This window comes from Hibiscus syriacus, unplaced genomic scaffold, assembly GCF_006381635.1.
Source record: "Hibiscus syriacus cultivar Baekdansim isolate YM2019G1 unplaced genomic scaffold, ASM638163v2 tig00013285_pilon, whole genome shotgun sequence".
In the NCBI taxonomy this organism is placed as follows: Eukaryota; Viridiplantae; Streptophyta; class Magnoliopsida; order Malvales; family Malvaceae; genus Hibiscus; species Hibiscus syriacus.
In genome coordinates this window covers 286,484-574,841 of record NW_024062299.1, presented here as the reverse complement: position 1 = coordinate 574,841, position 288,358 = coordinate 286,484, and the positions used below count along the sequence as shown (strand labels likewise).

The following is a 288,358-nucleotide window of genomic DNA, read 5'->3' as shown; positions in this document are numbered from 1 at the left end:
ATTTAGTTTAAATCGATTTAAAAAAAAATTAAATTGATTATTTTTATAATTAAATATTGATGTTCTTTGAATAAATCTCAATTTATTAAATTTAAACATACCTTCCCCTCACCCCATTACATATGGGAATAGACTCAGTTAATTTATTAAATTTAAACATTCATAGAGTATGAAATTTGACTTTTTTTTTTAATTTTAATTATCTATTTTACTGATTATGTTTACCAAAATTTTATTTGTATTCACATATTTTATGTTGTTAATATATTTATCCAATTTAAATATTATTTTTAAATTCGTCACTTATCTTTAATATTGAGGAAAGATATTAAGATAAGTCAAACTAGCACGATGAAAGTTTTTAAATAGGATTGAATATTTTTTAATCTTATATAATTTCTTTGGGTAAAAAGAAAAAGAGCATATTGTAATTTAGACCTAGTGTGTGCTCACGCATGCCGTGGAGTCGAGGGATCTCCGACCGCCACACTTATCAACAACCCCAGCACCAACATATCTAGGGGATGGCAAAAAAACCCGAATCCGACGGGAAAAACTGAAAACTAAATTAAACGGGATGGAGAAAAACCGTTTATGCTTAACGGGGACGGGGACGGGGACGGGGAAAATTCGTTTATGCTAAACGGGGACGGGGACGGGGACGAGTTTGGTAATCCCCGCCCCGATTACCCAGCCCGATACCCGGCCCGATAAATATTAAAAATAATAATAATAATTATATATATATATAATATTAATAAATTTAATTTAAATTAAAAAATATATATAATATTTATATATTTAATTTAAATATATATATATATATATACCTGGCTAGATACCCGGCCCGATACCCGTTTAAATAACCGTTTATGCTAAAAGGGGATATCCGTTTCCCCGCGATTTCCCCCGATTACCCGATGGGGATCCCCGTTTAAATCTTCGTGATTTTTTAAACAGAGACATATACGAGTTTTTTAAACAGGGACGGGGAACCAATACCCGGCCCGTTGCCACCCTAAGCATATCTAACCTAATACAAAACTCTGGATATAATGCGAATTCTAGCTAGTACTCGGCCGCCCACAACCAGTTCAACTCGTACAATGGTGGCGCCTCCAAGATCAGCCCATCCAAGTCTTCAAAAGACAAGTCCTTCGTTAACGTGGAAACACGATCAACACCACTGCCGCCGCCATCAGGACCACCACTATAGTCGCTGCCTGTGACGGCAGTGCCATATGGCCCTTCAGCTGCCGGTTTCCACCAAGTCTTTAAAAGATAAGTCCAGGAACATTATTTGCTTCCGTTTTCCTACAGGAAAACGAGCTCTCATGTATCCAAGAGACGCAACAATCCTTGCCCGTAAGCCTTTGAACTACGGATTTGAAGCTACGGGGAACGGTTTCGACGTACCGAGTATCGATTAGACTGGTATACATAATTAAATAATTGTGTATTCGAAAGGTACCTAAATTCAAATTTAAAAATGTTTTCATTTGAAATAATCACAAATCTTAGGGTAATTATCTTTTATAAATCATAAAATCATGAAAGATATTTACCCAAAAGAAAAAAATTAGTGACAGATTCTTAATAGACTCCTTAGTTTAAATTAGTGACAGTTTCAAAAATACTTTTAAGGTTAGTCACACATATATTAATAATATAAATTTTTCGTATAAGGTTGTCACAAATAAAATTTTAAGGTGGGCACATTCAATAAAATAGGTAACTAACCAAAGAAAATTCGGAGTTCAAGGTGGGCACGTGCTACCTTGATCTAAGGGTGGATTTGCCATTGGCTCAAACGTTTATCAAAATGATTATTTTTGCAGATATTCTCTCGAATGCTTTAGCTCCAACATTTTATTTTAAAGCAAAAAGACTCCTAACATTGATTGAATAGTTACTTTAGTCTTTATTTTTTTGAGCATTTTGTCACTCGACATTTCCTTTTAGAATAAAAATGCTCCTATTTTGGAGTATTAATCATTTATTAACTAACTGATTTATAGAGGGATCTTTTTGCCTTAAAATAAAATATCAGTGACTAAAATAATCTAAAAAATAAAGATCAAAATAATTATTTTATCATAGATTTATTGATATTATGCGAAAATATCCACAACCCACCTATGGTTACTGGACCAGCTTAAAAAACCAATTACTCCAACTACGAATGGCCCAATTGGTCCAACTACAATAGCCCAGCAGGCACCCATCAAACATTGACACAGAGCAAAGGGTGATTGTTTTTCTTCTTTTTTGTTCTTCTCTCTTTTTCCCTGTGAAATCAATCAACCACTCGCTGCCTTCTCGATATCTTCTTCCTGTACCGTAAAAAAAGAAACATCAAGAGGGCGAAGAAAGAAAGAAAAAGAAGAAGGTAAATTAAATAAATATTTGAAGCTGGAAATTGTTACAATGCTTTGTTGATCACTTTCATGTCTCTCCCCCCAACCAAACGCTCTCTCAGCTCCAACGCCGCTGCTTCCCCCTCATCCTCCTCTTCTTCTTCTCGCTTTCAGCCACCGATGAAGAAAGCCAGGTCCCAAGCCGTGGCTTGCTCTCTCGACCCGAATAAGAACTGCCTTCACAACCACCACAACAACCAAGGCGACAACGACGTCGTTTTGGACCATTCGTCTATGGCCCTCGACTATGATTCCAAGTCCGACGATGCCCGTGCTCCCGCCGCCGCTATTTTGTCTCGCAAAAAGGCTATCCCACTTCAACCCGCCAAAAAGCTCGTCATCAAACTCGTTAAAGGTTTTTGTTTCCTTTTAATTGATCTCATTTCTTGTATAATTTATTATCTGGGTTTTTTATATAAGATTTTCTTATTTTCATTTAATTAGAGAATTTGATCTTAGCAATTTAGTGGCTTTGGTTGTTGGGTCGTTTTTGAATTAAAAAATTGGGGATTAGAGGAGTTGAATTTTGGAAACTAGGGGTTTTTTTGGGTCTTAAGATCTTAGGATAGGCAAATTTATGTTTATTGCTTTTACTGTTATACTGAGCTAACACTAATTAATTAAAATTGGATTGTGTCATTTAGGCTGTGTAAATTGAAACCTATTTCTTTGTAAGCATATATTTGATGTGTGCTTGCATAAGTATAATTAGTTACTTCATCTTTCCAAATAGCTAAATATGGATTTTAGTTAGCAGGTATTGATATTTCATATTAATAAGTCTACTTGCAAGGAACTGTAATCAGGTTTGAAGTATTTTTGGTTTTCTATGCAAATCTGATTATATATTGTTTATATGAACTAATTATAAGAAACTAGAACAGCATTGCATTTGCTAACGATGATAATACTTTGAACATATACTCATAAGGGTTTCTGATACAACTTTAACTTCTCATGGTTCTGTCACACCCCAATATGGGGTTAGATTTCTTTAAGTTTAAATATGTGAAATGATATGAAGTTAGTTGGCAAATAATTATTTTTATCATATCTTTATATTATTAAACAAATTGATGAGGATAGAGTAGGTAAAAGAGGACAAGTTGTTGAGTGGATTAGATTAATAATGACATTGTCTGGAACCTTATCGTTACCCTCACCACTCAAAATTCCAGCCTGTACAGCAGCTTCATAAGGAACAACTTCATCGGGGTTAACTTGGATCCTTCTCTACTACCTGAATCAAGATTCGAGTTTGGGCAGCATTGATTTCATTGAAGATGAACCTGTTCTACTGTCACAAGTCAAGGTTAGACAAGAATATGAGATTGACCTCACTATTTTTACTGGGCTATACCGATATCGACTAGGGGATGCGGCGGAAGTGAGCGGATTTCACAACAGGACATCAAAGCAGAATTTTATATGCAGGAAGAAGCTAATATGGGCTGTTAACATCGACAAAAACACCGAAAAGAACCTTCAGTTAGTGGTCGAGAGAGGGTCCGAGCTGTTAAGCAATCACCGAGCCGAGTTCGTCGATTTCACGAGCAGTGCCGAAGTCATGCGTAAGCCGGAACAGTAACGAACATTTTTAATAGTTGACCCAAGATAAGCCTCGTCAAATCTCTTTAATCTTTGTCAGGACCATGGAGCAGAAAAAGGTTGAAGAAGATGCAAAGAAAGGAGATGAATCTAAAGGAGAATCTGCTCAATAACCTCAAGAGGTTATCTTGAAAGTTTACATGCACGGTGAAGCTTGTGCTCAAGAGATCAAGAAACATATCAAAAGAATGAAAGGAAGGTGTTGTTCAGACCTCGTGTGGCGTTCGATCTGGATCAGGCACGAGACAAAACGGTGAGATAAGGAATTGAATCAGACTCGCGGAACGATTGACGGACATATTCGTTGATGAAAATGACGTGGATTTGTTGCTTCTACAGAACGATAGAGATGATAGGGTTCTTCAATGGTTACAAGCTTTAGATATGCAATTAATCGGCGATTGTTGAACCGATGAGAGGCTAAAACCTTTGTTGAAAGTCAACGTATCAAACAGCATCGCCGAGGATCGATTATTAGCTCATTTGAGTCGGTGCTTTGAGCCATCGGAAATTGGTATACTGGGGAGGTATTCTTGCATTCCATTGGTTTCAGTTTGAGTATGTGATAAAATGAGGAAGGCGAAATTACTAGGTTAGTCATCCAAGTTTGTTAAAATAAAACTTAATCTTGTCTTTTAGCTTTCGTATTATTATGATTATGACATAATGGTTTAAATAAGAATAATTTAGTCCATGGTGTTAGTAATTAAATATTATTGGCTCTTCAAGTTTTTAATTTTGCAAATTGAGTCCCCAAATTATTAATTAGATTCTAATAATTTATTTTTATGGAAAGGAAAATTATTTGAAGTCGTATTTGTACGGTGGATGGTCCGTGTTCATGAGAAAAAGATGGAAGTTAGAAATCAAGTTGGTGAGATTAAATTTAAGAGTTATATTTTGGTTGACGTCCTGAATCTGAAGTTTGTTTCGTCAAATTCGAACTCGGTAAGCTGTTTTTGACTGATTTATCACCCAATTCGATTCGTTTTTCGGAATTAAGTTCCGTTTTTTTTTGTAATTTCTGTTGATATGCATCTGAGGAATTATTGGAAGTTGATTTCAAGATCGAGGGCATTCAAATGGAAATTAATGGTCGATCAGTATGGCACGAAAATCGAGGTAATATTTTACTACCTCTTTATGCTTTATGGAACATGTTGATATTGGTAAATGCATGAATAAGATAACGTTGGTCACTTTTGTGGAGTTGAATAATTTATTCACTCGATATGAATGTGGTAGAAATTCTATAACTGAATACGGATCGAATGACTAATATAAAAGATTGAGGAATTGTTATAATTAAATTACAAGTTTGTGATAAGTGATAAAGAAATCAGCCTTGGATTTGTAACTTATATTTTATATCATCAAAGGTTAAATGTTAAAGGTACTTATATGAGAAATTATGAGAATATTTCGATTAGGTAAAATTACGAAATTACCCTTATGTTGGAAAATGACAAGAATTGTCCCTGAAAGTGGATTAGTAAATCTGAAAAGACATATTGATCTGATAAATTTATTGATGTGCATTAGAAATGTTAGTTTTACTTGGAAATTATGGATAACCGGTTTTTAACCTCAATAGGGATTTTGCAAGATAAAAGTGTTAAGGAATCATTTCAAGATCAGAGAATGTTCGAGGAAACAACTAACCATAGGATCTTTAAATTATAAGTATGCTCGTTAAGAGTTAATACCAAAATCATCTGGTTAAAAAATTACGAAAATGCCCTTGAAAGGTAAAAAATAGCTCGAGTTGACCCTGAATGAGAAAGTTCTTAGAGGATTTGTACTTAACTCAATGAATTACGTATTTAATTGTTAAGATCCTGTCTTTGTACATAAAATTTCTGATAACCTATTGGTAACATCTGAGAAGACAATCGATCTGAAAATCTTCGAGTTAAGAATAAATTATCGAGGGTGCTCTTTTGTAAGAATTATTTGAAAGGTCTGGAATAAATGATAAGTTGGAATTAAATAATAAGACAGAATTGAAGGAAAGAATTGAAATACACCGGATCTGTAAAATGATCAGAATACCCCTGTAATGAAAAAGACTCAAGAATATTACCAAGCTCAGGAATGATTGGATATCCTCGAGCTCTGAAAAGAATAGAATAAAACTGGGCACCAGAATGACCAAAATACCCTTATGACCTAAAATTAGTAGAAGTGTTGGATTAATTAAGGAATCCAAATAAACTTGGATATGGTATTGCTCTTAAAAGTTATGGATCACATATTAAAGCCGAGCAATCAATGCTAGTGTATATGTCAGTACGTGAAATGTATAGATGTTACTTGAATGCGTGTTCGTCTTCTCAAGTGTGGTTCAATGATAATTTTGAAAGTACTCAACTCAACTCTAGGTCGCATTCGATAATAAGAAATGAATATTTGTTAGACAAATCAACCACGAAGACCAATAAACGGAAGTACAATATATAAATGAAATTCAGAAACGTCTGGATTATCTGGAAAGCTCTGAAGTAATCGGGATAGACTTGACTGATAAACGAACTGAGTAACCTCAATGACTGAAGATTAAATAGGTGATTTGATGAGTTTGGGAACACTGTTGAACTTACATGATGAATTATCCTTATGGGTCATAAAACATGAATCAATTACGTATGTATTTCCTGATATCGTTGAAATATGGAAATGAAATAAAGACTATTGGAAGATCTATTCAGCGATGATTACGAAGATGATTTATGGACAAGAATTTTGGTATTAAAGAGTAAATACTCTGAAAAAGCAGTAAATTGACGGGTCAACATGCATTAGTTCAGAGAGCTTGTTCAGTTCGAATTGTTCGATAAACCGATCGATTAACATGGATTGTAAATGTCTTGAAGCTTCGTTTCTCCTTTATTAGCTCAAATCACTCTGGGCATTCTGGAACGCTTACCTGATGCACATGAATCATAGTGGAATTCTAAAGTATCAACTTTAAATGTCTGATTAGATCGGTTAATAATCGATTCTCTCCGATAAGACCTTGTTCTTAGAATCCGATCAAATTGCACGAGCTTCATGTTATCCTTACCGATAATTACAAAATGCCTCTGAAAAATACTTGGATCCTCTAGTGTGTTCCCTAATTATTACTGAACTGTTTTATTGGTTTTAATATGAGGTACACTGAGTTCTTTGGTTACTGTTTTATTGGTGCACCAATCTAATGTGATGATTTATGGAATTTGTATCAGGGTGCAATTGAACTTTTGGATTGAATTACAATAGTATAGCTCTGATCAAGATAATAAACAGAATGAGCCTAATGTGACTCTTGGGGCCCCAAGATACATTAGGTTGACTTCCCTTGCTATGTGCTTAGGGTAAGCTATATGAACTTGGACTTATGGGCTTAAGGATACAAGCTCTAAAGTTTATCCTTAGGTTGGCTTTCTTTTTGCTGTGTCTTAGAGTAAGCTATATGGAAAATAATATTGGAAATTACTGATGGTGTACAAGAAAAGAGTTTAAACTATAATTTTCAAAAGTTAAACTCTTTATGAATTTATGAGATTTACTGGACTATGATTTGTCTATTGTACCTATTATGATTTTATTGTATTGTTGGAACACACTAGACATCCTATTCGATATCCTAAAAACGTGATACTATGAATGCTTCCTATGAACTGAGATATTCATAGATTCTATTCGATGAACTACCAGTGGAACCTCAGATTATTCTGAAAATTTGTATACGTCTGATTCAATAAAAAAATTATGACTTTCCATTTATCTGCATGTCCTTTAGCATCATCAGGTAGTTCTGTATTACTGAGCTTTCCGAAGCTCACTCTATTACTCATCATTGCAGGTTAAAAGAATTGTATCAGTGCAGCTATCTATATCAATAAGGGAGTTTTTCCGGCGTTGCTTACAAAGTATGGTACATGTGATTAGGGGGCATGTAATTGTATTTTGTTTTATATACGAGTATGAAAACATGTTTTATTTCCGAACAATGATAAATCAATTTGTTAGTTACATGTTTTAATAAAAGTTTTAAATTTTCTGAGATTTTTACAGTGGGTCACTCCGGTGGCCCTAATGTGACACTCCAGATCGGATCGGGTTATCCGCATCGGTTTGAGGGGGGTTACAGGTTCTATGTAGCAAAACTGACATTGCCTACAATTTTTGAGGAGGAAACATGGGCAAAACTGAAGTCGGCCATTAATGCTATATTTCTGAAGCAACCAGATCCTTGTGACCTGGAGAAGCTTTATCAGGTGTCTCACTTTTTCCCCTTTCTCTTTATTTTGATTATGTAGCCATTTGCAGTGTGAGCAATATTGACCCTTGATAATTGGGTTTTCTCCCTTCAGGCTGTCAATGATCTTTGCCTGCACAAGATGGGAGGAAGTCTGTATCAACGAGTTGAAAAAGTGTGTGAAGAACATATATCTGCGGCATTAAGATCTTTGGTTGGGCAAAGCCCTAACCTGGTGGTTTTCTTATCACTTGTTAAGAAATGTTGGCAAGATCTTTGTGATCAGATGTTGATGATTCGTGGGTATAGCCTTGTACCTGGACAGAACATATGTTAAACAAAACCCAAATGTACATTCTTTGTGGGACACGGGCTTGCAACTCTTCTGTAAACATCTTTCTCTGGCTCAGGAAGTTGAGCACAAAACTGTCACCGGTCTTTTAAGGATGATTGAGAGTGAGAGGTAACTCTAATAAAATTCAAGTTGAAATGTGCAGAAAAAATTTCGTATTCAATTTTTCGTGGGTTCCAAAGTAACAACCTATGCAAAAAAGGCATAATAGTTTTAGATGGATATTGTAAGATTGGGTCTCATTGAGTGTTTCAGAACATATGGATGAACTATCCTTCTCTGGATGTTGTGGTTGGAAAGGTATGAAATGGTATAGTTGGGATAAACAAATGCTATGGTTTAACTTTGTATTGTTGTCTTTTCTATTGGTACATAAAACGTAATATGGTTGGATGAAATGGTATAGTTGGGATAAACAAGTATCCTTATTTCAAGTATGTTTTGGTGTCTCGTGAGCCATTTTTCTCCTGTAGTAATGGTTTATCTCTTTTTGTAATTTCTCTTCAAGCAGACAGGTTTAACATATTTCTGGTTTTTCTTTTAACCACTAGACTGTAGTTCTGATGTTGTTCAACTATGCTGAAAAGCTTAGCTTTCAAGACATTAAGGACTCTACTGGCATTGAGGATAAGGAGTTGAGGAGGACCTTGCAGTCCCTTGAATGTGGGAAAGTAAGAGTCCTGCAAAAGGTATGGCCATTATATTATTGGAATTACCATTATGATATCTTTTGTGATGGCAAAGTTAGTGACAACATCTTTCCTTTTTCATTCCTTTTTATGTTTGAATTTGTGTGCTGCAGTTGCCGAAAGGGAGGGACGTCGAAGATGATGATTCTTTCGTTTTCAATGAAGGATTTACTGCTCCTCTCTATCGTATAAAGGTACATCTATTTGCAAACTGAAGGTGGCTAAATATTTGTAAGAAACTACTGTTATTCTCATCTCTATGATTCCACTAAATTACCATAAAATGGTTTTGTACTGAATTTGACTTCAGTGATTGCCACTTACAATATTAAGCATCGAGCTGACTTTTCTTTTCAAAATGCAGGTAAATGCAATCCAGATGAAAGAGACAGTTGAGGAGAATACAAGCACCACTGAGAGAGTATTTCAAGACCGTCAGTATCAGGTTTGGCTTTGCTTCACTCTCACATTCTCTTCCTTTTTAGCAGTCCACTGAAAGAAAACGATATCACGTGGAGCTTAGTCTAATATATGTATTATCACTTGATTTATTGCAGATTGACGCTGCTATTGTCCGGATAATGAAGACAAGGAAAGTGCTGAGTCACACTCTTTTGATAACCGAACTCTTCCAACAGGTGATGTATATTCTGAAAATTGTGTATAACAAACAGGCCCTAAAGGGACACTAAGCTTTTAAGCTCCATTTGGGCATATCCATTTTTGAGAACACGTTTCTTTCATTGAACAACTTAAGTTTCCCATTAAACCGGCTGATTTGAAGAAAAGAATCGAGTCTCTCATCGACAGGGAGTACCTGGAGCGGGACAAGAACAACCCACAAATATACAATTACTTGGCATAATTTTCCATTTTTTACAACAGATATCACCTTGTAAATGACGGGAAACATTGGTCTCCTCCAATGAGACCGGAGCTGAAATCCATGTCAGATCCGTGTACAGTAACGTGTAGTGTTTATTTTGTTGCAATGGACATTGTAATTGTAAAGCATATTTAGCCTTTGTTCTGGCACTTCCCTGCAATGAGATTCACACTTGGATATTGTTAAAACTTAAATACCACTGATACATCTATAAGTCTTGTTACGTCTCCCCTTTGTTTAAGGGGCTGGGTTGAAGGGGATGAAGAAATACCAGGCTGAGACTGAAGATTGAGAGGGGCTTGGATCCCCGTCGGGGTCGTAATCAGGGTTAAGAGATCAGTCTATGGCTTTACGGTCATCCTAATATCACTCCTGGTATTGCAAGCAATCTTGATATCAACTTAAATTTTTTCTTAAAACAAAGTTTGAGTTACTAATTAAGGCTTGTTGATTCGATTAGTTCAATTTTTTGACATGATTAAATATTTGTCTATTTTTTTTACTTTTGGGTCTAATTTTGAATTCCATCCCTCTACTTAGGGTTGAAGCCATGCCTCTAATGACCCTTAATAACAGTTACGATAGAGGCAACATGAGACCCGAAAGAACCCTGCGGTGACGATGCCAATTATTGAAAGTCAACCTAAGCATTGTTTCCCTGCATCAACATTCAGAACCTAGTCCAAAACAGACCATGGATTTTCCAGTTCCAATTACTTATAGCTATAGGATTCTGTGATGAACACAATTACAAGTTTTCAAACTCGAAATAAAGCTTAAGCAAGGGAAAAGATCAATCAAAACACATATCACGTAAGTTTAAAACCAAACTGAAGAACTCATATATCAGCAACATTAAAAGTTCAAGCACGAACACGGGTTTCCCATACACAATCAGTATGATGAGGAAGGCAACAAAGACGACTCCCTTATTGATCTAGTAGTAGTTCATTATATCAGAGCAAACCACACGCTGGACCTTCTTACTCTTCAGCACCACACCGATTTCTGCAGAAGATGTCGATTTGACAAAATTGTCACGAAGCGGAAGCTCTTTTAGCTGAAGATTCTCCGGTTCTTGCATGAACACCGTGGGCAATTCGTGGTTTTTTGTTGGCATTCACTGTGTTATCAGCTACGGAGGGCCTCTTGCTGCCGTCAACAGTTGACAAGCTTCTGTCAGATTGATCAACTTTTTCCGTGCTTGGGAATGGTGAAGGACCTGGTGAAAGGTACAAACAAGCGATAGAGATGATCTGGATTTGTTATAGCAAAGGTGGGGATTTGGAAGCTTAACAAGACCGAAACCATGGGTTCTCTTCAAGGCATCTCATCTCGAGAGGTTAGTGGTAGACCACCCTGACTAATCTGAAATTCATCAATATTAAACTGACAAACTCCATTTGATCCCAAACATGCCAAAGAAGATATACCAACGCCAATGGTTACAAGTTACTACACTACCAGATGTAACATATATAACAGAAGTCATGGCAGCACTGGCACCAGCACAAACAAATGATCTCGGAGCCGAAGAGCTACACCATAAGAAGACTTGAAAATCTGAGTTTGAGGAACTCCGGGATTACCACCAGTGGATCTGTTCCATCCAGCTTGGCTTGCTTCCTTCAAGCGGAACATTGTACAGAAGTCAATTGGAGGTGGAGCTCGAGCGATTGGAGTCAGGTTGTTTGCACCAGCCGAGTTCTGTTCGCTGATCGGTAGGGGGATAGGAGGTTTCCTATTGATGTCGATAATTACTAGTTCAACCATGAAAATTCAAGCCTCTCAATAACCCATTGCTTTGATGAACCTGAGCTGGCTACCTAGAGCTTAATAATTCATGGTAGTGCTTGAGAAGAAGCACAAAACTCAGCTCCTTTCAAGATGAGATGGAGACCAGAAAACTAATGTAGACCTCGCAGTGAGGACGACAGTCTTATTCTTCATTTTATAAAACTTCGAGGTGAAGAAATAATTCATAGTGGTTAACATCAATCAATTAAACAATTATAATAAAAGCCATTTGGGAAAATAAACCATAAAAAGCATAAATGGGAAATAAAATTGTCATAGGTGAGATCCTTGCTAAAACAGAATTAAAATCTGCCTCGTCCATAATAACCCACATTTAGGGCAGTCATAAATGACAATCAAGAGAATCAAAATCTAGGCTAAACAAATGTCAAACACCGTGTAGAAAGGGCACTGACTACACTTTCAATTCATCATTGAGGAACTTGAATTTTCCTGGTTGTTCTAGTAATTCCATCGACGTCTACAGGAGCCCTCCAATACCCCAACCAAAAAGCCAACAGCAGATGTCCTTGTATCAAGATAACATAGCGCTTTCACGAATGGCTGCTAGCAACAGAAATGCCAGGAATAAATATCATCAAAACAAGCTTCCTCATTTTAGTGAAATAACCACTTAGATACAACTATAGATCCCATGACAGATGAATTGGAAGTGTAGAAGATGTTTTACTCGAAGGAGAAATTTGAGTTGTTTTACTCAAAGGAGAAACCATGTATTTCTACTCGATATTTATTGTAATAGAGACATTTTAATCTAGACGGGTGTGTGCATAAGTAAACTACTTTAAAACATGCGTTATAACAACTAAGCTACATTTTATTTGTTTTTGCGAATCACCACACATCTGGTTAAAGAATGTCGTTTCTCAACAAGCTAGCGGCACAAGCCTGAAGGCAAGGAATCCTAATTGCAAAGCACAAATATGATTCATTCACCCCACATTCTATTCACTACTTTGTTAACATGCACTAGTCTTCAATAACTATAACTCTACGATCCATCCCATCCATTGTGGACATTATACATTAACCTTTTTTCTGCTGTCCTTAGCCCTAGAAGGCCTAACAATTGTCCAGCATCGTATCCCATATAACCAGCAGACACAACTAATCTGAATCTGTTATACATTAGAGGAAACAATTTAAGCAAATGGACAATAAAAGGGGTTGGAAGGAATTAAGTCGAAACCTTTATATTCAAGTGACAACGAGAAAACCTGTAGGTGACAACGCCAAATATTGAAGGTCAACCGAAGCATTATTTCCCGGCATCTGCAATCGGAACCAAGTCAAAAACCGACCATGAATTTTCAAGTTACAGTTACTTCTATGCCTATATGATTCTACAAAAACCATAAGAACACAGTTAGGAAATTTCAAAGTCTAAAGATTATAAGGATCGTTTAGCTACTGCTGTACGAAGAATGGCCTCTTCGACAATTGACATAAACGCTTTCTTGAACGGGAAGCTGACTGAAGAAATCTATATGAGTCAACCCCCAGGTTTTGAGCAAAGAGGTGAGAATGGAGAGGAGCTAGTGTGCTGTCTGAAGAAATATCTGTACTGACTTCGACAAGCACCGAGAGCTTGGTTTGATACTCTGAAAACCTTCTTGGTAACAAGGTTAGGCTTTGTTGTATCCAAGCTGATTCCTCTTTGTTCATCAAACTCGAGAGTTTGCAAGTATTCTAATGTGACATTGTCATCACTGGGTGCAAGATAACTAAAGTGGATGTCATAGTGCAACAGATCAACACTGAATTCACTCTTAAGAATTAAGGACACGAGAGAATCGAATCAGCTGGACCTTCCTCTTCAGCGGCAACACCAGTTTCTGCACCGATTCAACGGAATTGTCGGATGATGAGCTCTTTTAGCTGAAGAGCCTCCAGTTCCACTGAGCCTCGGGAAATTCTTGGTTTTTTGTTGGCATTCACTTGATTGTCAGCAACACAGGGCCTTTGCTGCTTCCTTCAACAATTAACAAGCTTCCACTAATAGAAACAAGATATAATAGTATTTTTAATAAAAGAAAAAAGACTTGGGTGTTCCTTACTTTTCACGGCATCCGAGCACCTTCGTGTTCACCAAAAAGATAAACAAAACAATGAAATGAAGCATCTTACCATAGGAATACTCCACAAGAGACGACATGGGTATTCCTTACTTTTCACAGGAACGACTTGTCCAGTGCCGTTGAGTGATTGATTGATCGAGAGTGAAAAATAGAACAATACAATCCTACGTTTTATTCGAGGCCGAAACAGATTTTCGACATTGGTGGATAAATGGGCTTCTTTCAAATTGAGCCTCACCATTAACACGATTTTCAGACCAAGTTTAAGCCTTTTAAGTTTTCCAGGCCAAACCCATATTCACAAAGCTTGAAGCTGGAGAAAACTCGCCTTCCTTTCCTATTCTAATCTTTGCACATTAAAATCAAACATCACCATCTTCTTCCTAGTAGTGATTAATTCTCTTATTGTGAGCGTATTCCAAGAGATGATTGGTCCTACAAACATACCGTATTCTTATAGGTTAAGATCGAATTTTTGATTATATGATTAAAATACGGTGAATAATCATTATATTGTATATTATGATTAATTTTATGTATTTCGACATTCTACCAAATTAAGCTAACATATTTTTATTATAAAAAGAGAAATAATTATTTAAAAATTAAACTTCATATAATTAACCTAATAATTATTTCGATTATTTCAGTGTCATCAATTGGTTTCTTCTCAAACAGGGTTGTTGGTAGTACGCTATTTTTTGTGCATGTTTAGTCTTGCTCTATGTTCGGATATGCTGTGAAATTAGCTCTTGGGATTGTTGTGGAGGGGCCAGTAAGCGTCAATGGACTTGTACTTTGTACCTTGTTAAGAGTAATTTTTTCCTCCCATTAGGTTTAGGGAGGTTTTTAACGATGCTCTTAATGTAGGTTTGTTTAATTAATAAAATTTATCTTGCCGAGAAAAAAAATATTGAACACGATTGAATCGATTCAAATTTTATTTTTAAATATCAACTATTTTTTCTCTCTCTATTTATCATATGTTTTCTCTCGGAAGGGACTGAAATGAAAAAAAATTTAAAATTGGTCGAAACATATGGGGGAATTGTCAAGTGCAATGTCACCAAACATGACAGAACATTATGTTTTTTTTTCTCTCCCTATGATACGTAGTTAAAATCCAAAGACATAGGTGTACAAAAAATTCGAATATTTGATTTTGTGAAAAAAAAATATTCGAAATCGAATTTGGAAAAAATCGGTTTTTTTTAAACCGGATCGGATATTTTAAAATCGGATATTATAACCGATTTGAGAAAAAATTAGACGACCAAATTTTTTACCGGATTAAAAACTGGATAAAAAACTAGTTTTTTATCCGGAAAAAAATCCGGTATGGGGTTTAAAAATCCGGTTTGGGTTTAAAAATCCGGATGACTGGATTTTTTACTTGATTAAAAACCGATTTTTTTAAAAATCGGTTTTTTTTCAAACCAAAACCGGTTATATCATCCGACCCTCCAAACCGGTTATGATCCGAACCGATTTTTTTATAAACTGATTTTTTGACTTAGTGAAAGAAACCGAATCAATTTTTATTTAATCCGAATCGAATTTAAATCCGACTATGTCCATCTATATTCGTAATCCATTTACTTTGATGATGACCCCCACATTAAATCTGCAGCGTTGTAGCACTTGTCATGAAATAATGTGAAAAGTTTTATCACTTGTCGAAAAGACACCACTCTGGGCACTTGCAATGAACCACGTACCTTATCCATGGCAGTGCCATATTATTTCTCCCATTCTATCTCACATTTAGTCAAACCCTTCATATATGGTGCATTTTATCCTGTTGGGGTTGTGCCATCAATTATTATTCCATTGGAGTTTGAATTTTAAAATTTGAATTTATTTATAATAAAATTTATTTATTATATCCAATTAGCCCAAGTCTTGAGAAATACAATAATATTAATTTGAATTTTATTGAATTTTGCATTCAATAAAATCTCTCGAAATTTAGATTCAATATAAATTTTTAGAGAGAAACGGACTTATAAAATCTTAGGGAAGGCAAAAACATATTATCAATATAAATATATAAAAAATATCTAAGATATAAAGAAAAATATTAAGAGACTATCTCATCCGCCTCTCGATCCATCCTTCTTGTTATTTTGTTGAATTTAAGTGGTGGATTAGTTGCATCAAAAGCAAGCAAGCAAGTTTAATGAACTTGCTGCAATATATCAAATTATTGGCGACATGCCCTTTTCCATGCATGGGTACATGCAACGTGAATACATGCATACATGATTTAGCATTAACAACATTCTTTAGCAACTTCCATATTACAAGAATCATGACAACTAGTGATTTTCGAATTAAGCTGAACATTTTAACTGGGTTGATAATAAAATTTATATATATATATATATATATATATATATATATATATATATATATATATAGTCTTGCCCACCTAGCTTAGTTGGTAGAGCGCAAGGCTCTTAATCTTGTGGTCGTGGGATCGAATCCCACTGAAGGCAATTTATAACGGAGGTCTTTCGCGGAAGTTGCTCTCAACCTAGTGTTGGGGACAACCTACTACCCTACATCCCCTTACCCTATTACATATGAGAATAGGATCAACTAATATATATATATGCGCGCGCGCATTTAAAGCACATTCAAATTCGTAATCGTTAAATTGTTATAATAATAATAATCAAATTAAAATTCAACTAACTAATATTAAAATATAAAGATTGTATTTTTTTTTAAATAACTCATGCATGTTCTTAACCAAATTATTATTTTTAAAAAAAATCATAGAATCGTCCATTATCCTAGTGATTAAGCGCTATTTGACATCTTGTTTATAATTTGAACTTTATTTTTGTAACACTCATTTTTCGTATACGCCCCAGTACACGAGTCACAGATGTCATATAACTTTTAAAACATTTTCGTATTTGAAAATCAATAAAATTTTGTTTCTATAAATAAAATATTTTAATATAATAATAATAATAATAATAATGTTCATTAACTAATACTATGTAAAATAACCTTAAAGTTCTAAACACAGTTTCCAAAATCAGTCCTTATACTTTTCAATTTATTCAAATTAAATCATCAAAATTTAAATCCTTACATTATTGTCACTGACCCAATGTTTGGGGTATTACAATTTTTCTCTCTTAATTATAAAAATACCTAAAATCTTAAAAATACAAAAACTAGAAAGAAAAAAATTGATTAATTCATATTATTCCACTTAAACAAAAAGACAGACTGCTGAACCTAACTCGATTTATGGTTTATGGGTGTTGGAGATGGACCGACAACTCGGGGACATTAAGATTTTAATTTGATTAAAAGAAATTTAGGAGTATAGATATCTTTCACTAATTTATGAAAGCAATCTTTACTATTGTCCCATTGGGATTCTTTTTTCACTTTATTTTCTGGCAATCAAATTAAAGAAATTCAATTGATGTGTTTCACATTGCCATGCTTCACATTTCCATTATTTTATATAACTAGATTCCACACTTGCTTCTTGGGATGGCAAACGGGCGGGTCGGTGTGGATATACCCTCCCATCCCCATACCCACCTAATATTTTTCAATCTACCACCACCCGCCCACCATCATGATGGGTACAAATTTTCAAATCCACCCGCCCACGCCGGTACATTTTCAAATCCATCCCCACACCCACTACCCACTAGCGACATACCCACTAGACCCGCCTGACAGAAAACTAATGGGATGTTGGAGTTGGTTCCCAGACAGTTCGTGATGGGGTAGCAGCGCATGCTTCAATTTGTCAGAGGAGTAGCTCAACGAATGTTATGGAGACAGATTGTAGGGAGCATGTAGTCGCAGAGCTGAATTGTTGTGTTGCTTTCGATGTTAATGCTCATAGTGCGCCTAATATGGGTTTTGAGGGGCTAAAGAACATAGAAACTGTTGCTTTTGATGTTAATGCTTATAGTACGTCTAATTTGTGTTTGGATGGGCAGCATGGGCTAAAGAACATGGAAAGTGACGTGGTTAGTGGGATTATGGGTTTAATCAAAGAGCTGAATATTTCCCTAATTAAAGACCAGATTAAAGACTAAATATCCTTAATATTTGGATAAATTATATGTTATATTATACAATATTAAAATTTATAAATTAGTCTCTAAAATTACACCTAAATTCATAATGGTCCAAAATTTAATAGATATTTAGTGGGCGGATGTGGGGCGGGCGGATGCGGGGCGGGTAATGTCTCAAACCCATTACCCGCCCACCACCCACGACGGATACTACTTTATAAATCCACACCCGCCCACTACCCGCTAAAATTATACCCATCCCCGCTCCAATTGGAGCGGATGCGGTGCGGAATCCATGAAACTGTACCCGTTTGCCATCCCTACTAGTTGCTTCCCCAAATATGAAGAAATTAATTAATTATATGTATTATAAATTAAGATCTTTTAGAATAGATTTGTCTATTGACCATAATATATTTATTAATATATCTTCCAGTTGGTCAGACTGGAGTTGATCGGACTTAATTCATTCTATTATATCTTTAGATTGATCTATTTTAACTTGATTTACTTTATGTTGTTTGCTTTTAAAGTAGCTCGATACCACTTACGAATTACATTTCAATAGAAAGTTGGAGAAAAAGATGTACATTACACACCATTGTTTGCATCCTCTCCTTTGTCACGGAGATGGACCATATACACACTATCACAATGTTACCCATCTTCAGTCACCGTCTTTAACTTTCAACCAAAACTGGCGTTAATGCCAACATCTTTCCAGCATGAATGCAACTATTGTGCCTAATAGAGTTTGGTTGTCCCCATATACGACAGTCGTATTCAATTTCGTCCCCATAGAAGACAGTCAGATTGGTTTCGTCCCCAACTTTGATAACGAAGGATGATGTTTGTACTGTAAGGTTTTTGTTTTTAAGGATTTGGAAAGTGCTGGGACGTCGAAGAAGCTAGGCAGTTTAATGTCATCTTTCTTATGTAAATACCAATGGGATATTTAGGAAATAACAGTAACACATGCAAGTGCCCAAATTCAGCCTCCATTGTCAAGCACAAACATCGAGCGACTCCCAATGGAGTACGGTTGTATGGTAAAGTAATTGTTGTTATTCCTTAAAAACCCGGGTTCAAGCATCATAGATATCAATATCAGGGGTATGAGCGTTCAATGTTGAGAGATTGATAATCATCTTTGAACATATTTTATTTTACTTACCCAGATTAATAAAAAAAAATTGAAAATGTGTTGTAGGTTTCCAAATCTATTTGGTTAGTTTTCAAGTACTTGATTGCATGTTTTCAATATAAAATAGGTCAAGTTCTATGAGTAATACATGTAATATGTGTACTTTTTATGGATTTAATACTTATAATTTGATTGACTTTATTTTTTTTATTTTTTAAGACATGAAATATAAATCTTAACTCGAATAATACAAAGACAATATTTAAATACTTACTTAAAATTATCAAATTAAAGACCACGAGGACTAAAAGTGACCAAACTAAAGTACATATACTAAATTAACATATTATACATAGTTCAAGTATTAATCATAGAATTTAACCTATAAAATAACACATCATCTGTATGTTAAATTCTTCTATTAATTTATGTACGTAATATAATTGTAAATTATGGAATTTAATCTTCGTATTCGAACTTGATTATTCTTAAATTATGAACTTTTTAAATTTAATTTTTAATCTTGAATAAGACAATAATTATAAAATTTATCAGATTAAATTCTAATATTAATCCATATATTATATACAAGTTACAGATTTAGTTTATATTCCCTAATTTAATAATTATAAATTTTATATTTTATATTAGGAGTGAATCCACTAAGCCTTTAAGAGGAGCATGTATTTATCTTGAAAATTGTCTTTTTTGTAATTTTTTATTTTATTAATTATATTCATATTAGAATTTTTTGTATATATTTTGAATAAAAATTATATGCGATTAATGCATATATATTTACTCTTAAAAATATTTGAAAGTCTGTTATTATTTAGGGGAGTGGGGGGATCACGTTCATGGGTTCATGGGTTCATGGGGCTGTTTTGTATATGAATGTACGAACCAATAACATGTGAAAGAGAATAAGTGTTGCCCAAAACTGGAGAAGGTGGGCTTATTAGTGACGTTCGACGTGACCATTGAAATTTTTCGTGGTGGAAAATGCAATGGAAGAACGATTTGAATATAATAAAACAAATTAGAAAGTAGGGAGGTTTATTTCTCACTCCCTGTCTTCCTTTATCAAGGATTAGTGTCTCTCACTCTCTGTCTCTCACTGGTCCTTCTCTTGGGACCACCTCCCCTCCAGACTTTGTCAAACAAAAAAATATTCATTTTTTATAATATAAAATAATCTCAATATTTGAGTAAATAGTTATTTTTTTATTTTCTTACAGTATTTGTCTCTAACATATTAATTTTTAATCAAAATCATTTATGCTGAATGAAAATTATTAATTAACTAATAATCAATATATATTATTGATATGAAATTTATATATATATATATAAATTATTAATATGATATATATTATGTTATTATTTTAAATGACGTGACCCATTCTACGTTATATTTAAAAACACATATAAGTGAGTAGGTTGAATATATAATGTGTTAATTTGGAAAAAAATCATAAAATTGAATATATAATTTGTATTATTTTAATGTTTGCAATTGACCATTAGAAAGTCCAATGAGCCCTTTGGAAAAATGAATCCACCACGTGGTCATCCCATAGTGAGGTGGAACTCTCCCTAGGGATGGGTATGGAACCTGAATCCGACTAAATCCAATCCAGTTGAGTTTTTAAAGAAAAATTTTAGGGTTTGATTAGTTTAGATTAGATTCGAATTTAAGATAAAAAATATTTGATCTGACCTAAAAAAAATATAATTTTATCTCATATATTTAATAATAATTATAATAATATCTCTCTATATATTATTTTTAATTAAATCACAATTTTATTAAATAAAAATAATATTTTTTTATTATTTCCGATCGAATTAGATCGATTCAGATTTTATCTCAAAAAATTAAATCAGAATCAAATTAAATGGAAGATATATATTTTTCGAGTCATGATTGAATCGGTTAGAGGATGTAAATTTTTTTTGTCGGGTCGAGTTACAAACCCGACCCATCCCTACCTCCCCCAACTCTATTTATACCCATTTTCTCTTGCTTTCCTTCCTCCAAAGCCAAGAACACTGTCATTCACCATTAATTCACTCTTGATTTCTCTGATTTCAATAGATTCATGGCTTCTTCAACTAATATTTGGGCCAAACCCCATGTTTTCCATCCTCTTTCCTCCTCTGCAAAAGGAGATTTGATCTTCACACCAAGGCAAAAATGGCAGCCCAAGAGAAACAAAGGCATCAACATTGTTCACTCAGCTCTGAACTCTCCTTCCGTTATCCATTTCCCCAAACAAACGTACCCGGATTCCAGAGAAGATCATCAACAGCCCAAGTGGAACCTCCTGCAAAGAGCGGCGGCCATGGCGCTCGACATGGCGGAAAGCGCGTTGCTTTCACGTGAGCTTCAACATCCACTCCCTAAAACCGCTGACCCACGCGTTCAAATAGCCGGGAACTTTGCTCCCGTCCCGGAGCAGCCTGTGAAGCATTCTCTCCCCGTCGATGGCACCATCCCTTCTTGTATAAACGGCGTTTATCTCCGAAACGGTGCTAATCCTTTATTCGAGCCGGTTGCTGGTCACCACTTGTTCGACGGTGATGGCATGGTTCATGCTGTTAGCATCAACAATGGAGACGCCAGTTACGCCTGCCGGTTCACCGAAACGCAAAGGCTTTTACAAGAGAAGGAACTGGGCCGCCCTGTTTTTCCTAAAGCAATCGGCGAACTCCATGGCCATTCGGGGATTGCAAGGCTTATGCTCTTTTACGCTCGAGGACTCTTCGGTCTCGTCGATCATAAACAAGGCACCGGCGTGGCCAACGCCGGACTAATGTATTTCAACGACCGAGTTCTCGCTATGTCCGAGGATGATCTTCCTTACCACGTGCGCATCACTTCCTCAGGTGATTTGGAAACTGTCGGGCGATACGATTTCGATGAACAACTGAAATCGACAATGATTGCTCATCCCAAGATCGACCCTGTTACCAAGGAACTCTTCGCTTTGAGTTACGATGTTGTCCAAAAGCCGTACTTGAAGTACTTCAAATTTTCACCCGACAGTAAAAAATCACCCGACGTCGAGATTCCCTTGCCGGTTCCTACCATGATGCATGATTTCGCCATCACAGAGAATTTCGTGGTGATCCCAGACCAGCAAGTTGTGTTCAAGCTTCAAGAGATGATCACCGGCGGATCGCCGGTAATTTACAACAAGAACAAGAAGTCCCGGTTCGGGATTCTTTCGAAGAATGCGACCGATGCTAACGATATCATATGGGTCGAATCGGAGAATACGTTCTGTTTTCATCTATGGAACGCATGGGAAGAGCTGGAAACCAATGAAGTGGTGGTGATCGGTTCTTGCATGACACCACCCGACTCTATTTTCAACGAATGTGACGAGAGCTTAAAGAGTGTACTATCCGAAATCAGGTTGAATTTAAAGACAGGTGAATCCACGCGCCGCCCAATAATCTCGGAATCCGAGCAAGTCAACCTGGAAGCTGGAATGGTGAACCGGAACCGCCTGGGAAGAAAGACACGGTATGCCTATCTAGCCATTGCCGAACCGTGGCCGAAGGTGTCGGGTTTCGCCAAAGTCGATCTTTTTACCGGAGAGGTAAAAAAATATATTTATGGTGATAAAAAATACGGCGGAGAACCGTATTTTTTACACCGGGACAACAACTCTGAATCGATGGAAGACGACGGTTACGTTCTTTCCTTTGTTCACGATGAACAAACATGGACATCAGAGCTTCGAATTATAAACGCCGTAAATTTACAGCTCGAAGCTTCGATTAAATTACCTTCCAGGGTTCCTTATGGCTTTCATGGAACGTTTATCGACGCTAAATCCTTAGTTAATCAAGTATAATTAGAGGTAAATTAAGTTACAAGATAGATTTTTACCGTACAGTAAAAATTTCAGATATGGATTTTACTTTTTTGCCCTTTGTTTTTGGAGGAACCAGCTTGTAGCTTTTCAGCATTTGTAGCTATAGAATTCGAGCTCAGCTGGATTCTACTTTTTTTTTTTTCTAATTTCATTTTAAAATGTTGATTTTCCACTTCTACATCGAAGATAGTAAAAATATTTTTTTCATAAATGAGTTGTTTTCTAATTGAATTAAGCTGACAACTTACATACAATATGATACAATTTTTTTTAAATAATTTAATATAATTATAAGATAATATATGTTATAATTTTCTTTTAATTATTAAAACCGTACACATATTCTATAAGAGTTCAAGAAAAAATAATAATATTTTTAACCATTAAAACTACTTAATAAATTTCAATACCATATTAAATCAACATAGTACAACATATAAGCTAGCGAGTCAAAGTCTACGTCCAATAATTGTTAATATATAAAATATTATAATAAATCGAACATAAAATATAGTAGGAACATGAATATATATATATATTAATAAATACATAACTTATAACAATTTAAATATATAAATTTAAATACAATACGTCACTTAACTTTATCGTGCTACTTAGGGGGTGTTTAGTTTAAAGATTGTGGGATTCTCATGTTTGGTTGGTCGGGAATCTCATTCTCGGTAATGTTTTATTACCAATAGTAGATTTTTTTAGGTGTATTACCGGAAATGTCATTACCTCCATTCCCATAGGTATTGTAACATTACCGGCGTTTTGGACTAAAATGCCCTTAAATTTTTATTTTTTAAAAAAAATATCCTTCTTCTGTCATTGAATAATAAAAATTCTACGAAGGTTAAATTACAAATTTATCCTTAAATTATTTTAGATTTACAAAAAAAAAAGTCTATAATTAAAATTTTATATAAAGTTCAGGGGTTAAAAAAAATTTACCCTTTCATTAAACATTTTTTATATTTTTAATTTTGTAAAAAAAATTATATAAATATTGTGAATTTAATTTTTTAAAGAAAATATATAAATATTTTACAATTTGTAATATTATACAAATATATAATAAAGACAATTTGGTCAAATATACATTCCAATAATCTTTTATTCCTTTAACCAAACACGGTAATCTTACATTCCTGCTAAACCAACCAAACACAAAATACAATATTCACAGTAATCCTATTCCCTGATAATCTTTTATTTCCACTGGTAATCTTACATTCCGTAAATCATACGCACCCTTAGGGTAGAAGTTGCCTAGTAATGTCAAATATTAAATTTTGCGATTAAAAAATTCTAACTATATATATATATATATATATATATATATTTTCGTGACCATAATATACTTTTAGATTAATAGTTAACAGTTGATTTTTCTTTTTCTTTTCTCCTCTCCTTAGAATTCAAGTTGTGTTATTTTATGCTTAATTAATTTTCTCCTTTTTCGAATCAAAATTCAAACTATTTATTAAATATAATAGTATTTTTATATTTGATGGTTTGTATACACTATCACTTTAATTATCAAGATCCGAATGAATTTCACGTATCACTTCATGCTGGATAATTGATTGAGTAAATAAGATTGATGTGTGAATTTGGTCCAAGTAGAATGCTCTAATCACGACCTTTGTTCGTAATCTGAAAATGGACCGACCAACTTTGTTACCTTGCACGATTAATAAAAATATTATTTTTTTCTAATAGTGTGATGATAATAGAAAATGATAACAACTTTCATGGCTACTAGCTAATTAACTCCTTCCCGTGTGGATGTTATTGGAATTTAAACAAAATTTAGTAGAGGTTTCAATGATTAAAATAACTGTTGTTATCCCTTGAATTCTTAAGTTTTAATAAATGTGTCGACAGAATTTGTATGCATTGTCAATGATTAAGAAATATTATGAATAAATTTTATTTTGTAATTATTTCATACTATTAAAAAAATATCAGAAGAATATTTATTCGATGAATGATAAAAAGATATTATTATTTTGTTTACTAATGAAAAAATCAAAAATTAAATTATAATATTAACTATAAGTTCATGCCAATATATATTTTAAAAATATTATAATATTTTTTTTAAAATACCTGTTTATGCAAAAGCATAAACCTGAATTAAAAAAAAAACCCTAATAGGGTATGAAACCTAATGGTTTCCACGTGAAATTCACATGGGAATAACTTTGGGTTGGAAAAACCGGCTAGTAATTAAGGAGATTGAGGTAAGCTGGAGGAGAATGAGCATTCGTTACAACCAGACGATGAAAGGGCCAGCAGCAGTAAATGGTGCGGGACAAAATGGCTGCCGATTGAATGGTCGCAATCGGCAAAAGGGCCCAACGCACCCTTAGCAGCAAGCAAGTGTGCACCACAGAGGCACACACATGTCCTCGCTTTTTCCATCTCAGCCCGCTAGACATTTCAACCTAAAATCTGTGCACCATGACGAATTTCATGATGCAAACTTCTACTACACCTCTATATTCTTTTACTCTCATTATTATTTCCTTAAATAAATCAACTATTTGAATGGTTCCTTAATTATAAGTTGTTGCTTCCTTGAATTCTCTAATTACTGAAAGTTATACAATGATAGTCGATTATTTTATATATTCTAAACTCGTCATTTTTTTTATTAAAAAATTGACGGTTGTTTGAGTTGGTCATTAACATGCGGACCGAGATATGATAAAATTATATTTTAACGATGTATATAGGCGCCGTCGTTGCTTTCAAGCACTGGCTCGACGACGTAGTATAAACATAGACTTGATCTTCAAAATACAACTTAAATAATTTTGAGATCAGATTTTATCATATTCCATTCAACATGTTACGTCTAGCTCATATGGCCGTCAAATTTTAACATAAAAGAATATGACTATTTTATAAGTTTTTATTGGAGGATCCAAAAAAGTAACGTCCTATAATCGAAGACCATTTTGTGTGTTTGCCCTAAACTAAAATAGATAATATACATGTTTATGAAAAATATTAGTATAATTAATTATGATATTTAACGTAACTAAAACCCATAATATTATGATTAGTAGGCCAACGTGGGCGAACAGCATGTGGCCAAATAAAAATAGCTGCTGGAGGATGTTTAAGTTTCCTATATTACTCATCACGCAGGCGCCCCCTGGATGCCACATACTGTTTGCACCGAAACAGGGTGCTCTCTTATTTTCCCATGCCAGGTGGTTTAAAGTTGAAATATATGGGCAAAGAATCATCAAGGTTTGAGCATCAGCAAATCCAAATCCGCCCATAACCAACAGCAGAAATTATTATTAAAAAGGGTTAAAACTCCAAGATAGTAGGGAAAGCAGCACAATATTTGTGAATGGCGAGTGTGTGGAGCACACCACGTACTCTCCTGAATTTGGGTTGGCCCTGACCTTTCCGTTGAAATCTGCCTGACCCTTCAAGCTCCCATCGGCTCATAAACTGACGACACAAATCTTTCTTTATTGGTTTCTGTATAAATATGTGGTGATAAGACTATACCTGGAATGTAAAGGGAGACATAGTCTGGTTGCAATGTAACCAACATCAAACAATATTTAATCAACCAAAAGCAGCCCTAATCAACTAGCTGTTCTATACCCCATATATATATATATTATACTCATAAAAGGAGACAAAGATCACAGTCAAGGAATCAATGCTTCTGCAATTGATTTTCTCCTCAGGAAACATCGGTAAAACTACAGGAGAGCTTAGTATTATTTTTACCTTGGGTTCCAAGAAATCATGGTAAGCACGTAGACCTCATGCCAATCAATTTTCATACCCCCCGCCCCCCCCCCCCCATTGAAAACACAGAAGAAATAAGGTGACTCCTTGTAAGTTGGAGGAGGAGTTGAATGGGAAGAGGCAAGCTTAGCAACCACACTTGTGTACCAAGAAATGGGGAGACCTTGACACGAAGAGCCACAGCTGCAATGCAATACACACAAAATATTGAAGGCAAACCTACAAACACGTGGAACCCATATACATAGCTTTTACCAATGTTAACACGTGTATGTATGTATGTATGCTTACGCATGCATGTATGTATATAGTGGAGAAAGAGAAATAAAACTGTATTGTTTAATCTAATTAGATTTATTATTAAGGAGTTGGGGAGCCTCCACTTGCAGGTGTTTGCTGTGTTGCAAAACTTGCAATTTAGTATTTCTATTCATAACATGCTTTTACCTTTTTTAATATAAAAAGGATAAATGATAAAAAAAACTTGGGGAGCCTCGATTTTTATTTAGTTAATTCCAATAATTTAATATATAATGAGTGGTAAACCTTGGCGAAATAGTTTGGGAGATATATTTTAAATTTTTAAAATTATCGTGAGGCGTCATGAGAATTTTAAAAATTTTGTTGGACCTAACTAAAAATTTTGTTGGCTCTTAATCTTGTGGTCGTGGGATCGAGTCCCACGGTGGGCAATTCATAATTTTGACTGACGGAGGTCTTCCACGGAAGTTGCTCTTAACCTGACGTTGGGAGCAGCTTACTACCTTACCTCTCTCTCACCCCATTACATATGAGAATAGGGTCAACTAATTTTTTATGTAGTGTATATAAATTTTTTAAATTATGATTTTTTATTCTATTCGAGTATTTGACTAACATGTTATACGATAAGATATGATAATATACTATTTAATATAATATTTTAACATTTAGAGCACGTTGTTCTACCCTAGAAATTATTGGTAACATCTTAAACATCACACACTCTAAAAAATAAATATAAATTCGTTATCTTTAAAATAAATAATAATAACAAATGAGATATCAATATCAATTCATGTTACATAAAAGTTTCAAAGAGACAACATTCTTGGAATGCTACAATTTCTTAAAAATTAAAAAATTAATCCCTAATCCCGACAGGTTTTACAGTTGTGACTGTGAGCCCACCGGCCTCCTCCTCTAGTCTCTGGTCCCTACCCCATTTTTTTACATAAATCAATCCCCAACAAGATAAAAGAACATCCATTTTTATTGCACAACCTGAACTATATGTTTTGTAGTGAGGTTCAACATGTTGACACATTGATGTCAGGATGATTATCGTTAATAAAATAGATAATTAAAAAATAAATAAAATTCAGAATGAACAATGTATTACACATCCGTATGTCATTAGATCTATTTATCTTATCAACCTACAAATAATTATCATCACCCTAGACTTTACATCAATACTAAGTATTTGTATATAAATCGTTACGTAAAATAGGAAAGAGGGACTCTTTCACTCTTTATCTTTCTCGATCTCTTGACTGTTCTTATCAACCTTTAGCTCATTGAACAACCATATATGACTCTTCGTTCAAATCAAAAAGAGTTGACAACAACAAACTACCGGAATCTTATTTCTCCCGTCAACAAACTCAATGTCAAAACAAGATAAAGGTTCCCTGCGTCGAGCATGTTTTAGGCACTTGTGAACCACGCACGACAAGAAAAAGAACAAAAAAAAAATATGGGGCCATCCCGGCCGCCTGCCAGGGTGACTTTCCTGAGGGAGCCGATAAGCCCTACCTGGCTGCTGCCATTATTCGCTTAATGCATTGCCCTTAAGGATTAAACCCACATGCTTCCCAATTCCCACCACTTACTGCACATGCTCCCTTCACATGCCTACTGTACTAATTAAACACAATAAGTCTGCTTCATCAACATTATTGATATGATTTACGATAATCGTTTACCTGCATGTTTTAAAAAATGAAAAAGTATTTGAAACATGGTATCGTATGACAATGTTGAAAGAATCTTCTACTAAAATACTCAGATTCTAACGATAAAATAGAATAAAAATATAGAAAAAAGTATGTTTTGAAATCATGTTCATGCACTTGTACCATGATGTGGTGTTTTTCATCACTTTTATTGTCTGATTCTGCTCAGAAACCGGCAGTTTTAGCCAAGTAAAAACATATGTGAGTGTGAGTGTTCATAAAGAAGACTGCATAGGCGACATTCATGCATGGATCATAGGACAGCAAGAAGCTTATTCAAAGGACATGTTTGAGCATGTTCCAGACACATTTTTTCACTACATCTGCAGTTTATAGATCTTTTCGAGGGTCCCAATCATTGACTCAGTAGACCAACAATTCTCTACTATAGCGAATAGACAATAATTGCTTATTTTATATGTAAAGGACAAAAATATCACGATGAATAGTTTATGTAGAAAGCATAGCTGAAAATCAAAATCACCAGTCCCTTCATGCAAATCCACACTGCAGTTAAAACCAGTATATACATATGTATGTAGGGCAGCAGGGGGATCAAGCACATGTGCTAAGAGAATAATGAGGAGGAAAAAACAAAGGCATTACTACAAATGGTGGGGTGCATGTCGATATAAAAAAAATGAGATAACATGATGGCAAATTAACAAGAACACATGAAATGCAGTTTGATTTGAAGCGCCGTCGAATCGAATCATATCTATAAAAGAATATTGTAAAACTATGTTTATGCTCTTGTTCATGCATTTAATCACCACTACCTACTACGATTAATCTCTCTTTCTTTATATGCTTATACAGCAAGGAATATATATAAGGATTAAACAACCGTGTTGTAAAGTGCAAAAAAAGAGAACCCCATCATGTCCATGTTAGAATATAAAACCTCCCCACATGGTCTTGGGGAACATGTTTAGGAACAAATAGATTTGCTGCATTGTCTCAAACTTTCATTAGCTGCCATTGGGAGAGTTGGATTTACACTCTGTAAATACAATTTACGGATAGAGGATGGGCCACCTTTGAATCTACAGACAATGCGATTGACACAAAGTTTTGTGTTTAGGGTTTAGACTTTAAGATCGGCCTGAAGATGATTATTTATCGTGTCTTCCGCATAGGAAGAGTTTGAATGCAAACCAAGAAAGCAGTACCTAAGGTGGAGTGATGGACACAATGTTTGCTCATGCATGCACCAGCAACCATACTAAAAGGAAAACATTTGTTAATGTTCATCCAATGGCTAGCTTTCTATGTCCCTAGTCTGTCTTCATTGTGCCAAGATCAATGGAAATGGAAAGATAGGAATCAAACTTTAAAGCTTCGGATGATCTTCACAGTATGATCGTCGTCGGTTACGAGTCGGATTTCTTCATTTTTTTTTTTTGCTCAGCAAACTGTAAATTTATTTCGCTTAAAGGTTAACATATCCCCAACTAAGAGCCTCATAAAAAAAACCCTAATCCTAAATGGGGGAAAAGAGTACTCCACAGTTGGGGAACAACACACAAAACATAATACAGAAATCAAGAGTAAAAACACTCCTAATACCGAACTGCCCCACATATGACAAGATCAAATATTGCAGAGGCTTCATAATGACATCACTATATCTAGCTAGATTAAGAATCCACATATGCCTGCATGCCTCACAAGATATCTCCAATCTAACTATACAATGCTAACAGTGTTTAACATAAAAGTCCCCTACTATCATCTTACCAACTTGCTTTAAACATAACTTTTCTCTTTGATCCCATCTTGGCCAAGTAATCTGCCATATTATTACTTATCCTTGGCGTGAACACAAACTTAACATCCCTTATCTTCAATACATTACCATCAATTTCTTTCATATTAGACTATCTTCAACATAATCATCATTGTCATTGCCACAGGCAAACTACTCCCAAACAGAACACTATACTGGCCCAAGCGTAGTTTATTGGCCCTATAACAGAGTCCTTAGTAGACAGCCCACACGACTCTTAACCTACAGCCTGCTTGATTCTCTCTCCAAGGGCCATACATCATTGACCAATGCCCACTAAGTAATCACCATTTTCCCTTGGTCGTAAGTTGCAGATATAGTTTCTATATTTTAATTTTTTTCTACTTTTTAAATTTTGAAATTTTAAACTTAACCCAAATAGTACAAGAAAATATGATTAAATTATAAAGATCGAGAGTAAAATTTAACTTCACAAAATTAACGTATATTGTTTAGGTTAATACTAACATTTTAAAAGTAATAGGACCACCAACGATCAAATTAATATAGAGAGTCGATAGCATAATTTAACCTATTTTCTTTCCACCTATTCTTTTACGTAACTCAGATGGTGAAGTTTGATTAGTCTGATAATGCGTTTGGTTGAAGCAGAAGTCCGCGCAGGGAGTCTTCTTGGTGAACTGGAACTTTTGAATCTCAGCATTTCTTTTACGTATAGCAGTTTTCAACTGATTTTTTTAATTAAAAGTGAAATAACGTAGACTAAATTCTAGAAAATAATGTCAAACTACATTACATTTAATTTCAATGTTTGTTCCAAAAACGATCTACAGATATCAACTTTTGCGGTGTTTGTTCTAAAAACGCCGCTATAGATCTATATCTTTTGCGGCGTTTGTTCCAAAAACACCGCTGTAGATCTTGACTTATTGCGACGGTTTTTGTTCTCAAACGCCGCTAACTTTAGCCGCGCTGGTATTGCCGACGCTTCTTGCGGCGTTTTTCCTATCGCCGCTAAAACTCTGTTTTGCATATATTGCCAAAGAATAAACAATCCGAGATGGTATGCTATACTACAAATGGTAAGACCGGCCGCCACCCCCAACTCTCGAGTCAGGTCGTGTAATGAGCTAGCCCCACACCGTCCATCCCTTCATACATATAACCACTCTTTCTTTTCCAGACCCGCATGACAATGGCACGTTCTTGTGAAACACGTGTGCTGCTAACTTTTCAATAAATTAGGTATCTGTTGGTTTATCTGGTAATGATATGATCTGGTTGTCTTTTCTTTACGTCGATGCATGATGGAATTCTTGCACTACAAAACATGTTTTTTAGGTATTCAAACACATGTGTTGGGGTTGAAAGCTTTGGAAGAAGATGTTGTATGTAAGTATGTTTCCCTTTTGAGCATAACATAAACGTTGGCTCTGGTATGGTTGCATGATTTGTGCAAACAAACAAGTGGAGGGAGCCTAACTTTTATTTTATTTTATTTTTTTGTGAAGGGAGGATAATTGGGTGAGAGCCTGTCTGCCTGCCTAATTTCAATACCAATAAAGCTGGTTTCTTTCAAAAACTATGCAGCTTCTGTGGGAGATTGAGGGGAAAATGTAGTTCTGGTGATCATAGTTTGGTTTGGGTCAAACATCAAAATAATAACATAAAAAACAAGTCAAAATTTTATATGGAATTCAATGGGTAACCCAATACAAGGAAATAAATATAAAATGTGTTATTTTTACGTTTAAATTTTTTAAAATGGAACTCATCAAGTAACCTCAGTGATTAAGAAGAATATTGTTCTCTAGAGGCCTTGAATTCGAACAGTTACGTCTGCAAGATATGTGTTATCAAAGATTAAAAAAGAACCTAAACATACTAGACTAATAAAAAAAAGACTTTCATAAATGAAAAAAGTCAACAATGTAACGATGGAAGAAAAACTCGGTAAAATTAATAAATTTTTGTAATATCCTATTCAAAATTTTCGATCAACATAATAATGTCACACATGTAATAATCATGTTCTCAATAAATTATAGACAATATACTATTTAGCTCATTAATATTATGGGCCAAAATGCTCAAAAAAAAATTAAAAAAGAAAAAAACTAACACTACTATTTAATTAAGCGTTAGGGATGCTTTTTGACATTATTACTTTATTAAATAGTGTTGAGTTTAAAATTTTAATTAAAAAATATTTTTAAATATTTTAAGTTATTTGTCATAACAATCTTAAAAAAAAGGTTAAAGTTTCGAATTTAACAAGATCAAACATCTTTGCTAAAGAAAGTAAAGAATGGGAAGTCCTATTTGGTGCGATATTGTGGAATATATGGACTACGAGAAACTCGATTGTTTTCAACAATCCCATGGAAGACAACACAAGAATACTAGAGCGCAGTTGTAGGATGGCAGCATCGACAAGCAACACACTTAAAGATAGATGCCAGGCGAACACACCACAACCTACTGAATTGGGAGTACTAGAGCATAGCCGTAAGATGGTAGCATCGACAAGCAAAACACTTAAAGATAGATGTCAGGCAAACACACCACAGCCTACTGAACTGGTTGGTCTAATTGTTTGGCTACCTCCACCAGAGGGATGGAACAAACTCAACACAGATGCAGCTCGTAGAAATACGGATGGGAAAGCAACCTGTGGAGGAGTAATTCGAGATACGAATGGAGAATGGAGGGTCGATTTCAAAAAATTCATAGGAATCTACTCTACAATGGAAGCAGTATTATGGAGAGTATACACAGGGCTACTTTGTGCATGGGAACAAGGAATTCAACAGCTATTAGTTGAAATAGACAGCCTCGAATCAGTACAGACACTGAAGAATAGCACAAACAAAGATGGACTACTGACCATAACAACACACATAAAAGAGCTGATAAACCGAGCTTGGACTGTCAGACTGCAACATGTTCGCAGAGAGGGAAACGAAGTCTCAGATAAACTAACAAGGAGCGTCAACTTTGAAGATAGTCAAACCAGATTCATACAGGAACCTCCTGATGATATAAATCACCTCTTGTACGAAGAGGGTAATTAGGATTAAGTAATTACGTAGTTTTCATTTTCTTAAAAAATGATATTTTTATTAAATTTTTATAATATTTGACTCCAAAATTAATAAATCCAATAATTAATTACTTGTTCTGAAAAACAGCTATCAGTTATGTCGACTTTAAAGCACGAGAAATTATTACAGGGAATATGAAAAGAAGCAGCGGCAGCTGGAAGACCAAACCAACGAGCAAATCAGGAAGATGTTGAATTTATGTATTTACCATACAATTTCTTTTTTAAAACCCCGCATGTTCCACGTGTTTAAATTTGGGGAAAAAAACTTCGATAAACTGTTTGTATTATTATTGGATAAAATACACCTTAGGTCACGTAATTATTAAAAATTACAATTAGATCAGTTTTCTCTAAAAATTTTGATTTAGTTAATAAATTAAAATATTATTATAAAAACACTAACTATTAAATATTAGACATTAACAACTTTAATTCTTTGTTTTTTTTTAATAGAGAAAATAACCTCAGTGACCAAAAATCCCATATAATATACGATTTTAACCAACTTTTTCCGGATTTGCCAAAATGACCAACAAAATCGCAATGCGATCGCTAATTCGCAACGCGATCTCCATTATCGCAAATTCGCGTTGCATTTTCGCAATGCGATAGTTGAAAATCGCGTTGCGATGGTCTACAGTATCGTTGCGATTTTCCCAATTCGCAATGCGAATAAGTAAATCGCAACGCGAATTGGGAAATTCGCAATGCGAATAAGTAAATCGCAACGCGAATTGGGAAAATCGCAATGCGATACTGACTATCGCAATGCGATAATAAAAAATCGCAACGAGATACTTACTTTCGCAACACGATACTGACTTTCGCAACGCGATTTACTTAGCGCCATTCGTATTAACGCGTATTTTTTTTCAAATTCCAAACACGTATTTTTTCTTAATAAATCGGAAAATGAACCTTCCACAGTAATCGCAACTCATAACCTCAAACCCAAAAACACAACACTCAGTCTCATCTCCATCTCTCACTCTCTACGGCGAAATCTGTCCCCATCTCCGAAGATTTCCGTCCCCATCGCCGGCGAAATCCCTCACAACCATTCACAGTCAAAAATCCCTCACAATCATTCAGAAATGGAAAATCAACCTCCGAGGGTTAGTTTTTTTATTTTTTTTTGAAATTTTTGCATTATTTTAGGTTTTTCATATTGAGATTGATGATAAGTTTACTGGTAATTTCAATAATAGATTAACCATTTCACTTAGATTCTTATTAAATTCATTCGATTGTGCCAATACTGCTAAACTGTTTAGCCTGTGAAGTTAGATTTGTCTTTGCTTTGTCTTTTGGTTGAAGTAATGCAGAAGAAGAATAGTTTCGAGAATGAGAATCGCAACGCGGAAATGACTATCGCAACAAGATAATCGCAACGCGAAATAAAAATCGCAACGCGAAACCAAAATCGCATTGCGATTTTCATTTCGCGTTGCGATTTTCATTTCGCGTTGCGATTTTAATTTCACGGTTGCGATTTTCATTTCGCGTTGCGATTGTCTGGTCGCGATAGTCATTTCGCGTTGCGATTCTCTCGTTGCGATAGTCATTTCTGCGTTGCGATTCTCATTATCTCGTTGCGATTTTCATTTCAACCAAAAGACAGAAACAGTATTGCAAATTTTAGTTTCAAGAATAAACTACTATTTATGTTTATTGTTTTGTTTTTGGTATATCTTGACAGTGTAATTTTTGGTATATCTAACTTGGTATGTTTATTGTTTTTTTGTAGAAATTTTTTCGGCTTCATTGACATTAAGGAATAAAGTTAGCCTAGCCACTACAATTGCTTCGAAGCTTTCACCTGCACAAAGAAAATTGTTTGAAGAAACCTGCTTCGGGCCATGGCTGAGAGTACAGCATCCGGGTGGAGAGCTAGTTTGACCCATTGTGGCTTCAGACCATGACTAGCGATCTACCCGACAGTATACAACGTGGTGAGGAAGAGATATGGTTTCATTTTCCACCGGCGTATACTTGTTTTGGGCGGAAGGAGTTCTGCTTAATCACTGGTCTACGATTCGGACATGATGATGTAGGCCGGTACACTCGTCATATCACCCGCCCATCATGGTTATCCAGGGTTTTCCTGATGAGTCAATAGAGAAGCCGAACTTAAACGTCGACGACATGAAGAAATTGTTTAATAAGAAAGATGGTTTTACTCGGATGAATGACGTCGATGTTGTCCGAGTATGCCTTCTACTACTTTTGTATGCCGGCTTTCTAGGTAGAGAGGCCAGACAACCTATTCCTCAGGAGCTAATATTATTGGTAGAGGACCTAAATGCATGGAATCTGTTTCCGTGGGGTTCGTATATATGGAAAGCTACCTGGACTAAGTTGTCGTCTGCCTTTGATGACCGCAAAAGTTTGCGGGGCGATGGGTCGAAATACACTTTGTCAGGCTTTGTTTGGGCCTTTAAGGTAAGAATTTCTATATAATGTTTTCAAAATTATAATTAATTATTTAACAATTACTAATGTTTGTATTATATTGTTTGTAGATTTGGATATTCGAGGCTTTCCCAGCATGCGGACATATGCATTAAAATCTCAGATGATATTCCTAGGGCTATTTCCTGGAAGAGGAAACGTATGTTGGATTGGGAAGACTTAATACCATATGCGACAATAAATAATGTAAGTTAACACAAATACTATCATATATAAACAAGTTATTAATAGTAGACGTTTAACTTTGTTTAGTTTTATATTATTAGGAGGCCAACACTCCATTAATGAGACTGACACCCCGGAGGCTGAGCTTGCCACTGATTGGTGGCAAGCTAGTCAGCGTTTTTTTGATGGCACGAATGATGAGCAGCCTCCACTTCCTCCACTTCGAGAGCCATCACCTCACCCAGAGCCATCACCTGATCGACCCGACTATACACCTCTACAACGAGAGCCATCACCTATCCCGTCACATCATCGAGTCTCTTCTCCACCATCACCTCATGATAGGCGACCGACAAAGATGCCACGACTTCTATCTCCCTGTTCTCCACCTCCACGGGATGAGTCAAGGGAGTTACGTGATGAGGTCAATGCCTTGCGTGAGGAGATCGGTACTCTACGCGATAACGATGGTGCATGGCGTGTGGAGGTGTCTACTTTACGTGGTGAGGTTGCCGCTCTACGTGAGATGGTAGTATCGTTGCAGAATGAGGTTCATACTCTACGCAACGAGGTAAGTTTAAGATTTCCATATTTAACTTGATGATAAATTTACTCGTAATTTCACTTAAATTAACCATTTCACTTAGATTGCTTAGTAAATTATTCGGTTGCTGCCAAAACTGCTAAACTTTTTACTTTAACACTGTGAAGTTAGTATTGTCTTTGTTTTGTCTTTTGGTTGAAAGTTTGAAATATATTTATCTTTGTTTTCACTGTTTAAATATCATGTCTGTTTATTTACTGATATTGTATTTTTATTTAGCGGACCGATAAGGTGGATGTTTTACGTCGGGTTTTTCTTGCACGACAGAGTTCACGCATCAGACGGCGTGCACGTGCTATTAAGTCTCCGTGTACCCCAATAGTGCGAAGACACCGCAAGAAGAAGCTCGACTCGCCTATCATCCTCAAGAGTCCACTCCTATCGTTGAAGAGGCCCTATCATTCCTCGAGAGTCCCCCCCGTTCAAGAGGCCACTGTCATCGTTGAAGAGGTCCCTCCCACCATTCAAGAGCCCGATTCACATGGCGTCATATGTAGGATTCTTGAGAAACCCTCTGACGTGCCGGACATGATGGATTCAAGTTGGCTCTCGTATGAGTTACCGGCCAGTACCATACCGGTATCTGAAGAGGAGAGGAAACAACTACCTGACACAATTCTGGATAACACCCTTTGGGCTAAGACCGCAGTTGATTTTTATCTACACGAGCGAAGCCAGGGGTGTTTCACTGACATATGCAAGCTCAATGATGATATCTATTTGTTGCTTGATCGGTCTTGGTGGGGCGTATTATTAGGGGTCGAAGACAATGGCTATTTCGATGGAGGGTAAGTCTTATATTTTTCTTATATTTTCATTTGATTAATTTGTTTAAAAATTAATGTAATTCACTAATATAGTATTTTTTGTAAAACAGCATATCGATGCGTGGGTGTCACGTCTACTAATAATTAGGAAACTTAAGGAAAATAAAAGAAATACACGGTATACAATAATGCCGACGGCTTTTAACGCAGTTCACTTGAAGAATCAACGAGATGAATCATTTGCGTTGGGCAATGGACAAGCTAAACTTTATCCTGCATGGTGGGAGGTCGATAAGGTTAGTGTTTATTTTAGATTGAGTTTAAGGTATTCATAAATAAGTGCGCAAATGAATGAATTATTACTTATGATTGCAGGTGTTTATCCCTATTTTGGAACGTAACCATTGGCTTCTCGTCGAGCTTCAGATCCCATCCCTTAAGGCAATAGTATATGACAGCATGATAAATTACATATCATTGGCTGATTTAAGAGATATTATTAAGGGATGGAGCTCTTATTTGGCTAAATACTTGGATGCGATAAATTATTGGACTCGTTCTGGAAACAAGAAGCCAAAGAAGCTCAATATTACAGTTAGCAGAGACGAGACCGCACCACAACAAACGAAAGGACCCAGAGGGGATTGTGGTCCTTTCGTATGCTTGGCGTTGGACCGTTTGATCACAGGAAGTATAAAGTATCTACCTCCCACCGATATAGATAGAGCTGCAGTAGGCTTGTGGTTTCGACATTATATGGCTAGATCAATATATACGAGACGCTGCCTACCTGCATCCGTGTTATAAAAATGTCCATAAACAATTGGTATGTTTATAGGCTTGTGGTTTGAAAATGTTTGGTTAAGTACCTAGAATTCAATAATTTGCTGTTTGTAGGTTTTAAATGTGTAGAAAGTGTTGTTTGAGCAAATGTTTGGTTTATGCAGGTTAATCTCAGAAGTGAGCTGCGTGAAAATGATGTATGGCTGCAAAAGTTGATTTAATAGTAGAAGTGTTATTTTCTCTAATAATTATTGCTTATTTTTGATTGTTTAATTGATTTGTAAAAGGTGATTTGTAAAAGTTGATTTGTTTAATTGATGTTAACATAATTCTTATTTGTGCTTGTTTAATTGATTGAAATGTAATGGTTGATTTTGTTGATTTCAATATGCATTATGTTGAAGGCAAAAAGTACTATCGCAATGCGAAATGAAAATCGCAACGAGAGAATCGCAACGCGAAAATGAAAATCGCAACGCGAAATTAAATTCGCGTTGCGATTTTCATTTCGCATTGCGATTCCCTCGTTGCGATTTTCATTTCGCATTGCGATTCTCTCGTTGCGATTTTCATTTCGCATTGCGATAGTAATTTCCGCGTTGCGATGGACATTAAGATGATTGCCTATTAAGTGATAACAACTGGAACAGATCATAGCAATTTTCAAACTCAAGTTACTAATACATGCCTAACTGAAAATGTTAAAAGTTCACACATAAAATCTACATAATACAACGTTTGCATTTAAAAATCACCTAAGTTAACAGACCCAAAAGGTGAAGCCAGTTGTGATTGGGATTTTAAAGATGATTGCGATTTTGATTGCCTTTTTCTTGACACCATATGAGCTTTGGATTTTGATGATGATCCATATTTTGGTAGAGGAAAAGATGATTGTGATGGCACTGGTGATCCACATGTCAACCTTGTATGACCACTTTCCTTGCACCGACTACATGTCGATCTCTTCTTCTCTTCACCCCTAGACGGTATACGATCGTGACTTTTTGGTCGGCCAGGTAGCCTTCTGTCCATGGTTGGTGGCAAAACTGTTTGTAAGTCATCTGGTATGTCCCACTCAGAAGGATGTGAAATAGGGTAGACAATCTCGGCATAAGTCTGTCGATATACTTCTGTAGTGTAGCAATCCATAGCGTATGTGCTTGAATCATCTTGGTTTAGATGAAGAGCAACTTTTATAACATCGCGTTGCGAAAGACAATCATTTGACCATCGCAATGCGAACTGCAAATCGCAACGATAGAATCGCAATGCGAAATGAAAAAGGCAACGAGGATTAACATGCATAAACTTTTAACAATTATTATTGAATTCTAGGTACTTAACCAAACATTTTCAAAACAAAAGGAGTATATATGTTAACAAAACTTGCATTATGTGTATTTTATGTGTGCACTTTTAACATTTTCAGTTAGGCATGTATTAGTAACTTGAGTTTGAACATTGTTATGATCTGTTCAGTTGTCATCACTTAATTCATTTGACTATCGCAACGCGAAAATGGTTATCGCAACGAGAATATCGCAACGCGAAATGAAAATCGCATTGCGATTTTCTCGTTGCGATTTTCATTTCGCATTGCGATTTCATTTCGCATTGCGATTTTCTCGTTGCGATAGCCATTCGCGTTGCGATAGTCTGTTTTGCCTTCAACATAAAGCAGATTGAAAATCAACAAATCAACTATTACATTTCAACACAACACAAATTATGTACACATCAATTAAACAAATCAACATTTACAAATCATCTTTTACAAATCAATTAAACAATCAAAAAATAATAATAATTCTTATTTCTTCATCAATTATTGAATCAAGAATCAACAACTTTGTGACCCCGTACATCCATTTCACGCAGCTCACTTAAGGATTAACCTGCAGAAACCAAACATTTGCTCAAACAAGACTTCCTACACATCTAAAACCTACAAACAGCAAATTATTGAATTCTAGGTACTTAACCAAACATTTTCAAACCAAAAGGAGTATATATGTTAACAAAACTTGCATTATGTGTATTTTATGTGTGCACTTTTAACATTTTCAGTTAGGCATGTATTAGTAACTTGAGTTTGAACATTGCTATGATCTGTTCAGTTGTCATCACTTAATTCATTTGACTATCGCAACGCGAAAATGGTTATCGCAACGAGAATATCGCAACGCGAAATGAAAATCGCATTGCGATTTTCTCGTTGCGATTTTCATTTCGCATTGCGATTTCATTTCGCATTGCGATTTTCTCGTTGCGATAGCCATTTCGCGTTGCGATAGTCTGTTTTGCCTTCAACATAAAGCAGATTGAAAATCAACAAATCAACTATTACATTTCAACACAACACAAATTATGTACACATCAATTTCAACATTTACAAATCAACAAATCAATTAAACAATCAAAAATAATAATAATTCTTATTCTTCATCAATTATTGAATCAAGAATCAACAACTTTGTGACCCCGTACATCCATTCACGCAGCTCACTTAAGGATTAACCTGCAGAAACCAAACATTTGCTCAAACAAGACTTCCTACACATCTAAAACCTACAAACAGCAAATTATTGAATTCTAGGTACTTAACCAAACATTTTCAAACCAAAAGGAGTATATATGTTAACAAAACTTGCATTATGTGTATTTTATGTGTGCACTTTTAACATTTTCAGTTAGGCATGTATTAGTAACTTGAGTTGAACATTGCTATGATCTGTTCAGTTGTCATCACTTAATTCATTTGACTATCGCAACGCGAAAATGGTTATCGCAACGAGAATATCGCAACGCGAAATGAAAATCGCATTGTGATTTTCTCGTTGCGATTTTCATTTCGCATTGCGATTTCATTTCGCATTGCGATTTTCTCGTTGCGATAGCCATTTCGCGTTGCGATAGTCTGTTTGCCTTCAACATAAAGCAGATTGAAAATCAACAAATCAACTATTACATTTCAACACAAATTATGTACACATCAATTAAACAAATCAACATTTACAAATCATCTTTTACAAATCAATTAAACAATCAAAAAATAATAACAATTCTTATTTCTTCATCAATTATTGAATCAAGAATCAACAACTTTGTGACCCCGTACATCCATTTCACGCAGCTCACTTAAGGATTAACCTGCAGAAACCAAACATTTGCTCAAACAAGACTTCCTACACATCTAAAACCTACAAACAGCAAATTATTGAATTCTATGTACTTAACCAAACATTTTCAAACCAAAAGGAGTATATATGTTAACAAAACTTGCATTTGACTTACCAATTAACAATGGACACTTTCATAATGCGGATGCAGGTAGGCAGCGTCTCGAATATATTGCTCTAGCCATATAATGCCGAAACCACAAGCCTACTGCAGCTCTATCTCTATCGGTGGGAGGTAAAAACTATGTGCTTCCCGTCGTCAAACGCGCCAAGCAAAGGCATACGAGAGGACCACAATCCCCTCTGGCTCCCGGCGATTGCTGTGGCGCGGTCTCGTCTCTGACAACTGTGACATTGAACTTCTTTGGCTTCTTGTGTCCAGAATGACTCCAATACTTAATCCCATCCAAGAATTTAGCGAAATGAGAGCTCCATCCCTTGAAAATATCTCTCAAATCAGACAGTGATATATAATTGATCATGTTGTCATACACTATTATCTTCAGGGATGGGAGCTGAAGTTGGACGAGAAGCCAGTGACGACGTTCCAAAACAGGGATAAACACCTGCGATCATAAGTAATAATTCATTTATTTGTGCACTTATTTATTAACACCTTTAAAAAATTTAAAAAATTAACACTAACCTTATCGACCTCCCACCATGCAGGATAAAGTTTAGCTTGTCCATTGCCCAACAAAAATGATTCATCTCGTTGATTCTTCAAGTGAACTGCGTGAAAAGCCGTCGGCATTATTGTATATAGCGAATTTTTTTTATTTTTCCAAAGCTTCCTTATTATTAGTAGACGTAACACCCATGCATCGATATGCTGTTTTACAAAAAAATACATATATTAGTGAATTACATTAATTTTTAAACAAATTAATCAAAATCATATATAAGACAAATATAGTCTTACCTCCCCATCCAAATAGCCACTGTCTTCAACCCCTAATAGCACACCCCACCAAGACCGATCAAGCAACAAAACATTTCATCGTTGAGTTTGCTGATGTCAGTGTAACACCCTTGGCTCCGCTCATGTAGATAAAAATCAACTGCGGTCTTAGCCCAAAGGGTATTATCCACAATTGTTTCCGGTAGTTGTCTCCTCTCCACTTCAGATACCGGAAGGGTACTAGCCGGTAACTCATACGAGAGCCAACTCTCATCCATCATGTCCGGAACCGGTGGGGGTTTCTCAATACTTCGATATATTACCCCATGTGAATCGGGCTCTGGAATGGTGGGAGGGACCTCTTCAACGATGACAGTGGCCTCTTGAACGGTGGGGGGGGGGAATCTTGAGGGAGAATAGGGGCCTCTTGAACGATTGGAGGGGACTCTTGAGGGATGACCGGTGAGTCGGGCTTCTTCTTGCGGAGTCTTCGCACCATTGGGGTGAACGGAGACGTAATAGCACGTCCACGCCATCTGATGCGTGAACTCCGTCGTGCAAGGAAAACCCGACGTAAAGCATCCACCTTATCGGGCCGCTAAAAAAAGAAATTAATACATAAATCAGTAAATAAACAGACATGATATTAAACAAAGACAAATATGTTTCAAACTAGCATTGTATTCACCCAAATCATTATTCTATCATAGTTCACAAAATGCTCAGATAACATTCCAGAAGTAAGCACTTATATAAACATTTAAAAGGACAACATATATAAACATTCCAGAAGAAGAATAGTTTACTTTCGCAACACGAAACTTAAAATCGCAACGCGAAATGACTATCGCAACGCGGAAATGGCTATCGCAATGCGAAATGAAAATCGCAACGACAAAATCGCAACGACAAAATCGCAACGCGAAATGAAAATCGCAATGCGATTTGTGTTTCGCGTTGCGATTTTGTCGTTGCGATTTCATTTCGCGTTGCGATTTTGTCGTTGCGATTTCATTTCGCGTTGCGCTTTTGTCGTTGCGATTTTCATTTCGCATTGCGATAGCCATTTCCGCGTTGCGATAGTCATTTTTGTGTTGCGAAAGTAAACTATTCTTCTGCTGCAAATTGAAACTTGAATGGATTGCATTACTTCAACCAAAAGACAAAAACAAAACCAAAAACAAATACTAACAAAAACAGATTGGAAGCAACCGAATGAATTACGAGTATGAAAAATCTTAAACTTACCTCGTTGCGTAGAGTATGAACCTCATTCTGCAACGATGCTACCATCTCACGTAGAGCGGCTACCTCACCGCGTAATGTAGACACCTCAACACGCCATGCACCATCGTCTTTGCGTAAAGTACCGACCTCCTCACGCAAGGCATTGACCTCATCACGTAACTCCCCTAACTCATCCCGTTGAGGTGGAGGTGGAGAACAGGGAGAAACGTCGTGACATCTTTGCCGGTCGCCTATCTTGCGGTGATGGTGGAGAAGAGGCTCGATGATGTGAAAGAATAGGTGATGGCTGTCGTTGTGGAGGTGTATAGCCGGGTCGATCAGATGATGGCTCTAGGTGAGGTGATAGCTCTGGGCGAGGTGATGGCTCCCGAAGTGGAGGCTGCTTATCAACCGTTCCATCAAAAAAACGCTTACTAGCTTGCCACCAATCAGTGGCAAGCTCAGCTTCCGTGGGTGTCAGCCTCTGTAGAGGAGTGTTGGCCTCCTAACAATATAAAAGCTTAAACAAAGTTAAATGTGTACTAGTAATAACTTGTTTATAAACATATGGTAGTATTTATGTTAACTTACATTATTTATTGTCGTATACCGTAGTAAATCTTCCCATTGCAAGGTTCGTTTCCTCTTCTAGGAAATAGCCCTGGGAATATTATTTGAAGTTTTTATTGCATATGTCTTCATGGCGGGAAAGGCCTCAAATATCCAAATCTACAAACAATATAATAACAAACATTAGTAATTGTTAAATAATTACTTATAATTTTGGAAACATTATATAAAAATTCTTACCTTAAAGGCCCAAATAAAGCCTGTCAAAGTGTATTTGGAACCATCGCCATGCAAACTTTTTCGATCATCCAAGGCAGACGATAACTTATTCCATGTAGCTTTCCATAAATACGAGCCCCACGGAAACAGGTTCCACGCATTTAGGTCTTCTACCAATTTGATTAGATCATTTGGAATAGGTTGTCTGGCCTCTCTGCCTAAAAAGCCGGCATGCAAAAGAATTAGAAGGCATACTCGGACAACGTCGACGTCATCCATCCGAGTAAAACCATCTTTATTATTCAAAAATCTTGTCAGGTCTTCTACGTGTAGACTCGGCCTCTCCAGCTCAGGGAAAACCCGTGATAGCCATGATGGGCGGGTAATGTGTCTAGTGTACCGACCTACATCATCGTGTTCGAAGCGTAGACCGGTGATTAAGCAAAACTCCTCCCGCCCAAAACACGTATATGCCGGTGGAAAATCAAACCATATCTCTTCATCACGACGTTGTATAGTCTCTGGTAGATCTCTAGTCATGGTTTGAAGAAACAGGTGTGTCAACATCGCATCTCCACCGGGATGTTGTACTTTCAGCCATGGCCCGAAGCATGTATCCTCAAACATTTTTCTTTGTGCAGGTGAAAGCTTCGACGCAATTGTTTTGGCCAGGCTGACTTTATTTCTCAAGGTCAATTGAGCTGAATAAAAGTTCTACAAAAACAATAAACATACTAAATTAGATATACCAAAAACTACACTGTGAAGATATACCAAAAACAATAATAAACATAAATAGTAGTAGTTTATTCTTCAAACTTAAATATGCAACACTGTGAATTTCGTATTTGTCTTTGTTTTTTGGTTGAAGTAATGCAATTCATTCAAGTTTCAATTTGCAGAAGAAGAATAGTTTCTGAAAATGAAAATCGCAACACTAAAATGACTATCGCAACGAGAGAATCGCAACGCGAAACTAAAATCGCGTTGCGATTTGCATTTCGCGTTGCGATTCTTGGTTGATTTAATAAGCAATCTAAGTGAAATGGTTAATCTATTATTGAAATTACCAGTAAACCTATCATCAATTTCAATATGAAAAACCTAATAATAATGCAAAAATTTCAAAAAGAAATAATTAAAAAAACTAACCCTCGTTGGTTGATTTGGTTGATTTTCCATTTCTGATTGTGAGGGTGGCTCTGAGAGATTTAGATAGACGGATTTCGTCGGAGATGGGTGAGAGAGTGAGAGATGGAGATGGGACTGAGTTGTGATTTTAGGTTTTAGGTTATGAGTTGCGATTACGGGATATACTGTGGACAGTTCAGTGTTCCAATATATTTATATTCATGTTTGGAATTTAAAAATAAAATACTTGGCCAGGATACTAATGGCGCTTTGAAAATCGCATTGCGATTATGTATTATCGCGTTGCGAAAGTCAGTATCGTGTTGCGAAAGTAAGTATCTCGTTGCGATTTTTTATTATCGCATTGCGATAGTCAGTATCGCATTGCGATTTTCCCAATTCGCGTTGCGATTTACTTATTCGCATTGCGAATTTCCCAATTCGCGTTGCGATTTACTTATTCGCATTGCGAATTGGGAAAATCGCAACGATACTGTAGACCATCGCAACGCGATTTTCAACTATCGCATTGCGAAAATGCAACGCGAATTTGCGATAATGGAGATCGCGTTGCGAATTAGCGATCGCATTGCGATTTTGTTGGTCATTTTGGCAAATCCGGAAAAAGTTGGTTAAAATCGTATATTATATGAGATTTTTGGTCACTGAGGTTATTTTCTCTTTTTAATATTATATCAGTTTGGTCTTACTTCAAAATAATTCAATTAATTTAATTATTTATATTTACAAATTCTATCAATTTAGTCTTCTTCGTTCTCTAAATTGTGGGTTCTTGTCTCGTAAATGTTAAATTATTTTATGATATAATAAAAATTTAGGAGTAAACTTTTACTACTTTATGGTAGAATGTAATTTATTTAATATGATGACTCGTTTGATATTACAACATCATAAAAAAATAAAATTGATAGAATTTTTAAATATGAATCATTAGGTTGATTGAGTTATATTGAATTATGATCAACTTGGTAAAATATATAAATTGTAGGTGCTAAAACTATTATTACATCATATCACATTAAACGTGTGTTTAAATTTGGGTAAACTACACCATATGTCACTAAACTTTAGATGGTATATCATTTATACCACTAAACTTTCAATTTCTCTAAAACTAAACTTTGTTTTTTTATTTCAATTATGCCACTGAACTGTTATATTTTAATGACACGATGACATGGAAAAATCCTTTTTCGTCATTGTGGTGATGTGGATAAACCAACATCATTTTGGCACGAATATTTTTGTCCAAAATGAAGTTATTTTGGCACAGCTATTGATGACCAAAACAACATTGTTTATTCTTAATTTTTAAATTGATGATCAAAGTCGATCAGACCAAAAATAAAGGGAACTATTCGTATAGTTTATGGTACTCAAATCTAAAATTTTTAAAGATAATAATTACCTTTTTAACTACGGAGATAACTCGATTCGTTACAAATTAATCGCGTAAATTAAAATTTTGAGTAATGGGTAATTTTATTGATAGAAAAGGGTGGTTCGTTACGAATGCATTGGATTGGATAAGGCTTCGTTGGAAAGGTCCACTGACGTTGATAGTGTGTGGACTTCAAGCTTCAAATAAAGAACCCAAAAAATATATAAAAGAACGAATGCACATTATTAAAATAAATAAATAAAATATTATAAATTATATAAAAAAATCAAAAGCACATTATTAAAGCCGCAAAAAATCACATTTCGAATTAGTATATATAAATCAATTATATTTTACGAGTTAAATAGTTAATTCAATTAGTGTATATATTTATTCTTGAATAATGAGTATCAATAAATTTAAAATTTAAAATTCAACGATATAAAAGTAATAACGGATCCAAAAATAATTTTAAAGATAGACACGCACGTGTTAACAACGTAATTTATTATTTTATCTCATGATCACGATCTCTTTCCTGTGTGCCATAGCTGTGAGGGAAGGTCAATTATGTTAATTATCACACGAAGATCCATTAATTATTCGAGTGGTCAAAATATTTGTATCATTTTATTTTATGTAGATTTAAACCTCGATATTTATTTCGAAAATATTAATACTTCTCAAATACACTTACCATTAAATAGGTGGAGTTAGTCGTATTTTTAAGTTAAAATTTCGATAATATAAATGAAACAAAAAATGAATTTGGAAGATTACACCTATGAGTATCTACAATATTTTATATGAATTAATCAATTAATAGAATATACAAAATATTATAAAAAAATTAAAAGTAATATATATTTAGAATCTTTAATAATCATTAGCAACATACTCTGCAGATAGGGGTGTACAAAAAATATTCGACCCAGTTGACTTGATCCGTCGATCCGCCGACTCAAACTTAAAAAAACCGGGTAATTTTTTAAAAAGAATACCCGATTGGGTCGGGTACCCGGCTCGATATTTCCCGGGTCAGGCCCGAGTCACAAAATTGAGTTTTTCCGGGTACCCGTTTACCCGAGTACCCGGTTAGTTTTTATTTTTTATTATATATATTTATATAATATAATGAATTATTTATATTATAGATTATTAGATTTTGTATTTCGAATTTTTAAATTTTATGTTCGGATGTTGAAGTATGTAATTCGAAGTTTCAAACATTTAAATTTGTATATATATTTTTAAATTAATAATTTAAAAATGAAAAAAACGGATACCGGGTACCCGCAACATCTGGGTTGGAACACGAACCAAGAAATCACCGACCCAAATATTATGAGTTCCCGGATTTACACACCTATACCTATAGATACAACTGCTTGGTGATTGTTAATCACTTATATTTACTAATTATCTCGGGAACAGAGAGAGGGGGAATATATTCCATGGTTTTTCAGGTGGCAGGGAAAGGCCATGTAGCCTCTACGAGAAGAGAGGCTAAAGCATTGAACCGACCCCCACAATGACATGAACAAGCAGCAGCTACCAGTGAACCCTAGACCTCCTCGATGGTCCAGTTCAATGAGTAACCCCCCAAAAAACAAAACTACGAGAATTAAAGCACAACAACACCAAGATTCAATTGCAAAGATTAAAGGTGAGTATTCGGTCGAGCAAGGCTGGTTCTGACTATTTTTAGGCTCGGGGCAAAAATAAAAAATGGACCCTAATATAAAAAATTTAAGAAATATATAATATAAAAATTTTATTAGATTTTTTTGTTAAATTAAACATTAGTATTTCATTACAATATAAAAGATGTCAAAAAAATATATTTAAGAATACAAATACTTATAAAAAATATTACATCCATTAATTTTTTTAAAAAAAAAATTAGGTACTAAAACAAATCAAAATTGATAGTTAGGTACTAAACGCGTTAAGTTTTTAACGACGTATACTAAAATGAAATGAAAACTAAACGTTAGATATGATTTTGAAAAAATTAAAAGTTTAAGTACCAAAACGGATCAAAACTAATAGTTTAAGTACTAAATTCATAGATTACTCTATTTTATTTTACAATTTTTTAATTTATTATCAGAAAAATAAAAAAAATTGTACTAAAAAAATTTATTTTGTGGCCCCTGGGCATGCGCCCCTCCTACCCTGGCCCAGGGTCGACCCTGCGGTCGAGTCTAATTGAGTGAAAAAATTCAAGTTAATAAAGTTTATGAGTACCATTTTATCATTTAAACTTTAATTATTTTTTTTGAGTCGAGTCGAATCGAACATATTTATTTGAATTTCTATTCAAATTTGAAATAATTATTTATGTTGTTCTGGTATTGATTGGTTTCAATTTAAACGACTCTCTCTAAACATATATGATATACATATATTTTTTCATATTCTTTTTCACATATGTAAGTAAGATTTGTAATGTTATTTAATAAATCAAATATCATCTAAAATTATAAAATATATTTATAATGTTGTTTTCTAAAATAGATTTTGAGGATAAACGATTGATGTGAGTATAAATGAGCCAATGAATTGATGGAAAGAAATAATTGTAAAGAGTTGTAGTTAGAGGATCAAATTGAATAAAATGCAAAATTGGTAGATTAAATTGAAAAAAAATAAGAAATTTGTTATCTGAAAAAGGAATTGAAGTTACATATGCATTATGCATTAATTTAGGTGCGTGTAATTTAAATTTGATAAAAAAAATAGACTTAAATAAAAGATAAATTGGAAAAAAAATCAAATTACTTATTTGAAGACCAAAACGATGTCTTTTCCATTTTTATTTGTTGATTTATTCAAACTTTATATGTCTAAACTCAAATAAAACTCAAATTTAAACTAATAAGTTCAAATTTACTATTTAAATTTTTAAAATAATAAATTTATAAATTTAAATCTAAATTATTTTTTAAAATTAATCATTAATATCCGATTTTTTAATAGAATAATTCACAATGCATTTTGTCTGCCATAAGTCTGAAATAAGCAGTTGAATTAAACATCAGATCCGACACACTTCTTCTCTCTTTATGCAAAAAGGCTGCCACAAGTGAACCGGCAATCAGAGATGGAGCTTTGTCACTGTATAATACCAACATTAGATATACATAGCCCTTATACAAACACGCTTTTTGGCCTCCCTTTTCATATGTTCATTCACCTCAACTACTACTTGCAAATGTCATCTCTTTATCTCTGCAACTCTGCCTAGTTTCACCAACTTGGTGTACCCTTCAGGCTCTCTGCATTTTCCCCATCGAGAAATTGACCCATCAAAATATACCATTAGATTAGTGGAGTTGTTTACAGAAAGGAAAACATGTTTAGAACAACAATACAAGTTACAACGATGAACTGTGGTGATGGGTCTTGGGAAGGAGCAGATGATTTGGTTCTTCCATTGTACAAAGAAGTGTTCTTGTTCTTGTTCTTTCCCTTGAGATCATAAGGTTGTTGTTGTTGGGGACATGTTACATTTTCAACCGTGCCTTGTTTGTTCAAGCAAGTCCGAATGTTAGCTAGCTGGTGGCTTGTGCATAGCCCATTGTTGCCTTTAACATCAAGCCTTTCACCAAGTCTATTGATGAAGTCCTGCGAGAGTGGTAGTTCCCCGGTTAGCTTGTTGTGGCTGAGATTAAGCTGGTCTAGATTTGGAAGGTACCCCAGATTTGAAGGGATGGTGCCCGTGAGACTGTTGTTGTCTAGCGAAAGAGCTGAGAGGTTGTTCAATGAAGACAAGGAGTTTGGTATTAGGCCTGTTAACCCACATCTTGAGAAACTGATATACGTAAGGCTCTTGAGGGACCCCAGAAATAAGGGAATCAATGAATTTATGGGATTGGAATCAAATATTAAGTACTGTATCTGCTCTAACCCTGAGAGTGTTTCAGGGAGTGGACCATTTATGGAGTTATGGCTCAAATCAAGCAAAACCAACCTGTTTAGCTTCCCTAGCTCTGGTGGAATCTTGCCATGGAGCCTGTTTGAGAAAAAATCAAGCTTTTGAAGAAGATTAAGCTGACCTAAACCAAATGGCACCACCCCTTCAAGGTCATTGGAGCTCAAGTCCAAAATGGCTAAACTCTTTAACCTTCCAAGCTCTTGTGGGATTTCGCCACTTAGATTATTGTAACTCAGGTCAAGTTGCTCCAAGTTGACTAACCCACCGAGCTCACCAGGGATGTTCCCTTGTAGATTGTTCTGTGACAAGCTCAAGACCCTTAGCATTGAAAGATTCCCCAAGCTTGGAGGAATTTCTCCTGCTAGAAACGGATTTGATTGAAGTGAAAGATGCTCCAAGGAAGACAGTGCACCAAACAATGTGGGAGAAAGCACAACCGTTGATGTCACGAAACAGTTGAAAATAGAGAGGGATTTGAGGTAAGGTATTTTGAGCAAAGAATCCGATATCTTTGCAGATGGTTGGCATGGCGGGGAGGCAACATCAGGGCCGATATGAATAGTTGTAACGTGAAAAATCGGTGGATCTTGATCTTGGCCGATCTGGCACTCGATTCCAGGCCATGGTGTGTTGGTGCATGGCTCCGGGTGCACTTCGGCCCAACCAGGTTCGTCTACAAGTGAAACCATGACATCAAAAAGCCCCAGAAGCTCACTTTCTTCCATCACCAAATCATTCTCTGCAATCACCCCACATGATAAAACAAGGAACCCAACAAGGAAAACATGAAGAGAAGCCATGAGAGACAGATCAAAGCACCAAACAACACACAGATATAAGCATTCAGAAACGTCGACTGTAGTAAAGGAATATCTACCAGTTTATTGCTTCAACCCCTCCCTTTGTGTGTCAGAAAAAAAGGCTGCTTGATGGTGTTGATGTTTTGTTGCATATGAGAGGAGAAAGACAGTGACTATAAGTGGAACAAAATATATATAGATCAAGCGAAAGAAAAATCAATATTTATAGAAAAAGAGTGAAGGGTTGTAAAAGTTTTAAGCATGATTTGACATGGCTTTTCCTCAGTATGATCATGAAGCCGACCCAACATGGCATTGCTTTTGCAGATGCAACAGTGTCTCTCACTGTCGCTCTATCTATGTGTGTATTTACACTCTGGGATTGGCTGCACGCCACCCGACATGTTTTTGTTTACTTCATATAGATTGTGGACATCTAAATATGCAATGGGGGAAAGAAATAGCAAGCAAAACATCTTTAGATGATTCTTTTTTATGAATAGTATCTCATTACATGTTTTAAGTTAGTGCGACATTTTTTTAATCAATGATTCATTTATGTTGCTACCGCAATCGCCGGCGTCAGTTGCATCATCGCACGTCCCTAATACAAACCCTGATTTTTATTAGTATATATTCGAAAAACTTTCAATCATTTTATAATGAACTCTCGTACACCCCTATAGACGTTGTACTAAAATATGAGACCTCAAAGAATAACAACAATCACTTAACCACTGAGATTGTGTGCTTATGAACACTAACAACACACACTTTGCAGACACATTATTTGAACCTATATCTTTAGGAGAGAATCACATTCCCTTTTATTAAGAAAGACATTCAATGAATTCAACTTATGGAATGTTTAATATTGTTAATTATTAAAACTAAAACATTAGAGTAACAATAGATAGAAGATCAAATTAGGATAAATAGAAGTACATGAGCTAAATCTCTATGTTGAATATAAGATGGAGGATTAAAACCATAATTGACGAAAATAAATTTTGCCTTTTACATTGAGCAAATGATCAATGGATTTGTTTATTGAATCCCAAACTATGCTCGACCCAGCCCACTCTGCCCGAGTTCATGCGTGTGTTGAACAGGCTTGGCCATGTGTATATGAAAATCAACATTTTTGCACCATTGATAGCCCACCATGAATTTCTCCCGTTGAACAGAATTTGAGACATCTTATCCACAAAAATGAGTTAAAAAAATCAGTTTCAACACTTAAAGGAAGCTCGCATAAGGATGGAGATGTTGGCTTCTTCTCTAAAAACGCTCCCTTCTCCATTGCCAACCGCAACAACTTCTTCACCAGAATCTTCATGTAAAACTTCAGTTTCCACAAGGAGAAGAGCCATTGTCTCTGCTTCAACGGCTGGAATGGCTTCTTTACTCCAATTTTCAAACCCCATTTCTCATTTATGTTCTGCCATCGCCCTGCAACCACAACAAGTGGAACTTGATCAAGAAGAAGATAGACTTGTTCATCTGTTCCAGGAAACTTCACCATCGGTTGTGTTTATTGAAGACCTTGAGTTAGCTAAAATCCCAAAGAGTTCTTCCAAGGGAGATACGGTTTCCGTGGATGAAGATGCAAAAGTTCAAGGGACAGGTTCAGGCTTCATCTGGGACAAGTTTGGTCATATTGTGAGCATTTTCCTCTGTTTTTTTCCCAGCATCTGATTTGTAATTTATACAATATAACTGTTGATGGAACAAATGTGTTATAGTGACTATAAGCAGTTCACTTTTCTGATTTCGGTGAAAGTCGCAGACGACGGTTAAACGGTCGTTGACATGCTAGGCGAGGTGGTTCTCTTGTTATTGATAGAGAGTCTTTATCGTTACCCTGAGTGAGAGTGTCAGTCTGATTACTTGTAGGTTAACATACATCTGATGATGGATTTAGCTCTGGTTATATCTCCATAAGGGGTAGAAATGAGATGAACGAAGGAGAGGTGATTCTCTTGTTATTTATCGAGAGTTTTTATAATTACTATTAGTGTAAGTGTAAGTCATAAGGACATTATAGTTACTTGTAAGTTAATATGATTGGCGGCATCTGATAGTAAATTTAATCCTGGTAGATTACGTGAGTTTGTCGGAGATCGTGTTAAAAGGTCGGTGTCTTCCCAAGGTGCAGATCTTCCAAGATTGTCTGAAAGGTTCTGAGGTGAAGAAGAGATCAGAAATTTAGAGATGGTTTTGGGTCCTCCCAGAGTTTTAAGATGCGGAGGAAACTTAGGGGAGATACAGCAATAACATTAGGTTTATTGATTTGCTTATAATGTAACAGGTTACTAATTACCATGTTGTGGATAAATTGGCTACCGATCAAACTGGGTTGCAACGATGTAAGGTGTTTCTGGTTGATGCTAGAGGGACTAGCTTTTACAAAGAAGGGAAACTTGTTGGCATTGATCCAGCCTATGATTTAGCTGTTTTAAAGGTATCTTAATGATCAATGCTGATGGTGCTTGCTTTTTCCCCCCCTTTATGAACAATTGAATTAGTTTTGCTACATTCTTTGAAATGATTTCCACCTGCAGGTTGATGTTGAGGGCTATGAACTAAAACCAGTTGTGATTGGCACTTCTCGGGACGTGCGTGTCGGACAGAGCTGTTTCGCCATTGGAAATCCCTTCGGATACGAGAATACTTTAACGACAGGGGTAAAAAAACTGTTTAATAACTGAATTACACATGACGCCGGCCCGATATGACCTAGAGAAGTCATGGTGCCTTACCGGTTGACGAGTCATGACATGAGTTGTTATTTTGCAGGTGGTCAGTGGATTAGGCAGAGAGATACCTTCCCCAAATGGCAGGGCTATTAGAGGAGCAATTCAAACAGATGCTGCCATTAATTCAGGTAAACATTAGATGGATTTCATTTGTAAGCTAACATCCATGAATGCTTATCTCAGTTGCAGACCTTCAATATTACTGTCCTCTTGAAGATCAGCTGTGATACACCCTATATGTCTCATGTCTGTGCAGGCAACTCCGGTGGGCCGTTGATAGATTCATACGGTCATGTCATCGGTGTTAATACCGCAACTTTCACTCGAAAAGGTAAGGAGATCACATGATTAGTCCTTTTGGTACGAAGAAAAGTGATGCAGTGTCTTTGTTTTCCCTCTTCTGCAAAGAAAATGGTTGATCCTATTATACGATCTTGCAGGGACAGGAATATCCTCTGGTGTGAACTTTGCGATACCGATCGACACAGTCGTGCGAACGGTACCTTACCTTATTGTATATGGAACCCCATATAGCAACAGGTTTTGACCCAATATAATCTTCTGTAATCAAACAAATACCATGAGTTTGATAATGCTTTTGGCCTGAAGAAGATTCATACATGCTGGCTCTGGATATCATTCCGGTGTATGTATGGCATGACATTTAGCTACATTAAAATCTCACCTACAAGTTCTCATGAATGCTGCTAAGTATCTATGTATGTTATCTATGTCAAGACTCAAATTCAATCAAACAGCTCATTTATGGTGTGCAAATTTACATGGTGATAGCATTGTCATGGTCACCACCACCATTAATAAGGAAGTTAAATGGTAGTTCCCACTCTTCCATGATTGAGGTGAGGTAGATAAGTGTTATTGATTAGATCAATTTGTTATCATATATATATATATATATATATATAGATAGTTAGTTAGTTAGGGGTGTAAATTAACTGAGCGTTTGGTGAACTGTTCATATAAATTTCGTTTATGTTCGATTATCAAGTTAAATAAAATAGTATGAACAAAAAACTATGTTCATTTAATAAACAAACGAACATACACATAGATGTGATCGATTTGTTTATTCACAAATAAACTTGTTTATCGACTCATTCTTTTATGTTCATGAACAAGCTCATTTAGTCGATTTTCCTTCTTTTATTTTTTACATTTTAAATATTGGTGAAGGTAAGGACTAAATTAGACACATGATAAAAGTTGAAATTTAAACTGTGGATTTTAAGGAGTTTTAGCACTACTGGCATAATTTTACCATTTTCTTTAGCTTGCTAATGAAAGGGTGAAACAAAAAATTGAACGTATAAATGAACATTGAACGAACGCTAAATGAATACTAAACGAACATGTTCATAATGCTAAATGAACACGTTTGTGAATATATAAATAAACACGTTCGCGAACATTAAATGAATATGTTCGCGATTAATAAATAAACGAACACAACACGCAATATTAAAAAATTTAACAAACACGAACATAACATAAACACACTCAAAAATAAATAAACGAACACAAACATAATATTATTTCTTGAAGCTCGGTTCATTTATACCCGCTAGATATATTTAAAGATCATATTATTTATTAAACCTAAATATGTGATTGATATTTAATAGTATCAGTTTAGCAATTTGTTTATGCTTACAATTTTAACATAAATTTTATATCAAACATGAAAGATATTAAAAATAAATTCGAAATAAAGGCTTGTTATACAGTGGTCCACTGGTCCGGTCTAAGACAATTTAATATTAAAAGGGTAACCATTTTTGAATTTCGTTGCAAACGAACATGGATCTTTCCAACTATTTCTATAAGAATTTTGGTGACACATAAATGTTCACTTAAAACTACCCGACACTGAGAGAAATTTAAGTGGTAACACGATGTGACAAAATAAATAGAGGTGTGTAAAAATACCCGATCGGGTCGGGTTCCCGGCCTGATATTTCCCGGATCGGGTTTGGGTCACAAATTTATGTTTTTTCAGGTACCCGGTTACTTGAGTACCTGGTTAGTTTTTATATTTTATTATATATATATATATATATATATATAATATAATGAATTATTTATATTATAGATTATTATATTTTGTATTTCGAACCTTTAAATTTTATGTTCGGATGTTGAAGTATGTAATTCGAAGTTTCGAATATTTAAATTTGTATATATTTTTTTTAAATTAATAATTTGAAAATGAAAAAAACAGGGTACCCAATTACCGGATACCCGTAACATTTGGGTCGGGACATGGGCCGAGAAATCACCAAATCTAATGTTCCGAGTATTCGAAAATCTGGGTACTCGAATTTGTACACCCCTAAAAATAAATGCCATTTAAGAGTATAATTTCATCTCATAATACAGGTGTGACAAAGTGGGAACATATAATATATGATGTGACAAAATAAATGCCATTTAAGCCTACAAAAAAAAAAGAATTTATTAAATAAAGAGTCATGCATGTTCTTAGTCACATTAGTCCTATGTAACAGATAATTAAGATGTGATTTAACAAATATATCAAAGTGATGATCCGGTTATTGCTTTTTGTTTATATACGAAAAATATATAACGCATTAAGTGACCTTAGCCATTAAAAGAAATATTATTCTCTTTAAAAGTCACGAGTTTAAGTAATTGTGTTTACGAATGTATTTACGTCGTCAATTATTAAAAAATACCACCACATACTATTAAAAAATATCTTAAAAATTCAATTATTTTACTCTTTCATAAGCTTTCTAACCCAAAACTTAATAGACATGTCGATGCAATTATAATGATCATGAAACAACTCACAACCCTAATCTTATCTTAAAAACATAATCAAATGTATTATTCCTAGCATTTTGACATTTTAGCATTTGTAGTCACTGATACTCAAACCCATGACCTTTAAGAACAATAACGATTCCTTAACCACTGAGATAAGTTGGTTCGTACTTATTTAGAAGTTTAATCTATAAAATTTCTAACTATTTTTAAGGTAGCTTATATTGATAAGTTATAAAACTCGAACTCGTCAATATTCAGATTATTATTTATATTTAATATTTTTTTTAAAAGTATCCCTAAATTACTCAAACATTGATTAAAATATACAACTAACATGTTGTACTGTGGTGATAATTAACAACCCCAAATCTAAATCCAACTAATCAAATTCTATATAAAAATGTATAAGAATGTATATATCATTAATTTCATCAATAAATCATAATTATTCAATTATTAGTGTCACCCAAACCTTGAAAATCTCACTTTTATTTACTGTTCATTTGGAATTTCGTACTACCTAAGTGACGACGATCCCATGATTGAATTTATGATAAATTCACATAATTTATCGAAGATAAATTTGACGGTTATCATCATTACATATTTGACACTAACATCCGTACTCATACTTGAAGGAAAATGGAAGGCAAGATCTCTTCTCGTCTTCCACGCATAAAAATATTAGTTAACGTCTGTTCTTTATCGGTTACGACTCTCCACCCAAATCAAAAGAAATGAACTGTCCACAACCGACAAACCAAAATTGTTCTCATTAATAACTACATATTGATTTTTTTTCTTATTTAGCTTACTTTTTGCGTATTGATTATTAATCCAATAAATAGCTGGAACTTTGTGTTCAATTTTATAAAGTATATAGTATGTATTAGATAATTTCACCTTTAATATATAAAATAATAATTTATTAAAAATGCACGTAAAATAGAGTAATTTTCCTTCTAGAAAAAAAAGGTGTTTTTTTAAGATGAGGAATGGATAGGGATGGACATGGGTCGGGTCGGGTTTTTGGTCCACCCGTCTTAATCTGAGAACAAAGAATCCTCCACCCGATATTTGATCCGACCAAAATAAAATTTCACTCGACTCGACATATAACTTAGAAACTCGACCTGACCCGAAATAATAATAAAAATATTATTTTTGTTCAAAAAAATAATTACTTAATTAAAAAAATTATATATAGAGGTGTATTATTGTAATTATTCATAAATATATAAGACATAATTATATATTTTTTCGGGTCGGTCAGATATTTTTCACTCTAAACCCGAACTCAACTAGACCCAAACATCACACTTAAAAAAATATGACCTGGCCAGACTAAATCCGATTTTTTCTTTTAAAAGAACCCGACCCGAGTGAGTTGGGTCAGAACCCGTCAGGTCCGGTCCCGTGCCCAACCCTAGGGATGGATGCAAACTCTCCTCCATCCTTGTTATGGTGGCTGACCATATTTCATAAATGACTCCTCTTTTATTTTGGGTCTAATTATGGTTTAATCCTTTTATTTCGTTGAATTCGAGAATTTGATTTCTTCCTTTTGATTTGATATTATTTGATTCTCTAGTTTTATAATATTATTTTCTAGTCATAATTAATAACACCATTAATTATTATTAGTAAAGTGATTACGTTAATTTTCTTTTATAGCTATTTTATCATATCATTAAGGTCTTAAAATTCAATTAGTTACGTTCATCCAATAATATTTTTTTAAAAATGAAAAATTATATTACTATTTTAATAAAAATAACTCACGATATTATCAATTCAATTTTTTCCTCCTGGTTCTCAAGCTTTGATTTGATTAATCTGAACGGATTTTCGTCACACACCTAATTTTAGTGTGTGAGTCTCACAACGAGGATTTTCTGTATATATAAGGATCAGAACTTAAGACTCGTTTAAGCGATATCAAACTACTTACCACTTGAACCAACTCTCGTTGGTAATTCAAATCTTTTAATATTATTGCAAAAGTGATCAATCAAATCATATGACAAACTTAACCCTAAACCCTAAACCAAATTTGCTAACCTAAATTATACTATTAACTTCTTCAACATATATATATATATATATATATATGATGTAGATTTAATTAATGTTATGTAATTCGATCATTTTAATTCCATTTGATTTAATCATTTTATTAATATATTATTTGGATCAAAATTGAAGTATCAAAATTTAACAAATATAGAAAATAAAATTAATTAAATTTAAAAATTTTGCATTATATAAGGACTAAATATATAATTTACTTCATAGTGTAAGGACTAATAAAGAATTTAACCCATAAAGAACCAGTTTTCTCTCTACCCACAGATCTATATATCGCGTGATCACTTTCATCTCGTTTCCCCTCCCAATCAAAAAGTTTTCAAGAAGGGGGAAAATGTGTTCACTTCGTTCAGATCCGGTTCACAGAATCCATCCCGAGCGGATCGATCACTTCGACCGTCTCCCGGACTCTATTCTCCTCTTAATCTTCAACAATATCGGCGATGTTAAAGCTCTCGGCCGATGCTGCGTCGTTTCGCGCCGTTTCCATTCCCTCATCACGCAAGTTGAAAACGTCGTCGTTCGTGTGGATTGCGTCATCTCCGACAACGATTGTTCCCCCTCTTCCTCTTGCTACGATAAGTCACGATCCGCCGGTCCGATTTCTAGCCTCTTCCGGCTCCTTTTAGGGGGCATTGTTAAACCGTTTCAAACTTTGGTTCAATTTCTCGGTCCGAAGCGGTCCGCTCTCAATGAATCCCTTAACACCCAATCATCTTCTTCTTCCTTATCTGTTGGTCCAATTGGTCCCGGTGCTGATGTTAGTGATGGGGAAATGGAGCAAGGTGGGGTGACGCATCATTCTCCGACCCAAGTACTTAGAAATTTCAACGAGATTCGCTTCCTCCGGATCGAATTACCCAATGGCGAGTTAGGTATCGATGATGGGATTCTATTGAGATGGAGAGCCGATTTCGGTTCAACCCTTGATAACTGCGTCATCCTCGGTGCTGCTTCCGTTGCTAAGAACGTAAATCTGCAAGTAACGGAGTGTGGGAACGATGGTTTTTGCCCAAATAATAGCATCGCCAACGTTGATGATAATGGGAATATTCCCGATTCGTTTTATACCAACGGAGGCTTGAAATTAAGGGTAGTTTGGACTATTAGCTCGTTGATCGCAGCATCGGCGAGGCATTATTTGCTTCAACAGATAATTGCAGAGCATAAGACGCTTGACAGCTTGGTTTTAACCGATGCGGATGGACAAGGGGTGCTTTGTATGAACAGAGACCAGCTTGAGGAGTTGAGAGTGAAGCCATTGTCTGCTTCTTCTGCTTCGAAAAGGACGCTGGTGCCTGCTCTGAATATGAGGCTTTGGTATGCTCCTCAGTTAAAATTGCCTGATGGGGTTGTATTGAAAGGTGCTACTTTGGTTGCTATCAGGCCAAGTGAAATGTCTGCTTCAAAGAAAGAAATTCCTGACGCTTCTTGGTTATCAACTGCTTTTGAAGAGCCTTATGGGACTGCAGCTAAGATGCTTGTTAAGAGAAGGACTTACTGTTTGGAGATGAACTCGTTTTGATGTCTGCTTCCTTATCTTTGAAGGTAAAACAATACTTGAATGCTTGATATATTTGTTAGTGTTAACCAATTCTTATGTAAATTGATTCTATGTTTGGTTAATAGTCATGCACGCTATTAGTAGGCACTCACTTGTTCACTATGATACCATTTATAGTTACACAGTTTTTAAGTGATCAATATGCTCTTGATGTCGTTTGGCAATGCATATGTGTAAGCTCAAAATATCTTGTTCCATGATCATATTGATTTGTATAATTTTTTTTATGAAACTAGAGGGGAAATCAATCATAATTGTATTTGGTGGTGAATGGCGATTTAGATTTTAATTTTCATTCTAGATGTGGAAAACCTTTCACTTGCAATAGGTTTCATTGAATATGTCTGGCATTCTTCAGTCTGTTTTTAGCTTTGGATTACCATTTTTATGTATGTGCATCTTCTATGAATGTAAAGTTCATTTTGAGATCATTTGGCTCTTTACAGGGAGAGATGTGGAGCACAACGGTCAAGGGGGAAGAAAGAATAGCATACGATTTGGAAGCTGACGATCAAACAACAATTTTGTTATGTGTTGGAGCTAAATCTCATAGCAGTGTCTTCTGAAGCTAAACCCTGCTTTGGACTTCCATTGAAAGCAATCCCTGCACGTTGATAATGCACACTGGCAAGTGTTTCAGCTTTTATGCTTCAACTGATAGACAAAATGCATCTGCTGGTTGTTTTTTATTTCAGGCATATGCTTGTAAGAGTGCACACTTGCAACTAGATCGATGGTGCAAGAGCATTGAGGTTTTATTAGTCCTTTACCTTCTTTTTTTATCTATATCCCTCTATATGTAAGTATTGTAGGTTTGAAGATGTCATGTTTTATGTTACATATACTTATGAAGTTAATCAAGAATTGTAGCAGTTATGAAGTTAATCAAGGATTGTAGTTTGCAGTTTGCACCTTGCTTTCAGTGTTTTATTCCATAAAATTTACTCTACTTTTTTTTAGTCGAGCAAACATGAAAGCCTCATTTAAGAAAGAAAGCAGGTACAAAATGATAACTCATACCACAACTTGGGTTCAAATCAGAAAACACAAACGGAGACTAAAACATCAGATCGGCCACCATCTGTGTAAAATGACCAACAATGAGAGAGCTCCAATGGAGAGCCTTCCGTAGAAGCAAATCTCAGGGTCTTTGTCATTGGAGATTTATCAAGCTCGACACTGAGAGAGCTCTGTAATAACATAGGCAGAAAAGGAATCCAAACCCTGCATGCATCACCACTTTTCCTCTCTTCTAGGTGGAAACCAGCAGAGGGACAAATCTACTTAAATTTATTTTTGGTATAATGGTATTTTAAGTCTTTTTTATTTTAAATATGAGTCAAATGAGACTTTTGTCCCTCTCAATGTTTAGATTTAAATACTTAATAAATTCTTGTTCTTTTAATATAAAATAATTTTACCCTCTCAGCGTTTGATCTTAACAAAAGGATGAGAAAGGTATGCGCAAAACCAATATCAACAAAAGCAAGTCCGAATGAGGACGTGAAAGCAAATGGTTGAAGGTTGAAGCACTATCTGAACAACCGTGGAAAGCCCTCAATCGTCGTTGCACCCAACTTTCAGATCTAGAGAGACAACAATAAAAATAAACAAAATCAAACTGAAAAAGGAAAAACCAACAGAAAGAATTGACAAAAAGGATAAGAGGGAAAAAGAAAGGAGGAATCAGGGGTCTTTTACCGGACCCTCTGACCCTGTCAACGACGGGAGGAGAACCTTAACCCCCAACATACCATGGCACTTGAGGGTTGGTCCCTAAGGTGTCGGGAGGAAAAGCCTCCATGCTTGCATAAATCGATTTTATTAACTTCAAATGAAGTTCTTATTGTTGTTCTAAAAATCAAATGCCATGTATGATTTCACCCTCTCTTTTTTTCTTCTTCTTTCACGTTTCCACTCATTTAAGTAATTTAGCATGTCCACTTTTACTTGCAAAGAAAGTCACAGTTCATGAAGCTGTGGAGTAAGTGTAGAAAAAGGTCATAAAATGCTAAATTTTAAAGCCCTCAGATGTGCTTTAATCTCTACCTCTCTTCTTATCTTCAAAGGAATTTAAAGCATCGTTCATAAACAAGAATGACAGCTCATATTGCTCTGACTTTAAAGGATCATATCTCTACTAACTACTATACAAAAACTTCAAGCTGACATAAATTTATATCATTACACGTCTTTAGGATTCTTTTTTTTTTCAGGCGCTTTTGCAGCTTAGTGAACAGCAAGCTGTTCACTTTATCTCTTTCAAAAGCAAGCAAAAGATGGAACACTACTGATCAACGAAAAAGCCCATTTGGCCATCTCAGAGGATAAAAGAATATGTGAATGGGAGCTGTTTTTTGCCTGCAAGGCTGTTCTCAAATGAAATGAAATGGTAACATCATCGACGTCGCTTTCATTCGTCAATGAAACTATTAGTGTAGTGACAAGTGATTTGAGTCGTGTTGTATCTCTTCCGTACTTCAGGACCTTCGAAAAATCCAGAAGAGCATCTCCGCATCTTCGAGGAAAGGACCTCAAACGATTGACATCCTTTGGGAAGCTACGACCTCAAGTGGTTTATGTTAACCAGGTTTCTGATTCGAACCCAAGATTTTTTTTCAAAACATTTCATACGTGTGTTCTTCAACTTTTATGAAATATTTTTGTCATGCATAAACGATAAAGTAGTATCAATGCTTGTCAAGAACAAGAAATATACTTAGCAGCTAAGTATAATTAATCTGTCACAATCATTCTTCAAAAAAAAAAATAGTTGAAATGAATCTCCCTTATACCAACCAAATGCAAGCTTAGTATTCATTAATTTATGATCTTTTTGTCTAGTTCTGAAGGATACGCGTTTTGCGAAATATCATTAATGACAGTGTCGACTGCACGTCTGAAGTAAATACATGCTGTGTTGGCGTAAACCCGTGCCTTACGATGGCGGCGGTAGCTCAGGGCATCTATGTAAGGACCTTGTGAATATTATTCTCAAGTACAGAACTGCACCGATTATGTTTCTAAGTGGATGATGAAAATCCATAAAAAAGAAACACGTGATCATTTGAAGAGCAGTGAGACATCATATGTGACTACCATATGTGGCCATGCACTGCTTCTCTCAGAAAGATGAACTTGCAGGCTTGGTAAGATTTCGATCATCCGAATTCGATTCAACAAAAATCTCAGAGCCCTTGGAAAGGACAAGTAGCATGTTACAAATGGGGAAGTAAACATGTTTGGAGTAAATTACAGGACACCTTGCACACAATATATGCACAATCGCCTTCTCCTTGTGCTGCACCAACTCTTCAATGTTCTTCAAGCTGTCTTTAGCCACAGTTAAAATGTGTTTGAGCCGAATTGGCCTTCACAAATCATAAAATGTATTAATCATATGCGTAAGTTCAGACCGACGAACACCTCTAATAGGGGATGATTATGATAAAGTTGAAATATGTTAAATAAAAAACCTTAAATTTTTTAATATTTTATATTTACATATTATATTTAGATAAATGTAGAATTATTTATTTTTTTAAAAAAATTGTTTAAATATTTGCTTTTAGAAAAATACTCCACTATCATTTCTAAAATTGATTTTCTAGATATTACATTTAGAATCATAAAGAAATCTTTTGTGATTGTAAAATAGAGGATGGCATCCTATTCAAGGAGAATGACAACTTAAATGCGGGCATGAGCTTGAAGCCTTGAGAGTTGAGGCTGAGTTCCAGCATTAACATGAGGATGGGTACAATTTTCTTATCATCAAAGCCAAATATCATTCTTGGATTTGTTTTCATAAATAGGCTTGCAAATTGTTTCTGATATTGGAAACAGATGCATTATCAATGAACCCTCTTGTAGGTACATGTACCAATGACAATTTTCCTGCATTTTCTCACAACACACAAGGCTTCAGTTTCTCGACCAGATGGGACAATTTTCAGAAGCAGAAAAAAAAAGTAATTAACTTCAGTGGAATTGTTTTTGTGACACATATTGGAAACACACAATGATGGACTTCAGAAAGGGTTAAACCAGAAATACCAACAATTTTTCAGAAGCACAACAACAAAGGGATATATATATATATATATATATATATATCAATCACCACATGCATGGATGGAAACTCACTCATTACTTCCCATGCAGCTTTCTCCATCTTTGCTTTTTCCTGCATCCAAAAGTTTTACACCAAAACTTAACATCAATATGGTTCGACTTGGATTCTCTGGTAGGCAGCAAACTATACATTATGAAATTCAAAAGGTACTCCCTTGCAAGATACAAATATATATATATATATATATATATATATATATATATATATATATATATATATATATGTTTCTTCTATGCTCATTTTAACGTTCATGTTTGAGATTCGTGATTGTTTTTCCCAACAATATTATCTCAAAGATGATTGGTCCCTTGAAACATCTCATGGTCATTAAATGACTGATATGACAAATTTGGGAATGAGGCATACCATTCATCCAAACCAACCCACATAATCTATTATATACAAAATTTTAACTTCGTGCAAAGCAAACCTCCAATATTCATTTGTTAGCTATGACCTTATTCTTCAATTCAAGCTACAAAAAGAGCTGATTTATTCTTATTTGATGACCATAGGTAGAGAGGATAAGTATCAGTTTTCAATCTATTAATCTAAATCGGATATTATAAAGACTCGTTATAGTGGCGATCATCCCAATCTAACTTGTCCCGTATACGATTTATACCTTAAATTTTGTTAGAGAAATCTAAAGCCTCGTCATGTTAAACTAATTGTTAGATGGTATTATTCGGATAATATGACTTAACAAACTAATAATTAACTGTTTAATCCCATGGAACGGGGTATATGACTATAAAGACACCAAACTCTTTCATCAAATAATTAACGTTGTTGTATTCTCAATGACTCGAGTTCGAGACCTTCATCAAACTAGAACAATTCGGTATTAATTGATCCAAGGGCTCGATGATTTTGCTTTGACAACATCTAACTTTTATAACACAATGGGGTGATTTTCTTTTGCATATGGTTAATTTCACTGACCCTTAGAGTGACTTCAATTAGTGTTGAGAGTCCTTTGGAAATCATAATCAAAAGTAGAAGGCAACAAGCAATCCCTTTCTCTTTATATTTCCATGAGCATAAGCACCGAGTAAAATATATACAAACAAATATTATGTTCATATCGAGGGGTACGGTAGCACCCACAGGAAATTTCAAATTCCTACTTTGTTCAAGAATTTTGTTTATATTTTCTATCAATGGTTAAATTTCGCGCCTCTGAAATTTTGTAATTTTACATCCCTTAAATTTTTAATATAACTTCTTAAGTTTGCACATCTTGACATAAAATCCTGTGTCTGTCCTTGAATTAGAGCATATGATGAAGGCAAAGAAAAGAGCAGGCACAGCAATACCAAGGGGGTTCTATGCTATGATTCCTTTGAATTGATATAATTTTCAGCTTTGTTGTGACTCAAACAAGGCTGAAACTACTAATAATAATTCAAAACTAAAGCAAACTCAACTGCACAATCCATTAAGGCCTGATCGCATAGATTATTTTCATGTTTCTAACAACATTCATGTAATTGTACACAAAAAAGCTTCAGCTACAACATTTCTTTACTATATAAACTCCTAAGCTGTTATAATTTGACAAAAGGTATATATGTCAAAATCTTTCTCTGAAGAAGATGTAAATGTAACCCCTTACGACTAAAAGAACACAAAACAAAAGTGCCTAAGAGCAAAAGGCAATCTATGGTATTTATCCATTTGAAGATAATATCTTAACTTGTTTTCTTTTCCCTGGAAAATATAGTCAAACCAAGAGAATGACAACATCTAAAACATAAAGAAGATGATACATAAGCTAAATCTATTATCACAAAGATCCTAATCTGCACCTTTTTACCTTCAGACATATAAAAGAAATAACCCTAGTTAGCACTCCAAGTTACCCTTATAAAAACACATTTAAAAAATGAGTGGAGTGTGTTCTCAAAAGAAGTAACTTTTTTCTTGCATAATGTGAAGAAATCGTGGGAGCAGTTTAAGGAACTTGTCAGAATAGGGTTATTGTTATGGGACTGAATAAATATTTAAAAGTAGACACCATGACTTGTTTTTGTCACCAGTAGTAATTTCTAATTCCCCTATCCCATAGTTTACTTCATAGGCAAATATCAGAATTTAAATCCACACAAAATGAGATAACATGAGTATCCTTAATCATTCGTTCAATTGATGAATCACTTGCCAATTAATTATTTGTGCAGTGGTAAATGACACCAAACCTCAGATTTAAACCTGCATGATCCCTCCCAACTAAAAGAAACAAACATCTAACTTTGTTCATGAAGAATTCCTGTCACAAGTTACAAACTACAAAATTTCTAAAATTTTAAATCATATCGAGAAAATTCTGTATTAGGGAGATATTTTCTTTTATTATGTTTTAGTGTCTACGCTTTGCATATTTAGTCCTTTTATTGTATAGTTTTTCTTCCCATTTTGGATATTGTATGCTTGATCTATTCTATCAAAAAAAAAATGTTAGACCTCACAAACTTAATATATCTTAGAATAACTGTGCATATTTTTCTTTAAAAAACATTAGTGTTTAGGAGTAGAGGGCTTTGATTGAATTTAAAGCATATAAATTTCCTACATATATTTATAACTCTAAATTATATATTTAAACATATTTGAATCAACAGCTTTGAAATTAACTAACTTATAATAATATACAATTAAAATCTTCATTATTACTAAACCTAGAAAAACATATACCATGCATGTGTCTTAAAGTTTGAGAGCTCGAGGTCTTACGTGCATGGGGTTTTCATTTATCTTTTTTAAGATTTAATTTACCCCTAATCAACAACTCAGGAATATGACAACCAACTGATTCATTGCCAAATGTTCAGCTTGAGGCAAAAAAAAATAAATTAATTAAGGTTTCTAAAGCTTATACCAAAGTAAAACCATGTTTCAAAAGTAGACTTTGATTGTTCTATTCAGTGCCCAGCAATGCTTGGCCACCAAGAAACTAACACCTGGCATGGGTTCACATATGTTAGGGGGAAGGGAACAAGTAAGAGAACAAACAAGGAGACAACCAGCCGGTCCTTATTCACACCAATCCATGCAGGAATCATGAAAAGACAATATAAATTATATTACTTGAAACCCACAAAAGATATATAAATATATATTGCCCCAATGGTAGACTTTATGAATACCAAGAAAGTGAGTGATTCATGGCACAACACATAAACCCAAATAGCTAGTCATAAACAAATCAAAAAGTTAACTCTAAATAAACCCTTAACCAGGCAGAAAGATATGAACTTTAATTAAGAAAATTAAGGCAAAGGGGGTAACTTGAATTGAATGAGGATGTTCAACTTACCAGGGAAAAGATTGGGGGGGGGGGGTAAAATGGAAACTTTTTTCCCCAAGGAAACTGATTAGTTCTTTCCTTTTCCTTTCTGGTCCGAGTTCCTGTTTCCATCCCCATAGAAGAGCTGCAAGCGGCCATCTAAATCAGCTGGGAATTGATGGTGGTGATGATGATTGTCCACTGGTGGTGTACCAATGTATAAAGGTTGTGGTGATCCATCTATAGAAGAAAACCTCTGGAGGTGATGAGGAAAAAAAGGAGAATTGGACTGAAGGGTCCCCCTATTGAAACCAGCAAGGCCGGAAGAAGAGATTGTGAAATTGAGATTGTAATCAACCCCTTGCCCCGGTTGTGTTGTTGCCACCGGGATCAAATGGTCAGGGTTCGGAACAAACGAGAAATGTTGCATCTCTTGATGGTTTTCACTTGACAAAGTGAATGGTGGAGTTGCCATTGGGTGCTGGTGTAAAGAGTTTACAAGCTGGATTTGTCCTGGAAAAGCTGAGGAATGATGATGACTTCCTCTTGAAGAAGAAGGTCCAAGGAGTCCTGAGGCGAAGTAATCCATTGGAGTCACAGGCCAAAGCCTGGCAGTGGTATTAGCCTTTTGGAAAAAATCAGGCTCAGCATTGGGATTTTGATGTGCTGAATCTGAAGTAGGATTGGCGTTGTTATTGTTGCTAACATTGCCAATGCCACTAGTGAGTAACTCAGTAAAGGTGGAGTTTCGAGAAATGGGGTTCATGTTTTGTTGTTGTCGATGATGATGAACCTCTTTTTCTTTAACTGCTCTTTCCCTAGCTCGTTCCCGAGCCTTCACTCGGTTCGCACGGATCCCCGGCCTCGAAAGGGACAAACTCGAGTTCTTGCTCGTCTCGGACGTGCTACTACAAGCCGATTTCGACAAAGAAAGGTGTTGCTGTTGAGATTGGTTGTGTTGGTAATTACTCGGATCACCATCTAACTCAACTTCAGCCGAGCCAAACCCTTGCTCAACACCCTCACTCGCTCTTTTCTCATCACTCAGTTGCTTTGGGGTGTCGGGGAATGACGCATTGAGTGAAGGAAGCTCAGCAATTGCATCAGAAGCTGCTTTTATCAGCCACTCCACAGCTTTACTAGGCTGATCATAACCCAATCGATCTTGCAAGTCATAAAACTGTATAGCCGTAGCAACAGACAATCTTACTCGCCTGTCCCTTAACCCTTTCGAAGTCCAAACCTTGCTGTGCCGATCTTTGCCACCTGAGGCTCGAGAAACCCTAATAATCCTCGAAGAGTTGCTCCAACCTCTAAGTGAATTAGTGCAACCACTTTCAGCTAAAACACCGCCGCCGCCGTTTGCAGCAGCGCTTTTAGTGACATCTCCATCTTCATCGTCCTCGACCTTGCTCGACCCATTTCTTCCATCATTACTAACTGTTGAGAACTTACAGGCTTGAGTCTCAATATCATCCACCTCCATACCAAGTTCATTCCTTTCGCACAAACCAACAACTCAAAAGCCTCCCCCTCTTATACCTTTTTTTTTCTCACTTGCAAAAAGGAAAGAAAATCTGGGTTTTCATTTCCTTTGAAGAAATGTTAGAAAGAGAAAGCAGATGAGAAAAAATGGTGGGGTTGAGATGTTTTATGTATTGATGATGACTATTACACACAAAGAGAGTACTTTGGATTATGTAGTCTGATAAAAGGCCTTTGACATATCACAGTCCAAGTCAGTAGACTCTCTCTCCTTTAAGCTTTTCTTTTTTGCAGCAGCAGTGCTTTCAAAAGCAAAAACCTAAGAAATGGCAGCCACAACCTGCAAAGAAAAGTACAAAAGAGAAAGGAAAGAAAATTTAAAGATAAGGTGAAAACTAAAAAAGCATCTGATGCTTTCAAAGTTCAAAACTTCAAATATGAATTTGACAAAAAATTCATTAAAATTTGTACTGCTCACAATGATCTGACTTTACTGCTCTAGTATGTTGTTTATATGTACTTAAAGGTAAGCTAAAAGAAGAGAGTTACTGGAACCTACCCTCTTTCAAAGTTGATAAACCTTTAACAAAAGTTGAAACAAGCAATGTAAATTGCTTGCAGCAGCTAATATATACCCTTGAATCTGACAAGAAAAAATCCTTTTCTTTTTCAGCTTCAAATTAAGCTCAAACCAAAAAAAATGGCAGTGATTGCTGTGTACAATTTGGTGCCGATCTGATAACCAACCCTTTCTTTTTTCTCTCTTATTCAAAGCTGGTTTCTTTAAGCCGACCCTAAAAATGGCAGACATCACACACCACCATTACAAATTTAGCTTAATAAAAAGACTAGTAAATGACAGACAACCCCATTAATAAATCAACTGTTTCTGAAACTACCAACAAACAGATATTTTTTTTTTTGCTCACTTGGGAACAATGCACAAGATGTTTACAGGTGTCGACTGCTTAGAACAATAGATGTAATATCGAGAAGAAAAAGGGTATGTTTTGATTTCATTTTTCACTCTTTTTCTCCACTGATTGTAGTCAGAATTAGTGCAAAGTTGAAATCCAAAGCCAGACAACAGATCTGCAATTCTCACTGCTTCTTATGAACAAAGCTTCCAGCTCTGAACAGATCTGTGTTACCTGCAAAAAAAAGACCATCAAACCAACAACTAAATAAGATTTCTTGAGATATTATGATTAGCTTCTCAATGAATTTACATCATCAAACCTTTAAATCTTAAAACTAGTAATAGTAGTTTAAAATAAAGATTCCATTTTTATGCATAGAGTCATAGACCATTTTATAAAACCACAAGCTTTACACGATCAAATCCATTTCTTTGAGCTCTAAAAACAAACCAAGGAGAAAATTAGCAAGGTTAAATAAGCACCCAAAGAAGCAAAACTTCCATTGGTAAGCAAAAGCTATTGAAATCACTTGAATTCCCATATGTAAAAGAAGGATTTAATGTACATAAAAGAACTTACAGCTAAACTGCAAGGTTTGGGTTACTTTGTGAACGATAAGACTCTTGGGGAAGAAGATATTTAGAGGTGAAGGGGATGGGGTTTGTGTATAATATAATATGAATATGTTTAATGTGAGGAAGAGAAGGGAAAATATTGCACGTGAGAAAGAAAATGAGAGGAAAATGCTTTTCAATTCATTACCGTTCGATCGAACATAGAAACCGGCTTATCGGGAAACGATCAGACACTCCGCAATTCCAATCTTTGAGAGATGTCCCCCTACTCTTTCCTACATTTACTCATTTGCCATTTCTTCTATTTATTTTTAAAGTCATTAATGTTTTAGTAAAATTTTGTTTTCTTAGTTTACGTTTTAAAAGTGACAAATTGGTCACTAATATTATTTATTTTAATAAAATGATCATTTCACCGTAATTCATTAAATTGATGACGTAACAACAATAACCTTAAACTACTGCAAAAACATTAAATAGATTTTTAAATAATAATTTTATATCTAATTACTCCAACAACTTTCTAATTTTCAATTTTTTTTAAACATCCCATCACCTCTGTATTCATAAATTAATAGTATCTTAATTAAGAGCTCTTACAGAAGTCAATAATCATCGGTTAGCCATTGTTGCAATTTATCTCTTGCAAAAATGTCCGCCAACGCAATGAGGATACAGCAAAACCTAAGTTGTTCGCGCCATCTTCAGTTTGTAGAGATACAGCAGAACTCGGCAGTCTGCAAGCAGCAAGCATATGCCTTGCTTTAAAGGAAAACCCCATTGAAAATCTAAACCAAAAAATCAGGGGTTTGGTTAATCCAACTGCTATAAAACCCTATCTTTTACTTCATCTGTTCATCATTCTATGCATCTTCTTTTCTTTCTATCTGTATTTGCATGTCACTGTCTATTTTTCTTGGAAAACAATGAAGGAGAAGTTTCTAAAGGTATGCTTCAGAGAAGATAATGTATTTAAAAACACAGGAACGAGGGTGGTGCAAGTCATTAATGGTGAAATCAATGCCGCGGTTTGATTAACAGATGATTTTAAAGGATAAATTGCAACAATGGCTAGCCGATGATTATTGACTTCTGCAAGAGCTCTTAATTTAGATAATAATTTGTGAATATATTGGGAGTGACGGGTTGTTCGAAAAAAATGAAAATTAAATAATGTCACGTCATCAATTTAACATAGATGATTGTAGAGTGATCATTTTGTTAATGTTAGTAATCAATTTGTTACTTTTAAAATTTCGGTGAAAAAAATAAAAACTTTCTCGACCATTAGTGACCATTTCTCTAGTTTACCCATTATTTTTCTCTTACTATTTGGCTCAATTTGGAGGAAATAATTGCTGAAAAAACAAATATTTTGTATTTATAGATGGTTTTGAATAGATTAAGAAAATAGAGATAATTTTATAGTGTAGATAAAGGGGTTGTTTGTTTGGTTTTGAATGGAATCATTCAGCGCTGAATGTTGAATCGTTCAGCATTCAGCGCGTTTGTTTCGCACCTCTGAATGTTTCAGTGCTAACTGATTTAGCAAAACAGTGCTGAATGATTCAACATCAAAGTACATTCTGAATGATTCAGAGCCATTATCAAACATCGTGTCATATTCAGAGCTAATTCATACAGAGCCTCTGAATCATTCAGCATTTGAATCATTCAGCGCTTAATCATTCTGAAGTAAACAAACAGTCACAAAGTCGTCGACAATTGAAATTATTTTGATAAAGTTGTCGGTAGTAATTTGCAACTTTATTTTAATTTTTTTATTTTGTATTTTTAGGGTTAAATTAAAATTATTAAAAACATAAAGATTAAAATAAAATTTTATAAAAATTATTTATAACAAAATTATCAACAAACCTCTATAATTTTAATATTCATTTCCACTTGATTTCCCCCTACTATTTATTAAGTATTATTTTTAGATAAATTATAATTACAATCCATACGATTCGAACAATAGCAAATAATATAAATTATTATAATAATATTTCATAATATTTTGGAATTGTTTGAAATGAAACCAATGCTGATAATGTAAAGGATTATTATCTCATGTTGGTTAGATATATATAAAATTTTAAAACTGTTTATATATAGTTTTTTAAACTTAATTTTTGAGTTATTTTTTAGGTATTTATTTTTGTATTAAACCTCTTTTAAAATTATTTAGGCATTAAAACATTTTTCGATGTATTATTTAAACACTTATTTTTATATTAAACCTTTTTAGAATTGTCTACGATAATTACAATATAATATTATTTTATGATAATATATATACCCTATAAATATAATTATTTAAACTCGAGATTTCTAAAGATAACAATACTCTTTTTTAATCGTTGATATCAGTTCCATATATATTATATGGAGTTAGATAAAATTTCATGTGATTCAGTAAACTGAATAGAAATTCAATTCCATCATTATTAGATCGATTCGTATGATTCGATGAAGAATGAGAAAAGAATGGGATTTTTTGATAAGCGGGAAATTCAAAATGCTGGGGGATGAAAATGGGGAAATGTCTACAATACCTGGGTTGAATCAGATACAATTTGAAGGATTTTGTGGGTTCATGGATCGGGGCTTAACAAAAGAACTTTATAAGTTTCCAAAAATTGAAGATACAGATCAAGAAATTGAATTTCAATTATTTGTAGAAACATATCAATTGGTGGAACCGTTGATAAAAGAAAAGGATGCTGTATATGAATCACTCACATATTCTTCTGAATTATATGTATCCGCAGGATTAATTTGTAAAACCAGTAAGGATATACAATAACAAACAATTTTTATTGAAAACATTCCGTTAATGAACTCCCTCGAAACTTCTATAAAAAATGGAATATACAGAATTGTGATCAATCAAATATCGTAAAGCCCCGGTATCTATTATTTCAGAATTAACGTAAATATTAATGGTAATGGTTGTACCGTAATTCATTGTAAACCATAGTTCATGTCTCCCATTATGACCCTCGCTGCCAAAAGCAAATCTCACGATAGAAATAAAAAAAAAAAAGAGAGCTTCTTCTCGCAATCAAATGTTCCATTACTTGCTGGTTTAAAAGAAATCAAACTTTAGGGTACGTTTCATTAACGGAATGTAAGATTATCAGTGGGAATAAAAGATTACAAGAGAATAGGATTACTGAGAATGTTGTATTTTGTGTTTGGTTGGTTTAGCAGGAATGTAAGATTACCGTGTTTGGTTAAAGGAATAAAAGATTATTGGAATATATATTTGTCCAAATTGACCTTATTATATATTTGTATAATATTACAAATTGTAAAATATTTATACATTTTCTTTAAAAAATTAAATTCATAATATTTATATAATTTTTTTTACAAAATTAAAAATATAAAAAATGTTTAATGAAAGGGTAAATTTTTTTAACCCCTGAACTTCATATAAAATTTTAATTATAGATTTTTTTTTTGTAAATTTAAAATAATTTAAGGATAAATTTGTAATTTAATCTTCTTAGAATTTTTATTATTCAATGACAGAAGAATGATATTTTTGAAAAAAAAATAGAAATTTAAGAGCATTTTAGTCCAAAACGCCGGTAATGTTACAATACTTAAGAGAATGGATGTAATGACATTCCTGATAATATACCCTAAAAAATTTACTATTGGTAATAAAACATTACCGGAAATGAGATTCCCGACTAACCAAACATGGGAATGTGGGATTCCCATCCCATGGGAATCCCACAATACTTGAACCAAACACCCCCTTAGTGTTTAAATGAACTGTTGTTGTTCTTAAAGATTATAGATTTGAACATCAACGACTGTAAGAATAATTGAACATTCATTATCTAATGATTAACATTCATTATCTAATTTAGAACAGATACTACTTTATAATTAACTTTCACTCAATCAAAAAAAAAGCCAAATCTTAATATAATCACCCAATGGCCAATGTCCCACCCACTTGCTTCAATCTTTCACACTTTAAAGTTTAAACATTAAATTAAGGTATTTAATTAAAACGTTATTAGTACAAAGAGAATTAAAGAATGAGTAGCACCACAAGTGCATTTGTTCGGTACAGACTTCATCATGGAAAAAAGGGCAAATTCTTTTTAGTGGTCCAACGTATTTGTTTTCATGCTTTTAATATTCGGTGAGAAGAAAGTGATGTTTTATTATCAAATTTGATCAAATATAATTATAAAAAAATAAATTTATAATTAATATGTAATATATTAAGCAATAACAAAATTTGACAATATATTAATTAATAAATAACGTATGAAATCGGTTCATATTAAAAACTAAGGTCTTGAATTTAATTATAACATAATTTTATTTAATTATAGTTTTGAGTAACTCAATGCAGAAGGAAAGAGAAAGGAAGAGGGGAGGGCAGGTGTCGCGGTCTGACCTCTGATGAAAAGCAGAAGGGCGTGTAATCTATCAATGCATTGGCTGATTTCTCGATGTGGGAACCCAATACGCACTTTCCGTATATTTTTCCATCAAATCTCTCCACTCTCCACACCATACCATGTGTCATGTTCTTCCCCAATCCTCTGCAAATTACCAGACAAAACGAACCATATAATATATATATATATATATATATGCATACACAGTAAGAGTAAGAGAGAGAAAGCAACTAAGGAAGCAGTAATTGAGAGCTTTCCTTCAGGGTTTCAGGTTCTTTTTTGAAAAAAATTATGAGCCCACCATTGCATGAAATCACGACTTGACCACTCTTTAACGAAGCTTTTCTATTAGTTGTGTACTTGCCTTTACCCTTCCCTTGAGTTTGGTTGTTAGGGTAAATTATTTACTTTGTCGCTCATTTATTTTCGTGTTTTTGGTATCGAGTACCGTTGAGGGTAATTTATTTTTTACGGAAATTACTCTCAACCTGGTGTTTGGTACCTTACCTCCCCTTACCTCATTATATATAAAAATACGGTCAGCTAATTTATTTGGTATCACATCATGTATACACCCATCCTAAGGTTGAGAACACGAGCTATATCCAACTCATCAAAAGACTTAACCACCACCTTTAGGGGTTGGATACGTGATATTAAATTATGATTATGATATTTATTTAAGATGTGATTATAATATTATGGTTATGGATGTTCCGGATGTTACATACATGATTAATAAACCGGAAATGCATGCATGATTGCATTCTCCCCTATCACGGGGAAGACGGTCGATGAATGGTCCACCCAACCACCAAACTTTTGAAGTTTGATTCTCCAACTCTTTTTTAGTAGGATCTTTCATAGATTTTGCTATCATATGAATACAAAATTTCTCTCCTGTTGGAGAATCAAGCACGGGGAAGAATATGGCTGTAAAGCTTCGCTTCCAGATGCTCCAGGGGTACTATGTGATGTAATTTTTATATGATTAATTGTTTGCTTTGATTTGTTTTTGGTCAATGGATACTGAACATGAATATCATTCAATCCATTCCTATCCAATATGAGTAGTCTTCTTTATGCATAAAGTTCTACTTTTTCTTGAAAATATTATATTTTTAAATGATGTTGAGGAAAATTCCTTGTTTAGCTATGGGGTTTTGACTATTGAATATAGAAATGAATTTGGCCCGACTTAGTGAAGCTTAGCTAGCCTTAATATGAATCTGGGATTTGAATACTGTCTGTTCCTGCTCATCACCATTTATGCTGTTTTCATTCCTGTAATCATCTTTTAATATAAGTGTAACAGGAAGGATTTTGGCATCATAATCTCATCTGTAAAAGAAGCCATGCCTAATGGAAAGGAGAAGGAAAAGCGGTGTATGCTGTGGTTGTACATGCTGCTGCCATGCAGCGAGGTCGTTGTACTGGGAGGGAGGTAAAGTTCGAAAATAACACTGTCCTTCTTGTTGACAAGCAAGGCAATCAAGCCGGGGACCGGATTATTTGGACTGGTCCCCGTGAGCCGTGGCAGAAAAGGCATGTCAAGATCCTAACTCTGGCAGAGCACATTGTATGAGGCATGAATCCTTCATCAAAGCATTAAAGAGGATAACACATGCATGGAGATTGCATAACACTGAAATTAGGGTTCTATATTTCTCAGCTTTGTTTCCTATAGAGAATGCAGATTGTAGAGAAAACAAAAGCAGCTTTTCATTATCACATTAATGCCACTCTTGCTGAATGCAATGTTCAAATATTTTCAGGGTTTGGTATTTTTTTCCCATTTCAGCATTCTTCCCCTATGGATTTGACTATTTTATTCACACTGCTGGGCTCTTTTCTTGTGATTTGTGGCTTCTCTCCCAGAACCTGAAGTGCAAAGTTCGAGTTTCCAACATCTTCTCAATCTCCTCAGTAGGCAAACCCTTGGTTTCCGGCACGTAGACGATTACGAAAAGTAAAGCTACCACAGATATGACCCCAAATATTAGGAATGTCCAAGAAGTCCCTATCGCTTCGGTCAGTGATAAAAACGACTGAGCCACGATTAGATTCGAGATCCAGTTAGCAGTTGCAGCAATCCCACCGCATACACCTATGAACCTGAGAGGATAAATCTCGGAGTTGACTATCCATGGCGCAGTTCCCATTCCGGGGGAGAAGAATATGATGTAGAGAGCTAGACCGACCAGTGCAAGCCATCCAAAATTGCTCGGACATCCCCTTGTGTACCATAACCTACTTTCACCATGGCACAGATCCTTCACCGTGTCATTTTAGAGCAGACATGCGCCTGGCAGCAACTGCAATAACAAAATACTAATCAATAAGGCGGAAAAATAAATATGGGACTTGTAAATTATAGAAATATCATGTATTTTAACCTTGTTTGCTGGTGAAGCACAAAATCCACAACTTGGAGATGAAGCCTTCAAACACTTCATGCAATCCCAAGAGCCAGGGTTTGTAGCTGAACTGTAATCAAGGCACGTACAATTTGAAAAGTGAGATATTTAAACTTGACTAATCATCGGGGCATGGGATGTGCTCTCATGGAATACTCCTGCTAGAAGGCCAAGTGAAACTGCTACTCCAAACAAACTGATCAGTAGCAGCTTCTTCCTCCCGGTTCTGTCAATGAAGTATATGCTTACAATGGAGCCTAAGGCGTTGAGGCCGGATGTGATGAGGGAAAGTAGAAGTGCTGTTCGGTTAGAGGCAAAACCAGCTAATTGAACTATGGTGGGACTGTAGTACATGACAGTATTTATGCCGACAAATTGTTGGAAAACTTGGAGTCCGACACCGGCTATTAGCCCTCTCCTCACTGTTTTGGTTTTCAACAGTTTCATGATGTTTATTTTTCAGATCCTTCTTCCTTGATTTCAGCCTCTACCGATTCTGTCAAATCCTGAATTTCTTTTTCAACATCTTCTGCTGGGTAAATTTTCCTCAATATCACTTTGGCTTCTTCTTCTCTTCCCTGTTTCAACAGGGAATCAATCAAAAGGCTGAATAAATAAACATATGGTTAACAATTCAGGGTATTCGGAATATGGTCACGGACCTTGCGGTATAGCCAACGGGGTGACTCCGGAAGAAGCAACATGAGAATGAACTGCAGAAGCGCCGGAAGACCTGAAATTCCAAGCATCCACCTCCATGTCCCTGGTGCCTGGAGAAAACAAAAACACCATCAAAGTTCAACACCTTATCCTCCATTTCCCTTATAATCAGTTCATATGTTCTTTTGGTAGCTTACCTTTGTAAAAGCCAAGTTGATGAGGTCAGAGAGGAACTGGCCACCAGTGATAAGAAATCCGTTGGTGCAAAAAAGGGCACCACGGATTTTGGCAGGAGACGCTTCAGATATGTAAAGAGGAGATGTCATCGATGCCATTCCAACGCCAAGCCCCACGAAAACCCGGCCGACGATAAGTAGAGGAGCTCCAGGAGCCGAGGCCATGACTACAGCTCCGATAAAAAACAGGAAATCAGCAATGAGGATTGCAGTTCTCCTACCGAACCGATCATTCATCCACCCTCCGATTGCAGCTCCTATGATGGCTCCAGCAACTGCCATGCTCACTATGCTTTCCTGTTTATATGTATACAGTCAAAATAACTTTAGCAGCTTAAGAACTAGTACATTAGCTGTTGCATGCAAGTGTTACTACACATGTTTTTGCCTAATTCCCTCCTTGGAAACTTGAATTCAAGTGCAAGTTCACCAAGTTAACAAGCAATTTTCAGATGAAACAAGGCAAAGGTCAGCCATTTCAGGTTGTAACACAAAAAGTAAGGAACTTTAAGAGAACAGAGTGGCTGCTGGTGTAATAGAGACAGATTATTGTCCAAAAATCGACGGATTCACCGAGAAATTCAGACAAGAACCAGGAAAGATGTGCACCTGTAAAACAGACTGTCGGTTGACACATTTGAAATCGTCTCTGATATAAAGCAAAGCACCAGAAATCACACCTGTAACGTCAAGAAGGAGCAAAAAAGAAGACATTTTGAGAACCAAAAACACACACACACACAAAAAAAAAACAGACATAAGATTAAGGTTAAGGAAATGAAGAAAATGGACCAGTGTCATAGCCGAAAAGAAATCCACCAATCCCAACAGAGAAAGCAAGGCGAAGAACATAAGGATTCTTCCATGTCAAAGAGAAACACTCCCTGAAAGCTGAGGCACCACTGCCTGTATGTACCACTCCTTCCATTTTTTGATGAAAACACTTCACACTTCGATTTTTCTTGGTGTATAATTAAAATTAACAGTGGCCTAGTTCATTCCAACCGGACCAATAGGAGTGAATTATATATATATAACTATATATTCCTAGAAAATAGAGAGAAAATGAAGGAAAACAATGAGAGGAAAAAGAAGATGAAAGCCAAACACAGGAAGATGTGAATAAATAAATTGGGATTCTCAAAGAAAAAGTCAAGTTTTTATCGTCTGCTTGCTTAAGTTCATTTCATAACCTTATATAAACGGTGAGGGAAACTTTTTCCCCTTAATTTATTGTTATTTATTGAGGTCATATGTTCGAACAATAGAAATATAGTTGTCCACCTTTAAAAGTTATTTTTCCTTATACAAAGATTTTATATTATTATATATATATATATATATATATATATATATATATATATATGCGCGTGTGTCCAACTTTAAAAATATTTTTAAATATGTTATTGACGTTGTAAATAGAATAATCTAAATTGAAAGGCCATCCTTATAATTATGTAATTTCTAATTAAAATTTAACTACTAATATAACTTAGTTCATATAATATATTATATTGTTAATTTGTCAATTTGCCGTTTATTATACGGAAGGGCATGCACCATGGTTTTCAGAACCGGATCGGTTAGTGAATCGGTCATGCTATCGGTTTATTGGTTCAACCGGTTGAACCGGTCCGACCGGTCGGAAGAACCGGACGACGTCATAATTATTTAAAAAATTAAATAAAAATATAAAAAATATTTAATAAAAAATAATTTTTTATATCACAAGTCATATTCAAAGCAAGTCATAACATATATAAGTTAAAAACCATAAAATAAAGTGAAACAAAATGATTCAAATTAACTACAACATAATATTTAAGGTAAAACATATTAAATAGTAAATATAATTATATAATTATAATTAAAAAATAAATTTGGGGTTAAAAAAATCATAACAAAATGATATTGTTTGGTTTATTTTTTTTTAAAAACAATCCCACATGGCTAAGAAACATAGAAGAGCATCACAAAAGTCTAAAGAGTAAAAATATGAGAACAAAACAATCTCACATTGCTAAGAAACATAGAAGAGCATCACAAAAGTCTAAAGAGTAAAAATATGAGAACAAAACAATCTCACATTGCTAAGAAACATAAAAGAGCATCCCAACTAACTTCTATAAATAATAGAGGTAATTTGGCATTCAAAATCATGGAGCCTTTTGGTGAGCATTGAGTGAACTATTCTTTCACTTCAATCAAGCTCGAATTTTAGGCTTCAATCGAGCTTCTAATTTTTTTTGAGTTCAAGCCTTTTTGAGTTCAAGTTTCAATATTATATTTCGAGTTTGAGTTGAACTTGATAAAAGTTCGAGTCGAGCTCATCAATACTCGAGTTCGACTTGGCTCGTTTAATAAACGACGTTGTTTGGTTTAATTTTTTTTTAAAAAAAAAACAAAAATCCCGGTTTTTTCCAGTTTTCAGTCGGTCCGGTTCGAACGGTTCAACGGTTCTGGCCAGTTTACTAATAACGGTTCAACCGGTTTAAATTGAACCGGATTAAGCAACGATTCCCGATTAAACCGGTTGAACCGATCGATCTGGTCCGATTTTCAAAGCAAAGGTATGCACCCATTTCTAGTAGCAACGAGAAGAAGAAAAGAATTAACATTCTAAAACATTTAATTAATAAAAGCAGAAAAGGAGAAAAAAAACCTTATAAACTAATATCACAAGTCTAAAATGAGTTTGAGCACGTTTTTATATTGAGTACTTGTTTAATAATTTATTGAAAAAAATCAATTCATAATTCTGATTATCGGAGATCTTTCACTGTTCTTAATTTGGCGTTGGGAACAACCTACTATCCTACCTCCCTTTATCCCATTACATATGTGAATAGGGTCAGTTAATTTTTAATTAAATGATTAACCTTTTTGTTTTGTCCATATTTATCTAATCTAAATATATCAATAGATTTATTAAAAAAAAGAAAGTAGAACAATAGATTTAAATTAAATTTATATAAGAACTTCAAATCTTTTAAAAAATATAGTATTTATTCATTAATTATTTGTATTTTAATAATTGATGTTTGATTTATTAATTTATTAATATATAATTTAGGTTTAAGTATAGAGATAGGGATGAGTATGGGTCGGGTTTCAGTCAACTCGATCCGAAAATTTGACATCATTCACCTGACCCGACTCGAAAACATATACCCTCCACCCGACACGAACCCGATCCGATTTTTTGAGATAAAATCCGAACCGATTCGACCCGAAATAATAATTAAATTATTATTTTTATTCAATAAAACAATGATTTAATTGAAAAAAAATAATATATAGAGGGATATTATTATAATTATTCCTAAATATATAAGGTAAGATTATATTTTTTTGTGTCGGATCGGGTCTAGTAGGGTATTTATTACCCTAAACCCAAAATCAACCCGACCCGAACATTACCTTAAAAAAAACCTGACCCGAACCTATTTTTTTATTATAAAAAATCTGACCCAATCGGTTCGGATTCGGGTCCCATGCCATCCCTAATCAGATATTGTTGAAGTATTTATTTAAACTTTTAAATAAAAATTTAAATTATTTTGATAACCGATGGAACTGTTAGATTTTAATCATAATAACTTTATTTAATTTTGCTGGTTAATTAGGTATTTCGTCCTTTTTGTAAGGATGGGATTTAATACACGTAGTATTAAGCCCCCACTTCGTTAGGGGTTTATATATATATATAATATATAATTTAAATTAGTTATAAATAATTGAATTTGTAGTAATAAATTTATTCACATTTTATGTATTATAAGCTTATATTATTTATTTGAAACTATAGAAATATATTTAAAATTTGTAATTAAAATATACTTTTGTCATACTTCTCCTTAATGTTTTCCGTAAATCGAGAAATAACATAAGATTTTATGTATGAGATATGAACCTTTAGAAAGTATATTAGAAATTTAAGAGTACTGACTTACAAAATTTCAGGTGATGCGACCGTCCCTTCTAGTATCACTCAGTCCATAATTGTCGCAAGCTACACCTTTGATATCACTCTTGATATAATCACTGTCAATTTACGTGATCAATCAACTAAATCTACTATATAACAGTCGAATCTATTTAACTTGTTAACCTAAAAATAATCATAATCACATTAGTCCAGATATCGACACTAAAAAATATATATAGATCATCATACAAGGATAGAGAAAGGGAGTCGTCACTCTTTTATCTCCCTCAACTGCCGCTCATTCCCTCTAACTCATCTATTTATCTTGCTCCTCTTTAAAATCAGCATCTTCGATTCTCTATCTAAATCGGGAAGGATAAACCGTAAAAATCACTATAATCTCATATCTTCCGCCAATAATTTTATTTGTAAGATTGAAAAATAATAGATATTAGATTAAATAAAATACTGATCGTACCCAATCAGAGGTGGACATCAGTAAATCCACAAAGGATGTCCTAGAAGAAGCAAGGTTTCTCCATGGCCACGAATGTTGAGACAGATTTTACAGTCTGCAATTCACTTTCAAAGGCAGGCAAATACAGAACCGGCAGCTAATATACACATGCACATGTTTCTGGTTTCAAAGAGAAGCAAATTCCAGCAGCCAATGGGTCCGTGTCCCACCAGATTTGATGTTGTTTTTAAGGCATGCGCATGCACCTTGTCTCTTGTAATGCTCATCATAACAACATTGGCTTACATCATAAATATTGTCATATGATGTTACATGTTATGAACTTGAATATAACGAAAAAGCTTGATTGATTATTTTAATAAAAAAAGATTAATTTATTATTCAACTCATAATTTATGAATATTTGAAGCAATTAACTCAAATATTTATTATAAAATATTGATTGTTGTCAAAATTATTTGAAAGAGAAACAAAGTTTTATTCATAATTTGACCGTTACTTAAGTGATATCAAGCTACTTATCACTTGAATCAACTCCTATCGGTGTTTTCTACTTTTTTTTTAATATACTCACGGATATAACCATCTCATTCAGATCCAACAAGTTTTAATTTGATCTAATATGTTCGAGTTGATTTTTTTATTTTAATAATTTAGATTCGAGTCAATTCTTTTATGAATGAAAATAGATCAGGTTAAGCTTAAATTTAAGGTTAAAAAACTCGATCATACCCGACTTAATATTATAATTATCTCTTATATTTTTAAGGTTAATTGTAGTAATATCTTTTTCTATTTTATTTTATTTTTCAGTTTTGATCTTTATTTTATCTGATAAAAATAAATATATATAGAGATCAGATATGATCAGGCCAAATGTGGGTTTTAGCCTAAAAATCGGATCGAATTTCGGGATGAGTAAGACATTCTTAAACTCACATCAAGTTAAATATAGGTAAAAATTTAATTTTTGAGTCAGATTCAAACAAGTAAAAAACCTAACCTAACCCGACCCATGGTCATTCATGCCCACCACCATGTTAATTCTACTTTTCCTAGTTTTTGGTCAGATTCTGGATAATTCATAGCCATAAATGTTGAATTGACAATATTAAGGTTTCAAGGAGCTTTGTTTACTTTCCATCTTTAGTCATAAAGTTCAATAATTTGATAAAAAGATAGGAACTTCTATCGTACGTCAGCCTTAATATAAGATTAAAGAAATATGTTATCGATTTTATTATTATTTTTTAATAAAACTGGTAAAATTTTATCTAAAACATTATTATTTCTACCTAAAACATTAATTTTTTTTAACATTTTCAGTCAAGTGTCCAATAATAACAAAATCGGTAAAAAAAATAATATTTTAGATAGTATTTTACCGAATATGTTAACAAAACCGGTAAAGCATCCAATAATAATAAAATCAGTAGAAATAATAATGTTTTTGGTAATTTTTACCGGTTTTATTAAAAAAATAATAACAAAACCGATAAACCTTTTTGCCTAAGAAAGCTTTTAATAACCACAATTTAACAGGAAGGATTGAACTTGATTATATCAGAGCAATGCACGCGTTTTGAATTTAGAATCACTGTTTTCTTGGAACAAAAAGCAGCTTCTACTACATGTTGGAAAAAGTTCGATTTGAAGAACATATCCACTCTCATGACCGACATGAAATGTTCGATTTTTTTTAACTACAATGGAACGAGTGACCATGCGAAATCAAGCTCCGGGGCAAGCTTCCGAAACCGAAACCAGAACACAAGCAAATGCAGTAGAAACACATATAGTTCAATAACATCAGGACTTCTAACTACTATCGGATGCTCAATGTCAGAGAAGTTGGATCAAGAACATGGATAGTCAATGATGCTGGAAAGATTTACTATGATACAATAAAGTGATTGTGCCTTGGGTAACTAATCATGTGTTCGTATGTTACATATAATACAGACCGATGATGAAACTTAGATCCTTTTTTCGCCCGTGCTTCCTCATTGTGTATCTAGAGAGATGTTTCTTATGTGGATGAAGGAAAGTGAAGAAACCCCAGAGCCATCACATTATCTGCAAAAAGGAATATATATAAATACAAATGATGCTAGTAAATCTCTTTGACCACTAGTGACATATGAGGGATGGATATTGCTGATCACTCAACAAACTGTAAATCGGGCAACGCGATGAATCATGAACTTGCTTTTGTAATATCAACTGAGCTTAATAAACAGTCTTTGATGGATACAACATCGTGTATAAGATTACGCTTGAATCTTACCATATGCTTAACGAGACTTCTTTAGACGTTTCGGGGGCTTCACTTTCTTCCTCGAATCATCAGGACTTTTATCATCAATAAAGGGCTGCAAATAGTGAGAAAATGTCTATTATCGTGCTATACTACTATTACCCGAAACATATTTCCACGAACGTTCTTAGATTGATAACTAATGTTACAGGTTCTTAACAGCAGCAATAAGAAAATGATCCGTGTATCTTAATGAACCTAAGATTATGATAACATCATATATAAATCCTAATGGATAAAAACCATTCCTTTCGGGGTTTGCTGCTCAAGAAACATGATCGAGTTAAAATTTCCGGGCTGAGTTCTAGAAGGCCAACTATGATGAATAGCGCTTCCGAATAGTTCTTATGTGTTCAGATATCTAGCCAACATTTGCACATCCTACAGAATAGGTATCGAAAAACAAAAAGAAGCAAAACCTGAAGTTTTCTTATAACAGGTTCCTTGTGCTATATAGAATGGAGGAAGAGGAACATATGCAACTAGAGCTAGTTAATTGTGGTAAGACCGAAGATAATCACGATTACATGTTTAGAAGTTGAGAGCTTCGGTTCTCTAATGTTAAAATCGATGAGAAGAAAAGGTTAGTCAAAAGGTACATAAAAGAAATACCTCATTCCACTTTTTCTGAAGCTCAAGAAGTTCTTGACAGCATGTAAGGCATTCAGCATGGTATACGGCAGCTAATTCTTTTATTAACGCCTTCCTCTTAATGATACCAATCACTGCATAAACATAAAGGTACGGGGTTAGACCATCTACATTAGTCGGACTCTGGTGCGAGTGCATTTAGAATATAGTTCGAAGATCGTATCTCCATACCGTGTCTAAATATGCATTGGACACATCACACATGTAATTTAACCAAAAACAAAGAGTCAAAGTAACATAGTAAGCCATAACCCTCCCTCTCATCGACACCATAATAGCTGCAAGTATAACCATTTGAATATTGAAGTAATTGAGATGCTTATAATTGCATAGATGCATACAAGCTAAAGCAACCGCCCGGAAGAACTTAATTACTGGTCTGGAAAAAAAAACTAAGAGCTTTGCATAAAATTATTGTGATCTGTGACTGAATGATTGCTTCTCAAATAGAAAATCCAGGCGGACATAGATCAATATATAGGTTAAAGCAATAGAATTCATTCAATTCAGATAGCACCATTACACCAACATATGATTTATACCAAAAAAAAAAATCAAAGCTATTCCAAGTACTATTGACACAGTTCATAATTGATCACATAGCACTTTGAATTGAACCCAAAACTTTTCCAAAAAAATTTAAAAGAAACATATTTAACCCAGATTTAATAAAGAGAAAAAGAGCAGAAAAACGTTAAGCACGGATATGAAAACCCTTGAACCCCCACCCCCCCAAAAAAAACCCAGAAAGCAAAAATAACCGGGAAAAGATGAGTTACTTCGACTGGGATCGAATGGAGGCGGACGATCTGACTGTGCGGCGGCAGCTGGAGAAGATTGTTTCTGTTCTTGGCTCATGGCTTGGGACTTGTAGGAGTGTTTTAGGGTATCCCCAGAACAAAAAACCAACTTTTAACCCAGTCTAAGGATTCATCCTATGGAGAGGCCACATGGTGTTAGGATATTGTTTTTATAGATTTAGTTTTATGCTACAATAAGAAACCAAAAGTGGGGAACTTGGTTTTCGTTTAGGATTATCGGTTTTGACTTTGGCCTTTTCATCAAAGTCCACATTTTTTGCGACTCCATGCTCTGGTTCTTGTTTCACCTGGGGAATATCTGTTACAGAGAATTGGAATGTCAAAATAAGAAATTTTAATTTACGATTTTAATTATAAATCTCTATTATAATTTTAAAAGTTTCTTTTTCTTTAATAGAATTCCATACTTCTATTGTAAAAAAAATAATGTTCCATAATATATTTAAACTAATATTTAACGTTGAAGTCAATGATCAGATTAAAAGAAAGAATTGATCGACATATATTAATATTTTAGAGAGTTAATTAAAATGTTTTGAAAGTTTAGATCAATATAGAATATAAATTATAGTGTGAGGATGTTTTATGAATTTTAGCCCTTCATATTAATATACTTGTAAATTATTTTCTATTGGTTATTTGTTGCATTGTTAAACCCAAACTGAACCCTTTCTTCAACTCTTCTCCGCAGCCACCGCCGCCGCCATGTCCCTTATAGCAGGCTCCTACGAACGTTTCATTTGGGGTTTCAAACTAAAACCCCAAACCCACGACCCTTCTTCTCAATCCCTCACTCTTACCCAAATCTTCTCTTACCCATCCCACAACGCCCCCATAACCACCGTTGCCGCCGCCGGTCCAGCCGCCGCATCGGGATCTTCCGATGATACCATCCACATCTACGACCTCTCATCCGCCGCTTCCCTCGGTCCTCTCCAAAACTTCAACTCCTCCATCACTTCCCTCTCTTTCTACTGCCCTCCAAGCCTCTCCTTCCCTCGCAATCTCCTCTCAGCCGCTGCCGATGGCACCATCTCCATATTTGACACCGAACCCTTTGTTCTTCTCAAGTCCTTTAGGTCCCATAAAAAGGGTATCAATGATTTGTCTGTCCATCCTTCTGGGAAGCTCGCTTTGAGTGTTTCGCGTGATGGGTGCTTGGCTATGTCGAATTTGATGAGAGGGAAAAGGAGCTTTTGTTGTAGGCTGGGGAAAGAAGCGACGATCGTTAAGTTTGATGGGAGTGGAGAGAGATTTTTCATGGCTTCCGAGGGGAAAATTGGCGTTCATTTGGCGGAAGATGCTAGGTTGCTGTTTGAGTTGGATAATGCAAAACGAGTTCTTTGTGCTGCCCCCGGAGAGGTTAGTATCTCTTTTAATTTTGATGATAAAGTAACTGTTTTAATATAGCTATTTCATTTGTTTCTAGAGGAAATGTAGGAAGATAAAACAATTTTTGTAGAAACCTCATTGCTTTAAAATGTCTAGTTTTTATAGGCATGAAAGTTATGGTTGGAGGTGTGGATTGTAAATTGTGTTATGATCACAGTTTAGTGGTGTTTTGTTCTGCATAAAGTTTTGATAGAATACGAGAGCTAAAAAGTTCAGAGCAGCAAGCTTGAGTAATTCACTATGTAGCTGAACCATCTTTTGGTACAAATCTACGATTGCATATTGATAGGCCTGTACATTGTGTTAGTTAGCGCCTTAGAAGATTGAACAAGGTGATTTAGTGGGGCATAGTTTAGCTTCAAAGATAAGCTGTTCTTCTAGATGTCGGCATTCTTCATAGGATCCCTTTGTTGTGGCAGATTACGTAAAATATTCTTATGCTACTTATTCCATGATGTGCATTTATTGCTCTCTTGTCATTTAGAACTTGAATTTCTAAAGACGTATTATGATTTTGCCAGAGTGGAATTTTATTTACCGGTGGTGAGAGCCGTAGTATTACAGCATGGGACACAAACAGTGGTAAGGTTGCGTATTCCATTGAGGATGCACATTCTACCCGTGTAAAAGGTATTGTTGTTCTTACCAAAGATGGTGGTAGTGAGGATGATCCATATTTAGTAGCGTCTGCATCATCCGATGGGTTTATACGTGTTTGGGATGTTCGGATGGCCATCAAGGAGAAGCCAAATCCATTGGCTGAGGCTAATACAAAGTCCAGGCTGACTTGTCTTGCTGGATCATCTCTCAAATGTGAGCATTCTACTTGTTCTTGTATATTTATTTTCTTGTCTGTCTAGTAAACTTATGGCCATGTTGATATCTTCCATTGCCCCACCAATATAACCATTCTAATTTTTTTTCTTCCATGTGCTGTTGAAATGATGGGATAATCTAACCTGAAACTCTTATGGGAACTTCTTGTATACTTATTCTAATTGCATTATTTGTGGTTCTTTCACTTCATAGTAACTTGCTATGTTCCAAAATGCTAAAAGATTATGACACAGAATACGCCCCCATAATCTGTTTTTTCTTTCTGGCATTTTATATGAAATTATGGACATTCTGAAGCTGATGCTTGATTTACTGTGAATCAAAATTGGTATTCAATGATTCAGTATCTCTCTTTTTCAGCTTTTAAACGACCAAAGATTGGGAAGAGTGCTCCTAAAGAAGAGGGCACGGCAGAAGAAGTATAACAAATTATGCGAGCAAATTCGAACTATACAAATGGGGTTTTAGGAGCTCTCTCATGGTTGTTGTAATACTCCTGTTTTTTATTGACAACTGATGATTCTGTTCATGTTGATTTTGAATGTTAAAGTTGTATCGTTTTATTTAAATTTTATACTAAATTGTGATTCTTATTAAATTTTCCATTATGACTGAATGCCAAATTTTAGAAGCTGAGGTCAAAGTCCAATCTTTAGGGTGGGGAAACATTAATGTCAAACCCCTAACTTTTGCCACATCTGGTTTCAAAACTAAAATGGTACAAAATACACTGTTGAGCATATTTGGTTCTTTCATGCAAGAGTTGAGCTGTCTTGTATCACCATAGTTGCCTGGAACACCAGGGTCTAATGCAAAGTAATCATCCAAAATCAATAACAAGTGCACAATTCAATTCCCTATGGATCTTGATGTAGGCTGCTCACGATGTTGTGCATAATAGAATTTTGAAAAGGTATCTAGTAATACAGGTATCACAGCAATAAATCAAAGCCAAAACTAGCACTGGAACTAGCAAAAGAGAACACACTTCTATGTGTATGATGCTATTAACTTTTGGAACTTGGAAGAGCTTCAGGCATTGGCAACTTCTCATTAAAGTTCTCCAATGAAGATGGTAGACTGCGACGGATGTTAGATATTTAAAGCAGCAGCATCCCTTTCCCTCAAGATATTAATAATGATCATATTTCCACCTTGAGAAGGTTCAGAAATCAAACTTTTCCAATAACCCAAACCCTAACAGGCTTTTCATCAACCACCTTATTCTCCAACTCACCAAATCCCCTGTAAAACTCCACCAAAGCGTCAACAACAGCCTCAAATGAGTAAAACCCCAGTATTGCCAAGTGCCCATGAACCATTTTCCCATTCTCAGCTCCCATCGAACAAGAACCAGCTCTTAGAACAAATGGGTAAGAGTTCTCATCAGGGTACATGGATGTTTTTCACCACCATTCCCTTATAAACCAACAGGGCCCTTTTATATTCACCCGAAGTCATTAAATTTCTTAACATTGTGTTATAAAGGTGTGAGCTTGGGTTCTGATGAGAGGAAACTGTTGAGTTCTTGCATGGATTTGTGGGAGATGGCGCTGTTTGTTGCTTAGATTTAACAGAGATGAGACGATGCTGCGGAAAAGCCTTGTTTGTGTGGCCAGAAAGTGTGGGAATTGGAGGGGAAAATGTCTTGGTCGTTGAGTGGAAAGAGTTCTAACTGCAGAGAGCATTTGGCGGCTATATCTCCATCTCATTAACATATAATAATTACCCTCCAATATCTTTTCTTTTATTCCACTTTAATTTTTTAATAATTTTTACGAGCCTGATTCATATTTTATGATCAAAATCCGTATTTGGAATTGTTCAAAAGGAACTAATTTAAAAAATGTAAGAATATTGAAAAAGAAAGTGAAACTTCACCCTCCATTTATTTTATTTATTTATGTTCTGGGGTTGCTTGGTATCATCGCTTTTCCTCGTTATTGTTGAAAAACACATTTCTCTATCTACTTGTATTTTGTAGTGTAGACACTAATTTCCGTCCATATTTTTTTATTTTATACATATATACACATATATATTATATAGTTTGCAAATTGTTTTTGAAAATACATATATAATATATAGTTTAAAACATTTTTTGAAAATATGTATATTATATAGTTTTTAAAATATTTTTGAAAATCATATAATATATAGTTTTTGAAAACGTTTTTAAAATATATATAATGTATACTTTAGAAAACGTTATGAAAACATTTATATAATATATAATTTTTAAAAAAACAATTTGAAAGTATATTTTTTGAAAATTATATAATATATAGTTTTTGAAAACGTTTTTAAAATATATATAATGTATACTTTTGAAAACGTTATGAAAACATTTATATAATATATAATTTTTAAAAACCATTTTGAAAATATATTTTTTGAAAATTATATAATATATAGTTTTTGAAAACGTTTTTAAAATATATATAATAGATACTTTTGAAAACATTATGAAAACATTTATATAATATATAATTTTTAAAAACCATTTTGAAAATATATATAATATATAGTTTTTTAAAAACATTTTAAAAAATTTGTATATTATATGTTTTTGAAAACGTTTATATATATATTATTATTATCATCATTATTTATTATTATTTTTATCACTTATTTTATTTTATTTTTTCCCGTGTCAGGTCCAAATGGGTCAACTGTCCAATCCAACAAAGTCACAGTCAGAGTCCAAACACAGATGGGCCTGATCCAGTCTGGTAAGTTTAGGGTTTGGAAACCCTGAATGATATCAGTTTCAACGGCGCCGCAAGACCGGGGAGATGAACGGTCAACAGTGCCAACGACCGGCCGAAATCCCCGGGACTGACCCATCCCGGGGTGACCGGCCACAACGGCCACGAGCACCCTTATTTCGGAACCGACAGGTCTCCGATGGGGGGTATAAATACCCCCACCAAGCCTGTCACAGTGGGGGGGGAGGTCCAAAATACATCATCAACAGCACACACAGAACCCATCAGGGATCGAACCAGTACCAAACCACAAGCAAACCAAAATCAAGTCCCACAAAAAAACCGAGGATCAAGACCCACGACGAACACAGTAAACATCAACCATCACACTACGAACCGAGAACCCACAACTACAGAGAGATATCAACAGTACCCAACATCGGACAGAAAACAAAGCAAGTATCAAATATATAAACTCAAAGGCCGAAGCCCCAGCAGAAAATCTAAGCAAGTAAAAGAACTGAGGCAAAGCAAAGCAAAGCAAATCGAAGAACCACCAGGAAGACGACGATTTCTCGCCCCAAAGGGTAAGGATCGAGACCTTCAAGGCTAGATCTACTCCGATCTAGTGTCGTTTTCACTGTTTCGAGGCCAGATTCTACATCGGGGGGTCGAGAGGAGGCTATCAGTTGTGTTTGGGTTAGTTCCGGTCATCGGCGCCTCCGTGCGCCGCCGCTTGCAGTCGCGGCTCCGCCACTTGCAGTCGCGGCTCCGCCACCTTTTCCTCTCTCCGGCGAGGGAGGGGGAGAGAGTTCTGAACTCTCCCTTTTCTTTTTCTTTCTGGAATAAAGAAGAAAATGATGAGAGTAAAGGAAGGGGGCATCGTTTGGATTTAAGTGCTAGAACCAAAACGGTGCCGTTCTGGCACCAGATGAAACGACGCCGTTTTACGAGGGGCCATTGTGCAATTATGGGATTGTTAAATTCTCTCTGCCGTCCCTAATGGTTTGAATCGCATTTCAATCTAGTCACCATTTGTAATTTTGACCCTGAATTTGCAATTCAATTAATTTGGTCACTGTTTTTTTATTTGTGATTTGGCTCATAACTTTCTACTTTTTTTTTGCAGTCCATTTTGATACCAATTTAGCCCGTCAATTCCATGTTATTTATTTATTTTTTTTTTTTTGGTCCCCCTAAGTCTCATTTTATTTTATCGCTATTATTGTTAGTATTTTCCTTCATTTTTTTATTTATTACTTTTAAGCTTTACCATTTCTTTCCCTTTTACTAATTTTAATTTTATCTATCATATTTTTCTATCCTCTTGGACTTATTTATTTTTCACTTATTTTTTTTTTCCCTTTCTTTTGACTTGTTATTATTTTTTCGATTCATTTAATATTTTTTTTTTCTAACATTTTTGTTTCTTCTTTTAGAAGAATTTCAACCGATCAAAGGTAAGCAACTCGAATCGAATTTTAATTTTTCGCAATTTAAGACAACTGGAAACTAATTGGTACCGAAAGGGCGGTTCAAGGGTGTTAATCCTTCCTTGACCGTAACCGACTCCCGAACCCGACATATCACTGGTAAGACGCAGATCAGGTAAGAAATAGGGTATCCGATCAACCCATTTATTTTTAAATAAATGATCGGTGGTGACTCCCAACCCACTCATTTCAAGTCGAAGCCCAAGTTTGGGCCCAACCGAAAAGACGGTTACGACAGCTTGGCGACTCTGCTGGGGACAGGTAAGTGAGTCAGGCCAGAATTAATTTTCGGTTGTCTTTTTATGCGAAAATGGTAAATTTAAATTTTAATTTATTTATTCGATTCGAATTATTTACCTTTGATTATTTTTTTCAAATAAATAGTTGTACTAACATTTTTTAATGATTTCAGATTTTTCAAAGTTTTCATCTCAGGCTCTATACCCGAGCTCCAAACCCTATTTAAGTGGGGGTGAAAGCGACGCCTTCGTGTGAATTTATTCACCGTGCGGGCCTAGCAAGTAGCCTTCGGGATTCATATACCTTATGTCTTCGTGTGAATTTATTCTCCGTATGGGCATAAGGGAATGTTTCCTCTCGAGTTTAACTTAGTCCACACAAGCTTATAATGGGCTTAGGACTAAGGGTCTGGCAAGCCCAAGGGGGCACCGGCAAGGAGAACTCGAGTACCGTTTTTTAGAACCTAAACCGGGAGAGTACAGGGAATTAGAGCCCACCCCAAAACCTCATTTCAAACCCTAGGATGCCGGAATTATTTCCTGCTTTACTTTCTGTTCAAAGCATGCGAACTAGACAAATATGCGGTTAGGATTTGTTTGAAATTAGCATGCGAGATAGATATCATGTGGGGTAGGACTTTTCATTTTCATCTTTTTTTTTATTATTATCCTTATCTCACTAAATTTTTTTTTCTCCTTTCATTTTTGTTCTTTTGCATTTTTTATACCATTCACATCATTAAAACGAGGTGTTGATCCACAAAAATGTGTTTGTTAAAGCATGAATAATCTGTATTAATGGACAAAGGAGTTATAATACAAAGAGACAAAAAGCTCCGAAGTCCAACCGTGATCAAAGAATACTCAGAGACAAGAGTTGCAGGGGCAAGACGAGGGAATGGTTACTGACCTGGAGAGTCCTTTCAAAAATTACGAGAACAAGATGGTGAAACCCTAGCTAAGCCGGAGACCATCATTGATGAATTCCAAAAACAAGTCGACGAATTTCGGATGAAGGGTTCCAATGGCACTTTCGTTTGGAACGAGCTCGGCATAGAGTGAAGGCCGGAGATGCAGTCATTCGAGACCTTTTTTGGGGCAAGCAACTTATCACCCGCACAAGTTTAGCCAAAGGAACCGGAATGGTTCGAAAGGGTATTCAACCGGTGAAAAAGCGAAAGACGAATCAACTTTCCAAAGGCTGTGCAGGATCTATACCATCAAAAAAGTTTTTTGTCTCTTCAGACGTAACATTTTTGTCCCCAATAAGGATTATTCAGAATAATAGGCACATTTTTCGGATCAATGCCTCGAACATTTCATGCATCATACATTCAGACATGTTGTGCATTTTGTTACTTTTCTTTACATTCGCATTATGATTCCTTTTTTTTTTTTATTGCATTCACATGTCTCATCAAAAATGGGAACATTTCGACCCTATTCCCATGACCTACAAAGAGCTCTACAAATAACTTTTTGACACACACATGTGGTGTCACCGTATCCAGGGAAATCCATGAAGCCCCGTACCCCAGGTAGTACGATGAGAACGCTCGTTGCGAAAATCGTAGCGGAGTCCCAGGGCGCACTATCGAGAATTACTCCACAGTCAAGAGAATCATACAGAAAATACGTAACAAGAATCGAATCAACTTCAACAATTTGGGGGCATCCAAGTGAGGAAGATCATTTCATCATTTGAGGCATTCTGTTTGAATCTGTTTTTTCATTATTTCTTAAGTTTTTTGTAAGGACTTTTGAATAAATTTATGTTACTTTAAAGATGATAAGCAATGGATCACATTTGCAAACTTGCAATTCTTTGAATATCATTTGAATTAAGAAACTCTGTGAATGGTTCAAAGTTACGGATCTTTAACAAAATAACATGTTTTAAAACAATGAATTTGACTTTACCCAGAATATACACTCAAACACCGTACCCTGCTCTTGTAATTAACCAATATAACATTTTCCTTTCATAAGGTGCGGACAACATGGGGCATCATTTGCATATGACCATTACTATGCTTTTTATTTAGGACGTTCAATGACGATGATGATCTTTACAAATGAAAGAGTCGAGTAGGTAAATCCAGTTTAGGTCAGTTGTTTGAAAATTGAACTCTAAAGATGAGATTCCTTGACTTTCAAAAACACCTAGACTATGACAGGTTCTTCTTGACAATCTTAAGAAATTAAATCCGTAAAAACTGAGCTATTCCGCTAAGGCAATCGGTTATAGAGGAAACTTGAAAGCCCTGGCCTTATGAGTAGATTACGTTCAAACCATGACATTGCTCGGACACTTGGCAATTCGGTGTTTGCTCCACTGCTCTTGTCAGGCCGAAGACTCTGTGATGAGATGAACCCTTCAGTTAACTTGATAAGGGTGATTATAATATTAAGCTGTCCCTCTAAAGCAATTGGTTAAACGCCCCGGCTTTATGGATTCAGCTAGTCAGATAACGACAAATTAAATCAAATTTATCTAAGCAAGAAATTTTCGGTAAAATGGACTAAGGGAGTTAAGGAACACATGTTATAGTCAACTACACACAAGCACTTAAGAATTTCATTTTTAGACCGATGTTTTTGCACTGCCTTTGTTAGAGGAGCCTACAAAGCTTGAACAAATATAAGATTTCAGAGGACTGAAATAAAAGGTCTAGTAAGTGATCATGCTAGTTGTGTCATTTTGTCCGCACCCAAATGAAATGCCAAAGCATATTTCGATATTTAAAAAAAATGATGACATTTTGGGTTACCAAAACCTTAGAAAGGAGGCCAATCTAAAAGCCAACTCATCCATTTGGACATTTGTCAAAGATTGTTAACTCTGAAAGCATTAAAAGAGCTCTTGATTCCTTTGATATTTTTTGAACTCACATTTACAATTTGATTCAATTGCGAACAATATTTTACAACAGTTTCATCAGGTCTCTCTCCTAAAACAAGAAAAAGAGAAAAACATTTTCAAGCAGAACAGTCTCAGATATGAAAGGTCTGTAAAGCCAAAGCTCGGGAAGCAAATGGGGCACGATCCATTCCAAGGACCTGATTGACAGATAAAACACGAGACTCCACCTAGAGGATAACACATAATTCATATTGTATGCATCTTAAACATACTTAGGTGCATCACATTCATCATTTTAGCATACACGTTTTTGCAGCTTTTAGAGTCAAGTTTTGACTTCAGAATGAAGGATACTCGATTCTCAAGCGCCTTCAAAGAAGGATAGTGGTTGCTTAACTCGGCAGTAAGGAGCTACACCTCAACCGACTTGATATCTCAGAATCAATTTCAGATAGGTTCGAGAACCAGTTCAAAACAAATCCAGTTCGACTCAAACTCATCCATGAGCATCATGTTTCCAGTTAAAACTTTCAAGCCAGATTTCAATTCCATGACGGAAGATATCCGACTCAAAATTTGGCGAGAAGGGCCATCATTCATTTAAAGGAAATTTACAGCACAACTTAAGTCAAGAAAAGTTGGTTGTCAATAAACAATTTCTCAAATTCAGAGCCAATTTCAACTTCACAACGAAGGATATTGGACTCCAGACAACGCAAGTTCAACTTCACAACGAAGGGACCGCTGGTTGTCAACAAATATTTCGTCAATTCAGAGCCAATCTCAACTTCACAACGAAGGATATTGGACTCCAGACAACGCAAGTTCAACTTCACAACGAAGGGACCGCTGGTTGTCAACAAACATTTCGTCAATTCAGAGCCAATCTCAACTTCACGACGAAGGATATTGGACTCCAGACAACGCAAGTTCAACTTCACAACGAAGGGACCGCTGGTTGTCAACAAACATTTCGTCAATTCAGAGCCAATCTCAACTTCACAACGAAGGATATTGGACTCCAGACAACGCAAGTTCAACTTCATGACGAAGGGACCGCTGGTTGTCAACAAATATTTCGTCAATTCAGAGCCAATTTCAACTTCACAACGAAGGATATTGGACTCCAGACAACGCAAGTTCAACTTCACAACGAAGGGACCGCTGGTTGTCAACAAACACTTCTCAAATTCAGAGCCAATTTCAACTTCACAACGAAGGATATTGGACTCCAGACAACGCAAGTTCAACTTCACAACGAAGGGACCGCTGGTTGTCAACAAATATTTCGTCAATTCAGAGCCAATTTCAACTTCACAACGAAGGATATTGGACTCCAGACAACGCAAGTTCAACTTCACAACGAAGGGACCGCTGGTTGTCAACAAATATTTCGTCAATTCAGAGCCAATCTCAACTTCACAACGAAGGATATTGGACTCCAGACAACGCAAGTTCAACTTCACAACGAAGGGACCGCTGGTTGTCAACAAACATTTCGTCAATTCAGAGCCAATCTCAACTTCACGACGAAGGATATTGGACTCCAGACAACGCAAGTTCAACTTCACAACGAAGGGACCGCTGGTTGTCAACAAACATTTCGTCAATTCAGAGCCAATCTCAACTTCACAACGAAGGATATTGGACTCCAGACAACGCAAGTTCAACTTCATGACGAAGGGACCGCTGGTTGTCAACAAACAACTTCTCAATTTCAGAGCCAATTTCAACTTCACAACGAAGGATATTGGACTCCAGACAACGCAAGTTCAACTTCACAACGAAGGGACCGCTGGTTGTCAACAAACAACTTCTCAATTTCAGAGCCAATTTCAAACTTCATAGCAAAGGATATCATATCATTTACAACATAACTCATGGCAAGAAAGGTTATTTGTCAATAAAATTGTCGAGTTCGACTCTATTCAGCTCGACGATACCTCAATCACACTACTGTTCGGCTGCAATCAAGGTTTTCAAATCGAGAAGAAGACATGGGTCAGCCGTGACTTAGTGACAGTCAATCGTTTTCCAGCAGCATAGTTTAAGTCGAGAAAAACTATATGTCAGTGAAGACCTTTCGAGTTCGTTTTCGTTCAGCTCAAGGGCATGGTGGAATCAAAGAACTACTTTCCAGTCAATTCTTAACCAAGGTCCTTAAACTGAGGAAAAGACCGAGGTTGACTATAATTGGGCAACAAGAAGTCGCATTCCGATTCAATTCCATATCATTTCAAGATTGACTTGACTTCACGACGGAGGGGTCATCCGCAGCTCAATCCGACAGGGGGTTTTTTTCTTCAACCCCACTGAACGAAAATTTGTGTCTTTTTATCTTTGTCCTATTTTTCGTTCCACGAAAAAGGACAAAGAGGGGCAGCTGTAGACACTAATTTCCGTCCATATTTTTTTATTTTATACATATATACACATATATATTATATAGTTTGCAAATTGTTTTTGAAAATACATATATAATATATAGTTTAAAACATTTTTTGAAAATATGTATATTATATAGTTTTTAAAATATTTTTGAAAATCATATAATATATAGTTTTTGAAAACGTTTTTAAAATATATATAATGTATACTTTAGAAAACGTTATGAAAACATTTATATAATATATAATTTTTAAAAAAACAATTTGAAAGTATATTTTTTGAAAATTATATAATATATAGTTTTTGAAAACGTTTTTAAAATATATATAATGTATACTTTTGAAAACGTTATGAAAACATTTATATAATATATAATTTTTAAAAACCATTTTGAAAATATATTTTTTGAAAATTATATAATATATAGTTTTTGAAAACGTTTTTAAAATATATATAATAGATACTTTTGAAAACATTATGAAAACATTTATATAATATATAATTTTTAAAAACCATTTTGAAAATATATATAATATATAGTTTTTTAAAAACATTTTAAAAAATTTGTATATTATATGTTTTTGAAAACGTTTATATATATATTATTATTATCATCATTATTTATTATTATTTTTATCACTTATTTTATTTTATTTTTTCCCGTGTCAGGTCCAAATGGGTCAACTGTCCAATCCAACAAAGTCACAGTCAGAGTCCAAACACAGATGGGCCTGATCCAGTCTGGTAAGTTTAGGGTTTGGAAACCCTGAATGATATCAGTTTCAACGGCGCCGCAAGACCGGGGAGATGAACGGTCAACAGTGCCAACGACCGGCCGAAATCCCCGGGACTGACCCATCCCGGGGTGACCGGCCACAACGGCCACGAGCACCCTTATTTCGGAACCGACAGGTCTCCGATGGGGGGTATAAATACCCCCACCAAGCCTGTCACAGTGGGGGGGGAGGTCCAAAATACATCATCAACAGCACACAGAACCCATCAGGGATCGAACCAGTACCAAACCACAAGCAACCAAAATCAAGTCCCACAAAAAAACCGAGGATCAAGACCCACGACGAACACAGTAAACATCAACCATCACACTACGAACCGAGAACCCACAACTACAGAGAGATATCAACAGTACCCAACATCGGACAGAAAACAAAGCAAGTATCAAATATATAAACTCAAAGGCCGAAGCCCCAGCAGAAAATCTAAGCAAGTAAAAGAACTGAGGCAAAGCAAAGCAAAGCAAATCGAAGAACCACCAGGAAGACGACGATTTCTCGCCCCAAAGGGTAAGGATCGAGACCTTCAAGGCTAGATCTACTCCGATCTAGTGTCGTTTTCACTGTTTCGAGGCCAGATTCTACATCGGGGGGTCGAGAGGAGGCTATCAGTTGTGTTTGGGTTAGTTCCGGTCATCGGCGCCTCCGTGCGCCGCCGCTTGCAGTCGCGGCTCCGCCACTTGCAGTCGCGGCTCCGCCACCTTTTCCTCTCTCCGGCGAGGGAGGGGGAGAGAGTTCTGAACTCTCCCTTTTCTTTTTCTTTCTGGAATAAAGAAGAAAATGATGAGAGTAAAGGAAGGGGGCATCGTTTGGATTTAAGTGCTAGAACCAAAACGGTGCCGTTCTGGCACCAGATGAAACGACGCCGTTTTACGAGGGGCCATTGTGCAATTATGGGATTGTTAAATTCTCTCCGCCGTCCCTAATGGTTTGAATCGCATTTCAATCTAGTCACCATTTGTAATTTTGACCCTGAATTTGCAATTCAATTAATTTGGTCACTGTTTTTTTATTTGTGATTTGGCTCATAACTTTCTACTTTTTTTTTGCAGTCCATTTTGATACCAATTTAGCCCGTCAATTCCATGTTATTTATTTATTTATTTTTTTTTTGGTCCCCCTAAGTCTCATTTTATTTTATCGCTATTATTGTTAGTATTTTCCTTCATTTTTTTATTTATTACTTTTAAGCTTTACCATTTCTTTCCCTTTTACTAATTTTAATTTTATCTATCATATTTTTCTATCCTCTTGGACTTATTTATTTTTCACTTATTTTTTTTTCCCTTTCTTTTGACTTGTTATTATTTTTTCGATTCATTTAATATTTTTTTTTCTAACATTTTTGTTTCTTCTTTTAGAAGAATTTCAACCGATCAAAGGTAAGCAACTCGAATCGAATTTTAATTTTTCGCAATTTAAGACAACTGGAAACTAATTGGTACCGAAAGGGCGGTTCAAGGGTGTTAATCCTTCCTTGACCGTAACCGACTCCCGAACCCGACATATCACTGGTAAGACGCAGATCAGGTAAGAAATAGGGTATCCGATCAACCCATTTATTTTTAAATAAATGATCGGTGGTGACTCCCAACCCACTCATTTCAAGTCGAAGCCCAAGTTTGGGCCCAACCGAAAAGACGGTTACGACATGTAGGATCAAAAGATTCCAGTTTTCCTCATGGAAGCAATCTTTTCAGTTTGGCTTCATTTAAAGAATAAAGAAAATTTTGCTTAAGTTTTCGCCTAATACGACCTTCCCTCCATATTTTCAAGCTCATTCTTTTGTACCTTGTCGAGATTGCCGCTAGTTCTCTCAGGTTGTCTCTCTCGGTAAGATTCTCTCTCTTTTCCTGTTTGGTTAATGAGGAAAATGAGAGGGACATGAATGTTGCACAAATTAACGCAGTGTAGTTTATAGGGGATTGGATTTTCTATATTTATTCGTTCATTCTTTTTACGGTGGAGTTTTAGATTGAGGGTTGGTGAAGTTATCGTAGATTACCTTTTGTTACCTAATGATCTGTTTGGTTGCCGGGAAATTTCAGAATAATAGTTATTTGATTCGGAGCTAAGATAAGATTAATATCTATTTGAGTTCGATAGTTACGCCTATTACATTTAACAATTAACACCTAGAAATGAGGTTTTTGAATTTCGGTTTGGCTTGTGGTTGTACTTTACTGTTTCTGTTGTGTTGCTATCTAGGAATTAAACCTTCAAAGGTTGCCGAAAGGATTGCGGTAGACGAACGCCACCGTGAAGATTCGGAAATGTCGGAAACTAACAGTGATAGACAGAGACGCGGAGACAGGGAATCAGGTTTTCCGTCTCTTTTAACCCTCATTCCCCTTGTTGTACTTGAGGCTTTTACTTCATGAATGTGTTGTTTTTGGTTTTATTTAAACCACAAATGCATGCTTACCTAACATTCGTTCATGTGCTCATGCTTCAAGTACATGTGAAGAGATATAAACATAGTTGATACAAAATACAAGTTCATATGTTCTTTACATATGTTTACTTACTACCTGCATTGTTTGCATCTGCCCATGAGTATTTGCAAGCAAATTTGTTCATCGATGTGGCTGTCTCTGCATGTGCACTTGTCACTCTCCTTCCGAGCATGTATGCTGGAGTCTTTTCTTCTTGGGGAGTTGTGGGAGTGAGAGCAGCAGGTGGAGTGATGGTGCATTTTTTGAATTGTTTATCCATAATCACCATTAAGGATTAATAATGTCTTTTCTGGTATCAGGCAACATGTTATTTAGTCCGGTGGGCAATTGAATATTGCCTCATTAATATTATTAACTTGGTCTTCTTATGGTTGTTTTGCAGCTTTTTATCTGTTTACTCAGCAAAGGCTTCCTGCCTGCAAACCTGTCCTTACGCCACCATGGGTAAGAGCATGGCAACATCTTTAGTACCTGAAAATTTTCACTCGTCTCTGGCTAATATTTAACTTGCATTTTGTGATGTTAGGTGTCAATAATGCTGATTATTGCCTAGTTTTATTTACGGGTTTATCTTCGTTTCTGCAGGTCATTACGATATATTTTCTTGTAGGTTTCATTTTCGTTCCCGTTGGCCTTTTTACTCTGCGAGCTTCTCATAGTGTAATTGTCCATTCTTTGGCTCTTGTCATCTCATGTAGCTATATATTATACTTCTTTTCCCAGCATCAATTGATGCATTTAGAACATGCTTGTGAATAAGCATTTTCCTTTGGTTCGTAGGTTGTAGAAATCGAGGAACGATATGACATAGAATGTGTGCCTTCACAATTTAGAAATGATAAGGTTTCGTATATCCAGGATGACTCGGTTCCCAAGAATTGTTCTCTTCTCTTCAAGGTGATACTTCTTTTCTGCATTACAATATGAACTTTAAGTTGGTTCCTTTTGAAGTGTTCAAATATTAACCTTGAGATGGAATAGTCAGTTCCATGTATAGTTGCTATGGGGATGTTTCATTCATTTCGAACCATGTCTAGCCAAGCTATATATACCTTCAACCATTCTTTCTCAGTCATTACAACGCATTACACTGCAGTACATCAGCAATCGAGTGTCTATTTCTGGGAAAAGTGAAAATTTGTGTCACAGTATTTCTTCCTATTCTTTTACATCCTTTGTAAGTCAATTTTATATTTCTGGAATGCAGAGAGAAACATATACTCAGCTGCCAGTATAGGTGCATTATTCTTAGTAGAATACAGGTCTTTAGTAAGCTGCATTGTTTTTTCGTAACACTTATTTTGCATCTATCATTTCTTTGTAGGTGGACAAGTACATGAAAGCTCCTATTTACATTTACTATCAGCTTGAAAACTATTATCAGAATCATCGGAGGTGCGGAATCTTTCACTTGACGGGTTTAAATATTTGCCTTTGATCAACATCGATAAAATGATCCATTGCCATTAAATTGTCTTCTTTTTCCTTTTTGGTGAAAATATTGCCGTTAAATTCTTTAAATGAACTACTAAGGGGATTGTTGCCTTTTACTTTTTGCATTCTTTTGTATTTGTTATTTACATTTAATTCAAATTTTGAAAATTCCATGGTTTGATCTTCATTGTTTCTCCAGTTTGCACTTCACTGGTCTAAACGTTTTCCAGGTACGTCAGAAGCAGAAGTGATCAGCAACTCTTACATGGACGGAACTTTCATGGCACAAGTTACTGTCAACCTTTGGAGTCGAGCAATAATCGGCCTATAGTTCCTTGTGGATTGATAGCATGGAGTTTATTTAACGATACATTTACATTTATTCGTGGTAAAGCATTACTCAAGGTCAACAGGACAAACATTGCCTGGAAAAGCGACCGGGATCACAAGTTTGGAAAGAATGTATACCCTTTCAATTTCCAAAATGGTACTTGGATTGGTGGTGGAAAGCTGAACCCGAGAATTCCGGTAAGTACTTGCTCTATCCAGAGACATTCTACTGCGGTCTTTCTGATTTCAGTACTCGAAATACCTGATTCCAACATCTTGCAATAAACGGATAATGTCTTTTCATTATGTACATACAGTCTTTCCGGTTCAAGTATTTGCTAAAGCTTGAGAAATAATCTTTTGGTTTTGTTTTTCTTGCACTTTCTTTTGGCACTGGTGAATGAATGCATTATAGCTAAGCAATCAGGAGGATCTTATTGTATGGATGCGTATATCCGCGCTCCCTAGCTTCCGAAAATTGTATGGGAGAATTGAAGAGGATTTAGATGTGGGTGATTATGTGGTTGTTCAGCTAATGAACGACTACAACACTTACAGTTTTGGGGGTAAAAAGAAGCTTGTTCTTTCAACATCAAACTGGTTGGGGGGAAAGAACGACTTCCTTGGTCTTGCGTACGTCTTTGTTGGTTCTTCTTCGCTTACCGTTGCCATTGTTTTCATGCTCCTACATCTACGTTCTCAGAGGTAAAAGTTCAATCGGTAACATACAACTTTTGATTCTCTTCACTTCCATCAAAAGACTACTTATTGAGAGCCATTCTTTTTCATCTACCAAATGCTAACATGCCCTTATTTTTCAGATTTCTGGAAATATCTTATGATGCTTTGCTAATAATAATCTTTCTGTTTGCAGGTCTTAATGTGGACATGAGTTATTTACCATGGAGCAGGAAAAGCCTTTCCGGGTGATTCAACCGATGAAATTCCGTCTGACATTTTAAGCTCCAAATCAGTGAGTGATTTCAAACTGTAATCCGAAACAGGGTTAGGTTATTCCAGTTCTGAATTAGTTAACAACAAGCTTTTCATACATGTAAATAGCTGAACATAAGAATATTTTCAGACCAGTTGCTATATGTTGTGACAAATCAATGCAAAATGGATAACATATCTTTGAATCATCCTCGACAATTTATACAATAATGTTAAAAAACCCCTTTTTCATCCCGGTAGAGGAGGGGCTCGTGTTAAGTCGCCAGCGGCCTTATCCCAAAACATGATTGTGTTTCATTTGTCTGATTCATCATCATCTTCTCTTGTATATATCATTTGAAAAAGACCAGAACTAACCACATTGTGTAGAACATGCATCTGTATCCACTGCATGTGCCTCTGTCCCACTTTCTTTGTTTCATTCAAACCGCATTTATACTTTGAAAGACCAGTCCGTAGTGTACTGTTTTTCGACTTTCCGATCGATGTGGACTGTAGATGGAACGAAGCAAACATTGTGTTGATGGATTGGCTCAATATCTATGAACTCTTAACCATATAATTTTACTTACAAACTACATTTTCTTCCCCTTTAATCCTTATCCTTAACTTATAGGAGGAAATTCGGTTGGTTGGTCTTCACAGTTGCATCTTCCTCAGGGAATTAGCCATGTCTAGATGGTTTGGTCACGTGGGTTAACCTCCATCTTTAAATATTCTTGTCTGTTTTGGTTTAAATTATTGTCAACAAACTTCCAGCCATTTTTATCTGTCATTTTCCCTTATTTTAAACACTGTAACACCTCTTTATCCCCTTCCTATATAAACCCTACCTTGCTCTCCAAGCTCTCCACACCCCAAATTCCTATATTCTTATCAATATTCTCCTTCAACCACCAAAACCCCCAGTCAAAAACCACTCCTCTTTTTTGTTATCAACCTCAGAGATGGGATGCAAGCAGAACTGGAGTGCTGTGGCACCGGCACGTCTTGTTTCCAGGAGAAAATCTTCGAGTTTTCCGAGATTAGAGACCATTGTCGAAGAAGGGTGTGAAAATAAAGCAGTTTTCACCAAGAAAATCTTGCTTTACGTTCCCGTGGTAACATCCGCAGTTTTCTACCTGGTGTACAAGGACGTGACTGGTTGTGCATGAGCCATCATCTCCCCATGCTTTTACAAACGGAATTGCAGAAGCTGTGGGGCTTTAGATTTTGCTTTTGCTTCTCGGCGGCTTTGAAAAATTCAAGAGTCTTGGGGTCATGATGACCAGAAGCATGGAAATGGACAAGCCAAGGGAAATAAATGAAAAGAATTCGATGCTCAAGGAATGCGAGATTTGATCAAAATGTTTCAAATTTTGTAAATCATGCTCTATCATATCAATCCAAGTCTCCCGTCGTCTTTAAAATTTAACCGATTTGGATAAGCAACTTTGAGTAATTGACTTTTTATGATCGAATCAAATTGAATTAGAACAAGATTTGGATTAATCTGATCAAATTTTGGAGTTCAAGTTACATCTATTCTCTACCTATGCAAAAACACATAAATAGACAAAGAAATCAAAACAGGAAGAAGAACAAAGACCCCCTTCTTCAACACCTCCACATCACCACATTCCTCTTCGGGTATGGGCTCCAATGGAAGACAACTCGTATGTTTGTAGTGAGGTTTCACGAGGGATGGCGTCACTTCTCCCAATTCTTGCATGTATCTGATATCGTTTCTCATGTTCGTTTTATAGGAGAACACGAATTTTCTTTAAACCAGGAAACTTGTATTCAGATATGCAAATGTCTGTCGAATCAATTGTTAATAGCTTTGGATTGTTTATATATATATAGAAATATAATCGATATGAACTGAATTTTGAATCAATGTTTTTATGTACTTGTTAGCAAAATTTCTAATATCATTAACAAAATTCGAAATTTCACAACTGAAATCAAACAATATCTTTATAAGACAAGACATAAAATAAAATAGAAAGAGATAAGGGAATTAGAACCAAAGACAGTCCTCTGTCCAACCACAGAGTTCAAGTCAGAACCTTCTTCAAAAACGGTCTCTAATCTAGGACAAGTCGACGGTTTCTTGTGAGAAACAACGATGGAAGGTGCCTTTTCTTAGGTATTTTCCCAGAATTTCCCTTTTAGATCTTTCTTCGGCTGGAAAACCGATCAACTAATGCTGGGAAAATCCCAGAAGAGAGAAAATCTGGAGTTTTGATTTTGAGTATGGTAAATCGATGTGTTGCAGCATTGGTATTAATAGGGGAAGATTTTGGAGAAGAGGAGAGTGGTATTTGCACAATGGTGGAGAAGGGCAATGATCTAAGGGTGGGGACAGAGAGTTACAGATAACAAAACACAAAAGATTCACTTAATTTAAACAGTGTTTGATCCAAAATTAACTCTTCTTTTTGAAGCTCCATGATTCATAAATGTGACTAAGTAGTTTCCTTGTTTAAAAAAATGTTTAACAAATAACTTCAGATGCACTTAAATGTTAATGTTGGTGTCGGAGACAAAGCAACTTATGATCTCTAGGGAGAGGTAGTGAAGCCTTTAAACCAATGGCTAGCCTAGCCATGCATGATTAGAAGTGAGACAGTGAATTTGAGATGTCATGCTTTGTCCTTCTAAGGACAGTGTTGCTACTTTGAGACATCTCTCATGACGTGTTTCCAATGGAAGGGACAGTCTTCTTCACTTCAAAGTGGTAATCACGCTTGTTACTTGTAATTAGAGATGACCACGAGACAAAACGAGTTTTGATCTACTCTGATCTTATAATATTATTTTTTTTAAAAATAATGAATTCGGATCAGATACGGTAAAGGATTCGAAACGAACTGAAAAAAATAATATAATTATTTACTCAACTCAATCTTTTCCATCACCCAACTCTAGCTATATTCTTGTTTTGGTCATTGAACTTTAAAAATCAAAGAGAATCCAAAAAGCTAGGTTAAAATTTTGAAAAGGAAGGCTTTAGTGGTGTTTTTATAAATTTAAAAGGATTTTCGGGACATTTTCATCATTTCTAAAATATAGATATATTGTCATAACGTCATTAAATAATTAACAACGTAGTTACAAAAAGGGGAATAATATCAGAGTTGAGGGTTCAAATTGATAGTTTTTAAAGTTCAGTGACCAAACAATAATATAATCAAAGTTGAGTGATGAAATTTGCAATTTACCTTTTTAAATTTTTAGAAGTAGACATCCTTGTATGTGACTCTTCTCCATCCTTTCAATTGCTTGGAAACTTTTGAAGAGTCAAGTCAAGGGAAGTGGAAACTTCAGTAATCAATATGTACTTTATAGATGTCTCAAAGTTAATATGCACAAGAGAAACTAAAAGTTAAAAGACAATGTAATAATTAATTAATTGATTTAGCATAATAAAATATTAGATTTTTAAATAAAATTAAATATTAAATTTTAATCTTATGAATGCAATAAATTGAATTAGAAAAATCGTTTCCAAAATAGATATTTATAATATTCAATCTTAATTAATATGTCGAAATAATATATATATATATATATATATATATATATATAATTTAAAAAAAATAAAAAAGGCAATGATACAAGGAAACTAATTTTGGATAATGCAAGTAGGGATGGCAATGGGTCGGGTCGGGTCGGGTTTTTTGGTCATCCGACCTGACCCGAGAAGAAAGGGTCCTCCACCCGTGACCCGATCCGACTCGACGAAATTAAGGTTTCACCCGACCCGACCCGAATATATGACTTAGAAACCCGATCCGACCCGAAATAATAAAAAAAATATTTTTATTCAATAAAAACAGTGACTTAATTGAAAAAAATTATATATAGAGGGGTATTATTATAATTATCTCTAAATATATAGGATAAAATTATATATATTTTTTGGGTCAGGTTGGGTCGATTTTTTTCACCCTAAACCCGAACCCGACCTGACTCGAACAGTACAAAAAAAACCCAACCCGAATTTAACTTTTTTTAAAAAAATCCGACCCGATCAGGTCGAAACCGTCGGGTTCGGGTTGAGTCCATAACTGACACTGCCCTTTGACTGGTCTAACTGCAATTTTACCTAACCAGAAAGTCAGTCTTTTTACTGATGCAGATTTTGGTGCTTTCTCTTGCATTTACTAAGGGTAGTTTCATATAAAAAAAATTAATATATTTTTTAATATTTTTATTAAAATATTACCTAAAATATTATTATTTTTATTAAAAATATCAATTTCGCTATATAAAAAATAACATTTTAAGTAACATCTAATATTAATAATTATGGTAAAAAAAATAATGTTTTAGATAACACTTTATTGTAAATATGTTAAATATTTTAGGTAGCATCCAATATTAATATTTTCGATAGAAAAAATAATATTTTAAGTAACGTTTTATTAAAAATATTACAAAAATATTAATATTTCTAATAATATCTTTCTTTAACCGTATATTAAAACTGTTGTATCTTAGATATCTCCGTTTACTAATGCAGAACAATGTAATTACTGATAGATAACAGAAGCCTACAAGAACAAGAAAGAGATCAATTACAGTACATTTATTTACTTGAATAACACTTGGTTTCCAACAAAAAAAAACCCATGGAATACATCAGAGGTATGCTCATCGAGCATGGACATTGATTACATTACGGTAAGTGGTTCTTCACTTCTAAGAAACAAGTTTATAGAAAATATGGCAGCTGATGATGATGATGATGAAGCTTGGGGTAACGACTGCTCCTCCACGTTGATTTCCTCTTCGTTTTCTTCTTCATGGATGGTTTCTAGTGTTATGTGGATGTTGAGCCGACGCACGGCGATGAAACGGGCCGGCACGACGGCGGAGAAGGGAGTGAGAGGTGGGGTGTCGGCAGCAGCCATGGGACTGTAGAGCGTGTTTTGGAGAGTGGTGACAGAGAAGATATCAGCCATGGGGGGAAAGAAGGCTTTCTTCTGTAATGGAATTATGGAAATTTGAATGAATGTCAGTAAATGTTGAATTCCATGCTTGATTTATATAGAAGTTGTACATGGTTATATGACCCTTGGTTTTCAGATAATTACTTAAATGACATTTAAAAACTTTACCTGTTCCAAAATATATATATATATATATATATATATATATATGTAAGATCTGATGTCAATCAAGAAAGAAAAAAATTGATTGAATTCGAAAAAGTTATATTTATTTTTTTAATTTTTAAATTTGAATCGAATTAGAATTTTTAAAGTTTGAAATCAAAAAATGAAAATGAAAATTAGATTATTTTTGTCTTTAGTTAAATAATTTGATTGTTTTATGATTGGTCCTTAATTTTCTAATTTCTTCCGTTCAATTTAAGTTATTTTGATCAAATTTAAATAATATGCTCCTCGACCACATTATAATACTTGTGTAGATTTGATTTCTATTTCTGACAACACATTTTCTTTCTTTTAAAAGAGGGATTGGAACTAGGGAGGAGCATGAGATCCGAACCTGACCTGATCGGGTCAGGGGTTTTAAAAAAAAATTCAGGTTCAGGGTGAAAAATATCCGACCAGACCCGACCCAAAAAAATATATAATTTTACCTTATATTAAGGAATAATTACAATAATACCCTTCTATATATTTTTTTTCCAATTAAGTCAATGTTTTTATTGAATAAAAATAATTTTTTTATTATTTCAGGTCAGGTCGGGTTTTAAGTTATATATCAAGTCAGGTTCGGAGACTCCTTGTTCTTGGATCGGGTCGAGTGGACCAAAAACCCGACCCAACCCGACTCATGTGCATCCCTAATGGGAACTAAACTAATTAAGGGTTGTATTAAGAAGGCGACATGGAAAATAAAATAAATATGTCAATATTATCGTTAATTTTTTAACAGTTGATATTTAAAATATAAACTACATAACGTTAGTAGAAAACTTTGTGAAATCTCGAGAGATTAAACACATTTTTACTATATAGAATATCAAAACTCTTGTTTATCTCTTTCAAATCATCTTTAGTCTAATGTAACTATATCCAATATCTTATTTAATCAAATCAGTTTATCATTATTAATGGAAATGAAAAAGGATTGGAACTAACTTAATTAAGGGTTGTATTGCGAAGGCATGATGTACAACTGAAAAAAGAAGAGATTTTGTTACCAAAAAGAGAGAGAGGAGATTTGGATTTTACTTGTTTTTTGAATTAAATGCTTATTTAACAATTAAGGCATGCAGTTTCTTCGTTTTAAATATTGAATTACAGGTCTTTGTCAAATTCTCGAGGGCGGCGATCATTCAATTTCTTCAGGATCTTTCGTTTGAGACATGTTTGGCATGGTGTTTCCCTTGTTGCCCTGGAAGACACGGTACACGTCTTGAATACGCGTTACTACAGTGTTCTTAACCAATCGTGCATAAATAGAGTCGTGTGGTTTGAGTCGTTTGACGATGAAATGTTGAAATTTGTAACTGTTATTAATATTACTTCTTTGGATCATCCTTACCCTCAATGGCTACGATATCTTCATGTACAGAATTCATTATATTTGCTTGAAACTTGATGCAAACCAGAAGCAAATTCTTGTGATTGGAGTATATAGGGTTTAGGGTTTGTTTTGACTGATTAGGGTTTAATGATGTAATAGATAGGGTTTAGCTGTCTTAAATGCAAAGTTTGGAGGTATGTCTGCAAACCCTTTTTTGCCTTTTTGGTGCAGATAAAAATTGAAAGGTGAATCAAACCCCAAAAGTTGGTATTCGGAAACACCTGAAATGGGTATATTAGGCGATTAGCTTTCGGTATTTGCCCTCACGGATACGGCACAGGTGAAGATAAGACAGGGATGGGCCGATGGCTGCACTGCTTTCGGCGGTGCTTTGTTCAAACAAGCCGCGGATCAAAGTTTTGTTGCTTTACGTGTGTAGGAATGTGCTGGGGCATATCCCTGGATATATCATCCTCTCAAATTCGATGTGACCATGAATAAGCTTGAACCCTATCAAAGGTATGGTTGAACAAGGGGTCAATCCCAAACCATGAGAAATATGATGTAACCGTATAGCATAGAAAATTATTATACTTCTTTCGGATCTCCTTCCGAAGGTAATACCGTCATTTCTTCATTGTAAGTCTTGAGACTTTCAGAGTTCTTCAAAGTTTTTCGAAATTTCACTTTCTTTAGAGTTTTATATCTTTCGAAGATTCACATCTCTGGAACTTTCTCGAAGCCTCCAGAGTTTTACGTCTTCCGAAAAACTATTAATAACCTCTTGACATAACCATTGGAAGAACTACATGATTTGTTAGAGTCAAATATGCTATTTGACAATTAAATCTATTCAATATGTCAACCTAAAAATAGCAATCGTGAACCTAGAATCGACTAAATGTTATTATAAAACCCCAAAGTCAAAGTTGAAAAAAAAATAGTTTATTTGAGTTTTTCCCTTAGTTTTCACAAACTAAGCGACATTGATCACCTACAATTCCACAATAAATCATCGATCATGGTTCTTCATCTAAATTAAAAAAGTGAATTGTTTATATTTATCACAACCCAAATGTTAATCGTGGAAAAAAATTAAGACGAACCGTTCATCGAGAGACAAAAATACGAAACTCTTTAAGACTAGAACAAGTTGCAGTCATAGAGAGATTAATCCACCTAGAAACCACATCTTTTTTTGTAAGAAGGGCAAGGGTCATAACAAAAAAAGACAGCCAGTTGACAATTGCAAAGTTTTCATGGTTCGTCGAGGCTTATTCTTATTGTATAGTGAAACGGGAGAAGAGAAAAATTGTGGCAAAGAAAATCACCAGGCGAACTGCTCATCCTGTTCACATTTTCCCCCTCCTCGTATTCAAATTTAGTTTAGGTATCGATTTGATCATTAAACTTTAAAATCCTTCAATTTTAGCATTAAACTTTTAACATTAGTTGTTTTTTCTTAATTATTGAGCCGTTAAATTATTAACACTCGGATAATGTGATAGTTTGATAATGATGTGTGAAATGAAAGTAATATATATATATATATATATATATATATATATATATATATATATATATCATCTTCTTCTTCATGAAAGTTAGGGTTTTTCATTCATTTTCAACTGTAGTTAGACATTGTTATTTTCTGGGCATCTTTTGTGGTTACCCTGTACATCGAAGAACTCGTCTCATCATCCTCTACCACTTTATCAATTTAAATTTTCTTAAAACCCACTAAATTATACATAAAATCTATCATTTTAGGGATTTGATGATTTTCTCTGATTTAAGAGATTTGGTATGTTTATTTTATGATACGAATGACGAGGAACATTATTTCGAGAGTACGAACAACATATCTTGAAATTAGCCTCATCAAACGGCCATTGGATGTGATTAGAGTTTTAGAATGTTGGATCTTTAGGTGATTTTTTATTAATTTTGAGTATATTTTATAGAAAACAAATTCGATGAGAAGAAAGAAGAGTGAATATATGAATATTTTGATAATAATCTTATCACGAATGTTGATGATGATAGACGGCAACAATTAGTCGACTACGATAACAGAAGAAATTAAAAATTTTATGTAAAAAAAACAAAAAAGTAAATTATCATATAAGTGCAAATTTAAAGTTATTAATGATCCCAGCAAACTGCAAATCTATAAACGTCCCAGCTGGGTACTTATCTCTCAGGATCTTGTTTCTGCAACATCAAACATCAGAGAACTTTTGGGAATTCATATCAAAAAGTAAGTGGCGGCACTAGTAGGTAATTTCATATTAATGACAAGACAAAGACCACTGTCTCAATTTAAGCCAAGCCACCTCTTATATAATCCTTATCTTAGCGCTTTAGCTTCTGCATATCCAAAAACCAGGCTTTCCTTCTCGGGGTTTACCTTTTCCACAAATCTCTTACGAACATGACGAATTCTCGTATCCATAGGTTCATCATGGAGGTTGCACCACCGGAGTTTGTTAGCGTGATGAGGCAAAGAAGGAGGACGATGTTGGACACCATTAGTGAAGACGATAGAGATGGCAGCTACGCCGATACTTCGATCCCTGCAGCGGCTGCTGCTGCTAGTTTTACTTCTTCATCTTCTTCAGCCACTACCGTGATGGCTCGCTACACGAATTTTTTTATGTAGGTCTATATGTATGTATGTAGAGAGTAGTGACAAAAGTTTTTATCAATAAATTAAAAACATTTATGTTAAGAAATTAACCCTTTCATTTACTAATGTGGAACATCATCAAACTAAAAACCTTTAATGTTCTAGTGATTAAAATGTTATAAATCGATAATATAAATGAGTAAAATGTTATTTTTTAGAATTGGATGATTAAAAGTGATCAATTATGAAACAAAAATGACCATTTCAATAATTTACTCTATTACAAGGGTAAACTACACATTTAGTACCCAACTATCATATTTGTTCCATTTTGGTCACTCAACTATATTTTTTTCCAAAAGCATACATAATGTTTAGTTTTGGTTACATTTTGGTCACCTATTGTTGAAAAATTAACGGGTGATACTGATGTAACACCATAAAATAATGTTACATCATCATTGAAAAAATAAAAAATTTCACACTAGTAGTTCTATTAATTTTTTAATAATAGATGATCAAGATGAAACCAAAATGTAACATTAGGTATGATTTAAAAAAATAGATTAGTGATCAAAACAAAATAAAAATGATAGTTAAAGTACTAAATGTGTAGTTTACCCTATAAATTAATAAGCCGAAGAAGGAGCAGGCCCAAATACTTAGAAAATGCCCGGCCTATCTCCACAACTGAAAGACAAAACAAATACTTTCACGGCCTCGAAAGTATATACACGCGCTATAAAATGGAGCTGACAATGTCAAACAAAGCATTCGGGTTTCAAATTCGGACGAGCTTCGTTCAACTCGGTTGGTATTGGTTTCGAAAGTTGTACTGCGACAAGGCGCTGGTGCAGCAATGAGAGAAGAGGTCATTAGCTCTGGTGGGACCATGGATCCCACTCCTGCTGCCAGGTACAAACTCTTGCTACTCTCCCTTCACTTGATTTTTCGATCTCAATTCTCTTAACTTAGGGTTTCCCTTTTTTTGGTGAATGTTAGACTTTTATTTAATGTTTTCCGACGTGATTATTAGGGTTAGGGATAGGTTTGTTGGCTGTTTTTACCAGCACGAAAAGCGGGGTAAGAAGAAGATTGGGAATTACAGATTGGGTTAATATTTTTGGAGAGAGAAAATGGTTGAGAGTTTGTTACGAAGTGAAAAACAAGTCGTTAGCTTTGGGATTTGTCTAGAGAACCTAAATGTGAGCTTTGGCGGACTTTTGGTTGAATCCAAATAAGGAAAAAGGAAAATTGAAAGCATTGAATTTAGCTCGCTTTCATTTCTATGCCCGAAAAAAAGTAGCAAGCTTTTGCATTTCGAAATCTTAACTAGGCCACTAGGTTTATGTATGTATTCTGCACACCCTTAATCATGGCTTCCCCATGGAAGTGACGATGATGATTAAAAATGATATATTTCATCTTTCTATGGTATTTTGCCAATCTGCTAAGTCATTATTGATGCTATTTTGGGACAACTTTTATTGGTAGTGGATGGAAACTGGATCTACGTAACTACATGTCATCTCATTAGCAGCAAAACTTTGGCTTCCAGTTAAAGAACCAACCTATAAGGAATATTTTAACTTTATCGGGTGCTAGACAACCAAAGTGCCTTGGACCATTTTGGGCAAGGCACGTTTGATGAACCCCCACAATTGGTGCGCACCCTTGACAATGGTTTTTTTGTAAGGTGATAGGCACAGACAAGCCCTCCTAAATTGAAGTTTTCTTTAGTTTATGTTTTATAGATTGTACCTTTATTAGTATATAAAATAATTGATAGTTTCAACTCTACTTTTGTATGATAAGTATTCAACAATAGATATAAGAAAACCATGCATACTGACCAACTAGAGAAATAGTCCTATCATGATATCACATTAAGAACTATGAAAAAAAATGACACTTCTTGTTCTTTATCAGTTCTGCTGGGGCATCCTCACCTGCTGTACAAATAAATCTTGGTAGTGTAGATTGGTCTGGTCCTGGTCAAAATTCCAAAGCAGCTTCTCAGTCTTGTGTTGGATCGCAAGCTCCTTGGGTTTCGCTGAGTACTAGTGCTGGTGGCTCTGCCCTTGGATCATCAAGAATTTCATGTCGACCATGGGAAAGAGGGGATCTTCTCAGGCGTTTGGCTACATTTAAGCCTATGAATTGGTTGGGGAAACCTAAGGTACGCAATTGATCCAACTGCTGAATCTCCTTGGTAGAAATTTAGCCTTTGGAGTTTGCATGTTGTCTGACATGGCCCCCTCCCCTCTATATGTATTGATCTTTGATATTGATCACAGTTGGGTAGTCTCCCTATCAAAAAGGAAAGCATGGATAGACTTTGTCAAATAATCTTCTAAGTTTCTCATTGGTGTTAAAATGTTTGCATATTCATTGAGTCCAGCGTGTAAATGGTTTAGTTTCTTTTAGTTATTGAATATGCTTAATCTGATCTTAAGACAAACTGCTCATTTTCAAATTTATTGTAGGTTGCCAGATCATTGGCTTGTGCTCAGAGAGGTTGGATAAATATAGATGTTGATAAAATTGAATGTGAAACTTGTGGGGCATGCTTGCATTTTGCATCATCTCCATCCTGGGCTGCTTCTGAAGGTTAGCTACTGTAATTTGAATATTTACTTTTCTTTGCTTGAAGCTTCCCGGGGATATGTAATCATTGTAGTAAGATCATCACAAAATCTCAGGCTTTTCTAGGAAATGATGCTTTGGGATGTGCTTAATTATATATAAGAAGATAGACGAGCAACATTGTAATGGAAAGATAAATGAAAGAGCTCATTTACCGGACAATTATTTTCTATTAATTTTTCTTAAAGGAAACTTTAGTTCTTTGGCTGTCTAAGGAATATGACTATAATTTGGCATAGTATTAGCTGAGAGAAATAAACTACAGGAAACCTTTGTGTTTTCTTTTCGGTATATGTTTCTAAGTGATTGATTCTAAATACTTTCTTTTGCTCATTCTTTTTTCTTACTTCAATGAGGGAATTGATGAAGTGAACCATTTGTGTATGTTTGATTTCTTCTTGGTGTTGCATTAGCTTTTACTTATAATGGTATGTCGGTAGCTGTAACAGTTGTTTTGGTTTAGGTAACTGAACTGTTTTGGGTGGTTTGGCTATCTGAACTTGAAGTTAATACTATTGATGATGTTTCTCCTGCTTGTGTGTGTATGTGTTGGGGGGGGGGGGTCTTTCGGTACATTTCTAAAGGTACAATATGTTTTGGTCTCTCTAATAGTATTGATTTATCTCTCTCTCTCTCTCTCTCTCTTGCTTGAAGTTGAGGATGCTGGTGAGGCCTTTTCCAAGCAGCTAGATGTTGGCCACAAAATTGCTTGTCCTTGGAGAGGAAACAGCTGTCCAGAAAGTCTGGTCCAATTCCCTCCAACACCCCAGTCTGCACTAATTGCAGGATACAAGGATAGATGCGATGGACTTATGCAGTTTCAGTCTCTTCCCGTAATTGCTGCATCCACAATGGAGCATATGCGAACTTCTCGGGGGCCACAGGTTGATTGCCTTCTGTCCCTGTTGCAGAATTGTATGGCGGAGTTCGAATCCGGATCAGAGAGTGTACCAGAGCTTGATATTACTCGAGATGGTGCATTTTGTCTGTATTCTCATGTAAGATATTTTAATGTGTTTTTATCTGCTGGTAATTGTCACTGTTTCTATGTTCTTATTTGCTTTACCATGTAACAGTCTCAAAAGCTCATAAGCTTGTGCGGATGGGAACCGAGATGGCTTCTAAATATTCAAGACTGTGAAGAACATTCTGCTCAATCGGCTAGAAATGGATGTTCTTTTGGTGCTAACAGAGCACAAGTCCCTCTTTCACAGGATCCTGGACCAAGCAAAAATGCTCTTGCTCCTAAAGCCAAGGACACTGGAAAAAGGAAATTGTTAGTCGTGGAGTCTAGCTCTTCACTCAGGTTGCCCTTGTTAGACTGTAGCTTATGTGGTGCTACTGTCAGGATATTGGATTTTTTAACTGTTCCTCGACCTGCCCGTGTTGCTCCTAACAACATTGATATCCCTGATACAAGCAAGAAAATGGGATTGACACGTGGACTAAGTGCAGCCAGTGGAATTAGTGGTTGGGGTGCTGCTGATGATCCAGAGAAAGAACCGACTGAATACCGTGATGAAGTAGGAACAACTGATGAGAGAAAGTTGGTGCAAAAAACAAATGTTGATTTGAATCTTACAATGGCCGGGGGCCTGCCATTGCAAATGTTGGGTAGAACCACATCAATAAATATGAATGACGCAGACATGGGCCGGGATCTAATTATTGGACAACCATCAGGTAGCGAGGTTGGTGATAGAGCAGCTTCTTATGAATCACGGGGTCCCAGTCCTCGCAAGCGAAGCTTGGAAATAGGTGCCAGTTCATATGATAGGCCACAGTTACGCCCACAACAGGCTGATAGTATTGAAGAAACTGTCATTGATCGTGATGGTGACAAATTCAATGATTGCAGACAATATTCTGCCGGGCCTTCAAAACGTGCTCGTGATTCAGATGTTTTTGATACTTTCTGCTCACCATATCCAAGAGACTCCTCTGATGCAGGTCCAAGCCATTCAGTGGATTTTGAAACTTATGGCGAAGGTAGCAATAGAGCTGCTGCTTTGTTTAAGCAAGGAAGTGACCTGATTGCTGAAATCCCATCAACCAGAGATTCAATGCGTGCATCCTCTGTCATTGCAATGGATACTTTGTGTCACAGTGCTGATGGTGACTCTATGGAAAGTGTTGAAAATTATCATGGAGATGTTGATGATATTCATTTTCCCTCTTCTAGTACTTATGGCCACCTTGACATGAATGAAACGTCAGAGCTGAATTATAGTAATCAAGCTCAGCAGAGTATTTGTTTCCAACCTGCCGTCGAAGAAGTTCCAGGTGAAATGGGCGTCGGTAGTACAAATGATGGTGAGGAAATTTTCAATGCTGAAACTGTGACAGCACAGGCTAGGGATGGGTTTAGTTTTGGTATTAGTGGGGGGAGTGTTGGTATGTGTGCCAGCCATGAAGCTGAAATCCATGGAGCAGATGTCTCCGTGCATAGAACAGATAGTGTAGTTGGTGATGTAGAACCCAGAATGGAAGATGCTGAAAATCAGGGTCAAACCGGTGAATCTGCTCCAGATCCTGGGTTGATGGATGAGGTTGTCCCTGGTGAAATAAATAGGGAGGATCCTCATGGTGATAGCCAGGAAATGTTTTCTCGCTCCTTGGGAAGGGATGATAGTGGTTCAAAAGTTGATGGTTCTGCCAAGGCAGAGTCTGTTGAAAGTGGTGAAAAGATAAGCCAAAGCTGCAAACTAGTTCCAGATAACATTGCTCATCCTTCTCTTTCCTGCAATGCTAATATGTACTCTGGTAATGGAACACCCAAGAAAGAGTCAAAAGATGCTGGAAAATCTTCTTCCATAAACAATTTTCCAGAGCCAGAGTCGGATTATGTTGTTGCAAATGGAATAGGTAAACTCTATGTGCATTAACTGGTATATCCAAGCCATAAAATTTGCATGGATTTACAGGCTCTTTGGTGCTGAGGTATGATGTAATTTTTCTTCAGATTACATTAGGTTTCAGTGGTAACCCCTGTAGTTTGGTTCACAATATCTTTCACTCTGCTGCTGAAGCAGTAAGAATGAGCTATTCTCAGGACCATAACAATTTGTCGTCTGGGCAGGAGTTGATTAAAATTTTCTGGATCATGTACTTATTTCTATTGGTTGCTAAATTTATATTCAACATTTAGCACTGCACCCCATGTGCATGGAAATGTGCGCCAATTCAATTCTAGTTGATGTTACCTTCATCTCTCTAATCATATCCAACTTTTTGTTTGTACTGAAGTTCATGTTTCACTCAATTGTATGACATTTTGATGGTGGTTTCAATGAATGTGGTTCACCATTCCCTTTTTTTCTCTACCGGATGCCTTATGAAGATTACTTGTGTTTTAGGCCAACCAAAAGGAGAAAGCAATTATGAAGCAGTAGAATTTGATCCAATTATTCATCACAACCAATTCTGCCCCTGGGTGAATGGAACAGTTGCTGCTGCTGGCTGTAGTAGCAGCAGTGCTGATGTTGTTGCACATTGTGGATGGCAGCTGACCTTGGATGCCTTGGATGCCCTGCGGTCACAGGGGCAAATTCCTGTGCAGACAGTACAATCCGAGTCAGCAGCATCGTTGTATAAGGTTTGTTGTCTTGATACTTCAACATGGTAGATTTGGGGCCATAGGTTACTATAGTAACCCTTCATCTCCTCAGCTATTGCCAATTTTCTTGTGCAGGATGACCACCAAACTCCTGGTAAAAAGCTCCATCGACGGCGTCCTATGAACAAAAATCACAGGCAGTAATATGAAGTGCAAATACACCTGCAATGGCTAGTAAGTATGTCAGTTATGTAAAATGCTTGGTTGTAGCTTCTAATCATGCATCTTTCTTTATGTAAACCTACTTTAAATTGAATTTGGATCATATGTATAGGATATAAATATACATTTATGTGTGTATCTTTCTTTCTTTTTCTTCAATGTGAAAAAGTAGTCGAAAATAACTATATTTTATTTTGGTCCGAATCAACACCGTTTGTTACGTATGAAAATATCAGCATAATTGATCTTAGGTTGACTAAACTAGAATTAGGTTCTGTTGCAAAGGGGAGTGATTATATGTGCTAGCTTTTATGCAATTAATTGTTGATTACACAGCTATTTCAAACCTTTCTTTTTGGCAGGAAATAGTTCTTTTCGTATCTCTGACTATTTTAAGAAGGCTCTTGTTGACACCAAAATGAAAGGAGAATCTTGACTATAAACGTTATGCTCTTGTGAGAATTATGGCATAATCTGAAAGTCTAAATGCAGTGAAATACTCGACTTCCTAGATGACAATTAAAAGAAATAGGTGGTTTGGAGCTGAAGTTTTGAAAATCTAAATGCTGAGCGTAGGTTATTGATGTGCCAAACCCAAAAGGTTGCTAGAAAATATAAGGGAGAACACTCAGAGACAGCCATATTTATATAATATGTGCATTATGCATTTAGTGTCCCAGAGTTGAATATAACAACAAAGGCAACCTTCTTCCGAACTCCAGTAAAAATCGAAAAAAGATGTTCGTGTTGTTTGTATGAATTGTATGACCCTCTGGGTTTGATCTTCATGTAGGATGGAATAAGGCATTCTCAACGGCTGGAGCAAATTGGAAAAGCTTTTTCAGCCACCAGCCCAGGGAGAAATTGCGTCCATTCTTATCTCATGGTTAAGTACTGTGTTAATACTTACTGCTCAAAGCTGGTTCTTCTCAGCATTATGAAGATTTATTATTACTACTATTCACTTTATCAGTGATGTGACAGTGAACATTGCTGTTATTTTATGAACGAAGCCTTTTTGTCTTCTTCTTAAGATTCTTCTACTCTTGTGTTTTGGGTTGTTTTATAAATAATGTATACTTAGTAATCTCAACCTTCGTAAATAAGATTTATGTACTTTAAATAATTTTACGATATGGTACCTGAAGTTTACACCAATATAGTCTATTGTTAAACGAAAATGGTTCGAAATGGTTACCCGTAATTCTTAAACCCTTGAGTAGAAAATTAATCGTCTTTAAATACGTTTGAACTCAATTTTTTACAAGATATTAGAGTATGAACAGTGCAGTTGGAATTCCAAGGCAATGTGACAGTGATGTCAATAAGATGGGATTGTTCATGGTCTACTTCGGATCCACTCGTATGAAGGAAATCTAGCTTCATCAATTTCGGTCATTCAGATGAAAATTTCCGTGGAGACGACGAGAGATCATGACTCAATTTAATCGGCACGTGTCATTGCCACATAGCATACAACTAAAGAATAATAAAGATCAGTTTTCAGACAATAAGCCCCTGTCTCTCCATCATGTCTGCAACAGCATTCCAATCTTCCCTGTGCATTTCTTCCAGAGACCCTCATTTTCTACCACAAATTCCCAAGAACCAAACACCCATCTGGCAACAAGACACCAAATCCTCCTCCACAAACACCCACCTTAGTCATCGGCTCACCACAATCTCTCCTTTCAAATCAAGGATAAAATCTTGTGCCTCGAGATCATGGGCATTGACTCAGGTAAGGAACTCTCTCTCAACCCATCTCTTCACATCACCTCCCTTGATTCCCTCAACTCCGTCATCTCCTTCCTTCAATCCAAAGGCATTCACCAAAAGGACTTCCCCAGAATCTTTGGCATGTGCCCCAAAATCTTGACCTCCAACATCAAAACCGACCTTAACCCAGTTTTCAGTTTCCTCTCCCAAGACCTTAATGTCCCAGAAAACAACTACAGGAAGGTCATAAACAAGTGTCCAAGACCTTTTCTATCTTCAAGGGATTGGGTTTAAAGATTTAGAAGCTTTGGCTTATCAAGACCTTGTCTTGCTAGATTCGTCACTCTTCGACGTCTTTTGCGGTTATTTTAAATATTTATAAACTCGTTTTATCATTCTCTATCACCTTTTGATTTAGATTTTTTTTCTAAAATTTCTTTAAAACTCACAAAATTAAATAAAAAGACCACTTTTCTTTAGGTTTGGAGACTTGCTCGGATCTCAGGTTTGGAATATTTGTTTAAAAATCTGAACCATAAGAATCATTTTTTGAGAAGACAAACAATATACATAAAAACTAATCTTATCGGACAACTGTACGAGGGTACTAAATTGATATATGAACTAAATTTTAGTATCTAGAACACAAGTATGTTAAAATTTGATGACAAAATCAATACACAAACTAAAACTCATGGGGAAGAAGACCACCACACCATCATACTGATAACAGTTTAACAACTCAACGTTATAACTGAAGTCAAAACAAAATTTAATATTAAAACTAAAATGTTTAAAATTTAATAATAAAATTGATATAAATTCTAAATTTTAGCGATATTTAATAAAATTTCTTATTCTAATTCAGTTCACGATTTTATCTCATAAAAGTAAAATTTTCCTTTCGATAATAAAATTTATGCTTTGAGATGCTGATAAAGATTTGATATATTTAATCTATAAGAACAAATAAAACCAAAATCATACTTGAAACAAAGTGATTCCAGAATTTAAAGTCCCCAACCTTGTGATTCCTATGAATGCCACACTTTAACTATTTCGAGTCATTGCTATTCAAAGGAGTTGCATTTCATTTCATCCACCCAACATGTTAATGACTAAACCAATCAAAAGCACAAAATTTCCACTAAATTAGTTTGTTAAACTAAAAACTAGATTTCCATTACAAGGAAAGGTGTGTTATTTTTTGTTACGTGGTTAAAGCTGTGCTTCATTTATTAATTCAGTGAGTCTTTCTAGTTTTACTCTTCAGCAGACTTTAGGTTTGGCGGCTTCCATTCATAAGCCCCGAGATTTTTCTCTAAACAAAAAAGGGTTTAATTTTCTGGGTTTTCTTGTTTTTCTTCTGTTTGGATTCCTGGAAAAGTTGTAGTGAGAGAGACAGAGAGATAGGATGTTGTTTTCCCGGAGATTTTCCAGGATTTCTACAATTCCCAGAAAAAACTTATTCGGTTTCGTTCTCTCTCGTTCAACTGACAGGTCTCGATTTCTTTTCCTAATCAATATGTATACTCTACTATAAAGGTAATATCTTGACTCTACCTTTTGCTTTTTCTTCAAGTTTTGGAACACTGGGAATTTGTAATTTTTAATGGTAATCCTTAAAGCATTAATGCAATGATGTTGTCACTGCGCAGAATGAATGGTTGTGGTATGGTCAAAGTAGAGCTGGTTGTGTGAATTTATAGATTGGTCATAATCCATATATGTCTAACGGATTATATGATGAATGAATCAAATGAGCCACCAATAGTATGCATTTGAGAGGACTATAGCTATGTTCTGGACCGACTTTTGTACGACTATAGATGATTTATATCTCTTGATCTTTCTTTATTTTAATCAAATTACTTTTGGTTAAATGAACAAGAAAGAGTGATCATAAATCTTGTGTTGTACTGATCACTTATCCTTTTACTTGTCACTGTTTCTGGGGATTAGTAGGTCTGTAGTAGCAGAGAATCTCGGTCGTGGAGTTTGCCTTTGATGCTTGGCCTTGGACGACAAATTCATAAGAGCAGCTCCACAATAGAGGTTATCCTTTCATTACTCATTCTTCTACGATTTGCGTGTATTTTTTTTTTGTTCATTTACCGAATTTCTTCATAATAGTTTTAGGACAAGAAACATAGTTATCCGACAGGAAGTTTTCTAGTGTGTTAACTTCTCTAATGTTCGAAGATGAACCAAGTTCTACTACTGCTTAAGCCTTAAGTTGATTATCTCCCCTTCTGTCATGTTTATTATTGTTACTTGTTGGCTACTAGTCTGTTTATCTTCTTTCATCTCGTCTTTGTTTACTGCAATATTGAGATGGCAAGACATTTCCTTCGGGAGGAACTTGATCCATTTTCACTTGTTGCCGATGAGCTGTCACCGGTCGCTAACAGGTTACAGGCCATGGTTGTTGCTGAGGTATCACACTGTTCGTTTTCGTGTCTACTAAATGGTTTACATTTCCTTTAGAAAGTAGAAACATTTTTTTGGTAACGTCATGAAAAATGCATGTTCATGTCATCCAGGTTCCTAAGCTTGCTTCTGCCGCGGAGTACTTCTTCAAATTGGGGGTGCAAGAAAGAGATTCCGACCCACGGTAATTTATTTTACTGATGTTGTAGTCTTGAAGTTACCGGTAGATTGTCATAATATTGTATGTGTTCTATTCAGGTTTTGCTTTTGATGGCTACAGCTTTGAACGTTCATAAACCCAAACCGGCTGCTGTCGGTGTAGGAGATATCTTGGCAACCGAATTACGTACAAGACAGCAGTCTATAGCTGAGATAACAGAGATGATCCATGTTATTTCCTCGTTATTAAATTTCGTCTATCACGTGTTTTATGCATCGATGCTTCTTCATAACTCCCTTTAGTATAACTTATCCAAAAAAATACTCCCTTTAGTATAACATGATCGTTTCCTCATCTAGGTTGCTAGCCTCCTCCATGATGATGTTTTGGATGACGCAATAAAAGACGTGGTATTGGTCATTGAATGCTGTAATGGGCAACAAGGTGACTCTTCGTTTCTCATTCTCGTGCAACTCAACGGAAGAAATCCTGTAGCCTAAGCAATTGCTAAAACACTTCTTGTTTATAAACGCAGTTGGCTGTACTATCAGGAGATTTCCTGCTTTCTCAAGCTTGTGTAGCCCTTGCCGCTTTAAAAGATACAGAGGTGCTTTTAATTTAACTCTTTTACTATTTACGTGGTCTGTCTGGTGAATTTGCAAATGTAAATATTTAAATTAAAAATCAGTTACATGTAATGGCTGTAGGTTGTATCATTGATAGCAACAGTTGTGGAGAATCTGGTTATGGGTGAAACCATGCAAATGAATACTTCATCCGAACAACGTTGTAGGTACGCTGGTCTATTACTCTGCACCGATATTCTGTTTGTTGTGTGGACTAAGTGGACGTATTTTAGTACAAACTGTTTATATTGCGGACAACACTTGCTTTTATAGTCGTAAATTGTACGGAATGTGTAACCACGGCTCTATGAGTGAGAATGGTTCCTTTTCCCCCCGACTTATTATGCGTTTCTATGCAAGTAATTGCTGATGGGTAAGTCTTCTGTCCCGGTTCGAGTTTAAGGATCTTTTGCTTGTGTTTAACTGAAACTAGAACGATTTTTTAACGATGCAGCATGGAATATTACATGCAAAAGACATACTACAAGACTGCTTCCCTGATTTCAAACGGTTACAAGGCAATTGCACTTCTCGCTGTACAAACGGCTGAAGTTGTGATGTTGGCTTTTGAGTATGGAAAAAATCCGGTTTGTATTTCCGTTTATGTTTCACTTATCTTAAGCATCTCAGATTTCGGCTGTAAGCTGTAGAACAATCAACATAGTACGGGATTGGCATTTCAGGGATTGGCGTTTCAATTGATAGATGATGTTCTTGATTTCACTGGCACATCAGCATCGCTCGGAAAGGGTTCTCTAACTGACATCCGACATGTAATTCTCCATCCTTGATGTCTTAGGCAAATGCCATTCGACTAGGCCTTTCTTTTTAGTCCATACTAGGTTCAGATAATGACTTTTGAAATGGTGCATATATTAGTTCATCACAACCATCTGGTGTTGGCAGGGAATTGTAACAGCTCCGATATTGTATGCCATGGAAGAGTTTCCCCAGTTACACACAGTTGTTTATCAAGGTTTCGACAACCCTGAAAACATCCACATTGTAAGTATATATATATATATATATATCTTATGCATCAAGCATTACATGTATTCGCATTGGCCTCTGCATAGAACTTCTGAACTTCCCGTGAACATTTTACACCGTTGCATATTCGACTTGCTTGGCATTATTTTCAATCATGAAAATTATAGGCTCTTGAGTACCTTGGGAAGAGTCATGGAATACATAGGACCAGAGAGCTAGCGATGAAGCATGCTAACCTCGCTGTTGTTGCAATCAATTCGCTACCGGAGAGCAATGACGATCATGTGATGAAGTCGAGGCGGGCACTAGTAGAACTTAAAGAGTAATCACAAGAAACAAGTGAGACATGGTAGATAATAATTTTTTGTTGTTGTAAATTGTAGGTTATGGGCTAAGCAGAGCACAGTTGTTAATTATTTTGTTTTGGATTCATGGAACCACAGTGATGCGTGCAGAAATCACTTTATTATGAATGATAGAAAGACATTCGGATACGAAGATTTAAAGCTCGAAACTCGAATAAATAATTATAATTAAATTTGATTAGAAACTCAAATAAATATGTCGGTTCGACTTGAAGTTTATAAAATTGACTCAAAAAGATTATTAATAAAATTTAAGTTATAAAATAATACCCGTCGACTCAATTAACTTGAATATTTTTCACGCAACTCGATCGAATGCTCGCTCATGTTCTCTGCCAATAAATCTAATGACCTACACGAAAGAGGGGCTATTGGGAATTTTGAATTGCTATGCCATCAACAAACATAAATCTACTGTGTGAAACTTTTAAGCAAAGGGAGAAAAAAGATATCTATTTGAGCATGAATCAATTTATCGTAGTGTTTAAGGAAATCATTATTGTTTTTAGAGATTATAAGTTCGAGCACCAACTACGGTAAATGTGTTTAAAGAAGATGGAAATTTTGCTGCCCATTTTCAAACACACTTTTTCCTTTTTCTTTGAACAAGTCCAAGTTATTATTATTAGAGAAAATCGCCTCAGTGACCAAAAAAAAGTTATAATATACGATTTTAACCAACTTTTTTTGGATTTGCGAAAATGACCAACAAAATCGCAACGCGAAATAAAAAATCGCAACGCGATTTAGAAAATCGCAACGTTGAAAGAAAATCGCAACGGTCAAAAAAATCGCAACGCGATATTCCAAGAATCGCAATGCGATTAAGAGAATCGCAACGCGATCTTCCAAGAATCGCAACGCGATTCAGAAAATCGCAACGCGATTCCAAGAATCGCAACGCGATTCCAAGAATCGCAACGCGATTCAGAAAATCGCAACGCGATTAAGAAAATCGCAACGCGATTCCAAGAATCGCAACGCGATTAAGAAAATCGCAACGCGATTCCAAGAATCGCAACGCGATTAAGAAAATCGCAACGCGATTCCAAGAATCGCAACGCGATTAAGAAAATCGCAACGCGATTCCAAGAATCGCAACGCGAAGAAAATCGCAACGCGATTCCAAGAATCGCAACGATTAAGAAAATCGCAACGCGATTCCAAGAATCGCAACGCGATTCCAAGAATCGCAACGCGATTCAGAAAATGAGTAAATTCTTTCAAAAGCTATTGTATTTGTTTCTTTCTTAAGAATTTTCTCTAAAAAGATAGTATCCGCGCGGCGTGAAGACACGTATTACCACGACCACGACCACGACCACGACCACGACCACGACCACGACACGACCACGACCACGACCACGACCACGACCACGACCACGACCACGACCACGACGACCACGACCACGACCACGACCACGAGACGAGACGGCGGCGGCGGCGCGCGAGAGTCCCCCTTGTTCTTTCACTCAACAAGGAAATGGGAAATCCAAGCCTTAAATACACTTCCCAATAGTGTTTCCAATACTATGTGGGATTGAGCATTACTCAACACTTCAAAGAAAATATAGCAATTTTTGTAGTATTTTCCGCTTAATCCATATCTAAAAATATTAAAACATTTATCAAGAGAATTAAAAGAGTTGTAGATATCTACATTTCAATTCAAACTATACATATAGTTTTAATATGATAAAATGTTTTAATATTTTTAAATATGGATAAGCGGGAAACATGCTACAAAAATTGCTATTTTCTTGAAGTGTTGAGTAATGCTCAATCCCACATAGTATTGGAAACTATTGGGAAGAGTATTTAAGGCTTGGATTTCCCATTTCCTTGTTGAGTGAAAGAGAACAAGGGGGACTCTCGCGCGCCGCGCCGTCTCGTCTCGTCTCGGGTCGTGGTGGTGGTCGTGGTCGTGGTCGTGGTCGTGGTCGTGGTCGTGGTCGTGGTCGTGGTCGTGGTCGGGTCGTGGTCGTGGTCGTGGTCGTGGTCGTGGTCGTGGTAATACGTGTCTTCGACACGTCCGCGCGGATACTATCTTTTTAGAGAAAATTCTTAAGAAAGAAACAAATAATAGCTTTTGAAAGAATTTACTCATTTTCTGAATCGCGTTGCGATTCTTGGAATCGCGTTGCGATTTTCTTAATCGCGTTGCGATTTTCTGAATCGCGTTGCGATTCTTGGAATCGCGTTGCGATTTTCTTAATCGCGTTGCGATTTTCTGAATCGCGTTGCGATTCTTGGAATCGCGTTGCGATTCTTTGAATCGCGTTGCGATTCTTTGAATCGCGTTGCGATTCTTTGAATCGCGTTGCGATTTTCTGAATCGCGTTGCGATTCTTGGAAGATCGCGTTGCGATTCTCTTAATCGCATTGCGATTCTTGGAATATCGCGTTGCGATTTTCTTTTGACCGTTGCGATTTTCTTTTCAACGTTGCGATTTTCTAAATCGCGTTGCGATTTTTATTTCGCGTTGCGATTTTGTTGGTCATTTTCGCAAATCCAAAAAAAGTTGGTTAAAATCGTATATTATAAGGCATTTTTGGTCACTGAGGCGATTTTCTCTTATTATTATTATCATTCACTCCATCATAAAGGTCCTGCCAATAAAAACTCAACAAAACACATTAAATTACAGGTTAGGTGACCAATATTTTCCAAAATTTATGAGGTAGACGGTGACAAAATTTAAGGATAGAGGACCAAGTTTGAAGACTTTGGTACCGTATCAAATCTAATGTGCTAGAAATCAGCCGACCAAGACAGTTCACAAGCAAAAAGAAAATAAAAATCAAATCTTTAAAACATTCACCAAACCTTTGGTACAGAATACAAAGCCTTATTGCCAACGTATTTTCAAAATTTTCAACCGCTTTCTTTCATTTTCCCTGTAGTTCTTCTACTTTCTTTCTGCAGCAGTATCTGTTGTTATCTTTTGCTTCTTCCTTTAGTAGAAAAATCAGTGGAAAAAACCTGTTTATATTATGGGGATTTTTTTTTTTTCCTGAATGATTGATAGTGACACGATTACTGTTTCAGCAGGCCATGCAAGTTACTATAAGAGCAAAATAAAATTCCCACTTTTTTCCCAGTTCTTGAGAAGGCCATGGCGATGGTGGTATTCATCATTTCCATAATATTCTTTCCATAATATTCCTTTGTATTCTGTTCAATTAAAAAAGCACGCATTAGAAGAACCAAAAGAGTTCCCATTGCTACAAAGAACTGATATTTGAGTTCAAAAGTTTGAAACTTTAGAACAGATACGGCCACGTCAGGTGGACCCCTCAGGGTGATGATGTGGCGAGATCACAATGGATGGAAGTTGCAGAAGGTTGTTAACGTAGTGGTGGAGAAGGTGGGGGAGAAGAGAGACTTCTGTTTTTTGTTTCTTTCCAGTTTTTCCATATCTTGAGCTTTGTGTAGAAAGACAGAAACTTTAGAGTGAGAACAGAAAGAAAAAACAGTGTTTAGAGGGAGGGGAGAGAGGAGAGAGAGAGAGAGACATCTAATGGAGTATGAAAGAATTGACGAAGTTCAGGTAAGCCACTGTTTTGTTCTTTGAGTTTTTGTATGTGAATGGGATTGTTCTTGGTAAATGTTTGAACTACACTTGTAGAGTGGTATTTCAGCAGGTAAATTGAGGATGAAGCTGATGGGGCCTCATCATCTGAGAAAAAAAGATGGATCAAACAGCAATTCTTCCAGGACATCTCCTTCTAGGATTCAAGATTCTGAGTTAGTCAACAGTCTCTTAGCCTCTCAAAATGGAGACTCTGATGAAGAAGGTTTGTTTTTCCCTCTCTTTTCCTTCATTATTTCATTATCATATACTGGAAATCTGGATGGAAATATGCTGCTTTTGAAGTTCTTATAGGTAATTTTTCCATTTTCTAAATTTGCATGCTGATTCAATAGTTTCAATTAAATTGCAGTTAAAGTATCCAATGAGTCGGTTATCGATTCCAGCCAATCAAAGGAGTCATTACCAAGGGAGAGCATTGAAGTTAACAGTGCTAAATTGCAGGAAATCTCCAAGAGTGATTATGGTAATTCGAGCTCGATTCATCCAATGAGGACACTTGATGAAAACATCGATTCCGATAGTAACGCTAGTTCATCGAGCTCGAGTTTCATAAAGGGGAGCGAGCTGCACATGCTTCAGTAACAAGGTCATACTTGAGACCTATGTCGTCTAAGTGGAACGATGCCGAGAAATGGATAATGAACAAGCAAAACGTGCAAGCCATTAATGCTAAGAAGAATGTGTTTCAAAACCAAACTAATCGATTTCCAATTACAAATATGGTGAGAGTTGCTCCGGAATCTGCAAACTGTGATCATAGATACCTTGCTAATCAAGTAGCTGAAGCTAAGGTAGTAGATTTCTATCATCCTGCAATGCAGATTCCATTCGAGTAGTTCTCTTCTATTCCTTGTGGGGCTCAAAGTTTGGAATTGGATTCCTTTTGCACTAACTAAAAAAATAGTAAAGTGACCAAAACAAAACAAACTTAATAATGGAAGTGCTAAATGTGAAGTTTACCCCATAAATTAAAAAGCCAAACAAGGAGGAGGCCCAAATAATTCGAAAACGCCCGGCCCATCCCCACAACTGAAACAGAAAACAAATACTTTCACGGCCTCAAAAGTATATATACACGTGCTATAAAATGGAGCTGACAATGTCAAACAAAGCACTCGGGTTTCAAATTCGAACGAGCTTCGTTCGACGCGGTTGGTATTGGTTTCGAAAGTTGTACTGCGACAAGGCACTGGTGCAGCAATGAGAGAAGAGGTCATTAGCTCTGGTGGGACCATGGATCCCACTCCTGCTGGGAGGTAACTCTTGCTACTCCCCCTTTACTTGCTTGTTCGATCTCAATTCTCTTAACCTAGGGTTTCCCTTTTTTTGTCGAATGTTAGGCTTTTATTTAATGTTTTCCGACATGATTGCTAGGATTAGGGCTAGGTTTGTTGGCTGTTTTCACCAGCTACGAAAAGCGGGGGTAAGAAGAAGATTGGGAATTACAGATTGGGTTATTTTTTTTGGAAAAATGGTTGAGAGTTTGTTACGAAGTGAGACACAAGTCGTAAGTTCTGGGATTTGTCGAGAGATTCCTAAATTTGAGCTATGGCGGACTTTTGGTTGAATCCAAATTAGGAAAAAGGAAAATTGAAAGCATTGAATTTAACTTGCCTTTCATTTCTATGCCCGAAAAGAAGAAGAAGAAGAAGAAAGCTTTTGCATTTGGAAATCTTAACTAGGTCATTAGGTTTATGCATGTATTCAGTACACCCTTAATTATGGCTTCCTATGGAAGTGATGATGATGTATAAAAATAATATTTCATCTTTCTATGGTTGTTTGCCAATCTGCTAAGTCATTATTGATGCTATTTTGGGATAACTTTTATTGGTAGAGGATGGAAACTGGATCTATGTAACTACATGTCATTTCATTAGCAGCAAATTTTTTGTTTCCTGTTAAAGAACCAACCTATAAGGAATATGTTAACTTTCTCGGGTGCTAGACAACCAAAGTGCCTTAGACCTTTTCGGGCAAGGCACATTTGATGAACCCCACAATTGGTGCACACACTTGACGATGGTTTTTTGTAAGGCGATAGGCACAAAGAAGCCCTCCTAAATTGAAGTTTTCTTTAGTTTATGTTTTATTGATTGTACCTTTATTAGTATATAAAATTATTGATAGTTTAAACTCTCTACTTTTCAATGATAGAGTATTCGGCAATAGATATTAGAAAACATTGCATGCTGACCAACTAGAGAAATAGTCCTATCATGATATCACATTAAGAATTATGAAAAAAAATGACACTTCTTGTTCTTTATCAGTTCTGCTGGGGCATCCTCACCTGCTGTTCAAACAAATCTTGGCAGTGTAGATTGGTCTGGTCCTGGTCAAAATTCCAAAGCAGCTTCTCAGTCTTGTGTTGGATTGCAAGCTCCACGGGCTTCCCTGAGTACTAGTGCTGGTGGCTCTGCCCTTGGATCATCAAGAATTTCATGTCGACCATGGGAAAGAGGGGATCTTCTAAGGCGTTTAGCTACATTTAAGCCTATGAATTGGTTGGGGAAACCTAAGGTACGCAATTGATCCAGGTGCTGAATCTCGTTGGTAGAAAATTAGCCCTGTGGAGTTTACATGTTGTCTGACATGGCCCCCTCCCTCTATATGAATTGATCTTTGATATTCATCACAGTTGGGTAGTCTCCCTATCAAAAAGGACAGCATGGATACACTTTGTCATATAATTTTCTAAGTTTCTCATTGGTGTTAAAATGCTTGCATATTCATTGAGTCCAGCGTGTAAATGGTTTAGTTTCTTTTAGTTATTGAATATGCTTAATCTGATCTTAAGACAAACTGCTCCTTTTCATATTAATTGTAGGTTGCCAGATCATTGGCTTGTGCTCAGAGAGGTTGGATAAATATAGATGTTGATAAAATTGAATGTGAAACTTGTGGGGCATGCTTGCATTTTGCATCCTCTCCATCCTGGGCTGCTTCTGAAGGTTTGCTCCTGTAATTCAACTATTTACTTTTCTTTACTTGAAGCTTCCCGGGGATATGTAATCATTGTAGTAGATCATCACAAAATATCAGACTTTTCTTGGTAATGATGCTTTGGGATGTGCTTAATTATATATAATAAGATAGGCGAGCAACATTGTAATGGAAAGATAAATGAAAGAGATCATTTCCCGGGACAATTATTTTCTATTAATTTTGCTTATAGGAAACTTTAGTTCTTTGCCTGCCTAAGGAATATGACTATAATTTGGCATAGTATTAGCTGAGAAAAATAAACTACAGGAAACTTTTGTGGTTTGTTTTCTGTATATTTTTCTAAGTGATTGATTTTAGATACTTCCTTTTCCTCATTCATTTTTCTTACATCAGTGAGGGAATTGATGAAGTGAACCATTTGTGTATGTTTGATTTCTACTTGGTCTTGCATTAGCTTTTACTTATACTGGTACGCCAGTAGCTGTAACAGTTGTTTTGGTTTAGATAACCGAACTGTTTTGGGTGGTTTGGCTGTCTGAATTTGAAGTTAACGCTATTGATGATGTTTCTCCTGCTTGTTGGGGGGGGTCTTTTAGTACAATTCTGAAGGTACAATATGTTTTGGTCTCTCTTCTTTTCCTTCTCTTTAATAGTATTGATTTATCTCTCTCTTGTTTGAAGCTGAGGATGCTGGTGAAGCCTTTTCCAAGAAGCTGGATGTTGGCCACAAAGTTGCTTGTCCTTGGAGAGGAAACAGCTGTCCAGAAAGTTTGGTCCAATTCCCTCCAACACCCCAGTCTGCACTAATTGCAGGATACAAGGATAGATGCGATGGACTTATGCAGTTTCAGTCTCTTCCCGTAATTGCGACATCCGCAATGGAGCATATGCAAGCTTCTCGGGGTCCACAGGTTGATCGCCTTTTACACCTGCTCCAGAATTGTATGACGGAGTTCGAATCCAGATCAGAGAGTGTACCAGAGATTGATATTACTCGAGATGGTGCATTTTGTCTGTATTCTCATGTAAGAAATTTTATCTGCTGGTAATTGTCACTGTTTCTATGTTCTTATTTGTTTTACCATGTAACAGTCTCAAAAGCTCATAAGCTTGTGCGGATGGGAACCGAGATGGCTTCTAAATGTTCAAGACTGTGAAGAACATTCTGCTCAATCGGCTAGAAATGGATGTTCTTTTGGTGCTAACAGAGCACAAGTCCCTCTTTCACAGGATCCTGGACCAAGCAAAAATGCTCTTGCTCCTTCAGCCAAGGACACTGGAAAAAGGAAATTGTTAGTGGTGGAGTCTAGCTCTTCACTCAGGTTGCCCTTGTTAGACTGTAGCTTATGTGGTGCTACTGTCAGGATATTGGATTTTTTAACTGTTCCTCGACCTGCCCGTGTTGCTCCTAACAACATTGATATCCCTGATACAAGCAAGAAAATGGGATTGACACGTGGACTAAGTGCAGCCAGTGGAATTAATGGTTGGGGTGCTGCTGATGATCCAGAGAAAGAACCGACTGAAGACCGTGATGAAGTAGGAACAACTGATGAGAGAAAGTTGGTGCAAAAAACAAATGTTGATTTGAATCTTACAATGGCCGGGGGTCTGCCATTCCAAATGTTGGGTAGAACCACATCAATAAATATGAATGATGCAGACATGGGCCGGGATCTAATTATTGGACAACCATCAGGTAGCGAGGTTGGTGATAGAGCAGCTTCTTATGAATCACGGGGTCCCAGTCCTCGCAAGCGAAGCTTGGAAATAGGTGCCAGTTCATATGATAGGCCACAGTTACGCCCACAACAGGCTGATAGTATTGAAGAAACTGTCATTGATCGTGATGGTGACAAATTCAATGATTGCAGACAATATTCTGCCGGGCCTTCAAAACGTGCTCGTGATTCAGATGTTTTTGATACTTTCTGCTCACCATATCCAAGAGACTCCTCTGATGCAGGCCCAAGCCATTCGGTGGATTTGGAAACTTATGGTGATGGTAGCTATAGAGCTGCTGCTCTGTTTAAGCAAGGAAGTGACCAGATTGCTGAAATCCCATCAACCAGAGATTCAATGCGTGCATCCTCTGTCATTGCAATGGATACTTTGTGTCACAGTGCTGATGGTGACTCTATGGAAAGTGTTGAAAATTATCATGGAGATGTTGATGATATTCATTTTCCCTCTTCTAGTACTTATGGCCACCTTGACATGAATGAAACGTCAGAGCTGAATTATAGTAATCAAGCTCAGCAGAGTATTTGTTTCCAACCTGCCGTTGAAGAAGTTCCAGGTGAAATGGGCGTCGGTAGTACAAATGATGGTGAGGAAATTTTCAATGCTGAAACTGTGACAGCACAGGCTAGGGATGGGTTTAGTTTTGGTATTAGTGGGGGGAGTGTTGGTATGTGTGCCAGCCATGAAGCTGAAATCCATGGAGCAGATGTCTCTGTGCATAGAACAGATAGTGTAGTTGGTGATGTAGAACCCAGAATGGAAGATGCTGAAAATCAGGGTCAAACTGGTGAATCTGCTCCAGATCGTGGGTTGATGGATGAGGTCATCCCTGGTGAAATAAATAGGGAGGATCCTCGTGGTGATAGCCAGGAAATGTTTTCTCGCTCCTTGGGAAGGGATGATAGTGGTTCAAAAGTTGATGGTTCTGCCAAGGCAGAGTCTGTTGAAAGTGGTGAAAAGATAAGCCAAAGCTGCAAACTAGTTCCAGATAACATTGCTCATCCTTCTCTTTCCTGCAATGCTAATATGTACTCTGGTAATGGAACACCCAATAAAGAATCAAAAGATGCTGGAAAATCTTCTTCCATAAACAATTTTCCAGAGCCAGAGTCAGATTATGTTGTTGCAAATGGAATAGGTAAACTATGTGCATTAACTGGTATATTCAAGCCATAAATTTTGTATGGATTTACAGGCTCTTTGGTGCTGAGGTATGATGTAATTTTTCTTCAGATTACATAAGGTTTCAGTGGTAACCCCTGTAGTTTGGTTCACAATTTCTTTCACTGTGCTGCTGAAGCAGTAAGAATGAGCAATTCTCAGGACCATAACAATTTGTCGTCTGGGCTGGAGTTGATTAAAATTTTCTGGATCATGTACTTATTTCTATTGGTTGCTAAATCTATATTCAACATTTAGCACTGCACCCCATGTGCATGGAAATGTGCACCAATTCAGTTCTAGTTGATGCTATCTTCATCTGTCTAATCATATCCAACTTTTTTGTTTGTATTGAAGTTCACGTTTCACTCAATTGTATGACATTTTGAAGGTGGTTTCAATGAATGTGGTTCACCCTTTCCATTTCCCTTTTTTTCCTCTACCGGATGCCTTATGAAGACTACTTGTGTTTTAGGCCCACCAAAAGGAGAAAGCAATTATGAAGCAGTAGAATTTGATCCAATTATTCATCACAACCAATTCTGCCCCTGGGTGAATGGAACAGTTGCTGCTGCTGGCTGTAGTAGCACCAGTGCTGATGTTGTTGCACATTGTGGATGGCAGCTGACCTTGGATGCCTTGGATGCCCTGCGGTCACAGGGGCAAATTCCTTGCAGACAGTACAATCTGAGTCAGCAGCATCGTTGTACAAGGTTTGTTGTCTTGATACTTCAATATGGTAGATTTGGGGCCATAGGTTACTATAGTAACCCTTCATTTCCTCAGCTATTGCCAATTTTCTTGTGCAGGATGACCACCAAACTCCTGGTAAAAAGCTCCATCGACGGCGTCCTATGAACAAAAATCACAGGCAGTAATATGAAGTGCAAATACACCTGCAATGGCTAGTAAGTATGTCAGTTATGTAAAATGCTTGGTTGTAGCTTCTAATCATGCATCTTTCTTTATGTAAACCTACTTTAAATTGAATTTGGGTCATATGTATAGGATATAAATATACATTTATGTGTGTATGTTCATCTTTCTTTCTTTTTCTTCAATGTGAAAAAGTAGTCGAAAATAACTATATTTTATTTTGGTCCGAATCAACACCATATGTTACGCATGAAAATATCAGCATAATTGATCTTAGGTTGACTAAACTAGAATAAGGTTTGTTGCAAAGGGGAGCGGTTATATGTGCTAGCTTTTATGCAATTAATTGTTGACTACACAGCTATTTCAAACCTTTCTTTTTGGCAGGAAATAGTTCTTTTCCATCTCTGACTATTTTAAGAAGGATCTTGTTGACACCAAAATGAAAGGAGAATCTTTGACTATAAACTTAATGCTCTTGTGAGAAGTATGGCATAATCTGAAAGTCTAAATGCAGTGAAATACTCGACTTCCTAGATGACAATTAAAAGAAATAGTTGGTTTGGAGCTGAAGTTTTGAAAATCTAAATGCTGAACGCAGGTTATTGATGTGCCAAACCCAAAAGGTTGCAAGAAAATATAAGGGAGAATACTCAGAGACAGAGCCATATTATATAATATGAGCATTATGTATTTAGTGTCCCAGAGTTAAATATAACAACCAAGGCAACCTTCTTCCGAACTCCAGTAAAAATCGAAAAAAAGATGTTCGTTGTTTGTCTGACCCTTAGGGTTTGATCTTCATGTTGTATGTCATTGCCAATGTCATGTAGGATGGAATAAGGCATTCTCAACGGCTGGAGCAAATTGGAAAAGCATTTTCAGCCACCAGCCCAGGTAGAAGTTGCGTCGTTTCTTATCTTCCATTCTTATCTCATGGTTAAGTACTGTGTTAGTACTTACTGCATAGATAATCTATATTTCTGTCTCAAAGCTGGTTCTCAGCATTATGAAGATTTATTATTACTACTATTCACTTTATCTGTGATGTGACAGTGAACATTGCTGTTATTTTATGAACGAAGCCTTTTTGTCTTCTTCTTAAGATTCTTCTACTCTGTGTTTTGGGTTGTTTTATAAATAATGTATACTTAGTAATCTCAACCTTCGTAAATATGACTATGTGTACTTTAAATAATTTACGATGATACCTGAAGTTTAGACCAATATAGTTGATTGTTAAACGAAAATGGTTCGAAATGGCTACCCGTAATTCTTAAACCCTTAATTAGAAAATTAATACGTCTTTAAATACGTTTGAACTCTTTTACAAGATATTGGAGTATGAACAGTGTAGTTGGAATCCCAAGGCAATGGTGACAGTGATGTCAATAAGATGGGATGCTTCATGGTCTACTTCGGATCCACTTAACTCGTATGAAGGAAATCTAGCTTCATCCAATTCGTTCATTCAGATGAAAAATTGCCTGAAGACGACGAGATATCATAACTCAATTCAATTGCCACGTCTCATTGCCAAATAACATACAAATAAAGACTAATAAGATCAGTTTTCAGACAATCAGCCTATCTCTCTCCATCATGTCTGCAACAGCATTCCAATCTTCCCTGTGCATTTCTTCCTGAGACCCTCATTTTCTACCACAAATTCCCAAGAACCAAACACCCATCTGGCATCAAAACACCAAATCCTCATCCACAAACACCCACCTTACTCATCGGCTCACCACCACCTCTCCTTTCAAATCAAGGATAAAATCTTGTGCCTCGAGATCATGGGCATTGACTCAGGCACTCTCTCTAAACCCATCTCTTCACACCACCTCCCTTGATCCCCTCAACTCCGTCATCTCCTTTCAATCCATAGGCATTCACCATAAGGACTTCCCTAGAATCTTTGGCATGTGCCCCAAAATCTTGACCTACAACATCAAAACTGGGACCTTAACCCAGTTTTCAGTTTCCTCTCTCAAGACCTTAATGTCCCAGAAAACAACTACAGGTAGGTCATAAACAAGTGTCCAAGACTGCTCACTTCAAGTGTCAGAGACCAACTGAAACCAGCATCGTTCTATCTTCAAAGGCTTGGGTTTAAAGATTTTGAAGCTTTGGCTTATCAAGACCCTGTCTTGCTAGTTTCTAGTTTGGAACATACCTTGATACCCAATCTTAAGTTCTTAGAAAGTATAGGGTTCTCAAGCAATGAAGCTAAAAGCATGGTGTTGAGGTGCCCATGGTTGTTCACTTTCAGCATAGAAAACAACTAAAAGCCAAAATTAGAGTACTTTAGAGATGAGATGAATGGGGATTTGGAGGAGTTGAAGGAGTTTCCTCAATTCTTTGCTTTTAGTTTGGAGAAGAGGATAAAAACAAGGCACATTGAAGTCATGAAAAGTAGGGTTAAATTGTCATTGGCTAAAATGCTGAAGAGCACTGATGAAGAGTTCGAAGAGGTGCTGAGAAACACTGAGGCTTATAGCTGATGATCATATGTATGTAATTTTCTTCTTTGTGAACCTTGTTTCATATGTAAAATTGGTAGTTTCATACGGTGGCTTGTGAAGGAAAAGTACCCGAAGTGGTTGAAGATGATGTTTCATTAATATTCATTGAATAAGATTTTGAATTCAAATATTATAAATAAGGAAAAAAAACACTTATAGGAGACATTAAGCTTTGAGCCATTAAATAATTAACAATAAGACGACGTGGCAGTGTGATATTGATATGGTATTGAGATTGAAGTCAAAAATAATTTGTTATTCCATCTCATCATCCTTCTCAATCAAAGTTAGAGTTTTTTCACTTTCGTCACTCTTTGACGTCTTTTGTGATTATTCTAAACATTGATGAGCCCTTCGACGTCTTTTGTGATTACTCTAAACATTGATGAACCCACTGCTTCCTACTATGGTTAAAGCCCGATGATACTAGATTTTTTTTTTCCAGGATGTGTTTTGAAACACAAGTTCACTTTCATCAAACAGTTTGATGGAACATGTCTCCTCCACACGTTCAACATCGACAACTTTATTAGCTTCCGATGCTTGGTTTTCGACACATGACGTCAACTGTATGAACCCCGTCACATGGCTCTTGACTGAGCATTTTCAAAACTTGGGGAACTTCAAAAATAGTTGAACTTCAACTTGGAAAAAGCTAAGCTTGCTTCAATAGCATAGGATATATAGATATTTTTTATAAGTACAGAGTATTACTATTAGCTTTAATGAATATATACTTCAAAGCTAGAGTTGGGCAGCTGTTTCCACCTACTATAAAAGGGTTTTTGCAAGACACTAATATTACAGGAGAAAAACAGTACCATAACCGGTCAAGAATTCGTTCAGTAGTCCAAAGAACCAACAGAGGCGATACCAGAGCTGAGATTTCTCGAGTCCTGTCGGTTCACGTAGTCATCACAACTGCCTTTTGAGAGCCTCTGAACTGGCACGGAGTTTAGAAGCTCCAGGCCTCGTTTGCCCATTTGTTGCACTTCCTGCGGGGAAAGTATCTTGATACACCAGACACTGTTAACAAACTCCCTGGTAGAAAAAACAAATCCGGAATTAGTAAAAGAAGTCGGTATTGGAAAACCCCAGAATAGATTTCAATGCATGCACCGAAGATATTTTTATTAATCATACACTAAATGAACTCAGACATGCAATCTAGGGTCGAGGAAAAACAATATCTATAATAATAATAATGAGAATGGAAACTCACGGCCAGGGGTCATCGCCGAGGAGAAGAACATCATTCTCTCGGTCAACAAATACAAGCTGCCAGCCTGATCTCAGGGGGTCCTCCAACTGGCCTTCAAGGCCAAACATATGAGAGAGTTCACTGCGGAGCTCATTGTAGCTGCTGAATGCAGAAATATCCAATGATCTACCGAAGGACCCTGATTTATAAACCTGTTCATAGTGAAAACATTCACATCAACTATAAAAGATAATCGTCTGAAACAATGACAAAATCAAACTTCAAAAACCAGGTTGAACTCGCATAAATGAAAAAAATAAATGCAACTAACCTTAACAAAGGTTCTAGTTTGTGGGTTTCCTTGGCTCGCATTTTCCTGAGACTGCAAGATTCCAGATTCATCAATGCAACTTGAAGGTTTCATTGCTGGATTAATGGAAAAATCAGTCCCAGAAGTACTCATATAATTAGAAAAGAAGGGTATAGAAGTCGAATCACTATCAGCGCCAACTCCCCTAAGGCCTGTCATCCCATTCTGCATTAGAACAGATGAAGGCTCTATATTAACACCAAATAAGAAATGGCTCTGTGGATTTGTACCCCCTTGGTCTATCGAGCATTCCCTGCCAGGAAACGGAGGCAATGAGATAGTGTTTCCAGAATTTTTTGTTTGGGACGGCCCCAACTGTTCCACCTGTGGTAGAACACACTGTGGAGACCCAGATGAGAGAACATCAACAGCAACTCGCTTAGATGGCCATGCAGCAGAAGTTTCTGTGGGGTTAGTTCGTGGCAGGTTGAGCAGATTGGAAGATTCATCTTGGGGGAAGGAACCCAAAAGACTATGCAAAGGGGAAACGACAGTGCTGGTCACAGGGTTCCCATTGGAATCAGAAAAACTCGCTTTCTGGCATAGTGAAGGTATGGATTGCAATGGAGATGACTGGGATTGAGAGGCTGAAGCATACAGTGAAATGCCAGACACTGCACTAGAAATATGCTGTTGCTGTGACAGTGCATGCTGTGGCTGTTGTTGCTGTTGATTAGTAAACAGCGGATGCTGGGCCTGCTGTTGCTGTTGGCTATTAAACAATGGATGCTGCTGCTGCTGCTGCTGCTGCTGTTGGTTACTAAACGAACTCTGATGTTGCAATTGTTGCTGAAGTAGATGTGGCCAAGTTTGAGGCTGGTTGTCTTCGACAACACCCTGAAGAATGGCCTGAGGCTGAGACTGCTGCTGCATCTGGGGCTGCATCAGAGCAGCAGGCCTGCAGGTGACATTCTGGGGTTGCTGGAAATCCAGAAGGGAAGTAGCTGCTGATCTGAAAGGATCCACAGTTTTCATCTCTTGCAATGCAGCAGCAGCCATAGCTTGGTACATTTCAGTTTGCAAACCCAGCATGGAGGCATCTAGCCTTGGCTGCATCCATGGTGTAACTCCAATCCCTTGAAAATTCAGATGCTGCATTCCTTGAGCTGCATCTCCTTGTAGCCACATAAGAGGAGAACTAATGCCTAGATCATCATCCTTGATTCCTACAAACAAAGAGAGTCAAATTAAAAGGAATAAGCATGCTAAAGAAGAGAGGAGAAAACTATGAGTAGTGACACTATACAACCATGGAATTAGAAGTAGACTAGCATACCATTGAAAGAAGGTAATCCCGGAGGCCATGGGCGCTTAAGCCTTAATGGAAATGGAGATGGATACATTGGGAATGTCGTCAACGGTTCAATCTCCCATAAGGAAACTCTTGGCTGCCTTTCACCAGCTGTTGATTCATCCCAACCAACCTACACAAATAAGTTCAAACACTATCATCACCGTAGATAGAAAATCTAAAACAACAAATGTGCAAATACTAAAAAAAACAAATTATCAATGCAACCATTCTAAACATACCTTGACTGATCGCCAATGTGAATTTGGCCACCGAACAGGATCTAAGTCACTTATGCCAGTTATCGTCCCCATGTAACTAAGCGACACACAATCATCAGTTACAAATTAAATGATATTCACAAGTAAACAAAGAGAAGGGGCACAAAGCAAGAATCATTGAAAAAGGCATTATAAAAGAGCATAAATGGAACAGAATATCTCAGAAAAACTGCAAATTAATCCTTTGTGAGGAAAGCCAAGCCAGTCAGGCATCAGTTGCATAGTTAAAAGAATGATAATCTAATCCTTTTGTATGGAAAACTATTTTAAACAGTTAGAAGAATCAACCGTTAAAACTTGAAAGCAAAAAAAAATAGAAATTGAAGCTTACCGACGAACGCTTGATTCTTCAGTTTCAAACAGCATTCTAAAACGCATACCAACAGACACTCGAGTATGATAAACAGCTTTGATATATTTCGAGAGAGGTATGACAAATTCTGATGGACTAGCCCTGGATTGAACAGGAATAAATTTAGATGGGTTGCGGAATCAATAATCAGAACATAGCAAATAGTGACAATCTGAGAAGGCATGGCGGTAGCATCATACCTTGGGTTATAAAATATAGTGAACCGACTATTTGTTGCAGCTGCATGAGCAGCAGCAGCAAGAATTCCTAAGTGCATGCTATCGCTTGATAAGACTGACGAAGGCATTACAGTTTGAGGTCGATTAGCTCGCCGGATTCCAAGAAGTAATTGATTTTTTTCATTCCTGTCAATATGACCCATATGCTGGTTTGAGCATCAACAAACCAACAATCTACAGCAATTTGCATTTTAGAGAACAAAGTAGGAGATGCAGAAAATATCCCGAGAGATAACATTCTCATGTCTGCATCTTCTTATACCAGGTGAGTAGAAAAATGGGAACAAAGCCAGCTAAAATGAAAGACAAGCCAACAACCTACCAGATAAAAAGCACTGAATCACCCGCAACAAGTCTTTTAGCACTTACAAATACACTCCATCCTGTTGTCAGGAGGTGCCTTTTGGGCTGGCCTGCGTGGGAACAAGTCAATGACGGCATTGCAGAAAAAAATATTCATATTTTAAGGGGAAAAAGGGATTTTTAATAAGCTCACCCCGAAATATATGCCTAAATTTCCATTCATTATCATGCAAGTCCCTTGCGATCAACTCTTGAGCTGGAGGCTGCTGGGAAAAGTCCTGAAAGCAATTAATGGCATAAATTAGGAATAAATCATTGCAACAAAAAGAACGAACGAGTATCAACACTAATGGTAACGAAAGCATACCAGTGGAGGAAACACTTTTTCAGCTGCACGGCGAGGAACAGAGAACCCTCCATGAGTACTTGTGTCACTGGCTGTTAACGTTTTGCAGAAATAATTTGTTGGCTGTTTGCTGAGAGTACCCAATTCTGCGGGCAGATAAGCCTCCTTTTGTTCTTGCTGTAGAGCAAGTAGTCTTCAATACTTGAAAGAATCAATAAGACTAAATAACTCAAAAGAAAGCCATTAGAAAACAGCTTACCGGAGTCAGTGGTTGCAAGGTCATTTGTGCATACACTTCATCTGTTTCAACATCTGCCTGAGGTTGACAAATTTCGAGGCTTCAGAAACAAGTCCAATGGAGACAGCATCAGAAAACCAAATTAAAACAATCCTTACATGCATGGTAACATTATGAAGCTGACAAAGCAGTTGCGGAGGTAAGCTCGGGTAGTTTGGTATGTGGCCATCCACTTCCTTATTGGTTGTTGCAGCTACCTACAAAGAAAACCAAAAAAATGCTTGGCTACTGAATATGATGTCTAATCAAGTACAATGAACCACGATACACAGAAAGATCCAAAATGATAACATCAACTAGCATGTTCGAAGATGACGCAGACTCGGTTACAGTAAAGCCCAGAGCAAAACACAACATAGAGAAACAGGAATCAACATACAATTCCCTATGATCCATGACCATGCAAGCACTTAACATAAAACATCGATCAGTTCCCACCATATACAACAAACCATTTTTTCCACAGTGACTGAGGATCAATTATGGTCTCCCGTAACATGGTGGGTTGTGAAAGCGGGGGTAAAGAATCCAAGTTTCCCGGGGATTTTCAATTGCAAAATACAAGTATAACGCAAGTTCACCATAGACCTGCTGGATCATCAATTATGGCAGCTAAAAAGCAGATGAATTGGAGTCAGGCTGGGATGCTCATGTCACACAAATGCCTATACAGTAAAATAGTATTTGGTGCTAAAAAAGACACATTTAAAGATCACACTTTCAATATTTTACATTCTTTCAATATCCATACAGGAAAAGTGGCAATAATGATGATATGCCTGCAAATAAATTTTTCACTTTTTTTCCTCGGAAAAGACGGTGAAACAATATTCATGATTTATTCTTCATAAAGCAAATACAACTTGTTGCATACACACCATCAGCAATAAAGAACATATGCTTCAAAAATCCATTACCAAAGAACAAGATAAGCTGAAGTTCAAGGATACCGACCTGTTCACTATGGCCCTGTGGGAAATAAACAACCCTACTTCCCACCAGAGGTAGAGAAACAAGTGGTCCCGCACATGCATGCCAAAGCTCAGAGTTCAACACTCTCTTTTCCCCTGCAGGATCTGTTTTTGCATTAATTCAAAACCAGTTCAGCAAAATTAAAAGAGAAAAATAATGAACAAACTAGTAAATTGATAAAAAAATGAGGGGAAAAAAGAATTAGTAAACTAAACATGTAATCTATCCAGAGGATGCTTGAAAGAAAGAAAATCCAAACTTCCAACAAATTTGGGTTTGCATTAAGCTCCCAAAAAAGGCTTGAGAAGAGCAAAAAATGTAAATCCACAAATTCAGCAAGATATAACATATTAAAACCTCGGTTTGACATAGATAAAAGGGTAATGAGGTTAACGTAGAATTAAGTTTCAAAAATCTTCACCCCAGATTTTTTTAAAATAGATTCAATTTCAACAAACCAATAAATGGAAATCCAAATAAACTGCGATTACTGATATGGGGTTTAACATTTTAAGATTTCAGCTTCTCCTGTATTTTCTAAGGCCAGAAAACAAAGCCAATTGCAACCCAAAAATCAACATCCATATGATAATTTCAACTTCACCTCTCCCAAGGAACTCAATCTAATCCTTTACACACACACGCACAAACACTCACACACAGAGAGAGAGATGCAACAAAAAGAAGAAGCATACCTTCCTGATGTTGTGGATTGAAACCAGCTGAAGAAAGTCTCATTTTTCTTTTCTAGATAAGTTTCAGTAACACCTTTAAATCCAAGTTTGTACCCTCAAAAGAGAAAAAAAAGATCACCACCCCAAACCCCCTCCTTTAACCAGACCGAAGTCCTCCAAAACCTTTCTTTACTCCTTTGTCTCCACACAAAAAAAAATGCCTTGACAAGAATCAACTCCAATTGAGCAAAAGGCTTTAAGAAAAAACAGAACAAAGAAAACAAGTCCCAACACTTGTCTTTTTTTTTTTATTCAACCGAAACCGGTTTTAGTACAAAAGACAATCGCTTTCAGCCTCATCCGCCTCCTATCTTCTTCTTCCCCACCCAAAAGAAAATAACCAAGTGTTCTTTCTCTTGATCCAAAACCTTAACGTTAAAACAACATAGTCTTCTCCTTTTCTATGTTTCCAACACTTCAGCCCCACTTTTCAGCTCCCAAAACACACAGACTTTTGTTCCTTAAAGTGTGACAACAAAACAACAGCTTTTATCTCCTTGAGTTCCTCAAAGCTGTAAACCACTAACCTCAGAAACCAAAAACACCCACCAGATCTCAGCTATAATGATTTATTTTTATCCCAGTCCCTCACCTACAAGTACCTTTTTTTCAAAACAAAAGAAAAAGCCCAGATCTTTATTCTCACTCACAAACCCAAAATACAAGTACTGCTACTATTTTGCATTTGGGGCACTCTCCTTTGTACAATCTAAGTGTATTAGTAAGAAGTAATGGGCATTTATAGATATTTTTGGTTCAGAAGAATATATGTTTTACATCAATGGAATACGGTTGAGTAGTAGAGGAAATTTTCACTAGGTGATGAGTAATGGGAGAGAAAAAGGAAGGAAATGAAAGGAAAGAGGAGAGAGTTTCGTGCTGCTGACTACTTGTACTATTTAGTGCTCTTTGCCCTTGCTGTTTGCTTTCTTCCCCTTTCCCTCTATCGCTTTGCTATTGCTCCACCAACCAATGAACATATACGACTGCCATTATTTTTTTCTTTTTCCCCTTTGGGCTGTCTTTTCTCTGTATACCATGAAACAAATACAAGAAAAAAATGGAAAAAGAAAAAGGATTTTCACAGAGAGAGAAAGTGTCAGATGATTGTTTATCAGATAAAAGAGTTCCCCACTTGAACGCTTGATGAATTACTCAAGCAACCTTTTTTATTTATATTTTCTAGTTTAAATAAACAAAAGAATATTCTAACATTTGCATGGAATGATTAGGGGGATCACTGTGCATGAGCAACTTGCAGCTTTGCCTCGTCTCAATTAATATGGGCCGAAATATAGGCCCAATTGCATACATTTATAGTTTTTTTAAAGAAATCTAAAAATTGATTTAAAATTAATTATATGGTTTAGTTTCATTCATATTTTTATTTATTGATGCGACTTTAGTTCAATTTAGATGTATGATTTTAACACGAATCAAGCGACTTCAGTTAGGGATGGACATGAGATTCGAATACGATATATTTTGACCCGACTCGATCTGATCGGGTAGAATTTTTTTTAAAAAAATGGGTTCGGATTTAGGGTGAAAAATATTCGACCCGACCCTAAAAATATATAATTTACCGTATATATTTAGGAATACTTACAATAATATCCCTCTATATATTATTATTTTTCAATTAAGTCATTGTTTTTATTGTACACAAATATTTTTTTATTATTTTGGTTGGGTTCGGGTTTAGGGTTGGGTCGGGTTTTTAAGTTATATATCGGGTTTTTATTATTTTGAGTCGGGTTGGGTCGGGTGAAAACTTGTTTTGGTTGGGTCGGGTCTCGGGTGGAGAACTCCTTGTTCTCAGGTCGGTTAGGTGGACCAAAAACCCGACCCAACCGACTCATGCCCATCCTAACTTCAGTGGTTAAGTAATCGATATTATTTTACGAGGATATATATTATCTTATATTTATCCCAAATTAATAAAAAAATGTAACTTGTGTATTTATACTCATTTTAAGTTTGAAGTTTATTTTATATATATATATATATGTTGAGTTTGAAAAATAATATACAATTTAAATTTACAATATAAAGATCGAATCGAACATTTTTTTTCATTTTTATATAATTCAGTTTCGATTTTATTTTTAAAAATTAAAATATTACATTTTGGTCCATCTTTTACTAAAATGAACCGAACAAAATTGAATATGCCCTTATTAAATAGTAATTGGACATTGTTTTTGTCAATTTATTTCATTAGATGAATCACATGTGTTTTAGAAGTGAATGAGATTGATCAATTAAATAAAAAATCATTGATCTAATTAATTGAATCAATTAGATAAAATTATAAGTCATGTAAATTATATGAACAGATAAATAATAAAAAATCGAAGTCAATAATTAATTATTCGATCAATTGAACTAGATTCAGACGGTTTTATATTGATTTTTTAAAAATTTATTTAATCAATTTTGAACTAGTAATTCAATAAAAAAATTAATCAAACTAAAATTAGACATATAGGGACGCGTGATTCTTAGGGACGAATTTATAAAATTTTAGGAGGGAATTTATAAAATTTTAGGGGACGAAAACAGATTATTAATTGAAAATATTTAAAATATATAATAATTTGTAACTTTTAGAGGGTCTATCCTCGATTGAAAATGTACTAAGATCAAATATTTTATGAAAGAAATTTGTCGTCTTCATGTTATTTAATATTTTTATAATTAATATTAAAAAGAATATTTTCAAATAATAATTTAAAAATAGCGATATATTGATATTTAATATTTAACAACTTTATGAATTGTCTGTCTAGTTCAGTTAGTAGAGCTTTAAGCTCTTAACCTTGTGGTTGTGGGATCAAGTCAGACTGAGGACAATTCATAACGGACGTCTTCCACGGAAGCTGCTATCAACCTGGCGTTGGGGACAACCTACTACCTTATCTCCCCTTTACCCCATTACATATGGGAATAGAGTCAGTTATAATATTTAACAACTTTATATTCAAATCTAATATTTTTTTTGGAATGATATTTTAATAAAAAAAACTTAATGTTTTCATAATTATAATATTACAAATAGGATTTTTAGGGAAAAATAGAAGAGAAAATGACGTGATATATACTGATCTTATTTATTAGATACGCACAGTGTATAATCTACGTACCATGAAGAAAAAGAAATCTGCGGTTAAAGGACAAATCCTGACCATTGATCCAATGAAAAAAAGTGGGACTCGAATGAGTTGTGATGGCGACTCGACTTTGAATCACTGCTCTACTTTCTCATTGGTCTTCGTCATAACTGTACGGTAGAGAAGCGCCACACGTAAGAAAACTGCCCCACGCGGCTATTTCAATTAAATTTTCTAAGAAAGATGATCAAATACAAACAGCTGGGGGGCATAAATCGTAAATATTGACCAACTTGATAATGAAATAAGGTGGGGTATTTTTTAAATAAAATAAAAACAAGAGGATGAAAATTAAATTTACTTATCTTTGTAGGGGCTAACACACAACTCCAATCATGGAATTTTTGGGGAACCACACACCTTAATTATATATGAAAAATCAGTATTTACCTTTCCATTATGAATTATTTTTAAAAAATTGTTGTCTCTTATTTCCTTATATAGTGAGATAAGGAGAGGTAAGATAGTAGGTTGTCCCCAACACCAAGTTAAGAGCAACTTCCGTAGAAGATCTCCGAATTATGAAATGTCTTCTGTGGGACTCGATCCCACGACCTCAAGATTAAGAACCTTGTACTCTACCAACTGAGCTGGATGGTCACTTCTATGAATTATTTTTAAAACTTTGTCGATTACCTGGCTTTTGACATTTACTATTATAGATTTTTTGGCATGTTGAGGTTGTTGAGTGGGCTAATCATTCGATGTTATATAAAAAAAATTAGTTGATCTTATTCTCATATACAATGGGATAAGGGGAGGTAGGATAGTAGGCTGCCCCAACGTCAAGCTGAGAGCAGCTTCCGTAGGAGACCTCAAGCCTTATGAATTGCCTATAGTGGTACTCGATCACACGACCACAAGATTAAGAGCCTTGAACTCTACCCACTGAGATATACGGACAATTCTTATATAGTTTAATAAATCTTAAAAATAATTATTATATAAATTAATATTTAATATATTAACAGTGCATATAATTCTACGTATTGATTTATATTTAAAGTTTAATAAAAAAATTAAACTTTTGAGGATGTGACAAAATTAAATATTTAATACGAAATAATTATCTTTTTTATAATCTTATTTTTCTTGAAAAATAATTATCTCTTTGAATGCAACGTTTCATGATTGAAAGTTTTGAAAAGATTGTTCCAACTTTTGGGACGATGGTTGAAACATAGGCATCAACACCCATATTTTTGGCTTGGAACACCTCGTGGAACTAATTATTTGATTTTCAGAATATATTGATTTGGATAATATTTTATTAATTAATCTAATTAATTTAACTAATAATAGAATAATCTTATCTGTTTGTCTTAATGTGTTTGTAAATATTTATAATAGTGTCACCACGTGCTTTAATCATGCTAAATAATATATAAAGAAAATAAATCTAACTTATATATATAAATATTACATGTTATAAATTAAGTAAAAAAATAGGTAAAATTTTATGTATTTTAATTTATGTCGGTTGATATATAAACTATATGATTATATTATTTAAATAAAATTATCATATTAAAGAATATAAATCAATCTATAATTTACGTATAATATAAGGGTTAACAAAAAAATTTACCCTTTTTTCCCATGGCGTTTTTTATTTGCATCTTAAGATTCTAAACCTAGGAGTTACGGAAGAAATGGTAATTTTATTATATTTATATAAAATTTATTTACGTTAATAAAGTATATTCTATTTAATAGATTTATATTTATACTGATAATAGTTTTATATTTTATATTAAATAATTATATTGTGTTGTAAATTATCATTAATATAAAAATGTAGCCAAATTTGAAGAACGTCGGCTATGTCTAATTTTAATTAAATTGTATATTCTTTTAATTTCAGAAAGACAACTAAGATATTTTCTGCCTCCATCATGAGTTAATAGTAAACACCGACTCCTGGTAACCTACGTAAATTCCATGCACATTAATGCCACGAAAAGAAAAAGATAGGATGTCTAAGGTACCACATTCTTAATATATGGCGTTACCGAAAATATTAATATTTTTTAATAATTTCAGTAAAACGTTACTTAAAACATTATATTTTTTTATCGAAAATATTAATAAGGGGCGCTACCTAAAATGATTAACATTTTCGGTAAATGATTACCTAAAACATTATTTTTTTTCTACCATAAATGTTAATATTGGGTCTACCTAAAATGTTATTTTTTACCGAAAATTAGGTAGTAAAATTAATTTCTTTTTTAAAAAAAATATTTTAAATAACATTTTATTGAAAATGTTAAAAATATTAATATTTCTAATATGACATTTTCTTAACTATATATTAAGGTTATCGTTCAATTGAACCACTAAAAAAAGATAAGTGCTCATTTTGAGGTTATCTTGTGTTATCTTTTTTCTCTTTGATGATTTTATTTTATTTTATTTTGATATCTAAATTATTTTTTTTGTATTATTTTGCTTTCAAAATTAACGGCGTATAATAAAATTCCGTTTTCGTGCCATATTTTTATAAACAATTTTGTTATTATTAACTAATATAATAATAAAATTATTTTTTTGATTTTATAAGAAGTTCAATTTTAACGCCTTAAAAAGTTCATGGCTTATCCTCTTATATACTTTAAGAATTATATTTAAAGTTAGTATAATATTAAAAAAATATAACATTTGATAAAATAATCATTTTAAATTTTATTATTTTTTTGAAGTACTTTAGTCTTTAACATTTTATTTTTTAATAAAATGGTCCATAATTGAATGAAAACCGTTAATTGATTAACAATTAAAGTTAATCATTGATGTTACAAATTTTATATATTCAAAGTGATGACGTGACACATGTCATTTGTACAAAAGTGATGACATAACAGATGTTGTTACATAAATGATGATATAACATGTGTTATATGTATAAAATGATAACGTAAAACATACCACGTGTTCAAGGTGATGACGCGATATATGTCACATGTACGTAAATAATAACATGTCAATGTGTCACGTCATCAATTTAAACATATGAAATTTATTATGTTAATGATAAATTTTAAACGTTAGTCAACTAACTTTTATATCCATCCAGAGAATATTCTATCTAAATATGAAATATTAGAGATTAAAGTAATTCAAAAGAATTAAAAATTAAAATAATTATTTTATTAAATATGAAAAATAAATTTTAACATTATACTTAAAAAATATAAGCAATTAAAGTTTTTAAATCAATAAGAGTAGAAAATAAAGTTATCAAAATTTTATTTAAAAAAAATCAAAGTTAAGCTGCCATTATGTATTGAGTGCTTTATTTATTTATTTATTTATTATTCATTAAACTATTTATTTATTTATTTATTGTGCATGTAACTACGGACCCACTTGACAGTCTCGAAACAAGTAGGGACTATTTACAAAAATATATATTTTCTATTATTTATTATTTAACCATTTATATTCATTGCATTAAAAGAAACAATTTAACGTGTCAACGTCTTAGCGTTATAATAAAATAATGAAATAATATTGTTCGAATTTATATAATTTAAAGGAATATATCACTATTTATCATTAGAATCATTCAATTTTTTTGCATTATAAATTACATAAAAAGATTTTTAAAATTCCAATAATTAAGACTCAATCTTAATATTAAGAAAGTGACAAAATATGAGTTTTTACAAATTAAAATATATAAGAAATTAAGAAGAGTTTGAAATAATATGGAGAGGTTATGTTCATAGGTAGGGGTGTAAACGAGCCGAGTCAAACTCGAGTATTACTGAGCTCGACTCGACTCGAAAACTCTGATATGGAGATCGACTCGACCCAAAAACTCGCGAGTTTAAAATTTTCAAGATTGACTCTAGGGATGGCAAACGGGTACAGTTTCGTGGATTTTGCACCGCATCCGCTCCAATTGGAGCGGGGATGGGTATAATTTTAGCGGATAGTGGGCGGGTGTGGATTTATAAAGTGGTACCCGTCGTGGGTGATGGGCGGGTAATGGGTTTGAGACATTACCCGCCCCGCATCCGCCCGCCCCACATCCGCCCGCCCAGCTAAATATCTATTAAATTTTGGACCATTATGAATTTAGGTGTGAGACTAATTTATAAATTTTAATATTGTATAATATATAACATATAATTTAACCAAATATTAAGGATATTTAGTCTTTAATGTGGTCTTTAATTAAGGAAATATTCGGCTCTTTGATTAAACCCATAATCCCACTAACCACGTTACTTTCCATGTTCTTTAGCTCATGCTGCCCATCCAAACACAAATTAGCCGTACTATAAGCATTAACATCAAAAACAACAGTTTCCATGTTCTTTAGCTCCTCAAAACCCATATTAGGCGCACTATGAGCCACTATGAGCATTAACATCGAAAGCAACACAACAATCCAGCTCTGCGACTACATGCTCCCTACAATCTGTCTCCATAACATTCGTAGAGCCACTCCTCTGACAAATTGAAGCATGCGCTGCTACCCCATCACGAACTGTCTGGGAACCAACTCCAACATCCCATTAGTTTGCTGTTAGGCGGGTCTAGATAGGTATGTCGCTAGTGAGTAGTGGGTGTGGGGATGAATTTGAAAATGTACCCGCGTGGGCGGGTGTGGATTTGAAAATTTGTACCCATCATGGGTGGTGGGCGGGTGGTAGATTGAAAAATATTAGGTGGGTATGGGGATGGGGGAGGGGGTATCCGCACCCGACCCGCCTGTTTGCCATCCCTAATTGACTCGAACTCAAAATCCTAAACTGAAGCTCGTGAGTAGCTCGAAAAAGCTCGAAATGAAGAAAAAAAAACTTATTTAACTTAACTCGATTGAAGTCTCAAACTCGAACCTTAAATACATGAAAATCTCACTATATTTTTATAAAAAAATCAATACATAAATGTTAATTTTATTAATATTTTTTTTTAAAAAAAAAGATAAAATCTTAATATATTATATTTTCGAGTTACTCACGAGCTTTTTGAGTCGAATATCAAGTAGCTCGTTTTGGTTCGTTAAGTACTCGAGTCGAGCTCAAGCTCGAGTCGAGTCCATTCGATCTGAGTATTTATTGAACCTTGATCGAATCGATCTCGAGTAGCTCGTGATCTGTCTCGTCTCATTTACAACCCTTGTCATAGGGTATAATGATGAAACTTTAGGTTTCGCTACTAATATCTCAGTCCATCAAGCATACTGCATGCATGTAGGGTTTTTAACAAAAAAACCTACATGCATTGTTTATACAACGAGACGAAAAAATAATTATAAGACTCATTGTTAACGTTATATAATTTTACGTACTATCAATTAATCAGATGATAACGATTGGTGATATTAAATTGATTAAATTATTAATTCTCGATTCAGTTAGTTCAGTCGACTAGATCTAGTTCGATAAAAATTTGAACTTAGTCAAGCATTTTGGACTGATGTAATTAAGACAGGAAATGCTGCCCTAATCACCATGTCTATTTTCAAACATTGAACTTAAAGCGTGTCGTAGTCTTTAATTAATGTATAAGACAAGCTCATTAACAAAAAACAAAATTAGACTACTAATGGAAAGACAATATAGTACACGTTAATTGTGTTTTAATCATGTTTAATGTCTGTCTAATCACAACAACCTCAGTAATCGACGTTTGAAACTTGAAAGCATCATTAATCAATGATTATATTAGTAGCAATAATTAATGGGGAGCAAGACATTGACCACCAAATCCTATGATCTTTTTCTTGACCATGTTTTGGGTGACAAAGTGTCTCCAACCAAACAGTAAACTAATTATCATATACTCCATTTATATGTCTCAAAAAGGGTTTGTTGTGGTTTTAGTCCTTATACTATGATAAAATCTAAAATTTAATCCTTCAACTTTAATTTGGTATAATTTGGTTCTTATACTTTTATGATGTTATTAAATTATTAGTAAGTTCAAGTTCATAACTATGTTAGTTGTTGTTGTACGTATTTGAGCACTTTTATGTTAGTTGCCGCCGACGTTTTTTTTTCTGTTATAGTTTGGGCTATATAAGCCACTCATGTGTTGGGCTATATACGTTGAATTTACCCAAACCTCTGTAATCATTTGTCTCCACTTTTAGGAAAACCCTATTTTCCTCTTATTTGTTCTCTTCACTAAACTTTAGCAACTGATTTCTCTTTTATCTTTGGCTGCCGCCGTTCGGCAGCCCCCGGTCACCGTGCCGGAGTCACAAGACTTCTCACATTATTCACACAACAATACTGATCATCGTTAGGGTTTTGACTGATTGCCTGACAGACTCCACTTCGAATGAGTAGAAGTTATCTCAGCAGAGATGAATGGAGTGACCATTGAGGCATAATTTATTATTTTCATATCATTAACCATCTTCTCTATCACGTTATGTCCAAAAACAACAATTACAGGTACGCTAGTACCACTTGAGAAGATTCGGCAGCTGATAATATTTCATACATACTGCTTCTTCCCCATAACATGCAGACAACAGGAAGCTCAAGTTCTTAAATACATAATCCAGATTCAAGGCTATACGTCATGCAATGATCATCAGAGACTTTATGCTGTGTTCACTCGCGTCATAAATCGCTTTTCTTGACGTAAAAGAAAACCAGTTCTGTCATAATTTGCATGCTTGATTAAAACTCAAGCAAACAACATAAATATGAAAGGAAATCGGTACATTTCGTACGTGAATTTCATGTTTTCTAGTTCCTGCTTAATCTTCCTTCCTTCACCAACCAAACTCCACAACAAGGGGTCGTTGTCGTGGTTGTCGATATTGCATACGGTGCAATGTTATTTATTTCTTAAAAGTAACTATATTTTTTTAATTATGGATACGATTTAAGTATCGCGATGACCTTGAAAATCGTTATGATATGACTGTTATAATGCGTTGTAATCATATTTTAATATTATTGTCATTATTGAACTCGCCACTATCGGTTGAGTGTGTGGATATGGAAACATTCTGGTTGCAGCGTTCATCGTCGTTGTGGAGATTTGGACTTTGTTCTGCGTCGTTGTAACTTGGGCGTTATTGCGGGCTAAATTGATCTAACTTTTCGAGCAGTAGTTTCAATTGATTTTTTAATTATTTTATGAGGACTTTTCGGATAATTAAGCCTAAATATCTGTAACCTGGAATAATGATTTGCTCTAATTCTTCTATCAGTCCATGTACTATGTGTAAATTATGGATTCAATTTATATACTTTAATTTAATCATTTTTAGTCCTATAATTTTTTATATTTGTTGAGTTTGGGGCATCATCCGAATTGAATATCGGATTCGCATTCAAGAGGTCAAAAGAGTGAACTGAAAATTTTAGAGTCCAAAATTATCAACTAGGACGATCGATGGCTTCTGACGGTGACTGACAATGACAGTGGTGAGTGGCGACCAATGATGAGAGACTTTGATTGAATTTAGCAATCAAATTGATAATTTATTTAAAATTTAGAGGTCAAAATGATATTTTACCTAAAATAAAAGGGTCAAATGAGTACTGTTTAAAATTTAGGGTCAAATTAAAAATCAATCCATTTTACTAACGTATCATGTCACCAAGCTATGTTGATGACTTAGTGGTCAAAATATAATACTCATTTTAGTAGTTAAACATAAAACTAATTATATTGAATTATATTTTGTATTTATTTTTAGTTATACTTTTAAATGTAATTTAAAATACTCATTTTTTACCAATAATCAGTATCTTATAGTTTTAAATTTTAAAATTTATCTATCTTTAGTTTATCACATATTGTTTTTATAATTAAGTTGGTTTATCTAATCTCAATAATTATTTTATTTATAAAGTTTATTATAAAATAGAACTAAAAAACAATAATCAGATAATGTTATATTCTTTAGGTGACTCATATTCGAATAATATTACTTATAAGTACGTGTGAATTTATCTTGATTTAATTCGAACGGAGATACTATCTTATTTTCATGTATCGACCAATTATTGTATTAAAATTTAAGGTAAAGTACACAAATGGTCACCGATTATAGGGTATTGCTTTATTGAGTCTCCTAACTATTAAAAGTTATAAAATAATTATTCAACTATAGAGTGTTGCTTTGTTGAGTCTCCGACTACTAAAAGTTACAAAATAGTCATTCGACTATTCATATGTTCCAAACTTGTCCTTTTTTGTTAAAAATTGAACGACCATTTAATCTGGACGTTAACACAATGACTAAAATATGATAAAATTATATTTTAATAATGTCTATTGACACCGTCGTTGGTTTCAATCAATGGATCGATGACATAATGTTTCAAGAACCGACTTAATAACATAATGTAAACATAGACTCGATCCACAAAATACAACTCAAACATTCAATGAACATGTTAACATTTAGTTGAGACAATCTCCACATTTTAACGGAAAATGATAAATTTGGACTATATGAATGGTTAGGTGACTATTTTGTAACTTCTAATAGTTGAGGACTCAACAAAGTAACACCTTATAGTCGAATGACTATTTTGTACCTTTTAATAGTCGAAAGATTTAATAAAGTAGCGCCCTATAGTCGGGAGACCATTTGTGTACTTTATCCTATAATTTAAAGATAATAAAATTATATTATGTATAAAATATATTTTTTTTGTTGAAAAAATGAAAAATAAACTTATTATCTAAACTATCCTAACATTATATTTAATCAGCTTTAACAAAATTATATAACATAATTAAATGAAATAAAAAATTAGGGTAATTTATGTCAAATACCACTCATCTTTAAGCTTGGGCTCGAAAATGCCATCGACGTTTCAATTTTGCCAATTTTAGCACAGACGTTTATGTTTCATTGCAATTTTGCCACTCCGCCGTTAATCCGTTAACGGAACGATGACATGACATATTTTTTTTCGTGACGGAGATGACATGGCACCCTCATCAAAACGACGTCGTTTTGGCACTATCGTTTTTATGCTCAAAAAGCTCAAAACGACGTTGTTTTGTTGATGAAAAATATGTTCTTCATGAGATTCAACCATTAGCCTTTAGAATCCAAATCTAAATACCCAACCACCCAGCTAACTTAAGAACTTAATATAACCTTAACAAAACTATTATAAATGGCATCACTACCACCGTCACCCTCATTATCTTTTCTTAAGAACTTCACTTTGGTTATACTGATATCACCCCCGACTACAAAGATCCATCCATGTTCCTGTTTTGGCCAAGTCTTTTCTGACTACCTGGTCTAAAGTATGAGGTAGCGGCAGTGGGAGCACATGCCAATAAAATCTTTGTTGAATCTCTTCAATGGTATTTTTAAAGTTCGGAAGAGGATGGATATTCGTTTTAACGAATGACATGCCGGGGGAACCAAAATAGTACGAACAAACCTCGATGAGAACTTCGTTAATACAGTCGAAGAGCAGTTTCTTGTTATGACAAAGTTGGTTGGGTAAGTATTCTACCTCATCAAGCAACAGAGGGTCGAGAAGCTGATCCGAAGAAAGAAACCTAAAGTAGAGTTCATCCCAGTCGAAACTTGAGGCTTGCAACACAGCCTTTATGCCAATATTGATTCCTTATCATCCATGCAAGTTTTAAAAACTACCACTGTGATTTGCTGATGAATCATGTTCTTCGAATCGAATTCTTAGCGGTTGTATGGATGTTTCACCTGAAGATCAGTGCAAAAATCGGCATTATCCATAACGTAGCACAACAAAGTTAAATACAAATGCAGAACATGAAAAAGGAAAAACAAAAGGATTTCTCATGTCTACCAGAAATAGATTTGAAGCTAGCGGGGCTAATAACATCATCTGCGAATATCGGCTAAAGAACAGATATGGGACTAGGCCTCTCCTGTATATCACTAAAACTTTGTACACCTTCGACCTTTATGGTGACCGGTGAATTCGTTGGAGAATTTGATATCGACACACGAGGCCTCCATTGGCTTCTTTGTAGTCTGTGGTGGTAGCAGTGTAACCAAAGTGAAGTTATTAAGAGAAGATAATGAGGGTGACGGTGGTAGCGATGCCATTTATAATAGTTTTGTCAAGGTTATATCAAGTTCTTAAGTTAGCTTTGTGGTTGAGTATTTAGATTTGGATTATAAAGGTTTACGGTTTGAGTCTCATAAAAACATATTTTTCATCAACAAAAAAACGACGACGTTTTGAGATTTTTGAGCATCAAAACGGTTGTGCCAAAACGACGCCATTTTGATGAGGATGTCATGTCATCGCCATCACGGAAAAAAGATGTTATGTCATCGTCCCGTTAACGAATTAACGGCGGAGTGGCAAAATTGCACTGAAACATAAACATCCATACTAAAATTGGTAAAATTAAAACGCCGATGGCATTTTCGAGCCCGAACTTAAAGATGAATGGTATTTGACATAGATTAATCAAAAAAATTATTAAACAACAAAGATAATGAACACGCGCGCATTTTTTAATCCCAAGTCCTAACAATATCACATTACATGCCTTCCACTTCAACATATTTCAATTTGTTTTTGCAGTTAAGTCCTTCAACTTTCACTTATTCCCCTTAACAGACTTACAGTTTTCGTTTTACGCTTTGCCAGCATTAAAGAGTTCGTTCCGTAACAATCTCTCTTGTTTCTTCTGTTTTCCGTTTTTCTGGTTATTTTTCGGCCTTTTCAAGTCGTATTAATTGACGAACTCATAATGTTACATTATCCTTCACGGTAATCTCTAAATTTTTGCCCCATTTCTCGAGATCGAACCACATAACAAAAAAGGAACCTCATATCAAGAATGCCGGCGAAATGTTGAGGAGCTAGGCTTCGACGTTGTTAAAAAAGGTTCGAATTCGGTTCCCAAACCTTGTTTCATTGCGATATTGCCAGATTTGGAGGAACAAGGTTTGGTTATTCTTTGCTTCTTTGTTTGGAAAAAAAAGGGTTTTATTGATCGGAGTTGGTAGGATTACAAAGGTGTGAACTTGAAAGCTTGGGTGAATCTAGATATTGTCTTTTGTTTTGATGTTTCTTTTGCATGCTTAAAGAATTTAGTGAATTTTGAGTTTGATGAAGTTTATTTTGTAGTTTGGCTTGTAAAGTATTGTAAGATGAAGAGGGTAAAAAGTGAAATTCCCACTAGGAGGAGGTTCAAGTTGTCTCATTTGTTTTTGTGTTTAGGAGGGTTATACTTAATCTTCATAGCTTTTAAGCTTCCATATTTCTTGGAGATAGCAGCAGTTTTGAGTGGAGATGATAGATATGATGGATTGGATGGGAAGGTTGTTGGGGATGTTAATGATGCTGATTTGGGTAAACCCTTGGTTAATGCTGTTTATAAAGATATGTTTCACAGGAAACTAGAGGATAAGCTAATCCAGGATGCGCCTATGAGGCCTACTGAGGAACCTTTGGAGGAAGGAAGAGGTGGAGTAAAGCCCATTAAGCCACTTCAGCATCCATATGGTCGAATAACGGGTGAGATTTTGCTTCGAATGAATAAAACTAGTGAATTGTCAGTGCTTGAGAGAATGGCGGAAGAGGCTTGGAGTTTAGGATTGAAAGCATGGGAAGAATTGAATGCCTTTGATGGAAAGGCGATTGAACAGAATTCTTTGCTTGATGGGAAGCCTGAGTCATGTCCTGCTTGGTTATCTGTAAACGGAGAAGAGTTGGCTAATGGAGAGGGGCTAATGTTCCTTCCATGTGGTCTCAAAGCTGGTTCTTCAATTACTGTTGTTGGTACTCCTCGACATGCCCATCAAGAGTTTGTACCCCAGCTTGTAAAATTGAGGAATGGTAATGGTTTAGTGATGGTTTCACAGTTTATGGTTGAATTGCAAGGGTTGCAGTCTGTGGATGGGGAAGCTCCACCTAAGATTTTACATTTGAATCCTCGATTGAAAGGAGATTGGAGTCACAAGCCAGTCATTGAGCACAACACATGCTATAGAATGCAATGGGGTAAAGCTCAAAGATGCGATGGTTCGCCATCCAAGGATGATGAAGACATGCTCGGTAAAATTTTAGCAAGCACCACCAATTTTCAGTTTTTGTCTCATTTTCTTATTTATTTTTCCTTTTACAACTGAAATTAAACGTGCTTTTATTTTGGAGGTATAAAAGATTTTAGTTCATAACTGTTTGAACATAAGCCATGCTATGTCGATTTTGTGTTCGAGGATAAATACATGTGACTACATGGTCAAGAAACAAGAACTTCACAGAAATTATTGAATCATGTATGCTACATAATGGATTAAATTTCCTTAATATATCAATGATGATAGCCTGCAATTATCTAGAAAAACTTATAATCTTTGCTTAAATGCTTTAACGGTATTTCTTAGAAAGTGCTTACTAGGAGAATTAGAGGACGGCATTTAAGCTGGTTTATAATCTTTCCTGTTGAAAACCTTTGTAGTGCTTGTGTTCGAATGTGTTTACATGCTAGAAGAATAGGAGGGATTGGCATGTTTCATGTTTGGTATTTTGCATGTGGAAGACAGAGCCTTTATGTTGTACTTTTATGACTTTGTTCAGTTTATTTCTTCTATTTGTGTATGTGTTTGAGTTTAGAGAAATTCAAAGGACATTTATCAAGTACCTATACTTTTGGTAGTTGATGGACAGCGACGATGTGAAAAATGGATTCGGAATGATGTTGCAGACTCGAAAGAGTCCAAGACAACTTCTTGGTTCAGACGATTCATTGGACGGGAACAGAAACCTGAAGTTACCTGGCCATTTGCTTTCGTGGAGGGCAGACTGTTTATCCTGACTCTCCGTGCTGGCATTGATGGATATCATATCAATGTTGGGGGTCAACATGTGACTTCATTTGCATATCGTACAGTATGTTGCTTAATTTTAGTTAAATATTAACGTTTGTGCTTTCCAACATCTATAAGAACGCATTTTCATGGTTTGTAGCATTGGAAATCTCACATCAAGATCACAAAAAAAACATATTTTCAGGGTTTTTCACTTGAAGATGCAACAGGGCTGGCCGTAAAAGGAGATGTGGATGTTCATTCAGTTCATGCAACCTCTCTTCCCACCTCTCATCCAAGTTTCTCCCCACAAAGAGTGTTGGAAATGTCACCAAAATGGAAAGCATCTTCCTTGCCTAAAAGACCTATTCAACTTTTTATTGGGATTCTCTCTGCTACCAATCACTTCGCGGAACGCATGGCAATTAGGAAAACTTGGATGCAGTCTTCAGTCATCAAGTCTTCAAATGTAGTAGTTCGGTTCTTTGTTGCACTGGTAAGGTCATTGAACTTTCTATAGATTTTAAGATCTTGTTAAATACTTGACTGTTATGCATAGAGTTCAGTTTGCTTCACAAATAACAATGTGAGATTATGGAAAAGAAGTGTTGTAATGTCTGTGGCCCTGGCCAGTGTAGCTTTTATCTAATCTATACTCTTTTTGGTTCTCATGTAATTGTCCTTTTCAAGACATTCTTCTCTGGGCATTAATGTTCAAATTGCTTGTATTACTTCTTTTTGTCTCTACTTATTCGTGTAATAAAGTGCAGAATCCAAGGAAGGAGGTAAATGCAGTGCTAAAGGAGGAGGCAGCTTATTTTGGTGATATTATAATTTTGCCATTTATGGACCGCTATGAACTCGTGGTTCTTAAAACTATTTCAATTTGTGAATTTGGGGTGAGTTCATGGTATATCTCTCTTCCATTTCCTTTTTCTGAAAGACTGGCTGTCCTATTTTCTGCAATTAATGGCCTGATACAGCCAAATCAAGCAGCAGTAGAAGGTTCAATGTGTGGGAGATTTGTCTGTTCTGGGAGCCAGATTATGATTCCATTTTTCCAGCTTTGGAGCCAGAGTCTATAGTTTGGTTTTCTGCCCTCTTCGTGTGGATGGAAGCTCCTGGATGTCTGTGTTTTATTTTGGATACTATGGTTTGAGTCAGCTGTCATTTTTCTCTCTTTTTTAGGTGTTCTGTTTTCTGGTGCTCTCCGAGTCAAGAGTTAGACTTTTAGTTGGGTCAGTCCTTTAGAGGCTGTTGTGGTTGATATAAGGTTGAGCTACTGTTGCTGCTATGGGGGTGTTTTTTGGTTGTTTTATGGTGTTTTGTTTTAAGTACGGGGTCGATATCTGGATGTATTTTGGTGTTCTTATGTTCAATGAAATCCTAAGGCACTCTTTTCCTCCTTCCGCTGATCAAGGAGCTTCTCTTTAAGTCTCTCTAATCAAGAAGGAGGTTTTTAATGAGGCCTTCAATTCCTATCAAAAAAAAATTATTATGGATTAAAGTTCTTGTGGTACATGAATATGGGTTTATGTGGTTCTCTGGGTTGAATTTCTTTCAATGGTGATTCTAAATCTCCAAAATTTGTTGATCCAGGTGCAAAATGTGTCAGCTGCTTACATCATGAAATGTGATGATGACACATTTGTTAGAGTCGATACTGTCTTGAAACAAATTGATGGCATCTCTCCTAAAAAGTCACTTTATATGGGCAATCTCAACCTTCTGCACCGTCCTTTGAGAAATGGAAAGTGGGCCGTTACATATGAGGTATGCATATATACATATATATGAACTTTCTGGACTTTTTTTTTGTAATTTACCTTCAGCGTCTCTTCTTCAAATTATAATGTCACATTTACTTCATTTTCCTTTTTGACTTCTCAGTTACATAACTCAAAGTTGTATCTGAATTCTGAAACTGTTTAGCTTTTGATGTGTAATCATAAGAAGCTGCAAAATGATATTGCTTGCTGTGGTTTTTCGTATTTCTGTTATAAAACATCTTTAATTCTAAAATGTCTGTACTATCAACTTTGGTGTATTAGAAGCATTCTTAGAAGTTAAAAAGTAATTACACTCTCTGGCTCGGAATGTGTTGCTTCAAGAGTTAAATTAAATACTGAGCATTCCTTAACGGATTATTGTCTGATGTACAGGAATGGCCCGAAGAAGTTTATCCTCCCTATGCCAATGGACCTGGATACGTTATTTCCAGTGATATTGCCAAGTTTATTCTCTCACAACATGCCGATCGAAAACTAAGGGTTAGTTATAAATTTATATTATTATTAAGTGTTGTCTTCCCATCTGCTGCTTCAGTTTGATCAACCCCATTATTTTTTTACCCGCAGCTTTTCAAGATGGAGGATGTGAGTATGGGAATGTGGGTCAAACAATTTAACCAGACCACAACCGTCCAGTACTCCCACAGCTGGAAGTTCTGTCAATATGGATGTTTGGTAGACTATTATACCGCACATTACCAATCCCCAAGGCAGATGATTTGTCTTTGGGACAAGCTTTCGAGAGGTAAGGCACACTGCTGCAACTTCAGATGACAATGGGCACTTCTCGTTGCTCGTTAGAACAATTTATGCACACGACCTTCCTCAGCCTTGTATTTTCCACAGCTTTCTACCCATTTTTGTGCAATTAAGTGAGCTCTAGAGGGTTCAAGTGTAACAAACCTTATAGTGCAAGATATTGCTCTGTGATAACTTCTGATAAGTAGGTTATTAGCTTGAATTGTATACGTATTGTGAATATTCATGTCATTTGAACACTTGGTAGCAAAGCCCATTGCCTTCAAAGTTCTTACTTTTCTTGCTGGCAAAAACTTTATGTTATCTTCTTTAAAGATAAAGAAAATAACATCGTCTTAGTGCGTGAAACTTACGGAAAACTAATTTGTCAATGGCTAATTCATAGAATGTCAACATGTAATGTTGAATTCAACAATTCATTTTAGTTAAAACCAAGCCAATAAATTATATTGCTCAAAGAATCTTATCAACAGGAAGAAAAAAAACACAAAATTTATTTAAAATGGATGTTGCTCTTGAGTGGGCTCAATGCTAAGTGGAGAAATGGAGCACATCAAGCTTCAATATTGGTTCAGCACAAATCCCTTGAATGGCCTTTCATACCAACACTTGGGTATCTTCAACTCCTTTATCAACATATCAGTTGACTTGTTCAACGAAGCAACGTCTCTTCTCGTGTTCCAACGGAACTTCGATAAACACCCAGTATAATCAGGATCGCACCTTAAATAGGGGGAATGGAGCACATCAAGCTTCAATTGCATGATGTAACTGTAAATCCATTTCAGTCTTCCTGTGATAGCTGTGAATTTGTTGAAAATGGTGTTGTCAACAAACCCGGGTGATTTCGGGACTATGTCTTGCTGGATGACTATACTTAGTGCCTTAGATTCCCAATTTGTTGAGCTTCTCTTTGAAATGTATGCTACCAACTCTAGGTGCAGCGAAGCAGATGACGCTGATGAAGAGATCGGGGAAGTAAGTTGCGGCATCGTAGGCATTGAGGCGTGCTAAAGCACCTCCAAGGCTATGGCCACAAAGTGTCAAGCTTACTTCCTTGCCTGTCTCCGGATTTCTTCCATGACTTGCTCTTTTGCATTCAACTTGTGTTCTAGCTTGTGAACTCACCCTTCGAGTTGTAGAAGCCGAGGAATCCACTTTGGACCTTGATATCGGTCTTGCCAAAACACTGCAGGCTTGTTCTTAGGTCACTATACTTCTCTGTCGGAGCCACTGTGCCCCACCATGCCACTAGGACCTCTTGCAATCTCAGCATCACCGCCGACAGTAACATATCCCATCCAATTGGAATCCTTACACCACGTACATCGACATAGAACATGGCATAAATGTACTTGGTATAATCTTGTAACCATGTTTAGTAACGTCTACTTCTTCAAATACTTTATTCCGATTGTACACCTACAGCCTCCGCAAAAGACTGATAAAGGATCAAAGTGTCATAAGTCGTCTTGGCGAATTCTACATACTCGACGATCTCCTGCCTCAGCCTAGGTTAGAGCGGCTCCATAAGCCCATCCCAGTCATGCAAGCCATGAAGCTTTGGATCCCAGTTTTTGTTTAAACGAAGTTGAACAGCTACATTAATAAGATCATACCAAGTAGCATGAGTGGGAGGAAGATTATCGACTGAACCCCAAATCCTATCGGCATCGACCTCCTTCCGGAGAAAATCCAGAATCTGCTGAGCAATGGGATTCAAAAACTCCATCCACAAAACCAGAACCATATTCCATTCCTTGTCCTCTTAAAGAACCACCTACATGAAGAAGATTTAAGTCTAAGACAATTCAAAACTGAGAGATTCAACTATAAAGCACATTATTATGAGTGTTTGGAGTATTACATTGTTTCCTGTATAGTTTTCTGTGATTTAACTATGTATGTATATCATATATGAAAATAAATAAATATATATGTATATACATATATGTATATCGGTTATAGAAAATTGTTTAAATTGAAATCAAATAATATCATAATATTAAAAATATTTATAATTATGTTTAAATAAAAACTCAAACAACTAAATTTGACTTGACTTTAAAAAAATTCAAATAAAGTTTAAGTTATAAAATCAACTCGACTTGATCAAATACTTGCCCTTACTCTGCTATCCATATGAAACTGGGTTTATAGATTCTTGGTTGAAGGCAAACGTGGTGTAGGATGTTTCCGGCAACCAGCCTGGAAAATGGTATTGTTCGTTTATTACAGTTTGTTGTGTGTATGTACTACCGGTATGGAATTGACTTCTTTATTTACACACCATTAATGGTGTATTAATTTTTTTTTTCTTGATAATTTCTGACATTGTTTCATTTTCTTAGATGGCCTTCCTTCTGATACAAATTGGAAGAAATAGATGATGATCAAAGAGAAAAGCTCTTAAAAGTGATCGTATAAATCAACTAAACTGAACCCGAAGCTTACAACTCGTCCGATTTCAGTTCTCGTCTGATTTCAGTTCCGGCATCAAGCGACATTGGCAAAGTTCTTTGTTGTCAATTCCGGTGATCAACTAACAATATTTGATCGAATTGGAAGTCTCGACACAAATGTTACATAAAATAAACACTCGGTAGATAGTTTCGAATAGGAAGACAAGTTACTCGACTTCGGCCAAATAATCATCAATTTCGGCAGGCGTAAGTACCCTGCAAGATTAAAAAAATGCACATTAAAGCCAAAAAGGATCACTTATGGCAGTTCTTAAAGCTAAAAGGTTATTTTCCCATCAGCACAATGCCGGAAAAATACTTAGGAAGGAGGAAAGAGTTGAAGCAGGGGCTTGCCTGAATTTTTTGTCAGTTCCAATAATCCCAATTTCAATGTTTTTCCCTGAGATTTGTCCTTCAAATCTGCAAAATTGAGAAGTGGCAAGTAAGACTAGTAAAGATGCACATCGCTACAAACCACCTCGGACCAACATTTTTCGGAGGTTCTAAATTTACAGATAATCAGGTGGAGGAAATTTAACTCGACTTACCCCTCTTTGAGAGTCAAGATAGCAGTATGAACGGCATCATCGAGCTCCATATCATCAGTGTATCTACAAAAAAGGACCAATCAATTGAATTTGCAATGTTTCAACAAGGAAATGTAAAGTAAAAGAAAGTCCAGCTTAATTCTGGAAATGAAGCATAGCTATTTGCCATCATAGCTTATACCATCTATATGAAGGTAGCAAGAAAAGTTAAGACTTCTAATGATGGATATACTACAAACCTCGTCATATACCAGAATGAATAAAACATATGTGAGGAAACTTCAGTCGATTCGGTTTTGAATTTGTTTTACAAACTAGATTTTATGGTAGGTACCTCTTCTCAAGAAATGTTTTTGCATTTGAGACATTCTTCCCCATTGCCGAGGCTTTCCATGAGAAATATGAACCAGAAGGATCCACCTAGTAAAAAGTTATAGAATCATACAGCTGAAAGACAATAAAACATTATATGCACTCCCTCATACAATCCAATACAGCTATGAGAAATACCTGATATAATTGTGGACCATTGTCATCATATCCAGCAACCAGTAGGGATACACCAAAAGGCCTTACACCACTATAAATGAAAAGATATATGAGTCCAGAGGATTGCAAGTGTTTCAGTTTCCATTTTCGGATATAAATTCAAATCGACCCAAAATGTAGTGGTAAGGTATGTGAAAAATTAACAATCTATAGCATTACAATTTTCTCAAAAAAAAAAAAGAAGTTCATTCAAATGTTCCACTTTCAGCCACCACATGAGGCAGAATCTTATGGCCAAACTTAAATTCGAAGAAACTTTATCTAACAGGAAAAACATTTTAAGAAATATATATATATATATATATATATATATATATATCAAAATGAAGTCACTTTCTTTTTGGCAACCAGCTATCATGAAGAAAAGCACAGCCTGAAACTTAAAATAGACTACCAAGAAACTTAAACTCTTTTATAAAATTCTGAAAGTAGAAGTAAAAAGGTATGAATAATAGTTCTTTTTTGGTTTGCATAACGATATAATTCTTACCCAGACTGGGTGAACTCCTGCATAACAGCTGCAATTTCCCTTACAAGTTGTGTTACTGGAATTGGTTCCTGGAAACAAAGTTCATGCATGTAAGAAAATCATGCGAGGTAGAAGAACACATAAATTTTTATGTTGGAATTAGGAAGTAAAGTTATTGAACAAAATTATAAAGATAAATTTACAGAAAAGATTAACTTTGACCAACAGGTCACGGCTGCAATACGACCATAACGTGATTTGAGGGAAAAAAATTCCCAGATACAAGGCGAAGTAGTTCATTAAGTAAAACAACTACCATTGAAAAGCCTACCATACCTTATACAACCTATGATATTGTTCAGCTTGCTTCCTACTTTTCCGAACCAAAACTCGAAAATCAGGACCCATACCACTGCAGAACAGTATGAAAATATAAGGGAAAAAAGGCATATATGTATCAAAATAGAGAAGTTATATTACAGCAAAGAACTGGATTAAAAGTTCAAGACACATAAAACATATAAGTTATATTAGCAACCGGTGAATATGATTCTATATTAACCCATACTAAAAGGACTAAAGAAATTAGCTTTCTAAATGTTTGTGGACATGAAAATCAAACCTATAAACAACTCCAATATTTGGTGTCAGACACTGTATTTTCTGAACCTGAAATCAAACACCAAATATTTCAAAAAAAATACCACATTTCTTATCCCAGAAGAAAACATAAAGCATCATTAGCTGTCAGTTCGTTTTAAGGTAGATTCGATTTGATTCGGAGATCGTATCACACCATAGTTGAGGCAACATAATTGCCGTTCAGTTTCATTCTTCAATTAACATACAAAGTTACCCTTTCATATATTCTAAAACAGTAACAGATTATAACTGCAAAAATGAAGTCTAAAAATCCAAAAGTATCAAAAACAGATACTCACAGAGGTTTCATCAACTAAGATTGAAGGCAATTTCTTCTCTGTAGCGATTACAACTCCATTAGCAGCTGCAGTTTAAAACCCATCATCAAATTAAACCCGATGTATTGATTTATAAGCATAAAAATTTAACTAATTAGCCACTATTTCACTAATTTTAAAACCCCAAACAGATCACTTAGAAACAGGAAAGGCGAGAAAAGCACCTTTGATTCCGAGAGACGTTTGACCCGAACCCACCGCCGTCAAGGCGTGCTCGATCTGAACTAGCTTCCCCGAAGGACTACACAAAAACACCAAAAAAGATGGGTTTATTCAAAATTTAATTTTGAATCAGTTCATTAATGTAGGTATCAAAAGGATGAAGGGATTACCTGAAAGTTGTGAGGGAAAAAGAATATTGACTGTCACCCATGGTTCTGAAAAATCCAAAATCCTGAACAATGAATAAAAAGAATAAGAGAAATTGAAAGAAAAAAAATGATGAATATGAAGATTGTGATGAGAGAAAAGGAAAAGAGAATTACTTTATGTGTTGCTGAATGTGGAGAAGGCAAAAGACAGACTATATATGTTTGAAGTAGGCTATAAAGATTTCTTGTTGGGGAAGAAGGTTAAGATTATATATACATATTAGTCCTATCATTCTATCATTAGGAAATAATCATATAAATTTTTGTATAAAATATTGTATTAATGGAGTTTTATTTTTGTAATAGTGTGAACTAAGTGATTCCCATAGTTAAAAGATTATTGTTATTTATTAAGATCTCGATTTTGAGCATAACTTTTGCAAATATATACGAGGTTGCATAATTTTTTTAAGTTATTTCTATAATTATATACAATATATATATATGATATACATATATCATATAGAGTTGAGAAACTCGACTCAAACTTAAAAATCAATCCACTAATTATAAAATTTTTTGAGTTATATTTTATAACTTGATTCGAGTTTGAAATTTTCAAATTGAATCAAATCAAAATGAATTAAACTTTTTAATATCGAATCGAATTAAAAAATTATATTTTAAAATCGAACCAAATTTTATTCACCTTTTGCATTTAACAATGAGCTCTTATTTTAACTTCAACACAAGAATTAGTTCTTATATTTAATTTGATGTTCAAATTAAAAGATAATCTTAAATTTTTTTTATTATTCTTTGTGTTACATATAAATTAGATTTGAACCTTTTCTTTTATTCAATTATCTTAAGTCATTGAACTTTGATCATATTTAAATTTCAAAAAGCAAGGGATTGAAATTGACCAAATTTAAATATATGGACTAAATCCATAATATAAATACAATAAAGGGACTATTAAAGAGTACTACCCAGAAAAAACCGCCACAACCCAAGCACAGCTATAAGTACCATGGCAGAGACGCTTGCAGGCAAACAGATTTTATTTTCTTCTCTTTCTGCCGTTCTCTCCAAAACCGTAGCGACGTGTTTGTTTTCAAAACTTCCATTTGAAATTCGAAATATCGCCATTGTTACACTCTACCAAGTACTCCTTTTCTCCGTTTAGGTAACTTCCTTCTTTTGATTTTTGTTTATTCTGGAAATATATAATGAAAATTTAATTTTCCAAGGGTTAGTTACCGATTGAAAACGATAGCATGAACGCGGCGCTTTTGTGATTCTGCTAATCTACGCTTTCCTGTTTTTTCTCTTATTGTTATTGATTTTATTTTTCCATGATGATTTTCTCATTGTTGAGTTTATTTTTTGTTGATCGGTGTTCTCTGGAAAATAATAATAATTTGATAGATTTGCTGATTTAGGTATTGTTATGGTGCGTGCAGTAGTTTTCTGGTTTAATTTTACTTGAATATTTAGTCTTTAAATTGCTTAGATTAAACATGAAGATAAGTAGGTTTTGATTGTTGAAGTAATCGTGACTTTGCTCTTTTGGTAATGAAAAAATTACGGGGAGATGAAGGCTGCTATATTGTTTCTCTATTGTGCTGTTAATTCTCATTGGATTTTAGTTTGTTGGCTTTGGTAATTAGTAGTACTTATTTAGCATTATTCTAATTATTCATCCATTTGAGTGTTTGCTTGTAATAATCCGAGAAATTCAACTGTGTTGCTGTTTAAGTCTCTGAATCGATCAATCACATAATTATAACTTGCTGGTGATTGGATCAAAATATAATATTTTAGTTGATCTAGATATTTGTGACTTATATTTGAACAGACGAGGTGGGGGAAAGTGAGGGGAAGGGGTATGTTGTTGGTTGAAGATGCTTTGTACCTTAAAAGAACTTGGCTACAATATGTTGGTTCTCAAAGCAATGATTATGTTTTTAATTTAGTTTCTTTAACCAGTTAATGTTAGACATATACACCTTCATTTGGTTGCTGTTATTGTCGTTATTATGATTGAATGACAGCCCGTCCTTGTGAGAAAAATGGGTGATGCAAACAAGAATGGTTTTCCTGGAAGTTGTCCCGAGTTTGGTGCAATCTTCATGTCGAACTACTCTACAAGAGAGGAATGTTTTAGAAGGAAAGTTTTTGCCCTCCCATCTTCGCAGTCACACTTTGTGAAACAGGTTAAAGCTGGGATGATTCTATTCCTGTTTGAATTTGAAAGGAGAGAATTGTATGGTGTTTTTCAAGCATGCTCTGATGGTGCAATGAATATTCTGCCTGGTGGATTCAGTTTGTCAGGGAAACGATTCCCTGCACAGGTATGGGTACATTTATTTCTATTGTGTTTTATGTTCTTTTATCCCTCAGAGTAGGATGGGGAAGGATACGTTCTTGGAGGTGTTAATCCTTACAGATTTTCATCCAGGTCAAATTCACCCTTATATGGTACTGCCATCCACTTTCTGAAAATGAATTTCGTGGTGCTATCAGAGAAAACTATTTTTCCCAAACTAAGTTTAACTTTGGACTCTCTGAAGATCAGGTTTGCCCTTTTGCTATCAAAATCCAATTTGATAAATTGAAATTCCACCTTTAAAAATTTATAATCTCTCTTTATTTAAAATGTGCAGGTTCGAAGGCTTCTATCATTGTTCAGTTTGAAGAGGATGGAAAATAAGGCACCTCCACGGCGGTTGACCGAAAGTAAAGTTGCAAGGAAAAGTGGATACTCTACAAGTAAAAATAGAAGGCTAGTTGATAAGTCTCCAATGAGAAATCATGGAAAACTAGCTGCTAGGTCTCCAATGAGAAATCATGGAAAACTAGCTGCTAGGTCTCCAATGAGAAATCAAGTACCACGTGAATATGGTGTGGACAACCATCACGAACCAAATATTTCCACTATTCACAGAGGGAACTCTTTCTATAACGATGACAGATCAACTGGTGATGGCAGACTCGGAACATGCACTGATTTTGGGTATGAGCATAAAGCTAGTGCCTTCTTAAATGAGTGTTTTCAGGATCTTATGGGTAATGTTGGAGGGGACATAGTTTCTGGTGAACATGCTACAAGTGACAGGGTGGACACTGAATGGAAAACTGAAATGGACCTTCAACAAGCAGTTTCAGTAGGGTATTCTTCAGGTAATTTCAGAAGCATTTCCCATGATGTTAGGTTTGCAGAGAGTGATAGATTTGAAACAAAATGTTACAAGGATGATGGTTTTGCACCAACCATTTCAACAGCATATCCTAGTTCTTTTCAATCTAAAGTTAATCCACTGGTGTATTCTAGCAAACATGTTCTAGAAACAGATTCATTCATGAATGATCCAACTAGGCAATCTCCAATGTTCCTTCCCTCAATGGAGATGCAAAACTCCAATGTTAGTCATCCGATAAATCTTGAAGATCAAAGTGTTGCATTTCCTTATAATCCCAATGTCCCTACTCCGAATTATAGGGGCTCCTCATCTTTGGGGTTTAATCAGGGCTGTGCTAGTTGTGATAGTTTTGTTGGTCATGTCATTGGCACTTCGAAAAATCAATCATTTCCTTCATTGTTAGAGACCAGAAGGACACCCGTAACCTCTGATGTCAACTCTGGTTCTAGGGACTTTACATTGCCTTATTCTAATTCATATGAACACTCCAGCAGGACTTTCCTGCAAAGGGCTGACTATTTACATGACCTAGAAGCTGAATACTCTAAAATAGAATGCTGTGGAGATCTTTCCCTTCCAAAGCCCTCTTTATCACCTGTTCCTCCTTCTGAAATTAGAAATAATGGCAGGATCGGTGTGCATTCATCACCTTTTAGAACCAAACCTAGCAAGTTTCCTTCTATTACCTTTTCTGATAGGTATCCTATGTTATTACAAGAAAGACATGATTTTGAACAGCAAGAGAGTGACAGGTATCTTACATTATTACAAGACAGACATGATTTACAACAGCAAGAGAGTGACAGGTATCCTACATTATTACAAGAGAGACATGATTTTCAACTGCAAGAGAGTAAAAATGATGCACACTTCGGTACTGATGGTTTTATGTTTAAGGAGTGCCAGCCCCATGGTGAATCTTTTGTTAATGATAACAGCACAATCGAGGATGGCAGATTGGCTATATACAGTAAGGCGGAATATGAGAACAAAGAGGGCCAGCAGCAGCTGCATGTTCATGAACCGATAAATGTTGACTACCATGAAGTTACTTCATTGGGTCCTGCTCCATATCCGAATTCTGATCGCCGGAAGAAAAGGAGTAGTGTGTTTTCTCGCTTGGGTTTGCCTCCTAAGATACGTAAAAAAGAAAGTGACACCTGTCCTATCACTGCTGACATTGATAGGCATACTTCAATTGATGAAGTAATGGGCATGCTGCACCAAAGGCGTAAGCATTGGGAGAAGACAAGTGTTAAACCGTTAGTCAAGCACAATGCTGCTGCTGCCAACCTTGGGGATAAAAAACAGGCCACCAGGAAAGACGATCCTGCTATGATCTCGAAGGAGATGAATCTGAAGTCTACCTCATTCAGCAAGGAGAATAGCTGCGAAAAAACTGGAGAGACTACTTTTGTCGATTTCAAACGTCGCAGTGCAGTGAGAAAGAACCTTGAAGATGGTAAGACTGGAAACCATTGTGACACTCAGAATGAAAAGATTGCTACAGCTGCACAATGTAAAAGGAGAAAATTGATTAGGCCAGACTTTTGTGAGAGTGAGTCATCTGACAGGGGCATATCAGGTGATGCTCCTCAACTTTCAATATTACCTTCAACAGAATGTTCTGTCCAAAAAAATGCTGAAAGTATTAGGGTTTCTGTTGTCCATGTTAATGAAAAGGATATATCACAAAATGTTAAATTGCAAAATGCAATGTGCCAGACTACTGTTAAAGGCAACAACAGTGACACGGGAAGTGGCTCAAATTCAGATCCATTTAGTGTGGAAAAAATTTTTGATTCAAGAAGTGCTGGTGGTGGAAAAGAATCATCAAAACGTAACTGTGTCTCAAGTACGACTTCAATGTCTTGTAGGAACATGTATGTTGAAGTTGAGCAAGATATGACCACTAAAGATACAGGGATGGATGGATTGTATCAAGATCGAAATGATGTGAGCCACCATTCTACTCATGACCCATCTCCAAAAATCTGTGAAGACAATGACGGTGATGGAGTTGCAAAGAGCGAGTTCATTCACAGTATTGAACAGATGAATGATTTGACTCCTGGATTGTCTCAAGATCGGAACGATGTGAGTCACCATTCTACTCGTGAGTCATCTCAAAAAATCTGTGAAGACAATGGCGGTGATGGAGCTGCAATGAGTGAGTTTGTTTACAGTATTCAACATACGAATGACTTGACTCCTGGATTGTCTCAAGATCAAGATGATGTGAGCCACCATTCTACTCATGAGTCATCTCAAAAAATCTGTGAAGACAATGATTGTGTAGTTGCAAAGAGCGAGTTCGTTTATGGTATTGAACAGATGAATGACTCGACTCCTGGATTGTCTCAAGATCAAAATGATGTGAGCCACCACTCTACTCGTGAGTCATCTAAAAAAATCTGTGAAGACAATGATGGTGATGGAGCTGCAAAGAGTGAGTTTGTTGTTTGCAGTATTCAACAGATGAAAGACTCGACTCCTGGATTGTCTCAAGATCAATATGATGTGAACCACCATTCTACTCACAAATCATCTAAAAAAATCTGTGAAGACAATGATGGTGGAGTTGCAAAGAGTGAGTTCGTTTTTGGTATTGAACAGATGAACTTGACTCCTGGATTGTCTCAAGATCGAGATGATGTGAGCCACCATTCTACTCACGAGTCATCTCAAAAATGCAAAGACAATGATAGTGGAGTTGCAAAGAGCGAACTTGTTTACAGTATTGAACAGATGAATGACTTGACTCCTGGATTGTCTCTAGATCGAGATTATGTGAGCCATTCTACTCATGAGTCATCTCAGAATTTCTGTGAAGACAATGATGGTGATGGAGCTGCAAAGAGTGAGTTCGTTTACAATATTGATCAAATGAATGACTTGACTCCTGTTGGTGGTGAGATATCCATCAGCACTCTGAATTAAGGCGATCTGAACGCCAAATGACAAAGGTGGTCTGGGAGGTCTTGCATTAGTGTACACATTTTTGCAGAAATGGGACTCTCCTGAAATCAAGCAAAGGCCATATTTTGGATTTTTGGTAAGAGAATGTGTCAACTTTTGGAAGCCACCAACAGCTTCATATGCACGAGTAGTGACGTTAAAATGCATGTTGAGATGTTTAATGTGGAAGTACTTTCTACAATCAGTGAAGGTTTAAGCTGTGGAATTGGTTGCAATCATCGCTTTCCGGAGAAAGCTGTAACATGATCATCAGGTAATGAAAGATCGTCTCGTGCAAATAGAACTTGTAAGTCGCATCATGAACGTGATTCCACCTATGGGAACCATGATAACAAACAAAATATACAGCTCATATGACATGGCTTAGGAAAGTTCTCCTTTTGTTTAAACACAAAGATGCTATTTTTTTTGGTTTAAACACAATGCTGGCAAACTATGGCTTTGGAAAGTTTTATCCTTTTGTTTGGTGGAAGTAGTTTGTTTTATAGTACACTTTTTGCTGTTAGTTGTAAAAGAGAACTTTGGTGCAAATTGCTTTCATTTTGTTCTTTATAGGAACGCGTCTATTCTCCGGGGCTTGACAGCTAATACCGTCTTTGTGTGCATAGGATCTATGGTGTTCGGACTCCATCTTTCTTTAAATACCTTTGTCCGACACTCGTGGATGCCATACTTGTGTCGAATGCATACCCGTATTTAACTAACATACCCGAGTCTGAGTTATGCAGATGGTTAATCATCATTTTCATGTATGTGATATCACGTTGACATTGTGCCTGATATATGTTAGCTTCCTGAACAGTGAAAGCCAAAGTAATCAGGATACAACCGGCTCTTGCAAAGTGGTGTTTTTGAAGGTTTTTGGATGATTTATTTCGAAAGACTTCAGTTTATTAATTAAAACACTGCTGTAAATCATCGTTCGGATGATAATTTCTCTCAACTTCGAATCTCGTACATGGACCGTAAAACCGACAAACCGACATGAAGAATACAAAAGAAAACTACTGCAAATTTGAATACAGTGCTAACAAAGCGGACACTGGTTTTCAAACATCTTTATATGAACCTTGCGAGTTTGAAACAAGCAAAATATATACAACACTTATCAACAAGGTCAAGTTTCTAATCCATGGCATTTGGCCCAAAGGATCTTCTTTTCACAGGATTCCTCAACCCAAACATCATTGGAAGTCAGCACCAAATAGAGGCCGTTGTGAGTGTTGAGAGGCAACGGCCTCGAAGGGGAAGTGACCGCAGAGTCAATGACAGATTGCATCGATAAAAGACTCAGATAAACACCATAGGAATATCCAGTATCATAAAACTCACCCGAAAGGGAAATAGTACCTGTGATGTTGGATCCTGTCTGGTCAGTGTAGAGCCTCACAGTTTTCCACCAATCAGAAACAGAAGGGTAAGGAACTGAAGAAGAAGAAGATAAGGAAACAATGAAGTCCCTCATAGTCCCTTGGTGATTTCCAGTTCCTCCCAAGTCCAACCCAACAACATTGTCCAAAATTAAAACTTATCACCAGACAACTGTCCAAAAATGTTGGTGTCATAGATTATGTATAACATACACATGTCATACATCCATGCAACATTTATGATATTGAAGTTCTACTAAACTCCCTTATGATAAATGCCACCAACTTTTGTCCCAACATCATGTGCTAATGTTGATACGAAGAACATGAAGGGGAAAAAAACATCACAGGCTATTAGCTTATTCGAAACTTAAATGCAACTATTGAACCATGTGGATATAGGTTTGAGTTTGAGGTCAGGGACAGTTGAGGATGGTGCCGAGAGCCGTTAGTGGAAGTTTTCACACACGGGTAACAGGCATGCAATGTGTGCATGTGGCTTCATGTACGAGTCATGCACATGCATAGCAAGCAAGCAGTAAAGAATAAGAGAGGTAGAGTCTGCAATTTCTCACCAAATCAATCAGGGAAAATTTCGAGTTAATTAAGAAGAAGAATAATTGCCTGGATTAATGAAGGTGGAATCCAAAATGTCAAATATCCAAAACCAGCTATTGTTGATGGTGACAGAGTGATTGAAGCTGCAAGATGACCTGGTGCTCAACCAAATCTGCATAGATAGGTTAATGACCACATCATGCCGGCAGCTTCAACCTCTCAAACCAACATATACCAGACAACAGAAAGCAACAAGAGATGAACCAAAAGATATTAAGGGTTTTTGTGTTTGCTGGAAATTAAGCTTATGTAGGAAAAGGAAACGAGCAGAAGCTTTTTCTTTTTGTTCATATACTAGAGATCTGATAAAGGAGAAGTCCACGAGACATATGCATGTTTTCTTAGCTGTTCATATACTAGAGATATGTTGATGCTTAGAGTTGAATTGTGTATAACTCGATGAAATCAAATAAAGCCATTTCATTTGAATTAATGCAGGCTAATCACCATGAAGAAGAAAACTACATAAACTTTTATCCAAACAGCTAAATCGATAACCAAAATTCCAAAACCAAATCCATATAGAAACAGACAGAAATTAGATTACGAACAACGATTGTTCAAATCAACAATAAATCCAGATCAATCCCCGCCGGCCTTCTGGTAAACATAAGTAAGCCCACACTTACCGCAATAATGCCTGTCAAAATGGTTAGCCATGAAGGTTCCCGCCCCACACTCGGCATCGGGGCACTCTTTCCTGGACCTCTGAACCTTCCCGGACTCACCCACCTTGTAAAACTGGAGCACGGCGAGCTTCACCTTCTTCTTCTTGGGCTTGGTGTAGGTCTTCTTCTTCCTCTTCTTGGCGCCTCCCGTGAGACGGAGGACGAGATGAAGGGTGGATTCCTTCTGGGTTTGATTGAATATTATGATTGAATCCATTTCAACACCTGCCGTCTTAGCTCAGCCGGTAGAGCGCGTGGCTTTTAACCACGTGGTCGTGGGTTCGATTCCCACAGACGGCGTTCTCATTTGCTTACTACTTTTTTGCCCAGGAGATGATGGATGTGCGATCCACTGCTTTTCACCAGCACCTGACCTCATGCTCCACATAATCTCACCCTCACATCATCTTCACAACGTTTTATCCTTTTGTACATTTAGCTTGACAGTCCCCAACACCAGAAAACTTTTTATATTGGTATTTGACAAAGGAGAGTCTTGGCTTTGTGAGTGCATGCACAGATGCACTTAAATTGGTATCTAAAACAATTACAAAAAAAATAATTTGCAAATATGATAATTGTAGTCTTCTACACATATAATACAGTGCCTCTCTTTCCTACAATGTACTACTTTAAGATTCATGGATTTTTATTTTTAGAAATTAATTCTTAAATATATTTCAGTAAAATTAAAGGTTTAAATTTTAATATTATAAATATAATAATTAAGTTAAAAGTTTGTTCTTCATCGACTAATAAATCATATACTATTTCTCGTAAAAAATTATCTACAACTAATTGATTTATAAGTCTATTCAAGAATCAGTGGGATTTTATTATTTATGCGTATTGCTTCGATGAAAGTCTAATTGACTCCTTGCTGAAAGAACCTTCTTATGTGTTATCATTTGCATTCTCATTGTCGGCTCTTTTGTTTTTCAATTATGTTTGTAAATTGGCTGACTTTTCGATGTTGCAGCTTATTGTGTCGTTGCAGTCCAGTGAGCCGGAAGGCAGATACCTATTGCTTTTTTGGAGCATATCATGGATGACTTTGTGTCAAAATATGGTAGTGGAAAGGCTGCTACGGCTCCTGCCAACAGCCTGAACAAGGAATTCGGGTATCCGTCTCTTGACTAAAACTATGAAAATCCTTAACTGGGAGATTTTTTCTTATTATCGCAGCAAATATAACGTATCATTAATTACAGGCCGAAGCTGAAAGAACATATGCAATACTGCATTGAGCATCCTGAAGAAACAAGCAAGTTGGAACATCTCTCCTGTAAACCTGCAATCATGTCTAGTTCCTTATCGACTTCAAAAGTCAATGAACACCAGAAGTTCCACGATGAAAGAAAAAAATGTAAAATTTCGAAAGGTTACTTGAAACTATGACCAAAACAACAAAAGAGGGTTCCCAAAACCCTTCTTTAAACCAGAACCAGAACTCTGGGAAAGATATACAGCAACCCTACAATGACCGTTTACCAGAGAGAGCAATGATGTTTGCATTAATAGGTACAACCCACCAAATGATGTTTGACTTGACCAGGATTTTGTTGGATCCAATGGCTTGACTTCACCTCAATCTCTTTCTCAACCATAAAACCCTCTTACATGGGTCCGACTATATTCAAGGTCGAGTTGAATTTTCAATCGGTACCAAAAATAATTTTTTTTTCATTCACAAGATTCAAACTGAAAACTCATTTTAAAGAACATTGAACTTGTGATAGAGTCATGTAGAGAGTGAATTTGAAATTTTTTAAAATTTTTGGTATAATGACATTTTAAGTATCTATCAATTTATATTTTAGTTAAATTATACCATACTTTCTATGAATAGTCATGAATTGGGAACCTGACCTGAGTATTATACCCTTCCACCCGCACCTAACCCGACTCAAGTTTAGGGAGGTGCCATCCGACCCAAAATTCAAGCTGATTTTTTTTTATAAAAACTCGTACCTAATCCAAAATATATATATGACGAGCATTCTTGCAATTATCCTTAAAAATATATAAGATTGTTATACTATTTTCTTGGGTTGAATCAAGTTTTTTTATTCTAAATTAGACCATGACCCCGTCCTTCTAAAAACCCTAACCTAGGGACGAAACTGTTAAGGGCATGGGAGGGGTTTTGCCCCCTCAACCGGTATTTTTCTTACATTTAATTTATATATAAAATTTAAGTATTTAAGAGATAATTATGAAATTATTCCCCTACTTTTAAAAGGTTATACTTTGCCCTCTTCAAGTTGAAACCCTAGCTCCGTCCATGTCCAAACCGATCTCAAATTTTCAACAACAATAAAAAATCGACATAATATATCCATGTCAGAACCCATCAGGTTTAGGTCAAATATTCATCCTTATTGCTCCCCTAATTATTTAGGTTAAATACTTAATGAGTCCTTGTTACTTTAAACTTAGAAGATTCGTCCTTCTTAATATTTGATGTTAGTTTTGTATCCATAACCCTAAAAATCAAATGCCAATAGATTTGGGCCATGATTTCTCTCACCATGTGTATTTGGTCAAGAGTCTGAACGATGATTCATTCAGACAAATCTCTATCAAACTAAAAGTCTTTAAGACCTGTCTGCTCCACTCTATTTTTAAACTATTATCTAAATTCCAAGTCTCAGCAAAGCCATCTCTGAACCATCCAATTTCTCTTACAGACTTGTTTCCAAAGGGACCCATCTGATATAAAAAAAAACCCCAGAAAGATGTGTCATTGGAAATCAACATAAAACCTTGGGGCTAAGGGAATCATGGTCCCATTGCTATTAACAACGCATGTGCTTTGCTTCTCTCTCCACTTCATTCAACTTCTGCACACACACACACACACAGAATCATTAATGCTAAGGGTAAAGCAGCAATCAAATACTCGAAATATTTAGACAAATAAATAAATAAAAATTGGTGATCTGTGTGCCCTTAGCATGTGGGGATCAACTGAGCATAAATAAAGAATTTAATTATCTATCTAACTTCTCCCGACTACTTTCACGTGTATGAATAGATTAAACATTGTTAAATTAAATTGATGATATTAGTAAAATTCGTATAATAATATATCTCTCATATATCTTCAATAATTTATTTCAACTGTATAATAATATATTAGATTAATTAGAATACGTAAATATAATATTAATACAATGAACTGTCGTATGTATGGACACATATTGGCGTAATTTGTATGAACAAATCAATTCAATGTTCTGTCCAAAACCATTAGAACTAATTACACAATTTGTGGTCGTCAAGTTAACATGGCAACGAGTTTTGGTTTCAACAAACACTGCTTTGTCTTTGATCATCTTCTCTCGTGATTTAGATAAACAACCTAACTTTATTTCTTTTAATTACTCGTTAATTTATATGTAATTAGACAGTTATGTAATAATAAAAAACTGTTTTAACCAACAACTAGTTGGTCTAGTGGGATTAGGCACTAGATTCTTTAATCAATGTCACAGGTTCGAACATTATCGTTTGCGAATAGAGCAAAATGGGTTGGGAGGGTTGCCCTTGCCTTTATAATTATCGGTCTGAATTAATCAGTCGATAGATCGGATACCCGTGGTTAATTAAAAAAATAAAAAAAAAGGGTTTTATTAGCCGAAGAGATTTCAATTAAATTATGTAGATTTGATGTCAAACATGTAATTAGGGTAGCATAGTATGAATAATAAGAATAATATAGCTACATATGTTAGGCAGATTAAAGCCGCAATGCATTTAAATAATATATTATTTAGACCTTCTAATTAGTCAAGGAAAATGACCCCACAAATTTATCCGATAATTGCTAGGGAAAACTTAGATCAAATATAAAATATTTTTATCTAATTTAAAGACAATGTATCCACGTCATGGAAAGTTTGAATGTCTGGCTGCAAAATTGGTCGGAATTGTGCAGCAATAATTTTGATGAATAAAACGTGGCTAATGACAGCACACAATCATAACCTTTAGGTTTGGGCAGCCTTCAAAAGATTTTTTTTTTAATAATAGAAAATGACTTGATATAACCACCGCCATCGTTATTATGGTTTAGGGCACGATATCTAAGCTCTTTGTCCCTTTTTCATGGTCGGAATATCGGTAGTTATGCTATGCGATAGTTTTAATTTTAATATACGGTTAAGGAAATATTTTATTAAAAATATTAATATATTTTTTAATATTTTCGGTAAAATGTTGGTTAAAACATTATTTTTTACCGAAAATATTAATTTCGTTAACTAATTTATGGTAGAACCTAATATTAATATTTTCGGTAGAAAAAAATAATGTTTTAAGTAGCGCTTTACTAGAAATGTTAAACATTTTATGTAGCTCCCAATATTAACATTTTCGGTAACATATTTCTTTAGCCTTATATTAATATTATTGTACCTGAGACATCCCGAAATACCAATATTTCATTAAAAAAAAATTCAACTAAGAAATTAAAATAAAGAAAATCCATCTCATAAAGTGAGAGATCAATTTAATTGTATAATCTTATTTAAGAATGAGCTTCGACCGAATCGTGTTATGAAATTTTGAGCTATTCTAGTTGATAAGTCCTATTTTATAACTCGAATTTGACTTGAAATTTTTTCGACTCAAATCTAATTTATAAAATTCAAGTTGAGTAAACTTTTCGAGTTTTTGTTTTAAATTTAATTTTAAATACTTATAATATTATGATATTATTTTATTCTATTTTAATTTAAATGACTTTTTATAATCCTTCCCTCAACTTGTCGTTTTAATTAAAATTAATTTTTATTTAAAATGATAAAATATTTTTGGGTGCCCAATCACACTCTAATCAAATATTGGTGGCGATTCTTCGAACCATATATTTTTTATTTAAAAGGAATCCCAAAATTTTCGAAACGAAATATTTTTTTAAATCACATTTATTTTTTAATTAAAAATTAATCGTAGAGAAATAATTAAAAATGTATGGCTTTTAAAATCTTACTTTAAGGGAAATAATCGTTTCGAAAAAGCAAAATTCAAGTTGAGTAAAATTTTCAAGTTTCTATTTTAAATTTAATTATAAATATTTATAATATTTATAATATTATTTTATTTTAATTTAAATAATTTTTTATAATCATATAATATACATATTTCTTCTTATTTTTTTATATATGATATACATATATTATACATAGACTTGTTTCATTATCTCATCAATCAATCTTATCAAAAAGTGTAAAATAAATAATAAATATGATAAAAAAAACAATTACATCATTATATGCATATAAATATAATATCTTTCATCTAATAAATTTTATCATTTTTAATAAGTATAGTATCATAGATATAAAGGTAAACTACACGTTTAGTACTTACCTATCATTTTTGTTATGTTTTTATTATTTAATTATCTTTTGTTTTAAAATCGCATAAGTTACATTTTTGTTTCAATTTGATCATACACCATTAAAAAATTAACGGTAATACAGGCTTGTCACCATGAAATATTATCACGTCATCATGAAAAAAATTTAAAAATATCACATTAGTAATTCTATTAATTTTTTAATGACGAGTGATCAAAATGAAACAAAAACATAACATTAGAAATGATTTTGGAAAAAAAATGGATAACTGAAACATACCAAGAATAATAGTATATGTATTAAACATGTAATTTACCCTAGATACATTATCAATATATCGATTATAAATACACTATTAATTTCTTTTGGGGGGTGAATAATACACTATTATTTTTTCGATAGCACGATCAATAATGGAATTTTAAACGACCGATCATTAACTTAATTATCATCTCATCTTTCCTTGGGATGGGCATGAGACCCGAACTCGATTCGATCGAGTCGGATTTTTTTTTTTTTAAAGACGGGTTCGGGTCGGGTTGGGTTTTTTAATGTGATGTCCGGGTCGGGTCGGATTTAGGATGAAAAATATTCGACCCGAAAATATATAACTTTACCTTATATATTTAGGAATAATTACAATAATACTCCTCTATATATTATTTTTTTCAATTAAGTCACTATTTTTATTGAATAAAAATAATTTTTTTATTATTTCGGTTCGGGTCAGATTTTTAAGTTATATATCGGGTTGGAGTTGGGTCGGGTCTCGGGTGGATGACTCCTTGTTCTCGGGTCAGGTCGGGTGGATCGAAAACCCGACCCATGCCCATCCTTAATCTTTCCTCATCCACTTTTGTGTTATGCTTTGTGTATATTATTTTATCATTTTGTAGGGTTAAGGCTGTTTTTGTTATCATCTTGTAAGGGTGGTTAAAGTGAAAACCCCTGATTAGATATGGTGGAAGCAAAGGCAATAATAGAAGAGATGGCCACAAAGAAAAGGAGAGAAATGGCGAAAGATGAATAATAGGGGAAGGTAGTGGGGCTGTGGGAGCCCCCATCACTCTACAAGTATCTCCATCTTTGATGGTGGTGGGTGGTAGCCAATTAACTCCAATATTTCTCTTTCTTTCATCTTCTTCTTTGTTAATTCAATGTATTCGTTACTTTTTTCCCCTTCGAAGGTCCGTGTGTGAGACGGAATTCGATGTTAGATATATAGGGTGGGATGGCTTACACTGCTCTATTTATTATCATTCTCTCATTTATACCTTGTAACATGGGAATATGGTCAAAAAGCATCTCATGGTGATTGTGGTATGCAATGTTTTTACCATCATTTCATTCATTAATCTGGGAAAAGAGGACCCAAAGTTTGGTCGATGGGAGAATTTTGGATTTATGAAGGATGGTGACTTGTCATTGTTGTCAGTCGGCTAATTAATCAAACTCTCATTAATTTCTTTTGGCATCGATTCCAATGGATGTGGTTGACCTTCTCCAATAATTGATATACTTTGCTTCCTATGCAGTGTTTTTTTTTTTCTTACCCCATTTTCTCTTTCTTTTCTTTTTTACCTTTCTGGAAATTTCAGCCCCACTGACAAAACTTGGGACTGTTTGGAAGGCAAGAAAATTCATTTTTGTATTGAATAAACATCACAATTAATTCAAATATACATTTAAAATTATGAAAAAAAAACCAATTGAAAAAAACCCAAATTATAACTATAATATATTATTATTCAGATTAGAATAAATCTAAATATATATTTATGAAGTCTCTTTTAACAATAACAACAACAAAACCCTATTTTCATATGTGATGTGGTAAGAGAGAGGTAGGGTAGTAGGTTGCCCCCATCGCCGAGTTGAGAGCAGTTTCCGTGAAAGACCTCTGGCAGTAAATAAAATTAAAAATAAAGATAGAATACAATGCATGTATAAATAATTAAATATATGGTTGAACAGTATTCTTATGCAATCTTCATATACGTGTCTGAAATGGAAAGCAATCCCTGCAAATAGATCCCTGCGAAAAAAAAATCTCTTCACATGGACAGAAACGTAAGACCTGGCTAAAATTAAACAGGGGAAACATGAAGAGAATGATACACATAAGACAACGATAGTAAGCTACTAGAAGGAATAAAGTCAAATGAGTTTAAACCTACACTAAGGCAACACTACTTCGTTACCCTATTCTAAGTCTTCATAAATTCTAATGACAGAAATGTAAAAGGTAGAAGTCATGGAAATTACTACAAAGGCATTAGAAAGAAAACATAGATGCTACACCCTATGGCTGTGACTCACACTACTCGGCTACCATGGTCTTAAGTCTCCATACTTTCCTATCAGAGGTCATGTCCTCGGTAAGGTTTAAATCCATCAAATCAGATCTCAAGCAGTCTACCCACTTCCTCCTTGGTTGTCCTCTCCTTCTGGCACCGTCGACTGTAATCGACTATACCCTCCTGACGGCATCCGACGGGTGTCGCCTAAGGACATGCCCAAACCACCGTAGTCTTCCCTCCTTCATTTTTTCGGACACAAGCACCACCCCCAAGGACTTCCTAATAGCAGAGTTTGGTGTCATGTCCCACAGAGTCCTACCGTATGCTCATCGAAGCCAATCCAATTGAACTTTCTAACTATTATCATGCCAAACCAATTGAACTCCTAACATCTCACGCAAATTTGTCTACCTTATTCGAGTTAAATATAACATATATTTACAAATTTTATATTAATAATAAATTTAAAACTTTTAATAATAATATAATGAAGAATGAATCGTTTCACTAATAAAAAAAATATTATTCTCTTTGAATAACTTGATTTTAAGTAGTTTCATCAAAAGATATACAAAAACTATTTAAATTTTAATTAATAAATATTATCTTATAATTACACAATTATTTAAAAAAAAAACCTTTGGATTAGTTTCTTAATTTTCATATAGGATTTTGACCGATTAAAATAGAAGGATTAACATTCTAATTTGAAATTAAACCAAAGTTCAGAAAAGGGTCCCACAAGAGATTACTCACTGACTACTACTACCGATATTATTACGCTTAATTGTCCGTACACAGACACCAAATAAAATAAAAATAAAAATAAATAAACAAAAAAAGGGACAAACAATGACAGGGGCAGCGGAACGGGAAACTACAACTTTAGCATGGACCCACAAACGTAGACTAGGGAAAGATCCCACGCTTCACACATGCGGAAAGGCTAGTGGGTCCACTACTTGGGTCACGTTCACAACGGACCCCTTCGCCTGTTTCTATTTATTTATTTAAAAATAATTATATTAGGGATGTACTTAAAATTCTATAATATAATTTTTTTTAAATATTTAAAGTTAACAAAATTATCAAATTTTGAGATAATAATAAATTATAAATAAAAATATTAAAATATTCGATCATTTAAAATTTTCATAAAATTATTTATTTACATCCTCTCTCTATTCACCCCTTTGCTGGGTCGTTTATATCGGCTTACGTGGCAGAGACTTTGTGGTGCTAACACGTGGCAGATATGCAGCATGTCAGTTACTAAGATAAAATATATTATACATGTGTGTGTGACAGACAGCCAGCCAGCCCATAATCAGTGTTTGATTAAACACACTAAATCCCACGTTTGACAGAACCGAAAAGTGATGATGTGCGAATTCCCTTTTTGCCCCTCTTAAGTTTTCCTTTTACCGAGCCAAACACGGGGGCAATGAAACCGAAGTAAATAAAAAAAAGGTCTAATATGATTTGAGTGCCTATAATATTCATTTATTACACGTTTGAGCTTTCTACTTTTGATCCTTGAATTTAGTGTTTCACTCTTTGTAATTCATTTGATGATGTTAAAGAAATTCTATCAAATTGGATTATGTGATTTAAAAAAGTAATATTCAACATTAAACAATCCTAAATTATTTAGATTTTATTTCACCCCTTGTAAACATAATTATTCGAACTTGAATGATCGAGAAAAACAAACCACTCTACATTAATAGGATCACTCAATGAATTTACAATGTTAAATATAAAAAGCGGAGAGATTAAATTGTTAAAATTATAAATAAAGGAACGAAAATTTCAATGTGCATAAAATACAATGACCAAGGAATGAGTTTGTATTATAAACCAAATCTAATCTAAAGACAAAATCTACCACTGCCACCCCATGTTTTACCAAGTAAAATAATCGGAAAGTCGTTTTTGACTTCATCTCTCACTATTAAAAACCAAACCCTAATAAATCTGTTGATGCTTCATCCATCTCATTTTCCCTTAGTTCTCTCCTTCGGGGCCAAAGAACTCTCCTTTTATCTCTCCCTCCCTTTCCCTTCTTCTTTCACTTATATATCATTCTCAAACAACAACAAAGACTTGAGCAAACTCAGAATCAAATGGCAGTCAAAGCCCCTAATATGAATATTTTTCCTCCTCAGTTCATTCCCAATGGGTAAACTTAAAAAAAATATCACATCTGTTTCTGTATAAATTCTGGGTTTTGTTTTTCAATTTTTTAACATGGGGTTTTCTTTTTTGTTGCAGCAGAGATTTTATGGAAGTTAACAATTCCCAGATGAATACCTGTGTTCCTTTGGTTGAAACAATGCAAGAAGCTGTTGTTTATCAATCTATTTGCAAAAATTCAATCAACAAAGCTGATAGTGTGGTTACGTATAACATGAATATCCCAGTTTCGGCTGAGAGTAAAAGGCCAAGAGATGAATTGTACACAGTTCCTCGACAGAACAAATATTCTGATGTTTTCTCTCAGATCCAGCAACAACAGAACCAAGAAATCGACCGTTTGATTGCTCAACACGTGAGTTTTCTTTTAGAAAAATTAAGTTTTGTTTAATGGTGTCGGTGATTTATTTAAGTATTTTTGGGTTGATTACAGCTAGAAAAGGTGAGTGTGGAGCTTGAAGAAAGGAGGAAGAAGCAATCCAGAATGTTGTTGTCGGCGATCCAAGATGGTTTTATGAAGAAACTGAAGGAGAAAGACGATGAGATTCAAAAACTGGGGAAACTGAACTGGGTTCTTCAAGAAAGGGTGAAAAGCCTCTGTTTGGAGAACCAACTATGGCGGGACTTGGCTCAAACGAACGAAGCCACGGCCAATTCTCTACGCACCAATCTAGAACAGGTCCTGGCCCATGTCGGCGAGGAACGCCACGCGAAGGGCGAAGGCTCTGTTGATGATGCGGAGTCTAGCTGCGGAAGCAGCGACGAAGGGTGGCGCAAGGTGGTGGTGGTGCCGCCGCAAGAGCAGGCGGCGAGGAAGTGCAGGAAGTGTGGGGAGAAGGAGTCGGGTGTTGTGTTGCTGCCATGCAGGCATCTTTGTCTGTGTGCAATGTGCGGGTCCACTCGGGTAGGCACTTGCCCTGTTTGTCACTCTGTCACCAATGCCAGTGTTCATGTTAACATGTCCTGAAACAATTTTTTATTTTATTTTTTATTTAGAGTTTTAGTGAAAACAAAAACAAAAACACAGCCAAAAATTAGATATGTTTCAAGAAATGGACCAGATAAAATTTCTTTATTTTCCCTCTATTTTAGTGTTAAAATGTGAATATTTATTTATTTTATTACAATGATGATTCGATAATTACACAAATTCTTATTATATTTAAGATTATAGAGAATTCATATCAAATATTGATATAGATAATTATTTACGTTTAAAATAACAGAGATTGATGAAATATTTAATTCACAAAAGTAAAAAAGAATAAAAGTTTAATGTAACCTAAATTAAACTGATAGGATTTACAATATTATTAAATCAAAAAATTTAGAATAAATAAAAATCTCTGAATTTTGTATTATGAATAAAAAAAAATTAAACTTAATTTTTTATAATAATCTTTTACTATTTAATTTACATTAATAAATAAATAAATTAAATATTGATAATTACCCCAAGATTACTTGGGTACTGATACACCCGGGTGGAGATGGGAGCCCCATAGAAATATCACGACAAGGTCAGCCTATACTGAAATCACATGCCTTGACAATAGTAAGGAACATCCTCTATGGAGTTTGATTTGGAAGCTAGAAGTTCCACAAAGAATTCGTACTTTTCTTTGACTATTATTCCATGATCGAATTCTTACCAATGTTGAACGATCTCGTCGGCACCTTTCTAGCCTAGTGGATTGTAAGATTTGTGGGGCTGTTAGGGAGGATGCTGACCATATTTTGCGTCATTGCAGTATGGCTATGAATCTGTGGGTAAGGGTTATCAAGCCTGACAAGCTTAATGAGTTCTTGGCTCTTCCTTACAAGATTTGGATTGAACGCAACTTAAGGGCTACTGAAGTGTATGCACGAATGAATGATAATTGGGATATTCGCTTCTCTGTTTACTGTTGGCACCTTTGGAAACGAAGATGTAGTATTCTCTTTGATCCAAATTATGTGGAAAGAGAGGAGTTCATTTATCGTTGCGATCGCTTTGTTGATGATATTGTGATTGCTAAGGTTAGCACCACTAATTCTAGTCCATCGATATCTAGAAGTATTTTGTTTTGGATTCGGCCTCCCACAGGTTGGATTAAGGGAAATTCGGATGGGCTGTAAGAACATGTGATAATATGGTGGTTGCAGGAGGTGTTCTGCGCAACTCTGAGGGAGAATGGATTTTTGGTTTCACGCGTAGCCTAGGAAGGTGTTCGATTCTTACCGCTGAGTTGTGAGGTGTTCATGATATCTTGTTGCATGCTTGGAGGCTAGGAATTCGAAAAATTGAACTGGAAACCGATAATCTAGAGGTTATGAAGATCTGCACTTTTTCTTCGGCTGCGCTTGTGGGGAGTGGTTTGGTTACTAAAATCCATGAGCTCCTCGAACTTGAGTGGAGCATAAAGGTATCACATGTATTTAGGGAGTAAAATATGGTTGCGGATAGGCTGGCTTTGAGTCGAGGAGCCCCATTGCTGCTACTATTTTCTTAGAGCCACATTCGGAGTTATCTTCCACGCTGCTGCGAGATCTTCAAACCTCCGGCTAATTCTTGTCTTATTGTTATATCAAAAAAAAAAAAGGTACCATCTTTAGAGAACTTAAGTATCAGTTGCCTTTCATTTTCAACGATGAAATTGGCTAATGGAGAAATGTCTTGTCAGTCCATACCTCTACTTTGAATTAAATGAATGGGATTTAATTGAATACTATATATATACCCACTAGCTAGCTAAGTTTGCCACCTACTTAATTAAGACTTAATTGTTGGATTAATTTCTTTATTTAAAAAGAATAGATGATCAAATTATAACTAATTAAAGTACATGGACTAATTTCTTATCTTTCGTAAAGTATAGTGATGAGAATTTGAAAATTAGACCTTAATTTTAATATAGTTTTAAGAGATAAAAGAAACATTTACTCACTAAACACGAAATTTTTTTCCAACTTCATCCCTACAAATTTTTAGGTCCATATTAGTCCCTATATTTTAGGCCCACCCCCTTCGCCCTTCTGGTGTAAGTAAATTATACATTAAAAAAGATAAAAATTACAACAAAACAACAGAGTACTGCAACAATAATTACTAAATGAGATGCGGGTGTGATGGAAATCTACATGGCAAACGGCAATGGTAATGGCAATAGCAGTACCATAACAATAAGCTTATTATATTACAGCGTAAAATAAAAGGTGAAGGCAAAGACAAAACACGGAAAAGACATAAAAGAAATGTCGAAGTATGAATTATGGCATGAGATGCCCTAAACCTAAGTTTTAAAGGTAATAAAAACGTCTGTCACTCTCTGTGTATTGTGTCAGCTGATGTTACATATATCATAGAACCCCACAAAGAGATCCTTCATAATGCATATGCAGGTGATATCTCTTCCTCAAAATTAGCATCATTCACTTACCGCTTCATGTTCACCCACTTGCATTTGTCTGTATTTGTATACGTTTTCCGACCTAACCCTACTTGACTTATCTTATCATCTCATCAATTGGTATCATTTTCAGGGCATTATATTATCAAAATTGTCAAATTATGGTTTCGGTCCCTTTATTATACTTTGGGAGATCATGGTTGAATTTGTTCACGTAAGGATTATCAGTATCTGCTCTCGATGAGATATTGTCTGCATAAGAGGTCATGAATTTGTTCTCAAAAAGAGCGTCTAACAAAGAGAAGGTGCTTCTTGCTGTATGTTGCCGTACATAGGTGGATCAAAGGAGATGTTGGAACACGAATTTTCAGGTTGGAATCTTGATAACCCCATCATTATAATAAGTAGAATGACTAAATTCGGAATAGGAGCATAGTATAGGGACAAAAACCACAATTTAAGCAATCATCATTGATGACGAGTCGATATCAATGGGCAAATATGTGGCGTTTATAGGAGAAGTGGTGAGACGAGACATGAAAAAGAAAGGGCTGCTCGCTCTTTTACGTATACATAAACAGAGAGAGAGAGAGAGCAGCTGTCCAAGTGTCCAAGGGAAGTGAATAATCTCCACAAAAAGAGCAGAAAGAAAAAGAACCCTAAAAACACGCCGAGGAAGTGCAGCAAAAAAGATGGTTGGAATGTGAGTTGAACATGATGGGTCCAAACCCTTTGGCGTTTACCGCCATTTTCTTTTCTGCCCCACTCTCTGCAAATGCTGCAGATGATAATGAAATAATAATGAGCCTCTCAATTTTCATTTACGTGTGTGTTTAATTTGGCAGAGAGCCGTGTTGGGTTGCGGTGCGGTGCTAATCTTGGAGGGTGCAAAGCCGACAAAAAAAATAGAGAAACATTGAGAGAGATGATGATGGAGCATAGTTTAAATAAGTGGGGTAAAGGCCAAAGGGTGGTGGGCTGTGTAAATGTGTAATGCTAAGTTTCTAACGCACGAAAACAAATATGATAAAATATAATATGATTCATTTAATGATATAAGTGATTATATATTCTTTCTTAAAATTATAGGTTCAAATATAACAATAATAACAATTAAATTTTAATTAAATTGATAACATTAATTTATATCTTTGGGGTAGCATACATAAGTTTAATTTGTATGGATTTAAGTTAATTAATTACCCTAGCTGTTCTACAATATCATCTCGACAAGTGTCCCTATTGGTTTTAGTAAATGAGTATCCCGGTAAAGATTTTCTACATACGCAACACCTTAAACTCGAGATCTATTTTTACTCTTTTGTTCCCACCCCCAACACATTTTCTCTTTATGTCATCCCACTCACAATAGCAAAGTTAGGTAAAAAAGAAAGGATTGTTCCACAATGCAATATCCCTTCATCTGGAAATTTCAAAGCTAGTCATGTGTTTACTTTTAAGGGATTCACGTGTCCATTGGTACTTTTAGTTCATTGTTCCAATGTTGAATCAATCAAAAACCCAGCGAGGATGGGCCAATAAGGAAGGGGGAAGCAATGAAAGAAATATTTTTTAATAAAGATACGGTTGAACACATCACATTCTCCCCCATTAAAAATACATATATAGCAATTAACTTGTGCTAAGCCTACACACTACCTTGGAGGCCACTTTCAATGAACAACATGGGTGAACACACCCCATATTAGGAATGTACTGATTATGTCTTGCTTTTTGAAGTTTTAAAACACGAGGTCGTAGTGACCAACAAAACTCAACTACCCAGCTTTCATTTAAATGAGGTTTTTGTATATGAGGTTGGACAAATAATCTTACTCTTGAACAGGTCTAACCGAGTGTATTGATGGGTTTAATGGCCCAAACCAAAATGATTGAAGATTGTGTGTATATGTAGAGCAATTGGGCATATCCCAAATGACTGCAGATGGGCAGCCCTATGGGTCAGAAGAGATCTAACTTGGGCTCTCGATGCCCTTAATTAGTAGGGACGCAGGAGGTGGGAAATGGAAGTCCAAGTCAATGGCACTTCACTAGGAGCTTCCAACAACACTTGCACCATTAAAGGTCTGGTGGCTGCCCTTTGTTTCCATCAAATGTTTGGAGGAATGGGTCTTGGTGGTTGCATTCTTTAGCTACTTAACATCCACTTATCCTCTTCTTCTTCGGAGCTTATTATGATGTTCTTCTCCGTAATGATTCAATTCGGGATACCGCTCAGAATTGCTTTTTTAAGACACATGAAGAGAATAGTCTGACTGCGTTGATCATGGTCGGGCTGTTGAAACGTGTCATCGACAAGGCTTTTGAATTATATGGATTTAGTTGATTTTCTTTCGACAGAGTTCATTAAATCAAAGTTACATGACATAAATTGATAATATAAATAATTAAAATGTTATTTTTTAAGAAATAAATAAATTATAATTATCCTATATCCATATTGTCGAAATCTTAAGGTGGAAGTAAATACATTAAAATGCCATTTCAGTATACAAAGGATACGAATTATCCAAAAATAAAAATGCCATTCACTGGGTAGAAAATTAGGTGTAAGCAAAGATGGCATGGGTCAGGTTTTTGATCCACCCGACCCGACCCGAGAACAAGGAGTCATCCACCCGAGACCCGACCCGACCAAAACAAGTTTTAATAGGGAGAGGGAAAAAAATGGATGATGATGATCTATGTTTTACCATATGTTACATTATGTGTTGCTGTATGCATATATAAATTTCCTTACAGAAGAGACGGCATGTGAACCATTTGAATCAGACATTATATTCCCCTGGTACATTGTATGCTTAACATGGCCACCGAACATCGATCTCGTTTCGACCAAGCTTTAATCCGGTCATCGGATTGTGACGAAATAAACCAAGTCCAGATTGTCCTTGTTCGAGCACAACATCTCCACGTGACGAATGTAACAAAATAGCTCTGAGAAACAGAGCAATGGTGCCGATGCTAACCCATTGTCCAATCCTCTTGTTTCGAAAATAAAATATGAAGCGAAAGATTCATTCACTTGTTAACAGAAAATTTATACATTTCATCACGTATTAATTTAAATTAAAAAAATATTAATATAAAATTATATTTCTATTATTTTATTTTATTTAGGAAAATAAAGAACATCATCAACAATACAATTTAGATAAAAATACGAAAAAAATAATATTTGTTTATAATTTTTCTTAATCATTGACAACGTACACACATTCTGTAAATATAATTTTTAACTCTGACGTTTTAAAGAAACAACATTCAATTTAACGATTAAGGTCTTTCAATAGATTCGATTAATTTTTTTTTGAAAGAGAAAAAAATGAGGATAATGTAAAGGAAGCTTACAATTTGTCAAAGGTACAGTAAAAGGAAGGATGGTGGAAATTGCTACTAACGAAACTTTAGCGATTGGATTCTCCCTCTGCCGACCTCACAAATGCATTCACGTTTTTCACGTTAAATTGTCAATTCATTGAAGTCATCACGTCCTTTAACTATTCTCACAAAATTATTAAAATAATATTTTCAAAAAAAAAAAACTATTAAATAAATTATGTCCTTTTAATAAAAGTTATGGAGCGTTGCATGTTTTATTTTTGGTTTATTATAATATCGACGACACCTAATAAACTCTTTATTATAATTATTCTAAATCTTAAAAGATTAAATTTACTCAATTATTATTATTTTTTGAATTGTGTAAGATTATTTATAAGATAATATTTATTAAGAATTTTTTAACTTATTGGTAATACACACGCCTATAAATACAGTTATTCGAACTCAAGACCTTTACCAAATATAACGTTTTATTTTATTATTGAGAGCGTTTGATAGATTATACTCAATTATTATTATGGTTATAAACTAATCACTTTTAAAAATTATAATTTAATTATTTAATTAAAGTATTGTTATAAACAAAATAATAGAATAGAATATAATAATAGTTTTAGTTTCTTAATTTATTTCTAATTCAATAAATTTAATAATTTAGACTTTTGTTCTTCTCCTAATTAATGGTTTTTCTCATATAAATGTTACGCTAATTTCTTATTATAACAACTAGGGGTGTGCAAATTCGGGTACCCGGATCTTCGGGTAATTGATTTATCAGCCCGTGTCTCGATCCGGAAGTTACGGGTATCCGGTAATTGGGTACCTAGATTTTTCGGATACCCGTTTTTTTCAAATTATTAATTAAAAAATACACACAAATTTAAATGTTCTAAACTTCGAATTACATAGTCTAACATCCAAACATAATTAAAAAATGTTAGTCCAACATCCAAACATAATTAAAAAATGCCATGTTAGCATCATTGTTCATTTTTAAATATGGGTGACCAAAATATAATCAAAACGTAACGTTATGTATAATTTTGAAAAATAATAATAATCGAGTGACCAAAACATAAATTAGATAATATATAAGTGACCAAATAGGTAGTTTACCCTAAATAATAATCAAGTGACCAAAGCATAAATAAGATAATATATAAGTGACCAAATAGGTAGTTTACCCTAAATAATAATCGAATGACTAAAACATAAATTAGATAATATATAAGCGACCAAATATGTAGTTTACCCTAAAAAAATTCCTAACCGGGTTCCCGGGTAACCGGAAAAATTCAATTTTGTGACCCGACCCCAACCCGACCGAATAACTTTTTTTAGACAATTACTTGATTTTTTTAGTTACGGGTCGACGAGTCGAGTATTTTTACACACCCCTAATAACAACCATGGATCAACATGGGTCATGTCTCTAACCAGACACAAAAATTTAACTCCTATACCTGCACCCGATTTAGATTTAAAAGGGTGTCATACGAAATGAAATCCAACTCAATTTTTAATCAAAATTCACATCCTAACCAATATATATATAATTTATTTTGATTAGATAAAATAAATATATAATTAAAAAATAATATAAAAAGAGTTATTGTTGTAATTATAATATATATAAGCGATAATTAAAATATATATTGTTATAATTATAATATTACATTGGATCAGATTGAGTTTTTTCATTCTAAACTCAAACTGACTCGACCTAAATCTAAATTTATATATGAAAAAATTAACATCACCGATTTGGATTGTAATTTTTTAAGGTTGAGTCAAATGTCCATTCATAATAATAATATTAATTTGTTACTATATAGTATAATGCAATTATTCAACTTATGATAGCGTTCCCCGCGATACGATCTGGAAGACTTTGGAAACGAGAAGGATCTCAACTATTTATATCCGGGCGATTCGTGATATGTATTGTAAATCTACTACATACGTCAGGACTACAGTTGGCGACACCGAGGCATTCCCGGTGGAAATCGGACTCCACCAGGGGTCGGCTCTTAGCCCTTACATCTTCGCCTTGATTATGGACGACATCTATTGTGCGACACCAGACGGTGTACCATGGTGTATGCTTTTCTCTGACGACATTGTCCTAGTTGCTGAAACAAAATCTGAGTTGAATAGTAGACTGGCTACCTGGAAGGCTGCTTTGGAAGAAAAAGGTTTAAGGATCAATATTGATAAGATAGAGTATTTATGTTCAAACTTCAGTAGGGACCAAAACGAAGAAGATGTAGAAGTATGCATAGAAGGACACGTTCTCCCCTCAAATAATTGTTTCAAGTACCTAGGGTCTATGATACATAAAGATGAGGGTGTAGATGATGACGTTACACACCGTATAAGGCGGGATGGCTAAAGTGGAGGGCCTCTACTAGAGTTTTGTGTGACAAGAAGGTGCCTCTAAAACTTAAGGGAAAATTTTATAGAATGGCAATAAGACCAGCCCTGTTGTATGGATCAGAATGTTGGGCAACCAAGAAGGATCATGTAAGGAAGATAGAGGCCGCAGAAATGAGAATGCTTCGATGGACATGCGGTAGGACTCCGTGGGATATGACAACAAACTCTGCTATTAGGATGTCCTTGGGGGTGACACCTGTTTCCGAAAAATTGAGGGAAGGAAGACTACGGTGGTTTGGGCATGTCCTTAGGCGACTACCGTCAGATGCGTCAGGAGGGTAGAGTCGATTACAGTCGACGGTGCCAGAAGGAGAGGACGACCAAGGCGGAAGTGGGAAGACTGCTTGAGATCTGATTTGATGGATTTAGCCCTTACCGAGGACATGACCTGATAGGAAAGTATGGAGACTTAAGACTAGGATAGTCGAGTAGTGTGGGTCACATCTCTAGGGTGTATCATTTCTGTCTTCTTTTAATGCATTTGTAGTAATTTCCATGATTTCTACTTTTTATTCGTTTCTGTTATTGGTATTTATGAAGGCTTAGAACTGGGCTTGCTATCTTTTGATTTCTGTGTATCATTCTCTCCACTTTTAATTTTAGTCGGGTCTTACGTTTCTGTCTATATACAAAGATTTTTTCGCAGGATTTTTTTGCAGGGATTACTGCCCATTACAAACGCGCTTATGATATTAATATTAATAACTGCATATGAATACTGTTCAACTATATATTTTTGTATTTATTTATACATGCATTGCATTTTATTTATATTTTTAATTTTCTGACTGCCGGGGATGCTACTCTCAACCTGGCGTTGGAGGCAGCCTACTACCCTACCTCCCCCTTACCCCATTGCATATGGGAATTAAGTTTTGTTGTTGTTGTTTTTAACGGATTGACTCATTTGATTTGATAATATCATAAAAATATAAAATTGATAAATTTTATAAATACGAGGGATTAATTTTTATTTTTTTAATAAAAATCAAATTGATAAAAGATAACTTTTAGAAACTAAAACTATTATATATTTGTTTCAAATTTTTAATTTGACAAATTTTTTAATTATTTTGTAATACTAAATTTATATGAAATTAAACTAAAAATCAAAATATCTTGTACAAAGCTCGGCTGTAGCAGCCAGTAATGGTCCCACATGTGTATGATGTCACCTATGACCTCATCGGAATCAAGCTACAATTCACCACATCATCTTCGTCGTCATCGAAACGACTTCATTCTCTGTCTCTCACATTGACAACCAAAGATTCCCAAAGAGACGAAATTTCATAAAAATCGTCTTTTCTCTCTCTCGAACGTTGCTACGATTGTTTTCTTAATTTAATTTAATTTTAATTTCTTTTACGCTTCTCCTTCAAGCCTTTGCTATCCTTTTTTTTCATCATTAACACCCAGAAAAAAAAAATCAAATTAAGCTTTGATCCTTGCCAAAGTCTCAATTTTTATTACATCTTTATGGAGTAAATTGGTGAATATTTATGGGGTTTTCTTCTTTTTCTAGGATCTGATTCTTGATCTTTCTTTAAAAACTTTTCCTTTCTTATATTTTTTTCTTCCCATTTATTATCTTAATTTAAGGGTCTGAAAATTTCAAGCATTAGATTCATTCTGGGATCCTCTTTGTTGCATAGAATTCTTGTCTAACGGTTTTATTTTGGGGTTTGTACACAGTTTTCTGTTTTCAATTGACTTCTAGATTTAGTTTTCCCATCTTTGGGTTGGATCAAAGCTTGGGTCTTTCTTGTTCATGAATTGAAGATTTTCCCCTGATTTTTAATGGCTTATTTATCTGAGCCATCATCTTCTTTGAGTTTCACTTCATCTTCTCGCCTATCAAATGGGTCAGTTACTCACAACTTACCCCCCTTTTCAGCTGTCCCAGAAACTGCGGCTAACCTTGAAGTCTTAAGTTTGACCAAGCTCAGCTCCAGCTTGGAGCAGCTTATTGTTGACAATTCTCCTGCTTTTAGTGATGCTGATATAGTTGTTGAAGGTGTTCCTGTTGGTGTTCATAGATGTATTTTAGCTGTTAGGAGTAAGTTTTTCGATGAAGTCTTCAAGAAAGGATCTGAGTCTAGTGAGAAAGATGGAAACCGAGTTATAACATGTCTGAGTTGTTGCCTTATGGCAAGATTGGACTTGAAGCTTTTCAGGTTTTCTTGAGTTATTTTGTATACAGGGAAGCTCAAGCCTTCTCCCATGGAGGTTTCCACATGTGTGGATAATGTCTGTGCTCATGACGCCTGTCGTCCCGCCATTAATTTTGCGGTCGAGTTGATGTATGCGTCGTCGATATTTCGAATACCAGAGCTTGTTCCACTTTTCCAGGTTAGTATATGATTGTCATGGTGATTAGTTATAGTTGACTTGTGATCTATCATAGTTACTTATAATTACATACGTGGATAATGTTTGTGATCTTTCATAGTTGTAATTACATATGTTTAGTAAATATGTTGAATGTGTACTCACTGTAAGGTTAAATTTATAGATCTCTGATATGGTAACTGAAATGAAGATGGATACAATGTTTTCGGCTCGATTAGACCGAGTGAATTTCTACTTATTTCGTTTTTGTATATATTTTGCAGCGTCGTCTTCTTAATTTCGTTGAGAAAGCGCTAGTAGAAGATATCTTCCCAATCCTTGTGGTTGCTTTCCATTGTCAATGTAGTCAACTTGTTTCTCAGTGTGTTGATAGAGTAGCTAGGTCGGATCTTGATAGCATCTTTATCGAGAAAGAGCTTCCTTATGAAGTTGCAGAGAGTATCCGGTTGCTTCGCCGCAAGTCTCCACCTGATGCTGAGGGCAATGAGGAAGTGATCGATCCTCTTCGGGAGAAAAGAATCCGGAGAATACATAAAGCATTGGATTCCGACGATGTCGAACTTGTTAAACTACTTTTATCCGAGTCTGACATAACTTTGGATGATGCGACTGCCCTCCATTATGCTGCAGCATATTGTGACCCCAAGGTTGTTTCGGAGATTCTTGGTCTGCGTCTAGCCGATGTCAACCTGCGAAATTATCGCGGTTACACGGTTCTTCACATAGCTGCGATGCGTAAAGAGCCATCAGTGATAATGTCACTTCTAGCAAAGGGGGCATTTGCTTCAACATTGACATTGGATGGACGGAGTGCTGTTAACATCTGCCGGAGGTTGACAAGACCAAAGGATTATCACTCGAAGACAGAGCAAGGGAAGGAAACGAATAAAGACCGGATATGCATTGATGTTCTAGAGAGGGAAATGAGGCGAAATCCAATGGCCGGGGATGTTTCTGTTACTTCCCATACATTGGCTGATGATCTGCACATGAGACTTTTGTACCTAGAGAACCGAGGTATTACTTTCTGTGGGGATTTCATGTGGTTCTCTGTCTCGACAATCTGTTTATCATGTTGTTTTCCTGACGTTTATATCTGTTTATAATTTTTGTCGATCTGAAACCATTAACACGAGTAAATTCGTTCACGAATATGAACATTAGTTACTCTCTTTGACATGTGATATCAAATATGTTGTTTTCTACTTGTACTTCAAATTGCATTCTTTCTGAAAGTGCTCCTATAATGAGTTCATATTTTGAGGGTTAACTCTTTGTGATGTTGTCTATTGCAGTGGCATTGGCAAGATTACTTTTCCGAGTGAAGCAAAACTCGCCATCGACATAGCACATGCCGAGACAACCTCCGAGCTTGCTAATGGTCTTTCATCAAAAAGTTCCAATGGGAACTTAAGGCAGGTTGATCTGAATGAGACACCCATTATGCAGAGGAAAAGACTTCTTGCTAGGATGGAAGCCCTTATGAAAACAGGTGAACGAACGCTTTAAACTTCCTCATATTTAGGTCCATTTATCCATATATCTTTTCGGTATCAGCCAATTTTTCGGTTTTACGTTCAGAAATTCCTTTCTGTAGGAAATTGATACAAACAAAATTTGATTGTAATGTCTTAATTTGATCATGTTGGCTGTTTTGCAGTGGAGATGGGTCGGCGCTATTTCCCTCATTGCTCAGAAGTGCTCGATAAGTTCATGGAGGATGACCTTCCCGATCTGTTTTACCTCGAGACGGGCACCCCCGAAGAGCAAAAGATGGAGAGAACACGCTTCAGGGAGCTCAAAGAGGACGTCCAAAAGGCATTTAACAAGGACAAGGCTGAGTTTAACCGCAATGGGTTGTCTTCATCGTCGTCGTCATCGTCTTTAAGAGACGGTGGCCCCTACAAGTACAGGAAATTATGACGAAATTTTCGTCGGTAAGGATTTCTTGCGAGTAAAACTTATAATTATTCCTTTTGTCACCGGGAAAAGCTTGTTCTATAATCAATCCCTCCGGAGCAAAAGTTATACATATCATTAGTTTTACCTATAGGAATTTTATGTTCATTAGTAACAGAGATCTATGAAAATAGAAAATTTTCAACTACTTTCTTCATTTGCTGCACTTCGGATCCATAATTAGTTATGGATAGCAATGCTAAGTCGAAAATGTCTTTGACGATCGTATCAACCCGGCATCTTTGTTGATGTGTTTTCAACTCTGGGTTTGGAAGCATATCTGATTCCGTTCCTCACGTCTCGGGAACATTACTATGAAAAGAAGTATAACTGCTGTTTGTGTTGAACGTATCAGATGGCTGTAAAAGAAAGAATATACATGCAGTCATCCATTCACACCGTCTGTTCTCAGCAGCATATTTCAGGCAATTGCTCCCAAAGGCATTGCTTGATAGGAAAGATGAGGCATCATCTGGTATGAAAGAATGAAAATGGGTGGTTAGATACAACCACTTCATTTAATCTTTCTTATTCATTTCATTGATCAACATATATCTTTCCTTAAACCATCCACTTGGGTAGAACCCACCCAACCCATCCATCTCATTTACTCGAAGCTAATTCAACTATCACACATTTATATATATATATATATATAAGAGAAATAAGACTACCATTTGTTTACCAAATGTGATGAGTGATGAATAAATTCCGATATAATTTGATAATAATCCTTGAACCCTTTTTTATTCTCTAGACGAACAAACACATTATTCAACGAGTTCTTTGATTTAATATATATATATATATATATAATGATTGTTAATTTGTTATTACCTCATGGAACTCGTTTCCAGCTCACACCTCCATATTATAAGATTTCCCTTCAAATTCAATGCTGCTTCAGTAGTTTTTATTTTTTTTATACACTCAACCCTCTCACAAAACAATAAAATTGTGGATCTAAAAAAGAGTAACAAGTAACAATGGTGAAAAGCAACAAAACAATCACACATTTCCCACGTCAAAGAGTTTTCAATCCAACAGGGTTAGAAACAAAAAGCAATGAAATGAAATTTCATCACTTGGATCTTTTGATTCAAGCAAAAGAGAGGAAAAATGTTATAAAGAGTAAAATCCCAAAAAAATTCCAACACCCAGAAAACAAGTGTCACACATTTCCCCCCTGGATATCGCAAGGTATAAGATTGCAATGGCAAACTCCACCACACTGTAAAGTGCCCAAAACCAACCAAATAAGTTGACACACCAAAATTTTCATCAGCCAATGATCCCATGACCTATCACCTCTCAAGTATATCCACCGATCTATCCTTTTTCTTCAGCTCCTTTTGCAGCTTTGCTTCGTATGTATATATATATCCTTCAATTATTTTGGTTATTATTAAGTTAGTTGGAAATTCGAAAATACTCTTGCTACATTGCTTAAATCTCACGGTTGGTGCCACTGCTACTTTTCTTTTTTACTTCATTTGGTACACAAAAGATTTCATTTTACTCCTTTCCTCTTTTTTCTACCTTATGCTTTTGTTTTGAGCCTTTTTCTTTCATGGGTTGTTCTTCACTTCTGCATTGATTTGCCATTTTGTCAAGTGCCCATTTTTGCTCTTTAGCTTTGGGTTTTAAAGTTTTCTTTTTTCTGGGTCTTAACCACTGATTAGCCCTGGAAAAACCCTTTTTTTCTGGTCTCTGGTATATGGTTTCTCTTTCAAAGATTATTTTTTCTTTCTTCCTTTTAATACCCAACTGCATTTTGTTTAGATTTCGTGGTTGCTTCTTCGAGTAACTAATCCTTGTTTAGGGTAAGCACATTTATCAGATGCCTCAGCTACTTTGCTTCTATCGTGTTTGTTTTTAATTGCTTTATGTTGCTTTGGATTCCATTATTACCTAGGTGTTCCTCAAATGGATTACTTCATATTTCAGTGCTTTCTCCTAGCTTATTTGCATTTGCTCACCTGAAATGGAAATGTTTGTTTGATCTGAATCTTACCATTAGTATTTTGCTTTGTTCATTTCTATTAAACTTTCAGAATTTTGGTTGTTTCTTGTTTGCTTTGGCTTGTTTGAATTGAAGTTGTTGTTAAATGGAATTTTTTTTATACCTATATATTTCTTGGAATAGGGAAAATTGGCATCTATGTAGAAAAACCTCCTGAATATCTAAATTTTCTTGTCTCTGGCAACCTTATTGTTTGTGTTATGGACTCCATGATTGTGTTATGGAATCCATGATTAAGGATGTGGGAGACTAAGAGAAGGTACTCATGTTAGGAATGTGATTTCGAGATTCCAATATGAGAGAAGTTCCTAAACAGACGGTGATGGCTATGAAGTCTTACCAAACCAGGCTCAGTTGTTGGTTAAGATACATATTTGCAGATCCCTTCATTCCATACACTTCCATCCTTGGCGGCATTCTGCTTGCAAAGCGGTAATCGAGTTTTTGTCCTACTAAATATGTTTCCTTATACCCTTTTATTATGAAGCTCGGATGAATGAATTTACACATTTTTAACTAGATCATTGATCATTGGATGTTTTCCCTTCGTTTCCTTATTATACATGTTTCTCCTCGTCTCTCAGGCCTAGATCTTACCCGATTAATCAGCGGTTCTTACTGCAAGACTTACACTGGTCTACCAAAATTCAACGAGTAGAGTGGACAATCGGTTAGTGTAGTGATGATCTAGTTTCTCCATATTGTGCTTCTGATATAATGTTTGCTCTCTCATTGCTCGTTAAACATATTTTTGACAGTGGCATCTCTACAGTTCATGCTGTTTTTATTTCTGCTTTGTCGTTGTACCTTGTTTTCGGGTCGAATCTCTTTCTGATGAACTTGCTGGTCTTCTCGTCTTCAGAAGTCACACTTTCTACTTTTGGATTAGGGGTGAGTGTTAACCTTCTTATGTGACCTTTAAGAGGTTCAACCGATTATCTTGTGGACAATTGATCTGTTCTCTGTAAAATTTCGACTGTGAACTAGGATCCATGTTAGCTTTTTTTAACACGGATACTGTCTCATATAATGCTTATGCCGCTGGCTTTCGGCTCATTCATTAGGATTATATGCTTATATAGTTCCTCCGAAGAAGAAATTTCTTTATCATTTCAGCTTTTGTGTGGAAGTGATTAGCAATGTTTACAGGGTGGCAACCGGCTCTTCATTGACTATCCTGGATAAAATCGAGTGCTACTTCTGGTGCTAATCCGAGAACTTCCTAAAATAGTTTACTATTATTTTACAGGTTTCTGTTGGATACTTCCTTTCAGATCTTGGAATGATTTGTGGCTATATCCTTCTTAGGTGAATAGAATATGTAAGTGTATTCTCTATGTGGATAGCATTCTGACTTGCATTTTATTATTTGTTTCTTGTGTTTCTGTTGTAAAGAAGGATGGTAACCGTTGTCACTGTGGTCCGAGTGTCCATAAATATTCGAGGGATGCCTTCAGCATCCTTCCAAATTGCATCTTTAAAAACTCCGTCTTTTTCTAGACTAACCCTGTGATTCATTAATTGAATGGAGTTGAGTATTTATACAACCGGTAACAATTTAAAGCGAAGCAGACAACAAATGATAGGATGCCTCGTCCTTAAAAGCGCTTATGTTTGTTTAGTATATGTGGTGTTAAGCGATGATGACTAATAAGATATTAGCATCTGGTTGCAGGTTATCCATCACACACTTTCGGGAATTGCGGTGGCATATTCAATGTTTACCGGAGAAGCGCAGCTTTATACATACATGGTTCTTATATCTGAGGTGACAACTCCAGAGATAAACATAAGATGGTAAGTTTGAATTGTTGGGATTCCGTTTGTTGAATTTCGGATATTAAATTAAACCATCTCCTGTTTCTTTCATGAAGGTATCTTGACACGGCTGGTATGAAGAGGTCCACTGCATATCTCATCAATGGTGTTGTCATCTTTTTGGCTTGGCTGGTGAGCTCAACTTTTTGTTTTTTTCATCGTAAAATGGATATGGTCCGCTATTTGTAGAAACTGAAGTAAATTATAAATTGTAGATTGCAAGAGTTCTGCTATTCGGCTACATGTTCTACCATGTATACTTGCATTATACACAGGTACTTTTGCCTCCATGCTCTTCTTTTATGTCAATTTCCCTTTCATCCCGATATTCACCGTCCGTCAAATGTGTTGTCTAAGATTGTACGCCCTACTGCAACCGACTTTTCTGAAATTCCACGCAGAAACTGTAAACTATTAGAACAATTCATGTGCAACCGATTTGTCTGTTATAAGTATTTGCTAAGAATCTGTTCTGACTCGATTGGCTCAAATAGGTGATCAAGATGCATGTCTTTGGCTACATGTTGGTTTTCGGGGTGCCATCCGTGTTAGCCATTATGAACTTGATGTGGTTTGGAAAGATTATTAAAGGTGTGGTGAAGGTTTTAACAAAGAGGCAGTGATGTCGACGGATATCGGGAATAGATGCCTAATGTTTTTCAGGTATCGTTCTGCCCCGAGATTTTTACATTTTTCTACCACTGCTGCCATGTATAAATCATAGAGAAAAAGGGTCAAAATCTGAGTACTAAAGGAAAAGAAAACCGAGTCTGATCCGATTTCAGGTCGATGGAGATGGCGATGATGTAAATGGTCCCAATCTAATATATATTTCGATAATCATTTTAGTAGTTGCCTTGTTATGATCTGTATACCTACACCAAGTCTCAATTATTTTGTTTTCATGAGCACAATTTCCTCTCAAAGCTTACATCCAAATTGATTGCGATGTTTGAACGTTTGTTGATTATTTGAGTTTCTCTGATTGACACAACAATATTAATATTTATTCAAAATGTGCATTCATTTTAGCTGCAGGGTTTTGAATGTCGCCTAATTGTCATGATTATATTTATGTCGAGTCGGGTCGAATTTTATATGAGGTGCGGATGGATAGGTGTAATATTCAGGTCAGGTTTGGATGAGCTAAAAACCCGACCAGACCTATGACCACCATCCCTATTAACTTGTCAACAACATGAAGCAAATAAGACCAGAATGGAGGGAGGGGTAGATGGTAACTGGTGAACAAAGGTGGGGGAAAAAGGCTGAAAATGGCTATTATATATCCTGCCTCTCTTACATAGTAATAACACTCTATAAAGCTGCGTTTATAAAAAGCCCTTTTTTGTCAGAAAATTATAAACCAAAGGCTACCAAATTAGCCATAAAGGCCTCATTCATCCTTCTTTTCTCTCTCATTCTGAAATCTGATTCTTAGTGGAAAATAAAGAGGAAAATAAAGAAGGTCCACTTTTGTCACAGGCCACAGGGAAAAAAACACAATACAAGAACCTAGCTCCATAATAGTGCAACCCCAGAATGGCATTTCTGTAAATTTAATGGAACCAGACATCCCTCGGACCACACAGGGTTGTTCAGAGATGCATTGACTGGACGCCTTTTGACCAGTACCAGAGTACTGGTCACTGCAATGCTCATTTTTCTGCTGCAACAATATTTCTACCTCATAAATGATGAGATAAGATGCTAGCTCCCAACGACTATCACTTCCCTCACCGTGGCATGTGTGGTTCACACTCCGTGAGTGATTAACCGTGCAAAAAAGTTTGTGTTTTAACACTGGAAATCAAAGATACAGGCAATTAGAAATGGGATTACAAATTACTATATGCAACTACCAATGTGATTAATTAATCTCATTTTGGAGCTGATGACTGGTTCTTGTGGGAAGCTAAAGCGATGATGGAATTAGCAAGCTTGTTAATGGCATCGACCAGGCCGTCCATGCCTTTTTTGTTGATCTCGGTCTTGGATTCTTCCATCTTCAGTCTTCTTTCATGGAAGTTTAGGAGATCTCTATGTCGTCTCTCCTCTCTTTCTTCACTGGCATGGATGGCTTCTGCTATAATGAAAGCGGTTTTGGAGATTGCGGTGCTCACTTCGTCGGAGTTACCGTCACTGGTGGTGCCTTCACCATTATCTCCTCCTCTTCTCCTTCTCTTTGATGGTGAGTCTGAATACTCACTCGTATCAGAATCTGAGCTATATAATCACACATCTCCAATACATAAAAAATATGGAACGTTGGTTTCAAGTATATGGTATGCGACCAAGGTCAAAGGAAGGAGGAAGAGAGAGTACCTACCTACGATGGGAAGTGGCTGAACACATGAAACTGGAGCTGCCGTTGGAGGCGGTGCTGGTGGTGTTAATGGAATTGCAGCAGGTATAGGAACTTGGAGTACTTAGTGTTGTTGCAAAAGAGGAGGCAATGAAGGTTGAACAGTACTAGTCATTGGTCTATCCATAACCAAAGGTAAGTTGGGAATATTGGGATCTGAACCGCCGCCGCCAGCCCACCGCCGTTTGAGGTCCTTTCTTCTCCACCACCTGTTCTAAACGCTCATACATCTGGCGCAACATGTTACTAGGCAAGTTCTTTTGTTTCCTTTCGTTCTTCTCCATCTCCCAATATGATCCTCCACCTTCCTTGCAATCAGCTGCAATACTCCTCTGGTACTCCCTCACCTTATTGTAGTTCCGCATGAGATTATCCCACTTGTCGTTGCACTTGCACTGGTTTTGGCTCCTCAAGCAACCCTTTTTCCAGCAATAATCTTCCCCCCATTTCCATCTCAATTCGGTCGGTTTGTTGCCTCTTCCGTCGCTCTTCATCCTCCTCTCGTAATGCATCTCCTTCGCCTCGATCAACACCAGCGTTTCGTTGACAGTCCAGTTCCCTTTCCTGTATTCCCACGTAACGACGTTGTTACAGCCTTGATCGGCCATCGTCAACAAGTGCATGTAATGGCACCACTGTTAAAAGATCATATGAGAATTTCATGTTTAAGCTGGCTGTTAAGCTATCACCATCTATGCATGATGATATCCTTTTGCTGCACTTAAAACCAGAGAAAATGTTGAGAGTTCAAAGTTGAAATCTAAAACTAGTTGTCGAGAGACCAGTGGTCTCTCTCACCAGAAAGTGAGGGAAAAGCTTAGCAAAATGTGGGAGATCAAATTTCAAATTTTATATTATTAAGGATCAAAAAGGAAAAAATAATAGTTATAAACAAAAATATATTTAAAAAAAATTACAATCAAACTTTACATTATCGATGTTCGACTTAATTTATGTGATGTGGGTTCAAATATTATAAAATGGTATATATTCTTAATCTTTATTCATTATTAATAATGTATGTACATTTTGCAGATATTATTAATAAATGATAATAATAGCACCCTAATTTGGATTAGGGTAATCTCCCACCTAATTTTTTGTGTAAGTTGGACATAATTAGAGAAACGGCCGAGGGCAAGGGTTGGTTTTGACATTATGGGAGGAAGAGGGTAACTTTATCTTTTAGGGTGGGGATTTCAACTATAAATTTATATAAATTTGTATTATTTTCGGTTGTAATAGAAAAAATTATATTTGAAAAGTTTGTGGTTTACAACCATAAAATTTATATAAATTTGTGACATTTTCAATTGTAACCGAAAATATTATAAAAAATATAACATTTCGATTTTAACTTAAAATGTTATTCTATTCAAATTAAAAAAATTATACTTTTTATAAACTTGGCTTAATACCCAAATAAGTGCTCAAATTATACTTTTTTCCCGAATAGGCGCCTACAATATTGAGCACATCTAGGTGTCAAACGTTACAAACATTACCACTTTAGGTGTCCGGACCATTAACTGCGTTAATTTCTCCGGTTAAGTAATATGTGTCATAATCTCATAATTTTAAATTTTTTATATAAAATTATATATATTTTAAAAAGAAAACACAAATTTTGAAATTATCCCAAAACTTTGAAAACCTTTATTTCAACCCTTAAATCCACGCCGCTCACCGCCCTTTGTTGTCGACGAAGCTCCACTCGACCTCACCTCCCCTCGACAACCAAGACCCTTAAAAATCGTGACCGATCGACGACAAATCGATATTTTATACCTTGCGAACCCTAGGATGAAAATCGCGATCCCACGCGATTCTGACAGTTAATCGACGACAACTACGATGTCGTATAACTAAGATGATAGTAAGGACTACGTTGACGGTGGTGGTCGTGGCTGGAAAGGGTGGCTGCAGCGAGTTAGTGTTAGGATTTGAGGATTTTGGGGCTTTTTATAATTTAAAAGAAATTGAGTTTTTTTTATAAATATAATAATATTTTTAATATTTTCTTAAAAAATTAAAATTATCAGATTGTGACACGTGTCATTTAATGGAGAAAAACTAACGGTCGTTACATCCCGAACACTTAAAGTGATCATGTTTGTAACGTCGGGCACCTGAATGAACAAAAAAAAAATACTATAAACACCAATTTAAATAAAAATAGTATAGTTTGGACACTTATTTAAATAGTAAGCCTACAAAATTTTTGATTACTAGTATGACATTTTGTCATTTTTTTAACTTTATATTAATAAGATTGTATTTTAGAATTTCCGGGAAACACGTGTGAATTTTGTCTTTTAGGGCAAGGCATTTAAAAGCCCTCAGTGCCACGTCATGGACCCTCTTTCTTTGCCAACCAGGACAAAAAATTGTTCGGCAGTGGTGTCTCCATTGACTAGGGTTTTGACCATATAGCAATGGGCCCATTGGGTCATTGAAGCCCACCTCCTTCACTTGTATCTTCCGTTCTAAGTTTTGGACTATAGCCTGCATTTTTTCGGTTCGGCCGTTAAAAAATATGCAAACCAATTATTTTGGCTTCAAATTAACGTCATTTGATATTATTTTACGGTGGTATGATTAAGGGTGTAAACGAATAAGAAGTTTGTGAATCATTTAGGTTTGTTTATTAAGTTAAATAAACGAGTATTAATAAAATTTTGGATAAAGTATATAAATAGTCCTCTAACTTTTAGAGTGCTTGCATTTTGGTCACTCAACTTTTAATACAACCATCGAAATTTTCATCATTTTCAGTAAGGTCGTTGTCGTACTCTCTCGTTAGGTTTTGCTAACGTGGCACTTAACTGTCGTTAACACCCTTCTCCTTTTTCTTCTTATGTTCTTCATCCTCATCCGATTTCTTCTTCTTCGCCTCTACAGAGGAGGGACAACGAATAGGGGCCATGACAGACTGGGTTTTGTTCGGAAATGTATGAGGATTTCAACGGTGGTGGCGGTGTGGCGAACAGACAACCTTATCGACCGGAAATCGATAAAAATAGAAAAGGAGATTTTGGATTTTTTGACGAGATTCAGGGCCCTCTCCACGACGAACGGAGGTGAGTCTCGGTGAGTGGCTAGCAAAGTTTTGGTCAAAATGAGGCAATGTTCCTACTGGTACCTACGGTGACGATCACCGGCAATTGACGACGGAGATCGGGTATTGGTGTTCGAACGATTTTCTCACGATTTGGGACAAACAGTGGACGGTGAGTATGAATCGAGGGTCGGGATATGGTCGGTAGACGACATCGGTGACGATGAAGATGGAGCTGTGACCCACCGCTGACCGGAGGTGGGGTGAACGATAGAAGAAGAAGAGAACGAATAAAAAGAGGGGAAGGGGATTAACGACAGTTAAGTGTCATATCAGTAAATGGTTACGATAGAGATCTTACTGCAAACAATTAAAAGTTGAGTGACCAAAATACAAGCACCTCTATAAGTTAGATGACTGTACTACAAGTTTCAAAAGTTAGGTGACTAAAATACAAGAACTATAAAATTTAAAAAACTATTTATACTTTACTTTAATAATTTATATTTATTTGATAAATAAATGAATACAAATAAAAATATAATCAATTCATTTATATTCGCTACAAACTCACGAGAGAATGTATGCATATTAAAGATCAATCTTGCGATAAATTTATTGATAAAGCCTACTATATTTATTTACCATGATGATGATGATGATGATGATGATGATGCATCATCATCATCACTTCAATCTTTCATCATTGCAAAATAACTTAAAAGAGTATTTTACAAAAGGAATGAGAAGAAAACGAAAATTCTGGCAAACCCGAGAGACAAGCTATTCCGAGACTCTGGTCACAAGGCTTCTATTGGGTTCCTTCTTCTCCACTCTTCGCCTTTTCCCTCGCTTTCCTTCTGACACAACCACCAAAAATCCAAACAAGCCTCAAAGAAAATTCAAAGAAAAAAGCTTTGTCTGCAGTATCTGATTCTTCTTCACTATAACCAAGAAAAACCGAAACCTAATTTCGTTACAGCTTATTCGGTGCTTGCAGGTCCACCTTAATTTCTCTGTTGTTGTTAACAGTGGATACTTCTTTGTGGATATGGCGGAGTTAGACAATTGTTGCTCGACGCAATTGATCGATGGAGATGGAGAATTCAATGTGTTTGGACTCGAAAATTTCATGCGGACTACTAATTTCTCTAACTGTGGCCTCTCTTATGCTGTCGTCGCCATCATGGGCCCTCAGAGCAGCGGTGCGTTGCGTTCTTACTCGTTTTGAGCTTTCTGTCCTTTGCGTTCTTACTCGTTTCGAGCTTTCTGTCCTTCTCTTATTACTCCGTTTTTTGTACTTCGACTCCTGCATGTCTATTTTTAGCTCGTTGAAGTTTCTAGGACAAGTTATTGTTGAAATTGTAATATTTTTTTTCAATAGTTACTTTTAATTCAATTTTGTCCAACTCGACTACTTAATTCATTCGAGATCGAGCTTCTATAATGGATTACTTTTGTTAATGCTAAAATGAAACTGAATATCGAGTTAAGTTGATCGACAGTGTTTAGTTGAATTTGGATTTTGTGCGTTACTATCTCTGTAAGTGAACCTGTGCATTCAAAATTCTTTTTTTTTCTTTCACAAAATATCGAATGTAAACATCCTATTGTTTTATTTTTAATCAGAAATTTAACTTTTAAAGGTTAATGATTGTATGCTAATACAGTGGTTACCATTTATCTTTCTAATGTAATATTTATTTTATATGTAACTGTTGAGATTCTTTAGTTGTTCTCTGTGAGTTTAGTTTATTGATAACCCATTAGGTTGATCCCAACTGTTGTTGTAGTATTTTCTGAGGCAATCTGATGGTTTATAGGGATGCCAGCATGTATTTTTAGCTTTTATAATGAATTACTTACGATTGTGTTTGCCTTGTCGACTAAAAGGTCTTGTTTCCATTCACAGGGAAGAGCACCCTGTTAAATCATCTTTTCCACACAAATTTCAGGGAGATGGATGCATATAGGGGAAGGTTAGTTCTTGCATTTCCTAAATTTCTGTTTTCTTTTTGCTTTTATTTTCCCTATCATATGATAGATGTCTAAACCGATCTAATTTCATTGCAGGAGTCAAACCACCAAGGGTATTTAGATTGCACATTGTGTTGGAATACAGCCTTTCACAATTGCCATGGATTTGGAAGGTACTGATGGAAGAGAAAGAGGCGAGGTAACTAGCCTTTTAAAAAATGTTTGACTTTTGAAGATAATAGTATTTGCATTGTGAACCAGGCTATAAGTTGTTTCATTTGGAAAGGGAGGGCTTTTATTGAGTAAGAGTCTTGTTAAAATCAAATTGGAGTGAAATACTGAAATGTTCTCTGCATTTGTTTTATTTTAGCGAGATATGGTCATATGAACATTTACTGGCTTGGGGAATTAAATGGATGTATGTATCACAACCAATTTACCATGCTTCCTTTTGGTCTCTAAAATCCACTGACACACAGAAAGATAGATAACAACATGGAAGACATAATTGTTCTGAATTTGTGAAGGGTGCCTCAAAGAATATATTACTAGATATAAAATGTGTATTAATTAATTATTCCAGTTATTTTCATTTTTGTTTGGTTTTTCATATTTCTTTGTCCACTATCTTCTCATTGTTTTTTTTTTAATTTCTCTTCTTTCCAGGATGACACTACATTTGAGAAACAAAGTGCCCTTTTTGCTTTGGCAATTGCTGATATTGTGCTAATAAACATGTATGTATGTAGATGCATGCTTTTGATGTCTCATATATTTTATGGTAAATGCATTAAGGGTTTCTTGCCTTAAAAGCAAATTTATCAGCAGTACTGCTAAGATCCTCTTAAATCACTATAAATCCTACCAGTACATCCTTGCTTTGTATTTAAATTTGGATATAACGGCATTTTACCTGTTCTGGATGAACAATTCAATCACAATTATAAAACTTTCAACCAAGAGCGCGTGAACCTTTAAAATTCTCAGTATCTCAAATGTATTCAAACATCAATTGGTTGACCTCACTGTGTTTTCCAAAGGCTAGCTTTGGAATTAAGGCCTGAATTAATGGCATCTTCACTGCTCACTCATGGTTCTTGTGCTGTTGTTTTTCTTTTCTTACTTTGATTGCAAAGAAATCCTGAATTAGAATGAGTAATATTTTAATATGTTATGAAGCTTTTAGACAATATTGGATATAGCTCCAATTCTTTAATTTGATCCATTGAAGTAAATCATCAGGTCTTTTATTATCAGTGTTTTTTATCTTTTATATATTTTTTGTTTTATTGTCATGGTTCTTCAATGGTAATGTATGGGTTTGGCTTAATGGTATCTGGCGTTGTTCATATTTCACCCTAATTTTTGAATAGGACGCTAGAAATAAATTTAGGTGTTAATTAGATATTGGATATTGATATAGGTGGTGTCATGATATTGGTCGGGAGCAGGCTGCCAACAAACCGCTTCTGAAAACAGTTTTTCAGGTACTCTGTATTCACATGTTAATTGTGTTTATCTGCTCTGCTAATTGTGTTTATCTCCAACTGTCCTGTGTTTATCTGCTCTGTTAATTGTGTTTAAGAGTCTTGTCTCTAATTTTAATCAAGGTTATGATGCGATTATTCAGCCCCCGGAAAACAAAACTGCTATTTGTTATTCGTGATAAAACAAAGGTATTCACTTTCCATTTCCTTCTAAACTAAGTTTTGACATCATCTGGCTTTGTGCTGAAACCGTTAGGATATTCACTTCTCCCCTTCCTTTTTTGTGACTGTTTTTGTAGACCCCCCTTGAATATTTGGAGCCTATTCTAAGGGAAGATATTCAAAAGGTAATGTCGTGTATTCTGTATTTCCACACTCCCCTCCCCTCTTTATCTTTTTTTCTCTAGCATTGTAATTGGTTAAGTTTATTGCAGATATGGAATGTAGTTAGTAAACCTGAGGCTCATAAAGATACACCCCTCAGTGAATTCTTTAATGTAAGATATTAATATCCTTTTTTAGTTATTACTACATGTTCCTACATGGCTATAAACATTGTTTCATCTTTCAACTTTGACGTGAAGGTGGAGATCACTGCTTTATCGAGCTATGAAGAAAAAGAGGAGCTATTCAAAGAACAGGTAGCCTCACTCTCTAGTTAACCAAGTTTCATCATACTTCAAAATTTATTCTCTAACTAACTTTTAGCGACAGTTGTTAAGTCTTGTCATGTTACTTTGTTTAACCAAATAATTGTGTTTTGGATCCCATGATCCATTTTTGTGTGTGGATACATTAGAGAAGGTTTGAAGTAGCAAGCTTAAATTGTATTAAGAAAAAAAGGTGGTTTTAGAGCCTTACTGCCTTATCTTGTATCTTATGCAGGTGTCTGAATTAAGGCAACGCTTTTTCAATTCTATTTCTCCAGGAGGACTAGCTGGTGATAGACGGGGTGTTGTCCCTGCCTCGGGATTCTCTTTCAGTGCACAACAGATATGGAAAGTTATAAAAGAGAATAAGGATTTGGATCTTCCTGCGCACAAGGTTTCTCTTCATCCATATCTTCCTACCCAGATAGCATTTCTTTGTTCCTTGTTTAAGAAAATGTTTATTTCATCATGTTCATTAGGTAATGGTTGCCACAGTTCGTTGCGAAGAGATTGCCAATGAGAAGTTCTGTCACCTATCCTGTGATGCGGTACTTTGCAGCTATCTTCCACTTAAATGCTACTTTTTTTACTGAATACTTTTTGGTAATGGAAATAGTATATATTGTGTAGGATTGGTTAGCATTGGAAGAAGCTGTTCAATCTGGGACAGTATCTGGTTTTGGGAGAAAGCTGAGCTCTATCCTAGAAACCTACTTTTCAGAGTAAGTTTATCTCTATGGCTGCTATGTTGAGTGACGTAATTGTTGTTTGACGCACCTCTATTTTGATTTGAATTGGATGCAAAAGGATAGTCTTCCAAAATTGGAAAAAATACCTTTTGGCTATAGTAAAGGCTTTAAGCCATGCATTATGATACCGACCTTTGTTAAGTTGGAAGGTTTCTTCACTCATCAAACTTCCATGGGTAGTTCCTAGTTTTTATTTTTAATTGTTTAATTGATTTGATAGTTTTATGACTCATAAAGGACCACTGTTCTTTTCCCTACAAAACATAACCCCGCTTGTACACTTTCAATTTCTTTTGCCATAGATATGACTCTGAGGCAATCTACTTCGACGAGGGTGTAAGAAATGCAAACGGAAACAACTGGAGTCAAAAGCTTTGGATGTAAGTTCCATTTGCTTCTACCATTTTTATGCCCATTCTGTTTCAAAAGCTAGATTGTTTGTCTAGTTAACATTGAAGCTTTTAAATTTAATTCTAAGAAGTTCGTAGCATTCACCAAGGATCTAGTTAACATGCAACTGCAGGATTTCTTAATTCCTTTTTTCATGAATTTATAGTATTATTTGGTGATGGGAGGTCTGATTTTATCAATATCTATTATTTTTATTTGCAACTTCTCTTTGGTTCTATTAATCCCTGCATGAGGTTTTGTTTAGAGCTTTCTTGCGGAGGCTGTTATATTTTAATTTGTAGAATGAATTTCTGACTCTCCTTGATTGTAAATTAAATAACCTTCCAACTAATCTACTGATATATGCATTAATGCTAAATGTAATATGCAATCTGCTTAAGGCCAAGTGAGTAGATTTTCTATTTGTTGCCTCTTCATTATCTTTAGGATCATTTGCATATCTGTATGTGCTCATGACTCTAACATGCTGGTATGATTTTCGTTTGTGTCATAATGAGTAAGCTTGTTGAAAAAATTGATATTATAAAAAAATTCCTCTTATTGAGGTTCTCTCTTGAATTGAGCAGCTTGTGCATCCTGCTTTTCTCAACCTGCTGGGACATCTACGCTTCAAAGCACTTGAAGATTTTAAGTCTAAGTTTAGACTGGAACGGATGCTGAAGGAAGGAGAAGGATTTGCAGCTTCTGCTCATGCATGTACCAGGTCTTGTATGCTTGAGTTTGACAAGGGATGTGCAGGTAATGTAATGAATTCATTAACTATGTCAAACAATCCTAAATTGTTATAATAATACAATATTAGAAGTATTGAGTTTAGTATGTTCAACTTGTTTATCTATTTTCATGGTCTATTTTTCTTCTCTTACAGATGCTGCTATCAGACAGGCTAATTGGGATGCTTCTAAAGTGAGGGAAAAACTGCGACGCGATATTGATGCTCACATATCATCTGTTCGCAATGCAAAATTGTCTGAATTGATTGCTAGATATGAGGTGATTTTATTTAGTAAATTCAACCTTGTATGACTGTTCTATCTGTAGATATTTATTAAAACTTCTCACTATTGTTTTATCAATCAGCAAAGTGCTGACATTTTAGTTTTACTCAGGAAAAACTTAGACAATCACTATCTGAACCAGTGGAGTCTCTACTTGATACTGCTGGAAGAGACACCTGGGCTTCAACAAGAAAGCTTCTTACACGTGAGACCGAGAATGCCATGTCAGAGTTTTCAACTGCTATTTCTAGTTTGAGTTAGACCAATCTACAATGGATAGAATGCTGCAAGGTTTGAGTGATTATGCTATAAATTTGGTTGTGAAGAAAGCAAAAGAACAAGCTGGAAAAGTTCTGATCCTCATGAAGGATAGGTGGAGAATCTTAGATTTCAATTTCTTTGTTGTTGCTGTTCGGTTTTAATAGTCTGCTGTGTTTAATGCTTGATGTAATGTACCAGGTTCTCAACTATCTTCAGTCATGACAATGATTCAATGCCAAGAGTTTGGACTGGAAAAGAAGACATTAAGACAATCACTAAGGATGCTCGTACTGCGGTAATGTTTTTGGATTATTTCATTTGTGGAACTTTAATGTACACTAATTGCATGCTGCAGCAATCTGAGGGGCTTTCAACTATTGTAATGTTTGCAGTCTCTGAGGCTGTTAGCTGTTATGGCTGCCATACGGTTGGATGAGAAACCAGATAAAATTGAAAACATTTTATTTTCTTCCCTAATGGAAGGAACCGTGACTTCTCCAGACCCTCTTGCATCTATCACATGGGAGGAGGTAATGGGGGTTGGTTAGTTTGTAATGTAATAAGTACTTCGTCAAATCAAAGTTCTTATTTAAAATTCACACATGTATTAGGTACCTCCTGAAAATACCCTGATTACACCTGTGCAATGCAAGTCATTGTGGAGACAATTCAAAGCAGAGACAGAATTTACTGTTACTCAAGCTATTTCAGCACAGGTATGTAATCTAGTGCTCCGGTCGGTTGCTGCTCTTTCTAGTCGTAGGAGATGGCATATCAATGAGGAAATAATTTAGGTTATCTTTATAATGATTTTGTTTCTTATTTTAGGAGGCGTACAAGCAAAGTAACTCCTGGTTACCTCCTCCATGGGCAATTGCAGCAATGGTTATCCTTGGATTTAATGAATTTATGCTTCTTCTAAGGTAACTTCATGTAATCTAAAGTGTATAGTGCAGTTATTCATCCCTTTCTTTGAACTTAATTTGTTGTTGGGCAATGCTCGTTTAAAGGGTGTTAAACCGCTAGTTGTTAGCAGGAGTTGGGGCTATAACCCCATAACTAGGAGACTGCTACCATGGTATGATGGACGACGGTTCTTAAACCAACATGTCCAAGCCCCGGGTTTAGCATGAACATTCATCTAAATCCCGATCCCATCTTAGTTCAGTACACTAATATGGATCTTCCTTGTCTACAGACGGTCGTGTTAATTTATGTGCTCATCATAATATTTCTTTGCTGTTGAAACAGGAATCCCCTCTACCTTATGTTTCTATTTGTTGCATTTTTAATCTCAAAAGCCATGTGGGTAACCATGGATGTCCCAGGGCAGTTTCAGCATGGCACTGTGAGTATGAAAGATAATGCACTCTATTTTTGACAATTGCGCTTGTAGTTGTCACCAGCGATTTACTGTTTCATGTGAAGTTTCCCATGTCATATCTTTTTTCGAAACTCTAATTTGGCTTTTCGGCATGCGAATGAAAGCATGATCTATAATATACTCGTAGATGATGAACACAAGTTGGTGCTGAAACGTCTTACTGTGGGCTTGTATCTTCAATATTTCATGTTTTATTTTGTTCCTTGGAATGTTACCTAGTGATTCAATTTCTTTGTTCACCTTCTCTCCAGCTGGCTGGGCTAATCTCCATTTCATCGAGGTTTCTTCCTACTGTGATAAATCTTCTAAAGCGACTTGCCGAAGAGGCTCAAGGCCATCAAACTCCCGAGTCCCCCGGGCAACAATCATCTGTAGCTTTTCAGAGTTTCAGGAATCAAACTCAGCCAAGTGCAACAAGCTCAATCCCAGAGTCATCTGTTTCATCCAACGTTTGTGTGTCTGATGGTGGTATCGAGTACTCAAGCCCCAACTTTACGCAGAGAAGAAGAAACACAAAAACTTAAGAAGCAGAGCTTTCTTTATAAAAAAAATAGGTTCAAATACAATGAAAAATGGGAATATATTGACGTAGACACGCGCTCGTACGCACACAGAGAGAGAGAGAGAGGGTCTTTTACATATGTAACAGAGGATGTAGAATTCGGCTGTGTTTTTAATTTTTTTTTTGGGTTTTTTTGTTGGGTTTTTTTTTGGGGGGGGGGGGTTAGAATAGGTTTACCATAGTTGCCAGGGAGATCTGTATTGTACACATATTCAATAAATTTAAATAATGAAATCTTTTGTTTTCCTTGCAAATGGCATGTGGGGATATTCCTAGCTGAAACATGTTATTTTCTAGTTTCAAGTTGGCTACTTTGCTTTTTCACCGGTTGAATGTACACGCGAACTTGTTAGCATGCATACAGGGATATCAAGTTAGTGGTCCGTGCATTGTTCTGTAACAATGAGTTCCTTAGAGCTACAGGTTGTGGATCATCACCAATTCTCTCAGGTTAGTGAGTAAATGAAGCTAAACTAAACTTCTCTTCTCATCGACTTACAGTTTTTTCCTTTGGTGATTTGCAGTCGAAATGGTACCTGAGCTCCATGCCCATAGGAATTTCAACTTGGAAATCGCAAGCTAAATGAGAACAGTAGTTTTATAGCAATTCATACATGTGAAAAATAAGGTTTTATGTTGACGAGAAAAAGGTAATCCAAAATCTTCAAAAAAAAAACCATGACAAATTTTAAGCTTGTATCTGCTTGACCCATAAAACATCATGTTACAAAAGTTTTCAAATGGATTTGCATAAAATGCTGGTGAATTAGTTCAGGCACTTGATTCACAACACAGCTGACAGCACAAGACCGAGTCTCGCGAGTCACGACCATCGCTTTTGGCATAGTTTAGAGATAGTTAGATCCGGACCTCCGAACCCGTCCATTATAGCATTGGCTGTAGGGAACTCTGCTCTGGATGTGAAACTGCAGAAGAATTGACAATCAATGAATTGCTTCACATAAGAAGAGACATGAGTAGCACCACAGTTTACAAGGTTCAGAAGTAAGCCTTTACCTGCTCCGCAACACAACACGGGGCATGCCTATCTGCTCGGCTGCATCAAGTCCAGGTTGGCTTCCTGCGATAAGGACACAATTGCAGACAGGAACCTCAGCAATTTCTGCTCCTGCACGAAGTGCAACTACAATCTTCTCCAAGCTGAATACCAGGAATAACAAAGTAATTCAATCAAGGATGCGCGTGGAGAACGGAATTAAGAGCTTTCCAAACAGGTAAAGCAAAAGGTTAGATGACTTTAGAGTTGCCATTTTCCTTTCACTATGTCTGCCTCTGTTAGAAAACGAAATCTGAAGAGCAAAAAGAGAAGTAGAGGTCCGACCTTTCAGAAGAGGTGGTATCAATGTTAACACTCACTTTCAGCATGGATGCAACCTCCTTCGCTATTCTTTGTTTCTCAGCCAAAGCTGGCCACAAAGCAAGAATAAGACTTTTTAATAACCACCAGCCGGACCAAAACAAGCACTGTCATTTTTCGCCAAGCACAAGGACTGAAAATATATACCTGCTTTTCTTGCTTCCTTAGCTAGTTGTTCATCCAAAGAAGCCGACACTCCTTTGCCAAACACAAGTTGACCATATAAACTCTTTTCTACTTCCTCATTTCCAACAATTTTAATTTTCGTGAGTCGTTCATCACCAAGCTTTTCAACTATAGAGCTGTTATTTTGTTTTATAGTATGAACAGAAAAGGGAAACATTAGCACGCTTCCATGCATAAAAAGGACTACAAGGCATTAGATGAACTATCATGTGGCTTGTCATTGAAATTTGCTCTTAGTGCTGCTGTAAAATGAATCAGAACATGCTTAACCGACATGATATTAGAAGAGAAGAGGGAGGCAAATCAGAACGGAATTACATCTCTTATATAGCAGAAATATACACAGCATAACATTGGTGATCAGTAGAACATACCGAGCAATTTTATCCCCATTTTTGCTGTAAGATGTTAAGACGATCACAGGTATTCCTTTGTTACATGCATCATCAATAAACCTGTAAAAACACACCAGTAAAACAAGGGTTAGGGGATTGGTGCCGAGGAGGAAACATAACATTCAGAAATGAACAAACCCAAAGAATGGCAACATACTCCTCAGCTCCGGGTTGTAGAGGTAAACTTTTCAGCATGAGTCCCTCCAGTGCACTTTTCTGCCAATAACGAGAAATCCATCGGTTCACGCTATAAGCACGAGTTAAACACGACAGAAAGCAAAAGCTAAAACAATTATAAGAAAGATTGTGAGATTGTGTAGTAAAGAAAGAAGTCAAAGCTGTAATGACAGTATAACAGAAGAACTACATCCATGAAAAAGTTTATATTTTCTTTATTAAGATCCGACTCTATGATGTTTGGAGCACAGTTCATTTTGGTCGGGACAAATATCTAGACATGTTATCACTAAGGGTCCTCCAACTCCAAATACATGAAAAACCTTAGAAAAATCAAACATAATCATATGTGACTCGTGCCATACTCGCACCTTGGAGTAACATAGATTCAAGTTACCTTTTCTCGCAGGACACTTCTCACAAATGAGTCCTTCTCACTTGTAGGCAATGAAGTAGGCCAACCAATCTGCCAGATTAGAGCATACCATAAGCCACATGATCGATGCGACAACAGGAGAACACACAATGCTAACCTCTAAAATGATCTAAGGTTTTCAACAACAAGAACGTACTCGATTAAAGTATAGAACCAACATCTTTTCTTCATTATCAGCACTTCTCCTGGAAAGTAATCACAAATTACATTTCAAATAGATTCATAATTTCAATCAATAAAATAAACAAAAGGGGCAACCCTAGCTGAGATTTCACCTTACAAGATCCAAATATACAGGCTTAGTCCAGTTTGCACAGTCAAGACCGAGCTTTTGAAATGCTGGTAAGTATTAGGACAATAAACAGCAAATTAAGTAATAAACATATGATTAGCAGATAATCATGAAGCTTAATAACTGAAATATTAACTTTAGATCCTTTTTGCGCAATAGACATATGATCACTTCATCTGTCGCACCTAAATTGAAGGCCTGCCGATTACCAGCTTGATATGCATCCATAAGAACCCTGAAACAGTTATAAATCAAAAACATATATAAAAAATGTAACCAAAACGAGAGAATAAAAGAGAACTATAGTGAAACCAAAAACTAGCATTATAAATATGATTTACCCATCAACTTCGAGAAGAACAGCCAGTTCCTGAGATGGGTTTTGGTTTTGGCTACTAGAGGATGAGGTGAAAGCAGTAAAGCCATTGAATTGCAGTTTTTTTCCTTGGGAGTTAAAGTTTCTCGGGAAAGTAAAGGAAAACGAAGGAAGTGAACGGAGATTGCTATTCTGAGGTAGCAAACGATTGGTATTAATAGTTGGAGTTAAGGTGTTTTTTGAAAAGCCGAGACTGTAGAGGATTGAACAACAAGCGGTTTCCATGTCGGGAATTATGCCAAAGATTTTTTTTTTCCTCCAGAGAGAGGTGACTGGCAGCCAAAGAGTCCGTTTCTGGCTCACTCAATGTTGGGTTTTGTCAATGTAATTTACCATTACACCCTTGTTTCCCTCTTTTTCATTTTCCTTTGGGGTCCAGGCTAACCCGACCCATGAAATTTGATTAATTGGCGGGGCTGTTTTTTTTTACCGTCGGATCTCGATAAAAAAAATTAAAGATTTTCATTTATTTTATCTATCCGAACATTTAGTGATATTTCATTTATCTTAAATATATAATGAATTTTGAAGTAAAAATTTATCTCGATTCGATTTAAACAAATAAAATTTTCCAGTAAAATAAAATAATTAGTATATATATATAAGTATAATAATAATAATAATAATAATAATTCTTAATCAATTTTTTTACCATAAACCTAACCACATCCCAATCTCAATCCCAACTCTGTTTCCCCAAAATGTATTAAAATTTAAACTTCTTTTTTTTAAAGAAATTTGACGTCATATAATCAAATCAAATTAAAATGCATGAATTTAAGTTTTTACGTAAAAGCCTGTTAAGCCCTAAAATAAGGAAGTTAAAACTAGTGAACCTACAATAATATTCTTCAGGGGTGTGTTGGTCAATTTGAATTGTAGGGTGCAATGCGGTTCTGATTATTCCCTTGATATGCTCTGCTGGTGTCACCCATGAGATAATTAGAAGAACAAACACAACAATGCCCAAGAGGTAGCTTACGAATATTGTTGTTCTTTGTAATACCTGGGAATCTGTAGTATAGATTGATTGGTGTGTTAGGGATCAGATACATCTGATATGATACCAAAGATTAGATTGACGACTGTCGATATAGATATCTCACTAAAATAATATTATTTTGAACGTGATTTCAGGAGAGTTTTATCATATAACTATAATATGCGATTAAAGAAATATGTTATTAATTTTTTATTATATTTTTTAACAAAACCGGTAAAATATTATCTAAAAATATTTTTATTTTTATCTAAAATATTAATATTTTTTAAATTTCCGGCAAAGTGTTCAATAATAACAAAACCAATAGAAAAAATAATGTTTTAAATAACGTTTTATCGGATATATTAACAAAACCGATAAAACGCCCTATAATAATAAAACCGTTGAAAATAATAATATTTCCGATAATTTTTCACCGATTTTGTTAAAAAAATAATAACAAAATCAATAACGTATTTCCTTAGTCGTATATTAAGACTACCGCACGTGAGATTTTCCCGCTATTTTAATGCCTAAAACGGTTCAAAACAATCTCAGTTACACTTTAAATTAATATTGTATCTATAGATTATATTTTACACTTTGCTCATCTCATTCAAATTAAATACGAAAAATACACGAAAAGCGAAAGAGGCCTACAAAATTGACGTTAGCTTGTAGCTTCTAACTCATGCTTACTTCATTTGAAGTGCTAATCGGATATCTTTCCGAACTTCTTCCCGCCATCATCGAAGATATCCCCATTCTTCCTCTTCTTTGATAATCTAGCTGGATTTTGATACCCATTTTCTTCATTGGTGAATTGTGCAGCTGTTCGAACCCGTAACTCTTCTAGGCTCTCACCTTCTTTCGCTCTTTCTAGCACCTAAAATTTATAAATGGCAGTTATGTTGTTGTCGCTGAGACATGAATTTGAAAGGCTGTTAAAGACGGGGCATGACTTACCAGATGACGACCGTAAAGATGGGTGCTTGAAAGTGTTTGAAGAGCATTTTGAGCCTCTTGCTTAGTAACAAACTCCACAAGCGCAAACCCTCTATGGTTTCCAAACTTCATTGGTAACCTTAAGCTCTTGATCTGAACAGCTGGAAGGAAAACTCGGATCAAGCAGAGGAACATAAAACATTCAGTATCCAGAACAGTAATACCAAGTTCAGTTTTTTTAAAAAATCAACGTAAAGCTGGTTCAAATTCCTCGAGCTTCATCTCCCTAAGTTCTTTACCATGCAAGCTTCAAAAAGAAACTCCAAGCAATGTAGACTAGTATATACTCTAACCTCATGGTCTATATAGTTCAAAAATATTACAGCACTGGCCTATATAAAAAATATAATGGTGACAACTAGTGTTTGCTAAGGAATGGGGGAAGATGTAGTCCTTAATCCAATGTAAATTTATAAACTATCCTAAACTTACCATGTAGAGATTTACAAACAAAATTAAAAAAAATACCTGGCCGAATGGGCTAAATAACTGTCTTAGATCCTTTTCTGTGGCTTCGAAAGCTACATTTCTTACAAGTAACTTTGTTGAACTCTTATCCTTCTGAACATTTTTCACTGCTTGTTCTTTTTTGGCATGACAAAGTTGCAAGATAAGAGCATGCCCATCCAAAATAGTTCCTAAAAGAAAGAAAGGTATCAGAAAAGCGGTTGAAACTATGCTTTTTGAACCTGCTGATCTTGGTTGTAATTACCTGCAAGTCTCTGCAAACATTTGTTGCAGTCTCTACTGAATCGAACTCGATAAAACCATAACCCATTGAGACATGCTTTCCATTCTTCATGTGCTTTTTTACCTGCCAAAGAAAATGTCAAATCCACAAGGGTGGACAATATTTGACTGTGATTCAGACAACATCCAGAATACCCAAATGATTACCCTGATGCTCTTTAGTCTTCCTTCCTTTACAAGTTCAGTGAAATGATTCTTCATGCTCTCTTCGGTAGTCTTAAAATTAAGGTTCTTGACAAATAGGGATCGTGACTGCAATAGCAAAGTGACGATAAGTAATCAAAGCAAATAGTTTATCACATCAGAGAAAGAGAAGTGGCAAAAGGAAAGAAAAAGCTCATATCATATGCTGAACCTCAATTCTGTCAGGATCAATGTCTGCATCTGAGATTCCTTCCACATGTTGCTCTAGAATTGCTCTCTTAACATCATGTTCACCAACAGCTGCATCATTCTTTTTGTCACCCACAGAAGCTGAACTCTTATTAAGAACATTGTCAGGAGCCCACTCCAAGTATAAAGGAGCATCCCTATATTAACGGAAAACACCAAAGTCGGGTTCCATGAATACTAATTCCAGCTTACTTGAAAGGTTAAAAAATATAAGAGCCACTATAGTGCCTAACAAACATATATGAAGTCATCCAGAATGAACAGTTGAGGTTAAGAACCACCAAGTTTAAGCAAGTAGCTAAATACAGCTAAAATCAAATACATTAGCTTACTCCAGGAGATAGTTTGAAAATTAATAAGCCTCCAAAGAAAACTTTATTGTTCTGAAATGCAGTAAAGGGATTAAACTAATGTCTAAAAGAGGGGGAAATCTCACTTAAAACGTTTGTATCCTAAACCCTTAAATGCTGCTCGAGCTTCACCTGGTTCTAGGAAAACAACCTGAAATACCATGCACCAAAAATCATCAATAAAGAATAAAACAGTCACACCTTGCAACAGCATCATATCGCGAAATCAGTTCTTCACAATTTACATGTTTCCACACCAAAAATTTTACAAGAAAAAACAAAAAAACTCCCTTACCTCTCCAAATGTATAACCCTGAACCAAAAATCTATATAAAAAATATAATTTGAACATATATGCATACCAGGGCCAAAGTTTTTGTTGGAGGGAGAATGATCTTGTCTAAGCTCCCAAACTTTCCAAACATCTTAGCTAGTTCACCTTCTGATGAACCATATGGCAAGTTCTTTACTAACAGAACATGATTACTCCTTTTTCTGCCATCCATTTTACCAGCAGCAATCTCCTCCAAAGAAGAGTTATTTACTCCAGCATTTGTAAGGGCAGTTTTGGTTTCCGATATCACTTGAGTTTCCCCCAAAGCAATTCGCACAGCTAGATCATCTGCTTCTCGATCAAGTAACTCACTCTTACTCACACCATATTTCCTAGCAATGTTTTCAACAACCTATTAACACAAGAAAATTAAAGAGAGGTCAATGATACAATAACAATATAATTGAGACATAGGAGCACTTCAGTAAAGCATTGCCAAAGATGAAAGTAAGACTACTATAATCAGTGCCCTGATAAGAGAAAAAGAGATTGTTAGTTCAGTAAAACAATTTCATATCCCTTGGTAAGATTACAGTATAGTGCTGAAGTGTGTGAAAAGCAGTGCAAGACCAGTAAAGCTCTTTTACAAATAACAACATTTTCATGTCAATGGCAAAGTCTAGAACATCCTTTAAGTTCAGAAAACATAATGAAACCGTCAAGGATTTTTTTTTTGATAGGAATTGAAGGCCTCATTAAAAACCCCCTTCTTGATTGTATGAGCTTGTATAGAAGCTCATCAATCAGCGGAAGAGGGAAAAGAGTGCCTTAAAAATTTTATTAACCATAATAAAATACATAAAATACATCCAAGAGCATTTCCCAAAATAACCAGGAACAAACAACTACCCAAACAGGCCTACCAACCCTGTACAATTCTACAACGACCTGAACTTAGTCTGGCCTGTAACCGATCGGCCAGAAAACCAACACAAAACATTCCCACAAAATACTTGATGCAATCAACCAATCCCCTCCTTAGCTAACTTGTCAGCTTCCACATTGCAACTCCTAGGAATCAATCTCAAAACAATATCCTTAGCCGAAATATATGCCCCAATTTCCTCCACCATCGAACTGAAAAAAATTGGTGCAGAGTTTAGATTAGAAATCCAATCCGCTGCTGTTTTACAGTCGCTTTCTATAATTAATCTTCCCTTGTTAGCCCATGTCGAAGAGAAGAAAAACACAATCCCTTCCTTAATAGCTTTCAACTCTGCTAAAATAGGAGTTCCAGGCCCTACCGCTAAAGAGAAAGTGGCTAAGGTACTCGGGGTAGAATCTTTTAAAATCCCACCTATACCACCTTGCAACCTATCCCCTCTTACCGCCCCATCAACGTTTAGCTTGAACATATCTATAGGCGGTGGAGTCCAACAAATAGCCTTCTCATGGACATGATAGTACTGAGACTTATCTGCAAGCGTTGGATCCCCAACTAAATTGTCAGAGTTGATACTAACCAAAGGATATTTAGCAAGAAACCATTTTGCCAATCTAAATCTGGCGAAGAAGAACAAAGATGAAGTGTCGACCTTCCACTTTTCGAAAACAACCAAATTCCTAACCTTCCAAATTGACCATAAAACAACCCCTGGGATGAACTTCCAAATGCTAGAATCCTTCCTTAGGAACGACCAAGAACACAAAAGTGAAATGGGGTCTTGAGGAAGAGCAGTAGAAATATCCCATAACCTAAGGAATTTGGTCCATAACTCCCCTGCAACCACACAAGAGAAGAAAAGGTGTTCAACAGATTCTTCACGCAATTGACACAGTGGACAAAGACCGTCTTCCAAAGGAATACCTCTCTTCTTCAACTCCTCTCTAACTGCCACTTTACCATGACAAAGCTGCCAAAGGAACGTTTCCACCCTAAGAGGAGCCAAACCAGCCCAAACCCACTTATTCCACTCGAACGAACCTTCTAAACTGCTATAAAAAGACCTCCTACATGACTTGACCGAAAACAGGCCATCACCTTTCCCCGGCCACCCAAGAAAATCATCCACTGAATCCGACAAAGATACATTTTCAATCAAGGACATTAATGCAATCCACTGATCCAGTTCCCAGTCGAGTAAATATCTTCTTAACTGGATGTTCCACGCCCAAACATTCTGCACGAAACCACCAAACTCAGCTACTGTCCCCAACTTATTAACCGATAAAGCAAAAATTCTTGGAAATTGTGATTTTAAGGTTGAGTCGTTGATCCACACATCATGCCAAAAAACAATTGATCTGCCATTGCCTATGTGAATCTTTGAATTAGCTCTCAAACATTCCCCAACCTCATCGTTTTTGACATAATTATTTAAAATTGCTCTCCAAATCCAAGAATCGTGAGGAGAAGCAACCTTCATTATTGAAAGAGACAGATTACTAACGTTGCTCTTGCAGCAAATCATCTTTTTCCACTGACTGTTTTTATCATTTGCAAATTTCCATACCCATTTCCCAAGCAAAACTCTATTAATCAACCTCAGATCTAAAATTCCCAACCCTCCTTCAAACGGTTGACAGACAGTTTTCCAGTTCACCCAGTGAACCTTTTTCTTCGCTGTAACATCACCCCAAATAAAATTCGCCATTAAAGAGTTCAATTTCTGCATGACCTTCACAGGAATTTTAAAAATTGATAGATAAAATATCGGCAAGCTGGACAACACAGACTTAACCAGCACTAATATCCCTGCCATCGACAAAGAATGAGATTTCCAGCCTGTTAATCTTTTGTAAAAATTCTGAACCACCGGTTCCCACATACCCACTGAATTCTTCTTTGAACCAAGCGGCAAACCAAGATAAGTCATAGGAAAAGATCCCACTCCACAACCCGCCATCCTAGCCCATTCTAATAATCTAACCTCATCCACATTGATGCCATACAGATTACTTTTGGACAGATTTAAGTGTAGCCCTGACATCACACTGAAAATCCTCAAAACTCTCTTAATATTAAGGATATGAGTAGGAGAGTCTTTGCAGAATAATATAAGATCATCTGCAAACTGAAGGTGAGTCAGATGGAAAGAATTATCGCACCTGCCAATACTGAACCCTTCAAAAAGACCCAGATCAGCAGCCTTGTTCAGCATTAGATTTAAAAGTTCCCCAACTATATTAAACAATAAAGGGGACAAACTGCAGCCCTGTCTCAAACCTTTAGTAATATGAAATTCCTCAGTTGGAGACCCATTCACTAATACCGAGATTGAGGCTGAAGAAACACAACACTCCATCCATGAAATCCATTTTTCACCAAAACCCATACCCCTCAGAAGTTTGAAGAGAATTGGCCATTCAACAGAATCATAGGCCCTGCAAAAATCAACTTTGAAAATAACTCCAAATCTCCCCTGTTTCCTCCAATAATCAATGCCTTCATTAGCCAAAAGAGCACAGTCAAGCAATTGCCTACCCGGAATGAAGGCAAACTGCGAGGGACTAATTAAATATTTAATAACAGCAGCAAGCCGTTTCGACAGCACCTTAGAAATAATTTTGTATAAGCTGCCGACAAGGCTTATAGGTTTGAAATCTTCAACTTCCTCAGGATTGAGTTTCTTTGGGACTAACGTAATAAAGGAGTGATTAACCCCATGTTCCCATTCCCTCCCACTATGGAAATCACGGACAAATTTCATAATTTTATCCTTCAAGATATTCCAAATTTTTTAAAGAAACCCATAGTATACCCATCCGGACCGGGTGCCTTGGCGCTATCCGAAAAAAAGATCGCATCCCGCACTTCCTGTTCCGAGAAATCAACCTCAAGACCCTCTTTTTGCTCGAAAGACAATTTAGCAAAATTCAAGTTGATATCACCCACCTCTAAAGTAGACTTAGCATTGTAATTTACTTTGAAAAAATCCTTAATAGCAGTTCTAATCTGATTTGGATCAGCAATTAACACACCATCCACTTTCAAGGCCGAAATTGCGTTAACTCTATTTCTATTAGTAGCGCATAAATGGAAGAACCTCGTATTCCTGTCCCCATCCTTAATCCACTTCATTCTAGACTTCTGCAGCCAAATACTCTCCTCCTTCCTATGCAAAATCCACAGTTCATACCTCATCAGCAAAAGTTGATCCCTATCACGTGGAGAAAGCCCCCCACCTTGAGACTTCAACTCCAATGCATTAATCCTAACTTCCAAGGCTGAAATTTGATCAGAAATCCCCAAACGATTTTTGTTGGACCACTGTTTAATCACATTTTTAGTACCTTGCAGGATGCTAAACAGACCCCTTCGACCATTAGACAAGTTAACAAAATTCTGGACCACCCCATCAAACCCTTCTTCCTCTAAAAGGTAATTAAAAAACCGAAAGGGTTTAGGGCCCCAATTCTCAACATCTTCTTCTAGTAGCACTGGATTATGATCCGATAAAGACTATTCCATATAACATACTGTATCAGGGCATTGAAAAGACTATTCCATGCTCTTGTATCCCCACTAGCTTCAGATGCCTTCCTTTCGTCCTCCCTCTTTTGCTTGAAACTTTTTGAACCTTGGTTAGCTGAATCATCGATCCTAAGAGAAATAAATATTGGATAAATGACCATAATATATGGGAAGCAATGCTAATTTGAAGCCTAAAAGACTATAGTGATTGATTTTTACTGATAATGCTTACTTGTCTGCTGGTTTTTTTAGTTTTGCTGCCAGCACATGCAATAATCTTCCCTGAAAAATTGATTTGTCCACTTCTTCTAAAGCCCTGCAAAAATAAATCAGGTATGGTATATCATATTCCAAAGCATTAATACATCCCAAAAATATGTAAAAACATTAAAGGCTGAACAACCAGATTTGCTTTTATATTAGCGAAATCAGAAAACAAGAGTAAAGATAATAGGTTAAGAATGAACGGGCCAAGAGGATCAGCATTCATTTAACCTTGGACCCAGAAGTTCTACTATACAATGTATGGTAAGCCTTAGAATTTATGTGCACAGTTAAACAAGCATTCGTCTTATGTAAGCCTTAATCCAATATGTGGAACCAGAAATTTATAGGACTTAGCAGAAGAACGTGAATAAGTACTTCTCCTACATTCAATTATGAGCTTTAGGCGTGTATGTCTTAACAAGCCTTCACATCAATCTCCGCCAAATTTTAAAGTGCCAAAACCACCACTAAAACAAGTTAATATAATACCTGACTGCACATTCTGGAACCTCGTAAAGAATGTATGCAATTCCCTTGGATCGCTTAGTGTCTTTATCAATGACAAGATGGACTTGTGAGAGATCACCAAATTTGCTAAAGAGTTCCGTCAACTCATCTTCACTGTCATATGATAATCAAGAGATGGATATATTACTAAGAAATGCCCTTAATAACAATTAAAAAAAGATAAACCAAGAAAGTCTGTGTACAAAAACATACGTTGCAGTATATGGCAAGTTACGAACAAAAAGTCGACCATTCTCAAGGACTTCATCTCTATCATCTTTCCCACCTGAAGATGGGTTGCCTGGATCAAGGATTTCACCATCAAGATCTTTGGATGAACCTTCTTGAATCCGATCCTGGATAACATAGTTCGAATTTTGTTTTCCATTTTGATCACCGTCATCACTTTCTGAATCTGACCAATCTTTCTTCACTCTACTCTTGAAATAATCCATATGCGAAATGACCTCATTATGAGCAACATTGTCTGAAGCTTTGGTTTCATTTTCATCCAATGCAATGTCGGTTTCATCTGATTCAACATTTACCGAAGCCGATGTCTTTCTGCTTTCCTTCTCAGCTACACCTTTTTTCTCAGTAGCTTTGCTATTCTGATTTACCGGGGTGTCGAGTACAATGTCATTTGCCCACATTTTTTACTTAACCCTCGGCTGTATAAGCTGAAGGAACTCCTGAAGTTGTGGGTCATCATTGTCACCGTTTTCAAGATCCTTTTTCCCAGAAATTTTAGTCCCAGCTTTGTTTTTCCCAATTTCAGCCAAATTATCTTGTTCCTTTGTAGAATACCGACTCCATGGACGAGGAGTATTCGGGTCCCCTACTTTGCGCGCAATCTGAAAGAAAGCAAAATAAGATTAGTTTCTTCTTATACATTTCAGAATCAACTCAATTTGCAAAAATTATACCATCTTTTGTTTTATATAGCTACATACAACAACATCAATTAATTATGGAAAACAATTCCCAGTTTTTGAGAAAATCGCCTCAGTGACCAAAAATGCCTTATAATATACGATTTTAACCAACTTTTTTTTGATTTGCCAAAATGACCAACAAAATCGCAACGCGATTTAGAAAAGCGCAACGTTGAAAAGAAGATCGCAACGCGATCTTCCAAGAATCGCAATGCGATTCATAAAATCGCAACGCGATTCATAAAATCGCAACGCGATTCATAAAATCGCAACGCGATTCAGAAAATCGCAACGCGATCTTCCAAGAATCGCAACGCGATTAAGAAAATCGCAACGCGATTCCAAGAATCGCAACGCGATTCAGAAAATCGCAACGCGATTCCAAGAATCGCAACGCGATCTTCCAAGAATCGCAACGCGATTAAGAAAATCGCAACGCGATCTTCCAAGAATCGCAACGCGATTAAGAAAATCGCAACGCGATCTTCCAAGAATCGCAACGCGATTCAGAAAATGAGTAAATTCTTTCAAAAGTTATTGCATTTGTTTCTTTCTTAAGAATTTTCTCTAAAAAGATAGTATCCGCGCGGACGTGTCGAAGACACGTATTACCACGACCACGACCACGACCACGACCACGACCACGACCACGACCACGACCACGACCACGACCACGACCACGACCACGACCACGACCACGACCACGACCACGACCACGACCACGACCACGACCACGACCACGACCACGACCACGACCACGACCACGACCACGACCACGACCACGACCACGACCACGACCACGACCACGACCACGACCACGACCACGACCACGACCACGACCACGACCACGACCACGACCACGACCACGACCACGACCACGACCACGACCACGACCACGACCACGACCACGACCACGACCACGACCACGACCACGACCACGACCACGACCACGACCACGACCACGACCACGACCACGACCACGACCCGACCCGAGACGAGACGGCGGCGGCGGCGGCGCGCGAGAGTCCCCCTTGTTCTCTTTCACTCAACAAGGAAATGGGAAATCCAAGCCTTAAATACACTTCCCAATAGTGTTTCCAATACTATGTGGGATTGAGCATTACTCAACACTTCAAAGAAAATATAGCAATTTTTGTAGCATGTTTCCCGCTTAATCCATATTTAAAAATATTAAAACATTTTATCATATTAAAACTATATGTATAAGTTTGAATTGAAATGTAGATATCTACAACTCTTTTAATTCTCTTGATAAAATGTTTTAATATTTTTAGATATGGATTAAGTGGGAAAATACTACAAAAATTGCTATATTTTCTTTGAAGTGTTGAGTAATGCTCAATCCCACATAGTATTGGAAACACTATTGGGAAGTGTATTTAAGGCTTGGATTTCCCATTTCCTTGTTGAGTGAAAGAGAACAAGGGGGACTCTCGCGCGCCGCCGCCGCCGCCGTCTCGGGTCGGGTCGGGTCGTGGTCGTGGTCGTGGTCGTGGTCGTGGTCGTGGTCGTGGTCGTGGTCGTGGTCGTGGTCGTGGTCGTGGTCGTGGTCGTGGTCGTGGTCGTGGTCGTGGTCGTGGTCGTGGTAATACGTGTCTTCGACACGTCCGCGCGGATACTATCTTTTTAGAGAAAATTCTTAAGAAAGAAACAAATGCAACAACTTTTGAAAGAATTTACTCATTTTCTTAATCGCGTTGCGATTCTTGGAAGATCGCGTTGCGATTTTCTTAATCGCGTTGCGATTCTTGGAATCGCGTTGCGATTTTCTGAATCGCGTTGCGATTCTTGGAATCGCGTTGCGATTCTTGGAATCGCGTTGCGATTTTCTGAATCGCGTTGCGATTCTTGGAAGATCGCGTTGCGATTTTCTGAATCGCGTTGCGATTCTTGGAAGATCGCGTTGCGATTTTCTGAATCGCGTTGCGATTTTCTGAATCGCGTTGCGATTCTTGGAAGATCGCGTTGCGATTTTATGAATCGCATTGCGATTCTTGGAAGATCGTGTTGCGATCTTCTTTTCAACGTTGCGCTTTTCTAAATCGCGTTGCGGTTTTGATATCGCGTTGCGATTTTGTTGGTCATTTTGGCAAATCAAAAAAAAGTTGGTTAAAATCGTATATTATAAGGCATTTTTGGTCAATGAGGCGATTTTCTCTTAAAAAAAGGGGCAGACCTCGCATATGATTCTAGAAGTATCAATGTAAGACTTGTTAAAGTACTTGATAGCTTCCGCAGCTTCTTGTTCCGTACGGTACCCGATAAATGCAAATTGTCTGCTCTTTCCATCGCTGATTAAAATATAAATTCATTAAGAAACAATGAACTATAACTTTAAAATATATATATATTTAGAAAAAAGAGGAAGTTAATAGGTACGTTGTGCGCATTAGCTTGGCGTCGGTAACTTCTCCTCTCTGAGAAAAGAAATCTCTTAAACGCTCTTCGGCCACATGCTTTGGTAGATTTTTCACACATACTCTAGACCTGTAGAAACAATCAAAAGAAGAAAAAAAACATAAAATTGTGAATACACTTCGGTGATTCAGCTGGAAAAGGAAAGAAAAATAAATGGAAAAACTTACATAATTTCCGAGGGAAGTTCAGGGGAAGAAGGGTTGGTTCGATCAGTACCAAGACAAAACCTTGGCTCGTTTGAAGTTTGAATCGGGTCAATTAGGGGTCGATGCAAAGCCCATAACCTTGGCTATTTGTAGAATGAGTTTGGATAAAAATATTAATTTTTAGGGTTCCATAAAGCCCGTAATCATATTTTGTTTTATTGTGAAATAATTTAAGCACATTTAAATAATATTTAAATAAATATAATTATAAAATAATTTTTTTTGTGATAATTTTAAAACAAAAATTTTCACGGTTAGTTAAGGGTACTTACGGTTGTGGGTCGGTTAATTATATTGTTTAACTTAAATAATTCGATTAATTATTATAATGATTATTAAATTTTATTAATCATGATTTAATCTTTACAAAACAATTAACATAATTTCTATATTTAAATGAATATAATAATTTTTTTCATTTTCGTTACTTAGTTTAATAAATGAATATCATACAAACGATTCATGAATAATTAAATTAATAAATAATCAGACGTTATGTTTATTTAAACTCATATCTATAATATATTATCAAATAAAATAGGATAAATTATACTTTCATTGTCACTCAATTTTGACAATATTTCTGTTCTGGTGATTAAATTTTAAAAAATTTCAAGTTGATCACTTATTTTTTGAATTACTTCGTTATTAATTGTTCGGACGTTAAATTAAAAACAACGTATCGATGTAGACTATTTTTTGCTTCCACGAAACCCACCTCATTTAAAAAAAACCCATTTTATCATCTTCCTCAACAACTTAAAAATTATTAAAGTTTCATCTGTATTTCACGTTGTCGTTAACATTGTCATTCTTCAAAGTCTCTTCAACCACTCTACGTACTCACAAATTAGTATTATCGTCCTCACCACTTTATCATTTAAATTTTTTTAAGCTCTCTTTAAAACTCACATAACTTTAATCCGAAATTCAAATGAAAACAATTTTGATACTCCATATAATTCCTATTATCTGATCATTGTGAAATCATTATATATTATTTGTATATTCTTTCTTTATTTTTGTACCGTTAATTTGAAGGAAGATACTCTAATATCAATAAAATAAAATAGAATGAAAAAAAAAGTTAAAATTAAAAGAAAGAAAGATTTTAAGAGTATTTATAAATAAAAATTAAGATTTTTTTTTATAAAATTCAAAAGACAACATGTGATAAAATCATTAAATAATTAGATATGAAATGACAGAAAAGTAATTTTGAAATTGAATAATTAAATAAGAATTTAAAGAATATGATTAGATTTGAACCAAAGGTATAGTGGGATAATGTACTAGGTCTCTTAAGTAATATCAGAGATTTGACGTTTATGAATGGAGCAAATTAGGTTGAGAGAGTTGCCTTTGCTTCTGTAATACTCGAACTGAATTAATCATTCAATAGATCGAATAAAATGATTAATTAAAAAAATTGAACTATGATGTTTTAAATATTAGGCAATGGCGGCCGACGATAAAAATTTCCAGGTGTCGGCTGACTGGTGACTAGGCAGAAATACAGAGTTTGGGGGATTTCCAAGTCCGAACATTGAAAAGCTGGAAAGAGAAAAGTCAATGTCTTCCTCGTACATGTCGTGGAGATCATCTGCAACTAACAGGAGACCAACTCAACTCACTTCCACTCCCAAAAATCCAGGACCCATCCATCCGGACCCGAATCCCAGACCCGTTCTTCACTTTCTCGCCTTCGGGCTCATCATCTTCCTCGGACTCCTTCAATTCTTGCCGGCTACTCATTTCCGTGACCCCTCCGACCCTCTCAGAAACTGGATCGCTTTTAGCTCCCACGTCTCTTCTCCTCCCGCCGTCAAACTCGGCGTTGATGAAGATGACGGCATGATACACATCGTTTCGTGGATGCAATGTTTGGACCTTAAAGTGCTGGCTGTCTTTACGAACTCAACTCTTTCGAGTTCAAGGTATCGGTTTACTCAATCAAATTTGCTCTGTTTCCACGCTCTGGGCTTTTCTGGGTTGCAAATTGGCCATTGAGATGATTATAAGAGCAACTTTGAAGGTGCAAATTATAATTTTATCTAAATATCTTGTTGCCAGATCTCCGGACTTGCTTCACTTTCATTTCTTTACACCACAAGGGGACAAAGACAGAGTTTCATTTTATAAGCTGAAAGTTCTATTTCCACATTCAAACATTGAACTTCATGGGTGAGATAATGTTTTTTTTCTCTTCTTAGTTCTTACTATTATTATTACATACTTGCAGAGTTCATGTCTTGATTTAAAATTGTCAAAATATGTAGGCAAGAGGAAGTGAAAGAAGCAATTAAGAGGGCTTCTTCTGGAGTAGAACATGACAGTCTCAATCTCGAGGAAATAACACCTTTCATTATACCAAGTGTTCATCAGTCCCTAAGAAAATTCATATATGTTTCCCCCAATCTAATTCTGTTGGTTGGTTTCCCTCTTCCTATGTAATTTATATCTGCTAGAATTATTAAATTCCTAATATAGTTCAAAGGCATTAGAAGTTGAAACATTATAAAACATGATTGCAGGTAGGGATGAATGGATACAAAATTTTATGCCCTGTGAGAATTTAGAAAGTTTATTAGAAATTTTGGTGGTTTAAAATTAGAAAATTTCAAGGGTGTAAAATTAGATCATCAACAGAAAATATAAAGAAAAAAAGCGTAAATTGTATGAGAATTGGCATTTTTTAGGGGTGTTACTGTACCCAGCACCCCTCAGTTCATCTCGGAGTGCATGCATTCTCTGATGCAAATAGAAGAACTGGATTCTATGTTGTCTTCACCAGTATATTTAGTTGTTCAATGCTTAACTTGCCCCTGATGGAAAGTTACATTGGGCTGTTTTTCCTGCTTGGGATCACATTTGTTGGTGTTCATACAATATTTAGACTATTTGTTTCCATTGCAGGGAAGAATAGAAGAACTAACTGGAATTGTCTTAACCGCCCATGGCGTTGCAGCCGCTGAGGACTGCTCTACAAGGCTAAACAGCTACGTTAACTCGGATGTTTTGGATGCTATTCAAAGATCGGCCTCAAAGCCATGGATATCCATGACACCATATGAGAAGGATGCATGTATGCCTGACTTAAGTTTGCTTTTGATTGATGGAAAGAAATTGGAAGACTTTTTGGAGACTGTCTTATGGTGGAGTAAAGTTCTTGATTTAAGTGACAGGTTACTTGTTTTTCCCTTCCTCTCAATATTTCCGATGAAAATCCTTACGACTGTAACATAATAATCTTCATTAAAGATGACAATATTCCTTTATATATATATATATGCAGGAGCAGTGAAAGAAATCCCGCAATAGCATTAGCACTCTACAACAGATATCTGAAGCTTTCAAATCCATGGTTGGTGAAGGAACCAGCAGCGTCAGTAGACATCACCGAAAAGAGTATGATCATTCAATATGATGGTCCCAAGATTGTTTGCTCCGAATTCGGAAACGACAATGTTTCAAGGTCATTATCCTATGGAAATTCATGGATGAAGTACCTTCCTTCAATGGCAAATCAGATTCTGGGGAGCTAAAATAACATACTATTTGTGGGATTTTACCATCAAATTCCCTATGTAAGGTTACTAAACATATACATTGTAAATTGTATCCCAATATTTTCAGCAAAAGACAAGTCGTGTTTGATGTTTCCAAAGTGCCGCATGCCAACAATGCTATCCAGCAAATCGAATGAGCATCGTAGCTATGATTTCTTATTGCAGACGGCAATTGAAGCCGGCCCCTTACCTTGTTGTGCACTGCTCTATTCTAATGTCCATTGTTTTTAGTTATCAATGCAAGCAGGCCAGAAGAATCTGTGAAATAAATAACTACTCACCAGGCTTTGTGCTTTGTATAAGTCGATGTTTTCCCATGGAAGTTTTAGTTGCAACTTGCATTGGTAATCGATATCAGTTAAACATAAACCATTACACAGTCCAAGTCAAAGGCTCGATTCACCAGGCGATTCTGTTGATTGTTCATTTGTCAAGCTTGAAAAAGGGGTTTGTTCATTGTCGATATAATACAGTTTCTAGAAGATATGAAAATAAATGAATGATTCTATGGAATTATTTTAATCTTGAAGATTAAAAAAAGGGTTTGTTGACATTGTGGAAACATAATAAATAACACATGGAATGATATAATTGTATGCATCTGGAAGCTCGAATCTAGAGGCAGATGAACCCCATAGTAATTATTAATGTTGTTCTTTTCGTGCTTTGAACAATAATTAAGCTAATTCTTGTAGGGCTGCTTTTAAGATACCCTTGATGAAAAGTTGACTCGTTGTTTTCGGTTAAAAGAAAGACCTTTCCGAAGATTCATTTCTCGAATCTAGAGGCAATTCTGATCGTTCATTCGCCTTGAGTATTTTGAAGTGAGCAGCAATGCAGGGTTTGATTTGTATAATAATCATATTTTGGCGTACTAAAAGGGTGGAACCGAGGTGAATAAAACTCGACTAGACATTAAAAAATTACACTTGATTCGAATAAAATTTAAATACAATTTGAGTTATAAAATAAGACTTTCAATTTATTTAATTTGAACTTTTACTCGACTCAATTCGATTGAATGCTCATTTCTAGGTGTAAGTGGGATGAAAATGTTTCCAATCATCCGTGAAACGCGGCTAAATGAGGGCCTGCTAGATCTAGGAAAGTCCAAGCTCTAGCATTGGAAGTCCCTCCCCATGAACTTCAATGACACAACACAGAATATATTAAAACATTAAAAAAAACACATAAGCTGAGGGAAAGTTAAGAAAAGACAAAACTTCAATGGAATTTTGTTTATTTGTCTTAATATCGCTTGCATTTACCTAATAACATCTTTGTTGTCAATGGCTGGAATTCGTAGCTTCTTCATTGAACCCCAAACATCTATATGATTTCTCTAGGCTTTTGCCTTGTGTGAACTTGTTGAAGATGGCAGCTGCAACATCCAGGACAAGGAAAGGGAAGATAAGATGGAGCAAACTGTATTCTTTTGCTTGCTTGAGACCCTCCACATCCGAAGAACGACCGGCTGATCGAGTCGGTCAGCCGGGGTTCTCTCGGGTCGTTTTCTGCAATGAGCCTTACTTGCACAAGAAGAAGCCTTACAAGTATCCCTACAACAATATATCCACAACCAAGTACAACGTTCTGACTTTCCTTCCAAGGGCACTTTTTGAGCAGTTCAGAAGAGTGGCCAACTTCTATTTTCTATTGGCAGCTGTTTTCTCACTCTTCTCTTTGGCTCCTTTCTCTCGGGCTAGCTTGATCGTTCCTTTAATCTTTGTGGTTGGAATCAGCATGATTAAAGAGGCCATCGAAGACTGGCATAGATTCTTGCAGGTAAAATTTGGCTTGAAAAACAACTGTTCTTGTCTTCTTGATCCATATTTGTACAATTTGACTGATTTATTTGAAACTCTGTTGCAGGATTTGGATGTAAACAATCGGACCGTGAAGGCTCATCTAAATAATGGAGTGTTTGTGGATAAGCCGTGGAAAGATCTTCGTGTAGGAGATGTTGTAAAGGTTAACAAAGATGAATACTTTCCTAGTGACATCCTTTTGCTGTCTTCCAGCTATGAAGATGGTCTTTGTTATGTGGAAACCATGAATCTTGATGGAGAAACGAATCTAAAGATCAAAAGATGTTTGGAAGCCAGTCTTTGCTTAAATGAGGATGAAGAATTCAGTCAATTCAAGGCCAAAGTTCGTTGTGAGGATCCGAATCCGAATCTTTACACCTTTGTAGGAACGTTAGAGTTCGAGAAAGAATCATATCCGTTGAGTCCTTCTCAATTGCTTTTACGTGATTCGAAGCTCAGGAACACTGATTACATCTATGGGGTAGTGATCTTCAGCGGACACGATACGAAAGCAGTACGGAACTCGACAAGGTCGCCGTCGAAACGTAGCCGAATAGAGCGGAAAATGGATCATATTATCTACATTCTGTTCTCGATGCTTGTTTTGGTTTCATTGGTTTCCTCCATTGGATCTTCACTGTTCTTGAAACATGACATGGTTGATTGGTGGTACCTTCGATTGCCGGATGGTTCGAGCTCGGAAGATGATGATGATGATGATCTCTTCTTCAATCCATCAAAGCCGGTAAAATCAGCTGTTTTACAGTTCATACGGGCTCTCATATTGTATGGCTACTTAATCCCCATTTCTTTATACGTCTCCATTGAAGTTGTTAAAGTTTTACAAAAAATGCTTATAGATAAAGATATAGAACTGTATGATGAAGTGACATGCAAGTCGGTTCAAGCTCGGACTTCGAATTTAAATGAAGAACTTGGCCAAGTAGAAATGATACTCTCAGATAAAACTGGGACTTTGACATGTAATCAGATGGAGTTTAGGAAATGCTCAATTGCAGGAATATCCTATGGGGGTGACATAACTGATGTTGACCTTGCTGCATCAATGAGGATGAATGCCGATTTCGAGCCCTTCGAGTTCAGCATGGACGAGACCAATAGAGGAACCCGAAGCTTCGAGCTATTCGAGTTCTCGGTATCTGGTTTTAGTGCTCAAAATGGGAATGCAAGGCTTTTGAAGACCGAGGAACCTGTTATCAAGGGTTTCAACTTCAGAGATGACAGGCTTATGAACAAGAACTGGATACATGTACCCAACTTATCTGATATCACAATGTTCTTTAGAGTCATGGCTTTGTGTCATACAGGCATACCAATCGAAGACGATAATCGTATAACCGATAAGCTAAGTTATGAAGCAGAATCACCCGAAGAAGTATCTTTCCTTATAGCCTCACAGGAGTTCGGTTTCCAGTTTTTTAGAAGAACTCAATCATTGATGGTTCTTAAGGAGTTTGATCCTTCCTCTATGAAGGAGGTTGAGAGGTAATATTGTGTTATTTTTACAACATTTACTTTGTTTCCATAAGTTTCCTCCAAATTTAATGCCAAAAATATGATATCAAGGTCATCTTCAGGGAATACAAGCTGCTAAATCTGTTGGAATTCAGCAGTTCACGTAAGAGAATGTCTGTTATAGTTAGCAATGAAGATGGTCGATTTTTTCTACTTTGCAAAGGTGCAGACAGGTATACCTCGCTCTTTGGATTACTTAAAACGATAATCGATCGAAACCAAGGTATCTGTTAATCTCATGTGTTTCCCATTGGTTCTGATTTTCAGCATAATTTTCGATAGACTAGCTGATAATGGAAGGACATATGAGCAAGCAACAGCGTTGCATCTTTCGAGTTATGCAGAAGACGGTCTTCGCACGCTAGCATTCGCCTATAGGGAACTTGAGGCAGCCGAGTATGAACATTGGAACAAAATATTTACACAAGCCAAGGCCACCATTGGTCCTGAAAGAGAAGAATTACTAGAGCAAGCATCCGAAATGATCGAAAAGGATTTGATCTTACTTGGTGTTGTAGCTGTCGAAGACAAGTTACAAAAAGGGGTCAGTCAGTTATCTCCCTCGTTTTTCGATATTTCTACATTTTGTCCTGTTATTTCGAGTAGCAGAGATCATGGAAAATGCATCTAACATCACCGAAAATTCAAACTGCTTTCATTAGAGGGTTGCAGTCTAGCCTCTATAATTATGTTCGATATATATTCAGGCATGTACATGGAATATGATCCTTCATATAGAAAATGCTAAAGGTCTTACTGCTCATTCCATTTATGAACATAACAGGTTCCGGAATGCATCGATAAACTCGCCCAAGCAGGGTTGAAAATATGGCTGCTTACCGGTGACAAGAGGGAGACGGCGGTGAATATCGGGTGAGGCTTATAACACGATTCAATATCTTTCGGTGTTGATGTAAATATTTGGTTGTATTTGTCAACTATCCTGCTGCTATTGTATTTCCCGATTCTGCAGGTTCGCTTGTAGCTTACTCCGTCAGGATATGATGCAATTCCATTTGAGTTTGAGCAGAGAAGCTGAGTCGAATAAGGAAGTAAAGGTAAAAGTTAACTTGGAAAGGAAGTTATCTATGTTGATTGTCGTATTCTTGTTTCTGATCACTATCGGTTTTAGTCGAGTCGGTAATGACAGTGGCTTCTTTTTCTAGCTTTGCAGGCAATAGAGGAAGACATTTTGCAACAAATTCAAAGTTCATACAAATTGCTGTGTGAAGAAGGAAACAATGAGGCCCCATATGGTCTCATTATAGACGGAAAAGCTCTCGAAATTGCTTTACGAGGGAATGTAAAGGATGAGTTCTTACAGTTAGCCGTCAACTGTGCTTCTGTCATATGTTGTCGAGTGTCCCCGAAACAGAAAGCTCTGGTATGTCGATTTTGTGATTGTTCAATATCACTTCAGGTATGAGTTTAACTGAATTTAAACCGGAAATCACAGATCACTCGATTGGTAAAGCAATACACTGGCAGAACAACTCTTGCGATTGGCGATGGGGCAAACGATGTCGGTATGATTCAAGAAGCTGATATAGGAGTTGGGATCAGTGGTATGGAAGGAATGCAGGTAATGTAAGATAAAATGATATATGCATATAATGATGAGATATAAACATGAAAAGATACAGTTCGTCGTAGATCGAGCTAAACGGTTCTGTTTTCATGGATGATCCCTTAACAGGCAGTCATGGCCAGTGACTTCTCGCTACCGCAGTTTCGATTCTTGGAGAGGTTGCTTATAGTTCATGGCCATTGGTGTTATCAGAGAATATCAAAGATGGTACATATTTACTCTCTCTCTATATGTGCGTGTATATATATATATGCACACACATACATTCAAGACTTAATTATATCTTCCTTTCCTGGTGGACTTGTTTTAGGTTCTTTACTTTGTCTACAAGAATGTTGCATTTGGCCTCACTCTGTTCTACTATGAACTATACACAAGTTTCTCCGGAGAAGCCTTGTATAATGACTGGTATATGACAATGTTCAATGTGATGTTGACATCTTTGCCCGTCATCGCGTTAGGTGTCCTAGAGCAGGATGTTTCGTCGGACATATGCTTGCAGGTAAACGCTAACTAAATACGAACATGGACGGCTTTCATCTCGGAAACATTAACAGATTTTTTCTTACAAGCTTTTATCTGGTTCTTCCGAAACAGTTTCCAGCACTTTATCAGCAAGGGCCGAGGAACGTACACTTCAGCTGGAGCCGCATTATCGGGTGGATACTAAACGGTGTGGTTACTTCCCTAGTCATCTTCCTCGCAAACATCTACATACTCTCCCCGACCGCATTACAGAGAAACGGATTCGTCGTCGACATTGATTCCCTCGGAGCTATAACGTACACCTGTGTGATCTGGACAGTCAATTGTCAAATCGCTCTAATCACCCACCATTTCACTTGGATCCAACATCTCTCCATATGGGGAAGCATCCTTTTATGGTACATTTTCTTGCTAGTCTATGGTGCATTGCCTCCGAATCTATCGGGAAACGCATTTCAAGTCCTCATCGGAGTCATCGGACCGGCACCCTTATACTGGACAATCACGATGCTTGTCGGCGTCGTTTCTCTTCTACCTTACTTCGTACACATCACAATCCAAAGATCGTTTTATCCAATGGATGACCATATCATCCAAGAAATGGAGAAATGCTTGAAGAAATATGACGCGAGAGACAATGAAATGTGGGAGAGAGAGCAACGGAACTCACAGAGATCCACTAACATTGGGTTCTCAGCAAGGGTTGAAGCAAAAGTTTTGTCATTCAGTCAGCAGATGCAACAGAAGAAATTGTCAGTTTACAGAAGTGTGACAAACAGCCCCATATATAGATCAATAACTAGAACTCCCTTTTCATGACCATCTGTTTCCTCCATTCATTTATTTCATTCAAACATTGTATATCAGGAAATTGTACGTGTGGGTAATGCTAATAAGCAAATCCCATATCGGTTAAATACAAGCTTTTTAAGTATTTAAATATAATTTTTTATTAATATTATCACATAACCATTATTCTTTTTTCAAAAGATATGTTTGATCGAATGTACAATGTCCTTGACCTTATTTCCCTGCCTGATGAACCCCACAAGTTTGCTAATGTGCACAAGGTGTTTGGTGCTCGGGACGTCAACAGGATGGTTGTGGTTTTATTCATTAATCAATTATCGTACAGCTTCTAATTACTTAAATTACTTGACAAAGACTCATTAATAAAAATGATAAAGCAGGCAGCGTTGTCTATGAGGCTAACGCTCAGATACGTGACCCCGTATACAGGTGCGTTGGAGCCATAACATCACTACAAAAGCAAATAGACACCAGACAAATCCAATTGGCCTTGGCACAGGCAGAGGTGATGCACCTCCGTTTTCGACATGGATATGGTAATGGAGCAGGCTAGCTTAGGTGTGGTCATGCTAGCTTACTTATTATGATTATCATTATATAGGCTACGTTTTCGTCACCCTATGCTTAATTTCCCTCGTGATATAATTTCTAATACAGCAATTACAGTAGAGAAAAAGGGAGGTGGTGGCGGCGGTGTCAAGCATCAAAATCAAACCCAAAGTTTATTACAGAAAAACATTAAAAATAACATGGGCAACTTCCACATTAAAAATCAAACCCAGGTCGGGTCATGCACCCTAAAAGAGTTATAATTTTAAGGAAATTTGCCTCTTTTTTTCTCATATATATGAGACTAAATCATTAACCGCCACTTTACTTCTCATTAAGCCCCCTGCCATTATGGCAACTGAAACATCCTCTTTCCTAACATTCCGTTACAGCCAAGATATCATATCTGCCATTGTAGGCAACCAAAATGGAGCTAATCCTAATTACATTTTGCCAATGTCTCAAGTTTCCAAAGGACCATTCTGACCATTTTTGGATGCAAAGTTCAAAAATATCAATACCGATGGCAAAAATCAGTATCCAATTTAAAGATCTTAGGATCTTGCATGGTCATATCAGTAAAATACCAGTTTTTTACTGCTTCACAAATGATTCTAGTGTTCATGCCTTTTATGTTCTTTACCTGCATAACTGCCCCGACCAGTCTTTTGTCCATCTTCGATAGTGTCATGATTGTAACATGTACTCATGGCGCTTCTTCCCTTCCAACCACCTGTTAGGTAGGCTTCCGGCCTTTCGCTTTCGGCTGTTGAACATCGGAGAAGCATCATCCAGCATTTCTCCTTCTTCAGCACCCTCAGTTTCAAATTCCCTACATGATTGCCCCTTTGTATCATAGTTGTTCCCTTCTCCCATCTCCCCATGATCCTTAACATGGTCTTGATTCTCATTCCTAGACCAGCTCTGTCGATGCTCTCTCTTGATTTTCTCGTCTTCCACAGCTAATTCGATGTCATCCTCCAGTTCTCTCTCAATGAGGTCGTCTTCATCCATGACATCTTTTTTCTTCATTGTTTCCCCACGAGACTTCCTTCTTTTCTCAAGTGCAGCCTTCACCTTATCCTTGTCGATTTTAATAGCTTCTTTGGGAGACTGGCCAACTGGGCACTGGCCCTTCCCTAGTGTCCAAGTATCGCGCAACCAAACTGCCAGCCTTACGTGATGGTCCATCATCTATCCACTCACCTGCTTCAGCAGTTTCATTTCTTCCATCGGTTCTTTCCTGGTCTTCTCCCCCAGTTCGCTCCATTCCAGACTTCGATTTATTTGAGACTTCCCTGGCGTTCTCCTTCTGGTGCAATTGCTCAGAATGTTGATTATCCTTGGTTTCCATATCTATCTCGTGATCAGTAATAACACTACCCATCTCTCCACTCCCATCATCCTTCCTTTGATTTTCTGCAGATTTTGATGGTATCCCATGATTGTCAGCAGATTGAGTGGTCGGCTCCTGACCGTGATGAAACTTGTTTGTCCTCACTTCCAGAAGGATGTTTTGCAGTACCTCGATGAGATGTGTCACTACCAGCACTTCCTTCTACTTCACTACCTTGAGACGGGGGTACTCTGTTTTGCTCATAAAGTTCCAGCATTTGATTGCTAACCTCTGCAAGATAACCAGCGACTAAGTAGAATATCCAACTACAACAACATGAAAAAAAGACAGAAAAAGACGGCTAAGCAATAACAACCGCATCCATGGTATTTCACAAAGCATGGCAATGAGCAGACTGCCTACCAAAACCAAAGGAAAGACATGAAACATATAGCTATAATCACACACTGGATTGATTTTAAGAGAAGCAACCACAAGCAACACCAGTTCCAAGAGGACATTTAATAACTGACCAATTCTATTGGCAAGATCTTTGTTACTAAGTTATGGAGCGGACACCAACCTTCTAACTGGCGTTGGGTGACATCAAATTCTTGCCACCACACCTTCTCGCCATCTGACGGGAGCTTCACTTTGAGGAACTTGGCAGCAAGGAAAATGGCACCTGCCGCAATGTGAGGGGGCTTAAATTGCAGGCAGAGCGATGTCCTCAGCCTGCAAGCCGCTTTACAGTGTGTCAAAAGTGAGCACCAGGAAGAGATTATTTTAAACACTTGAAGAAACACCAGTTAAATGTACCCATCATTAACAAAATTCCATGCAACTTGAGCAAGAGCATTCTGTGCAACTTTGAATTTCTTTATAGCCTCAACAAGAGGCTTATATGGGTGATGAACATTGAGGCAAAACCCAAAGTTGCAAGTACAACCCTCTCCCCAAGTAAAATTAGCTCCTTTTGTTGCTCGTACACTTCCTGTGGCGTATATCATGGTTAAAAAGTCACTCTTCCGGATACAATTGTGCAAACAAAAGTTGGGAGATGTTTTACCAAAAACACAGCTGTTGGAGAAAAATTGTAGAATCCATGTAAGAATTTTGAGTTAAAGAGAGACAGAAGAATAAATTACGACACAAGGAAAGAGAAGAGGCCAAAATATGGAAAGTTATATCTCTGCCAGTTATTTACACACATTGGCAATATATCACAGAACGATAACAGATTAGACATTTTACATGCGAGTCTGCGACTAACATCAAAAAGATGAAGTTCACATACAAAGTACAGAATTGTGCATGGGAAATTTAGCTAATGGGTTTTATAAAAGGAAAACATAACTAAAGGATCAGTTGTATACATCTGAGGAACAACAAAATGGATGAAAATATAACTAAACAAACGAGACCAAATGAATTCGAAAGATTAAGCAAATGAAATGGCAAGTGGGAGCAGTAAGAAAACAATTGCACAAGTCAGGGAGCAAGAGGCATGACATGGAGGACAATTGGCAACTCGAGCAACAGAAAGTGGCACGCAAATAAACTGGTGAAAGCACCATAAATTTAAAGAACACCTTCTCTTTAATCCTCTGGGCTGCAGCAGGATCTTTTTTGTTCATTATCTCATAGGAAACAACAATAACATCCTTCAATGGACGAGGTGTCTCTTCAACTTTCCCAGCAAGGAACATGCACACAGTAGCAATGGTCTGTGAAGCATGGAAATGAATTTAAGAATGTGATATAAAAATTATTAAGACTCAATGCTATCTTTCTTAACAAAAAGTCTATATCAGAAATACAATGATAGGTTAAGTTGACCAAAGGAACTATGTTTACAAGCTTGAATTATAACACTTTTCACAGTTTTCACCCCCAAGCATTCCAGGATGCAATCATCATATGTCACACAAAACAAATGATAACTGAATAAAAGTTCAAAATGAAACATAATCAAAGGCCAAAGCCAGCTTAGATTTCTAAAGGAAATCTACTCTATCCATATTACAAAGATTTACCTAAAGGAGTTTTAACAAGATTCACCAAAGAACGAGAATGATAACTCACCCTTCTATCATTCTTCGAGTGTGATTGTCGAATGAAGAACCGGTGACAAAAGATTATTGCTGTGGCTATTGTTACCTGGGGCCTGTATCAGATAATAAATTTAGACAAATTCATTCCATCAAGGCGCTTAAGATGAATACCCATAATGTCAGAAGTCCGGAACTTATTGTGATCAGACAACAGAATGCCAAAACAACTCCTTTGACCCACAAGATTGTAGAAAGTAAAAGAATTACATGACATGCTTTCATGGTTTGACAAATTGTTGATAGACTAGGCAGTCACAAAAGAAAAGCACTGCTCAACTGACACCCCTTGTTTGTTTGATGTAGAACACTTTACCAATAATATAATGCCATAATCATGTAAAGAATGATATATGATAGATAATTACGCACAATGTGCTTACACACTTATATGCAGTTTCTTTTGCTAGAGATAAGAGTACATGAGTATCAAAAGAAGGCAAATAACTACATAATGACAGACTAGCAAAACACATATGCAAGAGTGCCAATGTGCGAACACAAGATAATCTCCAGCATCATTCTAGTTGCAAATAAACATCTATCAATATTTTGTCACTATAGCAGGCAACAGAGATCCAGGATAAGCTCACGAAAAAGGCATTATCAAACCAGAAGATGTTTCCTAGAAGTATTGGTGATAGCAGCTATGACCACTATTGGCAGGGAAATGAAGATACTTGGCCATTTTGAAAGCATACTGATTCTGTTATAGAATTATGACTAGGTGATTTCAAATTGTATATTCAACAGAAATACCAGCACTAAAACAGTTAGGAATCTGTAACATTATGATTTAACCATGTTAAATAAATAAATTTAAGAACTTTCTGCCTAAAATAAAACTTAACAGTTACTTCTGTTTTTCATGCTATAAATTTTACCCAAAGTGATCGCAGGTGGAAAAGACACCTGCCGGCATTCTGTTATAGAATTATGACTAGGTGATTTCAAATTGTATATTTGACAGAGATACCAGCACTAAAACAGTTAGGAATCTGTAACATTATGATTTAACCATGTTAAATAACCCAATTTAAGAACTTTCTGCCTAAAATAAAACTTAACAGTTACTTCTGTTTTTCATGCTATAAAGTTTACCTAAATTGATCGCAGGTGGAAATAGACACACCTGTCCGCATTCACCAGCACTACAAAATCACATTAACTTCCATTTCCATTTCAAATGCCGCTCCATGGTAAGAACAGCTACCAATGAAACACAATATTCATGTTCAATAGCACAAATCAGGCATTTGTTGCATCCAACAAGAAAAGTAATGTATCTGAATGTAAACCATGAACTTACACTTTCAGCCTCATGCCCAAATCTTGCAAAAATGTACAGTATGACTTGTGCAAGTATGCCAATACCATCCATTCTTGATGGGGAATTTTCTTCTATTTCTTTCTTGAAAAATACCAACAACCTACTTCCTCTTGCTTTTCCTGAGAACTTCTAGAAAGCCCACTATCAGACTTTGAATGATGTGAGGAATCCCCAGGTAACATCCCTGCCGTTTATATATATCTCCGAACACTAATACCAAGGACAAATGACAACTCCTTATAGGACCCCAAGACTTTATTTCTTCATAACCAGCTGTTTATTGTTCTGATCAGTGATAGAAAAATAATGTGAGTACATGCAGGAAAAAAATGTCCTATGTATGATGCATCCAAAGGAAAACATTCAACAATTCCTTCATTTCAGTTTAACAGCCAATCATAAAGTAGCAATGCATAATTGCATACTACACCTCTTCTTGAGATCTTTAACAGTTTCAATTTCAACCTCATAATAATACAACCAAAAACATCCAATTACAGAAAACATAAGATGGACTCCTTGCAATAATTTGAAAATATAGTAGCTAGGGTTCCTGCAACAGGGGATGGGAGTGTTAGGGAACAGATCCTAGATTCACGTCTTGGAGCCTGTTTTGTAAACTAAATCTCTCATAAAAGTTATTGATAAGGTTAGGACCTAATTTTGATATTGAAACATACTGAAAAAGCATTTTTAGTGATTCCATCTTATTTCTAATGGAATCCCAACATTCTCAATCATATTCCAAGATGAGGATCTTCAACATTTTAATAGTACAATGAAGTTAATTAGAAAGGCATACACCACAAAAGAAACCTAATATTAAGTATTGCCCACCACAAAGAACACGGGAAAAATCTCATTATCATTACATGGAACTATAGATTGAAAGCGAAAAATATTTTGACATTTAAATAATGACCATTTTATACCTATATGTATATCCATCGGGTCGGAAAATCACATGGTCGTATTTTGGAAATAATAGTTCCATTAAAAGTAGCATGTTGAATTCCTATAAAAAAAGGGGAAAAAATCATAGAATATACAAAATAGAGAGAAAATCGAACAAACCACATGAAAGATGGGATTTTTAAAAGCAAACTATAGGGAAAATCTATAACTGATCTACAATTTTACTTAAAAACGTAACATTTATCAGTTAACAATTGCAGCAAAGCTAACGAAAGGAACGAGAAAAGAAAGAAAAAAACGCACCGAAAAACCTAGGTCACGAAGAACCCACTCGAAAGAGAACCAAATTCAAGGATTGCGATTCCCAGAATTCCTAAATTTGGATATCGAACGTTTGGAGCTCTAATTTCATCGAAAATTATATCCAAAACACTTCCCACTCTCGAATGAATAAAAAAACTATTTGCTTTTATTCTTTGTTCTCTAGTTTTCTCTAAATATAATGAACAGAAGAAAAAAAAAGGCGAAGAATTAAAATTTAATAAATTAGAGAAAGAAACTGACCTCGGGATTCCACACACCTCTCTGATCGAAGTCAGAATGGTTTATCGTGTATAGATCTCGACACAATCTTAAACTAGGCTTACATCGCGATGATGATAAGGATCTGCTGGTGCAAGGAAGAGTCTGCAAGCTGCAAATAATCAAACTAACGGCCTGAATTGTAATTAAGGCATGTAATTTTAGATTTTTTTTACATACAGTTTACTCTGGTTTGGAGTTTTTTACAGAATACGCATACATGTAATTCTCTCTCATTGTTCTTATTTAGAGTTGGAACAAGAATTTCCCATCTTTCTGTAATATCTTTTGATTCGTTTAATAAAGCTTGGGTAAACTACCTATTTGGTCACCCACTTGCTACTTAATTTTTACTTTGGTCACTTGACTATTATTTTCTTAAATTATACCTAACGTTATGTTTTGGTTCTATTTTTGCACATCAATCGTTAAAAAATTATTAATTTCTCTTTAGGATAAGTAAAACACAATATTATATGTAATTTTGGAAAAATAATCTCCAAAATAATAATTTATGACTAAAACAGAAGATAAATAATAGGCAAGTAATCAATAGCTAGTTTATCCTAAAAGTTTTTGCTAACGTATTTGCAAGCAACCAGGGAAAACAAAGAAAATTTAGATCAAAAGGTATAGATTTATAGCTTCTATAAATCTTATTGATAACCAATGTACAACAACCAATACAACATGTCTTTAAAAAATCTCACACGCATATATATATATATACACACACAATCGATAAAACAAAACGAAGAAACAATTTTCTAAAGAAACCAGATATGAAATCCAATCTTGGGCCTTGGGTGCAAATTCAAATCTGAGATGAGTGATGACAATATCAGACATTGGATAAATTGTCAGGCGCCTTGGCGTGTGGAGGAGATGGGAAAGAGGTGGTTGCTGCTCCCGATGGCGGAGCTGGGACGCCGTAAACCCGAGGATTGGTGCGGAAATCTTGTCGGCCTTTAGCTCTTCCAAAGAAGAAACATCCAACACCAAGTAATATGCAGAAGAAAATTAGTGGCAGAGAGATGACTATAACCATACCCATATTAGCTTCAGCTCTTACCAAATTTTCTGTGTGTGTAAAAATTCTTGTTTGCTTTGTCTGAAAGAGAGTATTCGGAGGGACAATATTTATAAAGACGGTTTCGGATTCTTAACTAATGGAGAGGTTTCTAGTTCTGTCCAGGGTGGAGTGGAGGGTCAGAGCTACATGGTAGATGCCTTTTTAAGTGCCAACGGTCTTCAGCTCAACGTTCAAGCCTGCAACGGCTAGTTTTCCCTTTTTATCCTATGGATTCTGACTCGACATGATTTTATATAATTGATTTTTTATTTTGTTGTTGAAAATTCAGTTGCATGTCAAGTGAGATTTTTTTAAAAAATACGGTCCCATCAGATTGGATTTATAATAAAAAATTATCGATTTGATATAAGATAATATTATATTTATCTCATATATTTAAAAATAATTACAATAATATTTTCTTTATTTTTTTTCAACTCTATTTTATTTGACAAAAATAAGAAACATACTTATATTTATGTCGAATTCAGTTACATGTAAATATTATCTTAAAAATTGATTCGGATTTTAGGCCGGAAGCTGAATAAAAATATATAATATTGAGGTTGACAAAAACTAAAATAATATAATAAAATAAGAATTTAGCAGTCAAAAAGTGGACGTGCCGGAGTGGTTATCGGGCATGACTAGAAATCATGTGGGCTCTGCCCGCGCAGGTTCGAATCCTGCCGTTCACGTTTCTTTTATTTTTATGTCAAATAAAGTTAACGCCATCTTATTGCTTCTAAAACATTGGATTGAGAATGACGATAATGATGAATGATCATAACAGCGACTGCAATTTGCAACCATTGTCTTTATGGCCGAGTATTGTTGCCGAGTTCTGGATCAGCCAATGTTCTAGCCTCTCTTCCGTGAACCATTGTCCTATTTTTCCAAATGTTCTTATCGTGTTTGTATGACAGTGATCTTCTTTCAAGTACAGAAGACATATGGAAGGACATAACCTCTCACCTTCCAGCAGTAATGTCACTGAAATCATTGACATTTACTGGAAATAGAATCGGTGTTTCCTCTTGGCCCACGGCATATTCGGAGACAATCTCATTCTCGCCTGTTAAATCTTTAAAACTCCAGTCAGTAAGATAACTTGGTCTAGTTATAACACCGCTCACTTCAATATCTCCAGCAAGCATAGACACTACACGGGACATGGGTGGCCGCATCGACGGTGATCCCTGAGTGCACAAAAGTGCCACCATGACCACTCGGAGAGCTTCATTTTCATCGAACTCTGCTAAATTTGGATCAACTAGATCTAGACTTCGATTCTTTTCATGTAGAGTCCATGCCTGGAAACATTGTATAGAATGAAGATGAATTTAATATTCTTTTCAAGGCAATGAAAAAAAGGATTGCCTAATACTTACCCATTCAAGAAGATATATTTTATGATCCTCTAAGCTGTTATCAGAGTTGGGTCTACCACTGAGAATCTCCAAGGCAACAATACCAAAGCTAAAAACATCAGCTTTCTCAGTGAGATGCCCACGCAATGCGTACTCCGGTGCCAAGTAGCCACTTCAACATAAATTAAATCACATTTAAAGAGTGTTCAACATAAATTAAATCACGTTTCATGAACTATTTATGAATTAAAATCTAAAGAGGCTTACATAGTTCCAGCAACCCGAGTGCTGACGTGCGTTTTTGTGTCATCATATAGCTTTGCTAATCCGAAATCCGATATTTTGGGGCACAATTCTGCATCAAGTAGAATATTACTTGCCTTAATATCTCTGTGTACAATCCTCGGCCTAGACTCCTCATGAAGATAAGCTAATCCTCTTGAAGTTTCTAAGCAGATGTTGAAGCGTGTTGGCCAATCAAGATGCAAGTCGCTGAGTCCTGCATATAGCATCAAAACCTTATCAATTTGTTCAGTAATGAGTAATCAACAATGGAAAAAATTCAACTGCTCTTCATCACATTTTCCTTGTTAATCATGTGATTCAAGTCCATTCTTCCTAAGTTTTATGCATGAAAGCGTTATTACAATGTGATTGTACCAAATAGTGTTTGATCGAGGCTTTTGTTTTCGAGATACTCGTAAACGAGAAGATGCCGTTTCCCTTTGATGCAGTATCCATGTAGCTTGACAAGATTGCGATGCTGCACTGCTGATATGGTAGATATCTCAGCAGTAAATTGACTCTTTCCTTGCTTAGATGAGATTGCAAGTTGTTTCACAGCTATCACCCTCCCATCTGAAAATGTACCCTATAAGGTAATCCAACTTAGTAAAGTTCAGGCAATCATTATAATTTTTGCACCCCAAAAACTGTAGAACAAATTATACCCTGTAGACAGCTCCAAAACCCCCTTCTCCTAATTTGTTTGAAGGATTGAAGTCTTCGGTGGCGGCTTTTAACTTGGAATAACTAAATGTGCTCGGTCTGGTGCCAATATCAAGAGGCGCTGCAGAGTCAAGTAAGGCAATTAGTAGGCTGTAAGTTGGAGCAATGAAATGCAAATGACTAGATTTTACTTTGAGAACTCTTGAACTTTGAAAACTCCATTGATACTAAACAGAGATCAGAAGCTGCACCTTTTTCCGATATACGATTACTGATGCGATTATATAATATATATTAACACAAAACTGATGCTCACCTTCCTTCACCTCATCATCTCTTTTGCTCCTCATGTAAATAATAGTACATATAAGTATCAAAGCCAATACCACAACAGAAACTGTAATAACAGCAATCAATGTTGTCCATTTCTTCTCTTTAGGCGGTATCTTACCTACAGTCCATGCGTCTGAGAGAAAATAGATGTATTGGAAACAGAAAACAGAAAATAAGCACACGAACCATATTTCGCATAAAGTTTTGTGAGTGTTATCTTACTTGGAACAACACTAATAGCTGAAACGGATGGACCGTAAATACCCTCTTCTTGAAAGGTAGAAGTCCCGTTACCAGCCCAAAGTACCTGAATTTCAAGATGGTTCCCTGTTACTTTAGCTGTGAAGCTCTTAGTTATTGCTTTCTCAACAGTACCTTCCTCCTTAGATATATCGAAACCCCTCAATCGCCGGGTTCCCTGATGAAGTGTTTATGAGATACTATAGCAACGAAATTTCTAATGTAGGATTAAATGAATAATTGTGATCATAGAAACACCGGAACAAGGAGAATAAATTGTATGATATCTATCATAATATGAAGCACAGACATGCCCGAACCTTCCTCGAACCGGTGTTTGACTCACTGGCATATGAGAAAAAATAAAAATGAAAACGGTCAGAACATGTTCGAATACTTTTCTGACATATTACCTGAATATAAACATCAAAAACACGCCTTGCTCCACTCCGGGATTTAGAAGCTTCATTTGGGAATCCTATTTCTGCAAAAGACAAGTTTACAGTATAGTCTCCATTGTCAAGGCCTAGGCCATAGTATCTGAGTGATCCAGGGAATAGTCTTGAAGTCTGATTCTGATTTTGTTGTTCTGCAAACTCGCCTATATTGCTAACTTCCCATTTCCGTGTGCTAGTTACATCATATGTTGCTGCGCCAAGAAATTTGTTATCAGCTTCGAATAATATCCCATCAGAAATCGTCTGTTGGCCACCACACTTGATTGAGAACTTTGCATCTTGCAATACCAACATTGAAATATGTTAGCAAAGTATTAAGAATCAGTCATGATTAAATCCAAAGTTTTATCTAGTACATCGTGGAGCATTTCTATTGCATGGTAACCGTCTTTTAAGACATTCTGATCCTGGTAAAAGCCTGAGAAATTTCAAAGCAATTTATGGATTAGGAACTTCAAAAGCATGTATGGTTTCCTAGACGTACAAGAATTCCACTGAGAAGGTTATACAGTTATAACTAATATGGAAAAATGAACAGGAGAGCAAAAAATCAGGAGGCTGTGGGACAAGAACTCACCTTATGTTTGAGTTATTAAGTGTGAAGTTGTTGCCGACCAAGTTCCTACATAAAATTCCATGAAACAATGTCTTATTTGTATCAATTAACTTGCAAGATACACGTATGCATACACATTGATTTCTAGCCGATTGCTAACTAACCATCAACAGTTTAACTAACAAAGCACATGTTGTAAGCTCAATTTGAGCAACAAAAAATGGCATAAGCTTCGAATTGACTTAAGTTAGAAAGCAAAGTTAAGATGGAACCGTGATTTACATACAGTTGTGGGATCTTGTCTGCCCAATAAGGCAAGTCTCCTGACAGTAAATTGTATGATAAATCTCTGCACAGAGAAGTATATTAGCAGAAAGCGAGTATGGAAGATGTTGCTGCTTGATGATTGGAGCACAAATTTTTGGAGGCAGCAAAATATTGTAGGTTGAAAGAATGACTTACATGGTATGAAGAGTAGTTGGTTGGTTGGGAATGGCACCTGCGAGACTATTATTTCCAAGAAACCTAGCCAATTCAATAGCAAGAGAGACATGAGCCCAAACCCAGAATTCTAAAGATGAAACTGACTTAAGCTCTGAGATTTTCAACTATCGAAGGGAATGGTTTTCTTTTCGGTAGCTTACAAGTATTTGACAGAATCCATCGTAAACATTTCACTTGGAATTGTGCATGTTAAGTTGTTGAAACTCAAATCCCTATAGGAAGATAAAAAGAATGGAAAAATAAATCTGCCAATCCATAAATTTAGATTAAAAAAAACAGATGAATACAGGAGGTATAGATTATGTGCAACTCACAAGTCATGCAGGTTCTTTAGATTTCTTAAGAAACCAAGAGAACTCCCGTTGTATATACCGTCAATTTTCCTACAAGATATACAACCACAAAAAACAACTACATATTTACATACGTGTATCACATATGAATTTGCAGAAAAACAAGATATCTCTACTTACAGAGTAGCCAGTGAGGTTAAGTTCGCAAAACTGGATGGTATTGGTCCTTCAAAAGAGTTCCCTTGGAGATTCCTGTATAAACATTCGACAGACTAATCAAAACTGATGAAAAATCCAGCCAAATCTATCCTTCTTGATGCCTGAATCCGAGAGAACTTGTATGAAGATCATAACCAATGTGTTTTGATGGATTACAATTCTATAAGCTTTGTCCAGTTATTGCCAATAAAGTCTGGTATTTTGCCTGAGAAACCATTTTTAGATATCCACCTGAAATTCAAGAGGGCCTACTGTTATTAAGGCAATTGGCATGACCTAGGGACGGACGTATAAAATTTTAAAGGACAAAAATAGATTATCAATAGAAAATATAAAGAAAGAAACTTAAATTATATGAGAATTTGAAATTTTCAGAAGATAACTGCCCGTCAGCCCCTCGGTTCATCCTGACAGGACTAAAAGAGAGAAGGCAATAAGCATAAAGAAAGGTATTTCTTACACAGTTCGCAGTTCGATAAGATTAGCAAATGTTGAGGGAATGTCACCACCCAGTTTGCACCTATTGATGTATCTGCCAAATTCATGAACCAAATGTTGTGTTATGATATAAAGGTAAACTTGTAAGCACAATCAACTAAAGAGAGTTAGAACTTACAGATCTTCAAGTTTGGTTAAATTACCAAGTTCTGGAGGCAGTGTTCCAGAGAAATTATTATTACCCAAAGACCTGCATGACATTGATCTTTGAAGAAATTTTGAAAAACCCAATTTTATTTCATAAAACACCAAGTGATAAGGTAAAACTAAAAATTTACTATTGAAACTAAAGGTTATTTTTTTAACTGAAAACAGATTTTGAAAAATAATTTTCATAAAATGCATTACTAAAGAAAAGTTGGATCCTTTTTATGATCATGGTGACAAAAAAGGTTGAAAGAGTCATTTATTTTCCAATTCTTACAGCATACGTAGCTCCTTAAGATTTCCAAGCTCCTTTGGAATGCTTCCTGAGAAATCGTTGAATGCAATGGACCTATACAAATATATAATCCAAAGATTTGCAGATCAAAACTAAAGCATAAACACATTAACCCATGGCCATTAGGCCAACTGTTGGGACTCAACTAATATTAATGATATAATTAGTGAATAAATAGAAGTATTTATGTATATATGATTAGTAATTGTTGGGACTCACAGAAACTCTAGTCTCAACATATTTCCAACGAATGCTGGCAAATGACCAGAGAAGAAGTTTTGATCAATTTTTCTGCATCTCAAAAGACATCATCAGTTACTTTCCATTTACCATAAACATTAAAATATTTGTATTCATTTGCAAAATATTCAAAATCAAAGGTGAAGATAAAACAGGGGGAAAAAAGAAAAATTCTTACAAGTAATTCAGAAATGTCAAATCCAAAAGCTCCTTTGGTATCTCTCCTCGTCTATTTAGATCAACTACCTTCCTGCAACAACAATTGTTTAAAACATTACGACTTCAAATGATGTATTAAGTAGCATTAATAACGAAATATATATGTATATCGTATATGGTTATAAAAATTCGTTTAAATTGAAATCAATTAGTATTGTAACATAATGAATATTACAATTAAATTTAAATAGAAACTCAATTCGATTTAGAAAAATTCAAATAAAGTTTGAGTTATAAAATATAAATCGTTAAATAAATTTTTTAACTCGAGTAGATCGAATACTCACCCTTAATGGTATAATAATGGATTAAAAATATTGGAGAAGAATGAGAGAGAAAAAGCATACAGTCGAGTAATGTGGCAAAGAGTGTTGGTGTTGAAAGAACAATCACGTCTAATAGTAGGGTTATTGGAAGGATCCTCAAACACTGAGTCATTTTGGTTGAGAGCAACTCCATTGCATGGCTCTCCACTGTGATTCCATGTATTCCCAGCTTGTGTATCCCATTGTCGGAAGATTGAGTTCAATGCCTTCACTGTTTCATTAAAACAAGGATTCATCTTAAGATGTATAGAGAGAAAGAGGGAGATAGGGAGTACCCTCGGAAGGATCCGTGGCAGCATTCTGTGCTTTAATGGATTGGCTGCACCAAAACAAAACAACGATGAAGAAGAAGAGAAAACATTTCGAAGAAGACAGTAATGGCTTCGTGAGCTTTGAAAGCATCTCTGCAACCAAATTGCTTCTTTTTCTTCTTCGATGGGAATTGTTTGGAGCCTTTACAGAACCTCAAGTTTATCATTTTTCCTTTTAATGCACAGCGCCTAGTGTGAACTGAATGACTATCTGTGGGAAAATTTTCTCCTTTTAAATTATCATATATTTTAAATATATTTTTTAATATATTTTTATTAAAAAAATGTTTTCTTCTATTAAATTTTATAATTTTTTTCAATAAAATTTTAAAAATTCACCTCTAATATAAAAATTCTAGTCAATCATCTACAAGTAGGAATAATCAAAGTCCACCTCAAGTCTACGTTACAAGCCTGCTCATGAACAAAGGCGAACCCAGGGGGGATGATGCCAGGGGCCATGAAATCACATCAAACAATTAATACTTTAGAAAAACCAACAAATTGGAAAACTAGATGGGGTTTGCTTCTGCAAATTTCTCAAAACAGTAGTTTCTTTTTTGGCGGCTAACCTTGCAGATGCTTCAATTAGCAGAGTACCATGGAAATGCTATCACCTCTACCAAACCTCCTAAACGAGAGAGGAAGCTGAAGTTGCTTGCATTTTTTGCAGGGTATTCTTCTAGGCATCGGATTAGCAATTTTATGATTGTGTTTTTCTTTTTTCCTTTTCACCTTTGAGTTTATACTAATTATTACTTTTGTCGTGATAGAAAAATGTGAACCAGTTCATGTGAAGTGAACAACCATACCCAGCATAAAGTAATACGCAGAAGAAAGTTACTGACAAAGAGATGACTATAAGAACAATATAAAATGTAAATTTCTCTAACAAAGCAGTGGACGTGCCGGAGTGGTTATCGGGCATGACTAGAAATCATGTGGGCTCTGCCCTCTGCGATCGAATCCTGCCGTTCACGGTTTTGAGTCTTGCACAATCATGCATCCAGACCCTTTTTCCTCCATTTCTGTTAAGTTAATATTCCTTAAATACTCTTATTTGGAAGCTTGTTTTATATTTTGGCGGCTGACCCTGGACTTCGCCAACATGCAACTTAATTAATGCAGGCTCTACGCCAAAAAGGGGGGGGGGGGAATCTGGGGTCGGTTTTCTTCAGTCTTGATCATGATGATTTTTCACTGAACGTTGTTGAAAATTCTACTTCAAAAACAATATCATTCAAAGAACTAACTACAATGGTTTCTTCTTCCAATAATGTTGCTAATAATACAGTTCCTAATAGAGGCATACCGCATACACAAATTTCACTTATATATAGAACTGCATCTAAAATAAATTTTCCATTATATGTTAGTGATTTTTAGGGATGGCAAACGGGTACAGTTTCGTGGATTCCGTACCGCATCCACTCCAATTGGAGCGGGGATGGATATAATTTTAGTGGGTAGTGGGCGGGTGTGGATTTATAAAGTGGTATCCGTCGTGGGTGGTGGGCAGGTAATGGGTTTGAGACATTACCCGCCCCGCATCCGCCCACCCAACTAAATATCTATTAAATTTTGGACCATAATGAATTTAGGTGTAATTTTAGAGACTAATTTATAAATTTTAATATTGTATAATATATAACATATAATTTAACCAAATATTAAGGATATTTAGTCTTTAATCTGGTCTTTAATTAGGGAAATATTCGGCTATTTAATTAAACTCATAATCCCACTAACCACGTCACTTTCCATGTTCTTTGGCCCATGCTGCCCATACAAACACAAATTAGCCGTACTATAAGCATTAACATCAAAAACAGCAGTTTTCATGTTCTTTAGCCCCTCAAAACCCATATTAGGCGCACTATGAGCATTAACATCGAAAGCAATTCAACAATCCAGCTCTGCGACTACATGCTCCCTACAATCTGTCTCCATAACATTCGTAGAGTCACTCCTCTGACAAATTGAAGCATGAGCTGCTACCCCATCACGAACTGTCTGGGAACCAACTCCATCATCCCATTAGTTTGCTGTCAGGCGGGTCTAGATGGGTATGTCGCTAGTTGGTAGTGGGTATGGGGATGGATTTGAAAATGTACCCGCGTGGGCGGGTGTGGATTTGAAAATTTGTACCCTGGTGGGCAGGTGGTAGATTGAAAAATATTATGTGGGTATGAGGATGGGGAGGGGGTATCCGCACCCGACCCGCACGTTTGCCATCCCTAGTGATTTTCTTTCACCTGCAAACAGAGAAAAGTTGTCTGAACGAGACATGCAACAACATAAGCCTGTCACCTTCCTTCAGTAAGGTTGATTTCACTGACATTTACTGCAGATAATATTGGTGCTGCCCCTGGGCCCGATGCATCTCCAGTCACAACTCTGCCTGTTAAACTGTTAAAATTCCAGTCAATAAGATAACTCGGTCTTGTTATAACATTGCTCACTTCAATATCTCCGACAAGCATAGTCACTACACGGGACATGGGTGGCCGCATCAATGGTGATCCCTGAGTGCACAGAAGTGCCACCCTGACCACTTGGAGAGCTTCATTTATATCGAACTCGGCTAAGTGTGGATCAACCAGATCCAAGCTTTGGTTATTTTCATGTAGAGCCCAAGCCTGGGAACATCATAGAGAATGTAACCTATTCATTATGAATTAATATATTCTTTTGAATGGAAAAAAGATTGCCTAATACTTACCCATCCAAGAAGATAGATTTTATCATCCTCCAAGCGATTATCAAAGTTTGTTCTACCGCTAAGAATCTCCAAAGCAACAATACCAAAGCCAAACACATCAGCTTTCTCAGTCAGATGCCCACACATTGCGTACTCCGGCGCCAGGTAGCCACTTCAACATAAATTAAATGTTTACATATTGAGTTCCTTGGTTTACATGTTTCCTGAACAATAATTGTAGATGCTTAATTTGTCTGGGTAGTTAAGAAACCAGAAAAATTAGAGGGAACAATTTGTAGAGAGTGGGGGGTATTGTGAGTTATCAAAAAAAACTGTAAATGGGGGATGGTCAGTTTTTTTTAGATATAACCATTCATCAACAGGAAAAAAGGAGACCATCTAGGGATCAGAGAGTAAAAAAACAATTCTTTCTTCGTATTACATTTTTTTTAAACAAATACAAGAGGAAAAATTCCAGAGGCAATTGAATACTATTGCAAAAACCAGTGAAAGCAATAAAATACGAGGAATTCCGAGGTATTCTTCTTGAGTATTATTTACTGTTTATATATATTTTTCTTTCTATGTGTGTGCATGTTATTTTACAATCAAAGGAAATTTAGCAAGGATTAAGTAATACCCTAAAAAAAACAGAATCCATGTGAAATAGTCCGAGCATGAAAAGTTTCCAAAATTTCTTCATTTTCTTTTATGCGTAAAGGAATAAATAAAAGAAATTTAGGAGTTAGAGTAATTTCATTACCTTGGTTATTTGAGTCCATTGCCGGAGAAATATAGAGTCACTGTTGAGGGTGGTCGTCAGAATGGTTTACTGCCAAGGTCCTTGGTTAAGAGTGGGTTTCTTTTGAGACGAAAAAAATCACCAATAATCAAAAATTATCCATCAGTAGTAATGAGAGAACCCGAGAGTTGACCATTATTAACCAGAAACCATAAAACAAGAAAAAAGACAATCCTTACCTTTCCCGTCATTAGGAGTTAGCTCTGGCCACCCGAAGTCGAAACCGCCTAGAATCGCTCAAAGTATTCTTTTTTTGGCCTTTGATCTGTGTGTTTTAGGGATTTAGGGAGTCTTGGTGGAGTTTGGGTTTGTGAGGCTTCGGTTCGGTAACAAAGGGGTAGAGCGAGGTCGTGAGGTCTTGGTTCCTCAACGGAGCTTTAGAGGGTGAGTCCGCGGTGGTCGAGAGTTCAGCAGTGAAGGTTGGGGGTTGTTTTGACCTTTGGGTTATGGTTTCTTGCTGTGAGAGATTTGAAGCTTAAGGATTCAAGGTAATTTATGGGGTGGACTCGAGGTTGTGTGTGTCGTTATCGGAGCCTTGGGCGGTGGCCATGGTGGCCATGGCCTCGTTTGGTTGCTTTGAGAAAGAATGAAAGGAGCTTTGAGAGAACGGCAAGGGAGGGGAGAGTTTATTAAAGTGAGGCTGAATTTAGAATGAAAATTAGGTTAAAACTAAACGGCACCGTTTAGAACTTGCGTCTAGGAGAGGGTTAATCGCGCAGACATCCCCTGCAGTTCTCATATGTTTCGTTTTAGTCCTTGCTTTGGTGTTGTGTACATTTCGAATTTGGCTTTTATCCTTTATGTTTGTTACATTTTAGTACGAGCCATGTTATTTTAAGTTTTGATAACTTTATGTATTCGGCTCTTAAATTTTAGAATATTTATTTTAATCTATCTCTTAGTTAAGTCATATTTTGTGTTGTTGATATTTTTGGCCTGTTGTTTCATGTTCTTCTATTTTAGTCCTGAAATGTTTTTATGTTTTATTTTTGAAATGTAATTTGTAATTTTGGTTGTTTGACAATTTAGTCACTTAGCATGTTTTTTAATTTAATAGTTAATTCCTACTTTGCATGCTTAGTTTAATTTTATTTTATTATGGTCCTTCATGGTAATTTTGAATGTGAAGTCGAGTTATTAATAGTATGTTTTATTGTATATATGGTTTTATTCTAATGTATGTTAATGTCGTAAATACATATATTTTTTATTTTTTTTATTTTTTTTTAGAAATTTGTTTGAGTGCATGGCATATTTTAATTAGTTTTTGCATGACATTATTTTGCATAATATGCATGATAATCTCATTTGCATAACTTGACATATATCACATAATTGGATTAAGGGTAATACCCTTTTAATTTAAAATTGTTGAAGTGGGCAGTCATAACTGATTTGAGGTCCGCTTTTAATGATTTTAAATTAAAAGTGTATCCCGAAAGTGAAACCAAAAAAATTGATTCGTCACCTAAAATTTGGAAATGAGAGAAAAAGAAATGTTCGTTTATTTAAATATATCGAGAAAAGGTTGTTATATTTTTAAGATCTGGTCTCGATATTTGTAAATAATCGAACATCCTTTATCTTTCTAAAATGACTTGGTAATTTTAATTTAATTTGTTTGAGTGTTTTTGAATGTTTTAAATTTACATTTTTACTTTATGGGATCAAGAATCAAAATAAACTCGAATTTGTAAAGTTCATTGCAAAAACGTTAATTAATCGATTAGGTACCAATTTAGGGCGTTGTGGGGGTGCTAATCCTTCCCCACACGTAACCGACTCCCGAACTCGGATTTTGGTAACGCAGACCTCAATTTGTTGTTTTAATTAAAATTAATTTTTATTTAAAATGACAAAGCAATTTTGGGTGTCCAATCACACCCTAATCAAAGATTGGTGGCGACTCTTCGAACCGTATTTGTCAATCGTAAAGGAAATTCAAATTTTTCGAAACGAGAGGTCTTTTAAATCGCATATGTTTTTAAAATGAAAAGAGGCAATTAAGAATTAATGTGGTTTTCAAAATCTCACCTTTTTTCACCTTTTCAAGAAAAAATCGTTTCGACAACTTGGCGACTCTGCTGGGGACTTTTTTTTTAGAGAGTCAGGCCGATAGTCGATTAATTAATTGTCTTTGCAATTGAAAATTATAAATTCGATTTAATTTGATTTTTGATCCATTGTTTGGTTTTTAATAATTTTTGTTTGTATTTTGATTTCTTTAATTTAATTCGATTAACAATTAAATAGTTGTACTAATCTGTTTGTTAATGATTTCAGAATAATTATTTGTTTTGGGAATTGATTTTGAGTGTTTTTATTGATTGTTTTTTCGCTTTTCCTCACACACTGCACAGCTGCATTATCATAACATGAGCTAAAACCCCGCTCCGTCCTATTTAAGTAGGAGTGAGAGACTATGCCCTCGTGTGGTTTTCACCTCCGCATGGGATAGTGGATCGCTCCTGGAGCTCACGCCTTATGGTCCTCGTGATGGTAATCACCTCCGCATGGACATAAGGAGGTGTGTTCCCTCGAAATTGAACTCGATCCCCTAAAGCCTGTGATGGGCCAGGATTGAGGGTTCGGCAGCCCAATGGGGCACCGGCAAGGACAATTCGAGAACCTATTACTTTAGAACCTAACCCGGCATATAGTGAACGTAGAGCCCGAACTTAGGTTGAACTAAACCCGAACCTTAAGAATCCCGTGAGGAGGGTACACAAGGAAAAGTTTTTTTGAGTCATTTATTTTCGTTTTTTCGAATAAATGCATGCGAACTAGATATCATGCGGTTAGGTTTATTTTTGAATAAGCATGCGAATTAGATATCATGCGGTTAGGATTTCTTTTTATGGATAACAAAGCATGGGGGTAGATATCATGTTGGGTAGGATCTGATAAAGCATGATTGGGTAGCCAGCATGTGGGTAGGATTCTTGAATAAATTATTATCCCGACTTAATTGCTTTATGTTTACTAACCGATCTTTTGTTGTTTTTGCCTTATTTTTTTATGTTTTGCATTGCACGATCCATTACATGGTGTTGATTTGGGGTCGATGTCCATATAGAAGGCCAGTAATATGGAACGAACGGTTCAGAGAGAGGTTGAGGACAATGCAGATATTTTGAGGTGGTCGGAACAGTCCCAATTGACCAATGGAGACAGCGTGATGCCTGGATATGTGTCAGAGTTATTTGGTTACACTCACATCAACGTACGCCAGAATGATCTGAGTGAGCTAAGAGAGATATGGGGAAGATGGGAAGCAGCCGATAAGGAGATGTTTTATCAGTTGTACGGCGATATTCCTTATCTTCTGGATGTTTCTATTGACTGAAATCTGTTTTAGAGCGTTGGCGCAGTTCTGGAATCCGGCTTATAGCTGTTTCACATTTGGTAGGGTGGACCTGATACCAACAATAGAGGAATATCAAGCTTTGGTCCGTTGTTCGAGGGTCACAGATGGATAGAGTATATACCAAGCTGCCAGTCACTCCTTCATTTAAGAAGAAATTACTATTGATGACCGGAATGAGTGAAGATTGGGTAATCAGAAACATTAAGAAGAAGGGAGACAGTGAGTGCATCTCTTGGGCTGCTCTGAAAGAAGTAATTGCTCATCATCCTGATAAGAGAAAGAAGCTTGACTTGTTTGCTTTAGGGATTTATGGGCTTGTTATTTTTCCAAAAGTGCTAGGATATGTAGACGTATCAGTTGTTGACCTGTTTGAAAGATTAGACAAGCGCGTGGATCCTGTTCCAGCTATTCTAGCTGAGACGTTCCGGTCTTTGAGTTCTTGTAGGCGCGAGGGAGAAGGACGCTTTATAGGATGTGCGCCTTTGCTGCTAGTGTGGATTCTGAGTCATTTCAAACATGTTGAAAGAGCACCAGGACGAGTATTTCTAGACGGTTTCTCACCTTTGAAGGATTTTCTTTCTAAAGAGTGGCCTGGGGGTTTTACTGAAGAAAAATGGATGGTCATCTTCAAGGATATCAGAGATGGAGATATTTTGTGGCGAGCTTCGTGGAATACCTCTTTGGATATACTTTACCGATGTGGAGAGCGAGATTGGGTTCCTTTGCCAGGTATATGGGGCTCTGTTGGGTATGCACCGTTACTAGTTTCCAGACAGTATGGGTCAAGGCAGTTTATTCCAGCCACATGGGACTTGGTAGGGTCGGATTTTGCATTCAAAGGAGATCAGTATAAGGGTAAAGTTAAAGGGGTTGCTGAGGCCTGGAAGCAAACTCGTCGCGTGAATTTGTTTACCTATGATCTCGAGTTGTCTCAAGAGTACGAGCAGTGGAGAAGTGGTCGAGTAAATGACAATATCCCGATGGTGAATCCTGAAAATATTCAGCCGGTGGAGGAACATTTGAGAGTGGTGCCATCTCCATTAGAGTTAGCCAAGCGCGATTTCGAAGCAGAACGAAGACAATGGAGAATGACTTTGCAGAAGCTAGAAGATGAAGTGTGTCAAAAAGGATTAGAGATTGACATTCAGAAGAGTATGGCAGATCGAATTGAAAAAGTAGAGAAGCAACTTCGGCTAGATTTTGACGATCTTCGGTCAACTTATCAGCGAATGGTAAAAGCTCAGGTAGGTTCTAGCTCGAGTAAGTCTGTCGAATTGAGGCAAGAGGTGACGAGCCTCAAAAGAGTAGCCGGAGAGAGTCAAGAAGAGCTCAAGCAAAGCAGGCACCAAGTGAAAATTTTATCGAAAGAAAAGGATTCTTTAGAGCAGCGATTACAAAAAGAGTCAAGCCCAGAATGAAAAGTTGAAGGAGAAAATTTCAAGTTTAGAGACTGCATTACGACGATACCAAAACAAGGAAGGTAGCTCGAGCCAGGGGGATGTTGAAAGTCTAAAAAAACAAGTGAGTGAGCTTGAAGCCATGGTTCAAGATTTTCAGAGGCAAGCAAGTGAGTTATCGATAGTTCCTTATGAGGGGGATATACAGTGGCGTTTTCGATGGGAGCGAGCTCAGGCGAGAGTCAAGCAAAGAGAGGACTTTATTGCTTGTTACCTAGAACACGCGCGGGGAATAGCTCAATATTTGGTCATTTTATCCGAGGAAGCTGCTGATGTGACTGAAGAACTGGATCCTGAGGCTGAAGAAAACCAGAAGATTGTAGAGTTACTAGCACATATACAGCAAATAGGAGAAATGGTGCAGATTTATTTGTGATATGTTTCAACTTTGTAATTGAACGTCGTTCTGATATAAAGAGTTGTTCTAAGGAGTCGTTCCAGGATCAACACCCTGCATTTTGCATATGCATTTTTAATGCATTTAATTTTTGCATCGCATTTTATTCATTCATAATCATATGTTTAATATTCATTAATAAATATCAGCGATAACAAAATGACTCTGTGACAGAGTAATACTGGAAAATCCCAAGTATATCTACAGAACCAGGAAGAAAGTTATGGAAGACAAACTTGCCCAAATTGAGAAAGCTCAGTCGGAGTTACAAGATAAATATCAAGAAAATGCAAGAAGATATGATGAATGCCCAAAAGGAGATGTTTGCCAAGTTTGCGAGAATGTTGGAAGGAAGAAATCCAGAACATGGGAAAAGCCCTATGCCAGAAGGTGTAACTGAAGACCCACTTCATCATCCAGGGTTAACCCCAAAACAATCTCAGAATGTTCAAGTGACCCCTGTTCATGTCGGGAAGGTGCACATTAATCCAGTCGGTGCCTCTGTTAACGTACAGCCTGGATCTAGTTCGTATCAGGAAGAACATCAATATCATCAAGTTCCGGACCTTGATGAAGAAGCCAAGAAGGACCAAAACAATCTGTTGGAAGAGAAATAGAAGCAGTTAGAAAGAGAGGTCAGAGCCATGAAGGAAGATACCAGTGTCTATGGATTCGACGCAAAGGAGTTAAGTCTAGTTCCTGATCTGGTCTTGCCTCCAAAGTTTAAAGTTCCTGACTTTGAAAAGTTTGATGGTACCAGGTGCCCCTCTGCACATATCACAATGTTTTGTAGGAAGATGACCGGATACATAGGGGACGATCAATTGTTGATACACTGCTTTCAGGAAAGCTTAACTGGCTCGGCAATCCGATGGTATAACCAGCTGAGTAGAGCTAATATTAAATCGTGGAAAGACTTGGCTAAGTCCTTTCTTGAACAATACAAACATGTGAAGGATGTTAGGCCCAACAGGATGATGTTGCAAGGAATGGAAAAGAAGTCTAACGAGAGTTTTAGACAATATGCTCAAAGATGGAGAGATGTAGCAGTGCAAGTCCACCCGCCATTGGAAGAGGAGGAAACAAATATGCTTTTTGTCAACACCTTAAAGGCTCCTTTTTTCTCGCATCTTATCGGTAATCCTTATCGAAGTTTTGCTGATGTAGTTACGGCGGGAGAAATGATTGAAATGGCTGTTAAGAGTGGGAAGCTCGAGGGAGGAGAGTCTAGTAAGAGACCACCAACGAGGAAAAAGGAAAACGAAGTCAGTAATGTGAGGCAGTACGATTCTAATAACATTACTGTTTCCTGTCCTCAAGGAGCAGGGTCATCAACACAAAATGACAATAGACAAGGGGCAAGGGACCAGAGGAGAGAGAGGCCTCAATTTGACCCCATCCCGATGACTTATAAGGAATTATTTCAGATTTTGTATGATCGGCATGTGGTTTCGCCGTATCACGTGACACCAATGCAACCTCCTTTTCCCAAATGGTATGATGCTAGTGCTCAGTGTGAGTACCATGCAGGAAACCCTGGGCATTCCATTGAGAATTGTACTACTTTTAAGAAGGTTGTCCAAGCTTTGAGAACGAGGAATGTCATCAACTTTGGTGACAGTGAGCAGCCGAATATAGCTCAGAAGCCGTTGCCAAGCCATGCAGGGGCAGGAGTTAATGCGATTACTGAAGAGAAAGGAAAGAGAATTGTAAGGAATGTTGGTGAGGTGGTATCACCCATGAGTTGGGTGTGGTGCCAGATGGTCAAAGTAGGATTGTTGAAACCCAGTTTGATGGGTGAACAGTTTAATAGTGGAGAGGTGTGTCAGTATCATAACAGTGAAGGACACAGTATTCAGCAATGTCCTGATTTCTTATCTTTGGTACAAGACATGATGGACAGTAAAGAAATTGAGTTCTTTAGAGAGATTGCTGAAGAAGAGGAAGCGGAAGTTTGCGCTTCAGAAGGATCGTCTAAAGGAGTATACAATGCCAGTTGTCCCCTAATTATTACTCCCAAAAATCGAGTTGCTGAGAAGGTAGCCCCGAAAGTGGTTATTACACCTCCATCTCCATTCCCATATCGGGATAATAAACAAGTGCCTTGGAGATATGATTGCCAGATGGGAGATATAACAAAGGAGAATGAGGAAGTAGATGAGGTGGGACGCTTTACTAGAAGCGGTAGGTGTTATTCTCTTAATCCACCTAAAGAGTCTGAGAAGAAGGTTGCAGTTGATAAGGGGAAAAAGGTTGATGTGCAGATAGAAGATGATAAGCCTGTTATTAATGAACCAGTAACCGAAACTGAAGCGGTAGAATTTTTGAAGTTTCTGAAACACAATGAATACAGTGTTGTGGAACAGTTACACAAGTTGCCTGCCCGTATTTCTGTTTTATCATTACTTTTGAGTTCAGAGGCCCATAGGAATGCTCTATTAAAGGTTTTGAATCAGACTTTTGTTCCGAAAGAATTGCCCGTTGAAAAGTTTGATCGGTTAGTTTCCAATGTACAAGCTGATAATTTTTTATCTTTTTCTGAGGATGAAATCCCTTCTGGGATGATGGGTAGTCAGAAGGCCTTGCACATTACAGTTAAATGTAAAGGGCATGTGTTGTCTCGGGTCTTAGTTGATAATGGTTCAGCTTTGAATGTGATGCCTTTAGTGACTCTAAAGAAGCTTCCATTAGATAGTACACTTATGAGGACCTGTCAAAGTGTGGTTCGAGCTTTCGATGGGACTAAAAGAGAAGTGTTGGGCAAGATTGATGTTCCTCTGAATATTGGTCCAGCAACTTATGAAGTAGAATTTCTCGTAATGGACATTATGCCTACGTACAATTGTTTGTTGGGAAGGCCTTGGATTCATCAGGCCGGTGCAGTTCCGTCCACATTACACCAGAGACTGAAATTTGTGATTGATGGAAGGTTGGTATGTATTCATGCTGAAGAGGACATTATTGCTTCTGTTTCTACTACTGCTCCGTATATTGAAGTTGATGAGCAAGCCGTCGAGTGTTCTTTCAGATCGTTGGAGTTTGTCAATGCTACGTTTGTGGCCGAAGGAAAGAAGATACCAAAGCCTCGATTGTCAAACTGTACCAAGATGGGGCTTAAATTGACTCTGGGAAGAGGAGCAAAAGTTGGAAAGGGTTTGGGCCGACAGTTGCAAGGACCGGTGAATCCCATATGCCCTATTACTAAAAAAGATCGATTTGGTTTGGGATATCAGCCAACTTCGAGGGATAAGATGAGGGGAATTAAGAAGGTCCAAGAAATCAGAAAGGCCAGATTGGCTGGTGAAGACCTTAGCTGGGAACCCATGACCTTCCCGCCGTTGAGTAGCATTTTCATGTCTGGAGGGCATATGTTTCAAGGGAATTCAAAGAACACTGAGACGATGGTTGAGAATGCCTTGGGAGATTTATGCATTAATGTTATAACTGATGATGAATCCGAGGAAATGAGAGCTATGGGCATTTATCCTGCACCTCCGGGCTTCGTGTTGAACAATTGGACCGCGGAAGAACTGCCTGTAGTTTACAAATCTTTTACAGAGTAATGCACTGGAACTTTCTCCCTGTTGTTCATACCCTGGGGCAATAGGTGATTTTATGTAAAGGGTTAAGCTGTTTGTTTTTTTTTCTTGCTTTCAATAAAAGATGCATTCTGTTAGTTCCAAATGGCAAACATTTTCCCATGCATTTTATTCATTCATTCATTCTTTGTTGTATATATGTATGTATTTATTTCTTTCTATTTATTTATATGGGAAAAGATCCTCCTATATGTATATATGTATATATATCTTCTCTTTCATTATTTTTTCAGGAGCTCAAATATCAATAATATGAATGCCAATGACTCTGACCCGGAGATTGATTTCGAGAAGTCTATATGTCAAGGAGAAATCGAGGATTGTGATGATGATGAGGGATGTGAACTACCTTCTGAATTGCTGAAAATGGTGGAGAATGAAGATAAGCAGATTCTGCCTCATAAAGAGTCTACTGAGATTTTGAATTTGGGGACAGATGAGGATAAGAGGGAAATAAAGATCGGTACCACTCTGTCAGTTGGAGGTCGATATGATTTGATAGAATTGCTTCAAGAATACAAGAATGTGTTTGCTTGGTCATACGAAGATATGCCGGGTTTAGATACAGAGTTGGTTGTTCACAAACTGCCAATAAAGCCTGAATGTAAACCGGTACAACAAAAACTGAGAAGAATGAGACCTGAGATGCTGCTTAAGATTAAAGAGGAAGTGAAGAAACAATTTGATGCTGGGTTTCTTAAAGTGGCTAAATATCCTGAATGGGTGGCGAATATTGTCCCAGTACCGAAGAAGGATGGGAAAGTTCGAATGTGTGTTGACTACAGGGATCTCAACCGAGCTAGTCCAAAAGATAATTTTCCTTTGCCACATATAGACACTCTAGTGGATAATACTGCTGGAAATTCTTTGTTCTCTTTTATGGATGGTTTCTCTGGCTATAATCAAATTAAGATGAACCCTGAAGATATGGAAAAAACGACATTTGTTACCATGTGGGGAACGTTTTGCTATAAAGTAATGCTGTTTGGACTGAAGAATGCAGGGGCAACATATCAAAGGGCCATGGTGACGTTATTTCACGACATGATGCATAAAGAGATAGAAGTTTATGTCGATGATATGATTGTCAAAGCCAAGACAGAGGAAGAACATATCGGGAATTTGAGAAAGCTTTTTAAAAGACTAAGAAGATGCCAGCTAAAACTCAACCCAAATAAATGTACTTTCGGGGTGACATCTGGGAAGTTATTGGGTTTCGTAGTAAGCCAAAAAGGAATTGAAATAGACCCAGATAAAGTAAAGGCTATTCAAGACTTGCCAGCCCCACGAACACAAAAAGAAGTCAGAGGATTTTTGGGGAGATTAAATTATATAGCTCGGTTTATTTCACAGCTGACAGAAAAGTGTGATCCCATATTCCGCCTTCTTCGCAAGAATAACTCAGGGGAATGGAGTGAGGATTGTCAAAGAGCTTTTGAAGCAGTGAAAAGATATTTGTCGAGCACTCCGATCTTAGCACCACCCATCTCAGGCAAACCCTTGATTCTATATTTGTCGGTTTATGAAAATTCAATGGGGTGTGTGCTGGGCCAACGTGACCAAACTGAGAAGAAAGAAAGGGCTATCTATTATCTCAGCAAGAAGTTCACTGAATGTGAGACAAGATACTCACCCATTGAAAAGTTGTGTTGCGCTTTAGTATGGGCTACCCGAAGGCTTAGGCAATATATGTTGTATCATACTACTTGGCTTATATCCAAGCTTGATCCCTTGAAATATCTAATGGGCGTGCCTGCATTATCTGGAAGATTAGCTCGTTGGCAGATCTTATTGTCCGAATTTGACATCCAGTATGTAAACCAGACGGCAATTAAAGGAAGTGCTATAGCAGAATTCATTGCAAGCAGGGCTTCGGAAGAATATGAGTCGTTGAGCTTTGATTTCCCAAATGAAGATTTAATGGCTATTTCGGTAGAAGAAGCAGTGGCATCCACTAGCAAATATTGGAAATTGAACTTTGATGGTGCTTTAAATGCCTTGGGACATGGAATCGGGGCAATTTTGGTCTCACCAGAAGGAGAGCATTATCCTTTCACCAGTCGGCTTAATTTTGATTGTACAAACAATATGGCCGAGTATGAAGCTTGTGTTCTGGGTCTTAGAGCTGCTGTTGAACGCAAAGTAAAAATGCTTAAAGTGTATGGTGATTCAGCTTTGGTAATATACCAACTCAGGGGAGAATGGGAGACAAAAGATCCCAAGCTTGTAGAATACCGTAAGTTGGTTATGGAGCTTGTTGAAGAATTTGAAGAAATAACTTTCAATTACCTCCCTAGAGAAGAGAATCATATGGCAGATGCCTTAGCCACATTGGCAGCAGCGTTTAAGATGAACGAGCATTCAAATATGATGCCCATTGAAATGAAGGCTTATGAGTATCCAGCCCATTGTTTTAATATTGAAGAAGAAGAAGATGGAAACCCCTGGTATTATGATATCTTGCAATATATAAGGTATCAGAGTTATCCAGAACAGGCTACTGAGAATGATAAGAGAACCATTAGAAGAATGGCATCAGGGTATGTGCTTGATGGTGAGACCCTATACAAGAAAAGTCTGGATCATGTTTTGTTAAGATGTGTGGACGCGAAAGAAGCCAAATTGATTCTTGAAGAAGTGCATGAGGGAATATGTGGTACCCATGCTAATGGGCATGTTATGGCTAGGCAGATTATGAGATTTGGGTATTATTGGTCAACTATGGAAACAGATTGTATCAATTATGCCCGAAAATGTCACAAATGTCAGATTTATGGAGATAGGATACATACTCCTCCTCATCCGTTGCACGTAATGACAGCGCCGTGGCCATTCTCAATGTGGGGCATGGATGTTATTGGACAAATTTCACCCAAAGCTTCAAATGGTCATCGCTTCATTCTTGTAGCCATAGATTATTTCACCAAGTGGGTAGAAGCGACTTCTTATGCAAATGTTACCCAGTCTACAATATGCAAATTTTTTAAGAAGGAGATCATTTGTAGATATGGTTTACCAGAGAGGATTATCTCCGATAATGCGTTGAATTTAAATAATAAGATGATGGACTCGGTCTGTAAACAGTTCAAAATAAAGCATCATAATTCCACCACTTATCGCCCAAAGATGAATGGGGCAGTAGAGGCGGCCAATAAGAACATCAAAAGGCTCATAGAGAAAATGACTGAGACCTATAAGGATTGGCATGAGAAGTTTCCCTTTGCTCTGTTTGCTTATCGAACTTCAGTACGGACTTCAACTGGAGCAACTCCGTTTTCTCTGGTATATGGGATGGAGGCTGTCTTACCTATTGAGGTGGAAATTCCCTCACTTCGAATTTTGTCAGAGGTAAAGCTTGATGAGGCAGAATGGGTCCAAGCTAGGTATGACCAGTTGAATTTGATTGAAGAAAAGAGATTGAAAGCTATTTGTCATGGTCAGATGTACCAAAAACGTATGATACGGGCACATGGTAAGAAAGTTCGCCTTCGAGAATTCCATGAGGGAGATTTGGTGCTTAAAAGGATTTTACCTATTCAGAAAGATTTCAGAGGAAAATGGATGCCCAATTGGGAAGGACCTTATGTTGTCAAGAAGGCCTTTTCTGGGGGAGCTCTAGTCCTAACTGAAATGGACGGATCAGAATTACCATATCCAGTGAATTCCGACGTTGTTAAGAGATATTTTGCTTGAAGAATAAATAAAAAGAGAAAAGAAGGAAAAAGAAAAAATGAGGATGGAAAAAACGAAAAAAAATGAAAAAAAGAAAAAAAAGAAGAGAAAAAATGGAAAAAAAATAATAATAAGAGAAAAATGAAAAAAGAGAAATAAAAGGAGGGTTCAAGACGAAAACCCGAAAAGGGCGTCTTGGAACCAAAGGAAGTCTCGAGTTGAAAACCCGCAAAGGGCGACTTGAGTTGAGTTTGAAATTCAGAATTCGTGCATGGTGGAGGTTCTGAATCAATTTTGGAAGTGGAAAGAGCTCCTAATATGGATAGTAACAATGACAGTTGGTGATCAAGGATGAGACTAAAGATTAATGAGTCTCGATGAAAAACAACCAGAAGAGAAATTGAATGCATATGAGATTCAATACTGGTTTAGGGCATCCAATGATAGAGATTTGGGAGTTTAGAAGTAGCTTCATACTCGTAAGCATCACAATTTTGGAGATCCTTTTGACAGAAGCTACATTCGAGACATTCTAACGGCGTGCCAGTTCAAAAGCATTTGCATTATTGATATTTGAAGACGCCTACTCTTTTGTTCTTTTGTTGTTTCCAGTTAAAAGTTTGCCATTTAGTTGCCTAAAATTCTCTGTATTTATACAAATAAAGAGATGTCTTTTCTTGATAATTTCCCTTTTGCAAACATCTTATTTTGAAAGGTTAAAACATATGGCTTAACTTGAAGTACATGAGATCATTTTGTATTATTGTGCAAAAGGTTTTGGAAAATGCAGGTATTCTGAAGTTGACAATGGTTTAAACATGTAAGCTTGTGTGGCCATGGGAAACTAAAATCCTCAAATTCAAAGAAAATCTCAGCCATTAAAAGATGACCCAATGAGGTTACCATTAATCAAGAAGTTGGTCATGGATACTGGCGGGTTTCAAGAAAGAAAGGAGTCAAGGTCATGTTAAGCCGAGAGATATGGAATTGAGATTGTCAACTGGGGTGAACTGGTCAAACGTTCTGTGCCCAAGATGAAGCCGAGTTCCATCGAGATCAAAAGGAGATAGAGTTCCTTCAAAGAAGAAAACGCATTGAATTGCATAATTGCATACATTTTAGGCATGAGTAGGATCATGACATTCATAATCGCATGATGGCTTAAATATCTACAGGTTTCCCAGGGATAGTTGAAGATTGAAGATATGAAAGCATCGAGATGAAGATAACTGGTCTTGAGATTTTGACAAGAATGATGTTTATACGAAAATTGAGTCAAAGCAGATTCAAATATCCAATGGCTCCAGACAAGTTTTCACGATGGAGATGGATTTTCAAAAATTTTCTCAACTTCTAAATTTTTTAGTATATATTTTTCAATATACATTCATGATGAATAATGTTTGATTTTCAGGTTTGACCTTTGAAGCAAATCATCTATAAGCCTTCACGAAAGAGTAGTGAAGCAATTCGTTTGTTGAAGATTGAGTCCTATACTCTCTGAATGAATAGGGAGCGGACAAGTTCGTTGAAGATTGAGTCCTATACTCTCTGAAGGAATAGGGAGCGGACAAGTTCGTTGAAGATTGAGTCCTATACTCTCTGAAGGAATAGGGAGCGGACAAGTTCGTTGAAGATTGAGTCCTATACTCTCTGAATGAATAGGGAGCGGACAAGTTCGTTGAAGATTGAGTCCTATACTCTCTGAATGAATAGGGAGCGGACAAGTTCGTTGAAGATTGAGTCCTATACTCTCTGAATGAATAGAGAGCGGACAAGTTCGTTGAAGATTGAGTCCTATACTCTCTGAATGAATAGGGAGCGGACAAGTTCGTTGAAGATTGAGTCCTATACTCTCTGAATGAATAGAGAGCGGACAAGTTCGTTGAAGATTGAGTCCTATACTCTCTGAAGGAATAGGGAGCGGACTAGTTCGTTGAAGATTGAGTCCTATACTCCCTGAAAGAATAGGGAGCGGACCTGTTTATTGAAGATTTTTCGAGTTCTATACTCTCTGAAGGAATAGAGAGCGGACCCGTTTTATTAAAGATTGTTCAAGTCTTATACTCTCTGAATGAATAGAGAGCAGACACGTTTTATGAAGATTGTTCGAGTCTTATACTTCCTGAAGGAATAGGGAGCAGGCTCGTCATTTGAAGATTTTTCAAGTATTTATCCTGACGTAACATTCTCAAGACCAGACAAATTCGGTCATCTTTTGATCTTTGCTCTATTCTCGTTACACGACAATGAACAAAGAGGGGCAGCTGTAGATGCTTAATTTGTCTGGGTAGTTAAGAAACCAGAAAAATTAGAGGGAACAGTTTGTAGAGAGTGGGGGGTATTGTGAGTTATCAAAAAAAACTGTAAATGGGGGATGGTCAGTTTTTTTTAGATATAACCATTCATCAACAGGAAAAAAGGAGACCATCTAGGGATCAGAGAGTAAAAAAACAATTCTTTCTTCGTATTACATTTTTTTTAAACAAATACAAGAGGAAAAATTCCAGAGGCAATTGAATACTATTGCAAAAACCAGTGAAAGCAATAAAATACGAGGAATTCCGAGGTATTCTTCTTGAGTATTATTTACTGTTTATATATATTTTTCTTTCTATGTGTGTGCATGTTATTTTACAATCAAAGGAAATTTAGCAAGGATTAAGTAATACCCTAAAAAAAACAGAATCCATGTGAAATAGTGCGAGCATGAAAAGTTTCCAAAATTTCTTCATTTTCTTTTATGCGTAAAGGAATAAATAAAAGAAATTTAGGAGTTAGAGTAATTTCATTACCTTGGTTATTTGAGTCCATTGCCGGAGAAATATAGAGTCACTGTTGAGGGTGGTCGTCGGAATGGTTTACTGCCAAGGTCCTCGGTTAAGAGTGGGTTTCTTTTGAGACGAAAAAAATCACCAATAATCAAAAATTATCCATCAGTAGTAATGAGAGAACCCGAGAGTTGACCATTATTAACCAGAAACCATAAAACAAGAAAAAAGACAATCCTTACCTTTCCCGTCATTAGGAGTTAGCTCTGGCCACCCGAAGTCAGAACCGCCTAGAATCGCTCAAAGTATTCTTTTTTTGGCCTTTGATCTGTGTGTTTTAGGGATTTAGGGAGTCTTGGTGGAGTTTGGGTTTGTGAGGCTTCGGTTCGGTAACAAAGGGGTAGAGCGAGGTCGTGAGGTCTTGGTTCCTCAACGGAGCTTTAGAGGGTGAGTCCGCGGTGGTCGAGAGTTCAGCAGTGAAGGTTGGGGGTTGTTTTGACCTTTGGGTTATGGTTTCTTGTTGTGAGAGATTTGAAGCTTAAGGATTCAAGGTAATTTATGGGGTGGACTCGAGGTTGTGTGTGTCGTTATCGGAGCCTTGGGCGGTGGCCATGGTGGCCATGGCCTCGTTTGGTTGCTTTGAGAAAGAATGAAAGGAGCTTTGAGAGAACGGCAAGGGAGGGAGAGTTTATTAAAGTGAGGCTGAATTTAGAATGAAAATTAGGTTAAAACTAAACGGCACCGTTTAGAACTTGCGTCTAGGAGAGGGTTAATCGCGCAGACGTCCCCTGCAGTTCTCATATGTTTCGTTTTAGTCCTTGCTTTGGTGTTGTGTACATTTCGAATTTGGCTTTTATCCTTTATGTTTGTTACATTTTAGTACGAGCCATGTTATTTTAAGTTTTGATAACTTTATGTATTCGGCTCTTAAATTTCAGAATATTTATTTTAATCTATCTCTTAGTTAAGTCATATTTTGTGTTGTTGATATTTTTGGCCTGTTGTTTCATGTTCTTCTATTTTAGTCCTGAAATGTTTTATGTTTTATTTTTGAAATGTAATTTGTAATTTTGGTTGTTTGACAATTTAGTCACTTAGCATGTTTTTAATTTAATAGTTAATTCCTACTTTGCATGCTTAGTTTAATTTTATTTTATTATGGTCCTTCATGGTAATTTTGAATGTGAAGTCGAGTTATTAATAGTATGTTTTATTGTATATATGGTTTTATTCTAATGTATGTTAATGTCGTAAATACATATTTTTTTTATTTTTTTTTAGAAATTTGTTTGAGTGCATGGCATATTTTAATTAGTTTTTGCATGACATTATTTTGCATAATATGCATGATAACCTCATTTGCATAACTTGACATATATCACATAATTGGATTAAGGGTAATACCCTTTTAATTTAAAATTGTTGAAGTGGGCAGTCATAACTGATTTGAGGTCCGCTTTTAATGATTTTAAATTAAAAGTGTATCCCGAAAGTGAAACCAAAAAATTGATTCGTCACCTAAAATTTGGAAATGAGAGAAAAAGAAATGTTCGTTTATTTAAATATATCGAGAAAAGGTTGTTATATTTTTAAGATCTGGTCTCGATATTTGTAAATAATCGATCATCCTTTATCTTTCTAAAATGACTTGGTAATTTTAATTTAATTTGTTTGAGTGTTTTTGAATGTTTTAAATTTACATTTTTACTTTATGGGATCAAGAATCAAAATAAACTCGAATTTGTAAAGTTCATTGCAAAAACGTTAATTAATCGATTAGGTACCAATTTAGGGCGTTGTGGGGGTGCTAATCCTTCCCCACACGTAACCGACTCCCGAACTCGGATTTTGGTAACGCAGACCTCAATTTGTTGTTTTAATTAAAATTAATTTTTATTTAAAATGACAAAGCAATTTTGGGTGTCCAATCACACCCTAATCAAAGATTGGTGGCGACTCTTCGAACCGTATTTGTCAATCGTAAAGGAAATTCAAATTTTTCGAAACGAGAGGTCTTTTAAATCGCATATGTTTTTAAAATGAAAAGAGGCAATTAAGAATTAATGTGGTTTTCAAAATCTCACCTTTTTTCACCTTTTCAAGAAAAAATCGTTTCGACAATAATATGAACTAAAGTTCAAAGAGGCTTACATAGTACCGGCAACCCGAGTACTGATGTGTGTTTCTTTGTCATCATACAGCTTTGCCAATCCGAAATCAGATATTTGGGGCACAATTCTGCATCAAGCAGAATATTACTTGCCTTGATATCTCTGTGTACAATCCTTGGCCTAGACTCCTCATGAAGATAAGCTAATCCTCTTGCAGTTTCTAAGCAGATGTTGAAGCGTGTTGGCCAATCAAGATGCAAGTCGCTGAGTCCTGCATTGAGTGTCACAATAACTTAACAAATTGTTCAGAAATGAGTAGTCAACAAATCCATTCTTCCCAAGTTTTATGGTTCTAGAACCCAAATAGTTCGAGTATGAAAGCGTTATTACAGGTGATCATACCAAAGAGTGCCTGATCAAGGCTTTTATTTTCCAGGTACTCGTAAACGAGGAGATTCCGTTTCCCTTCGATGCAGCATCCATGCAGCTTGACAAGATTGCGATGCTGCACTGCTGATATGGTGGCTACCTCAGCAATAAATTGATTCTTTCCTTGGTGAGATGCTACTGAAAGTTGCTTAACAGCTACCACCCTCCCATCAGAAAATGTACCCTGTAAGATAATCTTAAGTTAGTAAAGTTGAAATATATGCCGTTCTCTCGAAAAATATTCAATCATTATGATTATTGCACCCTGAAAATGTAAAATATAGTATTATACCTTGAAGACAGCTCCGAAACCCCCTTCGCCTAACTTGTTTGAAGGACTGAAGTCTTCAGTGGCAGCTTTCAACTCAGCATAGCTAAATATGTTTGTTCTAGGACCAATTGCAAGAAGCACTGCAGAATCAAGGCAGGAAAGAAAACGATGCACTGGTGAAATATATTAAGACTAGATAAGCTCTAGATTAAGGTTCACCCCAATATTAAGGCAACATGCTTCTCAACCAAGACATCTTTTGCTGAAATACAAGTATTAAAATATGATAATGGAGATGCCCTTACCTTCCTCGTCATTATATTTTTTTCTTCTCTTAAGGTGAATAATTAAATATATCAGCATCAAAACCGCAGCTCCAACAGGAACTGCAATACCAACTATCAATGTTGTCTTCTTCTTTGAAGTGAGCGCTGGTAACCCGCTAAGGGTTGGTTTAAAATCTAAGCCAACAAAATAGATGTATCAAAAGCAGGACACGAAAGATAAGCATGTTTGAAGGATCTTGTAAGAAAGATTCATTTCTGTTAATATTCTTACCTGGGACAACACTAACAGCTGAAATGGATGGACCATAATAACCTAGTTCTGGTACACAGCAGGTCCCCTTACCAGTCCAAAGAAGGTGAATTTCAAGATGGTTATCTGTCACATTAGCTGTGAATCTCCTGGTAATTGCTCTCTCAGACCCACCTGCTTCCTTTGATATATCGAAATCCTTAACTTGAAGGCCTCCCTGTAGAAGGGGTGATGAGATCTAAACATAAGTGTATTCATAGAAGCACCGCAAATGGAAAGATGGAAGTAATGAACTTTATGGTCTACACTTGAGAATGGTTTCATTTCGTTGTTAAGTAAGCATTACCTGAATATAGATATCGAAAATACGCCTTCCTAGACTCTTTGAAGACCGAGTGCTTCTATCTGGATAGGCTGTTTCCGCAAAGAACAGGTTTACAGTGTAAGGCCCATTCTCGAGGCCAAGGCCATAGTATCTGAGTGATACAGGGGATATCCTTGAAGTAAAATAAAGTGAAGGAGTATTGGTGTTTTTCACTTGTGCAAAAGAGTTTTGCACATAAAGTGGATTCTCCCTGTCTTCATACAACCCTACATTACTAACTGCCCATTTTTGTGTACGGATTACATTAAATGTTGCTGCTCCCAGAGGATTATTCTCAGCCTCAAACACTATGCCACCAGCAGTCATCTGTGGACCGCCACACTTGATCGCAAAGTTTGCATCTGCCATGACGCCATTGAAACATGTTCAGCACATAACTATGAAATGGTCATTATCTCCTCGTGATTTTATGTATGATTCAAATATCAATAGCGTAGACTGATGCTAGAGTTTTAGCTAAGCTTACATCGTGGAGCGTTTCTATTGCATGGGAAGCCTCTTTGAAGGCACTGCAATCCTGGTAAAAGTCTGCAAATTTGAAAAGAGTTAATGTCCATCTGGATTTGACATTTGAAGATAATGGACAGCATAGCTGAAACGATAGCAGCTGTTTGCTGATGGGGAAAAGATCGAAAGGGAAACAGAAAGCCAAGGGTGGTAGGGGCAATATCTTACTCACCTTATATCTGAGTTGTAGAGTGTGAAGTTATTGGCCACTAAATTCCTGCATAATATGCCGAGAAACAATCTCTTATTCTCTTAATTCATGTCCATTGGTATATTCATTGTTTTTCTATACTCATATTTACATCAACATTCTCCATTTGAGCACCAAAGATTCTCATGCTCAAAGCAAGTATTAAATTGGATAACGAAGGAAGTGTCATGGATTAAGATACATACAGTTGTAAGCTTGAGTCTATCCATGAGGGCAAATTTCCTGATAGATGATTGTAAGATACATCTCTGCATCAGATTACATAATTAAAATCGATTAGAAATTACCAGAACCGAACTTCTGTTCGCTAGATGCGCAGGTAAATATATTAAACTTGTAACATCGTTCATCATGATAAAAGTTGTTAACCAATTGAGTGAAATACATTAGTGTGATATTGTTGGAATAGGATATGTTGACCTAGCTGTAAATATAAGAATTCTAGGCTACATTGACGAAGATTAAGAAGATTAGGCTAATCATTAGGCATACTTCTTGTATAACTGTAAATTCTTGTGATTATGTTCTTCCTATATTTATGTGACATTTGAATCTATATATATGTACAATGTAATCCATGAAGATTAGAAGCAATACAACCTATCATTTCTATTTGTTTTTTCAGATATGATGACTTACATAGTCTTAAGATTCTCGCTCTTTCGGCTAGGAAGGGTACCTGACAGACTATTATTTCCAAGAAACCTGACCATTTAAACATAATGAAAAGAAGAAACAACCAGAAATAATACCCAAGTAGAAAGCATGTGGTAAGAAGCAGATGTCAACAATAAATCAGTTAAAAATAATGCGATTTTCATGGAATGAAGGAGATGGTTTCTTGGAGTTTACAAGTATGTAAGAGAATTTATATTGAACAATTCACTTGGAATTTGTCCTGTTAAGCTGTTGAAACTCAAATCCCTGGATGAGAAAGAAAAGACATTAAATAGTAAGAACTGGACTTCTGTTTAGTATACAACAGCAATAGATTTGTGAATAAAACTTACAGCTTTTGTAAAGATTGGAATTCTGGGATGTCAGAGGGAATACTACCAGTGAGTAAAACATTTCTTAGAACTCTACAATACAGGGAAAAAGGAAACAAAACAACATAAAAGTTTCTTAGTCAATAAATTTAGGTAAAACCAACAAATTAAAGAAAGAAAAGGAAAGAGACAGGGAAAAGATGTTAAACAGTATGTTTAACTCACAGATCTGATATTTTCCTTAAATTTGTAACAAAATCAAGAGAAGAGCTCCCATTCCAGATACCAGTAATTCGCCTACATATAAATATATATTAGAAGATATTACATACATTCATGTGTGAGTATGTGGAGAAAAAGAGTTTCCCATATTTTTTTTACTCACAAAATGGTAAGAGAAGTCAAGTTCCCAATATTGGAGGGTATAGGACCTTCAAAAGAGTTACCTTCAAGTCTCCTATAGAAACACTTGATAGATTAATCAAGAGAGTAGCACAAGAAAAATCTGCAATCAGGGTTATTTCTACCATTTAATTCTATTATTTGGAAAACTTACAATGATTCAAGCCTTGTCCAGTTACTTCCAATAAATTCAGGTATTTTGCCTGTGAAAGCATTGTCTGATGCCCCCCTGAACTTCAACAAGCCATATAATCAAGCTAAGCTAAGGCAAATTTCTTGAGCTGAAGATGATACGCATATATATAGAATAATAAGAGATTCCTAGTCCTAGATATTTCTTACACGATTTGCAGGTTCCAAAGTTTAGCAAATGTTGAGGGGAATTCACCGGTCAATCCGCAACTGTTAATGTAACTGTCGACAACAATCATAAACCAAAGTTTTCTTAATTATTCTTATTATAAACAGATTAATGGAACACTTAATTACATGCTCACAAAGTAATTAGAGATAAAGTTACAACTTACAGTTGTTGAAGTTCAACTAGATTACCCAGCTCTGGTGGGATTGCTCCTGAGAAATTATTAACACCAAGAGACCTTCATGACATACAACCACAGATTTAATTGGTGAGGAAATCAGAAAAATATGGGATTCTATTTTTATTATATTGGAGACATATGTATGTATGTATGTATGTATGTATGTATATGGAGAATTTGTTCAATTCTTACAACAGATAGAGCTTCTTAAGATTTCCAATCTCCTTTGGAATGGGTCCAGATAAAGAATTATGGGCAACTGATCTGTCATTTTTTTGAATTGTTATCCAAAATATCAGCAACCTTCATTATATGAAAAAAAAAAAAGAAAATTCAACTTTCTTTAATTTTGAAAGTGATTAGTTATGTTAAATAGTATGAATTCAATTGGTCATATTCCTTGAAAGACATTGAAAATTATATATGAAGTGATGATGAAATGATTTTAGATTTGATACAGTGTTAACATATAAAAGTTATACATTTTAATAATCTCATTACTGATAAATATTTGAAATTAAAACCAATAAATTAAAAATCATAAAATATTTCCCATAAATAAAAGAATACTCACAGTAATTGTAGCTTAGACAAATTTCCAATAAATGCTGGCAAGGGACCTGTGAAGAAGTTTTGATCAATCATACTGCATCACAAAAACATATTAATTAATCAGCCTAATAATTAGAACTGCAAAAAATTTCATGACCAACATGTTATACATATACATACATGCATACATACATACATTGACTATCAAAGACCAAAACTTTTAATCCATCTGGGGAACTTTTAAAATTACTGAAAATATTAATTGTTGGGTTATTTATACAAGTGAATGGCATGCATGAGAAGAGATGGAAAGAATGTTCATACAAGAAGTTGAGATATCTGAAAGCTAGAAGTTGTTCAGGTATCCTTCCTCGTTTCTCAAGAGAAAATACCCTCCTGATCATCAAAACATACAATTCATTAATTTCAATGGGAATTACTTTAAGAAGATGACTATGGTATATGGAAAGGATGAAGGAGCATAGAGATATACAGCCTAGTAATGTGGCAGACGGTGGCGTTTTCGAAAGAACAGTCGCATCTGATGGATGGGTTATTAGCAGAGTCTTCGAACACCGAATCGCTTTGACTGAGAGCAACTCCGCTGCATGGCTCTCCGGTGATGTTCCAGCCGTCCGGCGCTTGTGTTTCCCATTGTTTGAATATTTCATTCAATGCCCTCACTTCACATGATATTCATCATCAACAACAACAAAAAAATTACTATAGTTTACCCCCAGAAAAAGTATGAGCATTGCTATATTTGCAAAGATCAATGCAGAGTTCAAAATACCTTCAGATGGATCGGTGGTAGTAGTCGGAGTCTGAGCATTGCAATACTTAGAGCAACCAATAAAGAAAATGATGAATAACAAGAACACCAGCAAGCATTTGGAACAAGATGGCGGTTTCCCATTCAAAATCATCTTCCTATTCTGATATAAAACCAAAGAGAAAAAACATCAACTATATAAGAAAGGTGCAGCCTTGTCATCTACAGACAAATATTAGCTAAATATTATTGCATATGGCGTAGTATTTGGAGTATGTGTGTTATTGCTGTGTTGGTTCGGGCACTAATGCTTCAGAGACTTACACAAGAAGGTAGGGAACCTAATGTCCTAAACTCCAGGGAATTTGATCCTACCCCAGGACTTTGACAAGTTCATTGGTCTCAAATTTGATATTGTCATGAACTGACCATTATTGGTCGTTCTATCATTTAAATAGATTTCTACATATTCGAACTTACATCTTTAAAACATAAAAATAGCGTATTCTACGGAGCTTATTCGATCACAGTCTGGAAAAGCACTGTAGGGTCCAAATTCAAGCTGATTAATAGAGTTATCCAGTGTTAAAAATGCTAAGAATACAAATGTATGTATGTATATATATATATATATATATATATATATATGAAAGAGGAAAGGACTTCAATGATGATTTAAATAATATAATTTTCTCGTTTCTTTGTTGAACATTGATGATATATATATATATATATATATATATGAAAAAGTGCAATTCTCTCCCTACACTTCTCTCAAAGAGTTCTCTCTTATTCTCTATTTTTCTTGAAGTTTCCGATTCACTTTAGATTTTAAGCGTACAAAATTCTAAAAGATCGTGTTAACCTCATAATAATGTTCATTTTAAGGATTACATCAATCAAAACAATTTTGCTTCTAAAATAGTGATTTCTCTCACAATATTATCAAAATTTATCTCATTTTTATTATCTTATTTTTTAAACGATACTAACAGTTTATTTTACAATAATACCCTTTATGTCGAGTCAACTTTTCATTATGTATCTAAATGATATGGTCAATAATAAGTTGTGTATATAATATATTTTGCTTTCATGGTGAACCCTTTTTCTTACGAACGTTTCATGTCAAATTACCATGTATTTTAATGA

The 288,358-nt window shown here is 36.0% G+C and overlaps 23 protein-coding genes, 1 long non-coding RNA gene, 2 other non-coding genes and 11 pseudogenes across 39 annotated transcripts; 23 read left to right on the top strand and 14 right to left on the bottom strand.

Annotated features, from left to right (window-relative positions):
• Positions 1-2,265: 2,265 nt before the first annotated feature.
• LOC120205975 (cullin-4-like) lies at positions 2,266-5,002 on the top strand. Of its 3 annotated transcripts, XR_005524071.1 has the most exons (5): positions 2,266-2,772; positions 3,596-3,988; positions 4,066-4,278; positions 4,365-4,617; positions 4,822-5,002. XR_005524071.1 is itself a non-coding variant. In XM_039205728.1 (2 exons), exons 1-2 carry the CDS (start codon positions 2,448-2,450, stop codon positions 3,613-3,615), a joined length of 345 nt encoding a protein of 114 aa, XP_039061659.1. In that variant the 5' UTR covers positions 2,266-2,447; the 3' UTR covers positions 3,616-4,033. The 3 variants fall into 3 exon arrangements, 1 of the variants encoding a protein (XP_039061659.1); XR_005524070.1 differs by having other exon boundaries at positions 4,066-4,617; XM_039205728.1 differs by lacking the exons at positions 4,066-4,278; positions 4,365-4,617; positions 4,822-5,002 and having other exon boundaries at positions 3,596-4,033.
• Positions 5,003-6,876: 1,874 nt separating this feature from the next.
• Positions 6,877-10,402, top strand: LOC120205854 (annotated as a pseudogene).
• A 10,952-nt stretch (positions 10,403-21,354) lies between these two features.
• Positions 21,355-23,162, top strand: LOC120205974 (9-cis-epoxycarotenoid dioxygenase NCED2, chloroplastic-like). The gene has a single exon (XM_039205727.1). It carries the CDS (start codon positions 21,399-21,401, stop codon positions 23,160-23,162), a length of 1,764 nt encoding a protein of 587 aa, XP_039061658.1. The 5' UTR covers positions 21,355-21,398.
• A 27,111-nt stretch (positions 23,163-50,273) lies between these two features.
• LOC120205971 (receptor like protein 29-like) lies at positions 50,274-52,159 on the bottom strand. The gene has a single exon (XM_039205724.1). It carries the CDS (start codon positions 51,983-51,985, stop codon positions 50,588-50,590), a length of 1,398 nt encoding a protein of 465 aa, XP_039061655.1. The 5' UTR covers positions 51,986-52,159; the 3' UTR covers positions 50,274-50,587.
• A 1,035-nt stretch (positions 52,160-53,194) lies between these two features.
• On the top strand, positions 53,195-55,361 carry LOC120205973 (protease Do-like 5, chloroplastic). Its single transcript, XM_039205726.1, has 6 exons — positions 53,195-53,647; positions 54,297-54,449; positions 54,550-54,672; positions 54,785-54,872; positions 55,001-55,075; positions 55,185-55,361. The coding sequence occupies exons 1-6, from the start codon at positions 53,246-53,248 to the stop codon at positions 55,289-55,291; spliced, it is 948 nt and encodes a 315-aa protein (XP_039061657.1). The 5' UTR covers positions 53,195-53,245; the 3' UTR covers positions 55,292-55,361.
• Positions 55,362-59,957: 4,596 nt separating this feature from the next.
• Positions 59,958-61,680, top strand: LOC120205972 (F-box protein At5g46170-like). Its single transcript, XM_039205725.1, has 2 exons — positions 59,958-61,188; positions 61,651-61,680. The coding sequence occupies exon 1, from the start codon at positions 59,975-59,977 to the stop codon at positions 61,163-61,165; it is 1,191 nt and encodes a 396-aa protein (XP_039061656.1). The 5' UTR covers positions 59,958-59,974; the 3' UTR covers positions 61,166-61,188; positions 61,651-61,680.
• A 7,024-nt stretch (positions 61,681-68,704) lies between these two features.
• On the bottom strand, positions 68,705-71,210 carry LOC120205970 (transcription factor TCP2-like). 5 transcript variants are annotated; one of them, XM_039205722.1, is made up of 3 exons: positions 71,043-71,210; positions 70,663-70,907; positions 68,705-70,453 (listed from the first exon to the last, which is right to left on the bottom strand). In XM_039205722.1, the coding sequence occupies exon 3, from the start codon at positions 70,112-70,114 to the stop codon at positions 68,717-68,719; it is 1,398 nt and encodes a 465-aa protein (XP_039061653.1). In that variant the 5' UTR covers positions 70,115-70,453; positions 70,663-70,907; positions 71,043-71,210; the 3' UTR covers positions 68,705-68,716. The 5 variants fall into 5 exon arrangements, with proteins under 5 accessions (XP_039061653.1, XP_039061651.1, XP_039061650.1 ...); XM_039205720.1 differs by having other exon boundaries at positions 70,663-70,756; XM_039205719.1 differs by having other exon boundaries at positions 70,669-71,210.
• A 6,528-nt stretch (positions 71,211-77,738) lies between these two features.
• On the bottom strand, positions 77,739-83,183 carry LOC120205968 (annotated as a pseudogene).
• Positions 83,184-88,197: 5,014 nt separating this feature from the next.
• On the top strand, positions 88,198-90,386 carry LOC120205967 (p21-activated protein kinase-interacting protein 1-like). The gene is made up of 3 exons (XM_039205718.1): positions 88,198-88,911; positions 89,463-89,754; positions 90,139-90,386. The coding sequence occupies exons 1-3, from the start codon at positions 88,255-88,257 to the stop codon at positions 90,201-90,203; spliced, it is 1,014 nt and encodes a 337-aa protein (XP_039061649.1). The 5' UTR covers positions 88,198-88,254; the 3' UTR covers positions 90,204-90,386.
• A 910-nt stretch (positions 90,387-91,296) lies between these two features.
• LOC120205966 (putative ALA-interacting subunit 2) lies at positions 91,297-105,206 on the top strand. Of its 2 annotated transcripts, XM_039205716.1 has the most exons (8): positions 101,950-102,096; positions 102,472-102,585; positions 103,102-103,163; positions 103,305-103,379; positions 103,500-103,616; positions 104,044-104,114; positions 104,384-104,681; positions 104,899-105,206. In XM_039205716.1, the coding sequence occupies exons 2-8, from the start codon at positions 102,537-102,539 to the stop codon at positions 105,190-105,192; spliced, it is 966 nt and encodes a 321-aa protein (XP_039061647.1). In that variant the 5' UTR covers positions 101,950-102,096; positions 102,472-102,536; the 3' UTR covers positions 105,193-105,206. The 2 variants fall into 2 exon arrangements, with proteins under 2 accessions (XP_039061648.1, XP_039061647.1); XM_039205717.1 differs by lacking the exons at positions 101,950-102,096; positions 103,305-103,379 and adding an exon at positions 91,297-91,302 and having other exon boundaries at positions 102,554-102,585.
• A 9,111-nt stretch (positions 105,207-114,317) lies between these two features.
• Positions 114,318-114,609, top strand: LOC120205965. The gene has a single exon (XM_039205714.1). The coding sequence runs from the start codon at positions 114,361-114,363 to the stop codon at positions 114,586-114,588; it is 228 nt and encodes a 75-aa protein (XP_039061645.1). The 5' UTR covers positions 114,318-114,360; the 3' UTR covers positions 114,589-114,609.
• A 664-nt stretch (positions 114,610-115,273) lies between these two features.
• Positions 115,274-121,977, top strand: LOC120205957. 2 transcript variants are annotated; one of them, XM_039205706.1, is made up of 8 exons: positions 115,274-115,470; positions 116,485-116,734; positions 117,042-117,165; positions 117,856-118,199; positions 118,278-120,066; positions 120,558-120,796; positions 120,893-120,987; positions 121,773-121,977. In XM_039205706.1, exons 1-7 carry the CDS (start codon positions 115,415-115,417, stop codon positions 120,959-120,961), a joined length of 2,871 nt encoding a protein of 956 aa, XP_039061637.1. In that variant the 5' UTR covers positions 115,274-115,414; the 3' UTR covers positions 120,962-120,987; positions 121,773-121,977. The 2 variants fall into 2 exon arrangements, with proteins under 2 accessions (XP_039061637.1, XP_039061638.1); XM_039205707.1 differs by having other exon boundaries at positions 120,893-120,991.
• LOC120205958 lies at positions 115,352-137,577 on the top strand. The gene is made up of 8 exons (XM_039205708.1): positions 115,352-115,411; positions 132,058-132,121; positions 133,139-133,388; positions 133,696-133,819; positions 134,496-134,839; positions 134,907-136,695; positions 137,194-137,431; positions 137,528-137,577. Exons 2-8 carry the CDS (start codon positions 132,066-132,068, stop codon positions 137,574-137,576), a joined length of 2,850 nt encoding a protein of 949 aa, XP_039061639.1. The 5' UTR covers positions 115,352-115,411; positions 132,058-132,065; the 3' UTR covers position 137,577.
• Positions 122,438-161,344, top strand: LOC120205963 (annotated as a pseudogene).
• Positions 123,792-127,349, top strand: LOC120205961 (annotated as a pseudogene).
• Positions 140,962-147,629, bottom strand: LOC120205959 (auxin response factor 6-like). Its single transcript, XM_039205709.1, has 14 exons — positions 146,468-147,629; positions 145,755-145,876; positions 144,899-144,997; positions 144,762-144,818; positions 144,524-144,679; positions 144,350-144,434; positions 144,176-144,266; positions 143,815-143,979; positions 143,594-143,716; positions 143,224-143,299; positions 142,967-143,114; positions 141,652-142,856; positions 141,342-141,532; positions 140,962-141,160 (listed from the first exon to the last, which is right to left on the bottom strand). Exons 1-14 carry the CDS (start codon positions 146,508-146,510, stop codon positions 140,962-140,964), a joined length of 2,760 nt encoding a protein of 919 aa, XP_039061640.1. The 5' UTR covers positions 146,511-147,629.
• Positions 160,310-165,271, top strand: LOC120205960 (hydroxyproline O-galactosyltransferase GALT2-like). Its single transcript, XM_039205710.1, has 7 exons — positions 160,310-161,690; positions 162,295-162,527; positions 162,651-162,941; positions 163,216-163,344; positions 164,045-164,218; positions 164,608-164,715; positions 164,803-165,271. The coding sequence occupies exons 1-7, from the start codon at positions 160,784-160,786 to the stop codon at positions 165,007-165,009; spliced, it is 2,049 nt and encodes a 682-aa protein (XP_039061641.1). The 5' UTR covers positions 160,310-160,783; the 3' UTR covers positions 165,010-165,271.
• A 283-nt stretch (positions 165,272-165,554) lies between these two features.
• LOC120205853 lies at positions 165,555-166,744 on the bottom strand (annotated as a pseudogene).
• Positions 166,745-167,528: 784 nt separating this feature from the next.
• Positions 167,529-170,433, bottom strand: LOC120205964 (proteasome subunit alpha type-2-A-like). Its single transcript, XM_039205713.1, has 11 exons — positions 170,335-170,433; positions 170,167-170,243; positions 169,964-170,028; positions 169,645-169,691; positions 169,359-169,434; positions 169,044-169,111; positions 168,515-168,584; positions 168,339-168,424; positions 168,005-168,067; positions 167,811-167,876; positions 167,529-167,672 (listed from the first exon to the last, which is right to left on the bottom strand). Exons 1-11 carry the CDS (start codon positions 170,373-170,375, stop codon positions 167,624-167,626), a joined length of 708 nt encoding a protein of 235 aa, XP_039061644.1. The 5' UTR covers positions 170,376-170,433; the 3' UTR covers positions 167,529-167,623.
• A 1,833-nt stretch (positions 170,434-172,266) lies between these two features.
• On the top strand, positions 172,267-176,918 carry LOC120205956. 5 transcript variants are annotated; one of them, XM_039205705.1, is made up of 4 exons: positions 172,267-172,670; positions 172,766-172,894; positions 172,983-173,113; positions 173,186-176,918. In XM_039205705.1, exons 1-4 carry the CDS (start codon positions 172,389-172,391, stop codon positions 176,457-176,459), a joined length of 3,816 nt encoding a protein of 1,271 aa, XP_039061636.1. In that variant the 5' UTR covers positions 172,267-172,388; the 3' UTR covers positions 176,460-176,918. The 5 variants fall into 5 exon arrangements, with proteins under 5 accessions (XP_039061636.1, XP_039061634.1, XP_039061635.1 ...); XM_039205703.1 differs by having other exon boundaries at positions 173,150-176,918; XM_039205704.1 differs by having other exon boundaries at positions 172,983-174,217; positions 174,272-176,918.
• Positions 176,919-179,068: 2,150 nt separating this feature from the next.
• On the bottom strand, positions 179,069-179,371 carry LOC120205852 (ubiquitin-40S ribosomal protein S27a-like). The gene has a single exon (XM_039205636.1). It carries the CDS (start codon positions 179,369-179,371, stop codon positions 179,069-179,071), a length of 303 nt encoding a protein of 100 aa, XP_039061567.1.
• Positions 179,372-179,381: 10 nt separating this feature from the next.
• Positions 179,382-179,454, top strand: TRNAK-UUU. Its single transcript has one exon. It is a non-coding gene; the product is annotated as a tRNA-Lys (tRNA).
• A 9,352-nt stretch (positions 179,455-188,806) lies between these two features.
• LOC120205962 (E3 ubiquitin-protein ligase BOI-like) lies at positions 188,807-190,025 on the top strand. Of its 2 annotated transcripts, none has more exons than XM_039205712.1 (3): positions 188,807-189,002; positions 189,098-189,371; positions 189,450-190,025. In XM_039205712.1, the coding sequence occupies exons 1-3, from the start codon at positions 188,947-188,949 to the stop codon at positions 189,981-189,983; spliced, it is 864 nt and encodes a 287-aa protein (XP_039061643.1). In that variant the 5' UTR covers positions 188,807-188,946; the 3' UTR covers positions 189,984-190,025. The 2 variants fall into 2 exon arrangements, with proteins under 2 accessions (XP_039061643.1, XP_039061642.1); XM_039205711.1 differs by having other exon boundaries at positions 189,095-189,371.
• Positions 190,026-199,855: 9,830 nt separating this feature from the next.
• On the top strand, positions 199,856-202,675 carry LOC120205951 (BTB/POZ domain and ankyrin repeat-containing protein NPR1-like). The gene is given in 7 exon segments (XM_039205699.1): positions 199,856-200,320; positions 200,323-200,399; positions 200,401-200,559; positions 200,823-201,576; positions 201,855-201,869; positions 201,872-202,051; positions 202,220-202,675. Coding segments are annotated over 7 exon segments (1,761 nt in total). The 5' UTR covers positions 199,856-200,007; the 3' UTR covers positions 202,483-202,675.
• A 1,232-nt stretch (positions 202,676-203,907) lies between these two features.
• On the top strand, positions 203,908-205,314 carry LOC120205955. The gene is made up of 4 exons (XR_005524069.1): positions 203,908-203,976; positions 204,780-204,973; positions 205,126-205,211; positions 205,300-205,314. It is a non-coding gene; the product is annotated as an uncharacterized LOC120205955 (long non-coding RNA).
• A 61-nt stretch (positions 205,315-205,375) lies between these two features.
• LOC120205851 lies at positions 205,376-207,182 on the top strand (annotated as a pseudogene).
• Positions 207,183-208,190: 1,008 nt separating this feature from the next.
• Positions 208,191-209,368, bottom strand: LOC120205954 (annotated as a pseudogene).
• Positions 209,369-212,833: 3,465 nt separating this feature from the next.
• Positions 212,834-220,242, top strand: LOC120205950 (annotated as a pseudogene).
• A 680-nt stretch (positions 220,243-220,922) lies between these two features.
• LOC120205953 (CBBY-like protein) lies at positions 220,923-223,814 on the bottom strand. The gene is made up of 11 exons (XM_039205700.1): positions 223,467-223,814; positions 223,311-223,360; positions 223,109-223,172; positions 222,970-223,018; positions 222,795-222,863; positions 222,378-222,436; positions 222,200-222,280; positions 221,787-221,941; positions 221,604-221,688; positions 221,279-221,422; positions 220,923-221,187 (listed from the first exon to the last, which is right to left on the bottom strand). Exons 1-11 carry the CDS (start codon positions 223,724-223,726, stop codon positions 221,085-221,087), a joined length of 1,119 nt encoding a protein of 372 aa, XP_039061631.1. The 5' UTR covers positions 223,727-223,814; the 3' UTR covers positions 220,923-221,084.
• Positions 223,815-225,073: 1,259 nt separating this feature from the next.
• LOC120205949 lies at positions 225,074-236,125 on the bottom strand (annotated as a pseudogene).
• Positions 236,126-237,584: 1,459 nt separating this feature from the next.
• On the top strand, positions 237,585-240,090 carry LOC120205948. The gene is made up of 5 exons (XM_039205698.1): positions 237,585-238,020; positions 238,157-238,267; positions 238,363-238,513; positions 239,000-239,268; positions 239,379-240,090. Exons 1-5 carry the CDS (start codon positions 237,656-237,658, stop codon positions 239,626-239,628), a joined length of 1,146 nt encoding a protein of 381 aa, XP_039061629.1. The 5' UTR covers positions 237,585-237,655; the 3' UTR covers positions 239,629-240,090.
• A 625-nt stretch (positions 240,091-240,715) lies between these two features.
• Positions 240,716-245,917, top strand: LOC120205947 (probable phospholipid-transporting ATPase 4). The gene is made up of 11 exons (XM_039205697.1): positions 240,716-241,437; positions 241,525-242,966; positions 243,059-243,169; positions 243,264-243,540; positions 243,781-243,869; positions 243,970-244,054; positions 244,171-244,380; positions 244,453-244,578; positions 244,693-244,791; positions 244,895-245,086; positions 245,182-245,917. The coding sequence occupies exons 1-11, from the start codon at positions 241,027-241,029 to the stop codon at positions 245,887-245,889; spliced, it is 3,750 nt and encodes a 1,249-aa protein (XP_039061628.1). The 5' UTR covers positions 240,716-241,026; the 3' UTR covers positions 245,890-245,917.
• Positions 245,918-246,738: 821 nt separating this feature from the next.
• On the bottom strand, positions 246,739-251,393 carry LOC120205946 (annotated as a pseudogene).
• A 2,055-nt stretch (positions 251,394-253,448) lies between these two features.
• On the bottom strand, positions 253,449-253,835 carry LOC120205814. Its single transcript, XM_039205609.1, has one exon. The coding sequence runs from the start codon at positions 253,755-253,757 to the stop codon at positions 253,545-253,547; it is 213 nt and encodes a 70-aa protein (XP_039061540.1). The 5' UTR covers positions 253,758-253,835; the 3' UTR covers positions 253,449-253,544.
• A 556-nt stretch (positions 253,836-254,391) lies between these two features.
• TRNAS-AGA lies at positions 254,392-254,473 on the top strand. Its single transcript has one exon. It is a non-coding gene; the product is annotated as a tRNA-Ser (tRNA).
• A 120-nt stretch (positions 254,474-254,593) lies between these two features.
• On the bottom strand, positions 254,594-260,823 carry LOC120205849 (probable LRR receptor-like serine/threonine-protein kinase At1g56140). The gene is made up of 24 exons (XM_039205635.1): positions 260,697-260,823; positions 260,443-260,632; positions 260,055-260,126; positions 259,856-259,927; positions 259,619-259,690; positions 259,313-259,384; positions 259,157-259,228; positions 258,853-258,927; positions 258,658-258,729; positions 258,499-258,567; positions 258,325-258,396; positions 258,143-258,205; positions 257,967-258,029; positions 257,702-257,746; positions 257,481-257,542; positions 257,080-257,402; positions 256,649-256,844; positions 256,420-256,559; positions 256,096-256,320; positions 255,806-256,016; positions 255,413-255,644; positions 255,167-255,317; positions 254,751-255,088; positions 254,594-254,663 (listed from the first exon to the last, which is right to left on the bottom strand). Exons 1-24 carry the CDS (start codon positions 260,821-260,823, stop codon positions 254,594-254,596), a joined length of 3,084 nt encoding a protein of 1,027 aa, XP_039061566.1.
• A 2,082-nt stretch (positions 260,824-262,905) lies between these two features.
• Positions 262,906-287,387, bottom strand: LOC120205938 (annotated as a pseudogene).
• Positions 287,388-288,358: the final 971 nt, after the last annotated feature.

What these genes read in the sequence shown, in the direction of transcription:
- LOC120205972 (XM_039205725.1), top strand. Translation starts at nt 59,975, where the DNA reads ATGTGTTCACTTCGTTCAGATCCGGTTCACAGAATCCATCCCGAGCGG.
- LOC120205852 (XM_039205636.1), bottom strand. Translation starts at nt 179,371, where the DNA reads ATGGATTCAATCATAATATTCAATCAAACCCAGAAGGAATCCACCCTT.
- LOC120205973 (XM_039205726.1), top strand. Translation starts at nt 53,246, where the DNA reads ATGGAGATGTTGGCTTCTTCTCTAAAAACGCTCCCTTCTCCATTGCCA. An exon ending in AGATGCTGCCATTAATTCAG is followed by an intron (nt 54,873 to 55,000) that starts GTAAACATTAGA and finishes ATGTCTGTGCAG; the next exon opens with GCAACTCCGGTGGGCCGTTG. An exon ending in CGCAACTTTCACTCGAAAAG is followed by an intron (nt 55,076 to 55,184) that starts GTAAGGAGATCA and finishes ACGATCTTGCAG; the next exon opens with GGACAGGAATATCCTCTGGT.
- LOC120205959 (XM_039205709.1), bottom strand. Translation starts at nt 146,510, where the DNA reads ATGAGACTTTCTTCAGCTGGTTTCAATCCACAACATCAGGAAG. An exon ending in TTCATAATGTTACCATGCAT is followed by an intron (nt 144,819 to 144,898) that starts GTAAGGATTGTT and finishes TGTCAACCTCAG; the next exon opens with GCAGATGTTGAAACAGATGA. An exon ending in GGGATTACCTTCTTTCAATG is followed by an intron (nt 142,857 to 142,966) that starts GTATGCTAGTCT and finishes CTTTGTTTGTAG; the next exon opens with GAATCAAGGATGATGATCTA.
- LOC120205957 (XM_039205706.1), top strand. Translation starts at nt 115,415, where the DNA reads ATGAGAGAAGAGGTCATTAGCTCTGGTGGGACCATGGATCCCACTCCT. An exon ending in GATCCCACTCCTGCTGCCAG is followed by an intron (nt 115,471 to 116,484) that starts GTACAAACTCTT and finishes GTTCTTTATCAG; the next exon opens with TTCTGCTGGGGCATCCTCAC. An exon ending in ATCCTGGGCTGCTTCTGAAG is followed by an intron (nt 117,166 to 117,855) that starts GTTAGCTACTGT and finishes TCTTGCTTGAAG; the next exon opens with TTGAGGATGCTGGTGAGGCC.
- LOC120205958 (XM_039205708.1), top strand. Translation starts at nt 132,066, where the DNA reads ATGAGAGAAGAGGTCATTAGCTCTGGTGGGACCATGGATCCCACTCCT. An exon ending in CATTTTGTCTGTATTCTCAT is followed by an intron (nt 134,840 to 134,906) that starts GTAAGAAATTTT and finishes ACCATGTAACAG; the next exon opens with TCTCAAAAGCTCATAAGCTT. An exon ending in TGTTGTTGCAAATGGAATAG is followed by an intron (nt 136,696 to 137,193) that starts GTAAACTATGTG and finishes CTTGTGTTTTAG; the next exon opens with GCCCACCAAAAGGAGAAAGC.
- LOC120205967 (XM_039205718.1), top strand. Translation starts at nt 88,255, where the DNA reads ATGTCCCTTATAGCAGGCTCCTACGAACGTTTCATTTGGGGTTTCAAA. An exon ending in TTTGTGCTGCCCCCGGAGAG is followed by an intron (nt 88,912 to 89,462) that starts GTTAGTATCTCT and finishes TGATTTTGCCAG; the next exon opens with AGTGGAATTTTATTTACCGG. An exon ending in TGCTGGATCATCTCTCAAAT is followed by an intron (nt 89,755 to 90,138) that starts GTGAGCATTCTA and finishes TCTCTTTTTCAG; the next exon opens with CTTTTAAACGACCAAAGATT.
- LOC120205964 (XM_039205713.1), bottom strand. Translation starts at nt 170,375, where the DNA reads ATGGGTGACAGTCAATATTCTTTTTCCCTCACAACTTTCAG. An exon ending in ATGGTCCACAATTATATCAG is followed by an intron (nt 168,425 to 168,514) that starts GTATTTCTCATA and finishes ACTTTTTACTAG; the next exon opens with GTGGATCCTTCTGGTTCATA. An exon ending in AAAACATTTCTTGAGAAGAG is followed by an intron (nt 168,068 to 168,338) that starts GTACCTACCATA and finishes CCTTTTTTGTAG; the next exon opens with ATACACTGATGATATGGAGC.
- LOC120205975 (XM_039205728.1), top strand. Translation starts at nt 2,448, where the DNA reads ATGTCTCTCCCCCCAACCAAACGCTCTCTCAGCTCCAACGCCGCTGCT. An exon ending in CGTCATCAAACTCGTTAAAG is followed by an intron (nt 2,773 to 3,595) that starts GTTTTTGTTTCC and finishes TCAAAATTCCAG; the next exon opens with CCTGTACAGCAGCTTCATAA.
- LOC120205947 (XM_039205697.1), top strand. Translation starts at nt 241,027, where the DNA reads ATGGCAGCTGCAACATCCAGGACAAGGAAAGGGAAGATAAGATGGAGC. An exon ending in TCTATGAAGGAGGTTGAGAG is followed by an intron (nt 242,967 to 243,058) that starts GTAATATTGTGT and finishes GGTCATCTTCAG; the next exon opens with GGAATACAAGCTGCTAAATC. An exon ending in AAGACAAGTTACAAAAAGGG is followed by an intron (nt 243,541 to 243,780) that starts GTCAGTCAGTTA and finishes TGAACATAACAG; the next exon opens with GTTCCGGAATGCATCGATAA.
- LOC120205960 (XM_039205710.1), top strand. Translation starts at nt 160,784, where the DNA reads ATGAAGAGGGTAAAAAGTGAAATTCCCACTAGGAGGAGGTTCAAGTTG. An exon ending in TTTCAATTTGTGAATTTGGG is followed by an intron (nt 163,345 to 164,044) that starts GTGAGTTCATGG and finishes TTGTTGATCCAG; the next exon opens with GTGCAAAATGTGTCAGCTGC. An exon ending in ATGCCGATCGAAAACTAAGG is followed by an intron (nt 164,716 to 164,802) that starts GTTAGTTATAAA and finishes TTTTACCCGCAG; the next exon opens with CTTTTCAAGATGGAGGATGT.
- LOC120205965 (XM_039205714.1), top strand. Translation starts at nt 114,361, where the DNA reads ATGACGAATTCTCGTATCCATAGGTTCATCATGGAGGTTGCACCACCG.
- LOC120205849 (XM_039205635.1), bottom strand. Translation starts at nt 260,823, where the DNA reads ATGCTTTCAAAGCTCACGAAGCCATTACTGTCTTCTTCGAAATGTTTT. An exon ending in TGCCACGGATCCTTCCGAGG is followed by an intron (nt 260,633 to 260,696) that starts GTACTCCCTATC and finishes TTAATGAAACAG; the next exon opens with TGAAGGCATTGAACTCAATC. An exon ending in AGCTATTAGTGTTGTTCCAA is followed by an intron (nt 256,560 to 256,648) that starts GTAAGATAACAC and finishes ATTTTCTCTCAG; the next exon opens with ACGCATGGACTGTAGGTAAG.
- LOC120205948 (XM_039205698.1), top strand. Translation starts at nt 237,656, where the DNA reads ATGTCTTCCTCGTACATGTCGTGGAGATCATCTGCAACTAACAGGAGA. An exon ending in TCAACTCTTTCGAGTTCAAG is followed by an intron (nt 238,021 to 238,156) that starts GTATCGGTTTAC and finishes TCTTGTTGCCAG; the next exon opens with ATCTCCGGACTTGCTTCACT. An exon ending in TCAAACATTGAACTTCATGG is followed by an intron (nt 238,268 to 238,362) that starts GTGAGATAATGT and finishes CAAAATATGTAG; the next exon opens with GCAAGAGGAAGTGAAAGAAG.
- LOC120205970 (XM_039205719.1), bottom strand. Translation starts at nt 70,114, where the DNA reads ATGGAGGTGGATGATATTGAGACTCAAGCCTGTAAGTTCTCAACAGTT.
- LOC120205966 (XM_039205716.1), top strand. Translation starts at nt 102,537, where the DNA reads ATGTCGGAAACTAACAGTGATAGACAGAGACGCGGAGACAGGGAATCA. An exon ending in CTGTCCTTACGCCACCATGG is followed by an intron (nt 103,164 to 103,304) that starts GTAAGAGCATGG and finishes TCGTTTCTGCAG; the next exon opens with GTCATTACGATATATTTTCT. An exon ending in CTCTGCGAGCTTCTCATAGT is followed by an intron (nt 103,380 to 103,499) that starts GTAATTGTCCAT and finishes TTTGGTTCGTAG; the next exon opens with GTTGTAGAAATCGAGGAACG.
- LOC120205971 (XM_039205724.1), bottom strand. Translation starts at nt 51,985, where the DNA reads ATGGCTTCTCTTCATGTTTTCCTTGTTGGGTTCCTTGTTTTATCATGT.
- LOC120205953 (XM_039205700.1), bottom strand. Translation starts at nt 223,726, where the DNA reads ATGGAAACCGCTTGTTGTTCAATCCTCTACAGTCTCGGCTTTTCAAAA. An exon ending in GAAGTGTCCTGCGAGAAAAG is followed by an intron (nt 222,437 to 222,794) that starts GTAACTTGAATC and finishes CGTTATTGGCAG; the next exon opens with AAAAGTGCACTGGAGGGACT. An exon ending in TAAGGAAGCAAGAAAAGCAG is followed by an intron (nt 221,689 to 221,786) that starts GTATATATTTTC and finishes CTTTGTGGCCAG; the next exon opens with CTTTGGCTGAGAAACAAAGA.
- LOC120205814 (XM_039205609.1), bottom strand. Translation starts at nt 253,757, where the DNA reads ATGGGTATGGTTATAGTCATCTCTCTGCCACTAATTTTCTTCTGCATA.
- LOC120205956 (XM_039205701.1), top strand. Translation starts at nt 172,389, where the DNA reads ATGGGTGATGCAAACAAGAATGGTTTTCCTGGAAGTTGTCCCGAGTTT. An exon ending in GGAAACGATTCCCTGCACAG is followed by an intron (nt 172,671 to 172,765) that starts GTATGGGTACAT and finishes TAATCCTTACAG; the next exon opens with ATTTTCATCCAGGTCAAATT. An exon ending in TTGGACTCTCTGAAGATCAG is followed by an intron (nt 172,895 to 172,982) that starts GTTTGCCCTTTT and finishes TAAAATGTGCAG; the next exon opens with GTTCGAAGGCTTCTATCATT.
- LOC120205962 (XM_039205711.1), top strand. Translation starts at nt 188,947, where the DNA reads ATGGCAGTCAAAGCCCCTAATATGAATATTTTTCCTCCTCAGTTCATT. An exon ending in CCTCAGTTCATTCCCAATGG is followed by an intron (nt 189,003 to 189,094) that starts GTAAACTTAAAA and finishes TTTTTGTTGCAG; the next exon opens with CAGAGATTTTATGGAAGTTA. An exon ending in ACCGTTTGATTGCTCAACAC is followed by an intron (nt 189,372 to 189,449) that starts GTGAGTTTTCTT and finishes GGTTGATTACAG; the next exon opens with CTAGAAAAGGTGAGTGTGGA.
- LOC120205974 (XM_039205727.1), top strand. Translation starts at nt 21,399, where the DNA reads ATGGCTTCTTCAACTAATATTTGGGCCAAACCCCATGTTTTCCATCCT.